Source organism: Desmodus rotundus, chromosome 4 (genome assembly GCF_022682495.2).
Source record: "Desmodus rotundus isolate HL8 chromosome 4, HLdesRot8A.1, whole genome shotgun sequence".
Taxonomy (NCBI): domain Eukaryota; kingdom Metazoa; phylum Chordata; class Mammalia; order Chiroptera; family Phyllostomidae; genus Desmodus; species Desmodus rotundus.
The window spans coordinates 22526551-22748199 of NC_071390.1; the positions used below are offsets into that span (position 1 = coordinate 22526551).

The window sequence follows — 221649 nt, forward strand, 5'->3', positions numbered from 1 at the left end:
GCCAAACCTGGGCCCCTACCATCTCATTCCTTTCCATCATACCCGCTTCAAGGAAGCTCAAAAATGCTCACTGTTCTTTTGCGTTTTCCTAGAGGACCCGTTCCTATTGCTTGGATGGCCCTCACTAGATACGCATTCTGGCACATTAATAGGTGTCGGAACTTGATTGGATACCTTGCTCTTTGAACTTCCACTTTATTTGGAACAAGTCTGGCTGCTCCTGAAGCACATGCTTGCCACGTAGGCTTCGGTATAAACCACAAAAGGAGGAAAAAACGGAACAGCTAACACATTGAGTGAGGGAGTAAGTTTTGAGCAAGTACAAACCGACCAGTCCCTTTTCCCCAGACGCCCTGTCCTCCCTCTGCATGCCTGCTTTCTCAAGATTAACGACTCTTCTTCCGGAACGGGAAATCACCAGCGCACCGAGCAGAGCCCGCGCACTTTCGCGAGAAGTCGCGCGGAAGGCAGCTGGGCGAATTTTGTCCAGTCCGCTCCCCGTCTCTTTAGTCGCGGTGCGAGCTCTGCGTCGGCGTGCTTTAGCGCGCAGCCGCAGAGCCAGGCGAGTGGGCGGGGTCGGCGAGTGTCGGTGGTTGCAGCGGCGGGGAGGTGACTGCACGTGCCGGCGGGGCGATGCGTCACTGATCCGTGCGGCTTGGTGGAGGGGTCGGTCTCCCTTCGGACTTGTAGCTGGCCTCGTTCTCAGTTAGTATCTTCTACCGGCGGGAGCAGCCGTGGCGGGGAAGGGTGTCACGATGCTTACCGAGCAGGGGTGACTTACGGGCCTCCGGTGGAGGGGTTCTCGAGGGGGGAAAGGGTTTGCCGAGGCGGAATGGAGGGAAAAGGCGTATAGGACTCCCCGGCTGGCGTGCGGAAGGGAGCCAGTAGCCAGGTCGCAGAGGGTAGAAACCAGGGAGGGTAGGCCTGTCTCTCACGAGGTTGGGGGTCCTTTCCTCCCTTATTCAGGAGAAACAAGGATGAATATGACTCAAGTCCGGGTTCTGGTGGTTGCAGTGGTGGGTCTGGTGGTCGTTCTTCTTTACACCTCCATCCACAAGATCGAGGAAGGACACCTGGCTGTGTACTACAGGTGAGCAGCTTGTGCAGTCAGCTCAGGTTGTAGAGCAGGTAGAAGAAGGAAGACTCCGGGTGGAATGGCGTCTAGGAAATTGTTCCCTCAAATGCGTTGAGGAGCCCTCTCCTAGGGAATGATTTTCGTCCCAGGTCTAGGAAGAGTGCAGGGGGCGCAGACACGCTTTTGCAGGGCACCCTGCAGGAATTGGACAGTTTCAGTGCTATGCCTATTTTGTGCAGAGTTTGAGTTTCTGCAGTTATTCCTTGTAAATGCAATTATTTGTAGAGGAAAAAATGAAGAAAGGCAGGCAGTGGTCCCTCCACCTGTAACTGAAGAGATGGTTAAGTCATTGTTGTATTCCATACAACTGTACAGGGTTTCAGTTTGAGATTCATATGCTATTTAGAAACTTTGGCCCCATTGGTGATGGTTCTTTAGATTTTTTATTTCCCCCTTTGAAAGCACTTAGTGTTTGAGTTTGGCTTATAAGGCCAAAATGTGATGGCCGTGACAGTTCTTATATCTCTGGACCTCGAGACACACAAAAACAGCATTGACAGGCCACCCTCATTTCACCTTACCCCCATTTTTCAGGTCGAGGAAAGGAATGGTATGGAATGTGTTGCCCTCTAGTTGAGCTCAGATAGCTTTTCCTCATTGTGGTGCCACCAGTTCCTTTTGACAGAGAGCGGACAGTCTGGAGAAATTGCAATAATGATGTATTTGAAAGGGCCTCAATTTTTAGCTTCTTTCCATCATCCCCCAAAAGTGGTATTTCTACTTTTAAGTCCACCCTGAATCTTAGTAATAGTCTTCTCCGTGAAGCGCCAGTTTCAGATGCGATTTTAGTGATAAGTTTTAGCAGATAGAGGTCTAGCATAAAAAATGACAGGTTAGTGTATATTTCCATCTAGTTCAGCGTTGCCTAACTGGTAGGAAAACCAAGGAAAGAACTTTTCAAGGTATGGCTCCATAGGGATGGACCTTGAACAGTTTGTTTTTTCTTAGTTATTTGTTATGAATTCTTTGCAGACCTGTTTATGTTTTCAAGTAGAAAACTAAGTTTTATAAAGTTACTCTTCAACAAGTAGAATAGGACTTCCTTTTAATATTTGCCCCCACAGTGCCTCTTTTTTAAATCACTTCCAAGATGTACCATCATAGTTCGCACGTTCCAGAATTGGGTGAACAGGTCCATGATGATTCTCTCTCTACTTACAGTCTTACTCTACTCCCTCACCCTTTATCTTTCCATGCTAATTTTTTAAAATTTTAAATAAACTTTATGCCCCCAGTATTTTAATTGCTTTATGGGTGAGCTTAAAAGAATCTTGAACCTCAGAAATTTTCTCCTTCCTTGAAAGTTTGTGTTATCTTCTTTTATTTTTATTTTTTATATTTATTTATTTTTTATCCTTGTTCAGTTACAGTTGTCCCACCTTTTTCCCATTGGCCCTACCCTGCCCCGGCATTATCTTCTTTTTTCAGTCTGGTGATTAAATGTATTATGTTTTGAACTGGCTTGTGTTATGCACAAATAAAACACAGCCACTAAGAGCCATTAGAACTTTTTTTTGCAGGTATTTCTCAGACTGTTAAAGACCAACGAAAATCCTTTGTGTCTGGAGACCCAGAGGTGTGGTTGGTCCAGCTTACGAAATAAGCTGTAACATCAGTTTAATGTGATTTTCTTTTTTTTTTTTTTTACCTCCCTAGCTGCGGCAGATACTTTAGGGATTAGCAGTTGTTCATCGTTAGTAATTCGTGTTAGTGAGGCTTTTATAGGTCAGTAGCGTGAGTAATAATGAATACTTATAGTATCTTAGACTTGAAAAGAGAATTTCTCTCCTTGTAATCTTGTCAAATTGACACATCTTTTCGCAGGGGAGGAGCTTTACTAACTAGCCCCAGTGGACCGGGCTATCATATCATGTTGCCTTTCATTACTACGTTCAGATCTGTACAGGTGAGTGATTTCTAGGGAAGCCCCTACACTGGAAAGACAGGTGTGACAGGAAGAGTTGCCACATTTGTGGGTGGAGATAGATTTCCTTATTGCTTAAAGCAAAGGTGGTATTTACTTAAACGCAAGAGTTAAAGTACAGAGTACAGGTTACAATTTTGAACCACCTCGCCCTCTTGAAGTATATTAGAAGTAAGAGCTCGGCAGCTTGGAAGAACTGACTTCTTACGTCCATATGGTGCTGTGCAGGAAGATTTCTGCTGTCAAAGTGAAAGCCGGACTTCAGAACACAACTGGAAACACACACCAGTGGTTACCTGGCTTAGAACGGTGTTTGGTTTCCGTGGAGGCAGGCTCCTGGACTGCGGTTACCATGGAGGGTCTGAATTTCTCTACACAGCTTTCCTGCCTCACATTTTTGCCTGGGACATTAAGCACAATTTGATGTGGACCCTTAGAGAATGTTCTACTTTGATAGCATTCCAGGATTTTTAAAGTAGCATCTTACCATTGAGAACAGTGTCTTGGCCATGGGAGACACTTTGGACACAACAAAATGACAAAATAGGGTTAGGTTGTGCCTACTTTTGTAAACTCAGTGTGGTCATAAATCTCTGGATTCAGAGGTTTGTCTTCTATCTGCTAATTTTTCAGGACTGAGGAAAATGTAATAAATTTCATCTTATAATTTAAGTCTAGGCTTCTTGCTAAGTGAGAAGTTTCCTTTCAATTCGTTTTTAGATGGTTTAGGGCAAGAATTTGTATCTTGAAGTGAAACATGTTCTCCCTTTAGTCATACTAATTTCCATAAGTTTTCTCGTATTTTATTCACTCTCGCTTTGGTTCGTGCTGCCACCTCTTCTCTCCCCACCTTTCCCTTCATTTCCTCTGTCCTGTCTCAATCTTTCCAGCCTTCTGAAGGCTCATTGCAAATCCCTTTTCTAATCTATACCTCCAAAGTCTGTGTTACAAATTTTGGTCCTTGGTCTTATTATTTCTTTTAATAATGTTGTCTTCTATTTTCTAAGTTTTTTGTATGTATTTTCTTTCCAGAAAATCTCCAAGCTTCTTGAAGGCAGGGATCGTAACCCATTTATATCTCTGATCTTTCTGCTTGTGAAAGGTGTTAAGTTGAGCTGAGCTGATTTCTCAGCAAGCAGTATGGTAGAATGAACTTGGGGCCAGAAACCTGGAGACTTAGGTTCTGGTTCTGACACCAATTAATTGCATGACTTTGCAAAAATCACTCCACTGCTGTAGACTTGAGTTATTCCTCTGTGAAAGAAGGCGTTTTAATTACATGATCTCACCAACAGCCCAAACGGTTTATAATGATGTTACCAACGGCACCATCAGACCCTTAAAGATTAGGGGCTTTTTTAGATCTGTTTAGATCAGTGCCAGGCACGTCTGTCTCTGCCTTCTTGGAGCTGAGTATGTTAAGTTATACTGGTGCAGAGATACATAGAAGAGCTGTCGATGGTAAACATTAAATAGGTTTTAGAGTTCCGTTGCACATGTAACATACATTGTATATATGTATATACATGTATTGTAATAAACTATAATACAAGAAATGGAAATGAAATTAGTGAAGTTTCAGTGTAAACAAATATACTTCGCATTTACAAAAAAATTGAATGGAGCCAGTGTGACTAAATGGGAATATTCTTTTTTAATATGTGAAACAGTAACATTCTAGGAAAGAATCATATTAATAAGACCATGTTAAGAAATTGTTCTAATAGGAATGAAACAAAAAATTTATTTTTATAAATTTTTCGAATGCATTAGAAGACACAGCCTTCTATGTTGCTGTAGAGTACAGAAACTGAAATTCGTTAATGTTTTGAGGAACTGTAATAAAATGAACTCATCTCTTCATCAACTTCTCCCTCTCCCTAGAACCTGTGTTTGCCACCACTCTAATCTCTCAACCCTAGAGTTAGATTCTGCTTTCCTTCCTGGAATTTTATATGCAACCTGTTATTAAATCATCTCTCTGTTAAGTCTCCTGGATTGACAGCTTTTAATTACCATGCACTTTACTAAATCAACCAAAATAAATTAATACTTTAGCTTCCCAGCTTGTTTTCTTGCCTGTGAATACGATAGATACCGAGGAGCACACCACATATGAGCAGAAGAATTAAGGAAAAAACATATTTTTGAAAGGTTTATTTTGTGGCTATATACAAGATAGACCAGGGAGAGCCCAAGTCCCATTCCCCACTCCCCCACCAACATGCAAGGCCCTCTGCATAATACCGTGTTGTGTGCTCAGAGTCTCAGCTTTATCTTTGTTGCCCTTCTGCCATGGGCAGGCCAGTCTGCTTCCTGTCACTTGTACCAATACAGTTTATCCTCAGCTTTGTGTATTGGAATAGGATATTCCTCTGCCTCATCTGTTTTTATTTCTCCTCCTCTAGACCTGGCTTATAAATACTTCACTTCTGAGAGCTTTTCAACCTATCACTTTACTCTCTGTCACTTAATACCTAACAAAACACTTTATACTTCGTTATTTTATACCTGTTATAGTTTGGTTTGTAAGGATTTTATCTGCTGTGTTGGATCCATGCTTCCTTTCTCCTTTGTATTCCATAAAGTAATATGCTGCTGTGTGCCTAATAAGGTGCAGTGTGTCTAGATATACTCATTAGGTGTTCACCTGTCGGATGCCTTAAAATGCAGTACAGAATCATTCTGGATCCATACAAAGGGGCAGAGTAATTACCATATTTTTCAGACTATAAGATGCACTCCCCCCAAATTTGGGAGGAAAATGGGGGTGCATCTTTTAGTCCGAATGTAGCTTACCTGGCTCACTGCAGTGGGGGCGGGGGGTGTGGCGGTGGAGTGGTGTTTTTTCCCCTATTTTCCTCCTCTAAAACCTAGGTGTGTCTTATGATCCAGTGCGTCTTACAGTCTGAAAAATACGGTAAGTGCCAGGTTGTTGGTTCACCATAAGGAAGAATGCTGTGGCGGCACTCCGTTAAAAAGGAAATGGAACAGACCATTTGAGACATCACTAGGGCCTGAACTGAAATACTGACTGTAACTTTTTGAGAAAAAGATTGCTGTTCAGTTCAAGGGTACCTTTGAGTTGCAGGCTACTTGTATGCATTTAATACTTATCTTTTACCTTATTGTAAGCAGTAGTATTAGCAGTGGAATCAAGTTCAGAGCACAAGTCTTAATAGTAGTATCCTTGTGAGTAAGTCTTGTAGTTTGTAATCCTAGGCCATCTCCAGGCGAATAAGGGACTCTGAGAAGTTGGAGATTGAAACTTTCGTATTGAACACTGAAACTTGCCTAGTGCATCCTGAGTCAAGCATTAGCCATAAACTATTTTGTCTCAAAGCTTTCATGTCTACCAGGATAAAAAGAAATTAACTTTGATAGCAGCTCTTTGACTAAAATTGTAATGGAGCTCTCCTATACTAATATCTTAAGTAGTTCTCTAGAGGTTTTCCTCTGGGACCGATAGTTCTTCCACGCTGTGTGTCCTGAGTATTGATGAGATACTTTTTTTCCTCCTCAGACAACATTACAAACCGATGAAGTTAAAAATGTGCCTTGTGGAACAAGGTAAGCTTTCCCCTCACTAAGCATTCTCCCTTTAGTTCAGATGGAGTTTCTGTTCAGAAGCTGTGGTCACTTAAATATCTTTCAAATAGGCATGAAAGTATTGGGTTGGCCAAAAAGTCCATTTAGGTTTTTCTGTAAAAGACAAGACACATTTTTCATTTTTACCAATAACTTTATTGATATGGATATTTTGAGTATGTTGGCTATCCCCAGCCATTGGCTTCTAGTGGGTAGAGGCCAAGGGTGCTGCCAAACACCTTACATTGCATAAGACAGCTCCACAGCAAAGAATTATTTGGCCAGAATGTCAGTAGTACCAGCAAACTACGTTTGACACATTTCATCAGTCACGGCACCTTCTCTATATACATTGCACAAATCTTTTTTTGCGTTTCAGTTGCATTTTTACCTTTTATGAAATAATAAAGCATAACATGCTTAAAGTGTTATCTTCCACCATCTTCAGTATTAAAATGGCTACACAAAAATTCACCAATTTTGATAATTTTTTTAAAATGCTGATGTGACAGCTGTCCCAGCACTATCTAATAAAATGTTTTTGAATGAAGTTAAAGACAACTAAGCACTGCTAGAGCCTTTGTATGGGAAAAACGTAACGAACTTTTTGGCCAACGCAATAACCCAAGGAGATTTCTCTTCTGAGCATTATTTGAAGGAAGCCCTGTCTCCAAATAGGAGCTTTCCACTTTAGGAGCCGTTAAGGGGTTGCCGAGAAGAACCAGCAGACCTAACTTTGTACATCAGCACTGCCATGTCTGCTTTATTGAGTTTTTTTACACGAGACTTTTTTAGAGCACTTTTAGGTTTATAGCTACATTGAACAGAAAATACAGAGTTCTCATATATTCTTTGCTGCCATACGTGCTTTTATTAACTTCGTTAAGCTTAGTTTCCTCATTTGTAAAAATAAGATAATAAAATTTACCTGGCGGAGTTAATTCTAAGGAATAGAGTTACTACATATAAAGTGCCTAACCCAGCACTTGATCCAGAGTAAGTGCTCAGTAACTGATAGTTTAAAATGAAATGATCTCACCTGTCACCTGTAGTATTAAAAGCCATCGAATTTAGAGTCTCTGATTCAGTAGGTCTGGAATGAGATGTGAGAATTTGCATTTCTAGTGGGAATTCCCAGTGATGCTAACTGGTCTCAGGACCTTACTTTGAAAATCACTGCCCTGAAGAATTTTAAGGAAAGAAAGGCATACAAGGACCAAATTATTTCTAGAATATAATCAGTGTGTTGAACTGTATCAAAACAATGTAAAATTGAAGGTAGTTTTTAAATGCTGTATTTTAAATGACTAAAATATCTATTACATGTCTGTATAAAAGAGGCTTTGACATCAATGGAAGGACAGAAATGCTTTTTAAAAGGGAGCAAATTTCCTGTGTTTTAAGTTAACATGCTTGATAAGTTTTCCCTAAATCTATCTGTAACTCTCTTATATGGATTCCCTTTAGAGGTGACTCAAAATTGGTAGGTGGTGAGATTTTGGATAAATTTTATATTCACCTTCCTGCTTTCCAATTTTTTTCAGATTTTTAAAAAATAATTTAGTGAGCACGTATTACTTTTTTTTATCAGGAAAAAAAATGTCATTGTAAGTTGTTAGGAAGGCTTAGTTCAGTTTCAAACCTTCTAACTTCATGTATCTCAAGTCGAAGTTCACATGCCCCTCAGGGTAGGCTAGGAAGTGTAGGAAGCCGCTAATTAACAAGACCTGTCGTTCTAGAATGTCGGTTTGATTTCAGGGGGAAAATGTTTTTAAATTATTTTTTAGTGATTATGCTGTTGTTGTTGTCCCAATTTTTTCCCCTTTATCCCCCTCCACCTCCCACTCCCTCAGGCCATCCACACACCATTGTTCATGTCCTTGGCTTATGCGTGTCAGTTCTTTGGCTTCCCCTTTTCCTATACTGTACTTTACATGGCTGTGCTGTAACCACCTGTTTGTACTTCTTAATCCCCTCAAGTCACCCACTCCCTCACACCCCTTTCCCGTCTGGCAGCCATCAAAGCGCCTCTGTTTCCGTGATTATGTTTCTGGTCTTGTTTGCTTAGTTTGTTTTTTAGGTTCAATTGTTGATAGATTTGTATTTTTTGCCATAGTTTTATTGTTCATAGTTGTGATCTTTTTCTTAAATAAGTCCCTTCAACATTTCATATAATAATGGTTTGGTGATGATGAAGTCCTTTAGGTTTTTCTTGTCTGGGAAACTCATCTGCCCTTTGATTCTAAATGATGGCTTTGCTGGGTAGAGCAATCTTGGCTGTAGGTCCCACTTTTCATGACTTCGAGTATTTCTTGACAATCCCTTCTAGCCTGCAGTTTCTTTTGAGAAATTAGCTAACAGTCTTATGGGAACTCCCCTGTAGGTAACTAACTGCTTTTCTCTTGCTGCTTATACAATTCTCTCTTTATCTTTATCCTTTGGCATTTTATTTTTATTTTTTTAAAGATATTATTTACTTATTTTTAGGCAGAGGGGAAGGGAGGGAGAAAGAGAGGGAGAGAAACATCAGCATGTGGTTGTCTCTTGCGTACCTTCTATTGGGGACCTGGCCTGCAACCCCGGCATGTGCCCTGACTGGAACCGGCGACCCTTTGGTTCACAGGCCGGCACTCAACCACTGAGCCACACCAGCAAGGGCAACCTTTGGCATTTTAATTATGATGTGTCTTAGAGTGGGCTTCTGTGCATCCATCTTGTTTGGGACTCTCTGTGCTTCATGGACTTGCATCTCTGTTTCCTTCACCAAATTAGGGAAGTTTTCTTTCATTTTTTTCAAATAGATTTCCAATTTCTTGCTCTTTTCTCTTCTTCTGGCACCCCTATGATGTGAATGTTGGAGTGCTTGAAGTTGTCCCAGAGGCTGCTTACACTATGCTCATCTTAGGGGGTTCTTTTTTCTTCTTGCTCTTCTGATTGGTGGTCTTTTGCTTCCTTATGTTCCAAATCATTGATTTGTTTTTCGGTTTCATCCACTCCACTATTGTTTCCCTGTAAATTGTTTTTTTATTTCAATTAGTGTATCCTTTGTTTCTGACTGGATCTTTTTCATGTTGCTGAGGTCTTCACTAAGTTCCTTGAGCATCCTTCTAAGTGTTTTGGACTCTGCATCTGATAGATTGCTTATCTCCATTTCGTTTACCTCTTTTTCTGGAGTTTTGATCTGTTGTTTTATGTGGGCCAGGTTTCTTTGTCTCCTTGTTTTGGCAGCCTCCCTGTGTTTCTATGTGTTATGTAGAGCTGCTTTGACTACGTGTCCTGGTAGTGTGGCCTAATGTAGTAGGTGTCCTGTAGGATTCAGTGGCACAGCCTTGCCTATCACCCAAGCTGCACCCTTTGTGTGGGTTGAGTATGCTTTCCTCTTGTAGTTGATGGTTGTTGGCAGATCGCTGGGAGGGATTTTCCCAGGCTGGTCAGCTGAAGGGATTGGCTGTGACCACTTACCACCAGCCACCAGCCTCCATGGAGGCTCAGCTGTGCAGGAGCTGGGTGGTGGTGCTCCGTGTCTGTAACTGTCCACTGGGTGTGCTGGCCCTGGGGTTTCCTGGGTGGTTCAGGCCAGGGCCAGTCCCCACCTGTGTTTTTCCCAGGGCCACCCTGCCTGAGTTATAAAGCAGTCTGAGATGGCTGCTACTCATGCTGGGCTTGGAGATTCCTAGGCAAAGCCAAGCTGTGAATCTAGGCTGGATGCTGCTGGTCCTGGGCTCGGGGCTCACTGAGGCCAGCTGTTGCTTGTTTGAGAGGATTTAGGAAGTTAAGCACTATGAGCTGAGACCAGCCGTTCATATGGAAAAGCAGTTTGGGTGTACCCATAAGTTGGGTGGAGTGGAGTCTGGGGATCTCCAAGGCAAGTCACAGTGTTAGCCAGTTTGTTGGAGTCTTGGATATGGCAGCAGCTTGTCAGCTCTGTGGCTCTGTCGGGGGAGGGTTTAGAAAAGGGAAAATGGCTTCTGCTTGCCTTGATGCCAGATACTTCAGCCTCTCTCAGTATACCACTGGTGGCTTTCAAGCTGCTACCTTAGTGCTGGAGCTCAGAGCGAGTGAGTTTGAGTAGGTGAGTCCATGTGTGGGTTCTTTCAGAGGAACTGTTTAGGGCTCCAGCAGTTTCTTCCACCAACTCAATCCCTGGTGGTCTTTGTAGCCAGAAGTTGAGGGGACTTAATCTTCCTGGCACTGGATCCCTGGGCTGGGACTCCTCACTCCCAAGATAGCCCTCTTGAATTTGTATCCATCATATGTGGGTAAGGGACTGGCCTATTCCACGTCTGCGCCCCTCCTACCAGTCTAGATGGATGTGGTTTCTTTAATTCTGTAGTTGTCAGACTGCCATTCAACTCGATGTCTGATCGTGCCGAGTGATGGTTGTTTTGTGTTTTAGTTGTAGTTTTGATGTGGTTGTGCGAAGAGGCAGGCCATATCAGCCTATGCTTTCATCTTGACCAGAAGTCCAGGAAAATTTTTTTCATACTAGAGTAAATATGGATAAAACACAGATAAAAGCTATTGATGAATTATTAAGATAAGACAGGAAACCAAAAGAATTTTAGACTGTGTCTTGACTCTGCCTCCTGAGGAACCATATTCTTGATTTCTTGAAGGAAGACTCTGAGAAGAGCACTGCTTTATCTGTTGGCTTCAGTTAATAAGGGCAAAATGCTAAGCAGCTTTAGGTTATAGGTTTAGTTTTCATGAGAACAGGACAGAGGTGAACCTCTGTTACGAGAGGAACTAAGTGAGTATCCGTGTATTTATTTCAGTAGTGGTTAGTGGAGTCGTTTTAATCAGTATATGCCTTAAGATTTTCCTTCTAAATTTTGTCGTGTGTTATATGTTTAATGATCTGAGATTATAAATAGATTTGTATTTGGCTTACATTTTTTCCTTTTTTTTTTTTTTTCTTTTTTAGTGGTGGGGTCATGATCTATATTGACCGAATAGAAGTGGTTAATATGTTGGCTCCTTATGCAGGTAGAGTACCAATCTTTTCTGTTGTTTTTATAGTTATAATCAGAGTATTTATAACTTAATATTACGTAGAGATTCCTGATGAATAGAAAGGTACTTTGAAAGTTTTATGATCTCGTTTAACTTCCGATATGTCTAAAAAAAATAATCACTGGAATATTTTCCATCTCTAGGGAATGGTGGCAGAAATAGGTCACAAGTCTTGGCCAGAGTTGACTTTGTGCTCTTTGGTTTTAAAGAGCTACGGTCAAGAATTTCTCGAAAGTAGCATTTTATGCAGTCAGGATGAGAGATAATTTCCATACATGCTAAAAATCTGTAACTGATTAATTCCTGGCCACATTTATTCGTGACTGTAGAACAATCTTCTCCGGTTTAGATTTAGTATAACTTGCAAAACAATCTGCAAGTCCTCAGTGTGGGGGAAACATTTTCTTGGTAAAAGATGAAAACCCACAGAGACAGAGTGGGTCCTGTTAAAAAACTTAATTAGTTGTGAAGAAAATCTGCCTTTTTGTTGTTTGTTAGATTTTCCCTCCACTTTTTTTTGTGGCCAAATACATATAAATTATCTTTGCCAATTTTTAAATGTACAGTTCAGTGTATTAATAAATATATTCACATTGTTACCCAACTGTCACCAACTCCATCTTCATAGCTCACTTCCTCTTGCAAAACTGAAACTCTGTACCCATTGAACAGTCACTCCCCATCTCCCCTTGCCTCCAGCCCCTGGCAGCCACCATTGTACTTTCTGGCTCTGATTCTAACTGCTCTGAGTACCTCATATAAGTGGAATCATACAGTGTTTTCCTTTTTGTGGCTGGCTTATTTCACTAAGCATAATGTTTTCAAGGTTCATCCATGTCGTAGCATATATCAGAAAGTCCTTCCTTTTTAAGACTGAATACTGTTCCATTGTATGTATACACCACATTTTGTTTACCCACCATCCATCAGTGGACACTTGGGTTGCCTCCACATTCTAGCTATTGTGAATAGTGCTGCTATGAATATGGGTGTATGTGGGTCTCTTCAAGACCCTGTTTTCACCATTTATCTTTATCATTATTAAAATTGGCGTGCATAGCATGGGTATCCAACTCCTTGGCGTCTCTGGGCCACACTGGAAGAGTGGTTGGGCCACACATTAAATACATTTGGGACACATAGTCACAAAAAAATCTTACAATATTTTAAGTAAATTTACAATTTTGTGTTCGGCCACATTCATAGCCATCTTGGGCCGCACACAGGCTGCAGGTTGGACACCCCTGTGGCCTAAGGGGTTTTACTTAAGATGTGATACCAAATATATATTGAAATGTAAGGTCATGCTGAATTTCATGTCACAGGAACAGGCACAAAGAGCAAAAGGATTTCAGAGCAGAGAGCAAGCTATATTGTGGCCTAGTGGATTTGGATTATATTTTCCAGTGGTTATTTCCCCTGTCTTTTTTCATCTACTTTACTTAGTAATGAATCAGTGGAATGGATTATGATTGGAAAAATAGAAGGAGAGATTGCTGTTCTCTAGCCAGAGATAAAGAGGAAACTATTGGATCACCAATTCATTTAGAAAAGACCTAGCAAATGAATTAGCAAATATTTATTGACGTCCAGTCTATCAGGGGAAGGCCAGTGGAGAAAATCCTTGGGTCTGAAGGGAGAAAACAGCATGTTTTTTAATTTTTTACTTTTCATTTACAGCTAATGTGCAATATTAGTTCTAGGTTTACAACCCAGTGATTAGACATTTATATAAGTTACAAAGTGATCACCTCGATAAATCTAGTGCCCATTGACACCTGCATATTATAGTTAGTTCAGTATTATTGACTGTTACATAACTGCCAAGTTGTACTTCTTAACCCCTTCACCTTTTTCAATCATCCTCCTAACCCCCGTATTTTAATAGGTAAAGCACAGGTTCTGGTACAGTCTAGTATGTACCCTTAGGCACATTTCTGAAACTCTGTTTCTTAGTTTCCTCAATTAGATTTTTTGGTGAGAATTAAATGCTAATGTATGTAAATTGCCTGACAAAGTGTGGCCCAAAAAATGTTAGCTTCTTTCCACTTTAGCCTGGTGTTTTTTTTAACAGCCTTTAAAAACTGCCTTTTCGAAAATGGTCTTTTGCAGCCACTTCCTTCTTTTATTCCCACTGTTCCTCAATTAGTTAAGGACCTCTTAGCTAAGCTTTTGCTTTGCAGTACAGTGGAACTTCGGTTCTCAAACTTCATTCCAGAAGGCTATTCAGAAGCCATTGGTTCGAAAACCGAATCTCCTTTGTTTGTCACCGGGGAGACGCATGACTGATCATGCAGACATCAGCATGAAAGGGTTGTTTGGTGCAGAACTGAAGTTTTGTTTGACAACAGACATTTTTTCCATGAACGACTTGGTCCAGACTGAATAGTTTGAGGAGTGAGACACGTGAGAATGGAGGTTTGACTGTAATTGCTTTACACATTCCTGTCTCTGGTCTCACAGTTCATATTGCTGCCAAAGTACAAATCTGACTGTGTCGTGCCCTTGCTTGAAAACTGTCAGTTCCTTATTACCTCCAAGATATGTATACTCTTCTTAGTATGCAATTCAGAGTTTGCCTATTAGAATTACAAACGCAGTAGTATCTGGAAAATTGAGCACAAGGAACATACCAAGGTTTTTGAATTGTGCATCATGTCTTCACTGTCTTGTTGGCGCTTTTCCACAAGTACATTATATCAGCATAACTTTTAGCTTGGCTGAATTAGAAGATACATAGCTAAAATGGATTGTCCCTCTCCTTCAGTGTTTGATATCGTGAGGAACTACACTGCAGACTATGACAGGACCTTAATCTTCAATAAAATCCATCATGAGCTGAACCAGTTTTGCAGCGCCCACACACTTCAAGAAGTTTACATCGAGTTGTTCGGTCAGTGTCTTACTTGTTTTAAATATGTAAATAACTAATTGGAAATCTTGTTCAACTCATTTATGGATGCTATAGTTAGTAAACATTATACTATTTGAACATATTTTTGAAGATTTTATTTTATTTTTTTAGAGAGGGGAAGGGAGGGAGAAAGAATAAAAGAAACATCAGTGTGTGGTTACCTTGCATGCGCCCCCTACTGGGGACCTGGCCCTGACACTTTGATTTGCAGGGCCACACCAGGCAGGGCTATTTGAAAATTTTTATCGAATTTATAATAGAGCAATTGTCTTTAAAATATTCTTTATCTTAAGATTAAATTTCTTATGATTAAATCAAGTACTTAGACAAGATATTTTAAGAATGTATGAAATGTATGATATATAACTTGGTATAATATATAACTATAGATTGGAAAAAGATCATTAATTACAAGCTATATACTGTTTTTACTATGATAACTTACTAAAATTAGCTTTGTTGCTATTTTAGTAGATAATTTGGGCAAATTTAGAAGTCTGTGTCTTGGAGTTTCCCGAGACCCACTTCCACGTTTGATAATTTGCCAAGAGGACTGACAGGACTGTAAATAGTTGTCCTCACAGCTGAGCTATATCACAGCAAAAGGATGCAAAGCAAAATCAGCAAAAGAAGGCACATGGGTGTGGTCGGAAGGAAACCAGGCACACACCTTCAAGAGTAGAGTAGAGCAGGACACGCGTAGTAATTCCTCCAGCACTGAATTGTGACAACGCGTGTGGAGTGCAGTCTGCTGCTTAGGGAAGCTCATTAGACTCTCTGCCCGGGATCTTCACTGGGGGCTGGTCATGTGGGCACCCTCTGCCTGGTAAGTATAAAAATTCCAGACTCCCAGTAGGAAAGCAGGTGTTTGGCATAAACCACATGGTTTGAATAAACAGTTTAGGCACAGTGAGTCATTCTTACCAGTTCTGCAGTTTGTGGGAATCCTCTTGGAATCCAAATTCCCAGGTGACAAGCCAAGGGCTAATTTGCAAACAGGCTTTTCTAAGGATGGCCGCTTCAGTGTTTACTCTTTTTCTGCACAAATTACTTTTCATTTGTAATAATGAATGCTCTCACCAGGGATTGGGTTGTCGGTATTGGCTGCTCGATTCCTCATTGACGCTTGCCAACTATGGAGATGGTGTATGAGAAAACTGATCTGTCCTGATTTGGCACATCACCTGTCTTTTTAATGTTGATGAAAGTGTTGTTGAGGTGGATCGAAAACTCATGAGTTATGAGGCCAAGTGAAGTGACATCTTTATATTCTATTCTTGTGTGCTTCAGAGACTTTACTGTGAGCCTGCTTCACCCCACCCTCTCTATTCTAAAGTTCAAAATAATAGGCAAAGCTCCATAGAAATGAAATTCAGTTATTTGGGCCTTTGGGGTAAAGACTGACTGAAGATAGGAATTTTATTTTATTTTATTTTTTAGAGAAGGGAAGGGAGGGAGAAAGAGAGGGAGAGTCAATGTGTGGTTGCCTCTTGAGCGCCCCCCCACTGGGGACCTGGCCTGCAGCCCAGGCATGTGCCCTAACTGGAATAGAACCAGCAACCCTTTGATTCAAAGACGGGTGCTCAATCTACTGAGCCATACCGGCCAGGGCCTTTTTTTTTAAATGAGAATGAGGACACATATTAAGTAACAATACTGACTTGGTATTAGAGACCTAGATTCTCCATTTATTGGATCAACTTAATTTCTCTCATACTTTCTCCCACACAACAGGAAAAAATATATATAACTATATTTGTTTTCATATATATGTGAAGCACTTTGAGCTCTATAAAAGAACAGTACCATGGAAATTTTAGGTCTAACAATGGCTGGTTTTGTTTCAATATCAATGCAACGTAAAAATAATTTTTGAGTGTCATGAAAGCTGTTGTTTTTGGCTTCAAAAACAGATCAAATAGACGAAAACCTGAAGCAAGCTCTGCAGAAAGATTTAAATGTCATGGCACCCGGCCTCACCATACAGGTAAGCCTTTTTCCTAGAGAAGTTCTCCGGGAATTTGAGAGCTTTGAATTTGATTGCCCTTTCATCAGACTGTTTATTCAGCAGTTATTTAATTGAAGTGCTGTGGTGGTTTATAGATACCTGACTCAGTTTGACTTTAGGTCTCTGCCAAAGTAAAATACTCTTATACCTTATCATGAACTCTTAGAGGGAACAGATAAGCTGAGGCTCTTAAGTGGACATAAAATCCACGTACTGTGATGGGCTGAGGCATTACTAAGATACAGTAATGGTTATAAATTAGTGTAAGAGTATCCCTTGCCCTCCATAAGATTATGAAAAAAGATTTCCAGTATAAGATTTACACAATAATTCTAGACAAAGGAAATGTCCTTAAGTATTAGTTGACAAATCAGATGATTATTGCTATAAGAGTTTGGAATTAGAGAACATTTTGAGAGAATCTGTCTTGAACAACTATGATTGAGTTGGTCTCAATCACAGGTAGGTTTAGGTAGGTCTGGAATTAATAGAGTTTATGTGGGGGCAAGGAATACAGAATGTATTTCAAGTGGATGGGATGGCCTGAGTAAAAGCAGGGTAGCAGGCAGTGGCGGCGGTAGCATTGGGAGATACAATGGTGAGAGGTTATATATGCCTGTTTCGGCGTCAATATTTTTTCAGATTGGCTTGAAACCCATTAGTGGATTCTAAAATCAGTTCTAGTGGATCATGACCAGCATTTTTGTGAAATGGAATTGAATAGGAAAAGAAGTCAGTGCGTGCAGTGTAGTAAGTTTAAGTGTCATTTTGTGAAATTTTTGTTGCATGTAAATACGTGGGTAGGTGTTTATACTGGGTGTCCCTGTAAAATGTGTTTCTTACTGTGGTCATGGTCAGTAACATTTGAGAGCCATGGCTTCTCCAGTGTCATTTCTCAGAGTTTCTAGATCAGTTGATGGTGGTGGTGAACATTACTGCAGCTAAAGATAAAGCTCTTTGGTGTCAGCTGTCGAGTTGCTACTGAAAGTGTGCATTCACTGTGAGTGATTGTACATTGTCTCATAAACCGGACTGGAAAGGCGACTAGGGTTTTTCCTGTCCGCATTCATATTGTGCCATTATCTCTGATAGGTGCCTGAGAGGGAGCCTCCAAAGTTAAGGGGTCATTTGAAATATGTTCAGAGCTAACTTTGTAAAATCCTCTTGGTTGTACATTCAGCTGCGGCTGGAGTAGCTTTTCAAGTTTAAATATAATAAATGTGAATGTCATAGATTCTTAGATTCTGCCTGGTTGTTACTTAGAACTGTAGCTCATTCTTTTTAACAGCTGCCTAGAATCCCTTGAAAATCCCTTGTCTTCTGTTTTGTAACCATTTCCCTATCAGTTTCCTTTTTTTTTTTAATTTGCTGTTAAAAAGCAATAATGTAGTTAACATTCCTGACACATCTCCTTTTATGTACAAATTATCTTTCAAAGTGGCTGTACAAATCTACTTTCTTACCAGCAGTATGTGTGAATACTTGTTTCTCTACAACCTCACCAACATTTGAAGCAATCAGACATGTTAATTTTTGGGAAATAGATAGGTATGAAGTTCTCTCTTTCTTTGATTTGCATTTCCTTAGTTATTAGATTGAGCGTCTTTTTCGTACTCCTCTTTTAATTTCTTGCTCATATCCTTTGCCCATTTATCTGCTGGATTTTATTTCTTAGTGATTTGTGGTAATACTTTGCATATTCTGGATATTTTCATACACGTTATATAGTATGTTGTAAAAAAAATTAAATATTAGGAAAAAGATGAATAACAAAGTGAACTTAACCAGTAATCTTTATATGTTTGTTTATAAGTATAAATAATGTTACAGTGTTAAACTAAAGTGGAATCATGCCATAGTCTCTTTTTTCACTAACAGTATATGAGCATATAAGCATCTTTTCAAGTCAAAAATACAGATTTGGGGCATTATCACTTTTAATGGTTTTACTTCATCTCTGTGGCTTCCAGTTTTTACTGTTATGTTCATGTTGCAATGACCAAGCTTATTATAACCATCTTTTAAAATCCTTCCCTTAGGATAAATTCTTAAATGTGGGGTTGATGTGTCAAAATGTATCCCCATTTGGGGGCTTTTGATACATATTGCCAAATTGCCTTTCAGAAGAACGTTAACAGCTTATACTCGCCCACCAGCAGTGCTGGTGAGCTGCAGTGTCCTACACGTTTGATTGTGTGATTGGACCCAAATAATCAGCTGTTGCACACCTGCTCTCTTCATCCTTTTGGAGAAAATTATTCTGGTCTTTTGTATTAATTACTGAGCTTGAATGCCTAGGCCATTTACTGGCTATTTGTATTTCATTTGTGAATTGTTTATTGTTTGCTCATTTTTTGGTGGTTGATCTGTTTTTTCCCCTTGATTTAAATAAGCTATTTTTAGGAAGTTAATTCTCACAACTCTAAAATGCTTAGGAAGCTTTTTATATAATTTTAGTATTTTTTCTTTATGGCGTTTTGCTAGCTGGCATGCTTTAAGAGCTTTTCACCACTTTTAAAATACACAACTTTAATAAAATCAAATTATAGTTTTCTTTACTTTTACAGTTGTATTAGCTTTAAATCTTGAATCCGTCCAGAATCCATTTTGAGGTCAGTAGTGAGGTGGGGCTCCAATCACCCCCAACACCACCAGTTCGGTAAGAACAGTAATTCTGGTTAATTTATGCTTCGGTCTCCCCCGTGTGTGAACTGCCTTTGCATTGTGTGCTAAATTCCATTGTATAGTAGGGGGTTTTTGGGACCTCATTCTGTCCCATTGATCTTTCTATTTTCTACCCTTTGATTAGTTACTGAGCCCTTGGTCTTTTTGCAAAGAATCTGCTTCTCTCCTGTTTTTTCCCTTCTTGTTAGTAAATGGCACCTTCTCCCCCTAAGACCAGTCTAGATGCATGGGAGGCATTTTTGATCCCTTATCCTGACACCTGGCCGGACCCTGTATCCTCCCACAGAAACCCATCTCACACTGCCCATGGCTCCAACTTCACGGCTGCTGCCTCAGGCCGAGCCCCGGTCCCCTGGACTTCTGCACTAGTCTGTCTCGTTTCCACACTTTCGGTTCTGCCTTGTCCACGTCATTTTCCTCACAGCAGCAAGAGGGATCCTTTAAAGTTAGATATATTTGTTGATTATGTAAAAACAGCTATTGAGTGAGAAAAATACCACTTTATATAATACATTTTTAAACTGGTAAATCAAAATCTTCGTAGTTTTGGTTGCTTTAGTGCTGCTATAAATAGTTTCTTACGATACTTGGGATGCATTTCTAGAACTTTTAAGTCTATTTTTCAGACTCTCTATTTTGAACACATTACTATATGGTTATAATAATGCAGTGTTTTATTCACCTTTAAAATCCAGTAAGTTACATTATCTTTTTAAAACTAATGGTTATTAATATTTCTTCCAGAAGAGTTTTCATTATTGATATTTTTAGGTTGTATCAGGTACCTCAACTGGTGTATAAGTTTTAAAATTGGAAACATAGATAATGGCTTTACTTAATCACATCATCATTTTTGTTTCTTTTAGAATTTCTGACCCTGGTGAGAAACTCCTATCCCAAATTAAATTAATACTAAGGGTTTTAATGCTGTTAAATATGTAGTACTTTTTTTTAAGTATTAAGGTATGCAAATGATTCTTGGTGACTTTGTTGTATATCTACAAGTTTGCTGAATTCATTGTCTCTAGTAATTTTTTGGTTAATTTACTAGAAGCTGAGTGTTTATGTGTGTGTTAAAAGACACTTCACATGGTATCTACCTTCTTAACTAAGCGTACAATACATTGTCATTGACTGTAGGTAGAATGTCGTACAGCAGACCTTAAGAGCTATTTTTCTTGCTTAACTGAAACTTTGTGAATTTTCTTGGATTTGTTTTTAGTTCCATAATTATGCCAAAATAAAAATTTGATTTCCTCTTCCACAGCCTAGTATTTCCCAGTCCCCAAATCATCCTATTTTAATTCTTCATATAATACTTACAAGTGTCTGAAATCTCTTGTTTTATTTATTTGCTTTTTGTTGTTGTCTGATGTGTTTTCTCTTAAATTTTAAATTCCATGACAGCAGTCTTGCCTCGTTCGTTGATGTGTCCACAGTGCCTGGAACAAACAGCACTTGGCACGGACTAGGCACCAATTAGTATTTGTCGTTAAGTGAATATTCTCTGTAACAACCAGTATTTTAATTTTTCCTTTCTCTGTGGCTGGACCCACTTGTTCTTGAACAACTGCTTTGGCAAATTAGAGTGGTAAAAATAGGCAATCTTGATATTTTTTTCCATGTTATTTAGGGGAGAGACTATATTATATGCTAGCTTTTGGTTTAAAATACATGCTTATAACTCAGGGATAAGTTTCAACAGATAAATTTATTTCATTGGCTTTTTTTCCCTTTCTCCAGTCACTGTGTGTGTGGGGGGGGGGTGTTCATGGGCCATTGTTTGGGGGTACTTTTTATTTCTTAAATCTCTTATGATGCAGCTTATTCATAGTATCTGTTCCAGGTATTTATAATTTCACATATTTGAAAATTATGAGATTTCCCAAGATTGGCAAGCATGTAGTATGTTCTTCAGCCTAGTACAGCAAGATAGAAGTCTATAGAGAGCAGTTCTATTTTATGCTTCTTTTTGTAAGACTAAAAAGTTAGATGGCTAGTCTCTTAAATGCAATGTGACAGCACTTTCCTTTGAATCATATTAAAAGGTAATGGAAGTCATCTGTGTTTCTCTTAGTCACATGGTGAAATCTAGCGTTTCTCACAAATTCTGGCTCTGAATTACTATCTTCTGGATGTCTCCACGAGTTGTTCTTTATGGTCTCGCATGCCTCGCCTTCAGGGTGTAATGAGTCCTTATCCCACGCACAGTCCCAGTTTCTTACTCCATTTCATTCTAATTTCCTGTATGTATTGTAGTTAGGACAGTCCTTGAAATTACATACAGATTTGTTCTCTTTCATGTAGAGAAGGCTGTGTTTCTTAAACTTTTAAAAAGTCTTTTTTCAAACAAGGGTATTTAAAGTCTTTGTTTCTTAAAAGTTTAGCCAGTTTTCAGAGGAAAATTAACTTTCTTCAGAGTGGCAAAGTGTTTTGTATATGTTTGCAGTACAGGAGGGGAGTGAGTGACCTTTAACTAGTAAAACCAAAAGGTTTAGAGAGCAAGTCCTGATGTACAAAAGTCAGCTTCCAAAAAATGCACTTTCAAAGGAGACAAAGTAATTATTTCAAAGTTCACTGGTTAGGAAAACAAAGTTTCTGGTAAACAGTATCTCCAAAGGAAAGTAGACTTAGCTCTAAGTGAGATTCTAGAAAGAATGTAAGCTCTTAGTTGATACTTGTTTTCCTTCTGCCTTTGGCTGTTTGTTTATAGCCAGTCCTGACTGATTGCTGGTTTAAAAAGTGGTAAATTCGTTTACAGCTCACTATGTTAAGTTGCATATACAACCTGGATTTTTGTTTTTGACTGTTTTCTACTTGACAATTTAAATCTTGGAATTTTGTCTTCCTTATATTTCTTTGGCTTGTAAATTACAAAAGGAAACAAAAGTATCCAACTAAAGAGCTCTGCCAAAGGTCTTAGAGGGAGTTTATTTCCTCCACTGGTGGAGTAGCTTTTCCTGTAGCTAGGCTTGCTTTTGTTTTTTAGGAAACAAGAAGCAGCTTATCCTTGATTTTTGGTGTGATGGCTGACAGGTAGATTTTCTCCTGGCATCCCCACAGGTGTTGGTTAGTACGCAGCTATGTCAGAGTTGTTTTGTTCGTCTAATTTGAAGAGCTCTTCTGTAGAAGATTTAGTTTGAAGATTTATTTTTCAAATATACTTTGGCTTTTTCACTTTTATTTTTTAGGCTGTGCGTGTTACAAAACCAAAAATCCCAGAAGCCATAAGAAGAAATTTTGAGTTAATGTGAGTAATATGCATGGGATCCCAATGTTTTATTTAGGGCCGTCCCCATAGTCATATGCCAGTCCGGAGGAAGCACATGTGAGGTAGTACACTGTGGGGTGTGTTGTGTACCGTCTTCCATACTTTAGTTCTAGTGATACTGCCTGTTCTAGTGTCGTAATTCCCGCTAGCCTCTTCCAGTTTGCTCTTTATATTATGGACCTTTCAGGAGCAGCTTCAGTGGCTAAGGATGCAGTTTGCTGTAGAACTTTTGTTGGGAGCCTAAGGAGCTATAATTTTGTTGTGAATAATAACTTGAACTGCATGCTAATTGGGGAGAGAAAGAGTCCTAGCTGTTCAGGTTGAAGAGAGTGCCTGTATTCTGTTACTGCATTACAGTGATAAGAAGAGGCTCTTTATTGGTATGACGTTTGGTTTGTATGTGATTGTGTATCTACATACGGATCTGGGTCTCTCTAATTTCCCTCTGGAGAAGCTTTTCCTGAGTTTACTCCTGGTGGTATTCTCTTTCATGTGTCCAGGGCCGACTGGACGTGGGAAATTACTTGGGTGACGTGTTTCTAAGTGCTTTGGAAGACCCCTTCCGGGAGAATACCTGCTATAGTTAAAATGCAGTAGTATTCTCATATGACAGACTGAGAACAAACAAAAGCCGTTAGGAAATTTGACTGGCATGTTGAGGGGAAAAATATGAAATGCTAGAAAAGTAACTTTGCAAAAGTCACGAATACAACAGATGTCTGAATACAGGGGCCCAAGGTGGGATGACGCCTCATGGAGTGATACACTTCTGAGTCCTATTGTTCCCGAGTCCTCTTATTACCTTCTATTCAGGGTTTTATTTCCGGTTTTTTTCCTTGTAGAAAAGGAACTCTTTTCAGAACTTTTAAGCGTAGTGTCAGACTGATCAGATCAGGGTCTCATCTATTTATAGAAAAAATTCTTACTGAAGGCCAAGTGTGGTCTTAGGCTTTCAATATGACGGCTTCTGGTGAGGGCAAGATGAATGCCGTGTGTTCTCTGCCCTCAAATCCTCATCGCATCCAGAACCTCATTTTATCTCTTTGTCAGTGTTGGCAGGGGGGGAGGGGAGAGCTTTGGGTAAATGTTTTGGGGAAACCATTGGAGTTACTTTTCAAACAATTCTGGATTTTTCCTAGTTTTATGTACTATTGGATTTCCAGAATTGCCACCACCTTGGGATCATCCAGTCTGACCTGCCATGTGGCCACCCAGTTGCCACCTGTATGTGCTTGTGGTAGGCCGGCCATTTCCATTATTAGGAAGCTCGGATTCTTAGAAATTTTTTTCTTACATTGAGCCCCAGTTCACCGCCTGGTAAACTGCCATCTAGTTAACATCTTTTGTGCAGCAAACGAGGCCACTGCACAAGGGCGTCTGCCTGAGGAGGGGCTGAAGTCCAGCTCCGTTCTGCTTGTCAAACCATGCACCGAAGGGACTGCGTCTTCCCCGAGGTTGATGCCTTTTGCTAAGTGGCCCGGGTATGCTGTATGAGCTAGCTGGAGACCTGACGGCAAAGAAAGCATTATATACTCCAGATGCTTCCAGATACTCCAGATACTTCAAATCACAGCCTTTCCATGATGCAGGTAGAGGAAAAGTTCAGATTAAAATTCACATGTACTAAATTTGATTCCTATCTCCAGGTGACTTTGGGCAAATCATATAACCTTTCAACCTCAGATTCATTATATATAAAATAGAGTAACACCCTCGTTGCCTACTTAACGGGTCAAAAAGTCCTTTTTGAAGATGGGTCTCTGACCCCCCATAGAGTCAGCTTTAACTAACTGCCTGTGACTGCACGTCATTTCTAATTTTTATAATATTTTGTCCACAGGGAGGCTGAGAAGACAAAACTTCTTATAGCTACCCAGAAACAGAAGGTGGTGGAGAAAGAAGCTGAGACAGAGAGGAAAAAGGCTATTATAGGTACTCGGATTTCTTTCTGAAATGGTTCTCTAGGTACAGGTATTGTGAGTTTGTCCTGTTCTTTGTCAGCCTCATGGTAGATATTAGTAGGACTCAAATAAGATTGCATCATATATAGTTTAGAATTCTGGAAACTTCTTTATGCAGTCAGATGTCCTAAAGATTTTAAAAGCAGGTGAGGCCGGTACCTAAGTGTTTCAGCTCTGCAACATGTTGGCCCAGGGAAAGTGGGTGGGGCTTGAGGGCAGCTCTGGCCTCTGTGGAGTAGGGCTTTGTGTATACAAATTAAGAATAGGGAAGTTTTGGGCTGAAGCCCAAGATTATAGTTTGCATCCTTGCTGTCGACATGCACCTAGTTCTGTCTGGATAAATAAACACAGTGATCGCGAGAGCAGCGGGATTGCTTATAGCTCCTTTCGAATCAGTGACCTCCCTAACACTCTGTGATACTGTATTATTAGCCTGCCATCCTAGGCTCCCAGTATTTTGTTCCTTGGGTGCTGAAAGTTTAAGGAGTTTTTCGTTAAATATTTCAAATAGAATGTACAGAGAACAGTATAATGAAGGCTTAACTTTTTGCCAAATTTCCTTCAGATCATATTTGCTTTAGGAAAAAAATCTCTCTGTTTAAGCCTCCTTTGTACCCTTCCCTGGTCTTATTTCTTGACCTGTCCTCTCAGAGTAGCTTCTGTTCTGGGGTTGATGTTTATTTTTCTGCCCATATTTTTATAGTTTCACTGTAAGTATGTAATAAACAATTCACAGATTGTTTTAAACTGCAAAAATGGTATTGAACTCTACCTTTTATTTCACAACTTGCCTTTTTAAACCAACATGCTTGAGTTTTACTCATATTGATATGTGAAGATCTAGTTCATTTTTAACTACTGAGTGTTTTCTCCTGTGAGTGAACCTCAGTTTATTCTGATGGATTGACCACTAATGAAGAGTGAGTTTCTGTTTCTTCCTCATTACAAAGAGTGCTGCAGTGATGCCAGGTCTCTGCACACACGCAGGGTTCTCCTGGGGTAGTGTCACTCGGCAGGTGGTGCGGGTCAGTGCCCTCTTTCCAGCTTTTTGTTGCTGGTCCACGGTGAGATGAGCACAGACATGGAGAATGGGTGTTCAGAAGTTCTTACGGGGTTTTTTTTGGTTCTTTGTTTGTTTTTTTTAAATGGCTGTTGAACCTAATGATAATAAACTGGAGCTTGTGCTTTTGTTATCAGACTTTTTTGAATTTATGCCAGTTTGATGGTGGACATTGTATCACGTTATTTCAGTTGAATTTCCCTCATTATTCTGAAGTTGAATATTGTTCATTGGTCTTTCAGGTTTCCCTTTTCTTGTAGTATGTGAATTGCCTGTTAATATCATTAGTCCCCTATTTGATTACTTTTTTTGAACTGATTTGTATAAGTTTTTTATGTTTTCTGGATATTAATCCTTTCCCAGGTTTAGGACTGGAAATATCTTCTCTCAGTTCGTGGCTTGACTCTGAACTTTACGTTTCTGACATACATGTTATTTATTTTCAGGTAATCAGATTGATCAATTTTTTCTTGTGTGTGCTTCTCTTGCCTTGTTTAAGAATTCTTTCTTAGCCCCAAAGGAATAATTTTATTCTAAAAGTCTTATCATTTTGCCGTTCATATTTAAGTCTCGAATCTGTCTGGACTTAATTTTAGTGTTTAGTGTGACATAGGAATTCAGTTTTATTTTTTTCAAGTGGCAAGCTGGTTGGCTTCAGACTATTTATTAAGTAGTTCATTATTTCCTCTACTTGTTTTTTAAAATTTTTATTTACTGGTTACAGAGCAGAAGGGGAGGAAAGAGAGATGTGTTGTTCCACTTATTTATGCATTCTTTGGTTGCTCCTCGTGTGTGCCCTGACTGGAGTCTGAACCTGCAATCTTGGTGAATCAGGATGCCACTCCAACCAACTGAACACCCCTGGGCGTTTCCTCTACGTAGAGCTAACGCCACCTTGGTTACAGGACAGGATCCTGTGAATGATTGGTGCTGTTGCTCCAGTCTCTATTTTGTTTCGCTTTCTTGGTCTGTCTCTCTGCAGTATTACCTTGTTTCAATTATTGTAGCTTTTATCTTAAGTCTTACTCTCTGGGAGAGCAAGTTCCTCCTTAACTATTTATCTTAACCATTCCAAACTATTCCTAAAATTGGCGTGGACTATCCCAGGCCCTTTATTCCTCCATGTACATTTTAGAATCAGCTCCTAGAGTTCTATAAAGTACAGGTGGTGTTGAGGTTTTGGTTGGAATTGCATTTTTTATATATGCATTAACTTTTTGCAATTATAAATATGCTTCTTTTTTGAAGATACTTTTTCTAACCTTTTGCTTTTGTATAGAAATGCTGTTGGTTTTTTTACTTAGCAGTCTTACTCAAAATGCTATTTCTGATAGTCTGTTGGATTTCCCATGTGAGCATGCATATTGTCTTCCTATCAGTTCTGTTTTTTCTTTGTAGTCCCATACTTTCTAGTTCTGTTTTACTGCTCTAGGCTCTGCCTTTTAAAAGAAAGATGGTGATGGGCATTCTTGGTTTGTCCTAACTTTACATAGTCCCAATGATATTGGCTGCGTTTAGCTTTTGTTGGGTTGATGAAGTTTCCTTCTGCCTTTTGCTTGCCAAGGGCTGTTAAAACTTTTACAGTGTTTTTCTATGTTTGTTGAAATGACTATATGCTTTTTCTTATTAAAGCTGCTAACGTGGTGAATTACATTAATAGATTTTCTATTACTGGATTATTTTGTCTTCCTGGGATAAACACACTTGGTTATAATGTAGGAGGTTCACCCCACTACATTCCTCTATGTAGTTTGCTGATGATTTCTGTAACATAATGTTCATTTTCATAAGTGAGATTATCATATAATTGTTTTCCTTCTACTCTTAATGTCAGGGGTATTTTTGTTTTCATTTGTTTTGTTTTTTGTATCATGGTTACACTAGCCTTCAAATGAGTTGCAGAACATTTCTAGAACATTTTATATAAAATACATATTATCCCCTTTTTGTAGATTTGGTGGAACTCATTTGTAAAAACCATTGTAGTTTCTTGGGGTTTGTGCTTTTTTGTATGCTTGTTTGTTTTTATGGTAATAGTTAACCTACTGATTGATTTCTTTATTGCATTTATGTCTGTTCAGGTATTTGTTTTTAAGTCAGTTTTGATTGTTATGTTTTTCTAGAAAATTGTCTTTCTCATTTGCTATTTTAAATCTGAGGACATAAATTTGTAGAACTCTCTCTCCGTATGCTCCCTTTTTATTTTTAATGCTGTTTATTTGTGCCTTCTTTGTTCTTTAATCATTTTTGTCAGAGGCCTGTCTTATTTTACTCATCTTTTCAGAGAACTGGATTTTAATTTGGTTGATTCTGTTGTCACTTTCTTTTCAATTGTTACTTACACTGTTTTATTGTTTCTGTCCTCCTTTTTTTGAGGTTTCTTACCGGTTCTTTTATAACTTCTTGAATTACTTAATTCTTTAGTCTTCAGTCTTTCCTACTGGAAACATGTCAGATTATATATTTTCTTCTAAGTTCTGCTTTAGGTATATCTCAAGTTTTAAAATGTAGTTTATTACTAGTGTTCAGTTTTAATTTTTTAAAAAACATTTCCATTATGATTTCTTCTTTGACTCACGAATTATTAAAAGTATGTTTTTAATTTCTGATTGAGTTTTGAGGGGGCTCCATTTTAGTGTTGATTTCCATTGTTATTGCATTATGTCAGAAAATATGATCCATTTATAGATCTTTAAATATTTGTTGAAATTTGCTTTGTGGCCTATCATACATGGTCCTTTTTGGTAAATGTTGTGTGTGATTGAAAAGATTACTTAGTCCCTCTGTGTTGAATGCAGGCTTCTCTGTACACCCAGTAGGTCAGGCTGGTGGTTTCACATCTTCTGGATTCTTCTGGTTTTTGCCTTCTTGGTCTATGAATTACTAAGAGAGGTGTGTTAAAATCTCCCACTTACGACCATGGATTTGTTAATTTATAATTTTTTTCTTGATATACTTTGGGGCTATGTCCGCAAGAGCGTCCAGGTTTAGGAGTATTTACATCTCCCTGGAGAATTGTGCTTGTTATGTACTAACCCTCTTTATTCCAAACATGCTTTTTCACTTAAGGACTATTTTGTCTGTTGATGATATAGCTATACCGGATTTCTCTTGATGAGTTATTTTCTTGATGTATCTTTTCACATCCTTTTACTTTCACCTTTTCTATGTCATTATGTTTTAGGTGTGTCTCTTGTAAACAGCATATAGCTGGATTTTGTTATCTTATCCAATGTGAGAATCTGTCTTTTAACTGGTGAGTTTAGTCTTTTTATATTTATTGTGGTTACTGCTATGTTTGGATTTGTTTATATCATTAATTTTGTGCTAATTACCATGCATCTTTTTCCCTGCTTATTTTTTACCTCTTTTGTGATTGGTATGAAATTGATTGAATTGTCTTTATTCTTCCTTTTACTTGATTGGAAGTTATACATTCAATTTCTAGATTATATAACTAGTCATGACCTGTAAAATGTTAACAAGCATACCTGACTTGACAGAGTCTGAAGTTAATCATTCTTTCTGTCCTCTTCTTGAGCAATACCTTAGAATGCTTTAGTTCTTATCACTGTTCCCCATTATTTCATACTACTGTTGTCAGATATTTGTTTCATGTTGTTTTTATTTTCCCATTATTATTACCATCATTAATTCCTACAGTAAACATTTATTTTAATTTACATGTGCTATCATTTTTTTCTTCATTGTTTTTGGAAGTTAATTTTTTTCCTGCTAGTTTTTTCAGTAGAGGCTAAGAGTGGAAACTTACTCAGTCTTCTTGATCTGAAATGCTTTTTGTTTCATTTTTGAATGGTAATTTAGCCTATAGTCCTAAGCCCAGCTAAGTTCATTATTCTTTGTTACTTTGGCTATTTTTTTGTTTTGTTTTGTTTTGCCTCTTCTCTTTTTACTTTCAAGATTTTTCTTGTTGTCTTTGGGTGTTCTCCAGTTTCACTGTGATGTGTCCAGGTAGAGAAAAGCTTAACTTCTCACTAGGCTGGTAGGTAGTTTTTCAGTCTCACTGGAGTTTCAGCCCTTTAGCTGGCTCTGTTGTGTGCTGACCCTGCCTGGGCCGTGCCCCAAGTTCTTCTCCCTCACTTGCCCATTCGCCACCCCAGGGCTGCCACTGGACAGGCTCTCAGCTCTTGCTTTGCTTAAGTTTCTTGAGGAGTTCCCATTCTTTCTTAGAATCTCAGCCATGTGTTAAAAACAAATTCATTATATTTTATCTATCACTTTAAAGGTAACAATTTTCAACTGGTGTGTTGCGAAAATTTTTAAAACATGCAGTACCTGACTATTTAGTCAGGGTCACTGACCTCTTTCCCTCAGATTGTGAAATAAAAAATGACAGCAAACACAACAGCTGTCCAGTATGAATGAATCAGAATTTTACCTATTTTTTGTCAGATCAGCAAATAATACAATATATTTTTTGGTATGCTGCAGAATTTTAGTAATTAGTTTTTGTGTGCCATGAGATGAAAAAGGTAGAAAATTGCTGCTTTAAGGTGTTGTTAGCTGAAGGATTTTCTCATTAGCCTGCTCCACCATTTTTCTGGACTAGCAGTTCCGTCATACTCTCTCTGAGTTCATCCCCACACGGCGTGACATGGTGTGACATGGCGTGACACAGGGTCATGGCAGCAGTCCCCTGTGTGAGGTGCTGTTCTCTGGGTTCTAGCTGCAGGCACCAGGGCCCTTACCTTTCATTCCAGTTTTATCTTGAGTTTCTGCGTATAGCTGAATTTCCGGCCCAGTTGAATATAGTAGTCTTATTTTTAGGATGGTGCAATGCAGATTGATTTTATGCTGATGGGGAAATAGGGACGTAAGCCCTGGAGTATAGTTGGTAAAGGCTGCTGTCTTCTAGAAAGAAGAAACCACTAGGAAATTTTCTTTTTATTATTCACTTTCCCTCGGGAAGTACATAAAACGTGTTAAAATACTCACCCTCTTAAACTGAAAAGGATAATTGAGAATGTTCTTAAAGAACTAGTGATTGATATGAAAGTGTAATTAGAATCTTTCTTCCCTGGTCCTGGATCCTTTGGTTAGGCCAGAGGTTTACTAAGAGTGTTTCTCTTTTATTTTCCTTGCCTGTAACAGCCCGCTGCAGCTAACTTGTTCACATTCAACATTGATTTTATATTCTCAGATTAATTGTCCTGCTTCCTCTTTTATCTTCCACAGCAGTCAGAATATCCCTTTTCTGATACTATTTTCATTGTGCCATTTCCTTGGTGGCAGTTGACAGTTGATCCCTAAGTATATTAAAGCTAAACTCCTTAGGCTGTCACTCAAGACAAGGCTCTTCCAGCCCACTTTCTGTTCTTACTTTTTGTTGTATTCTCTTGTCAGCCGGCTCTGTATTACCTCTTCAATTGTGACTTGCTTATTTGCACCTTCTTGTCCACCTTCTGCCATGTCCTCCTAGGTCATGTCCATTATTTTCATTAAGATTTCTTCTGGAAGGCCGTCCTCAGTGTAACTCACCTTTCTTCTTTCTTTCTCCTGCCACGTTATATAATTGTACCTTGCCATCCATTTATGTTGCTCTGTTTTCATTCTGAGTATTTTCATGAAGTATCTTTTTTTCCCCCCATTAGCTTATGGACCATTGCTATTTAATCCCTTGAAGGACTGCATCTATTACTATTGCCTTTTGTACTCCTCCTTCCCACAAAATTAGCACTGTCAAAATAGAGCAGTAAAGTAGGAAAAAAATCCCCCCTTTTTTTCTGTTGAGTTATTTACAGTCTGGGTAGATAAAGCAAACAGTCCATCACACCTTGTGTGATTAAATGTTAGACTGTGTGGTACTGATTCCTGCAGAACTAGAAAAGTGTTTTTGAATATATCTTTTTTTGTATGCAATTACAGAAGCAGAGAAGATTGCACAAGTGGCAAAAATTCGGTTTCAGCAGAAGGTGATGGAGAAAGAAACTGAAAAGCGCATTTCTGAAATTGAAGGTACATCAGGAAAAAAGAGGCTCTGACTATCCTATCTGCCTCCTCCCCCAGGGATGGGGCTGTTGTGGGCAGGGAGGCTGTAGACAATAGTCTGGAGGAAGTGGCTGACCTGATATTCTAGACAAATTTTTAAAAAACTGCCAGTACATATCTAGCTCTTGGTTTGCTTTGTGACTGTGGCTAACTCAGCCTTTCCTCTTCCAACTTAGAATGGGTTCGTTAGCTCCCGTTTTGTTCTCAGGCAGTGTGATAATTACCCATAATCAGTTATAAAGAATGTATAAGCTGAGAAACCCCACCACAATCAGTTTTTCTATCAACCAAAAAAAAAAGAAGACCCAGAACAGAGGTTCTCAAACTCCTTGATTTCACATAGTGAGATATTGCTGTTCTTAGCTCATAGTCTTGAAGACCAAACATTGAACCTCTTAGGCTTACATACCACTGCTTCCTGTCATTCTGCACTAACTGATTTTGGGTCAAATTCAAAGGGGGTGGAGACAGTGCAATAAATAGAGCAGAGCTTTCGTGTGTTTGGACGTAGTTACTTCACCTGGAGCTGACAGCGTGGATGGCATGTGATTGTGATACTTTGGGCAATGGGGGGTGGAGGAAAGAAAGGGCAACATTGGGTGGAAAATGAAGTGGGGTCAGATGAGCTGAGAGTTGTTCGACATTGACAAGAATATTCCCCTTTGAGAATAAACTCTCTGGGGACTGGGATTAAAAAACGACTACTGTTGTAATATGCCTTTACAGTAAAGTGAGCGGTGAAAATATCAGGCTGTGGAGACAGGGACTTCTCCTACTTAAGGTAGAGTCTGAACTTGTACCCAGCTGAGGAAATGTAGTACAAGTTTCCTTTGTCTTAAATATCCTGACTGTCGTGTCTGCTAGATGCTGCGTTCCTGGCCCGAGAGAAGGCAAAAGCGGATGCTGAATATTACGCCGCACAGAAATATGCCACCTCAAACAAGGTGACTGCTCTCCATGCCTCTCTCCTACTAGTACAGCTTGGGGTTTTGTTTTCCCGCGTGGGGGAGCTCTACGTGTGATAGAGGTGATTTTATCCAGTGTCAAGGAAGTATAGTTACCATCACACCCTCTACAGTCAGCCAGTCGCTTAGCAAGATATATGTCACACTTCATTAGATAGGGAATTTTACATATTTGCCTATAAAAATGGGGAGCTATAATAAAGGCAAGCAGATTTATAAAAAACAAATGCCATAAAGCCATTGATTTATACTGCTTATAAACTCAATAATTAAAGTTGAGGGACTTCTGAAATGACAGGTGGGACAGGAGAAGAGTGAATTCCCTTAGAATTGCTTCCCACAGAGGGTAGTTTTTTTTGTTTTGTTTTGTTTTTTTTGAGTAGATGCTAAGCTTGTTCAAAGTGTATTTCTCATCAGAGATATTCTTGGCATTTTGGAGTGAGATACTTTTTCATTGTTGAAGATAATCTTGTGCATTATGAGATAATTTGGATCCCAGGCCCTTGCCTACTAAATGTCAGTAGTGCCTGCCAATTATTGTAACAATCAGCATCCCTCCCCCCACACGTTTCCAAATGCACCCAACTGAGTACTGCTCGTTTACTGGATTTAGAAAATGTTCTAGTCATAAGGAATTTCATGTGTAATAACTTGAGAAAGGAGGTTGAGTGTTATATGGGTGACCAGTTTTTGTGTACAGACTGGGGTAAGTTTAGGTCTAGAGAATACATGCCTAGTTAGCAGGAATTAAGAAGCAGCTAGAACTCCTATGTTATTCTGAGAAGGGAAAGATATGACCAAGGTTTATAAGGTTATTAGTTGCAGAGTAGATGGGGAGAGAGAAAGAGGATACTCAGGTGTGTGATACAGTTTGAAGGATTAGAGTCAAGATTGAAGATCTAAGTTTTCTGCTTAGAAAGGGACATAATCTGTATTCAGAAGAAACGGTAAGACCTGATAGGTGACAGAAGGAGGGTTGTCGGTTCTGTGAAATCCAGTATGAACTTAGAATACACTTAACCTATGGAGGGCACAGCTCTGTATTAACAAAACATCTTTGGTCAAGATGAAGACGAGATGAGAAACTTGAGCTTACAAAACTAACATTCCAAATCTGTCACGGGAGAGGCTGGCCAGGCACAAATATCCAGACCTTGTCACTGAGGTCAGCCTGATGCTGAATGGGCATTAAGTAGCTTTAGGCCACTTTGAAAAACGCTGTTCAGATACTGACCTGTATGAATAAGGCTTTAGGAGGAAGTATGTGGTTATGCACTGTGGCCAGAGTTGACGGTAGTGTTTCAGCAGGGGGTTGAGTCAGCTGGAAATGGTGTAGGTCCCGGGAGTGGAAGATGTCAGAGAACCGTTAAGGACAGCATGGGCTTTGGCCTGGAGGACAGACTGGGACCTGAGATGAGGAGGGAATCACTAGGAAAGGTTCTGAGGGGCTTTTGGAGTATATTTTAATAAACATTGGAAATGAGTGAGTTTTAATCGAACCCAGAAAGAATGTGGTTGGATATATGATAGCATCGTGATGTAAGCAAAACATTGTTTGTTTGTTTGTTTCATCATGAGAGATCTGATGACTGACAGACATCTGTCCATCACAGACAGTTTTAACACCCAGTGTCTAGGTAGAGGCAAGAGGCCAGACCAGGTGATTTCTTGAGATCTTTTCCAGTTCTGGAATGTGGTCAAGAAAAGCAGAATCACAGGTGGTTAATTGTAAGGTTATGAGCCCAGGCCCGCCCTTTGATGCCCTGCCACTCTCATCCATTAACCTGTTCACCTCTCGAGAGAGCCAGCACAAATTCCAGACGGATTCCAGTTGACTCAGCTAGATTAAATAAGAAGATGTATATGGAAGTATCAGCCACAAGATACTATAGAAATATTGTTATTGTTATCTAGTGAGTTATCATTCAGTGTTCTCTAAAACCACCCCCACTCCCAGTCCTTATATATAATTAAAAAATGAATAACTTCCTATCTCAGGGCAGGTCTTGTTGAAGGAACTTCGGGTCTGTAGTATAGCTGTTAATGTGATGGCCACACTTCAAAGTAAGAGAGGGTCATTGGCAACAATTCAGGGATCAGTAATGATGCTCCGCAGAGCAATAGGGAAAATGTGTGTAAGGAAGGGGAGAGATGAATACTGCACCAAAGTGTCCTGACGCCTCTGTTCTTATTTGCCCCCGCACAGCACAAACTGACCCCAGAGTATCTGGAGCTCAGAAGGTACCAGGCCATTGCTTCCAACAGTAAGATCTACTTTGGCAGCAACATTCCTAGCATGTTCGTGGACTCCTCTTGTGCTCTGAAATATTCAGATGCTAGGACTGGAAGGAAAAACTCTCCTCTTCTCTCTGAAGAGGCGCTTGAACCCTCTGGAGAGAGCCCCGTCCAAAAGAAGGAGAGCATAGGTTGATGCCAAAAGTAGAAATGTTCACCCATATCAAGATGCGGTCCAAGGGGTTCAGTGGGAACAATGGTAATACGACTCTTCGTGCTCCTGTGTCCTGCCTCTCCTGTGGTAGTCCTGGCTTATCAGCCGATTCCAGGACAGAGCCAGCTGTCTGGCACCCCAACGGTCTTTTCAGCTGTGGTGTTATCAAGTATTCGGTGTGCGTGTTCCTTTCTAAACTGGTCCTCATGAAAGAGGGGAAGTCTGATGCTAAGATACTGCCTGCACTGGAATGGTAAACACTAAATACATAACAAGCTGTGCTTTTTTAAGCTGAGATCTATTGAATAATGTTTACATTGGTCCCCGGGGAAATGTGTGCTCAGCCATTCAAGAGATAGAAGGCCAGAAAGAAGACCGCCAGGATGTGGTGAGTGTAAAGAAGACTCAGTACACCTGGGACCCAAGCTCTCTCGAGTCCAGTCCCAGCTTTCATCCTTGTGATTGGCTTCTAGTCTGCCCAAGTTCCCCAGGAAATGAGCTTCCACTTGAGCAACCATTTACTTGATATGATTTATACCTTTTTGTTTTCTTACAGCCAAGTTGGTGCCCTGCTGGGACATGCATCTTGCTGCTCAGCCAGATTCCTTTAGAGATTTCTAATCAGTAGTTTATTGCATTAATAGGCTCAGAGATAGAGCTTGGTTTGAAGTTCTGGGTGAGAGGAAACCTTTACTTTGAACCAGAGCTCTGGGACCTGCATTCTCCTCCATTGGGTGACGATTGTCTGTGTCACTGCCCCAGGCTATGTGTGACTAAGGGACCTCGTTTCTAGTCACAGACAACTCCTTATATGTCACCTTTCAGCTCTGGCTGGCCAAGAGCAAGAGGGGGCTTTAACCAGAAACAAAAGCAGCATACAATTCCCAGCTATTCACTGCACAGTATTGTATCATAACTGCAGGAAGTTTTTATTTTTAAAACTGGATTTGTACTTTCATTTGCCCCAATACCTCTGCCTAAAGGCTATATTCTAGGCTGCCATGGTTCCTAGCACACCGATTCTCCTTAGTATTGTTCATCAGGAGCCTACATAATGTTGAACAAAGAGCAACTTAGAAAGCAACCTGGGTTATTTTTGACTTCCTCCTTCTTGGCCCTGAGATGCTGAAATCAAAGTTGTTCTCCAGCTTCACCTTCCCTGGGAGATCAGGATTCCCCTGACTTCCTGGGCAGCCCGTGGATTTAATCTTCAGTGAGGATGACAGAGTCACCATATTTTGCCGTGTGTAACGCGCACCCACAGTTGCGTGAGCATTGTACACGGGGTTATTATGCCCATTGTACCCATGGCATGTAATCATTATACCCACGCATAGTGCACATCCTTATCTTCCCTCAAAAGTTTGGGCAAGAAGTGTGCATTATACATAGCAGAACACGGTAGCTTGTGGCTGTGGGAAACCTATTTCACCTGGACTCTTTTTCCCTTAGGATTCACTCTCCTGAAAGAGTGTGCCCCATAGTTAGACCTGAGTGCGTGCTGCTCGGTAAGGCCTTTTGTGTGGACTTCGTTCCAGCCAGACAGAAAAGTCACAGGACCACGTCCGGCGACCTTTCAGCTGCCTGGCAGCCTCCTGACAGCGAGTGGGTTGTGCCAAACACTTCACGGGGGAAGGGGTCTCGGGTGTGAGTGGATGTTTTCCCAGGCCCTTACCCTATAGAGGCGTCTATAATGTGGAGAGAATCATGTTTTCATTTTTGCTCAATTAATTGTATACATCCTGTATGAGTGAATTTTGTGTTCTCTAGCCCTCCTTGAAAGAAGTTTGGAACTGTAACTCCTCACGTGTCATAGTATTGTCGCTGCAGGTAAATAATGATTGTTGAGGGAAATCTGGGTCGCCGGTCTGCGCGTTCTTTCCTAGAAGTGTTTCCTGTTCCTGTGAGCTACAGAAAGCTGCTGCCCCAGAGTGAGAGGTGGGGGTTATCTTACAAGCCACCAGCCCTGGTGGCAGAGTTGGGGAACAGGGAAGTCTCCTGAGGTGTTAAAGAAAGGACTTCTACTTGAACTCCCCGTGGAGCGTGCTTCCCTGTGCCCACTCGAGCTCTAGGTCTGCCCCTCCTTCGGGGATGTCCCTTTTGGCAAATATACACTGTAATCTTGAGTCTAAATTTATATGTGATATGCTACCTTTTTTTAAAAAAAGAAACTAAATAAAATTATTTTATTATCAGTGATCTGTATTTTCCTTATATCTCCAGTCTTTTGTCTTAATATTCTCCTAAGACTTCTTGCCCATTTCACTAAATAGCCACTTTATTTACTAGTTTTACTGAACTATAAAAGCTTTTTTTATACTCTTCCTACTTCCCTGGTATGAGAACACTACTTCCCTGGTATGAGAATTTTTAATTTTTAATTTTTCAATTACAGTTGACATGTATTGGTTTCAGGTGTACAACAGTGATTAGACATTTATAACTTCTGCAGTGATCACTAGTACCTGGCATAAGAGTTTTGAAAGCAGGGTTTCTATTTTCTGATTCAGAATTTAACAAGGGATTTTCTGATTCTTTGCAGGTGCAGCCAGCTGCAGGGGAGGGAAGGGGGGAGGACAGAGCAGTGTGCTCCAGGGCTGCCTGCGAGCTGGAGGAACGGAGGAGGCAGTTATCTTGAAGCAGAAGAAGGATAAATTGTATACATTACAGCTGGTAATGGTGTGGTATAACTACCCTCACTAATTCAGGTGCTAGCCCAAGAGCCAGGGTTGGGTGTACTCTTCCCAGGTGCTCAACATTCCCTCCTGGGGACAATTTCACGGTGATGTACAGGCAGCAGGGCTTGGTGTTGGGAGTTTGCAGGAAAGCCGCGCTTTTGCTCACCACCTGCAGTGGATGAGGTTGGGTAGGAGGAGATGGGAATGACGGAGGTCAGGTGAACTTTCCTGGCCCCACGGACCTACTGGTATTTGGCCTGAAGTTTGGGCACCCCTGTCCAATAGGCTTTTGGTAGGTATTAAAATGAAGTGATTTAGAATTAAGTGATTTCCTCTTGCTGTGGGGAAGGACTTTTGTGATTGGAAGTTGTGACTACCACTGCTTTAGGGTTAAGTCCCACATGTGTGCATACGAGGCTTTTTCTGATTTGCTGTCCCCACCTGACTTCTCCAGCCCAGATCCTTTGAATGTGCCTTCTCTGTGTATTTGCATGTATTATTCCATCTGCCTGGCTCACATTTTCTCCCCTGTAGCTCTAACCTTCCTTTGCTAACTCCTACTGAGTCTTCCCTTCTTCAGAGAGGCCACCCTGCACTTCTTGCCCAGGTCGGCGCCACACGACTCCCTGTGACATTAGAACTGCAGTTGGCCCTTGAGCAATGTGGGGGTGGGGCACCGACCCCTGCATGGTCAAAAGTCTGCATATAGTTTTTGTCTCCCCAATAGCTTTAGAACAGTTAACACATATTTTGTATGTTATATGTATTATTGAAAAAAGCTGGAGAAAACGTAAAATACATTTACAGTATTTTTTTAAAAATCCGCGTTCTACAAGTGGACCTATGCAACTCAAACTCATGCTGTTCAGAGGTCAGCTGTGATTTACTGTTAATTCATTGCTCACTCCAGTTGCCCATTATCCCATACAGATCATAACTCAAAAGGACATTTTACTTGTTTTCCTCACCTACCTTTCCATCTTTTATTCCTATTTTCTATCCATTCTACTTCCCATCAGCAAAAGACTGAATGTGTCTTCCCGAAGCTCCTATGTTGCAGCCCTGCTCCCCAGCATTTGTGGGTGGGGCTTTGGGGAGGTAAACAGGCTGTAAGGATGGAGCCCTCATGAATGGAACTGGTTCCCTGCAAGATGAGACACAGGAAAGATGTCTGTCTCTTGGCCATGTGAGGACGCAGCAAGAAGGTGGCCATCAGCAAACAAGGAAGAGGGCTCTCACCGGACACCAAATCAATGTGCTAGCATTTTTGTCTTGGCTTCTCAGTCTCCAGAACTACGGGAAATAAGTTTAGGCCACCGCATTTATGGTATTTTGTTACAACAGCCTGAGCAGATTAAGACACCATCTAATTCTATTTTTTATCTTCAATTTTTTTTCTTCCTGTAAGTACTTACTGGGCATCTCGCACGTGCTAGTCGTTGAGGCAACCAAAAGGCAGATAGCCTTGTGTGTTGGGGATGGGGGCAAGGGTGGGGAGCACATAAAAGGCACTTAGAGTGTGGTGAGTAACTCAGCAGTGAATACTGGATGCGAGGGGCACAAACGAGGGTCAGCCCAGCCTTGTGGTTCCTAAGAGGCAGTGGTAGCTTTGAGCCAGACTTTAAAGGATGGACAGGAGGTAGCCAGGCAGCTGAAGAGTGATGGGAAAATGTGTCCCAGGCAATGGGAGCACCAGATGCTGTGTCAGAAGGCTGCTCACAGGTCTCCTTGCCTCAGTAGTGCCGCGCATGCCCTTAGCATCTTATGTTGCGCTGCAGGGACCCCTCACACTGTGGAAGCTGCAGTCCTTCTGCACATAACTCAGATGTGCACAAAACTGTCTCGAGGAACAGCCCTCAGCCAGTGGGAGACAGGAGCACAATGATCAGAGAGGAGGTGAGCCCTCAAACTTTTTGAGTAGAGACAGCAACCCTCCTGACACAACAGGAGAAACAATATGAATATCAAATTAAATATAATTCAACAAGTGTTTGAGGGTATGGGACATACCAGGAAACCTAAACCCATGTAAAGCAGCAGTCCTCAACTTTGGCCCCAGGGACCGGTTTTGTGGAAGACAAGCTTTCCACGGATGGAGGGGGGTGGGGCGGGGGCGGGGGAGGGAGGATGGTTTTGAGATGATTCAAGTACATTACATTTATTGTGTACTTTATTTCTGTTGTTATTACATTGTAATGTATAATGAAATAATTACACAACTCACCATAATGTGGAATCAGGGAGAGCTCTGAGCTTGTTTCCTGCAACTAGACAGTCCCATCTGGGGGTGATGGGAGACAGTGCCCCCGAAGTGTGTTGCTGATGTCCAGTCTACTCCGTCATGTTGTTTGGGTTGCTGTCTCTGCAGAAAACCCTGCTTCACAAAGACAGGATGTTGGAAATGGAAGCGGGCTTTTCAGTGCTTTTGTGGCAATCAGGATATTCCCGCCTTGACTTTTTTCCTTTTTCTTTTTCTTGACTACAACAATCTTTTACTTTTTTCCTTTATGGCTACTGAAAATCTACACTTGGACAAGGCAGTTAATTCTCATAACAGAAATAGCCCCGTCCACGTAGCCAAGGTCTCCATCAGACTCCACAGTGAGCATGTGGTACGTCACATTCTGTTCCACAGGTGCGTTTTTTGGAGAGTGTGGGGTATGGTCAGTTCTTTCTGGAAATACCAGCTTCTCACAAACTGCCTCCTTGATCAGTAAATACTGTGCTACTTCACTGGGCTCCATGAAGGAAGGCGGAAGATGCATTAAATGAGCGATTTTGCTCTCTTGTGATGTATATTCTCGTAACATGTAGGTCTTGTCAGCTTCTGGTAAAGTCTCGGTCATTCATTCGGATGAGCACTCCATCAATTCTCAAAAAACACAACAGCGGGAAAAAGCTGGAAGGCATTAGTCTAATTCTCACACTTAGACTTAAAACTCCATGATCGTGAAGTTCATCCTCCACCAGGAAATCTTCAAAAAACTAATCTTCCCTGGCTTTTAATTTCTCTCTATCTGTATGATCTGTTGTAGGTACAGCCTTTAACTTGAGTGATTTTCTAAGCTGTGTCCCCTTACAATCTGTTGTATAGGTCCAATCATACCGTTGGATGCCCTCCTCGGAGTGTTTGCCCTCCTTCCTGCTCTCCTGCCCCTCTTGTGCACAGGCTGCTTTGAGCCACCCTTGGTAGGTGTTTACATGTCAGAGCATCTGTAGCATTGAACTCCATCCCAAAGCCAGAACAGTGCTGGCTGCTTAAGCCAAAGAACTTCTATGTATAACCCATGGACATGAACTAAGTGGGGGTGATGCTGGAGGGGGAGGTGCATGGCGGAGGAGGATAAAGGGGAGAAAAAAATTGGGGCAATTGTAATAGCATAATCAATAAAATATACTTTAAAAAAATTCTAGAGTAAAAAAACAAATGAGATGCCACCACACACCTATTATAATGGCCCAAATCCAGAACACTGACGACACCAAATACAGGTGAGGATGCAGCAACAGGAATACTCATTCGTTGCTGATGGGATGCAGAAGGGTACAGCCACTTTACGAGATAGTTTTGTCTTACAGAACTAAACACACTTTACCATACGATCCAGCAGTTGTACCCCTTGCTATTGCTCTGATGAGTTGAAAACGTACGTCTACACAGACCTGCACACAGATGTTTATAGTAGCCTTATTCATATTTGCCCAAACTTGAAAGCAACTGAGGTGTCCTTCAGTGAGTGAATGCAATAAATAAACTGGAGTAACTTCCAGACAATGGAATATTACTCGGCACTAAAAAAGAAATGAGCTGTCAAGCCATGAAGTGACAGAGAGAAACTGTAAGTGCACATTACTAAGTGAAAGAAGCCAATCTGAAAAGGCTATGATTCCAACTCTATGACATTTTGGGAAAGGCAAAACTGAAAACAACAAAAAGATTAGTGGTTGTCAAGGGTTGGGGTTGGGGTTGGGGGAGAATAAATAGGTAGCGTACAGCGGGGCGGGGTTTAAGACAGTGAAAACACTCTATAATGGATGTCCAACATTCTGGCATTTCTGGGCCACACTGGAAGAAGAAGAAGAGTTATCTTGGGCCACACATTAAATACACAAACACTAATGAAAACTGATAAGGAAAAATAAAGGTTTTCAGTAAATTCACGGTTTTGTGTCGGGCTGCGTTCATAGCCATCCTGGGCCGCATGCAGCCTGTGGGCCGTGGCTTGGACACCCCTGCCAGTATAACGGTACCTACGTGTCATTACACATTTGGCAAAACCCACTGAGTGTGCAGCACCGAGAGTGCGCAGGAACACCGGCTACGGCCTTAGGTTCCTGTGTGTCAGTGTTGGTCACTGACTGTAGCAGCAGCTCTGACGCAGGGTTTTGATGGTGGGGGTTGGGGGTGCCTGGGAACTCTATCTTCCACTCAATTTTTCTATAAACCTAAAAGTACTCTAAAAAACAAAGGGTTGATAATGAAAGAAAAAGTCTGTTAAAAAAACAAAAATCCTTTCAAGTTTTTAAGCAAGGGAATGATATGTTTGTGTCATTTTAAATCTGCTCTTCCCCAACATGCGTCTAATATCTCAATGTATTTACTCACCTGCTTTCAACATCCCGAACATTAGAGTCCTAACTGTTCAGGCATTTCCCAGTCAATAAGTTACCTCACTGTGAACTGTCTGCAAATGAATCTATGGAAACAGCAAAAACATCGGCGGGTGCTGGTTCCACAGAAGGTGCTGGAAGGAATACAGAAATCTATATGAGGTCTTTAAACTAATTACCGCTTCCTGGGTTCTCCAGGTGCAGGCCCATCACTGGCTGTGGCTCCATGCCAGCTTACAAGTTCTAAGGCACAGGTGGCAAACAGAAGGCCCACGGGCCAAATCCAGCCCTCCACCTTGTTTTATCCGGCTCGGCACCTTGTTTCTACCTGGTGGCAGCGCCGAGCTCTTGCTTAACTGTTAAGGAGTAGTTACATGTATACAGTCCTAAAATTACATTCAGCCCTTTGAAGGCAACCGCGAGGCTGATGTGGCCCCCTGTGAAAATGAGTTTGACACCCCTACTCTAAGGCTAATGGATGCATGAATGCAGGCTAAGAAGCAATTTTGTTTAATGGAAATAGTCTGTTGTGAGAAATGCAGAGAGATGGCTCGGAAATCAGTGAAACAGTGTTTGCTATAATAAGTAATGGAGCCCTGGCTGGTGTGGTTCAGTGGATTGAGTGCCGGCCTGCAGGCCAAAGGGTTGCTGGTTTGATTCCCAGTCAGGGCACATGCCTGGATTGTGGGCCAGGTCCCTGGTAGGGGGCACACAAGAGACAATCACATATTGATGTTTCTCTCTCTCTCTTTCTCCCTCCCTTCCCCTCTCTAAAAATAAATAAATAAAATCGTTAAAAAAATAAGTAAAAAAAAAAATCTGAAAAACAGTAGATTTCTTTTTAGGTTTTAGAAAAAGATTTATTGTAGTAAAAATTCCCCATAAAATGATGTAGAGACATTACTGTTAATAGTAAGACTTACCTCAAAGAATAAATCAACAACCCTGGCTGGTGTGGCTCAGTGAACTGAGAGCCAACCTGTGACCCAAAGGGTCGCTGGTTCGATTCCCAGTCTAGGGCACATGCCTGGGTCGTGGGCTAGGTTCCCGGTGTGGGGTGTGCGAGAAGCAACCACACATTGATGTTTCTCTCCCTCTCTTTCTCCCTCCTTTCCCCTCTCTCTATAAATAAAATACTTTAAAAGATTCTTTTAAAAGAGAATAAATCAACAAGAACATTAATTATCTTAAATGCAAATGCAAATGAGAGAACATTTTTCAAATGCCCCCTTAGAGAATGTTTTCTTTTTCTTTATTGTGGTAAAATACACATAAATTGTACCATGTTACCAGTTTTGAGAGACAGCTCAGTGGTGTCAAGGGCGTTCACAGTTTTGTGCAGCCATCATCATTGTCTAACCCAGGACTTTTTCCATCGTCAAACATAAACTCTGCCCCTGTTACACATTAACACCCCATTTCTTCCTCCCCCGGGTCCTGGCGACCTCTGGTGTAATGTCTGTGTCCGTGAACTTAACTTCTCTAGGTACCTCATTCAAGTGGAATCACCATGCTTGTACTTTTGTGTCTGGCTTATTTCACTTAGTATCATGTCTTCAAGGTTCATTGATGTTGTAGCAAATATTAGAATTTCATTCCTTTTTAAAGGTGACTGATACTTTATTGTGTATATATACACATATACTACCTTTTTATCCACTCATCTGTTGATGGACAGAGCAGACTTAACTGATGAGAAACATGATAAAAAGTTATGTTTGGAGAGGATGACTCTGGCAGCTGTGCCAAATAAGATCTCAGGATATATGATCGATTTTTTTTCAAATTTGTGGATTTAATGATTTGAACAGTTTCAGAAAGTTATGAAAACTAAAATGCAACTGTATAGTTAATAAATCATTTGTGCTGAAAGGAGAAAAGTACAATTCAATGGAGATGCTTAGAAAATCAAAAGTTGCAGCTTTTGTGAATGAGAGGTAGAAAACATGAGTCTTTTTCAACCTCAAGCTTCAGCACATTAAAGCCCAAACCAACCCCAGGGTTTTGTTTATTTCTGGGTTGTTTTTTTTCCCCCCAAATCCAAGAACTGGCAGGTCACACCCCTGCACAAGACTTTGCTTCCTAACAAGCACTTGGACATTCCTAACACCGGGTAGCTGAGATGGAGCCGCTGGAAATCATTACGCCTGTTCTTGCTATTTGTGTCATTTGCCTGGTTTTCCTTTTGGGACGGAAAGAAAGTCGCAAAGGGGAAAGGCTCCCCCCGGGCCCAACTCCCCTTCCCATCATTGGGAATCTGATGCATCTAAACTTGAAGAACATCCCTGCGTCTCTCTCCAAGGTAAGGGGGTTCGTTCTGGAGCTAGCCGTCTCCACGTGAGGGGCTCATGCTCCAGCCCTGCGTCTGAGACCAGTGCGGGCTGGCTGTCTTACCTCGATCTTTCTTACTCTGACTCACCACCAAGGCACGTTAGGGTGTCCATCTCTGTATTGCAAGAGAGATGTCCTTTTTCTTTCTGGACTGGATCACTTTCTGGATTTCTTCCTAGAGCAGATAGAGTGAGGTACATTGACCAGACCTGAAGTATAGGTTGCATTTTAGAGTATAAGAAAATTCTGGAATCAGAACATACTTTAATTGAAAGGCTTCCAATCCCCTCCGCATAGAACACTTACCAAAGGCAAGCCCAGCAAATGTAAAAATGTGTCAAGTGTCCTTTATGGTGATGATTATTACTACTATTTTACACGAGATGATCTATGGGATGCGCTGTGACCCTCACTCCCCTCCCCAACATCATGCTCCGATATAACCCAGCTCTGCTCTCCTGATGGACATTCATTTCTTTGCAAATATGGGAAATTACCACCAGGAGTTCATTGTCCAAGGACATATTCTCCAGAGCAACCTAAATGTCCGTCAACAGATAAATACAGAAAATGGGGGCTATCTATCACCTTTCTACCTATTTATCTGCCCATTCTCTCTCGCACACTGGAATGTAGTTTAGCCTTAAGAAAAGGAGGAAATCCTGCTGTTTATAGCATGGATGAGTCTGGAAGACATTACCCTAAGTAATAAAAGCCAGACACAGAAAGACAAACGCTGCATGATCTCATGTACGTGTGGAATCTGAAATAGTCAAACTTACAGAAGCAAAGAGTAGAATGGTGTTCAGAAGCCGTGCCCCCAGTGTTGGCTGTTTTAATATTCTGTTTCTCCTCTGGGAACAATGCTATCATAAATATATCGTTTTCTTCCTTTTTTACACCTGCTTAGCAAGCTCCCCTCCAAGCCCTTGTCCTGGCTGCTCCCTTCTCATCTTTAGTTGAAGCTTAAATCTTATCTCCTCATACATTCCTGACCTCTCTGCTTGATTGTTTTCCCATGGCATCCAACACAGCACGCCCTTTATCACTGCCGTAGAGTTGTGCTCCATTTGCACTGCAAATGCGGTTTGTTTGGCTGTTTGCTGCCTGTCACCTTCACTAGACTCGAAGTTCCGTGGGGGCTTCTGGGCTGTGCAGGTCCGACACAGTACAGGGGCTTAGTAAACGTTCGCTTAATGGTTGCCTGTTATAAATGAAGGAGAGAATAAATCCATGGCTCTCCTCCAGGCTAAACTTCTAAAATGGAAAGGATGGGGTAAAGGCTAAGCTCCATGTAAATTATTAGTCAAGGTCTACCCAAGCCTCCAGTGGAGAGATTTCACAATTACACTGACACAGCTGCTTGAATCTTTGTTTCCAGTTAGCCCAAGAGTATGGCCCTGTTTACATGGTGTACATTGGACCCAAGCCCACCGTGGTCTTACATGGATATGAGGCGGTGAAGGAAGCTCTGATTGATCAGGGTGATAAATTCCTTGGCAGAGGACCAATTCCAATTATTTCAGATGTCCAAAATGGATATGGTATGTTCCAAATCAAAATATGGGTTAACAAATATGGGACTAGCTTAATACATGTCTGTTCTGCACCAAGCAACTGATCAGATGCTACAATACTGAAATGGAATTTTGATGCTACTACCCAGAGTCAGTGCAGACTCCATAGGTTAAACGCGTCGTCCCCAACAGCACTGCCCTTATCGCAGTTGCCAGCCATAAGTCCACGGGTTTCCAGGTCATCCATACTTCTGACCAACTGGAGAAAAATTCAGGGGGTTCCTGTGACCACATCAGGTTTAATAATTGGTAGAATTATTCACAAAACTCAGGAAGGGAAGTGCTAACTTACAATTATAGTTTTATTATATAAAAGATGCAAATGAAGAGACACGTAGGGCAAGGTTTGAGAGGCTCCCAAATGCAGAGCTTCTGTATCCTCTCCCTGGGTACCAGAATGCATTACCCTCCCGGCACATTAAAATGTTCCCCAGCCAGGAAGCTCACCTGAGCTTTGGTGTCGAGTTACTCTATGGGCGTGATGGATTGAGTCATTGACCATATGAGTGAGCGTTATCTCTAGCTCCCTCTCCTCCCTGAAAGTTGAGAGATCAATTGATATCCTTTGGCTCAAAGCCCCAACCTTCTAAATCCATAGTTGGTCTTTCTGGCATAGCCAGCCCTCTCTTTAAGCTGTCTAGGGTTCCACCACAAGTCATATCATTGACATAAACTCAGGAGAGGTCCCAGGGGCTCACCCTGAATAACAAAGACTCTTCTAATACTTGAGAAATTCCAAGGATTTATAAGTTCCCTCCCAGGAACCAAGGACCAGACACATTCTTTTATTATGTAACAGATGCTCTGATAGCTCTATTGAGATGAACATCAAAAACAGCCCAGCTCTGGTCGGCGTGACTCAGTTGGTTGGAGCATCATCCATAACTGAAAGGTTTCAGGTTCGATTCCCAGACAAGGGCACTTACCTAGGTTGCAGGTTGGATCTATAGTTCCTGGTCCAGGTGCCTATGGGAGGTAACCAATTGGTGCTTTTCTCTCGCATCAATATGTCTCTCTCTCCCCCTCCTCCCTCTAAAAGCAATGAAAAAATGTCCTTGGGTGAGGATTAAAAAAACAAACAACAACAGAGTCCAAGTTCCTTATAAACTAAATATGCAAATATGATTGCGATAAAAGCAATCTGGGTAAGTTTTGAAATGAGTTTTCCCCCAGAAGTCTTAGGATTTAGGGAAGTGGAGAAGCTATTCCTGGGGTGTCGTTTCACACACTACAAAGGCTGCAGCAACAATGACTAGGTATAGAAATTACTGTGTTTTCCACCACAGCCTGGTTCGGTGGGGGGAGGGGTGTCAGGGAGGTGGCACTCAGGGAGCCATAATGGCACTAGTCAGGCCCTAGGTCTTCTCTTGCACGATAGGATCACCATATTGTCTAACAGATAATTTCTTTATTTTCTTTTTTAAAATACATCTTACTGATTATGCTATTACAATTATCCCATTTTTTTTCTCCCCTTTATTCCCCTCTGCCCTGCACCCCACCTCCCACCAGTATTCCCCCACCTTAGTTCACGTCCATGGGTCATACATATGAGTTCTTTGGCTTCTCCACTTCCTATGCTATTCTTAACCGCCCCCTGTCTATTTTGTACCTACCAGTTATGCTTCTTATTCCCTGTACCTTTTCCCCGATTCTTTCCTTTTCCCCTCACCACTGGTAACCCTTTTGTGATCTCCATTTCTGTGAAACTGTTCCTGTTCTAGTTGTCAGCTTAGTTAGTTTTTGTTTTTTAGGTTCACTTGTTGATAGTTCAGAGTTTGTTGTCATTTTACTGTAGTTTTGATCATCTTCTTTTTCTTAGATAAGTCCCTTTAACATTTCATAGAATAAGGGCTTGGTGATGATGAACTCCTCTAACTTGACCTTATCTGGGAAACACTTTATCTGCCCTTCCATTCTAAATGAGAGCTTTGCTGGATAGAGTCATCTTGGATGTAGGTCCTTGCTTTTCATGACTTTTTCAAATACTTCTTTCCAGCCCCTTCTTGCCTACAAGGTTTCTTTTGAGAAATCAGCTCATAGTCTTATGGGAACTCCTTTGTAGATAACTGTCTCCTTTTCTCTTGTGGCTTTTAAGATTCTCTCCTTAGCTTTCATCTTGGGTGATGTAATTATGATGTGCCTTGGTGTGTGCTTCCTTGGGTCCAACTTCTTTGGGACTCTCTGAGCTTCCTGGACTTCCTGGAAGTCTATTTCCTTTGCCAGATTGGGGAAATTCTTCTTCATTATGTTTTCAAATAAGTTTTCCATTTCTTGCTCTTCCTCTTTTCCTTCTGGGCACCCCTATGATTTGGACGTTGGAACATTTAAAGTTGTCCCAGAGGTTCCTAAGCCTCTCCTCATGGTTTTGAATTCTTGTTTCTTCATTGTGTTCTGGTTGAATGTTTATTTCTTCCTTCTGGTCCAAACCATTGATTTGAGTCCCAGTTTCTTTCCCTCCACTGTTGGTTCCCTGTACATTTTCCTTTATTTCACTTTTCATAGCCTTCACTTTTTCCTCTATTTTGAGACCATACTCAACCAATTCTGTGAGAATCCTGATTAGCAGTGTTTTGAACTGTGCATCTGATAGGTTGGCTATCTCTTCATCACTTAGTTCTATTTTTGGAGCTTTGATAGATTCTGTCATTTGGGCCATATAGTTTTGTCCCAGATCGCCTGTTACGTAGTAAGGGGCAGAGCCTTAGGTGTTTGCCAAGGCAGGGCAACCCATGTTGCTACTTTGTGGTGCTGTATGTGGGGGAGGGGTCCGAGAGGGAACAATGCCACTTGCTCAGCTCTTGGCCAGCTTTCAGTCACTTCCTCCACTACCCACAAGCAAATTGGGCCCTTCTGGTGCTGATTCCCAGGTGAGTGGTTTTGTGTACACCCTAGGACCCTGTGGGTCTCTCCAATGAATTCTCCTTGTGAGGCTGGGAGTTTCTCCCACCACCACAACCCCCACAGATTTTTTCAGTCAGAGGTTTTGAGGCTTATTTCCCCACACTGGAACCCTGGGTTGCATGGTCTATTTCACTTCCCAGTTGTTCCTCCCAGGTTATGTGCACACAAATGTAGGACCACCCAGTCTGCCAGCCACCACCTCTCCCAGCCCAGCCCATTCCTCCAGCTGCCACCTTACCATGTGTCCTCTCCACCTGGCTGCCCATTTCTGCCCCTCCTACCGGTCTGGATGAATGTTTCTTCTTTAACTCCTTGGTTGTCAGACTTCCATACAGTTCAATTTTCTGGCAGTTCTGGGTTTTTTTGTTTTTGTTTTTAAATTTGTTGTTGTCCTTCTTTTGGTTGTGCAAGGAGGCAAAGTGTATCTACGTACACCTCCATCTTGGCTAGAAGTCCATATATTTTATTATTGTTTCAGAACTTAGGTATGGGTTACATATATTGTTTTACAGATACGAAGGATTGTACACACACGCACGAACTACTTCAGAGAGACTGCAAGTCTCCTCCCAAGCACTTAAAATTGTAAAATTGCAAGTCCTAGGGAAGTAGAAACTTAGTTCTGTTAAAGAACAAAATTCAACTGAGTAAACTTGAATGAATAATTGGCTTTGTGAAGCAACTCATGAATCAGACAGCATCCCCTCTAGCAACTAGAAGAACCTCTGAGGGTTTGTGCAACATGGAAGGCTTCACAGACAGAAGGGTATGGCAGGGGAGTTATTAGCAAAAGGAAAGAATTGTTTTTAGGCCAGATCCTCCACCTTTAGGGGAAAGGGAATAGCAGGAGTTTTATCGTGCAGATTACATTGCTGGTGTAAGTCCAGATTAATTGGTTTAAAATTCCACTCTTGGAAGAGGCTGATAGGTTAGTTATTAAGTGTAGGTTTGGTGATGTGGTTTAGCAAAAGTGGTTCCATTTTGCCCTGTATTTCTTTTATTAACAATTCCCCCCTTTTGATCAAACTCTGTCTGACTCAGAGATAAGATTTAATTTTAAAGCATTAGCACCACTCTGCCCCTGCTCTGTGTTTCTTGAAGATTTTGCTGACCTTGTGTGATATTCACAGGTCATGGTTTTGGGTTCATAATCTTTAAATAGATGATTTTTAAATAATTTTCTAGAGAGGAAGAAGGGAAGGGAAGGGGGGGAAAGAAACATCAGTCTGATGCCTCTCGCACACCCCCAACCGGGGACCTGGGCTGCAACCCAGATGTGTGCCCTGACTGGGAATCGAACCTGCAACCAAACTGGCAACCGAAATGGCAAACTTTCACTTCACAGGCTGGCACTCAACCCACTGAGCCACACCAGCAAGGGCAAGTATTTGTTTTCTTTTTGATGTTCCAGTCTTAGGGAGATCATTTGCTTGGCGATTGACAGCGGCACATGTAGCATTGACTTTTGAGAGTATACAACGTGCCGATGGAACTGATGGCGCATCAAGAGCAACAGGAAGTTCAGAATAAGTAACTGGCTTTGTACAGACGAAGCAATTAAAAAGCATTGGTTTGGAACATTGGGCCCCTTTGCTTCTTTTTTGCTCCTTGTTCAGAGGAGGCTAACATTCACTTTAGTAAATTCGCAGAATAGAACCATAAACCCCATACTGATTCACTTTGCTTATCTTCTCGCAGAAAAAATTCACAGCTAGAAGTAAACCACAAGTTAGAGGAATCTTAAGTGTAAAAACAGGCCCTCAGGAAAGGGGTTTGTGGGAACACAGGCCACTTTTGACCGTTTTTAACAAAACCAGACAGAGGGCTTCCCACACTTGGGAATATTTTTCACCTGCCAGTGATTCCCCTCCCTGCCACATGCCATCACCTCTGCCCCTGGTTGACCAGAGCATGGGATTTCTTCTCTTTGTGGCAAACATTTCACCAGAACTCCAAAATAGGTTGTACTCTTAAATTGCGATGTGCTGGATCCCTGCGAAGGGGCACTGGAAACCACTCAGGGTGGACACAAGAGATCAGCTGTAGGGAAAGTCTGACTCCATGATACAAAATACTTTCCTGCTCCTTGTTTCTTTTCCTAGGAATCCTTTTCAGTAACGGAGAGACATGGAAGGAAATGCGGCGCTTCTCCCTCATGACCCTGAGGAACTTCGGGATGGGGAAGAAGAGCATTGAGGAGAGGGTCCAGGAGGAAGCCCAGTGCCTGGTGGAGGAGCTCAGAAAAACTGAGGGTGATGGCCTGGGATCATCCCTTTGGGGGCAAGGGGACTTCCTACACACACCACCCCCAGGCAAAGCTCCTCCTTCGAGAATCACTCTGGTCCATGACCTGCTCTGTTAATCAGGGAGCTGGCTTGGGAAAAAGGGTTGGGAAGAAAATGATGCTTTAGTTAGGACGCTCAAATCCTTTAGTTTGGACTCATTTCTCAACTTCAGCACTTGCTGGGTATGTAAATTTGGCTAAGTTTCTTAACTTCTCTAAGATGCAGTTTCCACAGCTGAAAAATGGGGCTAAAAATCAAACCTCAGAAAGAGAGTTAAATACTACAGTTTGTAAGACAGTCACACAGTATCCAGTATTAGTAAATGCTCCATAATATCACCTGCTGCTCTTATGACTATTAAGTATTCATATAATAGCACAATCGATATTACTAGCAGAATAGTGCATGCTCTCTAGTGTCAGTATTATTAGAAGGTGCTTCCATCTTAATTTGGGGAAGGTTAGGGGAAATACATCCTGTGTATAAATCTGAGCAGGAAGAAGGTGCCGTTATCGATGAAAGTTCTAAATGTTAAGAGTTATTTGTTTCTCACCTCAGCCCAGCCCTTTGACCCCTCTTTCATCCTCTCGAGTGCTGCCTGCAATGTGATCTGCTCCATCCTCTTCAAGGAGCGTTTTCAGTACCACGATGAGAAGTTCCTTTTCCTGATGGGCTTGTTAAATACAAATTTTAGGCAAATAAACTCTCCATGGATCCAGGTAAGGCTGGGGCGGCATATGCACTCGCTGTTGATGGACTAGATCCACTGGCAGCTTGCGGGCTGGGTGGAGGGCTGCTTCAGGAACAGGGTGCCGACGTCAGCATTCATTGTCACCCTCCCTTCCGCGTGTGTCGAGTGAACGAATGCAGTGACAGTTATCCCAGCATCACGGGAAGGTTGCCCTCTGCCTGTCTCTCGGGGTCTCCTCACACAGAAGAAGACAAAACATTCCCAGTTGCCTATGCTTTTTTTAAGGCCCCTGTGCCCATGTTCCTCTGTATGGCTGTGGGGTTGGCCAAAGCTGGAATGAGCAGGAGCTGGGCAGGGGTCGCTCACCGACCGGTATGCGATGGTCGGCCTCCCTTCTCTTCTGCTTGGAAGTTGGAGGAAGGGATTCGGCCTGGCCAGACCACACACGGAGGGTCAGGCGCTCCGTTCAGAAACTCTGGTTCCTTCTTACAAGCTGAATTTCCAGTGAATTCTGCCCCCTCCTCTCCCATTTTTAGATTTATAATCTGTGGCCAAAACTCATAAGGTATCTCCCTGGAGAGCACAAATCGTTTTTTAAAAGGGTTGCAGACGTTAAACATTTCATTCTGCAAAAAGTGAAGGAGCATCAAGAATCCCTGGATCAGAGTAACCCTCGAGACTACATCGACTGTTTCCTCAGCCAGATGGAGCAGGTACGGTGCGCACTGTCTCTCCGCGGTACCCTACCTCATCCTCCCACGGGAGGACGTGAGCACGCGGTCACACCGTGCAGGTACTTCTTGATATTTCAGTTTGGGGGGCAATGCGGTACGCTATTTTCATTACTAATAGAATTTCAAAATGGTCCAAAGCTCTCTTTTTCCTTCGTATTTCTATTTAGTTCCTACACTTGGACATTAGCATTTAAAAGTTCTCGACACATACTTAGGATGAGCTCCATGATAGACACACCTACATATAAATACATGTTTCTGACCATATATTTTCCTTGGGGTGGATAAAACACACGTGTGCTTTCTCTACATATCGTTTAGACACGCATAGTCAGCCATTTTTTGCTACAATGCTTCCCACATAGTCTGTCGTAGACCCCTACATTATAGAAAATGGATTGTGTTTTCTCATAGAAACAATTTCGTTATTTGAAATGGGTGGTGGCTAGAGATTCTAGAGCAAAGATGTTGTACATTAACCACGAGTGGTATTAAAAGTATAGACTCACACAGCCACCAATCCTGACTGTCATGTAAAATACCAGCGTGGCTGCCCATGAGCACATCGGCAGAAAAACAGCCAGGATGCTGACCAGCACTATATTGTAAAAAAAAAAAAAAAAAGACATTTCATGTATAAACACATATAACAACTGAAAATGTTACAATTACCCTTTGAGCCCTATAAAACTAATAGCCTGGTTTCCTTAGAAAACGTGCCCAAGAAAGGTGTGCGGATGCCCCCGAGGCAGAAGAAGCATAGGAACAGGAGGGGTAGGAGGAAAGCCAGTGGCACTGGGAGGGAGAGGGCAGGGCAGAGCGCTGGGAGGGGAGCGGAAGCTGTGGGAGGTCAGTAGGCAGACTGTTGACGCAGGGATGGCTGGTTTACTTTTCATCCTAATGACACAATGGAAAGTATCTGTGAGGTTTAAACACCATGCAAGGAATGGTCATATTTGGGAGGTGAAGGACATACTGGAGGGGTCCACGGTAGATGCACACAGACCAGAAGTTGCCCACGGGTCAGTTTCCTAGTAGCACAGCTTGAAATAGGGATTTATAGCAAAGTGATTTATTAAAGGAATTCATTTAGAGAAACTTGTCTGTGAATGAGAGAAACAGGAGGGGAATAGGGAAAGGTTAAACATTGACTAGTTTCATGTCACGTCTAGTCTCCGCCAGATCCTACAGGGGGCGGTAGAGTGTGAATCACAGCACAGAGTTTGTCAGACCCTCAGGGGAGGGAGCTGGGCTTTTGTACCCCTGCTCCCATTAATCACTGGCTGCAGGAAGCCCCAGGACTTGTTTAGGCTGATTAACTCCAGATCTGCATTCCAACCAACAGTGCAGGAGGGATCCTTTTTCTCCACATCCCAGCTGACACTTTTTTGTTGATTTATTGATGATAGCCCTTCTGACAGGTTTGAGATAGTATCTCATTGTGGTTTTAATTTGCATTTCTCTGATGAGTAGTGATGTTGAGCATCTTTTCATATGTCTATTGACAATCTGTGTGTCCTCTTTGGAGAAGTGTCTATTCAGGTTGTTTGCCCATTTTTTAAATGGATCGTATGTTTTTTTTTGGTGTTGAGTTTTATAAGCTCTTTATAAATTTTGGATATTAACACCAGATCAGATACATCAGGGAATATGTTCTGTCATTCAATGGGTTGTCTTTTTATTTCGTTGATGGTTTCCTTTGCTGTGCAAAAACTTTTTTATTTTTTAATATATTTTATTGATTATGCTATTACAATTGTCCCATTTTCCTCTCTTTATTCCCTGCCATCCTGCACACCCCCTCCCACCCACATTCCCCCCTCCCTTATCTCATGTCTATGGGTTGTACATATAAGTTCTTTGGCTTCTCCATTTCCTATACTATTCTTAACCTCCCCCTGTTTATTTTGTACCTACCATTTATGCTACTTATTCCCTGTACTTTCTCCCTCATTCCCCTCACCCCTTCCCCGCTGATAACCCTCCATGTGATCTCCATTTCTGTGAAAATGTTCCTGTTCTAGTTGTCTGCTTAGTTTATTTTTGTTTTTGTTATTTTATGTTTGGTTGTTGATACTTGTGTGCTTGTTGTCATTTTACTGTTCATAGTTTTTATCTTCTTCTTTTTCTTAGATAAGTCCCTGTAACATTTCATAGAATAAGGGCTTGGTGATGATGAACTCCTCTAACTTGACCTTATCTGGGAAACACTTTATCTGCCCTCCCATTCTAAATGCAAGCATTGCTGGATAGAGGAATCTTGGATGTAGATCCTTGCCTTTCATGACTTTGAATACTTCTTTCCAGCCCCTTCTTGCCTGTAAGGTTTCTTTTGAGAAATCAGCTCATAGTCTTATGGGAACTTCTTTGTAGGTAACTGTCTCCTTTTCTCTTGGTGCTTTTAAGATTCTCTCCTTAGCTTTAATCTTGAGTGATGTAATTATGGTGTGCCTTGGTGTGTGCTTCCTTGGGTCCAACTTCTTTGGGACTCTGAGCTTCCTGGACTTCCTGGAAGTCTGTTTCCTTTGCCAGATTGGGGAAGTTCTCCTTCATTATATTTTCAAATAAGTTTTCCATTTCTTGCTCTTCCTCTTCTCCTTCTGGCACCCTATGATTTGGACATTGGAACATTTAAAGTTGTCCCAGAGGTTCCTAAGCCTCTCCTCATGGTTTTGAATTTTTGTTTCTTCATTGTGTTCTGGTTGAATGTTTATTTCTTCCTTCTGGTCCAAACCATTGATTTGAGTCCCGGTTTCCTTCCCTTCACTGTTGGTTCCCTGTACATTTTCCTTTATTTCACTTTTCATAACCTTCACTTTTTCCTCTATTTTGAGACCATACTCAACCAATTCTGTGAGAATCCTGATTAGCAGTGTTTTGAACTGTGCATCAGATAGGTTGGCTATCTCTTCATCACTTAGTTCTATTTTTGGAGCTTTAATCTGTTCTTTCATTTGGCCATTTTTTCTGGTCTCAGCACACCTGTTACGTAGTAAGGGGCAGAGCCTTAGGTGTTTGCCAGGGCCGGGCAACCCATGTTGCTGCTTTGTGGTGCTGTATGTGGGGGAGGGGTCCAAGAGGGAACAGTGCCACTTGCTCGGCTCTCCGTCAGTTTTCAGTCACTTCCTCCACTACCCACAAGCAAATTGGGCCCTTCTGGTGCTGATTCCCAGGTGAGTGGTTTTGTGTACACCCTAGGACCCTGTGGGTCTCTCCAATGAACTCTCCTGTGAGGCTGGGAGTTTCTTCTGCTGCCACCTCAACCCCTACAGGTGTTTTCAATCAGAGGTTTGAGGCTTATTTCCCTGAGCTGGAGCCCTGAGTTGTGCAGTCTGTCTCCCTCCCAGTTTTTCCTCCCGGTTTATCTGCACGCAAATGCGGGATCACCTCGCTGTGAGTCCTCCCCACCTGGCTGCCCATCTCTGCCCCTCCTACCGGTCTGGATGAATGTGTCTTCTTTAACTCCTTGGTTGTCGGACTTCCAAGTACTTCCAAGTACTGTTTGATTTTCTGTCAGTTCTGGTTGTATTTTGCTTTTTAAATTTGTCGTTGTCCCTGTTTCGGTTGTGCGCAGAGGCACAGTGTGTCTACCTAGGCCTGCATCTTGGCCACTGTTGCTGTGCAAAAACTTTTTAGCTTGATGTAGTCCCACTGGTTTAGGTTTTTCTTGTTTTCCTCGCCGGAAGGGATATATCAGAAAAAGCAGTACTACAAGCAATGCCTGAGATTTTACTGGCTATGTTTTCTTCTAGGAATTTTATGGTTTTGCGTCTAACACTTAAGTTGTTAATCCAATTTGAGTTTATTCTTGTGTGTGGTGTAAGAAGGTGGTCTAGTTCCATTTTTCTGCACATACCTGTCTTTTCCCAACACCATTTATTGAATAAACTGTCTTTAGCCCATTGTATGTATTTGCTTCCTCTGTCAAATATTAATTGACTATAAAGGTGTGGGTTTATTTCTGGGCTCTCTATTCTGTTCCATTGATCTATGTGTCTGTTTTTATGCCAGTACTATGCTGTTTTGATTACCATGACCTTATAGTATAGTTTGATACCAGGTGGCGTGATTCCTCTAACTTTGTTCTTCTTTCTCAAGATCACTGTTGCTATTTGGCAGCATTTTATGGTTTGAGGGAGTTATTTTAAATGCTTAGTATTCTTAATTCCAGATAAATACAGTAAGGACTATAGGTAGGATGTGACAATGTGCCTAAAAATTTGGATTTCCACTTGCAGAAATAATTCCATTTTAAAATAAATAGGAGAGACATAATATAAAGAAATTGAGCAAAGAAAAACTTGATTCTGAGCTTTAAAAATGAAGCAATTGTTAAAGACAAGTATCCCAATACTTTCCTCAAATTTAAAAACCACTAGACAAGGAACAAGTGTAAAGGACCCATGGACATGGGCAAAAGGGTGGGGACTGACTGTGGGAGCTGGGGAGGGGGTAGTGGTAGAGGTGGGCCAGGCAGGGGAGAGCAACCAGGGAAAAATTGGGACTAGTGTAGTAGAATGACAATATAATAAAATAAAGTAAAATAAAATAAAATAAACCCAATAGTATTAAGAGTCCATCAAAAAATAATTACCAATGTATATAATTTAAATATAATAGAATCATTTAAATAGATATAAATATTAAAATTTTTATTAATTAGTATAACAGCATTAAATATTCATTTATTAAACAATGGTTAGTGCCCATTTTTATGTCAGGTGTGGGGATACCTCAGCAAAGAAGACAGCCCTGTCTGGTGTGGCTCAGTGGATTGAGTGCCAGCCTGCAAACCAAAGGGTCATTGGTTCGATTCCCAGTCAGGGCATATGCCTGGGTTATAGGCCAGGTCCCTGGGTGGGGGTGTGCAAAGGCAACCAATTGAAAATGTTTGTCTCCCTCTCTTTCTCCCTTCCTTCCCCTCTGTCTAAAAATAAATAAATAAAATATTTTTTTAAAAGAAGACAAACCCCATTATTTTTGGTAGAATAATTTTAAAATAAAAAGCTCACTCACTATTTTCAAGTCCTGGATCAATTTATTTTCTAAACACTTTGCAGATCTCATGTAAAAACTTACGAGTAGAAATGTCCTACTAGTACAAACTTCATATCAGAAACACCATTATAATGGTGAATGTCACGTGTGAGACAGTGGGGCGAGAGCGCATAAGCAGTTTACGTGAAGGAAACAGGCAGTTATGAACCAGTGTCTCTCTCTGCACCTGCACAGTTTATCATCTGGCCTTTTTCATTCAATGTAGTATGAGAAGGTACTATTCACTGAGTATTTGTATATACATTGTTCCAAGAGCTTCCACCCATTAACCATTTCATCTTTGTAATAAGCCTGTGGAGTGTGCTCTATTTTTTACCCCCATTTCACAGAAGATGAAACTGAGTTGAGGGTAAAATAATTTGCCAAAGACACACATCCGTTTATTAACTAACCTGGGATTGAACCTAGGAGTTTCAATTTCATGACTGACTTTTCTTTTTCAATCCACTACACTGCTGTGCCCAAAATGAAGCCTGTTACTAGCCAAGGGGTGTGACTGTGGAGCTCTGATGAGCCATTGCCTTGTTTTAAACTCACGTAGCCATTCGCTCTATTGTCTACAGGAGAAGCACAACCCGATGTCTAACTTTCACTTGGAGAATATGGCAATATGCGGATCAAACTTGTTTGTGGCAGGAACGGAGACAACCGGGGTTACCCTGAGATACAGTATGCTGCTCCTAATGAAACACCCAGAGGTGCAAGGTACAGCGATGCTCTAGTGACCAAACAAAAACTGAGGTCTGGGCACCGGACGAGGGTGGGAAGGCACTGCTGATGGTGACGGCTTCCTTTCTCTGGACTGCCTTTTCGAGCGTCGCGCCAAGAGCCATCTGTGTGGTTTTGCTTTTGCAGATCAGAATTCTATCAGTTAATGCTGATAGGTGTTTCTTATCCTTTAGGAACACCAAGGCTATTGTTTAAGTTGAAAACAGAGGAGCTTCTGAACCCCCAATCTTATACACGAGGTGTAATGCCAAAGAGTGAGCCCTGTTTAGTTGAGGGGCCCATGAGTCGCCATGCTGGATTCTTAGCCTAGGCCTGTCAGTTCCTGGCTATGTGACCTCAGCCAAGTTATTTCATCTTCCAGGCCTCTGTTTCAGGCATCTTAAAAATGGACCAGATTCCCCAAAGGGGATTTTTAGCTGTGATATAATTCAACATTCAAAAATGAAATTGCAGTAGCTTGATTTTCTCAAGCACGTTCTCAGAGTACAGGCCTTACAAAGCCACTGTTTATACTGCTCAACCAAATGGTTTCGCCATTCCCACAAAATGTCTAGGAGACTGGGGGAAGATGACGAGAGAGGTGCTCCCACTGGAGTGGGGATTAAACGTTTTCCCTCTACTGCTGCTTTGCCGGGAATCTGGGGATAAGCCGTAGTCCCCATCGCAAGTCCCGCCTCACCTGTACTTGAGAACAAACAACGAAGCCAGGAGGCTGAGAACATAGTTGACCCAGCCTTTCTGTTTCCTTCAGCAAAGTCTCTGGAATTTACAGCAAAATAGAAAATAAAAATTCCATCAAGGGCAGAGCAGTGGGCTGATGACTAGCATCTCTTTGACCTTGGCAGCCTTTTACAGGCCACTTTCTGTTGCACATTGCAAGCATTTCAAGTAATTTCCAGGTGTCCAGGGAACACGCCTCTGGAATAACATTCATCATTCATGTCTCTGCAGCCAAAGTTCACGAAGAGATTGACCGTGTGATTGGACGCAACCAGAGCCCCTCCATGAAGGACAAGATAAAGATGCCTTACACAGAGGCTGTGTTGAATGAGATACAAAGATACATCAACCTTCTTCCTTTTAGTATGCCCCATACTGTGATCCAGGACACGAAATTCAGACAATACGTTATCCCCAAGGTCAGCTGTGTCTGGGAAAACTGACTGGGATGGAAGAGGCAGCACAGTCCTTCCCTGGGTGTCTGAGGGGCTCTCGGTTCTGTTGCAGGAAGAGATGTGGTCGAGCTTCAGGGATGGAAAGGCCAGAATCAGGTGGTCTGGGAGGGTCATCCTGTCCCCTCTGTAGCCCTGACTCTGCCTTCCTAGAGTGGGGGAGGCTGACCCGGGGCTTCCAAGGCCCCCTGCCACTCTCACATAGAATGTATTAAGAGAGCAGAGATTTCCAATAACGAGGACCTTATGGAAACCCAAATTTGATTTTTCATGATGGATTATAAAAGGGGGAAGTGGAAAATGTGTCTGTAGCTCTCAGGTAATGAAGCCAAGTGTCAGCCTTCTTTAACCCACATTCTCTCCTCCCAGGACTTTACCTACCAGGACATTTGAGACATTGGTGCCACTAACAGTTAACATTTGTAGAACACGTAGCATTTACCAAAACCTTTCCATGCACACTGGGGAGGCAGGCAGTCTTCTGTTGTGATTAGGGGCTTGGGTTTTACATTTAAGTAGTTCCAGAGGATAGAGGAGGGAGAAAAGGTGTCAAACCTCATCAAAGTCTTTCAAAACAGAATCAAAATACTACAAAACAACAGCAGTCTCACAAATGTCAACACAGAAGCCTATTAGCACATGACGTGTAGCATCGCATTAAAAACGCAACGCCACCAGCAACTGGAGACAATCACGAACACAGGAAAAACAGCACCACGGAATCCAGTTTAATAAAATTCACCATATAAATAAAATTTAGGGTAAAATCACACAATAGTCTCATTTGTACAGAAAATGTATTTGATCATATTCAATGTCCATTTTTAATTAAAATTTTATTTTCTAATTACAGTTGACATTCAATATTATATTAGGTTCAGGGGTACAGTATGGCGGTTAGACATTTCTATAACCTGCACAGCGATCCCCCCAATAAATCTAATGCCCACTGGGCACCACACACAGTTACTACTATTGTTGACTGTCTCCCCTGTGCTGCGCTTTATCCGTCACTGGGTGTGTTTTGTGACTGCACTCTGTGCTTAGTTTTTAATTTTTTAAACTTTAATAAAATAGAAATAGATAAATAACTCTTTAGCCAGAAAAAGACATGCTTTCCCAATCATGCTTATTGATGAATGACTAAAAGCTTTCCTAATATCAGGAATAAAGCAAGGCTCCCTACCTTTGTTAATATTATTCAAGTAGCATCAGAAAAAAGTAATGAGCTAAAACGTCCAAGAGGAAGAATCAACTTTTTAAATTACATAATTGTACCTGGAAAAACACAAGAAAATTAGCTGATACACCGTTGCAAAAATATAATTATTCAGTGGTTAGGTACAAATTTATTATTTAAAAAATCAATTGCCATCTATATAAAATAAAAACCATTTTTAAATATAATGAAGGTAAGTTTTCATTGATTAAAAACAAAGATAAAATACTTAGGAATAAAATGAACAAAAAAATTCAAGACCTATGGGAAGAAAATTTTAAAATATTAATGAGAGATAAAAAGTGTTTGAATAAATTACAAGACTTATTCTGTGTTTGGGTAGAAAAATAGCAGTTATTCCAAAATCAATCAATACATTTTTGAGATCTCAATGAAAATATCAACCAGATTTTTGGGGGAACTAAGTAAACTAGCAGATCCTAAATTTGATATGGAAAATTAAAAAATAAAAATAGTCAGGGATAGGTCCTACCAAATGTTAAAATATAATATAAACTCACAGTTATTAAAGCAGTGTAATATAGCTTCTTAAAAAGACAGATCAAATGAATAAAGTTGAGAAATAAACTTAATTTTACATGAAAACTTAGTATGTGATAATGGTGCCTTCCCTCTAGAGGAAAAATGCAGATTATTCAATAGAGGTTAGAAAACTCCTAGGGAGGTGGAAAATAATAATAACAGGTCCCTACCTCACACTTGCCATGAAAATTTATTCTCAATGGCTCAAATAGATACACATAGAATATTAAACTGTAGAAATACTAGGAATAAAAACAATAATTTTTTTGAGAATTTCAGACAAAAGACTTCTAACATCGACCTTCCCACCAAAAAAGGAACAAGAAGGTCATGTATTTAAAAACTGGTAAATTTAGCTATATGTAAATAGGAAAAATCTGCCTGGAAAATGAAACCAAATCAAAGATAAATGACAAACTGAGAGGAAATTTTGCATAGTTCGTAAGAGCAAAGGACTAATTACTGAAAAATAAAACGAACTCCTACAGTCAGTGTGAACAACCCCCAAACCAACAGATGCAGTCAAAAAAAAATCAAAATTTGAATAAAAATAATTGCAAATGGTTTTTAAATGTGTAAAAATATACTTACACAATGGAATATGATAAAAGTAAATATTATAAAGAAAATTCCTTTAACTTACCACAATATGTTGGCAGGATATTAAAAAAACATAGTTTTGCTAAATTGGTGTAACTTTTGTGAACGGCAATATGATAATTTCTATCAAAATTCAAAGCACATATGTAATTTAAAGAACAGTTCCACTACTAGGAATTTATCCTTTGTGTGTACTTTCTTCAAAATAAGAATATTTATTGAAGCAATATTTGTGGTATTTGAAGATTAGAAAATCCCCAAATGTTCATTTATAAAGGACTTAAAAAATTTCTTTATTTCTATAAAGTGGAATACTAAGCAAGCTACAGCACACTATTTGTGTGAAAATAGTGGAGAATATATATGTGTGTCCTTTTTTTTTAATCCTTAAGATAGCTTCCAAAGGCTATATCATAAAATGGTAACAGTAATTACATCAAGAAAAAAAACACAGGGGACTTGAGTATAAGAAGAAACTTATTTTCACTTTACACCCCTTTGTACATTTTTTGAATATTTTATTCCATGTGCATGTATTACCTACTCCAATAATTCTAAAATTATGTTTAAGGATGTACAAAATAAAGTAAAAATGGAGAAAGGAGCTTTCACTTAAACAGGGGTACTTTATGATCGGATAGAACTTGGTTCAAATTACAAACATGCCACCCGCTCCAGGTGCAAGCTCAAGTAAGTTAGTTTTCCTCTCTGAATAGCAGTTTCCTCATTGGTACAAGGAGCACAAAAAGAGAGCCGACTGGATACAGCTGAAGTAAGAATTAAATACAATTCATGAGCAGCTAACTGAGCACAGTGTTTGGTAAATGTGAAGCATCCCCTATAAATGGTAGTTATCAATATTATTTTAACATTTAAGCCTCACAGAAATCTTTTGTAAAATAGGAAGAAAGCCTGTGTTTTTATTAATCCCACCCCATTTTACAAGTGAGGGAAATGAAGTCCAGTTCAGTAGGTCCAAGTTTTCACATCTCACTTTCTTCCAGTCACACCTGCACTTAGAAAAGAGCAAATTGTGAACGAGGAGGCTCTTCCGTTCCAGGCAGCTGTTCCAGTCGAGCTCGAACCTGGACTATGTGGGTCACAAGCCCCGTTTGCCAGCGACGACTGATTATTGCGCACGGACCATAACATCCCTTTTCCCAAAGAGAATCATCTTATTGCTTTGATGAAATAGATTGTGTGATAGCATGTGTGAAATAGCTGTAACTCGAGACACTCACTCACCAGCCAAGCTCACAAGTGCTCGGTCCTGTTCAAATCACCACAATGAAGTGTTGGCCTTGTTTACGAAGCAAGGCCAGGCATGGTGACGTACAACTCCTCTCTCCTTTCTTGGTTCCAGGGCACTACGGTGTTCCCGTCATTGTCGTCCGTCTTGTATGATTGCAAGGAGTTCCCCCATCCAGAGAAGTTTGACCCAGGCCACTTTTTGGATGAAAATGGCAGCCTCAAGAAAACAGATTACTTCGTACCTTTCTCCCTTGGTAATATAAATAAATCCATTCAAACCATACACATGCTCATTTTGAACAACTTTTATCTTCCCTGAATTTATGGCATAACTGAGTGGTCCACTGATGATAGCAAAGGCCATCAGGTGAATCTGTTACAGTTCCTGATGTATTGTAACTCTATGGAGCCATTTAAGTCCGTATACCAGTGGGGTTAGGTAAGTAGCCCAGGGACTACTTTGTTGTTGGATGTCTGAGTATAATGCCAGTTTTTATTTTTATTTATTTTAATATTGAAATGTATTTCATTTTTATGCTATTACAGTTGTCCCAGTTTTTCCCGCTTTGCCCCCTCTCTGCCTGGTATCTCCATTCCCTCCAGCAGTCCCCACCCCCTCGGTTCAGGTCCACGGGTCATGCATATAAGTTCCTTGGCTGCTCCATTTCCTATACCGTTCCTAACCTCCCCCTGTCTATTTTGTACCTGCCAATTTGTACTTCTTAATCCCTGCACCTTTTCGCCCATCCTCCCTCTTCCCTTTCCCCACCGAAAACCCTCCAAACGATCTCCATATCTATGATTCTGTTTCTGTTCTGCTTGTTTCCTTAATTTCCTTTTTAGATTCACTTGTTGATAGTTGTGAATTTATTACCAGTTTAATGTTCATTGTTTTGATCTTCTTTTCCTTGTATAAGTCCCTTTAACATTTCATATAATAAGGGCTTGGTGATGATGAACTGCTTTAGTTTCACCTTCTCTGGGAGGCACTTTATCTGCCCTTCCATTGTAAGTGAGAGCTTTGCTGGACAGAGTAACCTTGGATGTAGGTCCTTGCTTTCTGTCACTTTGAACACTTCTTGCCAGTCCCTTCTTGCCTGCAAACTTTCTTTTGAGAAATCAGCTGACAATCTTATGGAAATTCCTTTGTCGGTAACTCTCTGCTTTTCTCTTGCTGTTTTTAAGATTTTCTCTTTCTCTTTAGCCTTTGGCATTTTAATTATGATGTTCTTGGTAATGCCAATTTTTAAAGAAACTAAAGTCAGTCAACCCAACTCAAATGTCCCATATTACCAGATGACAAAGGACCTGCTTTTGCCAACTCTTTATCTGTTTATCTCCCCTTTGTAACATTGACTTTTCCAAAACAAATGTACAATGTTTTTTCTTCTTTTACAATGATAACAGTTATAAACTTTCTGATTCCTGGAGCTAGAAGCCATCAAAGATACCCTGGCTACTTCATATTTTTTCTTCCCCTCTGAAATATGAGCCCCACGACCCCTTGACTGTTTGCCAGAGCTGGTTGGCTCCCACTTACTATTTCCCATAAGGCCGTAAACATGGCTTAGGGTTGGTTAGCACACATTCTTTTTCCTTATCTTATAAAGTCATGTTAGTAAGCATTTTCAAAAACAACAGTTAAGAGGTTTGGTTTCTAATTTCAATGGCAAGTGTTCATCATAAAAGATGGAAAATGCAGAAAAGCAAAAAAAAAGAGAAATAAAAATCATCTGCAATTTCATCCTACAGAGATAATCAGTGTTGATATTTTACTGTATACCTTCAAACAATTGTCTAAGTATACATAATAGATGTGTATTTTAAAATAAAATCTGGTTCATTCTGTACAATGTTTTTTTAAAAAAGTATTTATTTATTTTTAGAGAGGGGGAAAGGAGGGAGAAAGAGAGGGAAAGAAACATCACTGTGTGAGAGGAACATCCATCAGCTGCCTCTCACATGCCCCCATCTGGGGACCTGCTCGGAAACCCAGGCATGTGCCCTGACGGGGAACCAAACTGGCAACCTTTTGGTCCACAGGCCAGCACTCAATCCACTGAGTCCCAATGGCCTGTATCATCGTTGAAAATTTGTCTTCAAATTTTATTTTGTTGTGGTAAAAGACAGACTGTGGTATTAAATAATCTTTCACATAAACATATTTAGGTTGCGTTGTATGATAGATGCAGAAGGATTTATTTCATTAATTCATTATAGATGGATATACTGTTTTCATGTAACTCATCAATATCATAAATAACGAGGCAAGGGACATCCTAATCGGTGAATCTCCCATTCCTACAGATAAATCCCCAGAAGGAGAATTGCCCGATTAAAGAGTGAAAACTGCTTTAGAGAGGTTAGATATATACTCACAGATAGCCCTGTGTGGGTTGATTGTCCTCCAGCAGCTGACGAGCATTCCCTTTATGAACAGCATTTTCAATGGCTCTTAGGGGCGTGTTGTTTTAGTGTTTTGTTGTTGTTTATTTGTTTTGGCATATTGTATTTGAATAGGAGCTACTGTATTTGAATTTGGAGTGAGCTAATGGAAGTGTTTTCTCCTTCCAGGAAAACGGGTCTGTATTGGGGAGGGCCTGGCCCGCATGGAGCTGTTCCTCTTCCTCACCACCATTCTGCAAAACTTTTCCCTGAAGCCCCTGGTGGAGCCCAGGGAACTAAAGACCCAACCTGTTGTTACTGCACTTCTCAACATTCCTCCATCTTTCAAGCTGTGCCTTATTCCTAGATAAAAGAACTTTTCTCTTTTAACATTTTAAACCAACTGGCTGAGTAGCTCACTTTGTTAGAGAGTCATCTCCACAGACAAGGTTAAGGGTTCAATCCCTGGGTTGGGCACATATAAGAATCAACCAATGAATGCATAAATAAGTGGAACAAACCGATATTTCTCTCTTTCTCTCTCCCTTCCTTTCTCTAAAAGTCGATCAATAAATTTAGAATGAAGAAGTTCAAAGTAATTGCTTTTTCCTTTTACTCCCTGCACTCCACTCCCACCCCAATAGTCTTTCTCTTCATTTTAAGTACATCATAGGACAGAACACTACTCACTATAACTTGATGAACATTTTTTAAATCTACAAATCCCTTGACAAAAAGGAGCTGGGTCCTGAAAACTCCAAGGAAACAATGTATTCATCCCCGGTACAGTTTTTCATAAACCATGCTTCAGCAGAACAACCCCAGGTGCACAGAAGACCAGGGACAATCAGCAATATAGTTGAGCTTAAACTCTTTCTGCGGCTTTGGAGATATGCTGATTTTCTGTGGTTTTTCAAAACAGAGAAATATAATAGCCTATACGTATGATTTCTATTACCAGTTGAAAGCACCTATATGATTTGTGCCGCATTCATAACATAAATGTTTACTTCCACAATAGATTGTCTTTGTCTGTTTTGACTTTATTTCAAACCACAAAAATTCCTTTCCTTGAGTTATGGGTTTTCTACAGTTAGGATATGATAAATAGGTGAAATTAAATGATAATCTCCTATCTCAAATCTCTTTCCACCCCACATCCTGTATTTGCAACAGTTGATTTGCATGGGTCTCAAAGAGCATTCTGGGATAAGAAATCAAACCATGTCCACAGTTAGGATTCAGACACGCATAACTGCATCTTATTCAGAAAGAGGTGAGAGGTGGGGATGGGGGTTGAAGGGCATGAAGAGTTGCAAAGGAAGAATGAGCATTCCCAAGGAAACAGTGACCCAGAAAATAGCTGCAACTCCCCCGGCAGTGGCCCAGCTGGGAGCAGCAGCTGCCACAAAAGGATGGCTCAAATACCAAGAGGCAGCCCAGCCTCCAGGGACAGTGGGAGGGAAAGGAACTTTAAAAGTAGAGTTGAGCTTCTGGGTAAATACCCCAAAGAACTGAATGCAGGGACTCAAAAAGTTACTTATATACCCACATACCTACAGCATTATTCACAAGAGCCAACACGTAGAAACAGCCTAGAAGTCCATTGACAGATGAACGGATAAGCAAACCTGTGACTATATTCAGGGTCCAGCACAAATAATGCCCCTTTTCATTACAAAATCATAAAAATGTAATTCTGTACATAATGATATCACACTCAAGCACAACTTAGGACATTTTAAAAGGTGAAATGTTCAATTTAAAACTATAAATTATTACACCCATGTTATTATCTTACCAAACACACTCAAGCAGGCCTTACTTCTGCCAGATCCTGTAGTATAAAATGCAATATTATTCAGCCTCAAAAAGAAAGGATATATATATATATATATATATATATATATATATATATATATATTCTGACACATGCTATAATATGAATGGAACTTGAAAACACTATATACTAGGTGAAAGAAGCCAGACACAAAAGACTACATATTGCATGATTTCTTTATATGAAATATTCAGAAGAGGCAAATCCATTGAGACAGAAAGTGGGTTAGTGGTTTCTTAGGGCTAGAAAGTGAATACAAATGAGCACATGATTTTCTTTGGTTAGGGGCGGGGTGACAAAAGTATTCTCAAATTAGATCACAGTGATGATTGCACAACTCTGTGTATTCTAAAAAAGTACTGAACTTTACCAGTAAGTGAATTTTATAGTATGTAAATTGTCTCAATAAAGCTGTCCTTTTCCTTTTATTTTTAATTATATTTTATTAACTATGCTATTACAATTGTCCCATTTTCTCCCCTTTGCCCCTCTCCACCCAGCACCCCCTGCTCCCTCAGGCAATCCCTACACCGTTGTCCATGTCCATGGGTCATGCATGTAAGTTCTTTGGCTACTCCACTTCCTCTACTGTACTTTACACCCCATATCTATTCTGTCACTACCTATGTGTGCTTCTTCATCCTCTCACCTTTTCACTCATTCCTCCACATCCCCCTTCCATCTGGCAACCATCAAAACACTCTCAGTATCTATGATTCTCTGTTCCTCTTCTTTGCTTAGTTTGCTTTTTAGATTCAGTTTTTGATAGATATGTGTTTATTACCATTTTATTGTTCATAGTTTTGATCTTTTTCTTTTTCTTAAATAAATCTCTTTAACATTTCATATAATAATGGTTTGGTGATGATGAACTCCTTCAGGTTTTTCTTGTCTGGGAAGCTCTGCATCTGCCCTTTGATTCTGAATGATGGCTTTGCTGGGTAGAGCAATAGGCTGTAGGTCCTATTGGTCCTGACTATTTGGCTGTAGGTCCCTGCTTTTCATGACTTTGAATACTTCTTGCCAGTCCCTTCTAGCCTGCAAAGTTTCTTTTGAGAAATCAGCTGACAGTCTTATGGGAACTCCCTTATAGGTAACTAACTGCTTTTCTCTTACTGCTTTTAAGATTCTCTCTTTATCTTTAACTTTTGGCATTTTAATTATGATGTGTCTTGGAGTGGGCCTCTTTGCATCCATCTTGTTTGGGACTCTCTGTGCCTCCTGGACTTGCATGTCTATTTCCTTCACCAAATTAGGGAAGTTTTCTTTCATTATTTTTTCAAATTGATTTCCAATTTCTTGCTCTTTCTCTTCTCCTTCTGGCACCCTTATGATTTGAATGTTGGTGCACTTGAAGTTGTTCCAGAGGCTCCTTACACTATCCTTGTTCTTTGGATTCTTTTTTCTTCTTTTTGTTCTGATTGGTTGGTTTTTGCTTCCTTATGTACCAAATCCTTGATTTGCTTCTCAGCTTCATCCACTTTACTGTTGATTCCCTATAAATTGCTCTTTATTTCAACTAATGTATCCTTCATCTATGCCTGGATCTTTTTTATGCTGTTGCAGTCCTCACTAAGTTCCTTGAGCATCTTTATAACCAGTGTTTTGAACGCTGCATCTGGTAAATTGCTTAACTCCATTTTGTTTAGCTCTTTTTGGAGTTTTGTTCTGTTCTCTCATTTGGGCCATGTTTCTTTGTCTTCTCATTTTGGCAGCCCCCCTGCCCCCCTGTGTTTGTTTCTATGTATTAGTTAGAACTACTATTACTACTCTCTGTCTTAGTAGGTGTCCTGTAGGGTTCAGTGGCACAGCTTCCTCTATCACCTAAGCTGACTACTTGAGGTATACCTTCTGTGTGGGACGAGTACACCCTCCTTTATAGTTGAGACTTGGTTGCTGTTGGCAGATCAACAGGAGGGATTTACTCAGGCCAGTCAGCTGCAAGGACTGGCTGTGAACACCACCAACCTCTGCCCTCTGTGGAGGTTCAGCAGTGCAGGGGGAGGGGGGCAGTGCTCTGACATGGTCTGTAGCTGTCCACTGGGTATGCAGACTCTGGGGTTTCCTGGGTGGTGCAGGCCAAGGTCAGTCACCACCTGTGTTCTGCCCCGGGCCACCCAGCATGAGCTACAAACAATCTACAGGTGGCTGCTACTTGTGCTGGACTTGGAGGATCATGGGTGGAGCCAAGCTGTGATCCAAGGCTGGCTGCTTCTGATGTTGGACCTGGGGCCAATTAGCAAGAGGTATGGGATGTGGCGGCTCACTGAGGCTGGCTGTGGCTTATTTGAGAGGACTTAGGAAGATCTGAAGCATGAGCTGAGACAAGCCATTCATATGGAAAAGCTGCTGTTATCAGCTTAGGTGGGCCCATATGTTCAGTGGGGCAGAGCCTCAGGGAATCTCCATGAGGGGCAAACAGTGTTAGCTAGGTTGATGGGGTCAGATGTGGCACCTGCCTGTGGGCTCTGTGGCCCTGTGGGAAGAAGGCTCAGAAAAGGAACAATGGTCTCCGTCCATCTTTCTGTCTGGGAGAACGTTGGCTCCCAGTTCTCACCCTGATTCTGGGCACTTCAGTTTCTCCCTGAATGCCACTGGTGCCTTTCAAGCTGCTACCCCAGTGCTGGAGCTCAGAGTGAGCAAGTCTGAGTAAATCCATGTGTGGGCCATTTAAGAGACTGCTTGGAAATCTAGTAGTTTCTTCCACAAACTCAATCTCCATTGGTTTCTGCAGCCAGAAGTTATCTTCCTGGCACTGGAACCCTAGGCTGGGGGGACCTGATATGGAGCTGAGCCTGATACACAGCCCCTGCCTCCCCCTCTCCCTCTCCTGAGTTTTCCTTCCTGAATTTTTATCCACCACGCATGGCTGTAGGACCAGCCCATTCCATGTCTCTGCATTTCTGCCCTGCCTACCAGTCTGGAGGGATGTGGAAATTTAGTTTCACACTAAATTTCTAATAGTTGTCACACTTCCATTGAACTCTATTTCTGATTGTTCTGAGTGATGGTTGTTCTATAGTTTAGCTGTAATTTTGATGTGGTTGTGTGAGGAGGCGAGCCATGTTTACCTACGCCTCTATCTTGACTGGAGCTACCTAAAGCTGTCCTTTCATTTAAAAAGAATATATCCACAAACAAAAAATCATTAATAATTAGTACAAATTGTCCTGATAAGTAGAAACATAATGACTAGTAAGTACTCTATGACTAATAGGTATCTTTTAAACCCTGTCTCAGGGCATGTAACAATCCAAACCCAGATTTTAGACAGCATCTCAGCTCAAGGCAATCTGGGACATCAGCATGGAAGTGAAACAGGTCAGTAAGGAGAAGGAGAAGATCCTAGTGCCAGGCATGACCAGAACTAGAGGGAACTGGGCCACTTGTGTGGAGCAAACAATCCAGTCTAGAGTTTCCAAGGGGGCTGGGCAAGCTCCGGCTAGATTGTGGCTGAGGTTGAGATAGGAAAGAAAGACAGGACAGATGGATTGAATTTCATGCATAGGTCCTACCTAGTAAATAGTAGGTATTTCCACAAATTTGCAATCACAGAAAGACAGGTTTAGGACAAAATACCTTTACATTAAAAAAAAAAAAAAAGATTGTTGACACTAGTATAAATGTTCCCCATTTCTCCCCCTTTGCTTTCCTCCATGCAGCCTCTGCCTCCCCTTCTCCCCCTTTCCCCAACCTGCCTTTGCTCCATTGCTGTCTGTGTCCATGGAGTATGAGTATATGCATATATGTTTTTTAGCTAATCTCTTCCAGTCCTCCCACTCCCTCCCCTCTGAGATCTGTCCGTCTGTTCCATGTTAGGACAAAATATCTTTCACTTTAGTGTGTCAAATACTGTCTCAAAGACCTTTGTAACATAATCCAGTACAAAAAGTTATAAAATATTCAGAGTGGTCGGTTCTAGCTCTGAATTTTTGGTGAAGCTGCATCCAACTTCATATTTATGGTCATTTGGGATGAAATAACTCCCATAAGTCTCCACTTTTCAGGGCTCTTGTAGAGCAAGCCCAAGAAGCTTGCTCAGGTCTCTCTTTCCTATTACTGTTCTCAGTTTCTAACACATAAGAATGTGTTTGATCTTCTATGATGATCCAGTTGCTCCAACTGAAAAAAAATTTTTGGTCTTGGCCAACAATTATTTTTATTTTCAGGGTCAGTGTTTGCTTCAGGAGCAAACATAGAACAGAATAAAGCTACTAGGTTTTGAAAGCTGATTATATCTGACATTTTCTAGCTTTGGGACCTTGAGCAGGTCCAGACTTTCTCTGATCTTCATCTAAAAAATGAAATTAATGACATCTGCCTTCTAGGGTTAGGGAGTTGAGGATGAATGTAGTTTCCCTGGCATTTAGGAAGGGTCATAAATGTTGCTTTTTTGTTATCAAGTCATTGAAAATCCTACCACAGTCAATGTAAACTCAAGTTTTAAGCTATTCATTGCTTTTTTTTTAAAAATCTTCTTCATGGTGTAATGTGTAAAATCCCAGGCTTAGTCACTATTCGATCAATTAATATTTGTTATTATATTTCTCTGACACAATAGTGCCACCATTGGATTTCTTTTATACTTTTTATTATAACATTGTATTTCTCTGAATCTAAGATGCCGTTTGTTTTAAGATACATTCCAGTTTCAAAGACATTAAAATGTGAAATAAACAGCACCTTAGAATCAATGAAATATGGTTGCCCTTACTACCTTAGGGCCTATAACCCACCAGTGGACCACTCAACAGGGCTGCTCAAAGTCTGAATTATGTCCGTCCCTTCCTTTCAGAAGACCAGATCCCTTTGAGTCAGACTCTTCTTTTCCAATTAACCTTCTGCCTGATACCCTGATACCTAATATGATGTCATACCAGTAAACACACATTACATAAGTTTTTCAAACTCAGAAGGAACCTCTTTACTCCCAACAAGGAGGATTACACAGGTACAGGCTATTTACAAATTAGGCAACACAGGTACACAGAATGGATTCAGAGTCCACACCATTCATACTTTCCATGGGCTAGGGGGCAATCTGAGTCAACACGTCACGGAACCAATCAGTGCCCTGTTGGGAGTAGGGTTAGTGGGAACATGTGGAAGAGCCAGGGTTACTGGAATTCCATTTAATCATTTCCTGTCCTGTTCTAAAGTCAACAAAATGTTAATGCAGAGGAGATAGTTCATTACTTGTTATAGCTTTTCAACATGTATTTAATACGTGTTATATACCAAGTATAGGAGGGACGGGGAGTCCACAAACAAATGAGATATTTCTCTGGCCTGAAGGACCTTACATTTTAATCAGATTTTCAATGCTCTCTATAAACAGGCTGCTCCTCCTGTCCATATAAACTCATTTTAATCACGGAAGAAACAAACAAACAAAAAACCCACCCAACAATTGTAACACAATGCTACGTTTGGAGAGAAGTGTGTGCATGGTTTTTTGTGAAATACAACAGAAGGACACTGAAATCAGACCAGGGGTAAGTGATAGGAAAGGTTTAGAGAAAATGATGCCTGCACTTAGTTTGGAAACACAAATAGGAGTTAGCTTCCAAATGGAAAATTGGAGAAAACATATACAGAGACTTTTGAAAGATGGCAAAGTGTTTGGTGTGGGGAACAGGAGGAAAGGATGTTGGGAAAGAGGCGATCTGATGCTGGAGAGACCATAAACACCAGGGCATGAGGGTCTGTTGCCAGGGAGGGAAGTTTGGACTTAAGAAAGAAGAAAGGGGGGTGGGGTGGAGGGATGGGGAGAAAAGGCATACAACTGTAATTGAATAACAATAAAAATTAAAAAAAAGAAAAAGAAAAAGAAAGAAGAAAGGAGAACCAATGAAGGATCTGAACAGTGGAAGCGAGGGGCAAGCAGGAGACAGTGTGGTTGGCTGTGGCTGGCGTTGACGGAAGAGCGCGCTGGCAGCTGGGTGTTGTGCGGTGGGAGAGGATTGAACCAACCCAAGCAGAAACACAGATCCAGACAGGGATGGATGAGAGCAGAACTGAGGCAGTGGCAGTGGAGGTGAGAAGCAAGGGGCAGTTATGAGGATCGGCAAGAAAGGAAACTGAGCGGGCTTAGAGGCCGAGGGCATTTGGGTAATGAGTGACCAGAAGAATTTAGAACAGTTTCCACGTTCTTGACTTGGGCAACAGGTGGTGCCATTTCCCAAGAAGAGCTGGTGGTGGGGAAGAGATGCTGCATTTAGATTCAGACAGGTTGCAGGTGAGGTCCCTGAGGAATAGGCAGAAGGGGGAACATCCTAGTCAAGGTAATAAGAAATAATAAATATGACTAATATATATACATAGCACTCCGCAGAGTGTCCAGAACTGTTATTGAAAAGCGAGGCATTTTCCTAGCCAGTGTGGCTCGGTTGGTTCAGCATCCCAGCAAAGCAAAAGGTCGCTGGTTCAATTCCGGTCAGGGCACATGCCTAGGTGGCGAGTCAGTCCTGGTTGGGGCATGTAAAAGAGACAACCAATCGATGTTTCATTCCTTCTTTCTCTCCTTCATTTCCCCTCCCTAAGGGGGGAAAAAACAGAGAGAACTTGTTCCATTTAAAAACAGAAAAGAAAAAGAAAAGAAAAGTGAGGCATTATTAGTGAAGACAATGAGGGGAATGGGGCCCTCGTGTTTCCAAAGAACTCTGCACATACTTCTCTACAAACATAGCATTATGCCATAATTGTTGGCTTGTTATTTTGTCTTCCCTGATTAAAATGAGTTTATCTGGACAGGAGGAGCAGCCTTTTTATAGAGAGCATTGAAACTCCAATCCTAGAGGTTGATCTGGGTTCAAAAAATGGAGAAAACCTCTGAAGGATTTACCCTCTTGGAAACCCCTGAAGGGATGCATTTAGAGAAAAGCATGTTTGAAAATATTTGCTCTGGTTGAAGACAGTGGGAACGCAGCATTTTGAATTGGCTTCTAATTTTGAAACCAAATGAAAGCAAAATAAAAGATCAAAAAAGAAAAACTCCCATCCTCAACAAATAAGGAAAAAGTTATAAAAACAAAACTACGAAGAATGACTGCCAAGTGAAGAGAATTTTGACCTAAAATCTGTGGGGGCGCAGAGCCAAGACATCCCTGCGCTGAGCCTGGGACAGAGATCAATTTAACTAGAAGTACGTATCATGTTGCTGAGCAGGGATTGAAAACGTATCCTCTAAAGATAAAATACGTGGTTGAAAAACATAGGAGCATGATAATCACCATCTCTTAATGAAATATATGCCTTTCTTAGGGCCATTAGTTGGCAACTATTATTACATCTTTTGAAGAGACATTTTTCTAAAGGTAAGTAATTACTTTAGCTTTCTTTCAACTTCTTTTTTGTTCTGTTAAATATAAAAATAATAGTATAATTTTTATTTTAAAAGCATACTTTTCTGTAAAATTTTTTTGCCTAACCTTCTATCTGCAAATTGATTCATTCAACAAACATTTATTGAACACCTAGTATGTGCTAAGCATTATTTTTTAAAAAATATTTTATTTATTTATCTTAGAGAGGGAAGGGAGGGAGAAAGAGAGGGAGAGAAATATCAGTGTGTGGTTGCCTCTCACATGCCCCCACTGGGGACCTGGCCTGCAACCCAGGCATGTGCCCTGACTGGGAATCAAACTGGTGACCCTTTGGTTCACAGGTCAGCAGCCAATCCACTGAGCCACACCAGCCAGGGCTGTGCTAGGCATTATCCTAAGCATCGAGGATAAAGCAGTGGGAAAAAAAATCATTGTCTCCATGCAACCTCCATCTTAGTGGTGAATACAAACCAAAAAGAAGGAACTACATAGTATTATGTAGGAACTATATAGTATAGTAAATAGAAATTGTATAGTATACCTGGAGGTAATGATAAGTGTTATGAAGAATGGGTAAAGATCGGATAGCAAATGATAAAGGGTAGCAGCCAGGGACTAGTTTCGGTAGGGGAGTCTGGCCAACCAACCACTCTAAAATAGTATTAGATCCTGGACTTAAATGATGTGGAGAGGAAAGTCACGCAAAGATTTAGAAGAGCTCTTCAGGCAGGGAAAATAGCAAACGCCATGGCTGTGGGGCACATCTCAGCTTGCTAAGATCAAAGAGTAGAAAGGACACTGACTATTGCTTCCCCCGCCTGTATGTCATTGCAAGAACTGTTTACTTTATTCTGAGTGTGGTGGGAAGTCACTGCAATGTTTTGAATGGGAAAGTAATTTGATTTAATGTTTTTAAGTTTGCCTCAAATTGGATCAATCATGGTAATAATCTCTGCCAATTTGGTAATAATCTCTGGTAGTCGGCCAGGTTTTAAGAGTTATCCCAAAAGGATTGGTAACAGCGGTTATTCCTAGCTGATGAGGTGTGGGGGTAGTACTACTTTTGTCCTTGCCCTTTTCTATGTTGTCTGCATTTTTATAACAAGCACCTCCACTTTTAAATGACACAGGAAGTCACTTTTTAGAAAGAATCATTTTTAGGTAGCCTTAAGAATGGAAATGAAGCTGGCGCCTGGAGGCAGTTTTCCCGATGTCCAGTGTCTGGGCTGAAGGCATTCTGGGGTTGTGGAAAGCACCCAAGCACTGGAGTCAGAAAGCTAATCTAATCTCCAGATTTGCCAGATATAAATTATATGATCTGTGAAATCCATTTACATTTTAGGGGTTCTCATAGATGTAAATCAAGAAAGATTGAGGTAAAGATAAAGTGGGATTATGTGAGCGAAAGCACTTAATCATTCAATCATCCACCACTCACCAAGTATTTATGGGGAACTTGGTGCCAGGCCCTACTCTAGTTGCTGGAGACACATCAGAAGGCAGAAGAGATCAATTCCCTCCCCAGGAGGTGCTTGTATGCGCACAGGGAGAGGAGGTAACAAACAGGTAATTAAATACATGAGGTGTCAGATGGTAGTAAGTGTTTTAGAGGAAGATTAAGCAGGGCAAGGTGAACAGGGAGTGGGGACAGGATTGGTTTCTCCTCATCCAGCTGACCCCTTGTCATCTGGTGCCATTTGTGGGCCCAGTTTGTCTCGGCAAGGCTCTTTTCTGGCTCCAGGGAGGGACTGCAGGGGGTGGGCGGCTTGAGGCATGGATGCCTGTTAGAAATCCTGGTGGACATGTGAGGTAGGCAGCTGGAAATACAGCTTTGGAGTTCAGAGAAGTAGAAGCAAAATACACAAATCTGAGGGTCGCCATCCTATAGGTGAGATCATCTGGGAGTAAGTGCAGGGAAGGAAAAATTCAAGGCCAAAACTCTGGCAGACTCCATTGGAGTCAGTTCATACACTCCTTCACTCAGTTTTTAAATGTATCCAGCACACTGTACTGGGATTAAGGGGTGAACAGTAAGATAAATTACTCTTGCCCTTCACTGAGTTTATCTTCTACTGGGAGGGACAGCCAATGAACAAATACACATGAAAAGAAATAAACGAGATAATTATAGTCTGAGAAGTCAAATACCTACTCTGACTGAAATAAGCAGGAACTAAAATCGAGCCTGACCAGGGGAGGCCTCTTCAGATGAGATGATCAGGGGAAGACCTCCATGTGTCCCTGGTCATCCTGCGGAGATCAGAGGTGTAAGATGAGCTGGGAGGACCACATTCCGGGCAAAGGGAGCTGGAAGGGGTTTGGTTTGTCCTGAGGACTGGCTTTCCTTACTCTTCCTGCTGGGCCAGGTTCCCTTTACCCTACATTTTTATGACGCTTAAAATGCAAATATCTCTCAGAGAGTAACTGGTAACTTAAATTGAGCTGGACTCTTGATGCATTTATAGCTCCAGCTGGCTAATGTTTATTAATCAGGCTTAAATTACATCAAGAGTGCTCTGCAGAAGCTGTTATGGCTGGAGGATAGAGAGAAATTTTAGAACTAAGGTAACTGGAGGTGTGGATTGGTTCATTTGCCCAAAGGAGGCAGAGGCGCCCTCTCTCGCTCTCTCTCTCTCTCTCTCGCTCTCTCTCTCTCTCTCTCTCTCTCCCTCTCTCTCTCTCTCCCTGCACTCCCCCCACTTCCTCCCCCTCCTTCGTCTAGGGTCTAGGGAGGGGTGAAAGAAGGAAAGAAGATGATTACTCTCCACCTCTCTACTTGAGGTAAACACCCCTCTACCGCCTCCAACCCTCTCCAAGTTTTAAAGTACTCCCTTTTTGCTCACATTTGTCCTGCGGGTGCTTTCTCCTGCTCCATACCCGTACTCACTGGAATTCGTTGAGTAAGATTTGGGGCTTACTGTGCCAGGAGGCACAGATTCCAGGCCCTCCTCCACTACATCCTAGCTATGTGCCTCTGGGCTGTTGTGGGAATAAATAACTAGAACTAGCTGGTACCCTGTGAGGTATTATTCACATTTGCCTGAGGCAACACGAATGGTGTTCCAGGCAGGGGCAACTTTGAGGACACTGAGAAACCAGAAAGAAGGAAATGCCTAAAATTAGGCTGAGGAGAAGAAACAGAAAACCCTGAAGATGCCACTTGGCTTGAGCTGATGGTCTTGTGCAGGGCTGGCTTCCCAGGATTTGAGTCAAAACCCCGGGAGGATGTCAGACCAGTAAGTGCTCTGCTCTTGCCTCTCCTCAAGACCCCCAGGTCTGTCTAAGACTTAAGGTATTGGGGTGTATTGGTCTCCCATTGCTGTAATAAAGAATTACCACAAACAACCCAAGTTCATTATCTGACAGTGCTGGAGATCAGAAGTTGGCCATGGACTCAGCTCTAGGTGCCGGCAGGGCTGCATTCCTTTCTGGATGCTCTAGGGGAGAAAACGCTTCCTTGCTTTTTGCAGCTTCTAGAGGCTGCCTGCCCTTGGCTCCCTTCCAACATCTTCAAAGCCAGCAAAGGCTGGTCAAGTCTCTCTTGCATCTCATCACTCTTACCCTCCTGCCTTCCTTGTTTACTTGTAAGGACACTCGTGATTCCATTGGGCCCACCTGAATAATCCCTCCATCTCCAGATCAGCTGACTAACAAACTAAACTCCACCTACCAACTTCATTCTCCCTTGCCGTTCGGCATCCACATTCACAGGTTCTAGGGATTAGGATGTGGGCATCTCTGGGGGGCCATTATTACACTTACCGCAGGGGGAAGCCAGACTCTCTGATCTAGCTCCACTCCCACATATCCTACAGCAAGCCCTCTCTGACCCTCCAAAGCTAAGTTTGGGGACCCTGCTTAGTGGTCCCAAGTGGTTACATCCTCTTCCCCCCGTGTTGTGCTTGTTCACTCAAATGTATCTTGGAGGATAGGAACTGCCTTTTTCACTCTCGATCGTCTGTCTCTTCACTAGAAGGTAAGCAGCACATGGGCAGGGGTCCTTGTTGGTTTATTATAGACAGAAAACAGTAAAAGTAAAGCCTTTAGCCTTTAGTGTATTTATATATTTAAATATATTTTACACACACACACACACACATAACGAATTGTATTTCCATCACCTAGCATGGTCTCTAGCACAGAGTAGATGCTTGGCACTGCTGCTACTATTCATACTGCTAATAATATTTACTGAGTCCTTACTATGTGCCAGGCTCCCTGCAGAAGGCCTTACGTGCATTATCTTATTTGATCCACATAACTCATGAGGAAGGAAGAAATCATCCTATGCAGAAGGAAACTGATGTTTAGAGAAGTTAATTAATTTGTCCAAAGTCAGATGACCTAAAAGGAAGTTGAACTTGTATCTACCATCATAACTTTCTGCATTATGCTAAGTACAATAAGTCAGAGAAAGACAAATACTGGTCTCACTTTTTTGTGGAATCCAAAAAATCAAACTCATCGAAACAGAGGTAGAATGGTGGCTGCCAAGGGCTGGGGTGGGGGTGATGGAGAAATGAGATGTCTACAGATTCCCAGCTATAAGATGAGTAAGTTCTTGGGATCTAACGTACAGCGTGGTGACTACAGCTAACAACACTGTATTGTATACTTGAAAGTTGCTAAGAGAGTAGACCTTAAATGTTCTCACCACACACACACACACACACACACACACACAGCTATGTGAAGTGATGCAGGTGTTGACTAACCCTTATTGTGGTAATCATTTTGTAACACATACATGTACCAAATCATCACATCGTACACCTTAAATGTATGTACACAATGTTATACATCAATTATGTCTCGATGAAGCTGTACATTTTTTAAAAATATCGTATTCCTCAGACATTCAAGCTCCTCCTAGTTCTGGCTGCATTGAGAGGTATTGTGTGCCCCCTGGCTCCGGGGCACGTGCTCTGGTACTCCAGGTGGAATCGGGGAAGGAGTGCCAACCTCAGCCCTGTAAAGAGGAGGTATTCCCCGTTTACAACAACTTGAAGTTCAAACAGGCAGGGAGGGTGTATCTCTCTCCTAGGCAATGGGAGTCATGTGTTGGCATGAGCGAGGTCCCCATAAGAACTATAGGCACATTTGCCAGAGAAGTGGGAATTCTGCCAAGGAAGGATTTGGGGTTACCTGGGTTGTCTGGGGGCCACTAAGCCAAACCTTCGGGAGTGATGGTAGCTGTTGTCCTAGATCAAGGACTCAGTGTGTGATAATGTTAGTGCTGCTTTGTCAGCCTTCTCTCTTGATCCTGCCTTCCCCACCTGGGGTGTCAGGATCTCATCAGCAAATTACGGGACCTAGCAGTGGGTGTAGGCCAGTAGCCCTGTGGTACTGCCAACTTGGTACTTGTCCTCAGCTGATCCTCTGGACCATCTGTGGACCAGATTGGCCAGAGTGCTCACTTAATATATCCAAGAGGGAATGGCTGGGTTTACTGACAGGTTGTAAAAGCATAGGATTTCCTTGGGAAAGTTTGCTGAAGGTAGGGCAGCAGGATGCAAGAGGAAACGCCAGTAATGGGTTTCTTCATTCCTTCACTCGACAAACGTTCACCTTTGCCAGGCTCGGTGCTAGAGACTGCAGATCACCCTCGAGGGCAGGGACAGTGCCGTCAGCAGGGCTGCACTATCACTGCGCACCTGGCACAATGGCCAGTGCATTACAGGCAAAGAAATGAGAATTGGAGATGCAAAGAGTGCTTACAGCAGCAAATGCAAAAGGATGCGGGGAAGACCCAGGATTTGGAGCTGGGTTAAGCTACCTGGGCAAACAGCAGAAGCAAGAGCAGGAAGGCAGGTGATGAGGGCAAACTCAGGAGACAGTAGGGGGTGCAGTGGGGCTGTACTGGACTGAAGGGCAGAATGACAGGTCACAACTGGGCCTGGTAGAAAGGACTTGGAGAGCAGGCTGAGGCATCTACTGAAACTTAGTTGTTGTTTTTTTAACTTTTTTGAGATGTAATCTACATACCATAAAATTCACCCATTTTAAGTGCACAGTTCAATAATTTCTAGTGAATTTACCGAGTTGTGCAGCCATCACCACCAGCCAGCTGTAGAACACCCTCCTGGCTGCACCAAGGTCCCTCACGCCCCCGTGCAGTGAACGTCCATCCCTGGCCCCAGGCAATCGCTAGTGCACTTTGTCTTCGTGGCTTTACTTTTGCAGGAAATTTCGTACAAATGGAATCATACAACATGTGTCGGCGTCTTTCACTGAGCAGAGTGTTTCTGAAGTCCATCCATGTTGTAACTTCTTGTATTCGTATTTTATTCCTTTCTATTGCTGAACAGTGTCCACTTGCACTAATGTACCACCTTTAATTTACACACTGGCTGATGGGCAGTTGGGTAGCTCCCAGTTTGGGGCTATTACGAATAAGGCTGCTGTGAACATTCTTGTGTGGAAGTGTTTGTGCTCTTGGGTAGGTACTTGAGTGAAATTGTTGTGTTGTATAATCAATTTATAGTTAACTTTTAGGGGCTGTATTTAATTATTTGTATTTCTTTTTTTAAAGCAGCTTTATTACAACATAGTTAGTATGCCATAACATTTACCTGCTCTAAGTATACAAGTCAGTGAATTCCGGCGTATTGACAGAGGCGTACAATCACCGCAGTTAATTTCAGAACGTGTCTCCCATCCTGAGAAGAAGCCCTGTGCGCATTCACAGGCGCTCTGCGCTTCCACTGCCAGCCCTCGGCAACCTCTAATTTACTTCTTGTCTCTACAGACTTGTCTTTTCTAAACATTTCGTAGAAATAGGATCATATAATATGTGGTCTTCTGTGTATGGCTTCTTTCACTGAGTATAACATTTCGAAGGCTCATTCATATTGCACAGTGTATCAGTACTTCACTCCTTTCCCGGTCAATGAAATTCCGCTGTATAGATAGGCCACAACTTTTTACTCACTCACCAGTAATGAATATTTGGATTGTTTCCACTTTTGTCTAGTGGGAATAATACTGCTATGGATGCTCACAAATTTTTGCATGGAAAACACAGATTTTGTGTTTTCATTTCTTTTAGGTGGTGACCTCAAAGTGAAAGTGCTGGGTTATGTAGTAAGTGTATATTTAACCTTTTAGGAAATTGCAAAACTGTTTTCCAAAGTGGCTGCACCATTTCCATTCCCACTGGCGATAGACAGGGTGGGCAAAAGTAGGTTTACAGTTGTGATACAAATAAATAATCCAATAATCAATAAATAAAAATCCAAGAATAAACTCTGTTTTGTGAACTCACAGTTGTAAACCGACTTTTGCCCGCCCGTGTGTGTGGGTTCCAGTTTCTCCCTTTTCTCACCAACACTTGTTACTGTGTCTTTTTGCTTATAGCTGTTTTAGTGGGTGTGATGTCTCATTGTGGTTTGAAGTTGCATTTCCTTAATGACCAGTGATGCTGAACATCTTTAAATGTGTTTATTAGCTATTCATCTATCCACTCTAATGAAATGTCTATTCAAATGTTTTGCTCATTTTTAAATTGGGTTGTTTGCTTTATTATCGTGTTGTAAGAGTTCTTGATGCATTTTGGGTATGTTATCAGACACATGATTTAAAATTGTTTACCCCCACCCTGTGGCTTCTCTTTTCATTTTTGCATTGGTGTCTGTTGAAAGATTTTTGAGGAGAAACAGGACGAGACAGCGCTGTGCTTCAGAAAGATAGTCTGGCCCTGCCTGGGGTGGCTCAGTTGGTCAGGCATCGTCCAGCAAAGCACAAGGTCACCAGTTGGATTCCGCTCAGGGCACGTGCCTGGGTCGCAGGTTCGGTCTAGGATGGGGCGTGAATGAGAGGCAACCAATTGACGTTTCTCCCTCACGTTGATGTTTATCTCCCCTTCTCTCTCTCCCTTCCGCTTTCTCCAAAAATAAATAAATAAAATTAAAAACAAAGAGAGTCTGCAGCAGTATGTGGGATGGATGGGAAGGGACAGAGAGCCCTATTTAAATCCGTCTCTTTAACTTGTAACATAGGGAACAAGCATAGGCCAAGTTTCTCAAAATTCTCTGGGAATCAAAGGGTTATAAGCAGCTATTTATTGAAGCCTGTTTACAGTGCAGTTAATCAGTAAACCAGAATCAGTGAAACTACCCAATCTAGGGAAGTGCAAAAATCCCTCCAAAAGGTTCTGCATTAGGAGAGACAGAGAAATGAGGGGGGGAAGGTGAGCGACTATTCCAGAGCTCCATAAATAATTTCCAGCTTCGGACGGGACAGTTCTGAACATCCTTCCCAGGTGCCATCACACTGGTGTTTACTGGCGGGAAACTGGGAAGAGCTGGTTCCCAGCCCTTGGATCTTGACTGGTGAAGAAGACAGGTTTTGGGGACAGGTGGGACTCCTCTCAGTGTTTCTCTCTGAAAAAGCCCAGCGAGATGTCAGGCCTGCTCTCGGTCTTCCTCCACCTCCTCCTTCTCTTCAAGTTGGTTGCCACGGTGACCTTTCGCCACCACCACTATGACGACCTCGTGCGGACGCTGTACAAGGTGCGCAACGAGTGCCCCTACATCACGCGGCTGTACAGCGTGGGGCGCAGCGTGAAGGGGAGACACCTCTACGTGCTGGAATTCAGCGATCACCCTGGATTCCACGAGCTCCGTAAGCCCCGGCAGTTCTTGGAGTGTCTGGGGCAGGACCCTTGCTTACAAGTGCAGGAATTGGGGTGGTTTGTGGGGAGGCCCGTGGACCCCTCCCCCTGTAAAGTATGACCTGTTCCTCCGCCTGTGCCAACTATTTTCCCCCAATAGTTTAGCTCTCCAACAGCCCCTGCCTCTGGGAGCTGCAGTCGCAATTCAATCTTCAGGTCCTTCCTCTCTTTTGGGCTCTGGTCGCTCAAGACCTTAGCGGTGCAATGAACCTCCTTCCCTGCTCCCATGCTGTCTCTTTCCTTTTCTCCCAATACCCTTTCCCCCTTGCTAGTGTTCTCTCTTTCTCTGTCCGATGCCTCGGGAGACCTAAGCAGAAACTCTTAGCCCTTCTAATTCTGTCGGAAACTGAGTAGGAAACTTAGAAGGGTTAGGGATATTTCTTTGGGGAATGACAGTGAGAAAGAGTGCCGTATCCGGGAGAGGGTTTGAGGTCTGGGGTATTAGTGTTATTCACTGGGTTATTTTTTGTTAGTTTGCTTCTATTATAAAAGCACTGGATGTTTGAATTAAAACTAGAAGTTAGAGAAGGGGAAAACCCCCCCAAAAAAACTCACTCATAATCTCATCACTGACAGATGACTATTGTTAACATGTTGATATATATTCTTCCATACTTTTTTCTATAGTTCAACCCTGCCTCATACACAAATAATTTATTGTATAAAATTGGAGTCATACTATAACTGCATTTCTCATTTCATAGTCTTTTTTTATTGCATTCATTGGTTGCTTTTTGCATGTGCCTGGACCAGAGATCAAACCTGCAACCTTGGTGTATTAGGGTGATGCTCCAACCAATTGCACTACTCAGCCAGGGCCCTCATTTCATAGTCTTTTATGAAGGACATCCATGTCTGTAAATGTAGATCTACATCACCATTGTTGGCCGTATAGCATTCCATTGCATGGTTGCATTTAACTGTGCATTTATTGATGGACATTTGCTTCTAATTTCTCACTGCTTTACTTACAACAATCGCGACATTCAAGTTATGTCAGTTCCTCCTTCAAACTGTCAACCTCAAATCTCTTTCCTGCTCCACTTCCACACCTTCCACCCTAGCACAAACTTCATCACAACCTGCCAAATCACGGTGTCCAACCTGTGGCCCACGGGCCGCATGCAGCGCCAGAAGGCTGTGAGTACGGCCCAATACAAAATCGTAAATTTACTTAAAACATTATGAGATTTTTCTGTGATTACATGTTGCAATGCATTTAATGTGTGGCCCAAGACAACTCTCTTTCCAGTGTGGTACAGAGATGCCAAAAGGTTGGACACCCCTGGAAACAATTGCACTAGGCTCCTGACTGACTTCCTTACTCCTACCTGCCACCTCTCTCTAAGCCTTCCATTTAGCTCAGAGATGCCAGAATAATTGTCCTAAATACTGATATAATCTTATCACCTCCCCTGCCCTTTCACTTAAAAACCTTCAATGACAGTCCTACACAAGGTGGATTCTGTCCAAGACAGCTTCAGAATATTACATGGCCAATGGGGAGAGAGGGAGAGTGGTGGGAAATAGCTCAGGAAAGGCAGAATGAGTGATTAAGTGAGGATAAGGGCCTTGCTTTGAAGCCTCACCAGTGTAGCAAGCGCCTGCTATTACTCATGTTGTGTGTTCACTGTGGAAGGTGCTGATGGACATGGTGGGGTTAGCCCCTCCTTGCTCCATGCCCCACTCTAGCATTCGAACCTTTCTTGAGACTTTTTCATTTAGAATCTTCTTTCCTCTGATACCTATTACTTACCTGTTGATCCACTTATTTTTTCATTTATTTGTTATTCATTCCACAAATATGACTGATTATCTGCTATATGCAAGCACTTTCGTAGACTCTCAATATACAACAGAGAATAAACCGAAGACCCTGCCCTCAGGGCCTTAATTCCAGCTGGGGAAGACTGGCAATAAATGGTTAACTAAGTAAATAAATATATTGTATGGATGAAAATAAGTGCTATAGAAAAAAAAATAAACCAGGAAAGAAAGAGAATGCCATGGAGTACTATGGATGGAGTAGGGGAGAGGTCACTGCTACTTAGGAAAAGCTTCTTTGTCCAGGTGATACTTGAGCATGTCATGGTCAAAAACCTGATATTAGGAAGGAAAACGCTGCAGGCAGAGAAAAGAGCAGGAGCTGGGCCTATGTGACCAGCAGCGCAGAGGCCCCTGCAGCTCCAGCAGAGTGAACAGTGGGAGAGCAAGAGACAGCTCGGAGCAGTGCAGTGAGGGAAACCGGGCAGGAGGAGATCGAGTAGGGCCTTACAGGCTCTTGTAAAAATGTTGGCTTTTCCTTTGAGTGAAGCGAGAAACCACTGGAGGGTTTTGAGCAGAACAGTGACATGATCTGACCTAAACAGTGTAAAGACCTCTCAGAGCTGCTACAGCCCTAGGGCCCGTTATCTGTTTTGGTAAATGAAGCTGCTTTGAAACACAGCCCCGCCTCTTTGGTTTTGTGTTGTCTATGACTGCTTTTGCTGCAAGAGCTGGGCAGCTGTGATGGAGACAATACAGCCCACAAATCCCAAGTATTTTCTATCTGGCCCTTTACAGAAAAAGTTTGCAGACCCCTGACTCAGGAGAATGCACTGTAATGGGGCTGCACTGATGCAAGGAGTCCAAGCAGGAAATGTAATAATCCTAGTGTGAGAGGGCGGGGCTTAAACCCAAATGACAGCGGTGGTTGTTATGAGAAGCAGTCGTATTCTGCAAAGACAAAAGAATTTGACACTGAGCCCTTACTAAGTGCAAAGCACTATGCTAGTTTCTATAGGGCAGTAGTTGCCAACTTTGGATTCCACAGAAGTTAAAAAATATATTTTTAGTAAATAAGAGAGATTGGAGGGGACTAAAACATATTTTCCAAATTTTATTTTATTGAACAAGGATGTTGAGAATACTACCTGCTATCTGCTATCAACATCCAATCCTAAAAGAAAGGATATCTTAGCACCAAGAAAAGTAAGAAAGACACAATCTAAGATTAAAGAAATGACTAAGATTAAAGACTACACTATAGAAAATTCACTACACGATCCTTGTGAGTTATAGGCATTTTATTGGGAAAGACTGCTGTCGGTAAACTAAGATTAATAACAATGAATCATGTGCTAAAGAAAATTTAAAATTATATATAGCAAAAAAACCCCCAAAACGTGCAAAATTAGGTAAAATTCAGAGTAGAAAGTGATAAGTACCATAAAAGGGAAGTTCAATAGCGAGTTCAGTCCCAGCAGGGAGAGCCCAGCAGGGAGAGCCCAGGATGGCTTCCCAGAGCCTACAAGGATGTAGAGGAGGATTTGAAATACGGAGATGAAGAGGTCCAGAATCAAAAAAATCAGGGAGGCAGGAGGGTGGAAGATAAATCACTTGGCCAGAGCGTTTCTCCTTTCTTTTAAAAGGAGGCAAGAATGATTTTCTTGAAGTGGTTCTGGAGGTTCTTTTCATGACCTCGGTTCTTACTTTAATTGAGCAGTTAACATCACCGAAGATTAAGGAATGAGACATAGTTAGATTCCTTCCTACTGTGTGCCTCAAAACACAACGTTCTCAGATATTAAGGAGAGATTTTAGTTTCCTGACTACCAGGAAAATTAAGTTTCCAGTCAAGGTGATTAGAAACTGATATGCTCTAACTTAGAGAATTTTATGCGAGCAGCTCTTGGGAACATACCACCCTTCTAAAAAGATCGCCTCTGAGAAGCAGTGAGCAACTGTAAGTGCTCCCTGACCCTTGGCTTCTAGCAGATTAATTATCTGGGTGACTTCTGACAAGTTAACCTCATCCCTCCCCAATACCCTCACCCCGAGGCCAATGATGACTACTGCACTGATTTTCAGTGAAGATTAGTTGTGAGCATAAATGCCTAGGACATGGTAGAGGTTCAATGAATGGCAGTCATTACTATCCCTGGCCTGGATTTTTGTAGCATTTGTAATTGAAATTTTTGAAAGGGGCTCAGGGACTATTGCAAAAGACCCAAATGAAGCATGAGATTTTCTTCGGTTCCCTATTGAGAAAGAGGGACAAGGTCCCTCTGCAAGGTTAGGAATCAATGGCACTTGCAAGCTTTCTCCATTTTTTATTGTTCTGCATGTCTTTCTCATGCTTGCAGTGGAACCTGAAGTCAAGTACGTGGGGAACATGCATGGCAACGAGGTGCTGGGCCGCGAGCTGCTGCTGCAGCTGTCCGAGTTCCTGTGCGAGGAGTTCCGGAACGGGAACCCGCGCATTGTGCAGCTGGTCCAGGACACGCGCATTCACATCATGCCGTCCATGAACCCGGATGGCTATGAGGTGGCCGCCGCCCAGGTACTGAACCATACAGAGAATAAAGCCATCTTAAGGAATAAAGTAAAGCCCAGTAGACAATGTGTCCTCACTGTTCCACTGTCACTGTCAATATGAATTAGAAAGAGAAATCCAATAGAAATATAATGAAGTAAGAAGACCCAGCCCCGTGCAATGAATGTGGGCTCTCTCTGAGCTCCACTTCCCTCACACCTTTCTAGCTGAACTCCTGGTTTTATTGAGAAGGCCAGTGAGGCAGCATTTTGCCAACACTTTGTAAACTGGAAAATACTATTCAGGTATGAAGAGATATTGCAAAATAGACCTCCTTCCCTGAACTTTCAGCCTCAACCCCTGCATGCTCTGCTTCCTCCCACAAGACACTTATACTTGCATTTTGAGGGGGCGGGGTGTGGGATATCAGAGAGATCAAGCTTTTCCCAGAACTGCAGAGTGAGGAATTCTAGATTCTTCTTACTTTATTTCTGTAGGTTTTTTCCTCTACTGCTATAGTATTCAGCTTTTTAATTCTTTATTTTAGAGTTGCATATGCAGGGGAGAGAGAAGGAAACAAATGTCTATGGGCTTTTACTCTATTTATTAACAAAAATTCAAAATGTCAGGGTGCCTAGCTCTAAAGCAGTGATTCTTTTGTGGCTGTGCGTTAAAATCATAAGTGAATATTTTGAAATACGCATTCCCAGATTCTCTCTCCTTCCTTCCCAACTGAATTAGAATATTCAAGAGTGAAGCTTTACACATTGAATACATTCCTTTAAAAGGTATGTTTAAACCTGATTTGTTTTTTGGGGGAGGGTTATAAATTAAAGTATTTTTTCATTTAAAAATGTTTATTTGGGGTAGTCATAATTTTTTTCTGTTTTTACAACTAGACTTCACTGCTTTAGTTAAAATATTTTCAATTTTATTGTGGTAAAAACACTCAAGACAAGATCTACCCTCTTGACAAAATTTTAGGTGTTCAATACAGTTTCGTTAGCTCCAGGTGTAATGTTGGACAGCAGGTCCTCAGCGCTTATACCTCTGCTCAGCCAAATGCCTGTTATCTAGTCATTCCCCCGTCCTCCTCCCCATAGCCCTTGGCAGCCACCCTCCACTTTCTGATTCCATGGAGCCGACCACACGGACTCTGTGCTTCCACGACCCAAGAGTATTTTAAACATCCTTGAGGGTAGCGTTGGGGGCTGAGTAGAGGCAAGGAGGGGAATGGAGCCAATATATTGAACCCAACACAAATTTGACCCTTGCTATCTCACAACTTCCTGCTGACATGATTTAAAAAATGAAGAAACAGAACTTCGTCCCTCCGCTGGAAATCAGAGAGGTGCCTTGAGGCTTGAGTTTCCAAAAGAGCTGGAAAATGTGGAATAGGTAGTGGGGGGGGCACCCCAGTCTGCCTGCTCTCCTTCTCTTGGCCCTTCCCTGTACTGCAGTGGAGAGACTGAAGAACTCAGACCTGTCCGTATGTTTTGTGGGATGAGGTAGGGGTGGGAGGAGGTGGGGGAACCCCTGCCAGCCCACTAATCCTGTATGTATCTTTGGGGAACCAGTCCCTTCTGCTCATCTGCTCTGCACTTGTTCAGAGGGAGCAGATCTTGAACCTGAATTAAAGAGGACCCATCAGGTTCTCACACTCCCAGAACTACCCGCCATACTCAGAGGAAAGCTGTCTGTATGGCTACACAGGGAAGACCTGCCTCGCCATCAGACTTTAAAGTCAACTGTGGGTGAGGCAGAATAATGTCCCTCCCACTCCATCAAAGATGTCCCAGTCCTAAACCCTGGAACCTGTGAATATGTCATCATGTTACATGATGGCAAGGGGGAACTTCAGTTGCAGGTGGAATTAAGACTACTAATCAACCGACTTTAACATATCCTGGGCTATTTGGGTGGGCCCATTGTAATCAATCATATGCCCTTTTGATGTGGAAGAGGGAGGCAGGAGGTTGGAGTTAGAGAGATTTGCTGCCTTTGAAGATGAAAGAAGGGATCATGAGCAAAGGGATGTGAGCGGCCTCTAGATGCTGGAACAGATTCCCCTAAAGCCTGTGGGAGAAACACACCCTGGTGAAACCTTGATTTCAGTCCTGTGAGTCTCTTGTGCTGTTTTAAGCCACCCAGTTTGTGGTGATTTGTTATAGCAGTAATAGAAAACTAACACACCACCAACCCTGTTTCCCTTCTGTTAAGGGAATTCCTTACCTGCCTGCCTAACTACTGACCGGGTATAGGTGATAATACTGATAGGTAAATTAAATATCTGTTAATATGAACAGGTAAGAGCTAGTTGATACAAATAGGCAAGTAGTAAAAAACCCCTACAAGTGTAAGAAAAAGTCATTATCTCATAGAAGTGAAAAATCAGACTCCAAACTAAAAAATCAGATGTTTTTCACTGGACAGAATTGATGTAAAAAACATAAGATAACTTCAAAAAATACTATGTTCTCAATGATATCTAAGAATAAAATATGAGCAGGATCCCTTGAAAATGAAGAAATCTGAGAAAAATAAAGACCTTTAGAAAAATGTGAGACTGGTAGTATGTGTAAGTTTTTAGCTGCTCAGCATCAAACCAGTCACCCTACTTCCGGGCACAGCCACAAATAGGCCTCCCTCTACTCAGTCAGTCCACAGGGCTGCAGGGACGCTATTCCCCTTCTCCAGTGCCACCCAAAACATTAAATGGAATTTCAATTTTGCAAGGGGCTGTGAACATGTCTCTATCCCACTGCTTTATATATTTTATTTATTTACATAAGCATCTGTCTCCCCATATATACTAGGAATTCTTAGAATGCTGGAACCATGTCTCATTATCTTTCCTTGGTGTCTGTCCGAGGGTCTATCAGCGATAGACTTGAGTAAACAAAAATGTTGGTTAACTAAATGGATGAGTGAATGAATGAATGGATGAATGAATACGTGGCCAAACAAATGATAACATTTGAAGTGTAGCAGAGACATTTGAAGTATAAGCATGAGGTTGATATTACTCAGAAGAAAGATAAGCAAGGACACTAAGTTTTAAAAAGTGGTGTAGCCACTTTGGAAAATAGTTTAGCTATTTCTGAAAAAGTCAAACATAGACTTACCTTATAACCCAGCAGCTCCACTACTAGGCATCTACGCAAGGGACGTGAAAACGTACGCCCACACAAAGACTGGTACGTGAATGTTCACAGCAGCATTACTCACAATAGCCAAAAAAGTGTAAACAACTCAGATGTCCAGGTACTGGGTTGAAAGAGTATCCTCCCAAATTCATGTCTACCTGGAACCCGTGAATGTGACCTTATTTGGAAATAGGGTTTTGCATATGTAATCAAGTTAAGATAAAGTCCTATTGGATTGGGGTGGGCCCTAAATCAAATATGCTTGTTTTCCTTACAAGAAGAAAGACACTTATACAGAGACACAAACAGGTGGAGGAGATGGACACGTGAAGATGGAAGCAGAAACTGGAGTGATTTATTTGCAAGCTAGGGAGCACCACGGGTTGCTGGCCACCACCAGAGGCTAAGACAGACACAGAAGGATCCGCCCCATAACCTTTAATGAGCGTGGTCCTGACAATACCTTGATTTCAAACTTCTAGTTTCTAGAATTGTGGGAAAAGAAATTTCTGTTGTTATAAGCCATCCAGTTTGTGGTAACTTGTTATAGCAGCCCTAAGAAACTAATACAGCCTATTACCTGGTGAATGGATAAACAAAATGTGATAAATTCATACAATGAAACTCTTCATCAATAAAAAGGAAGGAAGTGCTGATATTTGCTACAACATGGAAGAACCCCGAAAACATTGTCTAGTGAAAAAAGCCAAAAACATACTATATGGTCCTACATATGTGACATGTCCAGAAAGGGCGAATCTACAGAGACAAGTGATTCCCTAGGGCTGGAGTGAAAATGGGGAGTGACTGTAAATGGGGCCGAGGTTTCTTTTTAGGGGGATAGAAGTGTTCTCAAATTGGATTGCGGTGAAGCTTAAACAACTCTGTCAGCATCCCAAAATTCATTGAATTGTACACTGCAAATGGGTGAATTTTATGGCATGTTAGTTAGATCTCAATAAAGTTATTTTTAAAAAATAGGGGTCCTCATTATTGTGAAACACCCTATTCTTGTTAGAGCCTCTCCTGGGATCTATACCTCCAACATATAGTCTACAGGGACAGTCGAATCACACAACTGGGCCTTTGGATAAGTTAAAGAGGAAAATACTGTACAATTTGATGATAGAGTAAGATAGTACCTAAAAAGAACTATACAGTGTTCTTCAAATTTAGGATTCAGTCTGGAACCTCCATTTTTCATCTCTCCATTCTCCCTCTAGGGCCCAGGCATTTCTAGGTACATGGCTGGCAGGAACAATGCAAATGGAGTGGACCTGAACCGCAACTTCCCCGACCTCAATACTTACATCTACTACAATGAGAAGTACGGAGGCCCCAACCACCATCTGCCCCTTCCAGACAACTGGAAAAAACAGGTATGAAGAGAAATTTGCATACAGAAGCAGGAAAATCAGCATCTGGACTTTCTTCTGGCAATTTTCAGATCAACTACCTAAGCAAGATTTAGGCATCCACTCTGCTCCATATCAACGTGTCCAGAGCAATAATAACTGTATCTTATGCCTCCCTGTATTTATTCCCTCCCCCAGCGTAAGGCCCTCCACGGGGCACCAGCTCACAAGATGTTTGATGTTAGTGGCTGTGCTAGTGAGGGAGGCGAAAGCGGTATCCTACAGTTGCGTGGTATTTTGTAAAATTCTTTTTTAGCCAGTATTTCAGTTGATTATCAGCGTTATCCATCCTTGTTTTATAGATGCTATGCTTATAAAAAAACAGTTTAAATTCACACAGCTATAATGGTTGGAATCAGGGTCAAAACCCAGGTGTTCTGACTCCTAACCAATGTTCTTTCTACTGCACTGAACTGTTGACAAAGAACTCCAGGATTCTGTAGAGAAATGTCTCTTACATGTGAACTATATGCTCATCAATTAACTATAGAAAGTTTAGAGGAATAGGCTGAAAACCGTTACTGCAAAACAGCATTTTCAATATTGACTCATTAGAGCCCTAAATTTCTGCAAAGGTGCCTCAGAAGCCACTGAAGCAGTGCAGTGGGTAAGCTGGAGAACGCTTTCCTAGGGGCCAGGGAGATGCCAAGCTTCTCTCTCTCTCCCTCTCTCCCTCTCTCTCTCTCTCTCTCTCTCTGACTTTATTTTTTAGAGCAGTTTTGGGTTCACAGCACAATTGAGTGGAAAGTACAGAGACTTCCCATATACCCCTGCTTCCCATCATCAACATCCGGCACCATAGTGGTGCATTTGTTACAAGAGATGAACCTACATTGACTCATCCCGATTACACAAAGCCCATAGTTTACATTGGTGGTCACTCTTCATGTGGTACATTGTATGGGTTTGGGCAAATGTATCATGACATGTGTCACACACAATGGTTTCAATGCTCTCTTTTGACCTGTTTTATATAGTAGGATTCCACGTAAGATTTCATTTTGAAAAAGGGTTCCATCCCCCTAATTTTTAAAACCATCATGCAAAAGATCAGAATTTCCCCATCTACACTTCTGATATCTGGTGGGACCTGTCTTATTCAGAAATGCCATCTCCTCAGGTCACTTCCCGACAAACTTACTCAAACGGCTGTCACCTCTCCTCAGGTGGAACCTGAGACCCGGGCCGTGATCCAGTGGATACGCTCCTTCAACTTTGTCCTTTCGGCCAATCTCCACGGAGGGGCAGTGGTGGCCAATTACCCGTATGACAAGTCTCTGGAGCATCGGGTTGGCGGTGTCCGCCGTACTGCCAGTACCCCCACTCCTGACAACAAGCTCTTCCAGAAGGTATGCAGAGAGGTGGCTCTTCCAGCCAGCAACTCGGGGCTCGGGAGAGGAACACAGGTCAAGTCGGTAACACGGGAGCCTGTTAGGTACCCATTTTCCATAGAAAGTAATGGAAACACTGCTTGCTCATCAGGAGCTTACAGCCTAGTAAATTACATTTTGTTTTGAGTGATAAGCCAAAAACTCATGAAAAAGTAAATACGTAGGAAAGCTTTTATAGCCCAGTCACCACAGTGTAAAAACGTACTTACGCTAACAACAAGTGAGAAATATGCCAAGAGACTAACTGTGCTGGTGGTGAGCGAGCAGCATTATAGTGAAGTGGGGGGCTCTGATTTGCAATTTTATGGTTGTAAGGCTGTATTAGTGGAAAACGCACATACATGCACATACAAACATTTGCATGATAGGTCAAAACAGCAATAGAATAAAACTAACAGATTATTTTATAGTTAATATATTATTAATAACACATAATTTATATAAATCACTAATGTTACAATAACATTAATTACAAATTCATCACCTAATGAACTGCATAGACAATAATACCAGTTGTTGCTTTGCAAAGCACGTATATTTCATTTTGCTCACTGTCATAAAATAGTAATGAAAGGGAATTAATAGAGATTCTAAATATGTTCCTCTCTGCCCAACCCACAACTCTCGCCTCCAAAACACAGTTCTTTCTCTGGTGAAGGCCTATCTCACTTGCTCCTTTCTTTTACAAAACTTTGCTAGAAAATGTCACACTTAGAAGATTAAGAAGTACAAATTGCCAGTTATAAAAATAGTCACAGGGATGTAAAGTACAGCATAGAGAATATAGTCAGTAATATTGTAATAACTGTGTGTGGGATCAGATGAGTGCTACACTTACCAGGGTGTTCACTTCACAAGGTATATAAATGTCTAATCATTATGTTGTGATATATTTGAAATATAACATTTCAATATATTATATATATTATATATTACATTATAATATATGTTATACATTATAACATATATGTAATATGTTATATTATGTATAATGCATTACACTGTATTATAATATATTACATTATAATATATAAGTATTACTTAAAGTATAATATTATATGTCAACCATAATTAAAAAATTAAGTTTAAATAATAAAAATAAATGAATTATTTAAAAAAGGAAGTGGTACACCTAACAGGGAGTTTATATATCATGTAGTACCACCCCTCACTTTGTACTTAAAGAAATTTAGTCCCAAGACAGTGGAAAAATCAGAATACCCCCATCTCTATCTCTGCTGGTATTTTCTTTCACTACAGCAAATAATCAGTTGTTTATACCTAGTGGGGTTTCTTGGCTTTACCCTACTTCTGAGTGTGAACATTGTCATATGGGTTGGGAACACTCAAGGTCATTTCTGCCCACTTTCCCTACAGCTGGCCAAGGTCTATTCCTATGCACACGGATGGATGCACCATGGTTGGAACTGCGGGGACTACTTCCCGGACGGCATCACCAATGGGGCCTCCTGGTATTCTCTCAGCAAGGGTAAGGGGAGGCCTGGGCCAGGCAGCACTGCCAGCCTAAGTAGGGTGGGGCTCACTTCTCCTTCTGAATTATCATTTTTTTTTCTCAGAGCACTGACAAGAATACTATGGCATATTGCATTGAAGAAACGATCTGAAAATGACAGGGACACCTTGTGGCCTTTTAGAACTGGTGGTTTACAAGGAATGTTGGGGCATAGGAGGGAAATAATGTAGTCAAGTGGTTCAGTGTGGGCTTCAAGGGTACACTGGGTTGAAACCCAGCTTGCCCACTTACCAGCTATGTGGCTTCAGGCTAATTACATAACCTCTCTGAGCTTTGGTTTCCTTATTTGTACATGAAGAATAACAAACAATACTTGCCCCATCAGTTTGATGTAAGTATTGGATAAAATACTGTACATAAAGCATTTGGAGATGCCTGATATAAATGTTAGGCTGTTTTTAAGTAGCATAGGGTTATGCCACACATAACAACAGGTGAACAGAGGACCTGGCCTGGCCAAGAACAGTTCTTCTAGTGTATGCTCTGTACCCTGCCTGCCCATCACCCATGAGCTGGAGTTTGCCTGGACATTGGCCATTGATAATGAAGCGCAAACCTCCAGCAAGAGGCTTCTCTTTCTACCACCTGGGCCCTCCCTATCACCGAGGGTTGAGATAGAACCTCTGTTTATGAGGTTACTGTCAGAAGAGGGAACCTAAGATAGAGAGGAGGCTGAAGCAGGAAGCTGGGATCTCTTAGGAATCCCGTTTTAGCAGTTGTCTTTCCCTCTCCTCTCAGATCCGACCTGGCCAGAGCCCGGGTAGCAGAAAGCTTACTAGTGAGGACTGAGCTGGTAGCTAGCCCTATAGAGAGTGGGGAGGAGGAAGCTTGGGGAGTCACCATGTACAGGGAAAGTGACTGAAAATTCACTTGAACACAAAGCAAGAAGATGTTGTTGAACTTTACTTTCTTTAGTTTGCCTTAAGAAAGCAATAGTTTTTTCCCCAAGATATAAAATATCAAATATACTTTTTCAAATTATACTTGTTCCTTCCTTCCCATCATCCTCTGGGAAGGCATGGCCCATGCCTCCACTGAGAATCATTGCCCCAAATTAAACTCGTACAATTGCAAGGTCATTCAGTTCACTAGCACTATTGTTCCAACAGTGTGGTCCCTGGACCAGCATCATCAGCGTTGCCTAGTACTCATTAGAAAAGCAAATTTGGGGCCCCACCCCATACCTACTGAATGAGAAACTCTGGGGCTAGGGCCTAGCAACCTGTATTTGGCTGGAAGATGCAGCCTTCTAGATGATTCTGGTGCTGAGAGAGAAGTGATACAAGTCTACAGTTGTTTTCCAACTTTTTGTAACAGCCGTTTGCACACATTAGCTCAGAGTGCTTGTGAAGTTGATCAAATGGGTATTTTTTCAAGTAACTGTCATTTTATTGTGGAGAGAATAAATATACACTGAAAACAATTACAGAACAACAAACAAAGTACAAAATAATGTCAAATACTATGAATATGTGGTGAGCCACTAAATAATCAGAGTTTTCTATCTAAATTTCCATCAGTTGCCAGAATTTTAAAACTAAAAGATTTAACATAAAAGTGTGGATTTCCATCTTAACTTGACAAATTAGGCGTAGGGGTTTTCCTGTGACCCCTCACAGGAGGGGCCACATTTTCCTACAGGGTGTAAATGGATAATTTTTTACCCAAATAAATTTGTGATATAAACACCATTCTAATCATCAGAAACATGTTTAAAATAATTAACCCAATTGCATAGTGTAGGAGATAGAAGCAAGCCAGCATTTAATGGAGGCAAAATATAGGTGCCTTCTGCTTTCTCAGGGTTCTGTGTTCCTTGGATAACTGGTTTTCGGGTTAGTGCTATGTTCTTGGGTAGGAGGGATGTGAAACAAGATACCTGTCTCATCTCTAACCTCCCAGGTCTGAAGGACGTCACAGTCCAAAAAGCAAATCTGCCCCCCAGAACGCGGTCCCTGTGCACAGTCTAATGTTAAAGCACCAGCAGTGAGCAGACTTTGGACAAGCTAAGGGAGACAAGAAGTGAATTTAAGTCAGTAAACGGAAAAAAAAGTTGAGAGTAGAGATGACAAAAATGGGCATTTATGAAGAGAGAAAACTGGGACAATAGAAAGGCACATGAGCTGGGGTATTGGGGAAAGGTTTCATGGAGGAGAAATAAATGGAGATCAAGAGTAGAATAGAAGGTAATGAGGTGTGTATGGAGAAACTGTGATTAAAGGGCGTTGAGATGGGACATCGATTGGGTGGGAACCTGGCTGTACAAATCAGCCACTGCTCTCTTTCCCCTAGGAATGCAAGACTTTAATTATCTCCACACCAACTGCTTCGAGATCACGCTGGAACTGAGTTGTGACAAATTTCCCCGTGAAGAGGAATTACAGCGCGAGTGGCTGGGTAATCGGGAGGCCCTAATCCAATTCTTGGAACAGGTAAAACTGAATTCCTTCACCTTCATGGTTACAGAAGGAGGAGACTTGTCCAATGGTAGGTAAGGTTTTCTGTGTGGTCAGGTCTGACTTGTGCTCTGACCTGTCAATCAATCTGGGCTGCTTCTATCAATGAAATGTGTCCATTCAACATTATTGAGCATAACTGTCTGTCAGAAACTGTATGACATGCTGGGGATTATGAATATAAATGGACAAATATCTGTCCATATGGAGTTCATATTCTAGTGAGAAAAGATAGACAATAAACAAAGTAATAAACTTTATGAACTGTTAAATGCTATGAAGAAGGCCAGAGGAGGCAAGATTGAAACAGACGTAAAGGAGGTAAGGGGGAGAACCACGCACATATCTAGAGAGAAAAGGCATTCCTCACTGAGGACACAAAAGCACCTGCCTGGCCGACCACTTGCACGGGAAAGACGCTCAACACCGCCAGTCGTGAGGGAACCACAAAGCAAAACCACAGTGAGACACCACCTCCCACCGATTAGGGTGGCTGCTATTAAAAAAGAAACAAGCCCTGACTGGTGTGGCTCAGTTGGTCAGTCACGGTCCCACAAACTGAAAGGTCACTGGTTCGATTCCTGGTCATGGCACATGCCTGGGTTGTGGGTTCAGTCCCTGGTTGGGGTACATATGAAAGGCAACCAATGGATGTTTCTCTCTCGAATCAATGTTTCTCTCCCTCCCTTCCCCTCTCCCTAAAAATAAATAAATAAAATCTTAAAAACAAACAATGACAGAAAATAGCAAATGTTGGCAAGGATGTGGAGAAATTGGAAACCCTTGTACATTATTGGCAGAGATGTAAAATGGTACAGCCACAATGAAAAACAGTCCTACAGTTTCTCAAAAAATTAAAAATAGAATTCCTGCATGAGCCAACAATTTGCTTCTAGGTATATAGTCCCCAAAACTGAAAGCAGAACCTCAAAGAGATGTTTTTTTCATAGTAGCAGCATTCTTAAAAGCCAAACAATCCCAGTGTTCAACAAGAGATAAACGGATAAACAAAATATGATATACACATAAAATGGAACATTATTCTGACTTTAAAAAGAAGGAAGTTCTGCCACATGCTACAACATAAATAAACCCTGTGGACATTATGCCACGTGACATAAGCCAATCACAAGAGGAGAAATACTCCGTAATTTCACTTATACAACATACCAAGAGTACTCAGATTCATAGACAGAAAGTAGAATGCAGTCGCCTGCATCTGGGGAGAGAAGGAGATGGGACTTATTTAATGGGTGGAGAGCTTCAGGGTTTTTTCTTTAATGTAATCTTTATTGTACTTTTAGAGGCTCAGCTTTGCAGGATGAAAAAGTTCTGGAGGTTGATTGTACAACAGTGTGAATATACTTAACACTACTGAACTGTGTATTTACAATGGTTAAATGGTACATTACGTGCTGTGTGTGTTTTAGCACAGGACACCCCTGTGGCGGGAATAATCACAGGAGGATGGGAGAGGGTAGCAGGGGGAGAGCTCAGTCAGCTGACTGAGGCTGTGCCCTTATAGACCATGATAAAAAAAACCAAAAAACTTTAGTTTTTGCTCTGAGTTGGGTTTTGAGTAGACCTATGACATGATTTGACTTAGAGTTTAACGGGATCATTCTGGCCAGTTAAGGGGTTATTAGGATAATCCGTGTGAAAATCAAATGTAAAAGCAGAGGAGACAGGGCTCTGGGGACTCTAAACACTGTGCACTGTTCTGTGGTCATAGTTCCACTTTTTCCTACAGGTACACCATGGCATCAAGGGGATGGTGCTTGATGAGAATAATAATAATGTCCCTGAGGCTGTCATTTCTGTCAGCGGGATTAACCATGATGTCACTTCAAGTAGGTGGCCGTCACCTAGTGGGGTGAGAAGGGAGCGTCCACTCCCTCTTCTTGTTCAGCATAATCAGGAAGCTATAATGTAGCCAGTGAGATTAGCAGGAACACCAATGCCTCTGGGGGTGAGGGACGGGAGGGAGGAAGGGTAACATAAGTTGGAACAGTGAATTAAAAGGCAAGGACAAGGAAGAAGCAAATGCAACATCCCTCTCAGCATTCAGAAGCCACTTCCTCATATCCTTTTGTTAGGGGTGTTTCCTGGGTTTGAAGTTACCGGTGTGAAGTTGGGTAGTAAAGAAAAGGACTGGAAAATGGATGTTTAGACTTGTCCCTTCCCAGCGTCTCTCACTATACCTGCATTCAGGGCCAGGTTAGCAAGACACATTGTGTGAACTTGTTGCCAGTCAATATTGACAGAACCTCCTAGAATGGTACAAAGTATCTCATGGCACAATGGTGCTGCAAGCTGCCCCTACCCAGGTGGATCATGCACGACTTGTAGGAGTTTTTTGATTGTTTTGTTTTTAAAGTAAAGCAGTAGCTACTGATGGTTAGGGGCAGTGACATCTGCTTGCCCCCCTCCCACAACCTTGAGACCAGCACGGCTCAGCCACATTCGACCACACCAAGCAGGCGTCTTACAGTTCAGTCTGTTTAAACTAGAGGAAATCTCAGTGTTAAGGAGATAACTTATGTTCAAGATAAGTTATCTTACATGATAACTTACCATGTAAGAGTCTTTCTTACATGAAAGACTCATCGAAGGCAAAGGCAGTGATATTCTGAAGGCAAAATTCTGTGGTCTCATAGTCAAGTGTCAGACCACTGGCTGCAACCAGGACTGTTTGGGGATCAAAACTCAGACATCCCTAAGAGCTTCAGGGCTTGCTAGATTTTTACCCCTTATTCACACAAGGATAGAGAATGACTCTGAAACATTCTAGCCAATCCACAGATATGGAATACCACTAATGTCACCAATAAAGGCCCATTTCTAATACCCGTATGCCAAATTAATAAATTGTTCACTCCCACATTGAAAAAACTCATTGCTACCATTCATTATACTACCTAGCAAAGCATCTAGTGTGGATTAGAAATAATGGTAGCTGAAGCCCTCATAACACATCCAGAATTGGGCCTTTCTGTTACACTGCGACCTACTACTCCTGCATGTGAGCCCCAGTTAAGGAAATGACAGCCCGGGATATGACTTAAACTGTCCAACATACGCATAACAAGATACTGCTTTCACTAAAGTATTTAAAGTAAATTACAGGCATTTAATGGGGGGCAGAAAAGAGACTTTCTCATTATGTATCATCCGTCTTGTTCTTAATTGCATTTTATGTCAATTATTCATTGCTGTATACTTAAAAGAAATTTAAAGATACAATCACAGTTGATTCAAAAGAGGTGTGATGTCATTAGCCAAAACATTACATCCCCGCCACAGAGAAACAGGCCTTCTTTTGAATTTTACTTTCCCCTTTTGAAGGTGATGGAAGGAGCATTAAAAATGGGATTCTCAAAAATCAGAGCTTTATGGGTCATTCAGTCCAGCCCTCCCACTCATTGTAAGGTCACACACGTGTGACACCCCTGGGACAGCAGGTTGTCCACCCCAGGGCCCCTCGTTCAGTCTCTGCGTAAGGCCTCCCCGTGTTATAAAGCAGTCCGTTTCTTTGGAAGTTCTCTGCATCACAATAGTTTTTGCTTCTGTTGAGCAAAATCTTCCTCCGGGCAACTTAAACCAGAAGTTCTCATGCTTATTTCCCGAGGTACACTTTCCTTCACAGAAACTTTTCAAACATTGAAACAGAGGTCTCATGTATTCCCTTTACCAGGCAAAAACATTTATAGATATTCAACCCTTCTCCTGGTGGCCCTTTACTGAATGTGGGTTTTAAAGATACAGGGTCTAGAATTGAACCAATGTCTTCCGGGCAGAGCACTGTGAAACTCCTACTTCCCAGAAGCTGAGGCCCATATTCCTATCATGTAAAACAGCCTATGATTATTTTAGATCTTAACAGTTTTGTCATATTATTAAGAAAAATTAAGCTTGTGGTCAGCTAAAACCCCCAGATTATTTTTCATATAAAGGTCCTATTTGGGGCAGTTTCTAATCATATTCCTGTAACTTTTAGGTAATCAGGGCGATTACTTCCGGCTGCTGCTCCCAGGCACCTACACTGTCACTGCCTCAGCACCTGGGTTCGACCCAGAGACCGTGATTGTGACCGTGGGTCCTGGGGAACCCAAACTGGTGAGTTAGGCTGTCCTTTACAATGAAGGTCACTTACACAAAGTCACGAACAACCAATTGCATAGTTGTAATCTTTGCCAGTTTTCCTTCTTTCGTCATAAAAAAATTCATTGCTCTCATATGCTAATCTTTCTTTGTCACTTTCCTATTATATCCTTCACCACTTCCCTTTGACTTTTCATTTTCTTCTGTTTATCGTAGCATAGTGATTAAAAGCATGTCTGCTTCTAAATCCAGCTCCTTTGTCCACAGACCATGGACAAATTACCGAATGCTCTCATCCTCAGCTTCTTCCCTTGTAAATTGCTGGTAACAGTGCCTCCTGCACAAGAGGCTAAGATGAGAAAGTGCACATAAAGCTTGCAATACAGTGACTGGTGCACAGCAAGTGTCCCACAAATGTTACTTTGTAACATCCCAGAGACCTTGCCCAGGTACTCGGGCTCCTTCCCATGTGTTGCATTCTTCTGTGCCATCAGCAAGGGCTACCACCAGATGGCACTCTGCACCCCCACCCCCACCCCATGTGCCCAGACCACTTGCTTTCCACTCAGCTCAGGCAAGAGCCAGCTGCTCTCCAATATTCAACTCTCCACGGCTTTCTCTATAGGAGAAGCAAAGAACTTTTTTCATCTATCACCTGGACCTTTCTTTTTCTGAACAGGTTTTATTACTTATAGAGGGGATGGGGCGCCATCCTTCTTGGCTGCTGCCTTCCGCATGGCTGCAAGGACGTTGCTCTCTTCTTCTTGGCATGGATGTGTGTACCCACCCTTTTCCTGATGAATTTCAGGGCCCTCTTGTCCTTAGAGACCTGGAATGGCTCCATGGCCTGCGGCTCATAGGGGACAAAACCACATGGCTCTCGGATCACCTCCCTCATGAACTTGGCATGCTTGGTGAGGCTTGCTCATGTTCTTTGGTCACCTCGGGGCCCTCGGTGAGGCCCAAGGCTGTGGGGTCACACAGAGCTGCGGCTGCTGCCCCCCGCAGCGGAACCAGCCTGTACCCTTTGAGATTTGGTTGTATTAGCTTAGCATCTTAGCAGAGGCTCAGTGATCACGGGCTCTAACCCACAGATTTCTCAAACAAGGAGGAGATAACAAGACAGTCCTGTTTAATGAGCATCTACAGACCTGTGTTCCTACCAGTCAGCTCTGCCCTAGGGCTGCCTCACTCTGTCTGGCTCCTTCTCTGTATGACCAGAGGGCTTAGCAGACCCTCCCTCTTTCCCTGTTAGCTCAGTACGGTCAAGTAGCTTGTCTTTACAAATATGGTTATAGACAGGGTTTTTAACTTTTTATTATTATTTTTAAAGATTTTATTTATTTACTTTTAGAGAGAGGGGGAGAGAGTGCAAAAGAGAGGGAGAGAAACATGGGAAAGATACATTGATTAGTTACCTCTCACTCGCCCCCAACCGGGGACCTGGCCCGCAACCCAGTCATGTGCCCTGACTGGGAATCTAACCAGTGACCTTTCGATTCACAGGCTGGTGCACAATCCACTGAGCCACAGCAGTCAGGGCTAGGTAGGATTTTTAAAAAACTACCTATTGAACAGTTACTATGTATTAGACACTAAATGAGAGCTTTCCAGAACTGCCTCATGTAACCTTTACAACAACCCTGTAAGGTAGATATAAGTATCCCCATCTGTGGCTAGGGAAACTGGAATTTTGAGAAGGCTAGAAACTTGTCCAATATTATAGAGAGTAAGTGGTAGGAGCCACGATTCAGGGCTGTCTTGTCAGCCAGAGAGTTACAGGGCCCCTTGCTGAGCTTGTAACCTGTGTTCATAACCTCCCCCTTTTTAACACAAGGATCAGAGTAAAGAATTTAAACACTCCTTTGAAAATTCCTCAGCAATTTCTAGAGCGTTTCCCATTCTCCTTTCCCAGTCCCTCCACTCCCATCCCCTGCATATTATAAATGACTTCCAGGAAGAGGCAGGAAGCAAAGGGTAACTCTTCCATTTACAGCCTGTGCCCTGGTCCCAATTTCCCAACCAACATATTCTCTTTCCCTTTCTTCTTGTGATACCCTCTGTTCCTCATTTACCCTAAAATCAAATGACGTTAAGCAGCTGTATGCATGAGTCTTACATTAAAGGAAGTCTGTTCAGTGCCCAAATGCAACCAACTCCAAATCTTCTAGCTTAATGTACTCCGCTTCAACATATTTCAACTCCTTTGTCATATAACCTTTACACAAATTAACATAACCCATCATTGTATTGAATATAATTCAAGAGAGAGGAAAATCCGTCTTTTGGATACAATTTGCAGATACTGTAACAACTAAGATTCCATCTATTCATCACAGTAGTCTCTCTTCCCATTTTAAAGCAGAGATCCACCGGTGGGTGAAGAGAAAAGAAAAAGATTATTGACTATAGAGGGTTTTCACGTTATAATTAAGACTCTCTCAGATGCCTCCCAGAGTCCGGGGCTGTCCCCTTTGCTTTCCCCACAACCTTCTAGATATTTCGGTCCTTTCATTTGCCTCTATCTTTCCCCCATTTTGTTCGCTCTCCCTCTCTCTCCCTGCCCCCACCCCCTCCCTCTCTCTCTTAGTTCCCTGTGTTACTATATAGGAGATAATAATGACAGCGCCATTGGCTCTGACTTCCCCTGCTTTGGGGAACTAGTAGAAAAGCTGGCTGTGGATTTTTCTGGAAGGGGCAAGAAATAACCGCATGGAGAGCCCTCTTAGTCACAAGTTTTTCAACTCCCAGCTGGCTTCAGGGGCTGGTACTGTTCCAAGGACTTGAAAGGCGAGGATGCCTCAGGAGAGTGTGGTTGGAACACTGAGCCACTCCCTCTGCCTGCGCTTCCTGGGATGGCCAACAGCTCCTGCAAGGCCAGTACACCCCAGCTCGTCAGTCAGGACCAGCTTCATGTCTGCGTGGCCCGGCAGAGGGAAAGTTGCAGTGTATTCCTGGAAATGATACATTAATGCACACGGACATTTGGAACCTAAGAATCCACACTAACGATCTATGTCGTCTCTCCTATCTACACGTCTGAAGGATTATGACAGAAGGTTTAGTTCCAAGGGCCTGAGGCCAAAGCATGCCTGAGCACGACACCTGTGATTCACACAGTCAGCATCTGGGGGATTGTTACGGCACCAGAGTTCTTGTCTGAGGCAACATTTTTGGTGAAATCATGTAGATAATGTTTTCTTCTAATGCATATAAAATAAGTGAATATTAAGTTCCTCCAGATACACCCTATGTATCACCAGTGACTATGTAGCATTTTTAGGGGAATGTTAGCCAAGCCCATGGGCTGCCAGCAGGGCTGCTCTGGGTCATTGCTGTGATGACTCTCCTCCGTCCCCAGCCCTCAGAACCTGCAACTCTGGTGAAACCGGGTCCAGACAGGTCTTCCCCCAATTTCAATCGCAGGAAGTCGAAAACTGGCTCCTCCACTCTCCTAGCTTCCTCTTCTTTTCTTCCAGGTTGATTTCCAACTCAAGAGAAGCATCCCTCAAGTAACGGGGTCCCCAAAGCAGCACCTGGAGGCAGAGTCTGACCAAAGCAAGTACAGCCCTGGGTAGCCAGGTGAAAAGATACGGAAATGGCAGCGGCAGAGTTGCTGCCTGAAATCGACAGCAATTCACGGCAGCCTGGCGAACACTTCGGAAAGGCTTTAGTCCTGCTCTCCGGTCAGATGAGGCATTCTTTCTATTTTATTATCTGGGACATATTTAAATATAAACGTATTCAGAACGATTCAGAATGGTCTCCATCTATTCCAGGGGTCAGCCCTCTCTGATACAGTAGTATATAGATTCAGCGGTGCTACGATTTTCCGACTGTGGGGGAATGCTTTAGGTGCTGAAGGCTCCATGCCAATCCATGCTGCATGCAGAGACTGGTTCTGACCGGCTGGCCACTCTGTTGCCAATAGTCCCGCACAGAGTCTGAAATGCCACAGGTACTCACGGAAGATTTCTGAATGAACAGCTGAAGTGCAGAGAGATTCATCACTGATGTTGTTCCCATAGAAAGACCAGGTCCCAGAGGACCCTTTCAACAATAGCTAGTAGTTTCTTGATAAGAAAAGGGTTTCACCCCCAAACACGTAGTCCCACTGCTACCCATTTTTGTACGTGGGCATGTTAAACAATATGTGTCTTTTAACCCATTTTCTGGGTACGTAAGTGTAATGCAAACCCTCCTGTGGAATGGCTCTGCCCCACCCCATGCCAGCAAAACACAGCGCCCTTGCTCGGTTCCCCAGGATGAACTCATGTGTTCTAAAAGTGTTAATGAGCACAGTACCTGTTACTAAAGGTTGTGAAGGGATGTCTTACATCACACACCACACAGCACACAAATTCAGAACCCCCCACTGGGCATGTTGGGGGTTCCCAAGCCCCCTGTCCCCAGAGCTTGGTAGGGGTTTTTACCACGCACCCTGTTTCAGGGCTCAGCCTCAGATAGGGCAGGATCCAGTTCCCCCCCTTGCTCTCACCTCTCCCAATGCCCCAACCCCAACCTCTGACTAACCCAGCCCTTTCTTAACATTGAGCAATTTAGCTCCTCTCAACTGTAGCCCTACCCATCAGAAAGCAGGCGCTCCACTGAGACGGCCCGCCCTCTGCGGGCAGCTGTTCAAGATTAGGATTAATACATGATTTATGTTTCTGTTACCTGAGCAATCTCTCCAACTGTGGTCAAAAGGAAAGCAGAGAGAAATGTATATTTCCCCATTTGGAAAGGGTATTTTCTCCTGAGATAATTAATCCTTTTCTACATTTTTTTCTTCCTTCCTAATTTTAATCCCATATTCCTTGGTTCCTTCCTTGTTACAAAGAAGCAGCTACCTGAGTGGGCTGTTTACAGTTCAGTGAAACTTTATGCCTAAGGTTGCCAGATACATTCAATTTTTCCAGATTGTCTGAATATCACTTGTCTGTTTTCAGATTCCCTGGTACATAGTCACTTAACAGAGCTAGTGCTTGCAAAGTATAGGCACAGTGCTTTCCCTGGCACAGCCTCATTCATTCATTCATTCATTCATTCTTCCATGGGGCACTTACTGAGTCCTTGCTCTCAATAAATGCAGAGCATACAAAGGAAAAAAGATACAGCCAGTGATCTCAGGGCACTATGGTCTATTTGGGAAGACAAATAGGTCGTTACATTCGCTGTCGTAATTGCAACGATTCAGCAAACTCTGGGCTGGGGAGGGGGGACAGGGAGCTTTTGGAAAGGCCCTACTACAGACTTGGGAAGATCAGGAAAGGCCTCTCAGAGCTGGTGAAGTCGAAGATGAGGTACAGGAGGTCAGATAAAGAGGCTGTGGCCAGGTGGAAGGAAACAGGGGAGCAGGCTTCAGCTGAGGAGACTGCAGGAGCAGAGGTCTGGAGCCTCCCAGGGCACGCGGGGCGCTCAGGGCCCTGCCAAGGAGCACAGCAGGGCAGAAGGGAGCTGAGCGAGGCACAGAATGCTGAGGCCGGTAGGCTGGCGAAGGACATTTGAACCATATTACAGAGTCTGGACTTTATCCCAAGAAGAACAAGGGGCCATTAACGGTTCTACCGAGGGGAGTGGCAGCCTCAGATTTAGAATGATCACCTTGGCTGTAGCCCGAAGGGCAGGCTGGGGCAGGGCCAGCCTGAGTCCGTGGAGAGACTGCTGAAAGCCAGGTGAGAAGGTGGCCTGAAGCCAGGAAGGACAGCTCATACGGGGAAACGCTAGGCAGCCCCCAATGTCCTGAGTGCCCTGGTTATCCAGAGAGCTTCCTGTCAGCACCTAGGGATTCCCCTCCCTCTGCAAGTCTTCCAGTCTCTCACGCAGGGGTGGGTTTTCAACCTAACCCTAAAGACTATCCTGAGTAATATTCACTCACGTTGGCTGTGATTGTGTAGGCAGAATATTACGTGAAAATACAGGCTCGGGCCGTGACCATATAAAACATTCTCACAGCACACTGAGGAAGAATGTGAACTCACAGTAGGGAGCAGGCAGGATCTGAAGGCCACAAAGAAAGGTCCTCCAGCTTCAGTTCAGCATTTTCCTGGCCATTGCCCTTTCTATTTCATAGCTAGGGTTTTATTTTAAAGAGGACAATTTTGCACAGTTGCCAGCCTAAACAGACGGTGTTTCCTAAGGGGTTAGAATACTACACTTAAGGGCATGGGTTTTGGACTCTGACAGACCTGGCTATTGATCCTAGCTCTGCTCCTTATTTGCTAAGTGACCTTGAAGAAGTAACTTACCTTCTCCGAGTCACAGTTACTCACATCTGGAAAAAAAAAAAAGGCAGTATCTACCTCCCCCCGAGTTTGTGAGGATTGAAGGTAACACTCTCCTAAATCAGAGATGAGGGGAGCCTCTGCCCCAGACCCTCCTCAGAGGACTTCGCTTGTCTGGTTGGCTGAGGATAAGGCTGACGGGGACACCAAGGACTTCGGGGTGCAAAGGGGAGTTTGGGAGTAAGGGACCTGAGGGGCTGAACCAAGCCCACCCTCCCTTTTTAAAACATCTCATGTCCTGGATGGTCCTTATTCTTTCTGGCATTTTTCCTTCTAAATTGAAGATTTCATAACATAATAATTCTTCTTATATGAATAAAAAGGAAAGAATTTCTAGTTTTCAGATAGGATGATACATAATAACTTCTGGACCTGGTTCTGCTTCCCAAAGAGGTTTCTGCTCCGATAAACTGTAACTACACTGTCTTTCCATTTTAGTGAAAAGACACTCGGCACTCAGAATGATGCCTGGCGTATATAAACTCATCATACATGTTGGCTGAGTGAATGATCTCCAGGATTATTTTCACATTTCCCCCCTTCTTCTCTCCTCTTTCACTATTTTTCTTTTATCTAATATAAATAGCTTTGAGCATCTTTTTAAAGATCATTGCAAACTGTGGTAGGCAGAATTATAAAGTGCTTCCCAATGGCCCTTGCCCAGTGTAGCCCCTTCCTTTGATGGGGGCCAACGCTGGGACTGTGATGAGATACCCCTCCCGTGACTATGCTGCAGATACAATTAAGGCCTCAAGTCAGTTGACTCTGAGTTAATCAAAAGGGAAATTATCATGGGTGGGCTTGACCTAATCAGATGAACCCTTTATAAGCGGAGAGTTTCTCTGGCGGCCCTGAAGGAAGAAAGCAGACGGCTAGGTTGTGAACTGCCTATGAAGAGGAACGGCCCCTAGAAGCCGAGAAGGGTCCCAGCTAGCAAGAAAAATGGGGACCACAGTCACGCAGCACAAGGCAATGAATTGTGCCAACAGTCAGAATCAACTCAAGCCCGCACCTGAGTGCAGCCCGTGAGAGCAGAGGGGCCAGCGAGACAGCCCTGACTCTAGACCAACAGAGAAGCTGCAAGGTAATACTTTCGTGCTGCCTTAAGCCTCCATAGTTGGGTTAATTTGTTATGCAGCAATAGAAAACTGACATATAAAGTATCCCAAATGTTGTAAATCGGGTAGGACATGAATGAATGAAACACGAGTAACCAGTGTGACCATTGTACTGCATCGCAGAGCTGCCACACTCCTATCTCAGGTGAGTGTATGTTAAAAAAGGCCACAGAGAAAAGCAAAACATAGGACTCTTTTTAAGCAGGATGACTGGTGTAGTCAACTTCACCCAGTAGGTGACAGTGATAGCATTTTCTCTCTCTAAGAGCATGGGTCTCTGACAGCGAGGAGGTCAGCCTTCGGGTAACTGTAGTATTTGCCTCCAATAATTCCCATTATTTGTACCCAATGACGTGTTATCGGGTTGTGGGCAGGCACCATTGGCACAAATACTAAAATGAGAAAATGTAAAGCCTGTGCAGAGACTAAGGCTCTTCTCTCTTTCTCAAAGGATCAAAATCAGTAAACAGTGTGTAACATCCCAACCTCTTCTATCCACCTTCAGGACACTTGGAAGGAAAAGCAGGTGCAAGGGCCCTCTTAAATAGCCAAACACAGTTCCCCACAGTTTGAAACGGTATTGTAAAAATAATAAGATGCCAGGACAATGGTCTCATGTTTTTATCTGTTGAAGATCCAGGGTGTGAATTCACAGCAGTTTGTATATTGGTTCATTTATCTAACAAATAGCCGAGTCCTATTTCTGAATCAAACACTGTGTTAAGAGCTGGGAGACAGTGGTAAACCGAGAGACAAAGTCCCTCTGTCTTTGCAGGGGGAGGGATTTAGAGAGAGGTGAAGAATAAAACAAGGCCATCAACAAATACATAAAAAGGACTGGTACCTGAGAAGCGGTACGGAGAGAGGAAAAGCCATCCTCTGCTTGAGAGAGGATGGTTCAGGAAGAGTTCTTCGAAGAGCTGAAATTGGGGCTGAGATGTAAAGGGTAAGAAAAAGGAAGGCTTGCAAAGAGTAGGAATAAAAGTTCTGGCGGAAGGAATAGCAAGCTCGACTCCCCTATGACAGGAAAGAGCCTGGCTGGTTCTAGCAGCTGCACCTCTTGGGGCTGTGTGTGTGTGTGTGTGTGTGTGTGTGAAGCTTCCTGATTTATGATCTAACATGCCAGAAGCCTAACCCAGCATAGGTCCAAGAATCAGGATAACATCCAGACCTCATGGAGTCTCGCCTTCAGTGAGCCAATGAGATTCACTTTTTCCATGGCCACAGAAAATGCCCCTAACCCGACCAGCCACTTCAAAACCAAGGATTGAGAAAGTGGGGCAGCATGGCCTGGGACAAAGCTGCCATCCGAATGGGAGAAGTCAAAGTTCAGGTGTCTGGAGCATCACCTTCACACATGTGGTACTGTGATTTGTCTAATACACACGCTCCCAACACACACCCCGCACTGACAGTCCATCACGCTCACCTCCCGCCTGGAAGATGACTTCATTTCTGCTTTAACACTAACTCCATTCTGGCTTATAAACCCTGGGTAAACATTCCCCCTGGGCAAATGCCTAAACAAACATCAATTCTCCGCCTCCTTCCAAAAGTTAGGATCCGCTATTTATAGGCTTTTTCCTCCTCTCACTTTCCCTAATTCCTTCCGTCCACACTTAATGTTCCTCCCTGTGCCCCTTCCCCTCAGGATCTTTCCTTCTCTTACCTTCATTCCCTTCAATCCCCACCTGCTCCGTGCACCTCGTACCCTCCCTCCCATCGAGGCCCTGTTACCTGTGGATTGAAGCATCACCTAGAAGCAGGGGACCTTGACTCATGACTGGAGAGATGTCCAGCAGGGGAGAACCCCTCAGGGGTAGTGCTTGTCTCTGTGGACACAGTGCTTCCTATTGCACAGTCCCGGCAGGAGGCAAGTAAAATCATCGCTTGGATGCAAGTCTGCTCTCCAGGGGGAGGAAGGAAGGGCCTCCTTGACCTCCTTTTACATCATCCCATGAGAGGCCTTTGGAAGGAAGGGTTCATCCTGGCCATGGCATCCCAGGAGTTCCGTGAGCTTCCTTAATCCTTTTTGGAATCAGATAAAGTCTAAATAAACTAGGAAATAAAAGGATCACAATTTTATTCTTTCTGTTTGTATATCCAAATAAAGCATTGTACACACGCTGTCGTTTAGAGCAGACTTATTTTAGACTGATAAAACATTTTAATGGAGGGTGCTATGCACTGAATGTTTGTGTACCCCCAAATTTATACGTGGAGGCCCTAGTGTGATGATATTTGGAGGTGGAGCCTTTGGGAGGTAATGAGGTAACGGCGGTGGGGGAGCCCCCATGATGGCATTAATGTCCTTATCAGAAGAAGACAGCTCCCCCTCCCTCTATCAGGTGAGTCTGCAAGGAAGACAAGGTCCTCTGCAGGCCTCACCAGAACCTTACTGCGCTGGCGTCCTGATCTCAGACTTCCCAGTTCCAAAGGTGTGAAAAATAAGTGTTTGTTGTTTAAGCTGCCTTATGGCATTTGTGATGGCAGCTGGAGCAGACTGAGGCAGAGGATTAGATATACGGTCCACTAACTTTGTGTTTTGAATTTTCTGATTTTCTATTAAGGACAGTTGGAAAAATACAATCCGTATCTGCTATCAGCATCAATTCATAAATACTCTAAGGCTAAAAATTAGGGAAGATGTAGTCTCAAAACAAGCCTTGTAGATTGAGTTAGTTTTCTCATTTTGCTGGGAACAGTAAATATTTCCTCTCAGACTGGCATTTGTGAACCAGTAGTTCAAAAATGGTACCTGTAGTGACTCAAATAAATAAAAATGCCGAAGAAGGGTTTCACACCCAAGCTGGGTCTAGGTGCCCCAGTTAGTGGTCCAGAATCTTTTTCCATTTCTGGATTTCATTGTCTCTGGTGGCGACGTCGGTCCCACACAGGCTGTCCCCATGAGGGGACTAGATGACCAACGGCATTTCTACCATGTATTCTACCAGTCTAGCAACAAACTATTGATTCTTAGGCCAGAATCCATAGCACAAGTTGGGGTATGTGCCTGTCCCTAAAACGATCGTATTGACTGTGATTGGTCGGTCTGGGGTCATATGCCCCCTCCTGGAAGGCAGAAAGACTGAGAGTAGAGGAGAGTTGATTCCCACTTTTCCATAAAAGAAAACACTCCTACTAAATAAAGGAGAATGGATGGTCATGGACAAAACCAACAAAAGGACATTACAATTTTATTAAAATTCTACTGTGACTCTTAACTCAAGCAGACTCAACCATTCAACATTTATGAGGTCCACCTATGTTCCAGGCACGTAGCTAGGCAATAGGGCTACAAAGATAAATTCACTCGTGCCTGAGAGGTAGACAACTTTTTACCATAGTGTGTGAAGCATTGAGATCAGCCCTGTCACAGGTCAAAGAATCACAATCCACATTATCAGTCAGTTCCCTGCTTTGCTTGGCTAATGTAGACCTGACTTAGTACAGCAGGAAACTGACAATTCATTTCTGTGAAATACTATACACTAATTTTAAACAGGTAATTATCATATGGGGATGGGGGTGGGTAAACCATGAACTTGACTGCAGTTCAACACGAGACAGCAGTGTGGCCTGGCTGCTTCAGGAGGTAACGAATTCCCAGACTGTGCTAGAGAAGCATAGCATCTCATCCAAACAGCAGTCCCGCCAGGCCCCACAAGGAGGCCGCCTCCCTCTGGCGTGAGCTATAGAGCTCCTGACACATGTTCAAGGACATTGAAGGTCACAATGTGTAAGAAAAGCCGTGAGTATAAATACCATATAGTCTTTCAGAACTCAGAAGCTTCCTTATAGGGTTCTTCCACTTTTAGGAAAAGAGCAAACCAAGAATCGGCTTTCCTCTTGTTGACTGGGGTCTATTCCTAAATGGAATCAAATGGCCTTTGTTGTCTTCTTTGAGGAGTTGGCCTTGCCCTGGCACAAGCTCACTAGGCAGATGCCCTCCTTCCAAGAGAACATGAGATTTTTCCTTCCCTTTTTTTCCTCCATCCAACCTGACTCCTCTCCTTTCTGTCCCAGTACATTCTGGCACCATTTGATGAATAGTTAATAGTATTTCCAAGTGATGGCTCTTCCCTGACATCTTAGAATGCCAGATGTTATGCCTTCTATATTCTATCATTAAGTTGTTGAAACATCTCTTTAAAAATGAAAACAAGAATATATTCCTTTATCTGCATTCCTTTCTCTTCTAGAGGTAGACCCTGGCTATTCCAGGATTAACAGCTAGCTGGCTTGTTTGTGCCATGAGCAAGGCCAGCTTAAATTTATTTTAGCAGTTTGTTTCTCTCAACATCTTGCCATTGCTAACAGCAGCTGATGGCCGTGATGTGATACATTCCAGAAGGAGGCTGGGGGAGTTGGCTTTGATTTGGGGCCAAGCCATACCAAACTGTTAGTCAGTGATATTGTCCATGATAACAGTTTTGGAGACTTTAGGTATAGTATGTACTGACAGACTGAATTTAGGTTCAGGTAGGAGATCAAAGAAATAGTTTTGATCAACTAGGTTAAACAATATGCACAGGAATCAAACCAACTGTGTGTTAGTTCATTGAGGATTATATGGAGGGGGGAATCCACCTTTCCCCCTACCCCTGACCTTTTTCATTTTAATATTATGCGTGTGGATATTATCACTATTGCTCACGAAGCAGTTTAGACACACTTATCTCTCTTGATATTTTTCATTTCAGTCCCTTCAAATGAAGATATTTTACAAAGCATCCGTGCATTGACTTAAAGTGAAATCAAACTCCTTATCATGGCCCACCAGGCCTAGGATGATCTTCACCTGTTTGCTTTCCAATTTCATCTTACAATACTTGCTCTCTTGCTAACACTGGCTTCTTTTCTGTTTCTGAAACTTACCGAGTTGTTTTCCATTTTATGGTTTTGCATCTTCAGTTTCTCCTACCTGAAAGGCACTTCCTCAGCTGATTCTTTCTCATCACTGAGATCTTGAGTAAATGTTATATCCCCAGAGAATTCCGTGAATATATCACCACTATATTCAAAGAAAGCTCTCGCCCCTTACTTTGGCCCTAAGCAGGTCAGATCCTCATCTAAACCACGGAACACAGAAAATGTTTTGAATGATAACTTCCACTTTCTCAGTTCTCTCAAGGACTGTATATAACCTGTACCATTCTCCTTGTGTAGGAGAGAAGTTAATTCATTACACACAATGGGTACCCAGGGCATTAGGGTTTAATTCTCTACCAGGTAATCTATCATACCATCTGGTTTACTTTCTTCACAGTGCTTACCAAGCACTGTAATTACCTAACTTATGATTTGTTTATTTATTTATTGTCTGTCCCCCGCTAGAATGTGAGCTGCATGAGGGCAGGGAGCTTGTTGCCTTTGTCAGGTTGATACCCAAACCCCTGCAAAACACGGCTGCATCGCAAAGGTACAGTAAAGCTTTGTTGATGAGTGAAAAAACATTGTTTTGCCTTTGATGATTTGCCTTAGGGCAGTGATTCTTAAACCTGCTCACTGATGAACCCACCTCCAAAGATTCGGATTCGATAACCAGATCATTCTGAAATGGACTCTGTTAGACAAAAGAAAGAAAGTTCAGTTTAGGTTGGGTGTATGTTAAGACATCCAAAGTTGTTTTGCTTTTTAAAGCAAAATGCTTGATTATTATTTCATTTTGACTTCATATGGCATACTTTACTCTTTGCCCAAAACACATTAGAGAACTACATCCCCAGAACACAAACAAAATTGTGGTTAGCTGGCTTCAAAAATAAAGGCAATAGACTTGCAATGTTAATTACTTACTATTTAGGGAAGAAAAGTCAGTCACTGTTTTATAGGCAAATGAAGCATTTTCTAACAATTTTGTGAAAACCCAGAACACTGATATTTTCCTAGCAATTTTTCTGCCCACAATGTGCACGTGCATCAAAAAGTAAAGGATGGCCCTTTGTCAAGTGAGGACACAGTGAGAAGGTGGCCGTCTGTGCAGCAGGGAGTGGGCTCTCAGCAGACACCGAATCTGCTGGGCCTTGATCTTGGACTTCCTGGCCCCCAGAACTCTCCTGCACAGACCCACAGACTCTGCACCTCTACCTCACCCCATTCCTTAGTCATTCATGTAGTTTAAATATATCAGCAGTCTGGTAGAAGGCCAGAGCTTGCTTTTTTAAAATATCAAGATATAAGAAAACTTGTTTCTCTTAAAATATCTGTGATTTAGAGCAATTTGGTAAATTATACCTTTGTAAGCAGTACTGAAACATTTATATACTCTCCGTACCTGATCCCTCCAGAATTTGGAAACTCTTAATTACCGAGTATTATTATTTTCATAGCACATGGTTATTTGCATAAATTCAATAAGAACCTGTACTTTTATAACAATTGGCAATTGGCAAGTGGTTTTATTAACCAAGAGTTTGGAATGTCATGTCTGAGAGACATACATGAAATTGAAGATGACCAGAAAGCTTTCGTTAAGGAATTAAGATCGCCTTGGGAGCAAATAAAAGAGCCTTGGAAAAAGAGCCTAGTACCTTGCTCACGTGTTTCACAGCAGTCCTTTCAGGTAAGAAGCAAAGGTTGCTGTCCTGGGAGCTGGCAAAGAAACAACCTGAAGATTTTGGGGGCCCTCAGAACCTGAGGAATTCACCCAAACCTATAGGTACTACGGACAAAGGAACGGAAAGTCTGTGGCCTGGCTTCTTAGCCTTGAAAGGCTAAAGTTCAGTCTGAAGATTCCTTATGAAATATTTCAGCAAAGCAGATGTTTTAAAAAGCCTTTATGATCAATTGCTAGTCTTGTTGTATTTATGCAAATGATCAGGCCAAATTCATTGAAACCAGACTTGTGTAATAAATTAGTCTTAATTTGTCTGTCTTTGATGAAAATGGGGGTAATTTTAGAGAGAGAGATTGTGTTCATTAGAAACTATGATACACAGACATGGATATTAGATTCTAGATCAGCTAATTGTCTTTAAAGTTTTCTTTTTCACCTGTAAACTGGACTGGATCCTGGATTTTTCTAGTTTTATTACACATTTGGCTCCAATCCTCTGAACTAATGTTTCATTTTTCTCCCATCCTTTGTCTTAGAATTATTGGAAACTAAAACTGTTTTATTTTTCCCGAGTCTTGCAATTATAAACTGATGCTAAATGACCCAATATAAACTTCAGAAAAAATCACCACAACAGCTCATGGCTAATCTCAGTGACTGACGCAGTGTAAGCAATACAGAGAATTGCCCTGAACACCCACCCGATGACACATCAGAGACGTTCAAACCGACACCCCCAGAATCTATCAAATTGTCACTGCCTGCCCTCATTCCGGTGGCAGCGGCTTTGAGCCCCACACCTGTAGAAATCTTATTGACTCCCGTTTATGGAAATCTTATCTTCCAGACTCAGGAAGCGGTTTCCAATTTGCTCTGGTCATTAAGCTTTGTTTTTCTTTTCTTTTCCCAGACACGCTTCTTATTAAATACCTGATTGCTGATTTACACAATGTAAGCTTCACTTTGGGAACCCATCTACATCACAGCTTCCTGAAATGAGACTGAATAATTTAATTGCACTGACTTATTCTCAGGACTGGATGATTGAATCAATAAATATGGGGCAATCTACCAATTTAGCTACTGGAAGTGAAACTGTTTTTTAAAAAAGATGTTATTTATTTACTTTCAGAGAGAGGGGAAGGGAGGGAGAAAGAGAAGGAGAGAAACATTAATTGGTTGCCTCTCACATGCCCCCCACTGGGAACCTGGCCTGCAACCCAGGCCTGTGCCCTGACTGGAATCGGACCAGTGACATTTTGATTCACAGGCTGGCACTCAATCCACTGAGCCACACCAGCCAGACTAAACTTTTGTTTAAAGTTTCAAAGGCAGGACTGAAAGAGACCAAACTTTTGCCACCACGAAGCTGCCTTTTGGGATACTGATTTTAACCTGTTTATTAAGAAACAAAAGACTCAGGAAGAACCTTTGACCCTCCCCACTTTCTTGCCCAAGAGATTCAGACAGAAAAACCTACTTTAGGAAGGGAGCCTTCGTCTAATCACCTTAAGAATCTTTACCCTAGCATTAGTCAGGAGACTCCAAGTCAGCTAGCTAGATACCCCTTGCACCCATTGTTTTTGAGTAGCTTGCCGAGAATATCTCTGTCAGCCCTGGCAGGGTGCCTCAGATGGTTGGACAGTCGGCCCATAAACCAAAAGGTTGCATCCCTGGTTGGGGCACATATGAGAGGCAGCTGATTGATGTTTCTCTCTCACATCATTATTTCTCTCTCTCTCTCCCTTCCTCTCTATCAAAAGTCAATAAACACATCCTTGGGTGAGGACTTAAAAAAAAAGAATATTCCCACCACATATATTCCACTCTTCTTGAACCAACTATGGGTCGCCCACTCTCGCTTCTGAAACCTAATCCCTCATCCACCCCCTTTTTCCTTTGTCCAAAATTGTTATATACCCAAAGTTGCCTCAGTGTCTTTGGACTTTTCATGCTTATGTGAATTCCCCCATGTGCATGTAGTAAAAATTTGATTTTCTTCTGTTGTTGTTTTTTTTTATAGCAAAGGAGGAAAACAGTATCACGGTTCCTCAAATAACAAAATATAAACTTACCATGGGATCTGGCCACGTCTTTTCTGGATGTACACACAACTGAGAGCAGAGATTCAAACCTATCTGTACACCCATGTTCATAGCAGCACTTTTCAGGGTAGCCAAAAGGTGGAAGCATATGTTGTGTGGGAAACATCCATCCACCGATGGATAGATAAAATGTGGTATAAACATATAATGGAATCTTACTCCAACTTAACAAGAAGGGACATTCGGACACATACTACAATGTGGATGAACATGGAGGCCATTGTGCCAAGTGAAATAAGCCAATCACAACAAGCATGATTCCACTTATATATGGAGTACCTGACACGTTGCCAGGAGAGAGAAATGAGGAGTTAGTGTCTGAGGAATACTGTTTCCTTTTGGGGAGATGAAAACGTTCCGGAGGGGGCTGGTGCTGATGGTTGTATAACAGTGTGAAAGTACGGAATGCCACAGAACCACACACTAACCATGGTTAAGATGATACATTTTATGGTACGTATGTTTAATCACTTTTTTTTTAAGGAAAAGGAGAAACGATATCCCCGTGAAATTTTTAAATAGAGGTTTATCCCTGTTACGCTCACACAGTGATACATTGCTTGAATTCGGGAGAAGCTCCTATGCAGATCTCTTTAGAAACTTAAGGCACAGAAATCCAAGCAAGCGTCACTTCGTGGCCATTAATACCCGGGGGAATTCACCAACGGGTTCACGGCGTTCCTCAGCCCTGCCCAGTGCTTGCATTCTGTTTATTCTTTGCCTGTAAATTCCCGACGAGGTCCAGACTGTCCTCAGGGCAACACCGGACAGACAGACGCGAACGCCCAGCGTTGCGCGAGGCGGTGAAGGAAGCTGCCCGGGGCAGCGTGGAGGACAGGCCCCCCAGGCGCGAGCTGAACCGGCCCCCCGAGCGGAATGCTGGCCGTTTTCTCGGTCGGGGGGTGGTGCGGACGAGGGCGCCGCAGGGGCGGAGAGGAACTAGCCATCAGCGGCAGCCGCCCGCAGGCCCGACGCCCCTGCGGCGTCCGGGCGGTGCAGCCCCGGTGCCTCAGTTTCCCCGAGTGAAGGTCCTCGGAGCACCGCCCCCTCTGACGTCGCGGGGTGGGCGGGGCTGGGAGGTGGGCGCCGAGACGAAGTGCGGCGCCTCCGGCCGCGCGGGGCGGAAGCCTGGGCGGGGGGCGGGAGGCGGGGCGGCCGCGCTGAGTCACTTTGGGTTGACCCGCCCGCCGCTGCCGCGGGGTGGTGGTGACAGCGGCACGGGACCGGCGGCCGCAACTGTCCGCCGCGCCGCCGCGCCGAGGGACCGCCAGGCGGCGGAGAGCAGGTCTGGGGCCGGGCGGGGCTGGGCGGGGAGCCCGGATTGTCGTCGGGGGGCTGCGGGCGTAGGGGACCCGCGCCCCGAGGGACGCGCCGTGCGGCGGGGCCTGCGCCGCCCCTTCCCCGCGGCGGCCGCTTCGCCGCGGAGAGCACCCAGAGGGCGGTGGGGCGCCGGGCCCGCCTCGGTGCCCACGGCCGGGTCGGGTCCTGCGAGGTCCCGGGGCGTTGGAGGGGCTGGGTGGCTCGCAGTCAGAGGGATGCGGACGTGGGCTTTTTAAGTGGTGTCAAGCAAGCCCCGTGCTCTTTTCACTGCACCGCCCTGCCACTCCGGCAAGGAGGCGGAATTTGAGACCTGGGAAAGAATTCTGCCTTAGCCCAGCCTCCTTACTTTACAGATGGAGACGTTCTTCTGGCGTGCTCAGAGTCACATCCAGTCGGTGCACGAGTTAATGAATCTGTGTCAGGGAGGCTGGGAGGGATGATTTCCAAAGCCAGACTAAGACCTGTTTGGCTAGAGATGCTAGTTTGATTATGGTGGAGTTTTGCAGTTACCCGCAGACACCTACCTGCATTCCTGCCCCAGGTACTGATGTCCACGAGGCATCAGTTTCTCAAAGCGCATAACTCTAAAAGGGTGAGGATGCTGGCAGTTGAAGGAAGAAATATGGGGGTTGCAAACAGGCCCGGTCTGCTGCAAACTACACGCTGTGGAGATGCTTGGGGTATAGAGTTCAATTTTAAATGCAAGAGAAACCTCCCTCACTTTAAACGCAATCTCATGAGTCTGAACTGTCTCATTTGCATGCTAATGAAAGACACAAAGTTAATCTGTAATATTAGGAATTTGCCTTTAGGTCTGTTGTGCAGTAATAAGAACATTATGTATTGAAACTTTCTTTTCATAATTAGTGATTCTGTGTTTTGTGGCAAACCATTGGCAGCACTAATATTTAGGGTCTGAGTGTAGTTTAGCTCCAACTGTCTGTGTAGCTGAGTTACAGGGGGAGAGTAGGCCTGGTTAACCCATAGCTGTATTTTGCAAGACTGAACTACCTGTCAGCACACAGGTGTGGTTTCTCAGAGTTAGGGCTGCATTTATTACTCTCAACATGAATAGACTCCAGATGGTGAGCAAGTTAGTTTATCCCCTAGTACCCATTTTTCTCTAAATTATTGAGTTAAAGGATCTCCAAGGCCTCTTTCTATCTCTAATGTTCCCTGGTTTTATGTGTTAATTTGAAACATATGTCACTCTTTGTGACAACACAAAGTTTTAAGAAAACAGGTTTGAAGAAAGTCTGCCTGATGCATAGAGAATCTTGAAATTCATTGTTATTCTCAACCCTCCCGGATACTTTATCAGTGAGGGGCTAACATGAGTGAAAAGTGATTTTTCAATGGACAGATCTTCAGTGTTAAATTCACTTAAATTCAGAGGCTGGAATGGAGTGCTTCGTGTAGGGCAGAGAATAGCTAAAAGCTGACTTGGGAATAGGGCCTGTGCAGTGCACAGGTATCTTCTGCAAAAAGACCAGAACATTCTGCCTCCGAAAATGTGATAAGATGTCTTTTCAACAGTGTTCATATTGTGTGTATTTTCAGCTGAGATATAATAATAATCTGTAGAGACAAACTGTCCAAATATGCACGTTATTTATTTTGTCTTGCAGCCCCAAAGCAGAGCCGTCCCCACCTGGTGTTTCTTCTTTTCTGCCTCCTTTCTGCAGAGTGTCCCCCTTACGTTCAGGGACCCTTGTCACATTCCTTTCACCCACGTGGCAATGTTCATAGCCTCCTTCAAGCACTGATCGAACTGATGTTACTTTATCTCCACTAAAAGAATGAAAGTCGTAATTCTTGAGTCTCCATTTAAGATCTCCTGAAAACTAAGGATGGTTACTCATTTTTTGAACATAGTGCAAGACTCCATGAGGCTCTGGTTCTGAAGGTCAAGTAGACAGTGTTCAGGTTTTTTATCTTCCCTGAGCTTGGAGGCTACAATCTAAAAAGCCTCCAGGGCCAATAAAAGTCATTTATCTCTGCCTCAGAGGGAAGTCTTTTCTGCAGGATGCATGGTGAGTTCTTCAGGTTCCTCCCAGTCACTTTATCGGTATTGGGCTAAAATAAGCTAAAAGTGATTTTTCAAATTACAGATACTTGAGTGTTAAATTTATATGGAGACCTTTTTTTTAATGATAAAGAATACAATTAAAATTGAATGCAAGTGGAGGCTTGCATACCTATTGCCAAGTATAAGGCTTGAATAATTTTTTAGGTTTCTTATTTTGTCATTTCATGAAGTCGGTTAATGTATACCCTACAACATAGGATTATTTACAAGATTATCTGCTCTGAACTTTTCAAGTGTGCTTGGTCTTCAGCTAAAGCTGAATACTTACAAAAAGTTTCATATCGATTAATATTAAATAGTTTATTATACCTAGCTCAGGAAGACATCTGAATAGGCTAATTTTGAAAATTGGATGACTTGGTCTTAGTGGTCAGGAGTTAATTAGGAGGTACCAGTCTCTCTCCTGGAAAGGCAAAATGGTTTAAAGTTGCAGCCATAAAATCAGGTCACAGAACAGCTCTGTAATGGCAGAGACATGGAACAAACCAAAATGTTAACTTTTGGTTGGGTGCTTTATCCTCGACGGTGCAGCTCAGCCATAGGAGGTAAAATAGACCTAGACCAGTGGAAGTGTGTTATTTCATGTTTAGGTGTGTAGGGTTCTCTAACATGAAGGATGTGACCACCAAGAACCAAGGCAGCGCAGTGGAGCAAACAGGGCATTGTGCTAGGAGTCCGAAGTTTGAAGGCTTGGGTTTTGCTCCTGACTTGTTCATTCATTCACCAAACATTCACTGAGCACTAGTCTGTGGATAGGGCTGTGAATGAAACAGACAAAGCCCTGCCCTCCTGTAATAGACATTCGGTGGAGTGGAGGCAGACTGTCAATAACTCTGTGAGCAGATGCACAGTCATATAATGCTAAGTGCTGTGGAGAACTTTGAGGAGTTGTAAGTGGGAAGGGGCGCGTATGTGGGTGTGGGTGTGGATGTATGTATGGAGCAGGGATACTTTTTATACAAAGAGGCCAGAGAAGACCTGTACTAAGATCACGCTTGACCTACAACATGAAGGTAACAAGGGAGCAAGCAGGGGGCAGAAGGATGAACAAGTTCCAGGCCTGGCTGTAGGGGCATGTTTGGCATGTGTGAGGGATGGTGAGATAGTGGTGGCCAGGCAGTGCCAATGTGGGCAAGGGGTAAGTGACAGCAGATGGGAGGCGAGGGAGTGGGAAGGGGCACATCATTGTAGGCCATTGTGAGGACTCTGGCCTTTACGCTGAGTGAGGGGGAAGCAAGCCATTCCAGGGTTTTGAACAGAGCAGCTCATGATGACTTAGGTTTGAACGGGATCGCTGCAGCTGCTGGGCAAGAATAGACAGAAGCAGGTCAAGGGACTTCCCTTTTATATTAGCTGTGTGACCCTAACCCATAGTCCAGAATTTTATGACTCTAAGTAGTCTGGAATATTTCCATGGGGAGGCTGAGGATTGCATGTGAAGAGTTCTACAGGCAAAGAGCTTCAGGTGGCCTGAAAATGTGTCGCTGGCATGCCTCTAGCTGAGTCACTCCAAACGGAGAGGTAACCAGGCCTTTTCAGTCAGTTTGTCAGGTCAAGAGAACGAAAACACTGTTTCTGGAATATTCTCTGCTGATCCCTTCAGTACTCTGCTTATCCCTGAATTTTCCCTTCCTGCCTGAAAAAGGATGAAAAGCTGTTACTCATCAACTGAGCTGGCAACCAAAGTAGTTTTGTTGTTAGGACAGTTGGAAACTTTGGGGACGGAAACCTAATTTTGTATTTATCATAGGTCATTTGAATTATCCTTTCTTAACATGCAGGGAGTCCAAGAGATTTCTTTTGTTTTAATTCCCTTATCCCCTTTCTGCTCACTTTATGCCTCATAGGTACTCCTTCTAATGCATTTACTGTATTTCTCTGTCTATAGGATCTTACAAAGTGGGGATGTTTGTTTTCTATGTGTGTACTTATTTTACTTTATAATGTTTTATTTCATTTTGCTTTTTTTCCTAGGTACTGTTTTTAAGATCCGTCCCTGTTTCTACATGTACATCTAATTCATTGTTTCTGAATGCTGCATTATACTCCATGCTGTGTGTACACAGTGATTTCTTATATGCTCTCCTTGTGATAGACACTCAGGTTGTCCCTCCTCCCTAACACTGTAAATGTGCTGCAACGAGCATCCTTATAAAGCTGTACACTCTATCTGTGGGATATATACGTAGAAGGGACTTGCTGGGTTATAGGCTCGCATATACAGAATTTGAGTAAATCGTGCCAGATTCCTCTCCACAACGGTTGCACCAGTCTCTCTCCTGCCAAAAGTGCTCAAGGTTCCTTGTCCCTCCTTCTGTCTCACCACCGCTCAGCTTTATCCAGTTCTTCACCTTTTCTAATTTCATAGATGCAGGGTGATATCTTGTTCTTCTAGTTTGTATTTCTTTGATGACTAACGATTTTCAACATCTCTTATACATATAGCTTCTGATTTGTATCTTTGCCCATTTTCTATTGGATTTGCTGTCTGCGTTGTTGCCGTTGACTTGTGGAAGTAATTTTGTAACTATATTACAAAATCACTCCTTGTCACATTTGGACTTTGCAGCTGTCTTCTCATTGAGCACCTATTAATTTTGTTTTTGTTGTCTTTCGATCCAGAAAAATCCTTAATTTTAATGTAATCAAATAGGTAAATTCTTTGACTATTTTATGCTTGTTGACCTTTGTTTGAGAGTCCCTCCCAACCCCTAGGTTACAGCTACATCTTTAATCCGTCTCGAGCCCACGTTGCATGCGGTGTTAGGTAGTGGTGCAGCCCTATTATTCTTCATTTAATGAGCCATTTTTTTCCAGTGACATCTCCAAAGATACCCATGTTTTCCTCCAATGAACTGTGGTACCCTCTTTCTCAGACATGGTTTCCATGTGTACACTGGTCTGTCTCTAGGGCTCTGTTCTGTTTCACTGATCTTTCAGTTCTTGCTTTTTTCAATTGCTCTGTTTATTACAGTGATTTTGTAATATGTCCTCATGAGGAGCACAGCAGGTGCCCTATCTCTGGCTTTCATTTTGAAGTTCACTTAGCTCTCCTGGAATACATGATTTTTTTTATATGATGATTTTTCCATTTAAAATTTGGAATAAGTCTATCAAGTTCCTCTAAAATTACATTTTGGAAGAATTTTTATTGAGATTATATTGAATTTATAAATAATCTGGGAGAGGCTTGACATCTTTTTGGTATTAACTCATTTCCTCCAAAAGCATGTAATGTGTCTCTTCATTTATTTCAGTTCAAATTTTTAAAACAACTTTTATTTGGAAAAGATGTAAAACTAACAGAAGAGTTCTAAGATTAGTACAAAGAGCTTCTGTATATTCCTCACTTAGTTTCACCAATGTTAGCATTTTGCCATATTTGCTTTATTACTCCCTCTCTGTTTCTACACGTTTTTTTCTTGACCCTTTTGAGTTAATTGTAGACATTATGCTCCTTTATCCCTAAATATTTCATCAGCTCATTTTAAAGTTTTTTTATTAGAACTTTAAAAATTTCTCCATAAAGGTTTAGGAGGGTATTCTTGGTTAAATTAATTTCTAAATGCTTCATAGTTTTGTTGCTGTTTTGAATCATGTCTCAAAGGCTGCATGCCAAGATCCTAAGCCTATGCCAAGGTTAAGTTTCAAGCAAAAGAAGATTAATAAGTCTCCAGTATTTCTGAACCCTACATATATAAATTTATGGTAAACATCTCATGATTCCAATATAAGTTTATTTTACCATTAGATTAACTTTTTCCTCCCGCTGTTAAGAGCCAGACTTTAAATAGCTGGTCTGAAGAATGAGAGAGGCCCATATGCAGCATCATAACTGTATATTGTTGGCATGATTATAAATATAAGATATGCAGGATTATAGTTTTCTTACTCTGTGGATCAGCCTCTAATCTGGGAATGAATCTAACCTAAGTGTATCTCGCAAAATACTGACTAGTTCAGCAGGTAGTTCTTCATCAGTCATAACCGTTAGGGTGCCGGGCAGTTGATTCTCATGGCCGTTTCTTTTGACCGTCTCTCAAGCATCTCTATGTGGTTGGGTTGCTTTTTCCTAATTGTAAAAATTATACCTTTTTCATTGTAGAAAATTGGCAAAATATGGAGAAGCAAATCTTTCATCTTGCCTTTTAGCACCAACCCCTGTTAAAATGCTGTTTTTCCCCCCTCCCTCACTCTCCCTTCCCCCCCCCCCCGGCCCCCTCATCTTTTTTTATGGGGGGGGGCATGTTTGTGGAGGAGGAGAATGTACTTAAAATTGAGCTGCATAATTTGTATCACCCCTCCTTTTTCAGGGCTGAGCCATCAACTCTTATTTGTCTTGCTCTGAGTGATCCTCTGGGAAAAGAAAGCAATAAGAAAGATACGATTAATTTATAGAAGTTGGGTAATAGCTTGCTAATTACTTGGCAGTTCCCAACAGGCTATGCCTGAGGGAGCCACTGTGCACGACAGCCTGGCCTCATTGTCGCAATATGGAGCAGTCATAGCACAAATGCCAACAAACCACGAGCTGGCTTAAGGGAGGAGAAGGGGAGGGGAGATCCATTTGCTGTTACTTTGCTTCAGTTTGGTTACTACCTTCCTTTTTAGACCACATTTGCTTTCATCTTTCAGAAAATAAAGAATATGGAAAAAATAGTTAATGTATTTTCTTTTTGACTCCGAACTAAACCCAACACAGTTGTCTTGTTTGCCTGATCACCTTTTGCTAGTGTGGTGAGTGGTGAGGGAGAGTAGTGATAGACAGCAGTGGAATGCAGAAGTTAACATTTCCATCAGTTGGTAGATTCAGTATCCAATTGCCCTCCCCTCCTCACTCCCCACCCCTTCACCGTGTTCTGTTTTGTTCATTTTGCAGGAACACCTGTCACTTTCTAAAACGCAGTTGCCTGCCTTACCCTTCCCTCAAGGAGGAAGTTCTTCCAGGGCAGGAATCTTTGTTTTGTTCCCCAATAGACCCTAAGCATCATGAGCTGTGCGTGGCACATAGTGTGCCCTCAACAAATGGATCCATCAAACAAATCAATCCTTAAAGAGGCAGCACTATGATACAGAGAAGGGAGCTCTGAAGGGAGGGGCGAGGAAAGAGTTCTCCTAGCCTCCTTGAAATACCTGGGTTCAAGAAGCTAATAGAAGCCTCATTTCCACATTGACATTGTAAGTGTGACTGTCAGCCCAGCCACAGGGCTCATTTCTCTCCATCTGTTTCAGCCGCTCCTGTGGAGTCATGGTTTCTGAAAGTGGTGTGCAGCGAGCCTCTGTTGCTGACAAGCACATGATGGGAGCAGGGCCGGGTAATAATCAGTGCTGACATTCTAGCCGTGGGTTCTGGGCCCAGCACACACGGCATTGTTTTTATGAGGTGATTCTCTTGGGATAAACGATGTGCCCCATCAGCAGAAAAAGTTGCAATGGATGTGCCGAGTTGTGCTGAACTCCCCAGCCTCAGGCCCCATGTCCTCCCCCTTTCTAGTTTATTCTTTCCCCCCAGTCCCAGCAATGCAGAAACATTTTGGCTTTTCTGTCATTTCTGGATCTGGTTCAGGATTTCATGATGAACAGTTACGCTGTGTGTACGCAGTCACTGCATTAGAAAGCAAGGCCTCAGATCATATTAATAGTACTGTTTAAGGTGCTAAAAAATACGGTTGCCACAGATACACCATAATGCTATCCGGTTTAGACCATTGCCGGACTACTTTCATTTCCTACTCTATGGCTGGACACTTGTTACTCACCTTCCACTTCCCCCGGCAAATCTTAAACTCTGTTGCCTGGGCCTCAAGTCTGAGCCTGATCTACCATATGTACTAATTTCCTTCCCTGCCCCCACTTTTTACTCTAATCAAACGGATCTCTTTTTGTTTCCTACAACAATAAGGATAGCAATAAGTATTTATGAATTAAAATTATGAGTATTTCTTTCCATTTTACTGGGTTTCATTAAATAATGAATAAAGAATAATATAAATATCCATGTAACTGACACAGAATTTAAGATCTGTAAAGCTGAGTTGGTTTTTGTATTCCACCCCTCTTTGTCCTTTTGTAGACCCTCTGGTTCTAATGACTTAAAAAAAAAAGATTCCCTGTTATTTACATATGACAACAATACTGTGATTGTCACCTAAAAAAAGGAGCAGTAATTCCTTAATATAGTCAGAATGTAGTTGATGTTCAAAATTTTCCTATTTGTTGCAGTTTTTAAAAGCAATTTGTTTGAATTGGGATCCAAGAAACAGACACACATTGCATTTAGCTAAAGTGTTTGTTTCTTAAGCAGCTTTTAATTGATAAGTTCCCTTTTCTTCCTTTTTAATTTGAATATTTTGATTACGGTTTACTTGTCGAAGAAACTGGCCTTTTGTTTCCCACATTCTGGAATTTCTTAAATGGCTTTGGACACAACTTTATTGACCTTTGGTGAGTTAACTCACCCGTACATCTGTTGGTCACTACGGGAGGTTCCAAGTCGTTCCGCTGCTATAAATAGAAAGGATGGACTGACCCTGCAGAGCTTGGCCTGGCTCAGAGGTCTTTGCTGAGGAGTTTTCCAAAATGTTCCAGGTGTCAGGGAATGACATTATCAACAGCAGACCATCTCCGTTTCAAAACAGTTTGCCTCCGAAGGAATTTTATAACTTCTATTTGGCAAGGCATTTTCATGTTCCCTTGCGTTAGGGGGAAGAGTTGAGAAGTCAGTGAGTCGTCTGGCTTTCTTCCTTTAGACAGCGCTTGTTGCGTTTGTTGCTTTAAGGATTGCTGGGCTCAGTGCCAGAACCTCCTTGGGATATTATTGTCTTACAGTTCAGATCTGCTTATCAGGAAACAGAATCCCTGGAGGGTCAGGTAAGTGGAGAATGAGTTTACATTAAAACTAGACTTTTTTTAGTGGCTGGTGGGGTCCTGTGTTCTTGAGCAGCTAGCAGACTGTGGAGCGTAATACTAATACATATATTTTTCAGACTCATAGTTTTGATTACCTGTTCTTTTTGCTGCCACTATCTAGATGTTGTTCAGTCATCGTAATATCTGGACCACTGTAGACATGCGGAAAAAACCAAATTTTTATCTATTTTTTAGTCTTGCAAAAAAGCAATTTTTTTTTCTTTTTTCTTTTTTACTCTTGCTGCCGTCTCCTGCTAGTCAACTGTGATAGTTCTGCAGGGTAGTGAGTCAGTATTAAGGTGAAAAGAATAAAAATTGTTGAGGTGTGAACCCGTGTTTGCATTTGCTTACATGAGGGTTGTAAGAATAAAGCATTTCAGTGTCAGTATTTTCATCCAGTTCTAAAGCCGGATGGTCAGTAAGCCAAGGCTAGAAATCTAATGCACAATGAGGAAGACTTTTAGTAACCTTATTACGACCCTCCTTCTACTTTTATTATGAGGCTAATTGGTTATTTTCAGTAAAACATTTGCTTTAATTAAAGACACTGATAACAGTAAATTGATGGAAATAGTGTTAAATTGTACAGTATGTCCATTCTTGTATTCTGTCGGTGGGAGTCAGGATTGGTCAATCTTCTCTTCTGGTGACTCCAAATGCTTACAAGTTAAAATATAATTATTGTTCACAACAAAAGTATTAACCAGAGGTGATTTGCTGGCTTATCGATTATTATTCTTGGCAGTGATCGGTTAACAATAAAAATAGGCACTTCATATTCACACCCAATCCCATGTAGCAGCGACAGGCGCTCTAGAGAAGTGTGTGAAGAGCAGGCTGTAGGTGCGGTCCGGCTGTGCTGTAAGCTGTGCCTTGCGGAGCACTGCCAGTATTTTTGGTGAGGCTACAGCTTAGGGCAGATGGTAGGTGGAGGGTGTTCAGGGATGAGGTAGGGGCCAGGTCATGATGAGCTTTGTATGATCTGCGAAGGAGTTTTAGTTGTACTTTCCTACAAGTAATGGATGGGAAGCCCCGTGGAACTTCAAGCAGTAGAGAGCTATGAGCTTCTTATTTAAATGGTTGGAACATTTGCTGTTGGAACAGAAGGAGATGAGACTGGTAGGTAGCCACTGAGGAAGTTATCACAGTTGTCCTGAAGAAAAGATAGCGGGAATTCCTGGTAGAACACCGGCAGCCTCAAATTTGTACATTTCAAGCCCCCCCAAAACAATTTTTAAAAAGTCAGTGCATTTGAAGGATTTAACAGTAGTGCCGATGGTTTTCCTAGAAATACAGGATAATTTTTTAAGAAGAGCAAATCAATTAATTTCATATCCCTCTTCCATCCCTGGGAGGCACTTGGCAAAGGTTTCCTTGGACCCATGTGCAGGGATCTCATTTGCAAACTGCTGCCAAGTCCCTGTGAGTCTGTTGTGAATACACAGCTCATTTAGAGCTGAGAGCTGAGGGGGATGTCAATTGCTTTGTCCTTGTGTCCAGTAACCACAGAATCATTCCTCCCCCTTCCTCTCAAGAAGACAATAGCAGTTTTGAACAGTAAGCCGGGACCCAGAGGTTGCTGCCTCATCTGCATTTGTGTTACAGTCAGTCTGGGTGACGAAGACAGTCCCCCCCCACCCTCCATTATCAGACCTTTCTCCTAACCAACATTTACTGAGCGCTTACTGTTTGCCAGGAACTGTATTAAATGCTTCACTGACATTATCAAATTGAATCCTCATAACTGTCTATGAAGTAAATTACTGTTGTCTTCTTCAGTTTACAGATGAGGAAACTAAGGTTCAGAAGGGTTTAAGTAACCTGCCCAAGGCCACATAGCTTGAGAAAAGGCAGAGCCAGCAACTTTAGAGTCTGAGCTCTTAACTGTTACATAGTTATTACTTAGTACATTTTAATAGCAAATATGATTTCTCTTTTCTAAATTTGCCCTTTTACATAGCCCTGCCCGGTGAAAGCCCATGCAATCCCACACTGTATGACCTACCCCCACTCCCAGCTCAAAGCAGTATGAAACACAAGTGTGGAACATTTTTAAAACATGAAGTGCAGGAAAACTTCACATGGGGAAGGGTAGAACAGGAGAGCTGTTTAGATTTCTGGCTTTTTTTCAAGGCAGAATATTCATGTCTGCCTTTACTGTGTTGCTTGGAGTATAGCAATGTCTGAAATAGGGAAACTCATTTTTTCAAATTGCTACAATTCACATAGCATAAAATTCACCCTTTGAAAGAGTATGATTGAGTGAGGCTTTTTTTTCTTAGTTTACTCACAAACTTGTGCAACCATTACCGCTTCTAGTTGAATCTAGAACCTTCGCATCACCCTCAAAGGAAACCCATACTCATTAACAGTCATTCCCCATTTCTCCCTGCTGAGACACTCACTTTCAAACCTCTTGTGTGCCAAGACGCAACCCAAAGCTATGAAAAACATTTTGAGAACATCCACAGTCCCCCTCTCTTTAGTTCGGGGAATAACAATAACAGAATTTGTGTATATAGTTTACTGTGTGCAAGGTACTGGTCAAAGTACTTCACTCATATTGACTCATTTAAATTTCACTGTGACCCTATGAGGCAGGTTCTGTTATGAAGCCTTTTTTACAGATGAGGAAATTATGGCACCGATAAGATAAGTAAGTTGCCTCAAATCACTTAACTTTAAAAAAGGATGGAGTTAGCACGTATGTGTGCCAACTGACAAGCAGAGAGAAAATAGATTGAGGGCCAACACCCTGTAGTGACTGGGAGACAGTATCCAGTAGTGTAGCCCACGTCTCATTGGAGTAGTATGGAGAGAGGAAGAAAGAGCGTTGAAAGAAATAATGACCAAAATGTCCCCAAATGTGATGAAAAACGTCAGCCCACAGATCCCAAAAAGTTAGTGAGCCTCCAACAGGCTAGAAATATGAAGAAAACTGCACCAGAGCACCTTGTAGACACCTGCTGGAAGCCAAAGAGAAGTGGGGAGACGTCGGTCAAAGGGTACAAACTTTCAGTTATAGGATGAGTAAGTTCTGGGGTTCTGGCGTACGGCATGGTGACTATACTTAACATATGATAACAGTTCTCTTAGCTAAGAAAATAGAGAATAGATCTTAAATGTTCTTGCCACCCAAAAAATTGTAATTATGTGAGGTCATGGACATGGTAACTAACCTTACTGTGGTCATCATTTCACAGTACAGAAGTGTAGTGAGCCCTCACCTTGTACACCTTGAACTGCACAGTGCCGTATGCCCAATATAGGGAAAAAAAGAGATGCAACTTTAAAGGCATAGATATGTTGAAAATCAAAAAAATAGAAAAAGATATACCATGTAAACAGTAAGCAAAAAAGCTGGTAGGCCAGAAAAAGTAGACTTCACGGTAAGGAGCATGAGCAGAAATGAAGAGGAACATTTTCTTATGACAAGAGGGTTAATTCATCAGGAATTATATAAAAATTCTGGCCCTGGCTGGTGTGGCTCGGTGGGTTGAGTGCCACCCTGCGTACCGGAAGGTCGCTGGTTTGATTCCTGGTCACACACGTGCTGGGTTGCAGGCCAGCCCCCTGCTGGGTGCGTGCAAGGGGCAGTCGATGATGTTTCTTTTGCATGTGGATGTTTTTCTCCCTTTCTCCCCCTCTCTCTAAAAAGTAAATTTAAAAATTATCTAATTTTTAAAAATTCTAAATGTGCATTTAACCTAATAACACAACTTCAAAATACATGAAGCAAAAACTGACAGAATTAAAGACAGAAACACACAAATCCCAATACAAGTTAGAGATTCAATACCATTTTCATTTTTTTTAAAGATTTTATTTATTTATTTTTTTTTTAAAGATTTTATTTGTTTTTAGACAGAGGGGAGGGGAGGAAGAAAGAGAGGGAGATATCAGTGTGTGGTTGCCTCTCTTGCAGCCTGCATCCCAGGCACGTGCCCTGAGCTGGGAATTGAACCTGAGACTCTCTGGTTCACAGGCCTGTGCTCAATCCACGGGGCCACACCAGCCAAGGCTATGTATTTATTTTTGGAACGAGGAGAAGGAAGGGAGAAAGACGGAGAAAAGTTGATGTGTGAGAGAAACATAGATTGGTTGCCTATTGCACACCCCCAACTGGGGACCTGGCCTGCAACCAGGCATGTGCCTTGGCTGTGAATTGAAACCGTGACCTTGCAGTTTGCAGGCTGGTGCTCAATCCACTGAGCCACACCAACCAGGGCTCAACACCCCTTTCTTAGTACTTACATAGATTTAAAAATCAGCAAGGATATATATAACCCGAATAATACCATCAATCACCTTAATCTGGTAATTATAAAAGACTATTCTCAACAACTGCGCAATATACATTCTTTTCAAATGCACACAAAGCACTCACTACGGGCACAAACAGTGCAGTACAAAATTAAAGTAATGCTAGGTATGTTTTCTGACCACAGCAGAATTAAATGAAATTAATGACAGAAAGAGCTCTGGATACTTGGAATATTTGGAGCGTAAATAATACATTTCTAAAAAACCCAGAATTAAAAAGAAGAAATCATGTGAGAAATTAGAAAATATTTTTAGCTGAATGAGATAGAAGGTGCTACATTGAAATCTGCGGGATACAGTTAAAGCAGTGTTTGGAAGGAGATTAATAAGTTCAGATACTTCTACCAGAAAAGAAGACGGGTTTAAAAATCTGTTACATAAATATTTACAGGAATGAGAAAAAGAAAAACAAATCAAACCTAATGTTGAAAGAAGAAATAACAAAAAAAAAAATAGAAGAAGAAAGTGAAATAGAAAACAGACAATAGACATTTCAGGAAGCTGCAAGGTGGTTCTTAGAAAAGATTAACAAAAGTGTAACCCCCTAGCAAGACTAAGACAACAGAAGAGAAAACACACATTTCTGATACTATTATAGGTTATACAGATTTGCAAGGGTTAATAAAGGATTATTGTGAATGATGTTATGCCAGCAAATTTAAGCTTGGATTGAATGCACACATTTCTTGGAAAAAAAATACAACTTATAGAAACTAAGACGAGAAGAAATGGAAAATTTGAATGGCCTCTGTCTGACATCCACCTAGATAGATTGTTTTCTTTACATCACACTGTCAGCCCTCCTCTTCTGTCAGAGATATCTTTTATATCGGGCGAACCTTTCTATTGTTGCATGTTAGGGGTGAACATCCTGATTCAGGACATTAAATCCTTCTCATGTCACTCTCTAAGGAATCCGCAGTTCATTGGGCTTGCTGTGTCTTAGCAGAGCTCTCTGGTTCATTTGAATGGAAACTGGAAGGTTCTGCATGTACATTTTCTTTCCGAGTTCTTTGCTAGTTTCTACACATGGCAAGTTTCGGTTTCTGTCCGTTGTTTGTATAAGCCGCGGTCCCTGTGTTCCATGGCACTTGGATGTGGGTCCCCCTTAAAATGATCTAAATCAGCCACCCTGAGGATGAGGTTATGTTAAACTCCAGTTGCAGTTTTTTCTTTCCTCCTCCCTGTTTTTCTTCCTCCAAATCTTTAGTTTTCTGAATTCCTTTCCTGATCCTTCTAAAATACCAAGACTACTTTAACACAGTAAGACAGGCCAAAGGGTAGAGAAACTCCTCCTGTCCTTTAAAACCTTCTTTAGCAGAAAGACTAGGTTGTACTTCAAAGAGATAAGGAAAAGAAACAAGATGTCTATCTCCCTGCTTTCTGTGACATTTATCTTCATAGCTTGGGACACTGGGTTAATGAATGTCCTTGGCCTTTCCTGGAAACTGTCCTAAACGCTGCCTGTTTTCACATGTTCGTTGTGCTTCTTGCTGTATGCGGCCTCACCCTAATGTTGCGTTTTAGAGTTTCACCTGAATCTGCACTTCTGCAACTGCTATTGTGTGTATCATCTGGGCACTTGTTACATGCACAGCGTAGGGGAGCTGTTAATTTTAATGTGTCACTAAGCTACTTAGCTTAGACACGTCCAGTATATTTACTTATGAGTCAGAGATTCTTAAATTTCCTCTCATAATTGAGATTCGTGCACAAGAAATGTGACTCTGAGAGGGGGGTTAAGGAACTGTTAGGCTGACCTATTTGCAAATGTTTCTTAATATAAGTTTCTTTAAATTTGGCAGGTCTTGGGAACTTAGTCTTGGGACTTTCCTCCAACGTGCAGTTTTGTCAAAAAAAGTCAAAAGTGATGTAGAGATTTATAAACAAAAAGTAGCTTAAAAACATCAGCTCAATGTGGGGATGGGAGGCGAGGGTGGAATCCTTAGGTAGGTTAAAACAACTATACAATAAAAGCCTGTCCTGAAACTTCCTTCATTTCAATACATATATATCTGAATGCTTTAGATAAGAGTTGTTTAGATTAAATCCTGAAAAGGACTGAAGGGCCTTTCCACGAGTGGCAGAAGCGCTGATGTATATCTTGTTCCCTCTGCTGAAGTTACTGCCCTCCAACCTGGGGTGTTTGGAAGAAGCAACATCTAATGTCAGTTCTAACACCGTTTATGACAGCAGATTCTTTCCTCTTCTTCCCTCGATTCTCTGATCCCCACCTAAGTCAGAACAGGCTTTTCATTTTTTCGGACAGTCCTACATTCCATAGCCTGTCACCTAAGTGTGTGTGTGAGTCAGTGCTGCTGGCATCAGGAGAGCATGAGTGGGCAGAAGACACAGCCTGAGGACCGCTGGGCCCAGGCCACGCCCCTCAGCCTCCGGGGTGGGTGGGGGGCATGGCCAAGATGGGTTCTACTTCTCCTTCCCCGTTGCTAGAGACTGCTGACCTTCTGTCCAAAATGAGTTCCAGTGACATAAACCAGAGGAGGGAATGCTATTTTCCTAGCTTTTCTCATTTCCTTCCTGAAACAGATTTAGGTATCGTTTTTTGACACCTCTTATCCTTTCACACAAAGGAAAGAGACTGTTCTTTTTAGTCCTATATTGTCAAGAATAAGAAAACTATGCTGTTGCTTTCGAGGTTAAGTATACTCATTGCTAGGCCTTGACATTTTAAAAATGGATTCCCATCCCCCAAAAGATAATATTTTCTGGAGATTCCAGTTTCAAGACACGTAAATTTCCAGATGCTCCAGAAAGCACAGTCCTCTGAAGGAACCTATACTGCGGAGTCCCCACAAAGAGCACCCTCCTCCCCTGCTCTCCTCTGGTACGCAGAGATGTTCTGTGCGCTCCCGCACCTGTTCTGCAGGAGCAAAGGAGAAAGGAGAGGCCGCAGTCTGTCGTCTTCCAGTTAAGGAAGCCCCTTCGGGTGTGTTCCTCTGGGAGTCCAGAATTTACACTTGTGCTACCAACTGGGTGACATTAGGAAGAATGCAGAAGGTGGTGTTACTGCTTTTTGAAAGAGTGTAGTAAATTTGCAGAACTCTCGCACATTGTGTCCTACTTTCCTAGTAGTAAAATGGATTGCTCAGCATTTCAAAATAAGAATTTAGAGTCTGGGTCCTATGCACCAAATTCATCAAAAGTGGGGCTAACTTTTTGGGGGTTGGGGTGGGGGTGGGGGAAACCCAGGCTTCAATATCTTTTTACATACTTTTTACTTATTTTATTTTTTTGAAAGATTTTATTTGTTTATTTTTATACAGAGGGTAATAGAGGGAGAGAAGCATCAGTATGTGGTTGCCTCTCATGCGCCCCTCAATGGGGATCTGGCTGGCAACCCAGGCATGTGCTCCGACTGGGAATCAAGCCAGCGACCCTTTGGTTCGCAGGCTAGCACTCAATCCACTGAGCCACACCAGCCAGGACTCTACATATTTTTTAAAGCCTTTACAATTTACATCTGTAGCTCTTATCCCTCACCTGGATTTAGATTGGTAGATTTAGGAAACTAATTCTTTAGTTCCCTATATTCTCCTCATTTTTTAAATGTATAGTTCTCATAAATCCTAAGAATCCTTTTGGACCCAGCAGAATGTAGAAGGTATACCAAAATTGGTTAATTTGAGGTGGTCCTACTTAACATGGATTGGGCAGGTTTAGGGAAAATAACGAAGAATTGCACTGGCTAGCAGGAGAGCCACCGCAGGCACGAGGGGCACGGGACAGTACCTGACTCAAGAGGAGGAGCTATTTTGTGGGGGCCTCCGTGAATGTTGCCAATTCGCAGCCCAACAGGGAGGGAGCCGGGGGACTAAATACCCCCAATCACACCACCTTCTACCTTTAGATCTCCTGCTGATGTTACCCTCTGGTTGAACCCAACTGGAAGCCAGAGGCAAGGGAGCCCCTGGATGCAGTTCGTAGGGTCAGCCCCAGGGAGCGCAGAGCAGGCAGTGTGGAAGGTGGAGGACAGACCCCGGAAGAGAAGTGGAAGACACAGCACATCCTCATCGTTTAGTGTCCTCCGTCTGTGCCAGGTTCACATCTTTTCTCAAAAGGCTGCATTGGAAGGTACTTATCATGGTGTTTGATGTCAGTATCTATTAGGGTAAACGTTTATAGTTTGTGATTTCAGGAGGGTTTTCATGGGTAAAGTCTGTCCAGACTTGTAGATATGCTGTTTATTAAAAATTCCTGGTTTCCCAGGCCTTCTTTCGTACTCTCACACCTTTTATGACATACATTTTTAAAAAATCTTTTTACTGTGGTACATACGTACTCGTCCATAACATAGAATTTACCACTTTAAGGCTACATTTCTGTGGCGTTAAGGACACTCACAGTGTTGTGCAGCCATTGCCACCATCCACCTTCAGAACTTGCTTTATCTTCTCAAACTGAAACTGTACCCATTTCCCCCTCCGGCCCCGCCCCGCAGCCACCCTTGATACCTCCTGTCAGTGATATTATACAGTATTTGTCTTTTTTCTGGTAGGACTGCACTAAGGACTATTTATGGATAAATGGGGTGGGATACAGTTAAAACAAGTTGAATTTGGCCTAAAAAAAAGCGTACTGTGCCGGACAAGTTTAGACACATTGTATTAAAAAGGGTTATGGGCTAGATTGTCTCAGTCTTTGATATACTAGTATATTTTGTGCCCCTCCAAGACAATATGGTTTACAGCCTTCCTCAAGGCAGTCTCCCTCTTTAAGGTAAGCCTAAGAGTCTCCTTCTAAGATCAGTGGTCAGTGGTCAGGTTGTCTGCAGGGTTTTTTCCTATGCGGAATAGATACGATACTTTGGGATAGGAGTCCAGTTGCTTAGGACAATAGAGGGGAGAGTCTAAATGCTCTCCTCAGCCACCAACAGGATTAGAGAATAAATATTTAAAGAACACTGAGTTAAATGATCATCAGATGATTAGCCTACTCAGTAGAGCCAAATTTTTAGCCTGCAGGGGAGTTTGACTCCATTTGGCTTGATGAATGTTTGTTGAATATGTGAAAACAGGAAGACCTTGTAAATTCTTAAGCAACTGAGTAAAAATCGGCAGATTAAAAGATTAACCAGGTTCACTGACAGATGAGTGGGGAGAAAAGAATTATATCTTTGGCCAAGAAGAAGGGAAAATGGTACTTCAAAAAAAAAAAAAACCACCCCTATAAACAAATAATAAACTCTAGTTAAGATAAATATGGAAATGTCTGTGGTTTACTTTTCATTGCATCAAAAATAAAATTAAAAATGTTTGCAATGCATCAGAAGTAACACAGATTGATAAATGGATGAAGAGATGATACGTGGTAAAGTGACTGCAGTAAGATATTAATGGTAGAGTCCAGGAGGTGGGTGTAACATTATTTTAGTGTCACTGAAACTTTTCATAATAAAATGTTGGAGAACCAAAGAGAGGAAAATGAAAGTTGAGAAGCTTTTGAAGGAGGAATCAGTGAGATTTAAGGGAAGCAATGTTTACAGTAAAAAGAACATGGGCATTGGAGTCGAACAGACCAGAGCTCTGGTTCTGGCTTAGCTAGAGTGCAGTGCATTGCTCAGTGGTGGCCCTAGGATTGGAGCCCTTGCACCCTGGCCCTACTGCCCTGCCCCTCCCTCCCTTGCAGTGCCGTGATGATACAAGCACCCAGCTCAGTGTCGGAACCCGATAGGTTCTCATATGGTAGCAGTTGCCGTTAGTGTACCGCCTGTGGGTTGCAGAGGAGGAAGTGAAGAAGTCTCAGATTTTAGTGGCTGATCTAGAAGATTTATATGATACTGCTCTGCAAGTGGAAAGGTAAAACCATTTGTGGAGAAGAGATGGTTTAGTTTTAGATAAGTGGAAGTCAAGATTTTGATATGAACGGTTTCATGTGTTTTCCTAAAGTTGAATAAATCATTGGCTCACCACATATTTGAGTGTTGTATGTGCCAAGCACTGCCTCAGACCAGTGAACAAAACAGACAACAGTCTCTTTCCCGTTAGAGTTTTACATTCGACAAGGGCTTGGAGAATTAAGGATGTTTATGTCTCCAAGGCAGAGTGACTCTGCAAACGTGGACATGCAGGCATCCACCAGCACGAGAAGGGGGTGTTTTCACGGCAGGCTTCTGATGTCCCTGACCCATGCCATGCGAGCGGTTATTTCCTCTGCTGTCTCTCAAGCACATCTGTGTTCTGATTTCCTCTGCAGTTCCTCTGACCTCCATCTGGAGTTGGTGGAATAGCTTATATAAGCTATTTCTGGTTGTTTCAAATTATATGTTCAGGCTTCTAAAATGGGCCAGATAGGAACAGTTATAGTTGCTTTTCATCGTGTATTTTATGTATAGAGAAGACTGAGATGAAATCCCTGACATTTCACATGAAACAGAGGACGTTAAGATCTCCTCCCTGGTCGGACGCCTGAACCCTGTAACTGAGCCAGGCTCTGACTTCAGCGCCCTTCCAGGGTGTGTATGTGTCGGCAATTACGCACTCATTCCAATAGGGTAGGAGGTCAGTCAGTAAACGAATTTGTGGAGCCAGACCCTCCTCTGCTCTGAGTCATTTTCTGGTAGAGCAAAGAAGATCTCAGGGAGAAGCCTTAACTCTTTCAGACGCAGAGGTTACTCCTCAGTGTGATAGGTAGCTCTCTAAGTCATCCTAAAGGGCTTATCCTAATTCTTCACTTGGTATTGAATATTTTAGATAATGAGGTCTATATTTAGTTGGATAGTGAGATGGAATTTGAGAAAATGTAGTAGAAGGAAAATAATACCCACCTTGTCCCAATCTTGAGGAGTTGTTTTAATAACGTATAGATGGCTAAGAGGTTTGCAAAATACCATGTTTGTTTTAGAAAAAAAATATTTATGACACCACCCTTATGTGGAAATCTGACATCTGGCAACTTCAGATCTTTGGAAGACGGCCAGAAACTAAGACCAGGGCCTCCGAGCACATAAAAAATAACTGTTGACAAACTCTAGCACTAACACATGTGTTTTTCCACCCCAGAAGAGTTTGTTAACCTCTCGCTTGGAGCTCGTTTCCTTTTTAATTATCTGGGAATGTTGAATAATTTTGGCAGTGTCTGTGTGGTCCCCCCGCCCCTAGTAGATTATAAACAACAATCAAGGAAGAGGTTGGAAAAGTTGACGGAGGAGATAAACCCATAGCAGAGGGAAGGCTGACTGACATCAAAAGAGAAAGACTTAGACGCTAAACAGCTCTGATATTATATGTTACAACACAGCGCAGTAATGTGTGGTTTTCATAATGAACTTGCATCCATCAGCCAAAGAATAGGTCATGAGGGGTGTCTTCTTTTGAAGAAGGGAGAGAAATACATAGTGTGTCTATTTTTAAACATGGCCCAAAGTTAACCAAGTTTTGATATGTTGAAATGGTAAATTCTGTTGTGTTTACACTTGAAATAGCACATTCTTTAGTGATGCCGTATCAGTGACACAAATCTGAGCTTGTAGCTGAACACAGAAATGACGCTTAGTAACAATTGCTATCGTTTATGGAGCACCTGCTGTACCAGCCCTGCCCTAGGCTTTGGAGACAGACAGATCTGGGTTCCCAGTTTCATCTTGGACTTACCATGTGACCTTGGACAGATTACATCACTTCTTTGAACCTGCGTCCTCACGTGTAAAATGGGAACCAATAATATATGATAGGGTTGTTGTGAAGACTCAGTGAAGGAAGTACATAGTACAATGCCTGGCATGTAGTAAGTGCTCATTAAATATTAGGCACGATTATAACTATTTTACATTATCATCATCCTCTTAATGATTGTTACGACAGTATGATTACCTCTGTTTTTCTGAACAGGGAAACTAAAGCCCAGAGGGTTTATTTAAGGAATATGTCCAAATAGCTAATTAGCTGTGGGGCTGGGATTTGAACGTTGGTCGCTCTGACTCCAGAAGCCTCATACTTTGCATTCACATTATGCTGCCTCCTCAGTGTATGGTTGTAGTTAGATTTTGTTTAATATTTAGAGAAAACGTGTGGTAGGGGAGGGCAGAGGATGTGGGAGATGTTACTACCCACTTCTCTTTTCCACTGTAGACTCAGGTCATCTCGTTACAGAAAAACGTTTTAGGAACACAAAGATGTTAAGTTTTTACTCAGCAGTGCATATTAAATATGTAATGTTTAATTGTTTGCAAAATATATATTATGCAAGATTCATTAAAATCTTACTGGTACTCTGCATTAGTATACTGGACTATTTATCATATGCCTGACTTGTTCGTCCATATCATTGTTGTTTTCGATTGTAAACTTAATAGAGCTATGACCATCTCTGATTTTTTTTGTAATTAGACACTTACTGCTTTTTAATGTAATTATAGTTATATATGAGATGCAAGTTAGAGTCCTCGTCTCTACCAAAACCAAATAAATACTTGATAAATAAAGAAAATAAGTAAAGAAAAATATACTTGGGTCCTGGACCCTTGGCTACTCCTTATAAAAGACCTAGGGAGTCTTTATTAGGGAGAAATGTAGCTGATCATGGCTGATTGTTTACAGGTGGGCATATGCCCGCTGTTTATTTCTGCCATTTCTATTGCTTAAACATGTACTCAAGGGCCCTGGCTGGTGTGGCTCAGTGGATTGAGTCCTGGCCTGCAAACCAAAGGGTCACCTGTTCAATACCCAGTCTAGGGCACATATCTGGGTTGCAGGCCAGGTCCCCAGTTGGGGGCATGCAAGAGACACACTGATGTTTCTCTCCTTCTCTTTCTCCCTCCCTTCCCCTGAAAATAAATAAATAAAATCTTTAAAGAAAATACATTCTTAAGCTGGCATAGTGTACAAAATCTTGCTTGGAGGCACCATCTACATACCCCATTTTTGTTCTTTTTGTGAATTTTTACTTTTTCAGTATATTTGAAATCTCAGCCATTGGGATGTGGTCCTGCTGCTGTTCTGTACGTCTCGTTAAACTTTTCTTGCAGACACAATCTCAGTGGGGAGGAGCCAGAATGCCCTCAGTCTGAATCTTGGCCCTATGCTATGAACTAACTCTGTGAGCTTGGACAAATTAAGTTTTCTACCTTACTGAGCCTCCATATGCTAATTTTTAAGATGGTTATGGGGAATAAATGAAGTGCCATATTTAAAATCCCTACTTTTCACATACTGTATTTTTAAAATACCCTGTTGTCTGGTACTTGAAAAATGTTAATTTCATTCTTGCCCACTTTGGGCATATTGAAAAGTCAGTGTTTCCCAACTTATATCTTTTCTATTACTCACAGGTATATCACTTTTCTTTTTCAGTTCCAGAATGACTTTGAGAATCAAATGAAAAATGTATGAGGAAATTATTATTATTATCATTATTATTATTATTATTATTTTCTGATCAAGCCCCTGCCACCTCCCTGCCTTCCCCTCCTCCCACTCTCCCCTTCCCTTGGCTCCAGCCACACTGAAATTATTTTAAAAGAATTAAATGAGCCCTGGCTGATGTGGCTCAGTGGATTGAATGCTGGCCTGCAAACCAAAGGGTTGCTGGTTCCATTCCCAGTCAGGGCACATAACCTGGGCTGCAGGCCAGGTCCCCAGTAGGAGGTGAACGAGAGGCAACCACACATTGATGTTTCTCTCCCTCTCTTTCTCCCTCCCTTCTCCTCTCTCTAAAAAATAAATAAAATCTTTTAAAAAAAAAGTAAATGAGACTACTTGGATATTTTTTGTCCTCACCTGAGGACCTTGTTTTTCATTGCTTTTAGAGAGAGAGGAACGGAGCGAGAGAAGAACATCAATGTATGAGAGAAACATTGATTGGCTGCCTCTTGTATACTCCCCAGCTGGGGATCCAACTCGCAACCTGGGTGTGTGCCCTGACCAGGGATCGAATCAGCAACCTTTTGGTTTATGGGACGACGCTCCAACCCACTAAGCCACACCAGCAAGGGCCTACTTTGATATTTTTAAGCATAAAGTTTTTATTTGCTAGCTTTGACTTTGTTATACGTATCTTTACATCTTAAGCTTTGTAATTTTCAGAATATAGATCTATATTACAGTGTCTTATACTTTCCATTTCTTTTGACCTTTCTCTCCAGGTGTAAGCCATGGAGGCCGGCTCAGTGGTTCGAGCCATCTTTGACTTCTGCCCTAGTGTATCAGAGGAACTGCCACTCTTTGTGGGAGACATTATTGAGGTGCTGGCAGTGGTGGATGAATTTTGGCTTCTAGGAAAAAAGGAAGATGTTACAGGTAAGAAGCTCATAATTCTTCTTGTACAAAATGGACCACAAGCCCTCCCTTCTTTCCATATTAAAATAAAGCTTAAATGGGAAACCCAAGTCAATATTACTGTGACTTCTGCCAGCAAGGAGAGAATGTCTGTTACCAGTCCATCTCTCCTGATTGGTTCCTTCAAAAAGTTGAAATGGTTAGATACCAGCTGCCCCAGCCTAGTTTTCTATTCATTTCTTTCCCATCCCTTCCCAGGTTTTTATCCTTTGTATTCAGCATTGTTATTTCTTTTCTGAAAATATGCAGTACATTTTCAGAACCCCCTGTCATTTGCTGTTGCTTTTTTTAAAAAAAAGATTTACTTATTCATTTTTAGAGAGAGGGGAAGAGGAGAAAAAGAGGGAGAGAAACATCAATGTGTGGTCACCTCTTGCGTGCCCCCTACTGGGGACCTGGCCTACAACCCAGGCATGTGTCCTGACTAGGAATTGAACTGGTGGCCCTTTGGTTTGCAGCCCGTGCTCAGTCCACTGAGCTACACCAGCCAGGGCTGCTGTTGCTTTTCACTGCTAGTTTTTATCTGTGATTTATGGAACATAAGGTGTTCTCCACCGTGTTTTCTCTGGCTGTCTTCTTTTAACATTTTCTACCCTTTCTTTCATTCTTTTAAAGGAGCCGTGATGCATCCTGTTTACGTCTTCCTAGACCCAAGGTTGACCTACATTTATTAAAACTGTCTTTTCCCTTAAGCACCCACCTCCTGTTTTCTGTGCACCTGGTTTCCTTTCTTCTGTTCTTTAAAATACACGTTAGCATGAATTTCTTTCATTAATTAGCTTAAGGGAGGGTGGAAGTCTTTCCCCCCAACTATGCCCCGATGTGAAATCCAATCCTTAACTTGCATATATTTATGTAAGTCTGGGTTGGAGTATGTATGTTATACAGTCCTTAGAACAGACTTTGTTGACACTTAACCCGCATTTGGTAGATAATTGGTTATTTCCCAGTACAAATGATACCTAAGCTGAGACAGAAATGTGTAGGAGTTAGCAAGACAAAGAGGACAGGCAGAGAGAATTGCTCGCTCAAAGTCCCAGGAGCAAGAGAGAACACAGAGGGACTGAGAAACGTTTAGTATTGCATGGAGTGTGAGTGATCGAGGAGGGGGATGGTTCTCGGGAGATGGGCAGAAGCCAGATCGTGGAGGACAGAGTATGCCATATAAGGAGTTATGGGAAAGGGAAACCATTAAAGTGCTCTAAGATTTTTATCAGATTTTTAGGGGCCTCCCTGCCCCGGTGAGGAGACCCAGGGAGACCCCGAGGCAGGCGGCGCTGTAGGGGCCTCCACCTTGCTGTCTACCACAAATTCAGAACTCCTCACCTGTAAAGTACACATTCTGAAAGACTGGAAGCTGACAGAATGATAGCAGTATCTGTGAATGATGTCAGTACTGCATTCATATGGAGCTTGCAAAAAGTATTTTTTTAGCTTGTTGGAAGTACCTTGGAGGTAGAAGAGGGTAGAGCAGGGGTGAATGGTGATGGAAGGAGACTTGACTTGTAGTGGTGAACACACAAGACAATATGCAAATACAAGAACAATATACAGATGATGTATTATACAGTTGTACACCTGAACCTATATATGATTGTATTAACCAATGTCACCCCAGTAAATTTAATAAAAGATAAAATTATCTGAAACCCCTCCAAAAAGAAGTTACTCATTTATTTTGTTCTTTGGCAAAGCTGGGTCCGTTCTGCCTGTTGCAGGAAGTAGACTTTCACAGCGAAAGCCTTAACTTCCATCAAGAAATATAACTGCCCTTGCAGAAATTTTCAGGTCCCTATTGTTATGCCTTTATTGCTCTTAAAATCCAGTATTTCTTTTAATTACTTATGGAAAGAGTCTATATTTCCTGATTTGTTGGAAAACCGTACTGTGAGCTTTGGTCATTGTGGTGAGTTGTACAATAGCCGTGCGACATGAGTTTGCAGTGGGGTAAATATCTGAGGTCTCAGATGACTTCTGTGCCTTTGTAATAAAGGGTAAAGTCAATTTGGTCAGAGTAAAAGCTGTATTGTGAATTGTGATAGCCTGTGAGAGTTGTATGTGCTTTTATTCAATGGAGTGCTTTGCCATTTTAATTTATAAATGGTGTTTGGGATCCTTGGAATATTTAAATAAATAGTTATTAATGATTAAAAAATATTTTTATCAGGTTTTTAGAAAGCTCACAGCTGCAGACTGAGGGATGGTAGGGAGGAGCAAAACCAAAGGCCGGGAGGCGGGGTGGGAGGTTGTTGCGGTAATCTAGGTGAGAGATGCTGAGGCCTTGCACCAAGGTGGTGAGTCTGGGGTAAGTGGAGGACAGGTAGCAGAGGTATTTAGAAGGTGGAATCAAACCTCCTGATGTTTTCCAACGGGCAGGCTCCATCTCTTTACCACTACCTGTTAAAACCCTATCTATCTTTAGTCTCAAATGCTTTTTTTTTTGACATTCTTTAAAAAAATTTTTTTAAAAGATTTTATTTATTTTTTTAGAGAGAGGAAGGGAGGGAGAAGGAGAGGGAGAGAACCATCGATGTGTGAGAGAAACATTGATCAGCTGCCTTGCACTCCCCTAACTGAGGTCCTGACCGGCAGCCAGGCATGTGCCCTGGCCTGGAATCGAACCAGTCACCTTTCGGTTTATGGGCCGGCGCTCAACCCACTGAGTCACATCAGCCGGGGTTCAAATGCTATCTTTTACATAAAATTTTTCATGTTCTTCCTGGCCCAGTCTCTCCCTTCTCTGAAATCCCATAGCAATTGATATACCTATGTTGAGACACCGGGTGTCAGAGTTGGATTTTTGTTTATGTCTGACCCAGATTTTCAGATCTTGGAGCACTGAGACTTACTCACTTTCCCCTCTGCAGTGTGCCTTGCATAGAGTGACGCTCAGTAGATGCTTATTGGACTGAATTGCATTCTCTGCGGTCTCACTGAGTTTTTAACTGGGCCTTATACATGGGCCCAGAAAAGGTTTTTTTGTTCTGGTACACAGACACAAAAAGAAATTTCAGTGTTGGAAATGTTTGCTTTTATTTTCAGGACAGTTCCCCAGTAGTTTTGTGGAAATCGTGACCATTCCCAGCCTAAAAGAGGGGGAGAGGCTGTTTGTCTGCATCTGTGAATTTACGTCTCAAGAATTGAACAGTCTTTCTCTCCATCGAGGTAAGTTGATCCTCAGGACTAGACTTGAAATAAGATTGATGGAGTTGGTCCGTTTGGACAACTAGATTTTGGGGGGATTTTTTTTTTAAGTGTCTAACCTCTGGAAGGTCTTCAGCGATACCAAGATAGTGCCAACAAGCACAATTCCTTATATTTCAGTAGCATTTCACAATTTCACAATTTTCACAGTATTTTCTCACAGATACATTCTCATTTGGTCCACAACACAGACCTGGGAGGAAGCAGAGTAGGCATTATTAGCTGCATTTAATAAATGATGAAAATAAGATTCAAACAATGTTACCTGCAAACGAGTTTCGGCCTCAGAATGTGAAATCCTATCACCTGATTTCAAATCCAGTATTTTTTCCACTGCTGCATGCTGTGGTCACACTTCAGACTAATTTATCTTTTTTTTTTTTTCATAAAAACTGGTATGGCTTTGCTAACCACATTACTATTTACTAATGCATAATAGTAGGGTGGGAACTGTGGTATGGAAATAGAGGTAAAATAGCCCCATCTTACTAGTCTACAGTAGGTAATGTTAGTTATTAAAGTTCTCATCAGAACCAGATTAATGGGAAATAGTTTAAAATGAAAAGTCATAACCAGGTCTCAATGATATTCCAAGTATTTCTCACTTCCTGTGCTCCGACAGACATGTGAGCGTCCAAAGATGGACTGTGAGCAGTTTCAACACGTACACCTGATGAAGCGCATGCGTGTCTGCATACGCACAGACACCAGGAGTGTCCGCAGTGAAGCTTAACGATCAGTGCAATTTTGTGATGACTCAGAACAGTCACCAAAATGGTAGAATTTATTGGATGTTATTCATATTGTTACTTGCTCTTTTGAGTGATGCACTAAAGGGGTAGGCTTAATTTCTTAAACCCTGTGCACGCATGAGAGAGATCTGAGAGCGGGGGAGAGAAATAGGAGGGGAGAAACCTCACAAACCTCCCTAACCCTTGGTCAGTGAGAAGAAAGGAATATTGGATTCTGATCTTAATTTCAAAATCTATTTTGAGAGTTTCTTGCACTTCATTTTACACTGAGACTCTGCCTGTGTTCTGTGTACTTCCTTGCTATTCAGTGTTGGGAAGGCAGGCGGAAATAGATCAAGATGTTATAGCAGGGAACCTTCTTTGTGCCTACTCACCTCCCATTGGAGGGCTATGGCCACATCAGGCCGGTCACAGGGTGTGAAAGAAAGGGCTTGCCCCAGAGCCGTGCAGAGGATGTGATGGCATTGATTTGTCCTTTCCCACCCTGGCTCCTGGAGCAAATCGTGGGTCTAAGAACAGGCTATGTGGACTTCAGGTGGTGAACACACAATACAATACATAGATGAGGTATCTCAGAATTGTACACCGGGAGCCTATATAATTTTATTAACCAATGTCACCCTAATAAATTCAATTAAATAAATAATATAAGAATTTAAAAATATAGAGTATGTGGGACTATGCAGATGTCTACAATATTTGAGGAATTTGAGGATATGGCTTGTGGAAGTAGCTTTTTGCTTCATAATATCTTATGCAGTCATGCCTTAGGTATTAAAAAGAGAAATTTTCTGCTGAATGCCTTCTATAGGAAGACTACCTTAGGGGATTCCCAGATTCTCAGGAAGACCCTGGTATGAGTCACCTGTGCTAAGGTCATGTTGGGTCCTGGAATCTGTAGATCTTATCTTGACTAGTTTTTAACTAATTAAGCCTTGTCAGTTTAAAGATATAGTGGAGCCCAAGGGAAGAAGATAGGCTGCGGGTGGAGGGGTACATAGGAAAAGAGTTGAAAGAGGTGTACTAGTTATCAGTGGTTTTATCTTGTCCTCTCTGATATTCTGTGGCCACTAAATGCACTGACTATTCAGCCCGTTTTCCTTCTGAGCTTTTCAGGTCTCTCTTGGCTCTACTTGTCTTCCAACTGGAATGCAGAAGCCTTGGAGGATGGGGCAGTTAGGCGTGCCTGTGCAATTTAATCTTTCTCTGGGAAGTTTAGCATGAGGCACTGGAATGCTTTTAATTCTTCTTGTTTTCTGTACATGATGGTCCACATTAACAGGTATTAATTTTAGCCCTGGCTGGTGTGGCTCAGTGGATTGAGTGCCAGCCTGTGAACCAAAGGGTCACTAGTTCAATTCCCAGTCAGGGTGCAATGCCTAGGTTGTGGGCCAGGTCTCCAGTAGGGGGCACTCAAGAGGAACCAGCCATTGATGTTTCTCTCCCTCTTTCTCCCTCCCACCCTCTCTGTCTAAAAATAAATAAATAAAATCTTTAAAAAAGCAGGTATTAATTTTACTAGTTGGAAATGAAATTACTAGAAGTGAAAGTATTGTTTTATACCACATATGGCTTATAAGACTCCAGTCTCGGCTTCCTGACTTTCAAGTTTAATGCTTGGAATGGCCCTTCTACTTCTTAGACTGAAAATTTCTAGTTAGATCAGAATCTCAGCTCATGAGTAGTGTACATTCCTTTATCCCTGTGCTCTAGTATTATTAATCCCATTGTTTCTTTATGTTTCCTTAGTACCATCAGTGTAGCCGTGAAGCTCTTCCTGTTCTGTGAAAGTGAAACTTTGGTTATTTAATACATGTCAGGAAGAGATTTGGAATCGTTAAGAGCATGTGGGATAATGTTTGAGATCTGTTTTGTTTTATCATACTGCCTTGAGTTAATTGTTATTTACTTATATTTCAGAAATATCATTGGGATTCATAAGGAGAAAATACATATTTTTACATACATATTTTTAATTCTAAAATTATATAAAAGTTATATCTACATAGAATTATAAACATGTATTTAAAGCAGACATTATAGCTCAGGGGATGAGAATTCTGATATCCCTAAATTTAAATCCAACTCCACACCCAAATAGCTGTGACTTTGGGCTACATACTGAAGGTCCCTGGACCTCAGTTTCCTTATCTATAAAGTGAGGATAATGATACCCTACCCTGGGGTAGTTGTGAGGATTAAATAAGTTTATACATGTAAAGCATCTGGCACCAGGGAAGCACTTAATAAAGATGAGCTATTTCTATTATTCGTAACCTGGGATTCCTGCAGTTCGTAGATGTGCTTCAGGGGACCTCGTGTTCGAGTGACGAGGGGAAGTTCTGTGTGCAGTACGTTCTCCCAGGGAGGGTCCAACTGGAATCAGAACTCCAGTGGTTCTTCCAGCAGGTGTCACCCTTTCTCCCTTTCCCAAAGGGATGTGACTGATTTGGACTGTTCCCTGTGTTTTAAGTTACATTTAACTGAGAGACAGCAACAAGCTATGTCTTAGAAGGATCAATGCAGCCAGGGCCACTGATGGTTCTGAAAAATAGAGAGGGGGAAAAAAAGACACTCCCCTCCAATAAAACAAGAGTATTTACAAGGAAAAGAGAGAGAAAAAAGAGAAAACTAAAGGGAGTGATGAAATATTACTTATCATTGCACTGCATGACACAGAATGCTTATCCCTCACCTATAACCTCATGGTTCTAGGCCACCTCCTCACCCCCTAAAAGGGACCAGTAAAAAAATAACTGATCAATTTATTTATAAACATATCAATTTACTTGTAAATAAATTGATAGATATTTATCGGTCAAATCTGTGATGTGAGCTGTCAGGATTAAGATTCCACTGTGGCTCATTTATAAACCTGAGTAAAACATGGTTAACCCCATAAAGCACGTAGTCCCGGGCACTAGGATTCATTGAGGGACCTAATACTCAGAGTACTTATATTCAGGTTCTAAGAAGATTTGCATTCATTCTTATCTTACTCCTAATGCATTTCTTGTTCAAATGAAACGTTCCAACCAGAAGAAACACTCAGTGTGGCGGCAGCTGGGATTAATTATGCATGAATGAAAGACTCAGGCTGACTTCAGAGTCACCACATTTCCTATTTCTCTCTTGAAATCTGGTCACTGTACTCTGGGAGTTTCTCATGTTGTGGTTTCCAAAGTCTAGAAATGACCGCCAGGGAGCCTCCATTCCTAAGGAATCACCTGGGATGCCAGGGGAACAGCTGCATGACTCTTGCAGATGAAATGAGAGACTCATGCAAAAAATTCAGTGACAGGGCTACAAAATAAGGGTGTTGAGCAATTATCTCTAAAGTGCTTTCCAGGATCTAAATGGTGATTTTTTAAAAATCACCTTTATTATACCAAAATAACCAACAGAATGCCAGTCTACCAGGTAATAAAGCTTAGCAAAATAGTCACCCAGCTGAAAAGAGGAAAACATGGCTTAGTATAAGGGCTTCATGGAGATCTGGTAAAACAAGGAAAATATTGTAGTTCTACAGCTTTAAGAAATCTGGTTCATTTCAAAGCCAGTAGAGTAGGAGGTATGGCATGCTTTTATCCTTCTTATTCACCAAAAGGCCTATTGTGTATGAATGGTAGTCACGTCTCCACTGAGTTCCCTTTGTGGTCTTGGTGGAATGGCCTTAGAGCTAGTGGGGGCGGGAGGGGGGAGAATCACTTGTAATTCTCAGGACCACAAGCTCTGACCAATGAATATTGAATCATAAATTAAAGGAATATAGAAATATAGGATCAAGACCCTATTTTTCAGGAACATCTACGAAAACAGTGTCAAATCAGTGAAAATGTATTGGGTGTCCGCCACTAAGTACAACAATTTTACATTAGGTGTTGTGTAGTATATAAAAATACAGGTGCCAAAATGAGTGATGTAAGTGATTGCTTGCCTATAAAATGACTTGTATGATTTTACTAGGTGCTTTGTTCTTCTGGTCTTATTTTATTTGAGCCAGTCTCATTGCATTCCTTGATGACCTCTAGTCATGAAAGTAAAGTTGGCTCAGGTGTTGAGTAAGAGGAAAGTTAAAGCAAGATGAAGACCCATAATCTACAAAGTGAATAGTTCATAATCAGATCATTACAAGTTTGTTATAAAACAATTTATTGCAAAACTGTAATTTTTTAGCTGGGGTAAATCTTTTAAAACTGAACTTTAATTTCATTTTTTTTTCCAGAAACAAACACTGCCCTATTCTTTCTTGACCTTAATTTTTTCAACTGTAAGACAGATGCTAATGTTTTAGCCTGTATTTTATGAAGATAACCTGAAACACCAATATTGGTACTATAGGTTATTTTCCAAAATACAAATCCTGTTTACTAGAACATTCTTTTAATATTTTATCATGATGTATTATCAAGATATGTATAGTTCAAGAAGGCCCCTGGAGAAAATAAATAAAGAGTTTACTGCCTATACCCTGTATCTCCAGCAAAGGACCCTTTTCTGGAGGTTTCTTTCTTTGTTCCATATTCGATGTTGAATATAATGTAGTCTAAGAAATTAGATCCCTATGTTCAAAGCACTGTAGTGAACATGAATGTATTCTTTATCGTTTACAAATTAATCCAGGGGTACAGACTGTGAGAACATTGTTTGTATTAGCATTTCTCAGACTTCTTGATCTTGGGATCCCTTTACTCTTAAAAGTTATTGAGACCCTAAAAACCTCTTGCTTATGTGGGTTTATTGATATTTTACCATATTAGCTATAAAAACTGAGAAATTTAAAGTATTTATCAATTCATTTTTTAAAACCCATGACATGCTAACATAAATAGCATGTTTTACGGACAATAACTAGTTTTATAAACAATGAACATTTGGTTCTCCCGACATTGCTTTATACTTTTGTAAATCTCTTTAATAATTGGTCTGATAAAAGGAAGCTGGATTCCCATATTTGTATCTGCTTTCAATCTGCTGCAATGCGTTGTTTTGACTGAAGTGTATGAAGCAAATGTGATAGTTTTGACCTTACAGACCCTCTGAAAGGTACCCCCGCCCCAACCCGGGTCTCATGGACCACACTTCAGGAACCACTGGTTTCCAGGAATTGTCACTAAATTGTCAAAATTCAGTAAGTTGTCAAAAGTGTTTGTTTATTCCTTAAAACTCCAGGTATGTATTTCCTTGAATTTGGTCGAGGTCTAAAAGGATGATTTGCACTATCAGTTACAGCAATCTTCTTCTGGGGTGATGACTGGGATCACTCTCTTTGCTTCTCTTTATTTAGGTGACCTAGTGATTCTCGATGGCGCTCCCACTGCCAGCTGGCTGCAGGGCCGAAGCTGCTGGGGTGCCCGTGGCTTCTTCCCATCCTCATGTGTGCGGGAGCTCTGCCTCTCCTCGCAGAGCAGGCAGTGGCACTCGCAGAGTGCTCTGCTCCAGATTCCGGACTACTCCATGGGCCAGGCCCGGGCGCTGATGGGGCTCTCTGCCCAGCTGGAGGAGGAGCTGGACTTCAGAGAAGGGGATGTGATCACTATTATTGGAGTTCCTGAACCAGGCTGGTTTGAAGGGGAACTGGAGGGTCGAAGAGGCATTTTTCCAGAAGGTTTCGTAGAGCTTTTGGGGCCCCTGAGGACTGTGGATGAGTCGGTAAGTTCTGGAAGTCATGGTGACTGCATTGTAAACGGTGAAGTAGATACCCCTACAGGAGGGCAAGAGAGAGGGCCAGAAGAGGAGGACGAGCAGCCAGGGACCTACGGAATCGCCCTCTACAGATTCCAAGCCCTAGAGCCGAATGAGTTGGATTTTGATGTCGGCGATAGGATCCGAATTCTGGGGACCCTGGAAGACGGCTGGCTAGAAGGATCCCTGAAGGGCAGGACCGGCATCTTTCCCTACCGGTTCATAAAGTTGTGTCCTGAAACAAGGGTGGAGGAAACCATGGACCTGCTGCAGGAAAGCAGCCTTACCAGGGTCCCTGAAACGTCTTTGGATTGCTCGGAGAATTCCTTGGTAGCGGAGGGAAAAGGACAGCGTGAATCTCATGAGTATGAGGCAGAGAAGTCCAACTGTAGTATTTCTGAATCATCTGCTTCTCCCCCAGATCATCTGACCTCTGAATATGAAGTAAAGAAAATCCCTCCTTGGGATGACAGCACCTCCAGGGGCCCCCTGAGAAGCCCAGGTGCCGGGCATGAACAGCCTTTTGTCAAAGAGTCTTCCTCCACGAGGGCTCCTTCAGAGGGAGTCAATGGTGTTTCCTGCCCACCGCGTGTACCTTTTCATCCCCAGCTGCAGAAAAACCAGTGTTATTCTAGAGCAGAAGGGAGCCACCCAAGCTCAGAGCAGCTCTCTGACCCTTTTCCTCTAGAAGCAAGGACTAGAGACTATTCCAGCCTGCCTTCCAGAAAAACATACTCCCAACAGAAAACCCTTAAGAGGCCAGTGTCCCCTCTTCACAGCGGCTCTGCTCTTTCAGCTTCTAGGGTGGTCAGACCTGGCCAGTTGAGCCCTCAACTCCAGGGCACGGCAAAGTGCACCAAAAAGCACCGCACACCCAAAGAAAAAAACGCTTCCCGCTTTTGTGCCGAGATGAAGCCTGGTCTGCAAGACAAGACGCCCGCCATGGAAGCATTGGCCCCCCCACAGGGAGATGGCAACATTGACCTGGATTCTAAGTTGACACAACAGCTGCTAGAGTTTGAGAAGAGCTTGTCAGGGTCTGGCACAGAACCAGATAAAAGTTTACGCCACTTTTCAATCATGGACTTTAACTCCGAGAAGGACGTCGTTCGAGGTTCCTCAAAGCTAAGTACCCAGCAGGAGCGACCTGAGAGAAGAAAGGCCCTAAGGCCACCACCACCCCGTCCCTGTACTCCAGCACCCACTTCTCCCCATTTGCTGGTGGACCAGAACCTGAAACCTGACCCACCCTTGGCAGTGCGACCCTCTCGCCCAGCTCCCCTGCCTCCCTCAGCGCAGCAGAGAATGACTGCGGTGCCCCCCAAGCTCCTAACCTGTAACCGTCCTAGCTGTGAGACCTCAGAAAAAGAGACCCCTGAGACTTTGGAAAAGACTTTGGACCAGACTTCCCAGTGTCCCTTGGTATTGGTGAGGATTCAGGAAATGGAACAGGACCTGGATATGGACAGCAGGGCTCAAGAAGAGCTAAAGTCAATGCTGGAAGAGAAGCAAGAAGAATCCTTAAGGGCAGAGACCCTTGAGAGTCTTGAGCTGTATGAGAGCAACATCGAAAGTTTGAATATGGAACTCCAGCAACTTAGAGGTAAGTGATGGGGAAATAATATATATTTGTTTGTTGACAGCCGTAAGTCCAAGTAAGGGCCAACCTATGTTTTTTAGGGCTATGCTCCCATCTTTGATCAGCTATTAAAGAATGATTTGCTTTTTCATTACCTAAGTTCTTCTATCACCACAATTAGACTTCTCAGTCCCTATGTATCCTGTGACCACTGTGGCCTGCTGACTTTGTCTGAGGGTCAGGTAAAGAAGCTCAAACCTCGGTGGCACTTACACCTCCGATCCTGCTATGACGTCCAGAGCAGTCATACAGATGGGAAGTCCCCGAATGTAACTTTCTTTACCCAGGCTCTGCTGAGGACTGAAGGTGTTTAGGCTACGACACATGAGAAAACTGCATCTGTGTCTTTGTGACTAGGGACTAGATTTCAATAATAATAATAATAATAATAATGGCTAACATTTATTAACTTATTAATAAGCACTTGTTACCATTTACTTACACAAAGAATCTTCATGGCCACCCTGAAGGTACTGGGATAATTCATACGGCTACTTTATAGATGGAGAAAATAAAAGTTATAGTGATTAAGTCACTTGCTGAGAGAGCAAGGATTTGAGCTCACGTTTTTAACCACTCCAGTTTACTGCTTCCCATCTTGTACACTGAGAAGTTCAAATGCTGTCCCTCAATTAGGGGTGACCAGCCTCTGGAGACTTCATATTCACCAGGCTACCAGGAGAAAGAATTTGAAAAGTAGGAAGAGTAAGAGAGTGAGACAACAGCAGTTGGTCGAAGCCCCAGGGGGAACATGACCTCACGCCACTTTGGCACGTGTGCCCGAGAGCTCTGCACCGGCGTGCCATCAGCAAGGTGATTCACAAAAAGTAATCTGTGGGTCTAGAAATTGCAGAGTACTAAAAAGAGATAAAAGCGTGAGACTGGTGGCCCAGAGACTGGATCAAGATGGCAGACCAAGCACACATACCTACTCCCCTAGTCCTTTAGATCTCTAAAAGTGAATGAAAAACATAGTTAAAAACTGCAAGAAGAAAGTATTATTGGAAGGCTGGAAATTGAGTGATTTTCTGAGAGATGAAAAGCAGATGGTGTTACAGAAAGAGAGGAAACTTCTATCTAAAATAGGCTCAGGAGAGGACAGCTATGCATGTGGGCAGCCTTCTGAGGAAACTCCAAACTGAGAGGCAGGAAGTAGGAGGGGGTCCTGGAGCAAGTTCAGTGTGATGAACTGGTGAATGGCTTGGCCGCTGGGCCCCTGGGTCACGTGCACTAAACGGGGGGCAGCAAGGCATTTGCCCTCAAGGTAAAGCATGAGGATGGATCCCCGGAAAGGTACTCATTTAGTATGAATACCTGAGCTCTTGGAGGAATGCTAGGTACAGAATGCCTGAGAAAGAATTCTAAGGGAACTGTGGCTCAACACTACAACCCCAAAGCCATAGCAAGCCCTGGAATTCTCCAGTGCCTTGTATTCCTACAAGTTCTGAGATATACTTGTAAATTATTCTTGCATCAGATGTACAGGTGGCAGAACAAAAGTCTCTCACATTCCTGGTAGCAGGAATTTTTCAATAATGATACTTTTGAGAATTAATAGTGTTCCACAGAAATGTTATGTCTTCAATCCTTAAGAACACCGTGCAGTGTTTTTCAATGGATATGTGGATTACCAGACTGGTACTAAGTGATGAAATTGGTATCATTTCAACTGGTCTTCTTTTTCAGGGCTCATTTAATAATTCTGTTAGGGTTCTTACTATGTGTTTTTTTTAAATTGTAAAAGATTAATACTGTTAAAGACCAACAGGAGGTGTGTGGGGTCTTAGTCAGAAAGACTTTTCTTTATTTGAATACCCAAATACTACATTTGGTGTATTAATGTTGACTTTAATTATTGTTGGTTGTCAGTAGGTGTATTTTTATATCAATTGCTAATATGATGAAATTATTTATTCCTTGCAGTCACTGACAGTGCCGCTTAAGGTCATCTTTTTCTGTCTTCATAAAAGTCTGTTCAACAATAAAGTTAGTCCCTTGAAAAATGAGGAAATTAATCAGTTTAGATACCAGGCTTTATCCCTTGAATCCAATCTTATACAGTCTCTACCACTGAAATTCAAGGCCTAAGATTTAAAGAACTTTTGGTATAGCGTTTATCTAATTCTGATCAGTATTATTTTTAGTTGTTTCTATTCCTCTCAATGAAAATTTTAAGCATACTGAGAAGATGGATACTATGTATTAGTCATTTCCGTCACACCCGGCATAGTGTTGTATAGGCAGTAGACTCATTAAATACTTGATTAATTGAATTTAGTTTAACTGAATGGAATTAAATTGACGTTGCCTGCTCTACACCCCAGAGCTTTCAGAGATTTCCTACCTCTGCTGTTGTTGTGAGCTTGGACTACTAGGGGGCTGAGCACTGTCAGTGCAGAGATGTCAGTAAGATACAGTTACTGCGTAGCAATATAGTCCAGTTCTGCGCCAGACCCAAAACGAAGTTATTTATGGTAGCTATTCCTCCTCCTCCTCCTCTTCTTCTTCCTCCTCCTCCTTCATCAAATGTATGAGCAAATACCTAACTATGCTTATCAGATGATAGGCATTTAATAGGAGTTTAAGAAATTAGAACAAAATATTATTAAGAAGCACTTCTAATTTCCAGACTTAAGTATGAAACTAGCTACATCATCAGGGAGTAAATACAATGAATGAACTAAATTTAAGTATGGCGTGATATACAGATTGTCATAATACTTAACACCTAAATCTACATAGCATTTGTACCATTCTTCAGACTGCTCCTTCTTCAGACTATGGAATTAGGAAGTCATGAGGATTCATTTCCTAGAAGCTCTATTTTTTTTTCAAATCTGATGTGTTACCTGCTATAGTTTCCTGTTTGCTGCAGATACCTTTCAGCTTGTTTTTTTTTTAATTTTCTCTACCTAAGGTAAGAATAGTTGTTTTATAGTATGTGTATGATAGTTGCAAGATACTAAGTCTTAGTGGGACTGTTAGTGTGGTCTAGACCCCCTGCGTGTCTGACTGTCTTTTACTGAGTGTTAGTCACAGTGGAAAATGTTAAGACCTGAGAGGAAGGCACCTGACTCCAGAGAGGGTTTGCACTTATTTGCTTCTTTCACTTGTTTGTGGTCAGCTGTTTCCAAATTCCTGAAGGGGAGTAATCTTTGGGGTTCAGGAACAAGAAATTGGAATTCCTGGTAATTCCTAAAATTATAAATTAGCCTGCATTTTTAAAAAGTCTTTATTTACATGTTCTTAAATGATAATAGTAGTGACCATAATAATTAACGGTGAATAATTTTCCTGTGTTAGGAATGTACTAAAAGTTTTAGAGATTTTTATACATGTATATATGTGAGAAATATATATGAAATAAATGCAGCTTATTATTATTATGAACCAAAATATATGACAAGATTATATATTTTATTATATGTAAAATGTTCTTTTTCTGATAATAGACTTTGAGAATATGTTTTACTTTTGATTTTTAAATAATTTTAAATTTACACAAAACTTGCAAAAACAGTAGTTTCCATATACTCTTCACTGAGCTTCCCCTACCCCTAACATCTTACATAACTATAAATATTTATCAAAATAAAAATTAATATAATAGACACTTGATAATATAAAACATTTAAAAGAAGGGAAAATTAACACAATAATTATTAATAAAATTATTTTTAAATTATAAAGTAATATCAGAAATATTTGGTATTTAAAAGTTATCCTTTTTTAAATATTCTTATTTATTCTATTACAGTTGTCCTAGTTTTTCCCCTTTTACCTTCCTCCGCCCAGCCCACCCCCACTCCCACATTCAACCCCCACACCGTTGTCCACATCCATGGGTCATTCATACACGTTCTTTGACTAACCCCTTCCCCTTCTTTCCACTATTCCCCTCTCCCCCCTTTCCGCTGGCAGCTGTCAGTCTGTTCCATGTTTCCATGCCTGTGGTTCTGTTTTGCTCATTAGTTTATTTTATTCATTAGATTCTTCTTGTAAGTGAGATCATATGGTATTTGTTTTTCACTGACTGGCTTATTTCACTTAGCATAATAGTCTCCAGTTCCATCCATGTGGTTGCAAAGTATAGGAATTCCTTCTCTCTCTCTGCTGAGTAGTATTCAGTTGTGAAAATGGACCACAGTTTTATAATCCATTCATGTATTGGTGGACATGTAGGCTGTTTCCAACACTTGGCTATTGTATGTATTGCTGCTATGAGCACAGGGTGCATAATTTCTTTTGAATTGGTGTTTTGGGATTCTTAGGGCATACTCCCAGCAGTGGAATCACTGGGTCAAAAGGCTGTGCCATTTTAAATTTTTTGAGGTAGTTCCATACTGTTTTCCATAGTGGCTGTATACAAATCTGCATTCCTACCAACAGAGCATTAGGGTTCCCTTTTCTCCATGTCCTTGCCAGCACTTGTTGTTTGTTGATTTATTAAAGATAGCCATTCTGATAGGTATGAAGTGATATCTCATTGTGGTTTTAATTTGCAACTCTCTGTTGGCTAGTCATGTTGAGCTTCCTTTCATATGTCTATAGGCTATCTGTATGTCCTCCTTTGAGAATTGTCCGGTCCTTTGTCCATTTTTTAATTGGGTTGCTTGTCTTTCTGGTGTTAAGTAATATGAGTTCTTTATATATTTTAGAGATTAAACTCTTGTCTGTTATATAACTGGCAAATATGTTCTCCCATACAATTGGTTCCCTTTTCATTTTGATGATGGTTTCTTTGGCCGTGCAGAAACTTTTTCATTTGATGTAGTCCCATTTGTTTACTTTTTTCCCTTATTTCCCTTGCCCTAGGGGATATATCAGCAAAAATATTGCTACGTGGGATATCTGAAATTTTTCTGCCTATGTTTTCCACTAGGACTTTTGATGTATCATGACTTATATTTAAGTCTTTTATCCATTTTCAGTTTATTCTGGTGTATGGTGTAAGTTGGTGGTCTAGTTTCATTTTTTCACGTATACCAGTCCAGTTTCCCTAACACCATTTGTTAAAGAGGCTGTTTTTACTCTGTTGTATGTTTGTGCCCCCTTTGTTAAATATTAATTGACCATAGAGACATGGGTTTATTCCTGGACTCTCTATTCTGTTCCATCGATCTATGTGTCTGTTCTTATGCCAGCACCAGACTGTTTTGATTGCAGTGGCCTTGTAGTATAGCTTGTATCAGGTATTGTGATCCCTCCTATTTTATTATTTTTTTCCCCCTCAAGATTGCTATGGCTATTTGGAGTCTTTTTTGGTTTCGTATAAATATTTGAAGTATTTGTTCTAGATCTGTGAAATATGCCATTGGCATTTTAATAGGAATTGCATTGAATCTGTAGACTATTTTGGGTAGTATGGACATTTTAATGATGTTAATTCTTCCAATCCGTGAAAGCAGTATATGCTTCTATTTATTTGTATCGTCCTCAATTTCTTTCTTCAGTGTTCTATAGTTTTCTGAGTATAGGTCTTTTCTTCCTTGGTTACATTTATTCCTAGGTACTTACTATTTTTTTGTTGCTATATCAAATGGGATTTTTTTCCTGATTTCTGTTTCTGATATTTCATTGTTGGTGTGCAAAATGCCATCGGTTTCTAAATATTGACTTCGTATCCCGCTACTTTGCCAAATTCACTTATTAGGTGGAGTAGTTTTTTGGTGGAGCTTATATGGTTTTCTATGTACACTGTCATCTCTGCAAATGACAGTTTTACTTCTTCCTTTCCAATTTGGATGCCTTTTATTTCTTTTTATTGTCTGATTGCTGTGGCTAGAACTTTCAGTACTATGTTGAATGAGAGTTGTGAAAATGGATACCCTTGTCTTGTTCCTGCTCTTAAGGGAAACACTTTTAGTTTTTGCGCATTGAGTATGATGTTGGCAGTATGTTTTTCATATATGGCCTTCATTATGTTGAGGTATGCTCCCTCTGTTCCCACTTTGCTGAGTGTTTTTATCATTAATGGGTGCTGGGCTTTATCAAATGCTTTTTCTGCATCTATTGATATGATCATGTGATTTTTGTCTTTCATTTTGTTTATGTGATGTATCACATTTACTGATTTGTAAATATGGTACCATCCTTGCATCCCTGGGATAATTCCCATTTGATCATGGTGTATGATTTTTTTTAACGTATTGCTGGATCTCGATTGCTAGTATTTTGTTGAGGATTTTAGCATCTATGTTCATCAGAGATAGGGACCTGTAACTTTCTTTCTTAGTTGTGTTTACATGGTTTTGCAATTAGGATAATACTGGCCTTGTAAAAAGAGTTCAGGAGTCTTCCCTTTTCTTGAAGTTTTTGGAATAGTTTGAGAAGGATAGGTGTTACTTCTTCTTTGAATGTTTGGTAAAATTCGCCTGTGAAGCCATCTGGTCCCAGGGCTTTTGTGTGTAGGTAGTTTTTTGATTACTGCTTCAATTTCACTAGTTGTTATTGGTCTACTCAGGTTTTCTGCCTCTTATTCAGTTTTAGAAGATCGTATATTTCTAGGAATTTATCCATTTTGCCCAGGGTGTTATTACTTCTACTTTCATTTCTGATTTTATTTATTTGGGTCCTCTCTCTTTTTTTCCTTGATCAGTCTGGTTAATGGTTTGTCAGTTTTGTTTATGTTTTCAAAGAATCAGTTCCTGGATTCATTGATTCTTTGAATTGTTTTTTTAGTCTCTATGTCATTTAATTCTGCTCTGATCTTGATTATTTCCTTCCTTCTGCTTGCCCTGGGCTTTGTTTGTTGTTGTTCCTCTAGTTCTTTTAGATGTAGGGTTAGGTTATTTATTTGAGATTTTTCTGTCTTCTTTAGGTAGGCCTGTATTGCTATGGACTTCCCTCTCAGGACGGCCTTCACTGTGTCCCATAGGTTTTGGGTTGTGTGTTCATTTTCAATTGTTTCCAGATACTTTTTGATTTCTTCCTTGATCTCATTGTTAACCCATTCATTATTTAATAACATGTTACTCAGCCTCCATGTAGTTGAATGTTTTTTTTTTAATTTTTATTGTTATTCAATTACAGTTGTATGCCTTTTCTCCCCAAGTTGAATGTTTTTGAGGAGTTTTTTTTTGAGGTTGGTTAAAAAGTTATCCTTAAAATGTTAAATACACAGGGCACGAGTTGCCCCTTCTGATGGTATTGCTCTTTGTTTTGAGACTAATATTCCAGATAATAGAAAAAAGTTTCCATTTTCCATGGATGCTGGTTGGATTGCTGAGTGTATCCAAAAGCATCTTCAGGCAGGGCCATTAGGGTGCATGCTGCTTCATATAAGCTCATTTTCATTTTAAACAAGACAATCTTTTGTCTACTTGCTCTGATTTTCGCTTTGACATTGAAATGGATATTGTTTTTGTGGATTCGAATTTTACCCAATAAACTTGTGACAATATTCACATCTACTTTTTGCATCTCTTCTGTTAAAATATTTACAGAGAACCGTAACCTACAGCAAATAAACACCGGAAAACACTGGGCAAACATTTGCGGGTGCTATTCAAATAATGAATGGAACATACACCTCTCTGAGCAAGATTTAGCAACGCTACATAGAATCATGTGTCAGAACTGCCAATTTAAGGACTTATTTTGCTTCTAAAACTTGATATTCTTGGACCATCGCTTATAAGATTTGTGTAAAATATACTGTGGAAATGAGCTTATTAACATTTATTTTATTTGCAAGAATGAATCAGTGTTAGCGTGTACACACTTAACATAGCAACAGCTACAAGCAAAACTAACTGATTAGATTTTGATTACTTCTCCCCTATGTACCCTTGTCCCAGTGAACCTTGACCTTTTAGTTTGTCTCAGTATTTTCTGCCCTTGCTTTCTACCTGACAACTGTGGATTCCTTCAAACTAGTAATGCTTCTATACTTATTGTTAAGCTTTATTCTCATGGGAATATTATAGCCTTTTCTCTGGGTTTCCAGGTTTCTCAGCTGATTCTTCTTAGGATTCAAAAAGACGTAAATATCCCAAGAAATGCTAAGAAGGAGTTCCCACATGGAAACACCAGTCATTCTCAGTCCAGTTCCACCTTAAATTGGCTTCAAGCCTTAAAGTACCTTGGAGGACTAGGGACCCCAGCTGTAATTTTGCAAGAGGGCTAGTCCTTTGGAATATTAGCTTATTACGTTAAAGGTCTCCTTTTAGACTCCTCACCTTGCAGCTATAGCTTTGAGTTTTGGGCTCCTTCTCCCCCAAGGGTCACTGAACCAAAAGTCCCATTTTCGGGATTGGCAAGTACCCAGGGGCAATGAAGTTTCTGTAGTTATTTGCCTCTCTGGATTCTAGTTTTTCTTTTGGTTTTGGCCTGTACATTATCATCTTATCAGTGTGTTGATAGTTTTAAGATTTTTTTCTATTTCTTCCGATTTTTTAAGCTATTCTTCGGTGAGAAGGTTGGTTCAAATAACTGAAACTTCACTTACTGGAAATAGAAAGCCCAGTATTAGTTTTAGATAAGAATTAGAGAATTCTTTATTAGAATTAGAGAATTTTAAATTTGGAATCATCATGGCTGTGAGAATTAGGAATTTTAAGTTTGGAATCATTACATAGAGTCAGTGTAGACTATTAGGAGGCATTTATGATAGTGTGTTGGATAATGAAATGTCCCTTGTTGGCTTCAGGGTGGTACTCAGTTCAACCACTCATTCATCCAGCAAATGCTTGTTGAGTTTTTACCAAGTGCCAGGCACTGCACACAGTAATCAATGTGGAAGTGCTCTCTGCCTTCAAGGATCTTCTGGTCAAATGAATTGCTAGTTAATAAATTACGTCCATATCTAAAATATAGTACCTTCAAATCTGATAAACAGATTGACTACTGAAGCACTGGAAGCATATCAAGGTTAAGCCACAGACTCAGATTTCCCAGCACACGTTACTTTTGGAAGCCCTGACTAGGACTACATACTGCACTGGGAGAATCTTATTTTAGCATATCATCATCCTCGTGTGTCTGTAGGAGAGGTTCACATGCCTGAATCTGACAAATAGGGTTGTGCGTTCACTTCTCTACTCAGCCAGTATTTCTTTGAGTACGGACTGTGAGCCAGCCACTAGCTGTACATTGATTAATAAAACAGGCATAGTCAGAGTATCATTCGTATTTGTGTGTCTTTGAAACCCGAGTGGTTACACTGATAGTAACCTCTACATTCAATCACTGTCTGTCTTGCTGCCTTTGCATCATGGCCGTAGTTACTTTTGGTGTGGGCGAGGACCCACGGGTATGAGTCAGTGCACAGTAAACTGTAGACTGACTCAGCCTCTTCTGCATCAGGAAACTTGCCCCTAAACTTCTCTCTTCCTTTTAAAGTAATGCCAAGAGGAAGCATGAGCAGAGACTCGGGGGGGGGGGCATTTTTAATTTTACTTTTAAGTGACTATTGCAAATCACATCAGAGTATGTTTTTCAGGAAATTAGCTTTTTCAGCAAGGTATTGGGTTGGACCTTAGGCCCTTTAAAAAGCCATTAGATTAACATGTTGGAGAATTAATGATATGGAACAATGACATTTTTATTGTAAAGTGATATATAATATTCTAAACATATTTTTAAAATTTGAAAGTATCAAAGTATGGTTTTTCTACATACAGAAGCAAGTTGTTATTCTGAAGACTGAAATGCTTCAGGTATAAGAATTCTTTCTTAAACTAGTAAAAGATAATAGATTTAAACAGCTAGGTAATTTTATAGCCTTTCAAGATAAAAGTTTATGTAAAAGAAATAACCTTTCTTCCTAGTTTGTCAGTACATAAGAAAAAAAACAACAAAAACAAGTGTCCTCGACTGTATAACAGCTGGTTTGGGGTGTTGCCTCGCTAAAAATTTGCTCAGTTACTTCTGATGGGCTTTATCTTGGTCTAAAACTGTACCCCAAACCAGAAGCCATTGCTAGACTGTTAATTCAGGACAGAAACTAGTTTTTATTTTAGGATAGATGGTTTAATGTGTGTCAAGAAATGTAACTTGGAATAGTTAGCTTAGTTACAATGAACCTGTGAATGGCAGTTTTTTGCAGTTTGTAGTATGGCTTCAGAGCATTTTCTTACCCTCAGCTCCAGGCCAAGGGGTGGAGCCACTGGAATAGATCCAGGGACTTCAAGTGTCGGCTTCAGATTTCACTGAGGCTCTGCAGTAGGACTGGCGACTTGCTAGCAGGGACTCCCCAGTCACCAGCACCCGTGCCACACTCAGGCCCATATCTGAGTGTGCTGCCTCCTTCCACCATTCACGTTCCCCGATGCAGCGAGACCCAAAAGACTAACAACTCTGGGCAGCCATTCATTTATTCAGCAGATGTCATTAAGCTCCTACTTTGTTCCGGACGGTGTTCTGAAGTTACAGCAGTGATCTCTGCCGGCACAGGGAGAGGGCAGCAAGAAGTAAAAGTGGGCATATATCAGAAGGCAAAGGATTCTACAGACTCGGGAAGACCTGACCAAAAGTGACGTTTGAGTGAAGACCTGAGGGATTGCAGGCAGCCAGCCCAGCCGTTTGTGGGGGGGTGGTGACCAGATGGCAGTTCGCTGTTTAGCAGCCTGACTGCTCTAGCAGTTTGATACACAGGCCTAGAGTTCAGGAGGGGAGAGGTTCGGGCTGGTGACATAAATTTGGGATGAACAGATTTTGACAGCATATAGAGAGGCATGATTTAAAGCCCTGACATCTAGTGAGATTACTTTAAAGGAAGAAAGAATATACATAGAGAGTAAGGACTGAGCCTCACCTCGAGTCTGGTAGATAGGGACTGAAAGGGTAGGGTAGTGACAGTAATTATGACTAATTGAGCGATTACGATTGTCAAACAGTGTGCTACGTGCTTTTATATACCGTATTTTTTGGACTATAAGATGCACCCCCCCCAAATTTGGGAGGAAAATGGGGATGCATCTTATAGTCTGAATGTAGTTTACCTGGCTCGCTGTGGTGGGGAGCAGTGGTGGAGTGGGGTCACAGGAGGCAGGAGCAGGACCACATTTTTTGCTTCAAAATTTTTTTTCCTATTTTCCTCCTCTAAAACCTAGGTGTGTCTTATGGTCTGGTGTGTCATATAGTCTGAAAAATATGGTACTTTTTCTTATCCTCCAAAATGTCCACATTTGACAGATGAGAAAACTGAGGTTTGCCCAAAGTCTCAGTAAGTGATTCAAATGCAGGTCTGTTTCATCACATGGCTTTATGCACTTTTCACTCTGCCACACTGTAACGTTAGTGTTGACTTAAAGAGGGACCTCTTGCTCTCTGAGCCTGCGTGGTCGGAAACAACACTTGAAAAAAACCAAATCTATTAGTGCTCGAGGACAAGGGACCCCAACTGACTCTTGGCCAACTTCCATAAACCTTATGCCAATCATAGTATTTTTTTTTCAGTACTCTCAGCTGTTGAAACTATTTGCTAGATTACAAATATACGTGAATTCAAGAGCATATATTTATGCATTGTTATATATTTTTAAACTATTCAGTCCTTCTTCACAGATGTACTTTTGACTGCTAGCTGATCGTGAATTTACTCAATTCTCCAAAATGTGTAGCCTCTCATGCTAGTAACCTCCTCAACCTGCTCACAGTTTCTTTGTTTGAACCCTCACTTAACTCGTATTTATAACCATTTAAATTCATCTTAAGATCTAAACTCTAAAACATCCTAAATGCTTCATACAGCACTGTTTCATTTAGAACATTTATACCCTTGAGAGTGTATCAGATTTCCCCCAAATATCTCCTCTTTTTCTGTATTCCAGTCTTTATTTCCTTTAACAATACCCCCACATTCTTTTCTCTGTGTTTCTGCCTTCCTTTCTCCTACTCACTCACCAGTGCTTGGTCGCTTCCTCATTTGGGGCACTCACCTTTATATCTTAGGCACCTTTCTTCTTCCTTGTTTCCAGATGCTCTTTCTACACAACCAGAGGCTATAACAGCATTCACACCTATGAGTAACTTTAGCCATAAAGTTACACTGCTGGCTGACAGGCAGTTATATGAATATTTCTTGGATCCCTACTGTGCTCTAGGTGATTGGTATATAGGAGAAGCCCTGGGGCTGCCAGTGTTTAGGAGTGTGACTGGCAAGGGAGATGAACTAGCAAAGGAGAAGGAGCAGCCAGTCAAGGGAAGGAAGAGTTTCAAGAAAGTGATGGTGTCAAAAAGCTGCTGAGAGGCCAAGAAAGACAAAGTCTTATTTGAAGAGAGATATTTGCACAGTGCGCTTCCTGCACTTTCAGTTCCTACTGTTATGTTTTAAATTCACAATAAAGAGTGAGCCTGCAGGACCTTAAGGCCCCCACCCTCACCCCCAATAACAGCAGGACCCCTGGCCCGTATCTCTCTCTATCCTCAGTGACCGCCATGGTCATCTAAATGACTGTTGGACTCAGTGACCTTGTGAAAAGCAGTTTCAGTAAAGTGATGAAGAAGGGACTAAAAAACTTTACAGGAGTCCCACCGTTTTAACAGGCGGTGAGGCAGAGTATATGGATACAGATTCGGATCAGATGGGAGATTTGACAATGAAAAGATGAAGAAACAGGCTTAGAGAGTTTCAGTGACTTCCCCAAGATTACACAGCTTGTAAGTGGCAAGGTCAGGACTCAAACCCAAGGCTAGCAAAGCTCTGCCTCACGTCCAGCACATGTTCAATACGTGCTACATGCATCAACTCACCGAATGTAAAAGGACCTACTGTGCACCCCATGTACAGAGCTATGTGGGAGGTTGGAAGATAAGTTAGAAATGGTCCTCGCCCTCAAAGAGTTTTCACTATAATAAAAGGGTATAAACAAGTGTAATGCGTTTCCGTGCCACATAAGTGGTGTTTCAGTCAATGACAGACCACGTACATGTTGGTGGTCTCATAAGATTATAATGGACCTGAAAAATTCCTGTTGCCTAGCAAGGTGGTAGCCATGGTAACGTCATTGTGCCAAGCATTACTGTCTCAGCCTATCCATAGGAATGCTACTGGCTCAGAAATGTCAGGGGGCACACACCTGGGCCCTGATGAACTTCCCACAGACACCTCCCCTTTCTAAACCAGTGTCACAACTCACCAACCCTGTGGTTCTTTCATTATGATTGCATGGTGCTGTTCAGCAATAACGAATGGAAACTTTGAAGGAAAAAAAAGAGTTTATTACAGGCCCTGGAGTGTACAAGGCATGCCAGTGGGCACACTGGGGGGTGAAGGGCAGAGAGACAGAGTTGGCCTAGGGTTCTGCTTTTATTGGTGTCGAAGGTGGGGGCCTTGGTCTCACTCTTTATTGGTGAATTTAAAACATAAAAGTAGGAATTTAAAGTGAAGAGGGAAAAAAAAGTGGCCCAAAGTATATCAACAAATATCTCTAAAACAAAGGGGTCTCTGTGGGGGAGGTGGCCTGGGCTTTATCTGGTCTCCCTGGCCATGTGTTTATCCCAGACAGCTGTCTTTGAAGTGGATGCCCCAGCAATCAAAGCTTAAGCCAGGTACTTGCATCGCAAAAAGAATAACCCTCTGTCAGGGTTTCCACTACAATTCCTCACATGTTTGTGCTGATGCTGGTGTAAACCGACCTTCTGGGCTGCCGGTCTTGAATAAAAGTGTAGACATACAATTACAGTAGTGCCGTCCAGGTGTGTGCAAGTGCAGTCGCAGGAAGTTTGCCCAGGGACGGGATCGCCCAGGGATGTATTTCTCAGAACACATCCCCATGGCTGTAAAGTTGTCATAAGATGAGAGAGATTTGCAGTGCTCTGGAAAATGGCAAAAAAGTCTAGGAATCAGAGTGTCGTTGGGGCAGAGTTTCAGAAAGTGAGGAGGATGGGTCGTCAGACTGGAGGAAGGATGTGGACAGTGGGGGAGGGGAAACTTTCCTCTACTTTCAAGGTTCTTTTGTCTGGTGTGATAATCAAGTAGACATGAGACAGATTAGCAAGAGAAAATAACCAAATTTCATGCATACATAGTATGTATGGGAACCGAATGTATGTGAGAGAGTCAGAGACCCCATTTGCGTGAGAGGTCCAGAGATAGAAAGGAAAGGTCCGCACAGAAGACATTCTGAGCTAGGGAAGAGGTGAGGTGCCTTGGGGGCTTCAAAAGGTCATTGAAGAACATTAGGAAGGGCAGGTGTTTAGTGAATGGAAGTTTGTTCTTCTCTATAGACACGTCAAAAGAGGGTATCTCTGATATCTCCTGTTATGGGCATGGCTCCTCATTCAAGTTCTTCCAGGTAGTCAAGGGAGGGACAGAAGCTTCTCCTGAGCCCTCAGCTAAAGTTGCCTTTAGCTCAGAACAATCCACAGGAACACAGCTTGGGGCGTCTAACTCTGAACCACCCCCTCCCCAGGCAATTACAGAGACATTGACAAGAATTTAGGGAATTATCTGTCATGCTGGTTTTATTGTCTCCTCCCTTTTCTTCCTTAACCAGTCCTTTACCTTCTTTTCTTTCTCCCTCCAAATCCTGCTGCCCTATCTTCACTTCTAGTATTATTTACAGCAGGGTTTCTATCCACTCTGGGAGTCACATAGATACTCTTTATCTCTGGGCACCCACCCTCTAGTAACAAACAGCAACATCAAGGGTGGAGTGCTGCCTGGGAGCTTTTGAAAGAAGGGAGGAGGTTACTGTGGTGTCAAGTGAAAGGGAGAGCCGGAGGTCTAGAAGGTTGAATTTCACCAGTAATCCTGGTATTGAGAAAAGTAGAAAAGTTATTCTCTCCTCTCTGGCCACATCTCTTTTCTTACAGGTTTATTACATGAAAAGAGCAACCCAGTCACAGCTTTTGATTAGTTCTGGGTTATAGTAACTGTGGAGGTAAAGCTGAGGGAGTTTGCATCTTTATGCAAACTAAAGGCAATAGGACTTAGAAAAGGAGAAGGGGGCACTGGCGCTGTGGCTCTGGCTCAGTTGGTTGGAATGGTGTCCCATACACCAAAAGGTTGCAGGTTCAATTCCCAATCAGGGCATATACTTAGGTTGCGGGTTTGATCCCTGGTTGGGGGTTGGGGCACATACAGCAGGCAACCTATTGATGTTTCTAACATCGATGTTTCTCTTTCTCTCTCTCCCTCCTGCCCCTTCACCCCACTCCCTGAATCTCTCTCTAAAATCAATAAATATACCCTTGTGTGAGGATTTTTTTTAAAAAAGGAACAGGATGGCAGGGTGAATCCCATATTGTAACCAGCTATTCATTCTTCACTTATTCAAAGATCGTTTCTTTTTTTTTTAAAGATTTTATTTATTTTTAGAGAGAGGGGAAGGGAGGAAGAAAGAGAAGGAGAGAAACATCAGTGTGTGGTTGCCTCTCACGCAACCCCTACTGGGGACCTGGCCCACAACCCAGGCATGTGCTCTGACTGGGAATTGAACCAGCGACCCTTTGCTTTGCAGTCCTGTGCTCAGTCCACTGAGCCATGCCAGCCAGGGCCAAAGGTCATTTCTTTTAGCTTCTTGTAGCTTCTTCTACTGGGTTATTCTATAGCTAGCATCCTTCTTACCTATAATTTATCCTCTTTTGTTTAGTCTCTTCTGATTGTTGATTTACTAAGTGTGTTTCTAAGTTGCTAAGGGACCTTTGTTTTCCCTAACAGTTAGGGAAAGATTATTCTCTACTTGTAATCTTTACTTAGAAATAAGTAAGACCATAGAATGTTAGATTTAAGATGGAAGAGAAACCATTAGCTTCCTCATTTCACACATAAGAAAACTGACAGCTAGAGAAGTTAAATGTAGCTACAAATTGTTTATCGGCAGAAATTGAACCCACAGTGTCGCTCTGTCTAATGCATGGCGAAAGCTGTCCTCCCAAGGGTGTTGCCATCCAGGTGGTTTGGTGAATCACATCAAAATCTTCACTGGGTCTAGGCAGTAGGTTCTAGATCATCGGCACGGTCTTCCCGTTGCAGTGCGGGTCTGTCTAGGTGGTGAGGAATGGAGAGGGGCAGGGGTGTGGCAAGCTTGCCTCGGTAGTAACGGTCCACCTCTGAATTAGACCATGATAGAGTGTATTTGTTAACTTGGCTTGAGGGAAATTATGGTTTTGCTATATTTTGAGATAGTCTAGTGCTATAAAGTCAAACAGATCTGGGTTCGAATGGTGGCCCTACCTTGTACTAGCTTTCGTGACCTTGGGCAGGTTATTCAAACTCTCCAAGATTCTTTATCTGTGGTAAAGTAAGGCTAACGCAAGACCCTTCTTGCAGGAGAGTGAAGAGCAAAGAAAATGTATGTTAACTTCCTAGCCCTTACCCTGGTCTCAGCACACAGCACGCACTCACAGCATGGAAGCCGTCGCTGCTACTGCTGTCGGTTTGGAAGGTGTAAGGGGACAGAACAAAGAACAAAAAACTGAATGAAAATCGGGAGATCTGACAGTCTACAGGTCACCCAGTAACTGTCAGTAGAGAATCCAAAGCGTGTGCATAATAGCACATTAGGTATTGGAGGAACACGAACCATGGGCTTTTAAAACTGAAGGGATGGGGTCATCGTTGAAGCCACTGCCTCATTTTATAGGTGGGTGATTGAGTCCCAAAGAGAATGAGTGGTTTACCTACGAGTGAACATCTAATTATTGACAAAGCACATGGCCCTGGTCTCCTTGGGTCTCTTTATATTATTTTATGAGAGGGGATTAGGTAAAAGTCCAAGGAATCATTCCTGGATGTGATGACCGGATAGCTAAGAGAGTAATCTTACAGTCCCTTGGCATGTTACTCTCTACCCAGAAACCTCCAATGACTCTCCATTCATTATCCACTGAATGAAGTAAATGGCATTCGTTTACTTCATGTCCCTTGGAATCCACCCTAACTTACCCTTCCATCCTTACCTCATTTCTCTTCCCACTCTTATACCCTTGAAAGTGTTCTGCATACCCTAGTTCTCCATATGTAGGAAGTCATGGAAACCCTGCTTATGACTGAAGGCACTGTGCAAAGGCCACCACTTCCGTGAACTCTCCAGTTGCCCCAGGGACTTTGCTTTGTTGCCTTTGCCAGTTGGTGTTTATTATAGTACTTATCACACTCAATCTTACTTTATAGTGTGTTGCTCCTGCATGGTAAGAGGCAAGGACCAACTAGGTCATCGTTTTCTCTTCCGCAGTGCCTCACACATACTAATTATCTTTCTAATGTTGGTTAAGTTCAAATAGGTATTTGTATACCCCCCTTTCTGATTTCTAGCCTCATTTTCCATCCAGGTCCTAAATATGCTGTATGAATTAGCTGGAAAAGAGACTTAGGAAATGAATGGTCTTGATGCGTCTCTGGTGCAACAAGTATCAAGCGTACATAACTGTATTCTTTGGGAAAAGAGTTCCATGCTACAGAGTTTCACTGGATCCTTCAGCGGGATGTCCAGCGTGTCTGCAGGCAGGAGCTGAAACAACCTGTGATTTGAGTGTACGCTAACTGGCAACTTGAACCCCGTACAACAGAGCTCTCAAAGGAAGAAGGGTTCTCTAGCAAAAGGGAAGGGAGTCCCAGAGTTTCAGGTGTCTGAGGATTAGAAAGCTGAACTGGGAGGACGGGATTGATGGTCCATTTTGAGCCACCTGTGAAAGCATTTATTTATACCTCTGGTTGATTACTAAAGGATTAAAGAGGCAGGTGAGACTGATATATGACCTCGCCTCGGGCTGTTACAGGGGGCTGTTTCTCTTTCCCACCGCTTTTTCTGTAAAACCTTTAGAGCAGCAGAATGCTTCTACCTTCGGTTCACAAAGCAGCCAAGCCAGTTTGACCAGCTTGAGGGAAACACCAGACAAGGCTGCCAACTCCAATCACATGAACACTAGTTACTAATTATCTGCTGGTCTCTGTGGGGAAAGATATAGGTGCTCACTGATTGGATCCTGAGGTTGAAATAACTCCACATGTATCCGTCCTCCAACCGGAGCAGCAAGAAGAGTGACTCCAACGCTCTGGGAGACATTTTAAGGAGGACAGATCCTTAGGCTAAACTAACTACCTGTCGACACTTCAGCCCAACCCAGGCCCATGGAAGAGAGAAGTAAAACTCGCATCTTTAAACACACTGAATATGTGTGAAACCCATGAGGTTAGAAAACAAAGAGGAGCTGAGGAAAAGGGACACTGGGGCCCCAGCTGGGAGTACGAAGATTGCAGGAGTCTACAGAAAAGGGACCTTGCGGTGCCGGATGGACTTTACCAAGATGACTTGGATTCCAGGTACCGAGTCCCAAGGCGGAATCGGCCCTACAGAAAAAGGCATTGCGGGTACTGGGATTTTGAGCAGAGTGAACCAAGCGGTGTGGGCTGCGAGGAAGCGAAGGAAAGTGGAAGGGACGGTATGTACCACCCAAGTGGGACTCGAGGCCATGATGGTTATTGGAATTCAGAAAATGTAGATTTGGGGACCCTGAGCCCTGGAACTAAGGGTAATTGGCTTACAGGAAGCCTGGCTGTAACCTGGAAGGCTGGAGGGACTGGGGAGACAGACGGCTCCGCAGACTGTAACAGTCTGAATTACATTCCTGAGGACTGTAAAGACACTGAACAATGGACCGGCTACAGGGGTTTGGATGACTCTCTGGGGAATTTTGGTCAACCTCAAAAGTGGCATAAAGACCACAGGAATTTTAATTACACTCTTGAGGATTATAAAGAAACTAATATGTATTACAATGACCTCAGAAATTTATATCATGTTCTTGGGAATTATACTAATGGCCAGCCTGTGGATTTGAATGGTGTCAATGAAGATAAGGAATTAGTCATGTACTATGAAGGGGGCAGAAATATTTATCAAAATGATAAAATCTATCCCAAAGCAAAGACTCATGCCGTGGAACAGAATAATTTTGAGACAGAAAGTAAAGTCTGTGATACTTTATCTGCAAACTGTGAGTGTGAACCTCAGAATTACAGAAGGACAGATTCTCTGCATCAGATGAAGAATTTGGAGTATAATGGCATTGACAAACCAGGAATGACAGCACCTGGGAGCAGAGGGGTCACCCCAGATGTGCCATGGAATCAGCAGACCGTAGGAGACCAAGGAGAATATCACGGCGGCATTCCTCAGGGCTGCTCATCAGAGAGTAATGCCTGGCGTTTAGAGGAAGAGAGAACAGTAAATGGCCCAGATACTTGGAAAAGGAATAGTTGCTTCCGTCGCACAGCACCCAGCACCCTGAGACGCTCAGAATTTGTGCAAAACAGAAAGAGAACCCAAGGTAAGAATGCCTTTAGCCAAAACAAAACCAAGCAAAACAAATAAACCCCCAAAACGACGCACTTACTTTTCTTAGAAGTATAAATCATGAAAACAGATAAAAAGGGTGGTTATACCAGGTACCTGGAACACCTGTATACTTAAGGACCCTGGGCTCCCAGAGTTCTTATTAGGTGAATCTTGAGTGGCAACAACCTTAGAGATTTAATTCCTTTGGGAGACACTTTATAGAGCAAGAGCATGTGTAGTGCTATAAACATGTAACATGCCTTTCAGAATCGGAGTGTTCTCGTGGCAACCTTCCGTCACCTCTCTTGATTCCATCAGGCATCTCTAATCCCAAATCTCTCCATTCTTCACAATTTCTGTGTTACGGGGGGTGGCAAATTTGTTCACAGGCACCAAGCAAAATTTACTTTTTTGGCATGTTCTTTCTCTGAATCCCTATGCTTCTTTAGACATTGGTGGAAGAGAAGACCTGTTTTTATTGCTGCTGTTGTTGCCTTAACTGTTGACACTATTACAGGTATCTCCCATTCCTCCCACCCCCACCCTTCGCCCCCCTTCAACTTGTTTTATGGATTGCTCATCCCTTGACATTCAGGAATGTTAAGTGAGTGATGAGCACTGGAAACTCTCGTGGGATCCAGAAGATTATATTCTTCTTGGTGCTTTGTACAAGTTGGGTATTCACATTATTTTGTCTCACTGAGCCTCAACTACGCTCTCTGTAAAATGGGGACATCAGGAGTCTTTCATTATGTAGAAGGTTATTTCTTTCTTGGCAGTTTGTCTTCTTTCTTCCTGTTCTCTGAAATGAACTCTATGTATTTCATTTATTTATTTATTTTTGCTGTTGGTGGTATTGTAATTACTGGACTCATTGTTAAACCTTTACTTTTTTTATATGTGTTACCCTCATGCCAAGCAGACTTTCTGGTTCTGGCCAGTTTGGGGTTGCCCAGCTCACGACCAGGGGATAAGGGTTAAGGTCAGAGAGAGTGAACCATCTGAAAAACCCATCTCACACCCTCTTCCTACACCGACAGTTTCTTGTCTGGGTCTCCTGCAGAATAGGCTCACTGGTGAGACTGGTGGTGGGGGCCACGGAAGACTGAAAAGCCAAGTCCTGGCGTGATGCTGGAACTGTGTGTGGTTTACCCCATGGTCTTCCAACACAGGCTTGACTGCGCTTGAATTTCCAGGGCGCCATTGTGGACAGAGCAGGCTTTCTATCTCCATTTATACACATAAAAACGGAACCAAACCGGCTGTAGTGAGGAGGCCAGGTATTTAGCAGCTGGCCACTTTTTTTCCAAGGTGCATTTTTGCTCTGAAATGATAGCTATTGGATGATTTCCAAATTACTTACAGCTCAAAAAAGGTCTGATTCTGTGATTCCTGATGTTGGTTTTCGTATTGTTCCTATTCCCATCCCCCACCGCTGTTTCTTAGATGAACGTTGCGTCCTATCTTTATTTCCTTATTGTATTAAGCCTCCAAGCTGTAACCTAAGTGTGTTTATTCTGTTTGACTTAGCAGGAGTCAAGCCCTTCTCTCTGGAGTGTCTCAAGGTGCCCTGTGATCTCTCTGAAACCAGCCCAGTTCCACCTCTGTCACTTCTATTTTACAACTTTCTCTCTATTTGAGGACTTAACTTTTGGTCGTATGTTCATATTTAGCTCAATTGACGCCCCTTTTTGTATCTCTGATACCTTCCTTAACCTGTAACGAAATCTTGATTTTTACCGGAATCTCTGTGCCCTCTGACACTCTCTGCTAGCTGTCTTACAGCACATGCGCCCCTGCGGGTCCTGAACCTTAGTCAGTCACAACAGGTCATTACAGACAGGAAGTAAGCGTTAGCGTCGGTTGTCTACCTGGCGTTCAAATCCAGCTCCGCTGTTTACTAACAGTGTAACGTTGGACGAACTACTCAACATCTCTGAGCTTTGTATTCCTTATTTGTAAAATTAAAAAAATGCTATCTCATGGTGAGATCATCTGAAAACAACAAATCACGTCTGGAATGTAGTAGGCGCTCATAAATCATATTTCTTCATCTTTTATGACCCACTTTCCTTTCTAATTACAAGTTGCGCCCCCCCCCCCCCCAAGACTGTCACTGCATGGTCCCCTCCTAAGATCTTCACTGAACCCCGACTGGACATCTGCCCTCTGACTCTGTGTTTGCAGGTGTAATTATCCAGGTGGAGTGGCCTGTCCCTTTCTCCTCTCTCATTCTACCTCTCACTCCATCTGAGAAACAAAGGGCTGTTCTGTGGCTGCCCCCAGCCTGACTCCAGACTAGCAACCAGGTCTGTTCTACCAGGATTTGCCTTTTTCCTCCCCTGTCTTATCAGATCATTCCCCTGGGAAGCCTCCATCTTAGACACTGTCAGAGCAGAGCCGTTAGGGGTCTGCCCTTCATCCTGGGATGTGAACCCTAGCCCCGGGCAGTGATCCTTGCCCCTAAGGGCTGCTCTTCTGGGGTCTCAGTGGAAAGCTGGCAGTGTTTGTTGAACCTCCTAACTTGGAGGGATCAAATTCCATACTATCTCCCAGCCCCAGACAGCTGTGGATGACTGCCAGGCCCCTCTGGCCTCCGGCTCTTACTGCTTTCTGCCCAGTTCCCCAGCCTCATCGCCCCTGCACGATTCAAGGATTTAAGGTGAACTTCTGCACAGATTTTGAGGCTGTTCTTCCTTTGGCGTCCTCTTGTCCAGGATTTCTCACAATATCTAGCCACTTTTGATTCCCAGACTTGAGCCTTTGACTTCGCAGCCCAAGAAGACAGCCAGTTGTTTTCGCTTTATTCCCGCTCACACTGAAAGACGAGGGATTGCCAGTGGGGCGGGGAGGAAATCAGAAAAATATGGGTCTCACCTAGTTTGCTTCCCTTGTTTCCAGTCTCCTCCAGTTTCTGCCTGCTTTTGGTTGTTTCCTTTATACAGTTATTTTTAAAAAATACCTTGTCCAGAGTTGCTAATAGACATTAGTACAATGTGAGCTACTATTCTCCACGGCCAGAGTGGCACGAAGGTCTCGCACTTGCTAGTAACATAAACAGGTATGATGGGAAGGGAAGCTGCTGCTTCAGCTTCCATGTTAACTGGGTTGAAAGTGATATTAGGATATCAAAATGAAGAACTCTTACAGAGAGAGATGCGAAGCTGGAATTCAGGTGAGAGGTAAGACTAGTGATTCAGGGTTGGGCAGCCGCCTCACAGAATCCTTTTGTATTGTTACTAGAAGGACTTCACGCATCACCAAGACCAGTGTGTTATAAATAACGGGCAACCACCATGACTGGGTCTCGAAGTCTATTTAGTAGGTTATGACTAGCATTTTTGAAAAATAAAATAGAGGTGAATAGAAAATTTGAAGCACCTCAAGTAGTAAACGTAAGCATGTAATACTTTGGTGTGTGTGTGATGTAAACATATACACCGAGTCACATTGTAAAGTTTGGGTCACAGTAAAAAGCGTTTGGAAAAAACCTCTTAAATCCAACCCACTTACTTTACGAATGAAGAAATAGAGCTCAGAGAAGTTGAAATGTGTGTCTGAGGTAACCAGTTAATCCTGAGATCAGAAAGAGAATCTATGTCTCTTGATTTAGCACATCCCAGAGCTGAAGCCAGAAGTGCAGCTGTGAGTTCCTTCTGCACAGAGCTTAGAAGAGCAGGTGAGTATTGTGTGGGGGAACCAGAGGAGGGGCTTCCAGTGGAGGGGACGCAACTGTGTCATAGGCAGCAGAGCTGCAGAGAGGGTATGGACTGAGGAAGGAGCTTTGCATTTGGTAGGTGGGGTGAGGAACAGGAGTAACAGACACACAAAACATATTCTAGGGAGTTCAGAAGGGAAGTGGTGATGAGGCTGTAAAAGCAATTTCTTCAAAGCTTGGATGGTAATCGCCGTAGAGCAGCAGAATCCAAGGAAATCTCTGCTTTGCTGTTCTCCCAAGATAAGAAAAACCTGAATAGATGGGAAGGCACTTCTGCCAACGTTACACAGATAGCTCAGAGTTTTTAGGACTGATAGTCAAGGTTCCTTTTCTTTGAGAGCATGTGAACGTGGTATCTTTGTATCTGCTGTGTGTATTCAAACTACTGGAATGAAGTATCTTCTAGTCAATCCAAGCATTAGCTGTTTATCCTGGGTAATTTCATATGCTGATTACTAGCCATGGGTATAGCAGATGCCGTGAGGTCTCTGCCACTGTAGAGACAAGGGGGCATATTCATAGGCATAAACTAGGCAGTGACAAATGGCCAGCAAAACTGTGGAATTATATTATTATTATTATTATTATTATTATTATTATTAGTGGTGGTGGTGGTAGTGGTACTGACTTAATTTACATGCGTTACAGTTTTCAGAGCACTTTTTGCAGCTCTTACCTAATTCTGTTCTAATAAGTATGAGCCATTCGTGTATTTTTATCTAACAAAGTTATTGAGTGCCAAACACTAGGTTACATTCTAGATCTAGACACAGATTACCTTAGGAGCCTGAGGAGGGATGAGACCATTGTTCCAATGCAAGTGGACTGAAACCAGGTATCCTACAGACCAGCTGTTCATTTTCTCTTGTGTGGGCTGTCGTTCTTGTGACATTTTTGCTTTTCTCTGCGCTTCTGGTTTTGTTTCCTCTTACTACAGACCAACACTTTCTGTTCACTCATAGTTTCTACTCCCACTTCACTTTAGATTACACATAACCATAGTTGTCCCAAAACTGTGTTGGGCGATTCTTGCTGCTTCTGCTTCTCTTCCTGTCTGATCTGCCTGATAGTTCTTAATTCAAATTCCCAGGAAAACAAGAATTTCTTACTTAGGCTTCGCCATAAGAATTAACCATACATGCCTGGGTTGCAGGCCAGGTCCCCAGTTGGGGGCGAGCGAGAGGCAACCACACATGGATGTTTCTCTCTGAATCTTTCTCCTTCCTTTCCCCCCTCTCTAAAAATAAATAAATAAATTTTTAAAAAATAAAGAATTAACCATTCATTGATAAGGTACACATCCGTGGTCAACGGAAGTCGTGAAGTCTGGGTTAGGGGTCATCTAATTTAAATCGTAGCTACAGGGGCTACTAACTGATGGTGCCAACTCAGTATATGGTGGACTCCGGGGTATGTGGGGGGGGAGGGGCAGGTGTTCCAACACTTGGCCAGCCCAGGTCAGCCCCAGCATTTGCAAGTGGGTGAAGAAGGTATCTCTGGTTGTCACAATGGCAGGGTACAGGGGGCTACTTGTGTTTAGAAGGCAAGGGCCAGGGACACTAAGTGTCTTAGGCGTTTAGGACCTTCCTGCACCCTGAGGAATTGTCCTGCCCCAAATGCCAGTTGTGTCCTCATGGGGACACTGCAGAAGATGAGTCAGACTTGCGCCTGACTTCAGGAACCCGCAATTTCCAACAGAAACAACCTGTAAACCAATAATTAAGATACAATTTTACAAATGCTGTAAGGGGAACAATTATATCACTTTCCCAGACTTGGCCCTACCACCTGTGTAACCCTGTTTAAATTATTTAATCTCTCCGTGCTGTAGTTTCCACATCAATAAAACCAGGTAGTGTACCTAGATGGCAGTATTGTTGCGAGACGTAAGTGAGTTTACAGGAAAACAAGTACTTGGAATAGTGCAGTGGAGTCTTACACACAGTGAGCGCTAAGCAAACGTGAGCTGCTGTGATTGACATCATCCGTAGACTGGCGCATAGATCCCGTGTCGCCTCTGAATTGGGTTTGACAGGTATTTACTAACTCGTACTGTGCGAAGCATGGGGTTTTCCTGAAAAGGGTACCTCCCTGCCTGCCCCCCACACACACACACATAGGAGTTTACACATCAGTTGAAGAGACAAATAGTAAAAATATGAACAATTAAAGAAAGTACACAGGTATATAACATAGACAGTAAGTGCTATGGGCAATCATACGGGGGAAAGCCCAGTTTTTACCTGAGTTATTGGAAGAGTTTAGGAAGATGTTTGAACTTAGGCTAAAGCTTAAAGGAGTACTGAGGGGTTGGCGTAGGCAGAGAGAAGCAGAACATTCCTGGTTGAAGACGCTATATGAGCAAAGATACATAGTTGTTGTGGCAGAGGAACACGGCGGGGTAAAGAACTAAAGTATTGAAATCTCAGGAACCAGATGGGGGCCTGAGGAGTAAGTCAGAGCTGGACCTGCGCCTGGCGAGTCATCCTCTTAGATGTAATCACTGAGATGGAGCAGACGACTTCTCCCAGGAAAGGAAGGACTAGGGGAGAGAGCAGGGGCCTAAAAACTGAGTCTGGGAGTTGCCCACTGCTTGGGGGCAGGAGAAGGGGGGAGGCCAGTAAAAGGGCAAGATCATTTGAGGGTGTCAGAAGAAAAACAGCATTGAAAGTAAGAGAAAATGGCCAACACTTTAAAATGCCGTGGGAAAATCAAAGGTAACACCGTTGGATTTGGTGAGGAGGTTACCGGCTGACTAAAAAGGCAGTGTGACTAGGATAGTGACGGTACGGAATTAATTGCAAAGGTTTAGTTGGGGGTCGAAGCCATAGAGAGAGAGTGTGAAGACTACTTTTTCAAGACCTTTCACAAAAAGAATCAAAGAGATTTAACTGCACGTGGAGGAGGGGATGGGGGGCAGTGGGGGACACAGAGTTCAACCAAGTTTTCAGTGGTTAGACATGCATATAACTGACAAAGGGGTACCCCCAGTGAGTCTTACACCCAACACCATGTATAGTTACTACAATATTATTGGCTGTAACTTACATCTTCACAACTATTTGGTAACTACCAATTTGTACTTACTCTTTTTCAAAAATCGTTGACACTATTACAGGTGTCCCCCATATCCTCCCTTTCCCCCCTCCACCCGATGTGTGCTTCTTAATTCCTTCACCTTCTCATCCAGCCCCCACCCTTCCCACCATATGGCAACCATCAAAATGTTCTCTGTATCTATGAGTCTGTTTCAGTTTTGTTTGTTTATATTGTTTATATTGTTTGTTTATATCATTCTTTAGATTCCACGTGTAAGTGAAATCATATGGCATTTGTCTCTCTCTAACTTATTTCACTTAGCACAATACCCTCTAGTTCCATCCATGTTGTCACAAGTGGTAAGACTCACTTTTATGGCCAAGTAATATTCCACTGTGTGTGTGTGTGTGTATGCACGCGCCACTTCTTTATCCATTTGTCTTTTGATTGGAGCATTTGATCCATTTACATTTAAAGTAATCATTGATAAGTATGTCATTATTGCCATTTTATGAATTGTTTTCTGATTATTTTTGTAGTTCTCTGTTCCTTTCTTATTCTCTTGCTCTCTTATATTTGTTGACATTCTGTTGTGTTGCTTTTGGATTCCTTTCACTTAATTTCTTGTGTATCTCTTGTATACTTTTGGTTTGTGGTTATCATAGGCTTAATATATACCAAGCTATGTTTATAGCAGGCTGTCTTAAGTTGATGGTCACTTACATGTGGACATATTGTATAATCACTACTATTTTTACTCTCCCTCTCCATCTTTATGTTTTTGTCATTATTTTTTTATTTCTTGTATGTGTATGTTTGTATCACTTAATTTCCTGTTGTAATTACACATGATTATCCTACTTTTGCCTTTTAACCTTTGTATTAGTTTTAGTGTTGGTTGATCTACTGCTTTTATTGTGTTTGCCCTTGTCGATGAGAATTTTTTCTTTGCAATATTTTCTTATTCATATTTTTATTTCCTCCTCCTCTTCCACCTTGTCTTCTTCTTCAGGAACTCCCTTGGACTCCTTCCTCTTTCTCTTGTCTGGGAACCTTTTAATCTGTCCTTCAGTTCTAAATGATAGGTTTACTGGGTGGAGTAATCTTGGTTGTGGGTCATTGATTTTCATCACATTGAATATTTTGTGCAAATCCCTTCTGGCCTGCAAAGTTTCTGTTGAGAAACCAGTCAGCTGGTAATCTAATGAGGCTCCTTTGCAGGTAACTAACTGTTCTACTCTTTCTGTTTTGAAGATTCTCTCTTTGTCTGTAACATTTGGCATTTTAATTATGATGTGTCTTGGTGTGGGCCTCTTTGGGTTCCTCTTGTTCAGGACTCTGTGTGCACTTCCTGGACTTGTATGTCTACTTCCTTTGCCAGGTTAGGGGAGTTTTCAGTCATAATTTCTTCAAATAGGTTTTCAGTTCCTTGCTCTTCTACTTGAGGTACCCCTATTGAGGTGACTGTTGTTACTCTTCATGTCCCAGAGGTCCCTTAAACTAACCTCCTTTTTTAAAATTCTTTTTTTTTCTTTTTGCTACTTTAATTGGATATTCCAATTGGATTTTCCACTAGCTTTTCTTCTAAATCACTGATGCTATCCTCTGCTTCCTATATTCTGATGTTGATTTCATCTAATGTGTTCTTTATTTCGGTTACTGTATTCTTCATTTCTGACTGGTTCTTTTTTATGTTTTCTATCTCCTTTTTAATGTTTCCTATCTCTCCGTGTAGTTCTCCCTGAGAAAATCAATTTTCCCCCTAACTTCATTGAGCATCCTCATAACCGTGTTTTGAATTCTGCATCTGTTGGTAGCCCTCTCTTCAGTATTTATACGTTTTTGTAATTAAAACTTCAAAGAGGATTATAACTCAGATCAAGCGGATTTTTTTGGTGCACAGTTAAAAAACATACATAAAATGTTTTGAGAGCAAATGAAAGTAATAAAAGTAAACTACCTAATAGACGCTGAAGAAAATCTGATTTTATAGAGTAGGATAGACAAATAGCCAGAGGGCCATGAAGATGAACAAATTTTAAAACATCACTGTGGTGTTGTTATTTTTTAAAAAATATGTTTTATTTATTTATTTTTAGAGAAAGGGCAAGGGAAGGAGAAAGAGAGGAAGAGAAACATCAATGTGTGGTTGCCTCTTGCGTGCTCCCTACTGAGGACCTGGCCCGCAACCCAGGCATGTGCCCTGACTGGGAATCCAACTAGCAACCTTTTGGTTCACAGGCCTGTGCTCAATCCACTGAGCCACAGCAGCCAGGGCCACTGTGGTGTTGTTACTAAACAGGAAAATATAACATGGAAAATGGTCATGCTCATATGGATGAGGCATATAACCCAGAACAGGACTTGGCATTTCATGGAAAGCACTGGCTTGGGATGCTCATTTTTAATATACAGCATTATTAGCTGTGTGGTCTCAGGCAAGTCATTTCATTGTTTGGTGCCTGTTTCCTCATTTGTAAAATGAGAATAGTAGTAAAAGTTTCCCTCAAGAGATTTGTTATATATAGCATCAGTTGTGTGTGTGTGTGTGTGTTTAGAAAATAAAGCTTTTTATGTAAAGTTTTATTGGTTGGTTATAATCAAATTTTGCTTATTAAGCAGTGATAATTTTTTCTAATTAATTATTTTACAAAGACGATCTTCGCCTTCTTGATAACAGCACTTCTACTTTCTACAGATGAGATAATAATAGCCTCACTGTTTTAAGCACACCAACAGCACACCTCTCTAGGATTTATGTGTATGTGGTAACTGTTGAGAAATGGTGTTGCAGTTGGTGCTAGTTTTAAACTTGTTGCCCCAGCAGCAGAAGAAATTGCAGACTCTTGTGCTCGGGGCACTTGAGTCTTGTGTGCTCTACTGACTAGCGCCTGGAAAAGGAAGAGGGAAGTGAGAGGCTTTGGGCTAGGTTTCCCCGAGGTGGACACCCTCCCAACAGGGATTGGACTCCAGGCTGCTTGCCAAAAGAGGCAGGGCAGTTACTGAGCAAAAGCCACAGGGAGAGTTTTTTCAGTCGCTGCTGAGATTCAGGACCTGAAGCTTGGTGATCCTAGAAGGGTCATCTGTGAGCCTTGCAGGCAGTCACAGGCGAGCCAGGGAACACAGTGCTGAAAGTTTTACCCGGAGCAAACTTTCTCCAAAAAGGGGCTGTGTAGGTGCTAAAGGAAAAGGAGCAGTGGGGGCTGGGTGGGCTGGCTGGAGTGATGCGGTAGGACGGAAAACCAGGATTTATAACTCCTCCAGTTGGGCCTGGGGAGGAGATGAGCACATTTTCAGACTGCCTCCTCTCAGGGCTTCTAGACAGATTGCTCAGCAGGCAGTTGTGTTTGGCTTTTCTCGTGAGACTAACAAATTGTCGCTTCAGCAGCATTTTATTGCTCATTTTCTTCAGCATTGTAAAGGGATTAGGTCAGGAAAGAAACCTCAGATTATTAAAAAGTGAAGAAAGCATTTGAAATGGATTAACTGGGCAATTGGAAGCTGTAAGTATTAGAGCATTCTCGCCGATAGCAAATGTTCTTTTTTTACTTTATTATTCTCTGTCGTATCAGCATTACATGTTCACTATAGAAAAGCTAGAAAATACAGTAAATGAAAAGGAAGGAAAAATGTCAGAATTTCTATCATCTTCAAGACTTTTTCATTTTCAAATATTTGCATTGAAAATATTTTCCCTTATGAACAAAATTGCATTTATTTCATAAATTATTTTGTGATCTGCTTTTTCACTTAATAACACAAAATGTTCCATATTAACAAATGTAAATCTGTATTTCAATGGCCATAATAGTATTCTATTACACAGATGTGCCGTAATTTATTTAACCGGGCCCCTTTTGGGAGGAATTTTGGTTATTTCTGGTCAGGTCATTTGTTAATGTTTTGTACATTGAAGGACATTCCTATATGTACATCTTTGTGCACTTGTCCAATTATTTACATGGACTGAATTCCTAGAAGTAGACTCCTTGTTTCAAAGGCTTACGTTTTATTTTCTAAAAAGTAGAGAAATTACTAAAGATTTTTTCTTACTGCCCTGTCTTGGGTGCCAAGTGTCTCAGGGTTACCAAGAAGGAGCTAAGGTTTTGTGAAGGGGGCTCTCCCTGTACCTGAGTAAAAAAGGTCTATCAAAGGGCATGATTCTAAAAAAAAGGCCTTTCCCTTTATTTTACATCATTTCTGCCATGAATGATGTGGAAGACTATCAACCATTTACTGTGCAATGCACTTACACAGATTTGATTCTGCGAAGGGATTGTTTACATTACACTGAGTGGGGGTTTATAGCTGTAATCCTGTGAACATACGCATGTATGTTTAAATATACATCCTTGTTCACTGTCTTAATGGTGGGTGAACTGTAACTCTACAGAGGTTGAGTAGTGCTTTAGACTCGCATGTGTTATCATTAGCTACCAGGTGGCCACAAACCCCCACAAACTAGTAGAATTCCAGGTTACAACTCCTGTGATTTGCCTGGAGACAGACTTGTTATTGGTTAGGAGCACCGCATGGGCTCCAGTCCCAGTCTTCCACTTACTGGCCCAGTTACTGAACTTCTCTTCATCTCTCATCAGTAAAATGGAGGCATTAGTAAGATTAAGTAGCTAATACCTGTAAAGTGCTTAGAACAGTCTGGACACGTGGTCAGTGCCATGTAAAATTTACAGCTAAAAGGAGGGCGAGAAGCAACGACACTGGGGGCTTACCATCCAGCCAAGAAAGCCTCACAAGTTAATGCTGCGATTTTAGGAGCAGGAAGGGGCTCTCCAGCACGAGTTGCCCTCTCTCAGATGGCTTAGAATTTCCCCAGCAGAGGCGTATCTTAGCCTGGCAGTTTGTTTTACATGACTGGCAATACGTGAACAGATTTTTGTGAGATTAAAAATAATAATTCAGCTCAAGTCCCCAGTGATCCTTCAACCCCAAATCCCAGTTCCCTCCCTGAGGCCAGCTCTGAGGAGCTCGGTGTGTTCTCCTTCCAGGCCTTTTTCTGTGCACTTACATAGTGTAGGTACGGGATGGGCAACAGTGGGTTTGCAGTTGTGAGTACATGAGGCACAGAGTTTAGTCTTGTGTTATTGTTTATTAATTATTGCATTATTTATTTGTACTACAACTGTGAACCTACTTTTGCTCACCCCTATATATTCAATATATGGAAATATGGGGGGGGCGGTTTGCAGGTTTTCTGTCATTGATTCTCTTTTTCTCTCTCCAAAAATGGCATATTATTCTGCAACTTTCTTTTCCTCAGTTTCTTATAAAATCTGTGAGCTGTGAGCAGGGTCCCCAGTCCCTGTGAATACTCTGTGCTGTCCCTGCTGCCCTGGGACCAGCCTGCTGAATCTGCATTCTGATGGCTTTAGGGTGAGGTGCCTAAAGTAGGGGGTACAGTTCCCTTGGCAAAGCCAGGGCCAGGCCTGGCCTGGGGGCAGGATGCAGAGAGGTACTAGTGCAGACAAAGTAGACACTCGCCGCCTGCTGTCCAGCTCTGCCTCGTAAGGTATCGTAAGAGATGGATGGGCCTTTAGAATTCTCCCCTAAAAAGAGCACCCCAAAAAGCAACGCATAGCAGGGGTTGGAAAAGTAAGCTCTTGGATTAAGAGCTCCTGAAGGAGAATTGGGACTGCTGAGGATGAGGAAAGGAAAGCTGATAGGGCAAAGGTGTTGAGCCTGAGCAAAAAGCAAGGCCCCTCTTCCGCATCTCTGTCCAGTTAGTGGAGAAATCCAGCTCCATCCTTTAGAACTGCTCTGCCCTGATAGCCTGGGGGACTCAGGGCAATTCATATGTAAATATGGGAAAGCCTGGGGGAATTTTAGGGGCTGGGAGGGCATTCCAGAGCTCTGGGAAGATTCTGCTCTGCCTGCTAACTCGTCAATGCACTGTACCACCATACACTGTGTCAGAGTTTGGCACTGCAGTGCCTCCTGGGGTTGCTGGAGTCCACCCCAAAGCAGGTAGAACAGTGAGCCTCCTTCTCACTCAAGTGCAGCGTGGGACCATGCTGGAAATTCCAAGATTTTCCTTATCAAAGACAGAGCCAACTTTCAGGGCAAGGGGAAAAGTGAGTGGCTTTTCTCTTTAATTCTACTTTAAAGTGTGGCGGTGAGAGCTGTGGGAAGCTGCAGGACGGCCAGATTGCTTCCTTGGCACACAGAGGAATGAGCCTGGTGAGAAAGGACTAACTTGAGAAGGTGGGAGCATCTTGAGAAGTAGTGGGGTCGGACCTGGGGGGTGGGTGGAGAAGGAACTGGAAAGGGGACCAAAAGGAAAAAAACCCCACCAAGCATTGTTTTGTCACCACAAGTAAATTTGTGCCGTCAGCCCCAGCGCCCCAACACCTGCAGGGCCCCCCTGAGAAGAAGGCGGGACTGCTCTGCACGTCTCGTTGATAGACTGGTGCTGGGCCACCACTTCCTCCTGTGCTTCCTCCTCCACAGATTTTATTGTTCTTAAGGAAAAGTACAGTTTTATGGCATCTGAACGGAGCATTTCGACGGTGCGTTTTACCTTAACCCTGGTGCCGATGGCATTTTCCGGCTCATTGTGGGAACATGACTAAGTTGGTATTGAGTCATAACCTTACCCGGTTCCCTCCACAATTCCACAAGGCCGATGTTATTATCTTTATTTCACAGATGAGGAAACTGTCCCAGAGGTAAAAATGGACTTTCGTGGGGGCTTCCCAGAGAAAGAGTGGGGAAGTGTAAGATTCAAAGCTCCTTATCTCCTCTGCGCTGGCTGCGGGTAGAGGCTGCCTTCTCGCACTTGGTTGTCCCAGATACTAAAATTTTAGATCAAGCTTTTTCCTTAGAATATATTTGGAATAATGGAAAGACAGTTTTACATTTGGAATCTTTTCAAGTCATATATTTCTAGTTTGACTTAATGTTTAAGTATTAATTAATGTGTGTGTGGAGCCTCAGGTCACATGCATCTTCAGAAACACCTAGGATTTTGTTAAAGTTGCACATATCCGGGTCCGTCCCAGATGTGCTGACTCAGACTCTCAGGGCTGGTGGTAACCAGGAAACTGCAGTTTAACGAAAACGTCCCACTGGGGGGCGGTTAATCATGCTAAAGTGTGTTTGGTTTTGTTTTTTAAAGGCTATACAAGAGTGTATAAATTCACCTGCAAAAAAAAAAAAAAATGCTGGTAGTTTAAGAGAATTGTCAACATATTTTTTCTTTTAATACAAATAAAAATCTGATTTTGTCTCTTAGTGGAAGTTGCTGGCTTCTGACTGGTAGGTACTTGCTGGTGTTTTATGCTTTCAACCACTATACTTAACAGAACTTTGATTTCTGGGAGATAATAGTTTCCAGGGAATTTTTTTTTCCAATGGCTTAAAAAGACAAAAGTTTATTTCTCTCTCATGTAATAGTCCAAGGAGAATGCTCCAGGTCACTTAGGCACCCAGGTTCCTTCCACTCTGGTTTTCTGCCATCCCCTATGGTGTTCCTCATCTGCACGGTTGAAGCTGGGTTGCAGGCAGCTCCAGCTCCAGGGAAAGGGCAAGACCTTGGAGGAGCACGTAGGTAGTTTCCAGGGAATTTTTAAGATCTGAAGCACATAAGCCCTTGACTTTTCCTAGTTGAGATACCAGGCTAGGGAGGCAAAATGGTACATGCTTAACTACATAGGATTTAGATTTAAATATTGTTATGATTCAAATGCCAGACTGCCATTTACTGACTGCAGACCGGGGGTGAGGTGGTCAGTCTCTCAAAGCCCAGGTTTTCTTATCTGTTCAACAGGAATGATAACACTACTTCAGAGGGTCAGCGTGAGTATGAAATGAGTTCAGGGACCTGATATGTGAAGTGCAGGGCACCTGGTAGCAATTCGATAAATGCTCTCCCTTTGCACAGCTTTTTAGTCCTGTGTTAAAAATGAGTTTCTTTGACCAATGCGGAACCGCTGTGCTGTACACCTGAAACTAACACAATTTCCATGTCCCTTATGCCTTAGAAAAATAAAATAAATGAGACATAAATAAATGATATCCTCTTCTCACCTTGCCACTTATGAAATCATATTTGGGACTGAGATTCTATTGCTTTGAAATTGCAAAGAAAATTTAAAACAAGCCTATTGAAAATAAATTTTCATACACTACAATTAATTTAGAATTATAATTTAGCACTCTGATAGAATAAGAGTTATGTTTGAAATTTTGTCATTCATTCTACCAAAAATAAGTTCAAGAAAGGTATTTTTCTTTATATCTTTTTAAACTCCATTTTGAGTAATATCAAATTTACAGAAAATTGCAGTAGTACAAAGAACCACCTGTGTATCCTTTATTCAGATCCGCCAGTGTTTAACTCCTGGCCCTGTTTTCGTTTTCATTCTCTCTCCTCCTGTGTACACACACACACAGTTTTTTTAGTCTCTGAACTATTTGAGAGTAGGTTGCATATATCATATCTCTTACTAAGGTACAGTGTATATTTTGTATGAATATAGATATTCTCATACAAAATCGATTCTCATAGATTTGCTGTTTGGGGACATTTTCATTGATTTAATCATTAATACGACCTACGAGTTTACATATTACAGTTTCATCGGTTGCCGTAGTAGCATCCTTTGTAACAGTTTTTCCCCAGATCAGGATCCAGCCCAGAATCACACCTTGCATCTGTTTGTGGTCTCTCTCGGTTGGGAACCACGCCTCAGGCTTTCTCTCTTTCATGATGTGGTATTTTGAAGAATGCACATCCTCAATTTGGGTCTGTCTGATGTTTCCTCAAGGTTCCTTTCAGGTTATGCGTGTTCGCCTGGACTGCTTCATCCGGGACATGGCTTGTTTTCAGATGTCACATGGAAACACACGATGGCTCTTTGTCCCTTTTTGGTGATTTGGATTTTGATTACTCAGCTATGGTATTATCCATTTCTCCACCATATAGCTACTATTTTCACTTTAGTCATTAATATGTAATTTGTAATAACTAATTGAAACTATACAAATACCCTGATCACCATCCGCCCCGCCCCCCGCCTCCCCCCCGCCCCCGCACTGCAATCACTCTGATGATTTGTGCCTGAACCAGAGTTTATTCTGATTGTTACAAAATGATGGTTTTTTTGAACTCCATTATTTTTCTATGTTTATTCTACCACAAGAGCTTTCTCTCCTCTCATTTATTTATGTACTTACTATTGCCAATATGAGCTCATGGATTCTTATCTTACTCAATGGAATAATCCAGGGCTTATTTATTTTGATACCTAAATTGTACCAGATTTGGCCAGTGGGAGCCCCCTTGGACACAGCCCCCCGTTTTGCTGAGCACTTCCTTACTTTCTGCCCAGAGACATCTCAGGCTCATTTACACCTTCCCTGCCTGGCCCTGGAATTAGTCATTTCTTCATAGAATTCTGGTGCCTTTTAGTGGAGGATGGTTTTTAGGAATCAGAATCTGGATTGCACTTTCTAAACATAGGAGTTCCTAAATTCTTAGAGAAGGGGCAGTGGGGAAGATTTTTGGAGACTAAAATCTTATCTGAAAGTCTAGTTTTCTAAAGTAGTTTGAACACTTGTATTTTTGCATCTTAGGGCTGGAAAAAAAATTCTTGTAATTATACTGAGACTTACTAATATATTTACTTACCAAATCTGGAGCTAAGTGGTTCTTAAGGAATTTGAAATAAACAGCAGAGATTGCTTCACTGTTGAAATTTTTTTAGTTGTTTATTTGAGTATTTAATGTCATTTTAATGAACAAATGCCATCCCATCTACATAAATAACTCTCATCACATGTATCTAAGTAACAGGTAAGTAAAAAGCTAATAACAAGATAACTTACTTGTTTTCATTTTTAGATCATGCAGCGTGGTTCTGCAGAGGTGTTTTAAATTGGAAATACCATTAAAGTACTTCATGTTTATAGTCCATTTGTATCTTCTAGGACATCTGAAGTAACAGTATTTGCTTGTGAGGCTTTACTAATGTTTTGATAGGAAGAATCTAAATAATTTTTGCATATTTTATTATATACTGATGTTAATTCACCATCACATGACTGGAAAGCAGTGGGTTCTGTAGTCACCCCAAATCTCAGATGGGTAATTTATGCCTAATTCTTGTCTTGCACTTACTTGGTATTATTATGTTCCCCATGATATTCTTTTTAATGTGCTATATCAACAATTTTCAACTGGTGTGCCACAAAAATTTTTAAAGAGGTCAGGGTACTGACTTCTTTTCCCTTAGAATGTCAAATAAAAAAATGATAACAGCCAACGCAACAATAGCCACCTGGTGTGAATGAATGAAAATTATACTTACTTTTTTTGTTAGATTGTCAAAAATATGTTTTTTGGTGTGTGGCAGAATTTTAGAAATTAGTTTATATGTCCCATGAGATTAAAAAGGGTGAAAATTGCTGTGCTATACCAGTGTTTTTTTTTAAGATTTTATTTATTTATTTTTAGAGAGAGGGGAAGGGAAGGAGAAAGAGAGGGAGAGAAACATCTATGTGTGGTTGCCTCTCATGTGCCACCTACTGGGGACCTGGCCAGTAACCCAGGCATGTGCCCTAGACTGGGAATCGAACCGGCGACCCTTTGGTTCGCAGGCCCACATATATCAATGTTTTTAACTGACAGCTTTGTATTTCTGCTGTTGAGATCATGGAATGGACTCTATACCCAATTAAATGAAAGTAATTCTTGATAGGAACAGCAGCTTTTTCAACCTCTTTGCTGAGGAAGTTGGGGACATTGACTTGTCCTCATCAAATGGGCCAACTACTCTTTTTTTAGGACAAACTCTAAAAATGGTATCGCACATATGGGAAAAATTCTCTGCAGTGATGGCCTTCTAAGCTCTTCATCAGTTCGTGAGTGGAACTGGCCTGTGGGGTCAGATTTCCTGATAGTTGACAACTGTGAGGCCTGTGGTCCTCAAGGACTGTGTTCCTTTCACATCAAACTGGTGAAGAGTCTTGCTTTAGCACACAGAGAGATACTGACCAGTTTTCTTTTCCCTTCTAGAAATGACGCTCCTCTCCTCTCAGTCTTCCTCACCAGTGGCCCCTTCCGGGTCTGTGTCCACTGAAAACCCAGAGCAGAGGATGCTGGAGAAGAGAGCCAAGGTGGTAGAAGAACTTCATCAGACGGAACGAGACTACATTCGGGATCTGGAAATGTGTATCGAGCGGATCATGGTCCCCCTGCAGCAGGCACAGGTGGGAACTGAGGGAGCAAGTTAGCTTTACTTTGACCGTGGTTCTCCAAGGCTGAAGTATCAGGACACGGGAGCTTTCGCCACATGGATTTGCTGTGTTGGAAGTAAAGGCTGTGGCTGCTGCTCTTAATTCAAGAGTCTCAACATATGTGTGTCAACTTAAGCCATCAGCATCCTGTCACTTCTCAAGTCCACTGTTAACTTATCGGACTTACCGCAGTAACACCCAGCACGGTTTGGCTCCTGAAATCAGTACCAGGGAGTCTGCATTGTCACTTTACTGGAAAGGCTGTGTAATAATATAATGAAGGCTGGGGATGACAGGTTACTGGTTTTAGCACATGACTGTATAAGGTTTATTTAGAAGACTCTTATGTGCATATGTTAGGTGGTTTTCTAGATGCTGGAGTTGGAAAGGAGGTTAACAGTTCCTGGGGAGCTACAAGTCCTCACTGCTTGTTACTTGTCCACCTGGACCGGGTTTGGATTTGTATCTGGAACAGTCACTTCCGAGGACTTCTGTAGGAAGTGGGTAGTGCCATCAGACCCGGGGTGCTGGGTGGGAATATGTGTCCCGGTATAATTACAGACCAAGTCATTTCCACAGTCATTTTACTAAGGTCGTGGGGGCAATAGTTGGATCAAGGACAAAGGGTGACACTAAAGCTCATGGTGGATATTTCTATTCTGGAAACTTCGTGAGAGCCAGTGAAGATGACATTGAATGGCTTGATCATCCTCGAAGAGGTGTTTCTAGTATGAATGATATCCTGTTGATTTCACTTTCGTGCATCTTTACATTTTGTTTCTCTTTCTCAGATACCAAACATTGACTTTGAGGGACTTTTTGGAAACATGCAGATGGTGATAAAGGTCTCAAAACAATTATTGGCCGATCTGGAAATCAGCGATGCTGTAGGTATGTGCTCCTGCTATTTCAGATGCAGCTTTTTTTTTTTTTTTTTTAAACTTCATAGATAGGAGGAAGGAGCAGGGCCTTGCTGGTACTGAGTAGTTCTGCTAAGAAATGAAGTTTTAGTTACTTAGTTCAGAGGTTATTTGGCCATCAGCTTCTCCTCTTTACGGCCCCCTTTGGGGTGATACAGGATGTTCGCAGTAGGACATTTTAGCTGTTAGTGTGGTGTTTTCCAGCCTGACGGTACAGCCCGATCATAGGTCGCACCCAGTATATATACATTTTAATAAAATAGAAAATACCGGAATGTACTATAAATAATAAAAATAACTACAGTTTCTTGAAACTTTTCTTTCAATTCCTACATATATGTATAGTGAGTCATGATTTCAAATGTATTTGTTCATGTGGGTCATTGTCAAAAATGTTTGAAAAACAATCATCTGTTTCTTTTAAACAAGGGAACTATATTAGGTAACAAGTTATATCAAACTTAGCAGCTTCAAACAAGAAATAGGTATTATGTCCTAGTTTCTATGTGTTGGGGATCCAGGAGTAGCTTAGCTGGGCAGTTCTGGCTCAGGGTCTTTCATGAGCTTCGAGTCAAGAGTCAGGCTGCTGGCCTGGGTTACTGCCATCGTCATCTGGGGCTTCAGGAGCCACTTCCAAGGAAGCTCACTCCGCTCTCCAGGCCTCAGCTCCTTTCATGGCTGTCTTCCCGACAGGTCAGCTGGCTTTCCCCAAAGTGAGTGATCCGAGAAAGACAGAAGCTCAAGACGGGAGCCACAGTATCTTTCTAAGTCTGACCTCGGATGTGACATACCATCACTTCTGCCTATTCCGGTGGCCGTAGAGCAGCCCTGGTACAAGGTGGGAGGGAGCATCCTACCATTTTGCTGTTTTATCGGAATCATAGTGCAGTATGCTGCTACAGTCCCGCTATCCCACCAAGCATCCAGCAGAAGTAAAAGTGACCCTGTGTTATTTAAGAGTGAGCAAGCCTTTTCCAGAGTTTCCCAGTGAGATTTCTCTTTATTTCTCATGGGCCAGAACTGGGTCACATGGGTACATGTGAACTGATCACTGGAAATGGGAATGGGATCATGTTTTGGCTTAGATTAGGCACTATTTATGTGACTCACCCTGGAGAGAAATCGGGGAGCAGAATCAGGGCTCTGTCCCCTTGAAGGAAAGAGTAAGGGCTCCGGGATGTTAGGTGATGGTGCAACATCGCTAACATTTCCGGAGTGTGTATTGTACACCACACACCCTTCAAAGCTCTGTCAGGCTTGATCTCAGTTGTTCCTCACAACAGCCCTCTGAGGTGTAGGTGCTGCTATTAATCCTGCTTTACAGATGAGGAACCTGAGACTTAAAGGGGAGCCCAAGGTCGCCTGGCTAGTGACTGATGGGACTGCCCTTCAAGCTCATGTCTTTCTGTTGTCCTGTGCATGCCGTTCACTTCTATAGAGTAGCTGGATGTGTACTACTGTGGGAAAGGTAAGAGAAACTGAAGCCCAGGGTCTTGCTTTAACTGGAGAGGTCAGAGGTTGGACTTTGAGGACGGAAAGCACACACTGACTGACTAGAAGCAAGCCGTGGTGATCTCATTTTAATAGAATGCTAAAGCAAAACAGCCAAATTATAAGAGTGTATGAGGCATTTGAAATAAGTATCTGTAGATCATTTATTTAAATTATGAAAGAAATGAGAGAAATTGATTAGTATCTAAAAGAGATTAATTATTAATCAAACTTATTTTTTCTTCTAAGCTATTTTTTTTACCGGTATATTATAACAATAATAAAATAGGAAATTAAAACAAAATATCCATAATCTTACCCCAAAAATATCCATAATCTCACCCCCAAAAGATGTCGACTGTGTTTATTTTTTATTTCTTCCCTTGCACTCCTTTTCCCAAGACAACAGGAATTGGGTAGCAGACTGAGATGTGTGGAAGGTACACAGAGGATGGTCCTGGGAGCTGGAAGGTTCAGGACCCTGGCAGGAGTTTTAGCTTTACAAGTGAGGGACAACATGCGGTGGCCCTGACACGCGTGGGGTGGAGCCGAGACTGTGAGAGCGCATGCTGGGTGGTGGGGGTTGGTGCCGGGGGAGGGTAGAGGGGGTCTTCAGTCTTTGTCAACCAGAAGGCCAGGCAGTAGATTCAATGGAGAATTAATAAATGACTAGATTTGGAACATCTGATAAGGGAAGGTGCTGAGAAGTCAGAGAAAGGGAAAGTAAAGCTTTATTAAGCCATTAGCAAACGGCAGATTGACACGAATTGCATAAGCGATTTTTTAATTTTGTTTAAGTTTATTACTTTCGTATACAGGGTCCATCACAAATAATGCCTCTTTTTTATTACAAAATCTTTTATTACAAAATTATAAGCACATAATTCTGTAACAGAACAATATCACGCTCAAGCACACCATGTGACATTTTAGGTGAAATGTTCAAACTAAACCAAATTATTACACCCATATTATTACTCCACATCCACCCTCCAGCAGGCATTACTTCTGCCGTATTTTAAGTTTAATTTATTCTAATACATTCACATGTCACAAAGTTAGAAAAGTACAAAGAACTATTGAAAAGTGTTACGCATCCCCCAGCTACCCAGCTTTTCTCAACCAGAAGCAACCATCATTACCACTTTTCTTACATGTCCTTCCAGAGATAGTTTTCATATATCAGCACTTACATATATATTTTTCACTTCAGTCTGCCATCCCCATTTTTAAAAGTTATACCAGCGGCGGCGTACTTCAAACTGTCCTGCACTAAGCCTTTTCTCCCCTCTCAACCCTGTAACTTCCAAGCAGTTTTTACAACCCAGGGAAGAGGGATAACTCACCAAAAAATCAAGGGCCTCTAGGGTGCTGGAGAGAGCAGCACTGAGTTAACTCACTAACCCTGACTGGAGAAGGATTCCAGTGCAGCCACAACAGGGTCCAGTGGGGAAGGAAGAACGGCAGGTGTCCAGGGCTCGGATGAGTCGGAGGATGAGGAGGTGGAAAGGGGAAGGAAGTACTGGGAGACTGTGTGTGTAGTAATACATTAAGGGACTGGCTTTTGAATTATTTTAAACTTGTCTCACAGAGAGAAGTACACTTTACATAAGGATACATGTTTGTATATATATGTTTGTGCTTACATTTACTATGTGCAACGTTTTCTGATACCTTCTTTACTATTCTGTTTTATTTTCCCAAAAGAGTGCTAATCACAACCTGTGAAGTGAAGTAGATTTCATGACCCACTTACGGGTCGTGACCCACAGTTTGAAAGACTCTGGAAATTCAGGTGTGGCGTTGCTGCCTGTAGTCGCTGTAGAATAGTCACGACCGGGAAGGCTGGAGAACAGTGAACAGGGGGGTGGAGTGTGAGTAATCATCTGTGTGAGAGCTAAGGTTCTGGGGGTGCTGGTAGGGAATAGATACAGAGGAGTAATGAAGAGGAGGAGGCAGGCAATTATCAGATGGTGAAACTAGAGGATGAATCGGTGACCCTGAAGGTCGGAAGGAATCAGCCCCACTGCCACTGCCACTCCCATGGAGTCGCAGGGTTAGAGAGACGTGAGGCTGCCGAGGAGTCAGGGCGACGTGGGTGTTATGTATATGGACAAAATCAAGTTTCCTTACAGACAGGAGCTATGATTAAAGGAAGACATTTAATTTAAATAGAAACTGATCTTCACAAGAGTAGGGAATTCCATAGGACACAACAGAGAAGGAGCAGAGGTGACATTGTAGAGCAGGGGCTGGGGCTCCCTGCGGGTGGGGCTTATGCGCCAAGCAGCTGGTAGAAATAGTTACAGGGGGAGCAGTGAGTATGATTGTGTTTTGAGAGAGGAGCACTATTTCGGGGAGAACAGTACAGACTGAAGAAGGAAGGACCAAGTGTGCTGCGAGGAGGAGCAGTTTTAACAAGTCAAGGAATCGGCACAGTCAGGTTGCAGCTCTAAATGAAACGGGAGCTATACCTTTGCCTAATAGGCTGTGGACCAGGGATCTGTGGCTACCTCTCAAGGAGTCCATGAACTTGGGTCAAAAAAATAATTGTCTTTATTTTCAGTAACTTCTAAGTGAAATTTAGCATTTTTAAGGTACGCATATAGGGAATAAACCACACACTGTTAGCGGTACCTGTGACTTTATCGCCAACTAAAGTCACATGCTCATATCACATTAGGTTGTTGCAAATATCAACCGGAAGCAACCGCGATAACCAGGTTCGTACGCCACTCATCATACTTTGAAATTATGCTGATTATTGTTAGAGCCACTGCTACATTTTGCTACTTAATACTTTATAAAACGTATGTTATTATATCATATGTTTAGGGGTTTATATGATAGATATTGTAATATAATAAATTTCATTTAAAGTCCTGCACCTTTAACTCACGCATGAAGAAGAGGTTGGGAACCGCTGCCATAGTAGGATCTCTTCCTCGCTGTGGAGGTTCTTGGAGGCTCAGAGAGTGGGGGTCCTGGTCACGCACTACATGGCGAATACTTGCACACTCCTTGGGCTGCCTGGCTGAAAGGGGGCTGGAGACGGTTTCAGGGCCCAGCTGTGTGTGTGTGTGCACTGAAAAATAGATACATGGAAGACATGGTTCTCTTCAATTTTGCTGTAAATAAGTAGAATTTTAAGCCATTACATGGAAATTTCTTACTAATTTGATGTATAGTCTTACTGTCATTTCTTGTGGTAGGATTTAAGTGATCTTAAAGTTGGTTTATATACCTTACATTTGGGATACTGAGAAGACAGTCTGAAAATACTGTATGTCTGTGTATGTTTCAAAGGTCCTGTGTTTCTCGACCACCGGGATGAGCTCGAGGGAACCTACAAGGTTTACTGCCAGAATCACGACGAGGCCATCTCTCTGCTGGAAATCTACGAGAAGGACGAGCGGATCCAGAGGCATCTTCAGGACTCCGTGGCAGACCTGAAGTAGGAGTCTTGGGCCCTTCACTTCCATCTTAGCTCTTTAGTTCTGCCTTTTGAACGTCACTCCCCTGTACATGTCTAGACTTCTTATGATGCCCATCCATCTTACTTTAAACTTAAATGATGTATTACTATGGGTCCCATTAGGTACTGTACTTTACCGTGTGTAATGCATACTTTTTTGCCCACATTTTTGAGGGATAAATAAGGATGCATGTTATACATGGGTATAATGATTACCTACCATGTGTATAATAATGGGCATAATAAACCCATGTATAATGCACACGAACACGGGTATGCTTTATACATGGGAGCGCATTATACATAGCAAAATGCGGTAACTTGCCTTTTCCGTCATATGTCATGGAAATCTTAAGTGGCCTCCTGCTTGTAGTTCTGTCGATCTTAGTCACTATTATCTATACATACAAAGTATTAAGTGAGCATTTTCAGGTAAGAAGTAGTCACGAAGGTAGTTTGGTCCAAATAAACAAGAATATAGGAAAGAAGAGCAAATTCATTTACTCCTGACTATCAGGTGAGATTCTCCTGGTCTTGGGGAGGCAGGTTAATGTATGTATCTAAGTAGATCAAAGTGCAGTTAGGGGCTTACTGATTTTTAAAAATAGACTACGTGTGCTACCACAGACATCATAATTTCTCTTTTACCCCATGGGATATTTTGTCCACCCAACTACTAGGCATTAATGTTCAACTGATAAGCTCTGAGAGGACTGTGAAGATCGGCATTATCTCTAATCACTCTCTTTTCTTTTCACGCTCGCTGCCCTGTAGGAGCCTGTACAACGAATGGTGAGTTCCCTCGCCACTTGCACAAACTCATTTCTCTATTTTCCTCCTTTATAGACAGAAACCTAGAAGTACTGTCGGTTTACCTTGCTATATTTTTCTCCATAGCACTGAACACCAAGTGACAATTTGAATGCTGTTTGTTTGTTTATTGCCAGTCTCCTTCCATCAGGGCAGGGATTTTTTATGGCCTAGTAAATCCCCAGCACCTGGCACAGTACCGGTATTTATCAGGTGTCCAGTAAATGTGAATTAATGAAAGTGGCAGTAGGGTGAAAAGCAGGGCTATATCCAGGAATAACAAATACTATCTGTGGGCCCTGTGTTATTTATTGCCAGTGGACTAAAGGCTCTGTTTTCCCTTCTGTTCTAGGGGATGCACAAATTATATTAACCTGGGCTCCTTCCTCATCAAGCCAGTGCAGAGAGTAATGCGTTACCCACTGCTGCTAATGGAGTTGCTGAATTCCACCCCAGAATCCCACCCAGATAAGGTGCCTTTAACCAGTGCAGTCCTGGCAGTCAAGGAGATCAACGTCAACATCAACGAGTACAAACGTCGAAAGGATCTGGGTAAGGGAAGCGTCCTTGCTTCAAAGGAGGCATGCCCTTGACAATGTTCTCCTTCTCAACAGAATTATTTTACCAGAGATGGGCAAGGCAGATTTTAGTTTATAGGATTATGATGAAGAAACAGTAGTAGAATTTGGGGGAAGTGCGATAGGAAGAAAGAGAGCAGTAATAGTAAAAGCACAACCATGGAATATTGGAAATAGACATCTCTGCTAAAGCTTATGGCAACAGAAGTCTTTCCCAAGAGATAACAAAGACATTGGAAAGTGGCTCATCAAGGGTTCCTTCGGGCCCGGGTGATTGCCTTCTCAGTCTGTTGGAGGCAGCCCTTCTCAATCTGTGCTTACATTCGTTTGCTTGGCACACCTGGTTGGCTATTTTACTGTCTCCTCCTAAGTTAGGACTTCTGGTGTTCTCTCAGAATAGCCCCATATGACCACGTCCCTGGATCCCATCGGTCCTGCCTCTCTGGTCTGAGCTCCTCCCGTCCCCTCCCTACACTGTGCAGTCAGTTGCCAGCCCACCAGCTCTTCCTTTCTAACAGAGAATGAGCTGAACCATTTCTTTTCTTTTTCATCAGATGTCTTGTTGAGGTTCTAGTTCGAACACTCGAGTAGTATGGTGACCATGCTAAACTGATGTGTTATTGCCATCCTCAGAGAATCTGTAATGCAGTATGGCCTCTTTTCCTGCCACTCCACTCTCCTCCCCCCTTTACCTAAAACTGTTTTCTCTGCCTGACCATGTCACCCACGTTCATAAGTCATGTTGCTTGTGGCTGCAGAAGCTTTCTGGCCATCTAGCCCTCTGTCTTGGCTCCTATCACCTGATGTAATTTCATCTTCCTCAAAGATAAAGTGTCTTTTTGCTGCCCTCCAACCTTCCCTGGGCAGCCCGTCTGCTATGATCTCCGGTCTTTTCTGCAGATTGTGCCTAATGTGCGGCACAGGCAATCAAGTAACTCCTGGGCAGCATTCTTACCGTGCGAGATCATTGGCTAACTCTGTCTGTCCGTGCATGGTGATGTGGATTAATAATTTATCTTTACTCATTATAAGCTCATCGAAATCAGGCACTAGCTCTAGTTTGGGTCGTGGGTCTTGCTTTGTGCTTGTTTTGTAGTCTGTGCTCAGGAAAGAGCTTTCTGAACTCAATCTGGCTCACTCCCTAGTCCTCAAGTATCGGAAGGGTGACGAAGATAGCCTCATGGAGAAAATTTCGAAGCTGAACATCCACTCCATCATCAAGAAGTCCAACCGAGTGAGCAGTCACCTGAAGCACCTCACTGGCTTTGCCCCACAGGTGAGGGTCCTGCGCCTGAAGGTTCAGCTTGTCTGTGGCAGCTTTTCAGGGCTCCATGGGGCAGCCTGCATGGTGTCAATTGGGATGACTCCCCGCTTAGTGCCTCCCCTGGTGTTTGCTGGCTGGTGGATACAGGTCCCTGCAGCTACTGGTGACGTCAGTCCACCCACCCAGCCCTCTCTCCTTGCCTTGGGGAGCTGCCAGTGTGCACAAAGGCAAATCAGAAGGCCAAAATCAATCGCCTAATAATAATTATTGTGGCTTTCGACACCCATAAGACACTTATAATTTATTTAGGGAGACAAAATTAAAATTGCAGACCTATTAACCTAGAAGAGATTTAAGAGCTCACCCAAGTTCAACACCATATGTCACATGTAAGGAAATGTAAAGTGAGGGATGGAGTGATCTGAAAACCAATTTGTGCGCAGTCGTGAGGGTAGATCCGAGGTCTGCGGCCTTCACTCACTGTCGTGTGAGTACACGGTACCAGGAAGAGGAAATGCAAGCTAGAAAAAAGTCAGTTGCTAAGTTTTGCCGTTCTCTACACGCTGTAGAGTACTTAAGAAAATGAGCTCAGTGATGAGCTTCATGTTGCCAAGAGACTTAATCTGAGCCTTTTAAAGGAAGGAGGCAGGTTAGGCATAGAGAAAGCAGAGGGCATACCAGGCAAGGGAACAGCACAGGGGCGAAGGCACCGAATCAACACGTGTGGCAGGTGCCAGAGAGACTGGCGAAGGGAGTGGCCTCACTGGCCAGAGCAAGGGTTTCCTTCAGGAGCAGAGGAGGTAAGGGCTGGGGGGGTGGGGGTGGGGGGTGGGGATGGGACTTATATACTTGGGAGATCTTTCAAAGCCACGTAGAGGTGTTTAAATTCAATTTAGTGTGATTCAGGGAAGTACCAGAGGTTTAAAATGTAAACAAAAGATGTTTTTAGGAAAGATATTTTGCCAATCAGGTAGATTGGGGGAGAGCTCCGATCTGCTAACAGTACTTGTTCATTCTGAGCAGATAAAAGATGAAGCATTTGAAGAAACAGAAAAGAACTTCCGAATGCAAGAAAGGTTGATCAAGTCTTTCATCCGAGACCTGTCTCTCTACCTCCAGCACATCCGGGTGAGTGAAGACATCGCTGTATTAGGGTCACACACAGTGTCACTCGGCCTGCTTTCCTGTTCATCCAGCGTATTGTTGAATGTTCAATGATCTGGATTCAAGCGAACATTATGTCATGACATATTCTTTATTATATTGGGTTGGCCAAAAATTCCATTTAGTTTTTTCCATTAAATTAAAGACATGTTTTTCATTTTCACCAATGACTTCATTGATTTGGATATTTTGACTATGTGGGCTATCTCCTGCTATTGGCTTCTAGTGGGTGGAGGCCAGGGGGCTGCTGAACATCTTCCAGTGCATGAGCCAGCCCCGCAGCAAAGAACTATTTGGCCAAAATGTCAATAGTGCCAAGAAACTTCGCAAACCACTTTTGACACATTCAACTAGTCACAGCACCTTCTCCATACACTGCACAAATCTTTTTGTGTGTGTGTGTCAGTTGCATTATTACCCTTGTTGAAATAATAAAGCATAATATGCCAAACTGTTGCGTATTTTCTTCCATCTTCAATATTAAAATGCACAAAAATTCACCAAATTCATAAGCATTTTTTTAAATGCATGCTGATATGACAGCTGTCACAATACAATCTAGCAAAATTGTTTTGAATGAAGTTAGAGACAACTAAGCACTACTAGAGCCATTATATGGAAAAAACTAAACAGATTCTTGGCCAACACAATAACCTTTAAAAGTTCTAAATAACCTTTAGAAGATCAGCACTTGTATTAATTTTAAAGTGGTCAAGCTGTCTCTCCCTCTCAATCTTCCCCACCACTGTTTTTACTGTCTCCTGTATTTAGTTATATGAGAAGCCCTTATCACAGTTGATTTTATCAAAATCACTTTAAAGATAGAATACTAGAGGATAGTTCCTAGAGAAGTCTCTCTAATAATAACATTCATTTTCAACTCATTCAGTCGCTATGCAGAGGGCCTCTGAGGTGCTGGAACCTTGACTGGGTCTGGAGAGCTGGCGGAGCAGAGGAGCTGGGGCCTGGGGCAGCCCACCCCGTCCCCGGGCAGCGTGCCCTCCACGCAGCCAGAACCAGGACTAGGACCCTTTCTATTCATATTTCCAGTTTCTCTGTTGAGTTCATAGAATGGTGTTCACCTACGTGTATGACATACCCCTTTCCCTCACACATGAAAATCCTATCTTATGTAACAATCAAAATTAAACTGTCTTCTTTTTGTCTAAAAGATAGGTTAAAAACATGCTATTTTAATATAATTTAAATTTTCATTTTTTGAAAGAAGTTGAGGATGTTTAAATTTTTTTCTATGGTTTGTTTATATTTTGGGCCACTTATTTATTGATTTGTTTTTCTTTTTCTTACTGATTCTTGGAACCTCAGTACATATTGGAAAAAACAGCCCCATGTCTGATATGATTTACAAATATTCCCCCCTTCTCCCCACCCCAATTTGTTGGCTTTTGAGTTTGCTTGAAGTATAGAAAAGTTTCATTTTTGTTGAGTCTAATTAGACTTTTATGTCTTCTTAGTTCTGTGTCATACTTAAAAAAGACCTTTCATATTCCGAGATAACAAAGACAAGTATCTCCCATGTTTGGTGCAATTATCATTTCATTTTTTTTATGTTAAAGTTATTGATTTAGCTGGAATTTACTTTAGTGTACAAAAGATTTGAGGTAGGGATTCAACTTTTTTTTTTCCATACCTGCTTACCTAATTGTCATCATTTACTGAGTAATCCCCACAGATTTGAAATGCCCGCTACAGTTCCTTTCAATATCAAACTCTCCCTGTTCATGTTTGAAAATGCAATTAGGTAACAATTAGGGTTTATAAAACTTTTAAGGAGCACATTGGCTTCCAGTGAGAGATTTGAGCAAAAAAATACTGAGTCAACCACCTCGTCTGAGGGCTTTACCTTACAGTTCCTCTATTTGGCTATTTTCCTCCATGTTTTCTAAATGTATAGCAAGTGAACACCTGAGCCCCCACCTCTTGAAAGACTCATCTCCATAGCAACAGGTGGAAGCATTTGAGGCCGGACACATGGAACACGGACAGCCACTTGATAGGCAGATCGATTTGGTTCTGATTGCTAACAGCGGAAATTTGGGGAGAAAATGTTCAACAGTTTCGTCACTGACCTAAAATGAAAAGAAGCCCTGGTGATAATAACATTAGATAATAGATCGGCTGATAGAGAGAGCCAGCAAGGACGTAAGCCGAGGGGCAGGGACTGTATAATGTGGTCTCCACGTTGGCATATGGACTGATATTTTGCAACTTCACAACATTCCTTTAAAAGAATGTAAGAGGAAATCATGTTTTCCATTTCTCCCACTCGGGTGGAATTACAGAGATTCCCCACCTTATCTTTCCAACGAAACTGGCTTTATTTATTTGTTCAGATAGAGGACCTGAAGACAAGAGGTCTAAAAGTGTGGTAAAATGAATGTCAAACCAATGTGTGAGGCACTGATATTTTTGGCCTGGGGATTTCATTTACCCTTGAACTATATTAATGGAGTTTTAGGTTTTATTCGGGCTAGCATCAGAATAACAAGCTTTCTCTAAACTTAAGTAAAGAAGGCAGAAGCCCTGCGTTGTTTCATGCAGCCAAAGAAAACCAGCCTGGGATTCAAAACTGTTGGGATCAGTTAAGTGCTTATACGTTCACTTACTTTTTTAATTTTTTTTCAGCGTCGCTATAATTGAGTCCTGCCTTCACATAAGTGATATTATGTGTAAGGAGGTATTTTTGCAAGGAAAAAGCAGGGCGAGCGCGACCAGGAGCGCCAGAGTCTGAGTGTGAGAAGCAAGGCCGCGCTTACCCTCAGGGCAGTGCGCGGTCGGTTCTGGGGTGGCAGCAGGAGCCAAGACTCAGGGGGGACAGATGATCGTTCGTGATCATAACCCTGCAGGGATCAACTCTAGTTTAATAATTTACTTTTTGATGTATTAAGAAACCCTCAAATTAGGGACATAGGGAAATGCTAAAGAGATGATAAAAGTCCTCACTAATGTTTCCATGATTGGAAATCTTAGGCTTTTTCCCCTGTGCCCGTAAACCATAGTTTATGAGAGTATGCTTGTTTCAAAACTAACATGTTACACTCTAGAGAAACATTTTAATGCTGGAACCCTTTGTCCCAGGCTGCTATCGAGGATGAAGGATGAAGGCTAGAAAGTTCTGTTTGATCTTATCCGTGTTTGTTTCTAACCGGCCCCAGGAATCGGCCTGTGTGAAAGTGGTGGCTGCTGTGAGCATGTGGGACGTGTGCATGGAGAAGGGACACAAGGACTTGGAACAGTTCGAGCAGGTGCATCGCTACATCAGTGACCAGCTCTTCACCAATTTTGTAAGTGACCATCTTTAACACAATTTTCACGGGTCGGGCCTCTTCCTGCGTTCTTTCCGACCTCCCGCTCGTGGAAACGTTAATTCCACAAAGACGTGCCCTGTGTGTGTATCAGGAGTTCCGGCCATCCTCTAGGGTATTTGTATCAGGATTTGATATTCAAAACATGATTTTCAATAAGTTAAGTGGATAGGTAGCACCTATACGTATTCACGCAGATTTTTTCATAGGTTGTGATCAGACTCATTTGAGGGAACAACGGAAAACTAGGAAATGTAATCGTGGATCACTGTTGATAGCTCTGATCAAAAGAAAACAACTATTGGAATAATAACTTAAAAAGGAATGTTCAGGAATAGTTAAATGGTTAACAAATACATCTTTGAGATTGTACAAACTACAAAGAAAGTACTAAAGGCCAGATTGCTTGGGAAATACTAAATAGATAAGCAGTTAACCCTTGAATAACACAGGTATGGGTCCACTTATACACAGACTTTTTCAGTAAATACTGTAAATGTATGTTCTCTTTCTTACGATTTTCTTAATAACATTTTCTCTAGCTTACTTTATATAAGAATACAGGCTCTAATATTTGCAGTATAGTTTGGGGGGAGTCAAAACTGGATTTTTGACTGTGGAAGATGTTGGTTCCTTTAACCCCTGCATTGTCAGAGAGTCAACTGTAAATGGTATTTGCTTGGTCTCAAGTAGAATGAATTGGGCGGAGCTTGATAGTGTCTTGGAGATGTCAGAATGGCTTGAAGCTGCAGGGAGTGTGCACACTCGGGGAACTTACAGGTGTTCTAACATTAGCTTTCTAAAAAAATAACTTACTAAGTACCTATTTGTGGTTTTTTATGTGTCCATACCCTGTCTTTAATGTCTGTCCCACTGGAAAGAATTAAAGAGAAGAATCTTTTGAAAGATGAAAACAGATATTATCAACTAGTTATGATCAGAAAAGGCATTGTGGGTATGAGAAAGTTTGTCTCTCCCGGATTTATGTAACAACTAAATCTTAAGTTAAACTCAAGCTACATAGACAGCTGTATGTAAGAAGTGACACCAGGCAGACTGTCACCTCTGGGTTGGAATGCAGCCCTCACATTCATGTGTGGAGTCAGCATTTGTTATCAAGTGCAGAGCTAGAGGGGGATTCGCATATTTTGCACACTATTTGGTGTGTGCAGATGGCTGGGTGAAGAGTTGTGGATGAGTTTGGTGGAGTGTGTATGTATGTACACAGGGTGTTAGGTAAATAGGACACTTGGATCTGCTTGGGTGTAGCTTGTGCACTAGGAGTAAAGCAGGTGTTACAGGACATACCAAAATGAGCCTGAGGAGTATTTTGGAAAATAGCAAGTGTGGAATATTGAGCCACGTGCCTTTCTTGTCCCTACAGAAGGAGAGGACAGAGCGGCTTGTCATCTCGCCCCTAAATCAGTTACTGAGCATGTTTGCAGGGCCCCACAAGCTGGTACAGAAGCGCTTTGACAAGCTGCTGGACTTCTATAACTGCACAGAGCGGGCGGAGAAGCTCAAGGACAAGAAGACCCTGGAGGAGCTGCAGTCGGCCCGGAACAACTACGAGGCCCTGAATGCGCAGCTGCTTGACGAGCTGCCCAAGTTCCACCAGTACGCCCAGGGCCTCTTCACCAACTGCATCCACGGCTACGCCGAGGCCCACTGCGACTTTGTGCGCCAGGCGCTGGAGCAGTTGAAGCCACTGCTTTCGGTGAGTCCCGTACTCCCTGCCATGCAGAATTCACCTCTGAAGTTCTGATGTTTTCCTGGAAATGTACAATGGGGTTATTTGAGACCTTATTCAAACTAGGTAGATTAAATATGTTATTAAGTCAAGCCCGTTAGGAATTGGAATTCTTGATCCCTTGATGGTGCCGATAAAAGCTGTGGCTTTTAAATAGCTCTCTTTCCACCTTGCGCAGTCCCCGGGAGAGCCAGCCAGCTGCCTGCCTTGTCCCTTGTGACGGGCTGCAGTGCTGGTAGCTCACACAGAGTGAATGCAGGCGAACTCTAGCTTCCAGTTGGGTTTAATGAGACTGTCAGTCCTGGGATCGTTCATCTGTGTTCTCTTCTTTCCTCTCTGTCTGTCTGCTCTGCCCACGGGCTCCAGTTACTTAAAGTTGCCGGCAGAGAGGGAAACCTCATCGCCATCTTCCACGAAGAGCACAGCAGAGTTCTGCAGCAACTCCAGGTTTTCACCTTCTTCCCAGAGACTCTTCCGTCTACCAAGAGGCCGTTCGAGAGGAAGACTGTGGACCGCCAGTCTGCTCGAAAGCCACTCCAGGGCCTGGTGAGTGGAGAACTAGAGCAGGGATGTGCGGCTGAGTTAAAAGAATGTGAGCTCTGGAACTAGACCTCCTGGGTTCAGATCCCGGTACGGACACCTAACTCACTGTATGTCTGTGAGCAAGTACCTCAACCTCTGTGCCTTGGTTTCTTCATCTGTAAAACACAGATAACAATTGTAGCTGCAGCATAGAGTCATTATGAGGTTTAAACGAGTTAATATATGTAAGTACCTGAACCACTGTGCCTTGGTTTCTTCATCTCTAACACACAGAATAATTATAGGTACATCATAGAGTTGTTATGAGGTTTAAATGAGTTAATATAGGTAAAGCACTTAGAAATTGCCTGGCAGCTAATAAGTGTTGTTATTATTATTTTTTTAGATTTTATTTATCTTTAGAGAAGGGAGGGTGGGAGAAACAGAGGGAGAAAAACATTGATATGTGATACATCAATCAGCTGCCTTTCTCACGCCCCCCTCTGGGGACATGGCCAGCAACCCAGGCATGTGCCCTGACTTGGAATCGAACTGGCAACCTTTCAGTTTGCAGGCCAGCACTCAATCTACTGAGTCACACCAGCCAGGGCCATTGTTACTATATTTAATATTGATGGACCCAGCTCTCTCTCTACAGGCTAGCAATTTAATAGGAGTTTGAATACTTTATAACAAATGGAGAATAAAGGTTACTGAGTTCTCATTTATCAAGGCTCATTCATTCATTTACTCACCACTGCTGAACATTACAGGTGTGCCTACTGGTACTCGATAGTGACTACCTGTAGTTTTCTCACCCTTGATGTGTACTGCCAAGTGCCCTCTGGAAAGCACCCTTGCATTTCAGTCTGTGCAGAGAAAGATGGTAAAGTGTCATTACTTTGATTGGTTAATGAAGGGGGACTGATTTAAGAGTATGCTAATTCTGCCAGGCCTCGTATTTTTGATTATGTATTAGAAAAAAAGAATTATTTAATTTACTGCCAAACAGTTTGTGGTAGACTGCTTTTTTACCTGGAGTTATTTTCTTTTTAAACTCAATTCCTCCACATTTTGAAAGCTTTGGTTCCGATATCCCAGGTTGCATCAGGTCATAATCTAAAGCCTGGACATTTGTGGGTTTTGCCCCCTACCATCTCATAAACATTAATTTACATTAACATAAAAGGGGAGTCCAGTGCATTACCACTTTCACTTTATCCTGGTTTTGTGGGTGTTGTTTGTTTTTGTAGACAGGGAAGTCGGCATGAGGAGAGTCTCAGCTGTTTAGCTTCATAGAGCAAGCAGTAAGAAGACCTAGGAATATTGGGTACCTTGTCCTTAGGTGGCATTTTAATCACATTGTTTTCGTCACAAGATAACAGACTAAAACCGTGTGTTAAATTTCCTTAATAGCTGCAGAGGCGAGGGAGCATGGCAAGAGAGCGTGGTTTTTACCCAGTCACGGGACTGACTTGGGCACAGACACATCTGATAGGAGTCGTGAGCAGCCAGCTCTCCTCTGCCCCCATGTCTGAGACGCAGCCCATGTGTCAGGATTGAAAAATGACCAGGGAGAGCTTTGCTGATGCTATTTCTTGTGTGGCCTTTCAGCCAAGTTACATAATGCAGTCAGAAGAACTCCGGGCCTCCCTTCTGGTGAGATATCCCCCCGAAAAACTCTATCAAGCAGACAGGAACTTCAACGCTGCTCAGGACCTGGATGTGTCACTTCTGGAAGGTGACCTGGTGGGCGTGATCAAAAAAAAGGACCCCATGGGCAGTCAGAACCGCTGGCTGATTGACAATGGAGGTAAGAAGGGTGGACGTCAGATTACCGTAACTCTAAATGAGGATGGAGTGATTCGGGCTGTACCTGAACCCCGTCCAGGCCAGGAAAAAATAGGAGAGTCTTTGATTAGAGGGGGAAATAACCTTAAAAGTTCTGTCCATCTCTTAGTATAATGCCCAAGTCATTACTGAAACAAAACCTGTCCTCAGTTTTGTTTTTGTTTTTTTACAAATTCCAGAGGAGATTCTGGTCCCCACTGCAAGGCCTTGCTCTGTTTCACAGCCAACGGGGCCTGAGCCCTTGCAACCTGTTCTGAGCAGCTCACAGCCTGCGCTGCCTTCGTCCCAGTTCTGTGAATGTGTTTTATGAGTGTGTGAATTCAAAGCCTGTAAGAAAGAGGTTTTGTTTGCTTTTTGAGTTTTTCCCCAGAACAATCCCACCTCATGACTATTTATGGAATGAATTTAAAAACAGCTCACAGCTTTCTTTTCGTGGATGGGGTGGGGTGGGGGAAAGTACAGAATTAAAGAATGATACTAACCCACAATCCTTTCTCCACAATCCCCAAATCTGAAAAGCTTTGAAAAATCAAAGGTTTTTGTTTTTCAGAGCTCATTTGCCAAAACCTGCCTGACCTGAACTCATTTGGTGGCAAAAAAGTGACCAAAGTGACATGGGTCTATTCATAATCGTCACTTACCCCTTTTGGATTTGAATATGGGGTGCTGACCCAGACGCTGCCGGGACATTCTGAAATATGTAGTGTATGTACTTGATTACCTTCCCCAAATCCAAAAATCTAAATTCTAAAACACATCTTGTCTTAAACATTTTAGGTATGGATTGTGGGCATATATAATAAACATCTACGTTCACATTGCCCCAAACTGAAATTTTTTTTTCTTTTTTTTAGATTTTTATTGTTATTCAATTACAGTTGTATGCCTTTTCTCCCTATCCCTCCACCCCACCCCAGCTGAACCCACCTCCCTCCCCCACCTCCACCCTCCCCCTTGATTTTGTCCATGTGTCCTTTATATTAGTTCCTGTAATCCCCGCTTCCCACTGTCCCCACCCCACTCCCCCCTGGCTATTGTTAGATTGTTCTTAACTTCAATGTCTCTGGTTATATTTTGTTTGCTTTTTTCTTCTATTGCTTATGTTCCAGTTAAAGGTGAGATCATATGGTACTTGTCCCTCACCACCTGGCTTATTTCACTTAGCATAATGCTCTCCAGTTCCATTCATGCTGTTGCAAAGGGTATAAGCTCCTTCTTTCTCTCTGCTGCGTAGAATTCCATTGTGTAAATATACCATAGTTTTTGGATCCACTCGTTTGCTGATGGGCACTTAGGTTGCTTCCAGTACTTGGCTATTGTAAATTGTGCTGCTATGAACATTGGGGTGCACAGGTTCTTTTGGATTGGTGTTTCAGGGTTCTTAGGGTATAATCCCAGCGGCGGAATTGCTGGGTCAAAGGGTAGTTCCATTTTTAGTTTTCTGAGGAAATTCCATACTGTTTTCCACAGTGGCCTCACCAGTCTGCATTCCCACCAACAGTGCACTAGGGTTCCCTTTTCTCCGCATCCTCTGCAACATTTGTTTGTGGATTTGTTTATGTTGGCCAGTCTGACTGGTGTGAGATGGTACCTCATTGTGGTTTTAATTTGCATCTCCCTGATAGCTAGTGCCAAACTGAAAATTTTAACATTGCTCAGTTTCGTTAAAAGTGCTTGTGGGTTTTCTCCCTCCCCCTACTCCTGCTTACCCAAAAACAGAGACTGAAACAGGAGAGGAAGGGACAAAGGCTGGGCCTTCCAGGGTGATGGGCAGGTGAGAGCCACTGATGGTTCGTGGACAGATAAACCCCTTGTAAAGATCCCAGCTGTCGAAAATGCTCCATCATCCTCGGGGTTTGAAAAGTGGTGGCAAGAAGGCCGCAGTATCAGGGTCAGCTGTTAGACCTCCTGCCCCTCGCCACCTGCCCAGGGGACCCCTCCCATCATCCAGCAGATGAAACAGATGGATGCCGGCAGTTTTTACTGCAGGAAACGCACCAAAGACCCAGACAGAAGTGGCTGTTGCCTCACATAGGGGTTACATACTCTGGGTCCCTGCCCGGGCAGCTATTTCTTTCTTAATATTATAAAACCTTTTCCTGTTGATTAGAGATCTCGGTTCCTAATTTGTGCTTCAAAGTTTTGGCTGCAGCGTCTTAGGCACTTTGTTGAAGTGAACATGTGCCGCACACATGTTGAGTGTGTATTTTAACGATTATAAACAGCTTGCTACTTCCGACTGTCCTCACAGTGTTCCCACCACATTTCTAAGCCAGAGACGAGGATCCAAGCGTCGTGGATGGGAGGAGGGCCGGGAGGAGGCGTTTCTGAGTGCTCTGCCCGATGAGGACGGTTTTTCGAATTTCTCTTTACCACACTGTTGTATTTGAGCGCACCCTTTGTTAAGCTGTCCCTTAGTCTTTTTTCCCCAGGCTTTAAATATCATGTTAAATTGTCTCCACGTGCTCATTGTCCAGCTTGTCCTTCTTGCTCCCCCCCCCCGACTCAGCACAAGGCCCCCGAATCACTCATCTGTTCTGAGGCTGTGACAGGAATGAACTGGCAGGCAGGCGCGGCGTCTCGTCCCCTACCCACACTGTATCCTGGGATGACGTCTAATCTGTTTTGTTACTGGGCATCTTATTTTGTGTCTCTCACTCTTAACCAGCTTTCAACCAGTAGTTTCTTCTCTGTTGATTCCCCCATCCCTCCCTCTTCCTTTGACAAAGGCTCTTCATGTGTATTTTTCTTCCTCATAGTCACCAAAGGCTTTGTGTACAGCTCCTTCCTGAAGCCCTACAACGCCCGTCGCAGCCACTCGGATGTCTCTGTGGGCAGCCACTCCTCCACCGAGTCCGAGCCCGGTGGTTCTTCCCCCGGGTTCCCTCGGCAGAACAGCAACAGCGCCTTGACCCTCAACCCCGGCAGCATGGCCGTGTCCTTTACCTCGGGGCCTTGCCAGAAACAGCCTCAGGATACATCGTCATCGAAGGAACTTGACCAGGGAACTCTCCATGCTTCCTTAAATGAGGGCGGTTCAGAGAGCAGTCCTTCCAGCTGCCCTTCGGACCCACACTCCACCTCCCAGCCCAGGCCCTGGGACTCCACAGATGTGGTCCGAGACACTGACCAGCCCGCCCTGAGGAGCTACCGAAACTCTAGGCATCCAGAAATGGCTGGTTACTCTGTACCAGGGCGAAACGGGCAGGGTAGAGACCTGGTGAAGGGGTGTGCAAGAACAGCCCAGTCTCTGGAAGACAGAAACGAAGAGCCAGAAAGCAGTGAGGCAGAAGGCAACCAGGTGAGTGCGCCCTGCTCACCGTGCGGAAGAGGCGGCAGGTGTGTTGTGGGTGCAGCTGCTGCTTTTCTGGGAGTGGGACCGAGTCAGAGGCTTGCAGGGCCTGGGGTGCGGTCTGCAGACGGGCTCACAGACAAGCGCTATAAAGCACACACACAGAAACTCGGTGCTGTGAGAGTGACCTCAACTCCCCTGGGCCCTTTCTCTGGCTGACTCGTCATAGGCGATTTCTGAGCCCCTTCTCTTTGTCACTGGGCACTTGCAAGGTGTTAGGATGAAAATTTTTCCCACTCTTTCAGTTCACTAATTCCTTAGTTGTATAAAGTTTGCCGTTTAACCCATCACTTAGTTTTTAATTCAAATACTGTGGTTTTCGTTCTAGAATTTAGAAATAAAGTTCTGGCTCTGTTTCAGTTTTTCCTATTCCTTTTGTCATGGCTTGTTATTATCTTGGGGATTTGAATATAGCCTTTGTATTTTGAACATTTAAACCAGCATATTTTAAAGCCACTTTCAGATTCACGGCTGAGACGTCCCTGGCTCACCCGCTTGTTTTCTTTGCTCAATCTTGCAGCAGTGAGTTCGTTGTACATCTGTTCTACCACGTTTGTCAGTGAGCTTATCTCCCGTGGGGGGTTGCCTTTGATGAGACACTCAGTCATGTCCTGGGTTATGGGAGCATTTGCCTTTGTCGAGCTTGGGATGCCAAAACACCAGTTTTCACACGAGTTTCTCAGCTCAGACGCTCCATGCCGCATTCCTCAGGGCGCAGATGACCACAGTGCCTGCCCGTTTCTCCCTGATGAGTCCGTTACTCCCCACGGCCCAGGACAGATGTCCCAGTTCTGGACCCACCAGTGGACAGTTTTTCCAGACGCACTGGGGGAGAAAATGGCCCTTCCTTAGACTGACTTTGTGTGGGGAGCTCAGTTCGAGCTTCCTCAACTCCCTCCCCTGACCAGATCCTGAACGCCAGCCCCCAGCCGTGAGCTCACCCTTGTGCCCTGGTGGCCTCCCAGCTTCTGCTCGTGAGCGCCGCCCTCTCTTTGCCTTATACCTTTGTCATTGTCACCTGGAGATCATCCTTTTTAGCTTTGAGGTTAGTTGTGGGTTTTTTTTTAAGTTTTTGAAATTCCGAATTCATATGTTTGGGTACGGAAGCGTGTCCTTGTATCCCATCCATCTTACGTATTTACTGAAGGGTCCTTCTTGTGCCGTTTAAGGCAACTCGGATGTGCATTTTGGTTTTCTTTGACTTGTCCTGTCCATTGTGGTAACCACGAGCTATATGTAGCTAACAATGATATAACTTTAAGGTAGTTAAAATTTAAAAATTAAGTTCCTCTGGCTTACTGGCTATGTTCCAAGTGCTCAGTAGCCACAGTGACTAGGGGCCGCCATACTGGACGGTGCAGCCCAAGGCCGTCCCCCTTACTGCAGCAAGTGCTGTTGGACTGCGTTGCTCCGAGCAGTTTCCTGTTGCCTGACTCGTTTTTTCTCCCGCACACAGGTCTATTTTGCTGTCTATACCTTCAAAGCACGGAACCCAAATGAGCTGAGTGTGTCAGCCAATCAGAGACTCAAGATCCTGGACTTTAAAGATGTTACAGGAAATACAGAATGGTGGTTAGCTGAAGTTAATGGGAAGAAGGGCTATGTTCCATCCAACTATATTCGCAAAACTGAGTATACCTGAACCTGTTCTGCTTCCCAGTCATCGTCACTGTCCTTGCTTCCTTCTGCTGAATGGTTCTCGTGTTCCACTGAGCGGACACCTGCTCCAGAGACACTAGCCCTGTCTGCGTTGCTTAACCATGCCACAGGGGGGCGCAAGATACGTCTTGTTCTCGATTGGGTTCTCAACCTTAGCACTAACTAGAATTGCTAGAATTTGGAATGAACCCTGGGGCTTGGAAATAATTCTGTGCCCATAAGAAGTGGCAAGTCCTGGGGTCAGCCCATGGAAATGAGAAATTTCCAATCAGAAGGACCAGTATCCTACGAATGCTGGGAGCTGTGCAGTAGCGTTAGAAGATGTTGGTGTTGGTTGCACCATACTGAGTTTGGGGGGGCCTTGTGCTCCACAGTCACCTGACAGAAACCGATGTGGATGAAAAGAACTCTCCGGAAGCCCTTTTCACACTGTGCCTCTGCCTGTGGCAAGGAGTTTGCTGAGATTGCACCAGTTCTGGTGTCCCAAGGCTTCAGTGCCTAGCACACATCCACACACACGTGCCCGCCCCGATTTCTGAAAGTCCTTCAAACACTGCCATGTGTAAACTTTCTTCTTTCACTGCATTTCCAGATGGGTAGGCAACATTCAACTGCTTGCCTTGCCCTTTTGGAAAGCATCAGGCATCTTTATTTTCCTTCAACCTTTATCTGAAAGGTTCTCATTTCTTTCAGGTACAGACATCTGCGCCTTTCTGACAGTCACCTCTACTTTATACAGTCTGTGTGTGACAGTCTCTCCTGGTGCTCTCTTCAGCAGCCCAGTAACTGACGGATTTTCTTAGGACAGGATCAGGCTCCAGCCACACCACTAACGTACTTGCTCTACAATGAGCCGAAACCAGTCCAGCCTGGTGGGAGACCGGAAACCTTCCTCCTTCATCCAAGCACACTACTATCCACAGGCGCAGAAAACGAACACATGTGTCTTACTTAAACTCAGATAAGCAGCCCTAAAAGTAGCTTATCCTAGACTTGGAAATAAGCATTCTCTGTCTTACCTCTAACCTCCATGCTTCAGAGAGCACAGTCTAAGCCAAAAAGATTCCAAAGTGCCTGATCGCACCTTTCTCCGGCCTCAGGAAGATACTGGCCAATTTTCAGATGGAGACTCTCCCCCTGAAAGTTTTCCTTGAGCGGGGCTCATTTAAGGGCTGCCCCACATATGAAGCCTACCTTGGAACAGGAAACTATGAAACAATCCATAATGCCGTAAAGGGAGTTAAGAACTGCCTTACAGCCCCTGTTCCTCCAAGTGCACCTTGGGCCGAAACAGCCTGGTGATCAGGAGACACCTGTGGACCCCTGCGCCCTGATGCGTCTGCAGGTCGGTCAGAAGGCAGAGACATGAGCCTCTTGTGAATAGTGTTCATATTTAGAGATGTTTCTATTGAAGTAGTTATTTTATAAATAAAAGCATTTCTAAGGGTCATGAGTATGTTTCCTTGATTTCCCTCCACATTTTGCCTGGACCTTCCTCTTGGATTCCTGAGGGTACCTTCCTGACGGTTAGGTAATGCCCAAATCCCAGGATATGGGAGAGGGTAACTGAAGAAATTGGAGTCAAACACTGACTTGTCTAATGTAATATCAATAGAATTACTGTATATTCAAAAGATGTCCATGCTACAGGTGATCGCCTCTTCATTTTAAGGCATTCTATATTTTAAAGTCCTGGCAGAACGGAAGGGCTGGATTCTCTAAGCTGGAATTCCTAAGAGTATTTTCCTGATATTACAGTTCTGGAAACTAATGCCCTAGAGGTTAACAAGGCCATAACGCCATAGCAGGGGCAAGATTGGCGGGGGGTGGGGGGTGGAGATGTAGCAGGAGCACGGCAGGGTGGGATTGAGGACCACGTGTGGGTGACTGAAGTAATCGCATGTATTGCTAAGTACTAGGTAGACTTGGGGGAAACTTATAGGTCAACTCTAATTTTATGGACTAAGAAAATGGGATCCAACGACATTGTGACTTGCTCACATCAAGTTTCTGATGGATCCTGAATTTACACTTGGACTTCTGGCTCTCAGGCTGAGTCTTTACAACTTATTCTGGAACCAGACTATCTGACTTCCTTCACTTAAGAGTTTCATGACCTTGGCAACCTACCTGACCCATGCCTCAGTTGCCTCAGCTGACGTGGAGATGGCAACCCTGCCCATCTCCTGCGGTGGTGAAGATGGAGCGGGTCGGTGTGAGGAGACTACTGGCACATCGCCGGACACATACTCAGCAATAAATTGGGCAGCCATGGGGTCCAGGTCAAGGGGTTTAGATTCAATGAGTCTGGTAATAAACTCCTGTAGGTTCTTCAGCGGCTTGCCTGTTTTAGGAAAGCTAAGTGGCAGCGGGATGATTCAGAGAGAAGATCATCAAAGGCAAGAAAATTAATTGTTGGGGGAAGGGTGATTGATTTGGGCAGCAGATGGCTTGAGAATGAAAAGCATCCTATAAAGAATATGAAATTGAAGACATGATACACTCACTGGCAAAAGGGCATCATTGAGATGGGAGCAAGTGTACGAAAAAGTGAGTTTTGTTTCAAAACGCCAGAAGTCTTTCAAGTGTGGTCTTCAGCCTGGCGGCAACACCATCATGATGCCCTGGGGGCTTGCCGGGATGCAGGCCCCACCTATGGAGCCAGGTCCTCGGGTGGTCTGTGTGTCATTAAAGTTTGAGAAGCATCCATCTATGCAATTTTATTTATTTAATACATTTCATTGATTATGCTATTACAGTTGTCCCATTTCCCCCCTTTTATTCCCCTCTGCCATGCACACCCCCTCCCACCCACATTCCGTGCCCCCCCCCACCATTTAGTTCATGTCCATGAGTCGTACATATAAGTTCTTTGGCTTCTGCATTTCCTATACAATTCTTAACCTCCCCTTGCCTATTTTCTACCTCCATTTATGCTACTTGGTCTCTGTACCATTTCCCCCTTTCTCCCTGTCCCACTCCCCTGCTGATAACTCTCCATGTGATCTCCATTTCCGTGATTCTGTTCCTGTTCTAGTTGTTTGCTCAGTTCATTTATGTTTTTTGTTTTTGTTTTAGGTTCAGTTGTTAATAACTGAGTTTGTTGTCATTTTACTGTTCATATTTTTTATCTTCTTTTTCTTAGATAAGTCCCTTTAACATTTCATATAATAAGGGCTTGGTGATGATAAACTTCTTTAACTTGACCTTATCTGGGAAGCACTTTATCTCTCCTTTCATTCTAAATGAGAGCTTTGCTGGGTAGAGTAATATTGGATGCAGGTCCTTGCTTTTCATGACTTTGAATACTTCTTTCCAGCCCCTTCTTGCCTGTAAGGTCTCTTTGAAGAAACCAGCTGATAGTCTGATGGGAACTCCTTTGTGGGTAACTGACTCCTTTTCTCTTGCTGCTTTTAAGATTCTCTCCTTATCTTTAATCATGGGTAATGTAATTGTGATGTGCCTTGGTGTGTGCTTCCTTGGGCCCAGCTTCTTTGGTACCCTCTGAGCTGCCTGGACTTTCTGGAAGTCTTATTTCCTTTGCCAGATTGGGGAAGTTGTCCTTCATTATTTTTTCAAATAAGTTTTCAATTTCTTGCTCTTCCTCTTCTCCTTCTGGCACCCTATGATTTGGACGTTGGAACATTTAAAGTTGTCCCAGAGGTTCTCAAGCCTCTCCTCATGTTTTTGAATTATTGTTTCTTCATTCTGTTCTGGTTGAATGTTTATTTCTTCCTTCTGGTCCACACTGTTGATTTGAGTCCCGGTTTCCTTCCCGTCACTGTTGGTTCCCTATACATTTTCCTTTATCTCACTTAGTATAGCCTTCACTTTTTCCTCTAATTTGCGACCATATTCAACCATTTCTGTGAGCATCCTGTGAGCATCTTGAGCATCTGATAGGCTGGCTATCTCTTTGTTGCTTAGTTGTATTTTTTCTGAAGCTTTGATTTGTTCTTTCATTTAGGATATTTTTTTTGTCGTGGTACACCTGTTATGTAGTAAGGGGCGGAGCCTTAGGTGTTCACTGGGGCGGAGCAACCCACGTGGCTACGTTGTGACGCTGAACGTGGGGGAGGCGCCGAGAGGAAGCAATGGCACCCACTCCACTCTCTGCTGGATTTCAGTCACTCCCTCCACTACCCACAATCAAATTGGGCCTTTCTGGTGCTGATTCCCAGGTGGGTGGGCTTGTGCACGCTCTAGGACCCTGTGGGTCTCTGCAACGAACTCTCCTGTGAGGGTGGGAGTTTCCCCTGCTGCCGCCCCAACCCCCACAGGTGTTTTCAGTCAGAGGCTTTGAGGCTTCATTTCCCTGCGCTGGAGCCCTGGGTTGCTCGGTCTGTCCGGCTCCCAGTTGTTCCAGTTTATCCGCACGTGAATGTGGGACTGCCCAGTCCTCCAGCTGCTGCCTTGCAGCGAGTCCTCTCTGTCCGGCTACCCGTCTCCACCCCTCCTACCAGTCTGGATGAATGTTTCTTCTTTATCTCTTTGGTTGTCGGACTTCCACACAGTTCAATTTTCTGTCAGTTCTGGTGGTTTTTTGTTTTTAAATTTGTTGTTGTCCCTTTGGTTGTGTGAGGAGGCACAGTGTGTCTACCTACACCTCCATCTAGGCCAGAAGTCTTACGCAACATAAGTTTAGTTTTTTTAATATAAATATATTTGCCCAATAAGAGCATTTCTTGTTGTAAAATGAGAGGAAAACTAAATAGATTTCTGTGGGACTTCTCAGAACTCTTAAAATGTGTTACAAATTTTTTCTTTATTTTTATTGCTGACACTATTGCATATGTCCCCATTTTCCCCTGCTTTGCCCCCCTCCTCCCAGACCCTGCTCCCTCTTCCCTCTGGCCATCACCACTTTCTACTATAAAAAAGTAGGAGTTATGAAAACCAAGGAGGGAAAGGGTGCCAGATGTTTCAGACACAAGGGGAGGAAATGTGACTGAAGCAAATTTCCCAATCCGGCTTGTTTGCTTACTTCCTCTCATGAATTCTGTGCCTTTCCTGACTGGCAGTAGCTCTCGGTTGTGTTTTCATCTCGGTCCAGGAGAACAGGGTGGGGGGTGGGGGAAATCCATTGTCATCTGCAAGTGTCGATTTCTGGCCCCTTGAGATTATTGTGACAGTCAAATAAGATGAGGTCTGCGAATTTTTGTGCGCTGTGAGCTCTAGAAGTACACGGTTTTAATAAGGGCTGAATTCTGTGTCACCCTGTTTCAATTAACTGCGAAGCTGAGTCTGTTTAGTGGGTTTCGTTTCAGGGTCGGAATATAAACAGGCCCCGGAAGAACACCATCGTGCTCAGAATTGTGTTTCACTTGCAGAACCTTAGGCCCAGAAGCCTTGAGGTTTATATACAGCATTCCAAATCCTCTAGTCACCGAACGCTGCTCACAGGGTTTTAAATTCTCCCATCCGTTGGCGTGTCCTGTCGGTGTTTTTACTGTGTCCACCTTGGCCAGTGTGGCAGCCACTCAGTGCTGCAGAGCAGGGAATAATCTCCGATCGGAGCCCCTGCTTCATTTCACGGAGCCCATGGAAGTTTCTTGCAATTGTTTGTGAAGATCGGTATTAGTGTTTTGCATGTATGGAGAAGGGAGTTTTCTACAACAAACTGCAGACTTAGCAAGCTACTGAGGTGACCCTCAGGGAGGGAGGAGAGGACTTCGTGCTTCCCCAGAGTTAAGTTGTGGTGGTGAGGTGGAGGGAGGGTGTGAGGACGCTGTAGGGCAACAGCAGTGTGTTCACAGAACCGGGAGGGGCACCCCCCCAGGAAATGGGGGAGGGGTTTGAGCTGCACATGTGTGATAGGAGACTTTGCCCCCTTGCTACACACGGTGGCAGGAACTGGGTCAAAGACAAACATGGCCAACACACCCTCATTGGTTGGAAGGCTGAATGCTCCCACTGACTTTCAGCACATGGATTCTGGGAAAGGACTTTTGAAATGGACCACACCTGAAAGCAAAGTCTGTTGGTTCTTTCCCCGACCCCCCTGGTGGGGGGCATGTCTACAGTTGCCGGCGGGCCTGCCAGCGGTGGCCAGTGCAGGCCTGTGAGCAGAAGCCTGGGGGTGCAGACTCCAAAAGATGCCTGAAGCTGGACAGCACCAGGAGACCAGCTAAGCCACCTACATTTATGATACCTTTGAGTGGGAGAAGTTCCTGGCTCAACCTTGAACTGAGCTGGCAGAGGATGATGGTGTGATTTTCCTTTGGGTGTCTTAGAGGGAACGGGCTTTGAGGCAGAAACTGCTGTTATTTCCAGAGACCTTGGTGATGATAGCCAGCACGGTGACCAGATTTTTGTTCTTGTGTTATTTCCAGTTCCTGAACCTACGTACTAGTTGTAACGGCATATATTTAAACAGCTAATTTTGATGTCATACTCTGACTTTTCCTTTCCCCTTACTTTTGTTACGCAGATATTTTAGGCAGAAACTTCCCATTAAATAAAAGGTTCTTTTCCACCGAACTCCATCTTTGAAGATTTGTCTGGTAGGTGGCGAGTGGAAGGAGGCACCTGCTGGTTGGGTTCGGTAACAGTCACTTAGGAAAAATTCACTGGGAGCGGGCAGAGACACGTGTGGGCTCAGCAGCTGACTCAGCAGGACCATGCTGTGAGGCTGCCTGTGCACCAGCACGCCTAGCCATCCCCAGGCCACCAGGGGAGCCTGGCTCCAAGCCTTCCTCACAGCAGCCACTCCGCAGGTCCAGGGTCAGGGAAGCTGTCAGTGAGAGACACCTACCTGCCACAGCCTCCTTCAGTCATAGGAACCACCATGATGCACTTTAACCAGGGACCTTCCTACAGCCTCTCAGATGAGACCACAAAAAGATTGTCTGAAGTAGGACCAAGCTGAATAAGACCTTTGCAATTTGATAGAGCAGTGACAGACAGAAGCGTTGAAAGCCACTTTTAGCTGGGCTTAAAAGACGGTGTAATCCTCTACAAGTTCAAACTATGGGGGGACTTGGTGATGATCATTCATTATCATACTGACTTCAATGGAGAAGATCAGCAATTTTATCAGCGATTCAGGCTTATGTTATTGTATTAGTTTTCTATTGCTGCTATAACAAATTACCACAAATCTGTGGCCTAAAAGAACACAAGTTTACTGTTTTACAGTTCTGAAGTTCAGAAGTTCAAAATCTGTTTCACTGGGCAAAAGTCAAGGTGTCAGCATGGCTGGTTCCTTCTGGAGGCTTTAGGTGAGAATCTGTTTCCTTTTCCAGCTTCTAGAAGCTGCCTGTACCCCTTGGCTTGTGGCCTCTTCCTCCACCTTCAAAGCCAGAAACGGCATCTTCAAATCTCCTCATCACGTTGTCTTCATTCTGGTTCTGACCCTCCTGACTCTCATGAGGGCCCTTGTGTTTGCATTGGGCCCGGCGGGATGCTCGTCCCACCACAATACTCTTTCACCTGTAAAGTCCGTTTTGCCATGTGAGGTCAGCCTCGTGGGTTCTGGGGACTAGGACCTGGTCGTCTTGGGACCGTTTTATCCATCTGCCACAGGGATGGAGTCATGACAGTCTTTAGGCCAGTTGTCTGAGGACGGAAACGATGCACCCAGTCCACACCAGCATTGCCGGAGCAGGGGCCGGCAACCCTCTCTGTAAAAGGCCAGCTAGTACATAGTTTAGGCTCTGCAGGCCACTGAGTCTGCCACCACCTCTCAGCTCCACCACCGCAGCACAAAAGCAGGCAAAGATAACGCAGAAACAAGCGGCCGTGTTCAAAAAAACCCTTTATTTACAAAAACAGCAGGACAGATTTGGCCCTTGGGCCTTACTTCTTTTCCAGGTCCAGCTAACACAAAAGTATCCTGGTCAACCATTAACACTGAAGTCAGTTATGCAGAAAAACTAAACCTTTTGATGAAGGAAAATGAAGAGCTTGCCAAAGTATAATTGGCTTACAGATACATGTAAATAAAAATAAATGTGTAATTGGTTCGCTAGTAAATGTATCAGGCAAATATTTATGGGACTAGTTTCTGTCTTTAGAGTTGAAGAGGAGCTCTGTATTTTTTAAATTCTG

At 42.4% G+C, this 221649-nt stretch overlaps 4 protein-coding genes and 1 pseudogene across 10 annotated transcripts; 4 read left to right on the top strand and 1 right to left on the bottom strand.

Annotated features, from left to right (window-relative positions):
- The first annotated feature begins 288 nt into the window (after positions 1-288).
- On the top strand, positions 289-37179 carry ERLIN1 (ER lipid raft associated 1). 2 transcript variants are annotated; one of them, XR_006654817.3, is made up of 13 exons: positions 289-705; positions 967-1090; positions 2960-3041; positions 6583-6629; positions 11572-11633; positions 14428-14553; positions 16488-16561; positions 22459-22517; positions 24379-24470; positions 31446-31535; positions 32433-32512; positions 34740-35370; positions 36435-37179. XR_006654817.3 is itself a non-coding variant. In XM_024555744.4 (12 exons), the coding sequence occupies exons 1-12, from the start codon at positions 369-371 to the stop codon at positions 34962-34964; spliced, it is 1398 nt and encodes a 465-aa protein (XP_024411512.3). In that variant the 5' UTR covers positions 289-368; the 3' UTR covers positions 34965-37179. The 2 variants fall into 2 exon arrangements, 1 of the variants encoding a protein (XP_024411512.3); XM_024555744.4 differs by having other exon boundaries at positions 34740-37179.
- Positions 37180-40182: 3003 nt separating this feature from the next.
- Positions 40183-42279, bottom strand: LOC112300475 (TIP41-like protein; annotated as a pseudogene).
- Positions 42280-44276: 1997 nt separating this feature from the next.
- LOC112300219 (cytochrome P450 2C23-like) lies at positions 44277-66349 on the top strand. Its single transcript, XM_024555433.4, has 9 exons — positions 44277-44573; positions 45984-46146; positions 51186-51335; positions 51927-52087; positions 52596-52772; positions 58415-58556; positions 59532-59719; positions 63478-63619; positions 65940-66349. Exons 1-9 carry the CDS (start codon positions 44394-44396, stop codon positions 66119-66121), a joined length of 1485 nt encoding a protein of 494 aa, XP_024411201.2. The 5' UTR covers positions 44277-44393; the 3' UTR covers positions 66122-66349.
- Positions 66350-83019: 16670 nt separating this feature from the next.
- On the top strand, positions 83020-105670 carry CPN1 (carboxypeptidase N subunit 1). The gene is made up of 9 exons (XM_024555673.3): positions 83020-83537; positions 87711-87907; positions 92250-92405; positions 93608-93790; positions 95210-95321; positions 97659-97798; positions 99573-99672; positions 101820-101938; positions 105403-105670. The coding sequence occupies exons 1-9, from the start codon at positions 83315-83317 to the stop codon at positions 105499-105501; spliced, it is 1329 nt and encodes a 442-aa protein (XP_024411441.2). The 5' UTR covers positions 83020-83314; the 3' UTR covers positions 105502-105670.
- Positions 105671-119147: 13477 nt separating this feature from the next.
- Positions 119148-215048, top strand: DNMBP (dynamin binding protein). 6 transcript variants are annotated; one of them, XM_053922351.1, is made up of 18 exons: positions 119183-119274; positions 136499-136722; positions 142730-142883; positions 145965-146087; positions 152166-154166; positions 191218-191411; positions 192230-192329; positions 197156-197303; positions 198099-198116; positions 198487-198686; positions 199858-199988; positions 201000-201104; positions 204317-204445; positions 205851-206183; positions 206583-206762; positions 208353-208551; positions 211349-211890; positions 213398-215048. In XM_053922351.1, the coding sequence occupies exons 3-18, from the start codon at positions 142739-142741 to the stop codon at positions 213581-213583; spliced, it is 4734 nt and encodes a 1577-aa protein (XP_053778326.1). In that variant the 5' UTR covers positions 119183-119274; positions 136499-136722; positions 142730-142738; the 3' UTR covers positions 213584-215048. The 6 variants fall into 6 exon arrangements, with proteins under 6 accessions (XP_053778327.1, XP_053778326.1, XP_053778328.1 ...); XM_053922352.1 differs by lacking the exon at positions 136499-136722 and having other exon boundaries at positions 119148-119274; XM_053922353.2 differs by lacking the exons at positions 119183-119274; positions 136499-136722 and adding an exon at positions 128151-128268.
- The last annotated feature ends 6601 nt before the right edge of the window (positions 215049-221649 follow it).

Excerpts from the sequence above, each read along its gene's own strand:
- LOC112300219 (XM_024555433.4), top strand. The coding sequence starts at position 44,394 with ATGGAGCCGCTGGAAATCATTACGCCTGTTCTTGCTATTTGTGTCATT. Across the intron at positions 44,574-45,983 it reads TCCCTGCGTCTCTCTCCAAG|TTAGCCCAAGAGTATGGCCC; the intron begins GTAAGGGGGTTC and ends CTTTGTTTCCAG. Across the intron at positions 51,336-51,926 it reads GGAGCTCAGAAAAACTGAGG|CCCAGCCCTTTGACCCCTCT; the intron begins GTGATGGCCTGG and ends TTCTCACCTCAG.
- CPN1 (XM_024555673.3), top strand. The coding sequence starts at position 83,315 with ATGTCAGGCCTGCTCTCGGTCTTCCTCCACCTCCTCCTTCTCTTCAAG. Across the intron at positions 87,908-92,249 it reads ATGAGGTGGCCGCCGCCCAG|GGCCCAGGCATTTCTAGGTA; the intron begins GTACTGAACCAT and ends TTCTCCCTCTAG. Across the intron at positions 92,406-93,607 it reads CAGACAACTGGAAAAAACAG|GTGGAACCTGAGACCCGGGC; the intron begins GTATGAAGAGAA and ends ACCTCTCCTCAG.
- DNMBP (XM_053922352.1), top strand. The coding sequence starts at position 142,739 with ATGGAGGCCGGCTCAGTGGTTCGAGCCATCTTTGACTTCTGCCCTAGT. Across the intron at positions 199,989-200,999 it reads TCACTGGCTTTGCCCCACAG|ATAAAAGATGAAGCATTTGA; the intron begins GTGAGGGTCCTG and ends CATTCTGAGCAG. Across the intron at positions 204,446-205,850 it reads ACCAGCTCTTCACCAATTTT|AAGGAGAGGACAGAGCGGCT; the intron begins GTAAGTGACCAT and ends TTGTCCCTACAG.
- ERLIN1 (XM_024555744.4), top strand. The coding sequence starts at position 369 with ATGCCTGCTTTCTCAAGATTAACGACTCTTCTTCCGGAACGGGAAATC. Across the intron at positions 6,630-11,571 it reads AATGTGCCTTGTGGAACAAG|TGGTGGGGTCATGATCTATA; the intron begins GTAAGCTTTCCC and ends TTTCTTTTTTAG. Across the intron at positions 11,634-14,427 it reads TATGTTGGCTCCTTATGCAG|TGTTTGATATCGTGAGGAAC; the intron begins GTAGAGTACCAA and ends CCTCTCCTTCAG.